The sequence below is a fragment of the Oncorhynchus clarkii genome, chromosome 4, assembly GCF_045791955.1.
Source record: "Oncorhynchus clarkii lewisi isolate Uvic-CL-2024 chromosome 4, UVic_Ocla_1.0, whole genome shotgun sequence".
In the NCBI taxonomy this organism is placed as follows: Eukaryota; Metazoa; Chordata; class Actinopteri; order Salmoniformes; family Salmonidae; genus Oncorhynchus; species Oncorhynchus clarkii.
In genome coordinates this window covers 32,308,142-32,539,229 of record NC_092150.1, presented here as the reverse complement: position 1 = coordinate 32,539,229, position 231,088 = coordinate 32,308,142, and the positions used below count along the sequence as shown (strand labels likewise).

The window sequence follows — 231,088 nt, the reverse complement described above, 5'->3', positions numbered from 1 at the left end:
AGTTCGTTCCAGTCATTGGCAGCAGAGAACTGGAAGGAGAGGCGGCCAAAGGAAGAATTGGTTTTGGGGGTGACCAGAGAGATATACCTGCTGGAGCGCGTGCTGTTGTTACAGTAACCACGTTTCCATCCACAGCTTTTATGTGAGGATTTTTTTTAAATAAATGCTGACAGATAATTTGTTCTTTCAAAGGTGGGATATTTTTGTGTTGGTAAAATGAATAATGGAGAACTGGTGGTGGAAACGCCATATATGCGCAAAATATTGGTTTAAAAACCGTCATATGGAATTAAACTTGGAGTCGTGATGATATGGTGTGGTCCTCCCACTACGTTTTTGTGAAAACATGCAGTTTATCAGGCTACAGATTAAATAATTTGATGAAGCCCGCTATTTGGTGAAACTGACAAGACATTGACAGTCATTTTGAGTTTTGAAGTAGGGTCTTTACCTGATAAAGGCATGATATGATATGTCAGCTAAGTTGTCCAATGAGAGCCTTTGTGCAGAACCCACTAAGGTGTTTCAGATGTCAAGTGTTGAAGCAGTATGTAGGAGGGAAATTCCCGAGATGTGATAATTGTGTAGGAGGGCATGGGACATAGGAATGTGTTGTATCGGTGGGAAAAAAATGTGTCAATATGTGGGGATGCTCATGTTGCTGGGGATCAGAACTTTCCGGTGCAAAAGAGACCGGTTGAAATTGCCATGGTCAGAGTAGAACAGAAGGTGTCATATGCTGAGGATGAGTAGTAGGCCTAAGCCAGTGGTTCCCATAGTCCCATACCCCTTCAAACATTCAACCTCCAGCTGCATACCCCTTCTAGCACAAGGGTCAGCGCACTCTCAAATGTAGTTTTTTTTGCCATCATTGTAAGCCTGCCACACACACACTATACGATACATTTATTAAACATAAGAATGAGTATGAGTTTCTGTCACAACCCGGCTTGTGGAAAGTGACAAAGAGCTCTTATAGGACCAGGGCACAAATAATAATAATCAATCTTTTTGCTCTATATTTAACCATCTTACATATAAAACCTTATTTGTTCATCGAAAATTGTGAATAATTCACCACAGCTTAATGAGAAGGGTATGCTTGAAAGGATGCACATAACTCTGCAATGTTTGGTTGTGTTGGAGAGAGTCTCAGTCTTAAATCATTTCCCACACAGTCTATGCCTGTATTTAGTTTTCATGCTAGTAAGGGCCGAGAATCCACTCTCGCATGGTTACAAGGGGAGTCAATGTCTTAACAGCTTGTTTTGCCAAGGCAGGATACTCTGAGCACAGCCCGATCCAGAAATCTGTCAGTGGCTTCTGATTAAATTCAATTGTCACAGAACCGCTTGTTGCAATTTCGATGAGGCTCTCTTGTTCAGATATACGAATCCAGTTGTTTTGTTTGTCATCCGTTTCGGGAAAGTACCTGCGTAATTGCGCACCCAACTCACTCAGATGCTTCGCTATATCACATTTGGCGTTGTCTGTAAGCTTGAGTTCATTTGCACACAAAAAATCATACAATGATGGAAAGACCTGTGTGTTGTCCTTGTTAATGCAGACAGAGAAGCGCTCCAACTTCTTAATCATAGCCTCAATTTTGTCCCACATGTTGATTATAGTTGCGTAGAGTCCCTGTAATCCTAGATTCAGATCATTCAGGCGAGAAAAAAACATCACCCAGATAGGCCAGTCGTGTGAGAAACTCGTCATCATGCAAGCGGTCAGACAAGTGAAAATTATGGTCAGTAAAGAAAACTTTAAGCTTGTCCCTCAATTTAAAAAAACGTGTCAATAATTTGCCCTTTTTTAACCAGCACACTTCTGTATGTTGTAAAAGCGTTACATGGTCGCTGCCCATATCATTGCATAGTGCATTAAATACACGAGAGTTCAGGGGCCTTGCTTTAACAAAGTTAACCATTTTCACTGTAGTGTCCAAAACGTATTTCAAGCTGTCAGGCATTCACTTGGTAGCAAGAGCCTCTCGTGGATGCTGCAGTGTACCCAAGTGGCGTTGGGAGCAATTGCTTGCATGCGCGTTACCGCTCCACTATGTCACTATGTCTCATGGCTTTTGCGCCATCAGTGCAGATTCCAACACATATCGACCACCAAAGTCCCTTTGATGTCATAAAGCTGTCCAGTACTTTAAAAAAATCCTCTCCTGTTGTCCAGGTTTGCAGAAGAGGATGTCTTCCTTTATTGACCCCCGTAAACACAGCGGACATACACCAGGAGCTGTGCCAGGCCCGCCACGTCTGTTGACACATCCAGCTGTAACGCATAGAATTCACTGGCTTGTATGCGAAGCAGTAATTGTTTCAAAACATCTCCTGCAATGTAACTGATGCGCCGTGAAACAGTGTTGTTTGATGAAGGCATTGCCTGTATAGTTTTTTGGGCCTTTTCTCCCAGCAATGTCCCAGCTATATCCCGCAGCAGCAGGAATAATTAAATAATAGTATGGGGCTTGTCATCTTAATTCTCACTCAAGCAACTCCTGTGGCTTATTTTTAAAATTGGCATGTTTTGTTTCTAAATGTCTGCGCAAGAGTGAAGGTTTCATCGAGTTGGGAGATAGTACTTTTGCTAATATAACACTGTGGCTGAGGAAAGGCACTACTCCCAATATAAGTGAACCCCAAATCAATGTAGTTCTCATCATATTTGCTCCCCTTTGATGATCCAACTTCCCTGTCTGTTGTTCGGTGCTTTACCGGGTAAGGGGGGAGTAGCTCTTTGATTGCATCAGATTCACAACTGTCACTGTCCATGCTAGCTGGGCTAACAACATATGTAGAATTACTGATGCTAGCATTGGATGTGCTCGTGGAAGCAGAACAACTTGTGTCGTCATCAAGTGGAGGTGTAGTACTGCTGGTCGTAGCAGTACTACCAGTAGAGCTGGTATGTGTCTTGTTTGGGTAGGTTCCTTGTTCCATGTCAATCGTTTGCTTATTGGTGAAATCAGCAATCAGACAATATCTTTAAGTAAATCAATCATTCATTTATTAATACAATTGCAGACAGAAGTTGACAACGGGAACATAGCACGCATGTTTCCGAGTAAGTTCTGCAAAATAGGAAAGGGTCCACGTTGCTTTAATATGCTTGCAGTCAACCCCTAGTGATGTAACTGCCTATGTCAACACCTTCTACTCATGAGACCAATCCCATGCATCAGGAGAGATAATAGTTCCAGTGTTTTCTAAGGGCTCAGCATGAATTTTCCACCCCCAAAGTTGCTTTATAGTGGTATGTCTGACTAGTCTCATCTCTTTCACTCCCCTGCAGGGTTCTGTGTCTATGAATCTCTTTTAGCCTTGAGGCGCTTTCTCACAGACACCCTGTTTTGACTGGAATAACTCACACATCTCTGACAGTTTCTTATAAGAAGCAGAGACTAGAAAGGAACTGTGGAACAATATTAAACCTTATAATGCATATATATATTGCTAATCTGTAGTCCAGGACCCTATAAATGCAGTGGGTGAGGGGTCTTATAGCCCTTCCACTTCTATTAATGCAACATAAGCATAATCAATTATTATAATACATCAATCATTTGGTGCAGCCCCTATCATGACCCCAATGTGAACCCCATCAGTCTCTATGGACAAGGGCCTTACTTTTTCTGAACAATTTAACAATTATTGCTACATACGGACCGTTAGTGGAATTCCCTCGGGAAAGTAACGGTTAATGTGATTTGGATGTTAATAATTTGACTAGGCTACCTGTATTAGATACTGTGTTGTTATTTCGCTGAACACTAGATGGTTTAATTGTATTTTTGGCAGTGAAATGAGGCTACTCAGGCGAGGAAAAAAACCTCAACCAAATGTCACGATAGGGGCTGCACCATTGGAAAATATAAATGGACTGTTTGAAAATGTGAAGTAATAATATATATATATATATATATATATATATATATATATATATATACACAGTGGGTCAAACAAGTATTTAGTCAGCCACCAATTGTGCAAGTTCTCCCACTTAAAAAGATGAGAGAGGCCTGTAATTTTCATCATAGGTACACTTCAACTATGACAGACAAAATGAGAAAAAAAATCTAGAAAATCACATTGTACGATTTTTAATGAATTTATTTGCAAATTATGGTGGAAAATAAGTATTTGGTCACCTACAAACAAGCAAGATTTCTGGCTCTCACAGACCTGTAACTTCTTATTTAAGAGGCTCCTCTGTCCTCCACTTGTTACCTGTATTAATGGCACCTGTTTGAACTTGTTATCAGTATAAAATACACCTGTCCACAACCTCAAACAGTCACACTCCAAACTCCACTATGGCCAAGACCAAAGAGCTGTCAAAGGACACCAGAAACAAAATTGTAGATCTGCACCAGGCTGGGAAGACTGAATCTGGAATAGGTAAGCAGCTTGGTTTGAAAAAATCAACTGTGGGAGCAATTATTAGGAAATGGAAGACATACAAGACCACTGATAATCTCCCTCGATCTGGGGTTCCACGCAAGATCTCACCCCGTGGGGTCAAAATGATCACAAGAACTACTACTTCAAGGTCTCAGAGCAAGTGACGTCACCAATTGAAACACTATTTTAGCGCGCCCACCGCTACCTAAGCTAGCGTTTCACATCCGTTACACAGGCCCGTCTGAAGTTTGCTAGAGAGCATTTGGATGATCCAGAAGATTGGGATAATGTCATATGGTCAGATGAAACCAAAATATAACTTTTTGGTAAAAACTAAACTCGTCGTGTTTGGAGGACAAAGAATGCTGAGTTGCATCCAAATAACACCATACCTACTGTGAAGCATGGGGATGGAAACATCATGCTTTGGGGCTGTTTTTCTGCAAAGGGACCAGGACGACTGATCCGTGTAAAGGAAAGAATGAATGGGGCCATGTATCGTGAGATTTTGAATGAAAACCTCCTTCCATCAGCAAGGGCATTGAAGATGAAACGTGGCTGGGTCTTTCAGCATGACAATGGTCCCAAACACACCGCCCGGGCAACGAAGGAGTGGCTTCGTAAGAAGCATTTCAAGGTCCTGGAGTGGCCTAGATGAAAGTGCTTTGTTTCTGGACATTTTGAGCCTATAATCGAACCCACAAATGCTGGTGCTCCAGATACTCAACTACTCTAAAGAAGGTTTGTTTTATTGCTACTTTAATCAGCACAATAGATTTCAGCTCTGCTAACATAATTGCAAAAGGGTTTTCTAATGATCAATTAGCCTTTTAAAATGACACACTTGAATTAGCTAACACAATGTGCCATTGGAACACAGGAGTGATGGTTGCTGATAATGGGCCTCTGTACGCTTATGTAGATATTCCATTAAAAAATCAGCCATTTCCAGCTATATTAGTAATTTACAACATTTACAATGTCTACACTGCATTTCTGATTAATTTTTATGTTATTTTAATGGACAAAAAAGTTGCTTTTCTTTCAAAAACAAGGACATTTCTAAGTGACCCCAAACTTTAGAACGGTAGTGTAATTCTGGAAAGCAAGTTCTATGTGGATGCGTACTGGGATATGATCCGGGTAGCTTACGAGAATAATATTGATGAATATACTGATATTGTGACTGAGTTTATCAGGAAGTGTATACGAGATGTTGTACCCACTGTGACTATTAAAACCTACCCTAACCAGAAACCATGGATCGATGGCAGCATTCACGCAGAACTGAAAGTGTGAACCATCGCATTTAACCATGACAAGGTGACTGGGAATATGGAAGAATACAGACAGTGTAGTTATTCCCTCTGTAAGGCAATCAAACCATGCACACCTCCAACTCAATCGTCAAGTTTGCAGACGACACAACAGTAGTAGGCTTGATTACCAACAATGATGAGACAGCCTACAGGGAGGAGGTGAGGGCTCTGGGAGTGTGGTGCCAGGAAAATAACCTCTCACTCAATGTCAACAAAACAGATGATCGTGGACTTGAGTAAACAGCAGAGGGAGCACCCCCCTTTCCACACCGATGGGACCGCAGTGGAGAAGGTGGAAAGCTTTAAGTCCCTCTGTGTACACATCACTGACAAACTGAAATGGTCCATCCACACAGACAGTGTGGTGAAGGCGCAACAGCTCCTCTTCAACCTCAGGAGGCTGAAGAAATTTGGCTTGGCGCCTAAAACCCTCACAAACTTTTATAGATGCACAATTGAGAGCATCCTGTCGGGCTGTATCACCGCCTGGTACGGAAACTGCACCACCCGCAACCACAGGGCTCTCCAGTATACCTACAGCACTCGATGTCACAGGAAGGCCAAAAATATCAAGGACAACAACTACCCGAACCACTGCCTGTTCACCCCGCTATCATCCAAGGCCATTCGACTGTTAAATAGCCATCACTAGCACATTAGAGTCTGCTGCTTATATACATAGACCTGAAATCACTGGCCACTTTAATAAATGGAACACTAGTCACTTTAATAATATTGACATATTTTCTATTACTCATTTCATATGTATATACTGAATTATATTCACTGTATCTTAGTCTATGCCGCTCTGACATTGCTCGTTCATATATTTATATGTTCTTAATTACTTTACTTAGATGTGTGTGTATTGGGTATATGTTGTGAAATTGTTAGATATTACTTGTTATATATTACTGCACTGTCGGAGCAGGAAACACAAGCATTTAGCTACACCCGCAATAACATCTGCTAAACACATGTATGTGACCAATACAATTGCATTTGATTTTGAACTGCGCTCGACATGCAGATGGTGTTTCTTAGGCAGCCCAATTTTTTTCTCTCACTTTTGACCAATCAAAAATATCTGATGTGAAAAGATCTGATGTGATTGGTCAAAAGACCAATTAGTGGAAAAAATATCAGAATTGGGCTGCCTGTGTAAATGCAGCCATAGGAAATAGAAATATAATTAATGTTAATTTGGCTGAGTTGCTTTGTAAGTGTCTATTTTAAACACAGACAATACTTCAAACTTACAAATAGTGCCATGATGAACCACAAATACATTAGCATTTGTCTGACAATATAGTGCGGACAATAGAAGGGTGAGGAAGAGGAAACATTTGTTGGCCTGCATCTTCATAGGTATCAGGAGGAGTGGTATTTGCAAACAGCCACAGGAGGGCAGTATTATGTTTTATAAAAAATTCTGACATGCTAGGACCAACTAATTCCCCAAAATAGGTTATATTGAGATTTTTATTCTCTGCACCAGATGAACAGGCTGTGCCATTCTGTTGGCTAGTCCTTGATTTGTTTCACTCTATTTAAACTATGAGCTATTGTCCAATGGGCATCTTTTGATGCCTTTGCATGTTTGTTCATTCATACCTCAGGTAAAAAGCATTATCACTCTTCGTGAGACAGAGGTCAGTGGTTATACACCACATTTCACAGAGATCATTGCTCATATGCGAGAAATGGTTCCTGTGACAAACTGTGCTTAGTAAATGAACAACTAGTTAACAGAGTAGAGCCAAATATGCCAAAGGCACATCCCTTGGCTGGCTCACGATAAAATAGAGTGTGGTTTGACCTTGCATCTGCAATGGTTTTGTCAAAATCGAAGCCAAATGTATTTTTTCCCTTACTCTTCGGGTTTATATTAAAATGTGAAGAATTCATTTTTCCTACAAAGCTCCTTTCCTCTTTTTAGCCAATTCTCAAAGTTACTTATTTTTCTTTTCACTTACCTGATAAGTAGGCTACTACAGGATAGCATACTATACTAGCTATAGTACTACTTTTACTTCACAGAAATTCAAAGATATCATGTTATTTTTATTTTCTTATTCATACATTTTTTTTCTCCCTGTCTGAGATGTCAGCCTACCCTAAACCCAAACATTGAACACAAATAAACATAAAATACATGCAGGCCTTTCACCTTCATCATACATATGTATGAGATGTAAAATGATTTTAGCCCTTTGAGCGTTAGCTTGTCAACTCTCAGAAGCGGCACATCAGTGTTGCCGTGACGGTATCAAGGTGTTCCATAACAAAGTTTCCTCCCCTCCCGTCACAGGTGCCGGCTAATTAGTGGCAAATCCACTCTGAAATTTGTGTTGTACCCTTCCGTATAGCATTTACCTCTCTGTGGAGAGATGATGTTTTGCTTTGCTGTGATGTCTGTTTGTTCAGAGATGTCGAGGTAGGTACATATATGCAGGAAATAATGTCAATATCCTCTCTAACACAGACACACATGTTTGTTTGACTATCCTTGTGGGGACCAAACAAATTATTCCCATTCAAAATACTATTTTCTTTAAAACTAGCCCCTAACCCTAAGTTGAACCCTAAACCTAACCCCTAAACCTAAAATAGTGTTTTGCCTTGTTGGGCCCTGCAAAATGTCCCCACTTATCAAAATGTGCCCTGTTTTACTATCATTGTGAGGACTTTTGGTCCCCACGAGGATAATAAAACCAAAAATAAACATGCAGACTTGCTTCCTTCCGTCCCTCTCCTCGCCCCAATTTGGGCTTCAACCAGGATCACCACTCCACAAAACCTGCAGCCTTTCCAGTGCATGGCAAACAACTACATTGAGGTCTCAGACCGAGTGACGTCACTGATTGAAACAACTAAGCACGCACAGCGAACAAGATAGTTACATAGACATGCCAGATGATAACTCTGGGAGGCGGAGAGCATATGGAACATTTTACTATTCAACTTTTTTTAAACGTTAAAACGCAGAAATCTACATTTGTATTTTTTCTACATATTCAATTGTTTTCCTATTTTCTTGACCATTCGATGCTAACAAAACAGTCATGTAATAAACATGTAGCCGTTGTTAGGTTATGGGAGCGAGAGAGAGAATACTTCTGGCATATCTTTAGACAGTTTTAGATTTCTGATGCCCGTCTGATGCTTTCCCTTGACCAGGGCTCCACTACTCGGGCCAATGTTTTTTTGGCAATACAATTGTTCCCTGATTGGCTGAACGAGGTGTGTAGACAAGTGGTTGAGCGCAAGGAGAAACAGTTTCGTGCATGTGCTCAAATATGTTTTGTGCGCACGCAGAGTTAGCAATTCGCGTGTCCGGAATGTCTATAATTTTTTATTTGTGCATGCGTTGAAACATTTTGTGCTTGTGCAGTTGAAGCCTACAGGCATGCACATATTGTTTTCCTCTCGCGATTTAGAGGATACAAGTCTGCAACGTAACGTGCAATCGAATCATTTGGGTTCACACCTTAATGTCTGTGTGCACGAACCAGCCTTCCCTCGTGTTAGACTTGGCATCAATAAAACGCCATAGCTCCAACTTGGTTGGTCATGGTTTTCTCAACTAAAAAAACAACAGCATTGGAAAATGCTGCTGGAAGAGTACAAACGTTGGCCTTTAATATGAATAATTAATGTCATATTTTAACTTCCCCTGACATCCCCATAACTTAATTTTAAATCCCCATAACAATAATCTGTTATGAATTAGATCGTTTTATTAGCCTATATTGTGTGTGTCTAATGCCATAATGTGCAATCTGTTTTTACCAATAATTATACTTGCACTTGAATGACAGCTGGGCCGCAACTGTCTCTTCGTCTCCAATGACAGCATTAATCTCTTGATTGATGTAGCTAGTCTACCTTGTACCCTCCTCCTATCACAAGACCCACCCCCAAAATAAAGTTCTTAGTGAAAAGGGGGATAGGTAGCCTATTTCAAACTTTTAAGCGATAGTAGTGGACTCACTATCCATAAACTTGGAAAATTATGTAACCTGACAATTGACGTTGTTTTCCAAGGACGCGGTTGTGTTTTAATGATTTTCAAAGGAAAGGAAAGGATACATTTCGCATCCATTCGAACCGCTGCAAGGCAAGCTACAACTTCCAATAAAGTTTACTTTGACATTTCTGGAGATTCTGCATGGTAGGCTACGTCAGAAGTTTTACACGTTTTCCAACCTGTTATGCTAGCGTATAGCAAGAAAAAGAAAGAATTACGTTAAGCCTACATAGTACATTGTTTTATGAAAATCATTTTTATAATGTACACAACTCTGACTCTGAAGCAAATAATTAGTATGTCCGCGGCTCACAGCCCCTCACTGGATACAAAATACGGCACGTTTTATGTCTGTTGTTTGATGGACAGTATTTTTGCAAGTGAAATTTGTTGTCGACTGTGTTACACATTCGCAAACCAAAAAGTGCTTTGGCTTTTGTTTTGATTGTTTATTTGATAACACGGCACAGTGCTGCGCAAAATGTTCTTCCGATGAGTACACATGAAATTAAGCATTATGGCTGTTTTTCTTATCTACTTGTATGACTTCCCATGCTGTCATGGCTAAACAACTGTCCCAACAGCTATTTGCAAACATAACATGTTGAGTATATGGAAACATGCTCTCAAAACCAAATACACATGGCAGTTGCATGGTCTTTCCACACACCTACAGCTACCTATCCCCTCTCAATTGATCATCATTGTTGCTTCAAATATGCAATTAATGGTTTATAACTGTCTATAACAAAAACACCATAGTAATGCAGGCTTTATGATATTAGGTTACATTCGTATTAGACTAGGGTATTTATTTGTGCAACCTTTAATTTAGACAACAAGGTCAGAGGATCACTGTTGGGAATTAAGTTCAAAGTTACACTACTGACCTGCCATAAACGTATAGCATCTTCGTGCTGAACATCAATCTTCTGTGTTATTTTGTTGTGTATCCCTGCCTTCAACAAGTTGTGTTCCAGTGTGACGTCACTGATCGGAAAGCAATGCATGATACAAACTTACTTCCGATAGGATGTGAATGCATTTACAGTAACGATTGGCACGTTTGCAGTATGCATGTACAGTATCTTCCTTTGGTTTGACTTCTCACGAACTAATGCTGATTTTGTCATTTTAGGAGCCGTTTTCAGAAACCCGTTTATGCATCATAATAATGTTATTGACTCTTGATGAAAGTGGACATACAGTAACTGTTTCCCTTGTCATGATGAAATAATATCCGAGATATAGTGCATCTGATATGGGAAAAGTCGTGATTAATGTCGTTATAAAACATGAGCTAAAAAAAAAGCTTTTGATTTCAAATTGAGCTCTGTGTCAGAAAGCTGATTTAATTGCTTTCTAAAGACTAGCTTTAGGGAGTTCCGAGGATGATTATTATTGTGCAGCTCTGAAGGGCATGGTAGGTAGAGTCTGGGGCATGATAGACTGTGTTAATCAGGTGACGCTAAGCCCATTGTACTGCATAACGAGACATACTTATGTTTGATAGCAACTATAGCTTTGTGCCAATGTTTTGAATGCTATATTTTTGATAGCTTAGCTTTTACCTGTGTTTAATAGCTATGTTTGATAGCTGAGGTAAGGGCTTGTACCTATTCCATGGTGTCAGAAGTATGAAGACGGGTGAGAGACCTGTGACTCATGCATTAGGTGAGGTGATGAAAACACACAAGGTGGGGCCGTGCCTGATAACAAAGCATGCCCTCAGTCTCTATATCAGTGAATAACTGAACTGACTCAGAGAGAGTGAGAAAAGCAGAGCCAGGGAAAATTCCTTGAATATGTGCTTGTTGGTGCTTGTGTGTATGTACTTAGTTGTGACTCACTCTTATAGATCACAAATACTGTCAAGGGCCGGGAATTGCCATGGACCTCACAATATTATATTATCATGATACTTAGGTGCCGATATGATATATATTGCGATTCTCACGATTCCATATGTATTGCGATTCGATACTATGATTTTATTGCGATTCGATGTTCCAAACATATTGCTCACCATATGTCTTCTGCGGAGGGATAAGAGAGAGCCAGGAGAAAACGAGTTACGAACAGTCATGGAATAGAATAGCTGAAAACAAATTGTCTCCCTATTTAAAAAATACATGTAAGATGAAGAACAGGCTATGGAGGAAGAATACTGGAGTTTTGGTGCCGGTACAGCCAACTAGCACAAAAATAATATTGCGATATTGTCAAAACGATACAATATATTGTCAAAAATAATATCCCGATATGTAACTATCGACCCCCCCCCCCCATCACTAGTGTATGAGCGGAAGGTCTGGCTGTATGTGTGTGTTGGATGTGGGTTCACTCACTCAGGGGTCATAGGCATAGTAAATAGTACACAGATGGATGGGGAGAGTGTGCAGCTGGTCAGTCCCGGTCACGCACACACACACTCACACATGCATCAAGACTTGCGTCCCTAGTGTATCCTTGCATTGACACTTGGCATTGCACTTCCACAAGAGGGGATGTGGGGAGGGAAGATTGGTCTCTTCTGAACGACCACATTTTCTATTATAAACAAGTGGAGTTACTCTAGTCTGCATCATCGGTGTCTTACGCAATTGAGAAATGGAACGTTGTTTAGTCTGAAGAACCAGCCAGCCTACTTCAATCAGTGAAGTCGTGAAGTGACAGCAGACAAATGTGTCATTTTAGGTTATGAAACTTCTCCGTTTTCTAGTGCAGAAACGTAGTTCGTTTTCTGGAGGGGTCGTTATCCAGATGGACTAATGTCCAGATGGACTAATGAACTGAGATTAGGTGGTTGGGGATGCTCATTCAGACACATTAGCCGGATTTAATAGGTGACTTCTGCTTGATCCGGCACAAGAGTGGCCGAGCATGCAAGTAACTGGTCTCTGGGTGGTTTGGGACCGGCAATGGACATCCTTCATTACACAGCCTTTTCCCTCCTTTGTTAGATAGGAGGGACTTACATTAACAGCCCTATTACACCGTTGATTCATAGTCCGCCTACTAGGGACGCCTAAAACTCATAGAACTGTTTTAGTATCATTTTTGCATTAGGCCTAGATGTGACCAAGGGCCATATGTTTCAAGCGTCTCAGAGTAGGAGTGCTGATCTAGGATCAGTTTGGCCTTTTAGGTCACAGTTAATACGATTACATGGACAGGCTTGACTGATCCTAGGTCAGCACTCCTACTCCTAGACGGTTGCTACATACGGCCATAGTAGTACGTTAGTTCGTTCGTTAGTTCATCTCAGTAACAACTCTGCCTGTTTCAGAAACCTCGTGGCATTTATGCTCCCTCTGACGCTGCAAGAGTGTATGGTACTTCATAGCTACTTATTATGTTCAGTCTGGGTTCTGCAGTGTTTCTAATATGTTTTCCAGAGCAGCTTGGAGTGAAATGGTTGCTCTGCTTGGACGGACGGCTGGAGTTGAAAGAGAAGTCACATGAGGTGATCCTACCGTTACGGCAACAAAAAGTCTGTCAATTTCTCGTGTCGGATTGAATCCAGAGTCCAGACCCATGCAATCAACCAATAGAATGGTTGACTTGACTCTTTCACGATAGGCTGGGCCAGTGTTTTTCTTCCCTCTGGCAACAATTAGGCATAATGAAAGTGCTGCTGAACCAACTGTCACAACCCTCAATCTGATCTCTGGGAGCAAGCAAAACCCTTCAGTCTGTTTATCTTTCTCAGCACTTTCTCTTGTTTCGCTCTTCTTGCCCTAGGCCACTCTGTGCTCTGGTGTCGCAAAACAGTTCAGCCCTGGCCTCAACGCTGTGTGAATAATATCTTGTCATCTACTTTCCCTTTGATATGGTCTTTGTCCTAGAGAGGAGAATGGAGGGACACAGTTTACCTCCACATGAAGGGGGAAGAGGGGCGTTGGGAAAGGGGCCCACAAGTCAAAAGAAGGCACTAGCCCCGCCCAGCGAGCTGGAAGTGTAATATTTGCCGTGATCCTCCAAAATGACTTCCCAGCCCACGCAGCCGCCAGGGTCTGAAAGGCCCTTTTTTCCAGCCGCTGTTTGCACTGTGGAGCACAGCGGTGCACCGTAGCCCTCTTTAGGCTTCCGTCCAGCTCTCCTCCCATGCACTCTGCTGCGGGAAGGTGAAGAGGTGTGTGAAGTCGGAAAGAGACAGAGATGCTCCATCTGTGACATGACCACATCTCTCTCACTCGGATCTCATCACTGGCCAGGCGGTCACATCAGATGACCAGCATGTCTTCTTTCACCAGACTTGAAAACAACCGACGGCCGCCATGGTCCATGAGCGCTGCTGGCTACTGGCCCAACTATTACATTTCCTATAGGGTAGATTCTGAACTCATGTTGCTTTAAGGTGGGTTGGCAGGTAAATCTAAGGGGAACAAACATTAACATTTAAATACGATTCTGACGTTGACACGTCAGATCATCACGTGATAAGGCAGACAGTACATACAGAGTAGAGAAATACAGCGCACAATGCATTCATTAAGTCTGTGTTGGCTTGATAGAGCGAGGAAACCAATGGGGCTGGCCCGTCAGGACTCTGCACTGGGGTCCTAATCTGAAGGGCTTTACTGCAGTGTTGCATTCCTGTGTGTGCTGCATTATTGCTCTATTGTTCAGAGAATCCACTGCTTTTGTAAGGTAATCCTAACAAGTCAATGAGCTATGAAAAAGGTTTTTCCCTTTTTTGACTGATGTTGTGATAGTGATACTGAGGCAGGCTTATTGTTCACTTATTATTTTACAAAATATTTCAACATCTTACTTTTTAAGGAGAAAAAGTTCAATCTGCTCATAGTCTGTTTGAAGAAGAAAAAAACGAACAAACAGTTTCACCCGAATATAACTGAATAATAACAAGGCCTGTCACCATGTGGAAAAATATCCAGGATAAATTACATTCAAAGCATATTTTTGATCTAGCTGGTCCCCTACCTTATATGCTGTAGCCAACTTTTCTATAGTTGTCGAGCCATACATACTGTATCTTTGGCATGCCAACAAATGGACACCGAGAGCATTTGGCTAAGACACAGACAGACTGGACCACCAGTCTAATTCCAATGCCTTTGTGTTTGTGAAAATGACTGACAAGGTTGTTGTTTTTTAAAGACTGATTTCACGTGGATGACACACAGTTGTTGCATTGTTGTTACCGGTTTTGACATATCAAAGCTTTGAGTTGCAAAATGTCGAGAACCTGTGGTTTAGAACTACAATACAGACACATTTAATTAAATATAATGGTAAAAAGACACGTTTTTTTATTAATATTATTCTGTTTTATCGGGACATATGATCCGTTTGATTATCCATTCATTAATTTGAGAGCATTTATTGTTATTGTGTTAATATGAGGAACAATAGCAATTGAATGAATTGAGACCATAAGGATGTTATGGTCCTTAGCCCTATTAGAGAGGGTGGGCTAGCAGTATGTGAGCTTAGTTAGCCCTGTCAAGTTCAACAGTTCAGCCATGGTCATGCTGATTAGCAGCACGGTCAACCCCACCACCGCTAAGCAGTTTAGCCAAGACCCCGGTGGAGGATCCAGTCTTTCCCAACGATCTCAATTAAACTGTGTGAAATCACCCCCAGACCATGTTCAGAAAACAGGGTTTTCAAACACCCACCAGCCACCCAGCAATTCCTCGACCCTCAGACACCCCTCTTTGACTGACCGGACATGGGCTATGGTGGGGTAGGTGGGTGGCCGGTATGGGTACCAAAAACAGGGACCTTAAGAACTCACATGACATCTAATTATCCCTATGAGATTAATCCTCCTGGTCTCCGGGCCGCTGTCTTCCCTCTTTCTCCCCTCTCTCACGTCTCTTCTAATCAGTCCAACAGGGAACTAGATCCTAATGCCCCTTCTGTTACTTACCACTTCTGCGTCCCAAATGGCACCCTATATAGTGCTTTACTTTTGATCTGGGCAAATAGGGGTATGGTCAAAAGTAGTGCACTATGCAGGGAATAGCATGCCATTTGAGACACACACTCTCTGACTCTGCTCTGGCCATGCTGGACGGTTATGCACTACATTTCTCTGTCTAACTCTCTCTACTTTATCTCATTCACTTTGCAGCAGGCGCTTTTGTGAGGTTTCTCTCTACTGACGGACTGTGAGGTGAAAGAAGAGTTGTCCTTGTGAGGAACCAGAAGGAAGGGAAGGCCGGCCAGTGACCACATCCTGTCCTCTTCTGGAGAAGCTGTAGGCCAGTACTACAACAGTACGACTACAATACTCTGATGGCAGACAGACCCATTCTACCCCTGTTGCTTCTGGCATTCTGCTGCTCAGCATTTGCAGGTAAGTTATGTTTGGCTGCATATCTGTAGACACAGGGATTTGAATGATATATTACAGGCTATACTTTTTATTACAAGTTTTCTCAGAAAGATAAGAATAAAGGCTTTTGGTAATGCTGTAGCAATCATTGAAATGGAAACGGTATGTTTAGAGAGAGATATTTTTCTGTTTGAGGGAGTACACGTGCATGCTTTATTCGATTGAGGCTTCACTGTGGAAGGCAGCCAAACAGTGGAATCACTCGTAGGAACTGGAAGCACACTTTGCACTCCAGGCCTCGTCAGGACGAGCCTAGTGTTGCCTGTTTTTGTCAGACAATCACAAATCGGTACACACTTGGGGAATTTCCACTGTCTCCCCCAGCAGGCAGGCAAGCCTCCCCAGAGCAGAGAGTGGTTGTCAGAGCTTTGAGACCGAGGCAGGCTTGAGGCAGGGTTGAGGCAGGGCTCAGCCAGGATTGAAACAGGACTGAGGAGGCAGGGCTCAGCCAGGGTTGAAACAGGACTGAGGAGGCAGGGCTCAGCCAGGGTTGAAACAGCACTGAGGAGGCAGGGCTCAGCCAGGGTTGAAACAGGACTGAGGAGGCAGGGCTCAGCCAGGGTTGAAACAGCACTGAGGAGGCAGGGCTCAGCCAGGGTTGAAACAGGACTGAGGAGGCAGGGCTCAGCCAGGGTTGAAACAGCACTGAGGAGGCAGGGCTCAGCCAGGGTTGAAACAGGACTGAGGAAGCAGGGCTGAGGCATGGTTGAGGAGGCAGGCCTGAGGCTGGGATGAGACTGGGCTGAGGCAGGGGTGAGGAGGCAGGACTGGGACAGGGAGATTTGCATTAAGAATGTTCTGACAGCTTCAATCTTATAGCAGGTCTAGAATGCCTCCACATTTATCTGCCTTCAGACGAAGCCAAAAGCACAGTGATTTATAGCCATTTGGCAAGGCAGACCACCGCGAGAGAAGAGAAAAACAACAACAAGCAAACAAATAGGATGAAGCTTTGTAGGAAGGGTGTCGGATGTTGAGTCCAACATTGGGCCCCACTTTAACCAAACTTCATAAACTCCTCCTAAGACCTATGTAGATTCTTCAGAAATCATTCATAAGTGAATGGAAGTAATTACCTTGTATGTAATGACTATGCTTGTCAATGATTTGTGAAGCATTTATCTTGTTTTTATTAAGAATTGATGAATGCCCTATACGGCCTGTAATGTGTGATCTAACATAAAAAAACATAGTTTTGTATTGTGAGTGCCTGAAGTGGAACATTTTGATGACAACCGTAGGAAAGAACTTACTAACACATCAGCTTCGACTACAGCCTATTCTCTGTAGGCAGTAGCCACTCTCTCCAGAGACTTGATGTTGACCATATAGCGAACAATAGCGGTCCAGGCAGTATCTGCTCTGAGTGGAGCAAACACTATCTCTCCCACATTGACACAATGAGCTCACGCACGCATGTTTTCCACTAAATTCCTCCACATGCACTCGGCTGCCAGCATTGTTGCATTTCATAGTGGTGGAAAAAGTTCCAAATGTTCATACTTGAGTAAAAGTAAATATACCTTTAAAGCTGCAATATGTAACTTTTCGGGCGACCTGACAAAATTGACATAGGAATGTGAGTTATAGATCTGTCATTCTCATTGAAAGCAAGTCTAAGAAGTGGCAGATCTGTTCTATGTGTGTTACTTCTGTGCTTCCCGTTCTGAAGTTACATTTTTACGTCTTTCGGTTTTGTACACCAGCTTCAAACAGCTGAAAATACAATGTTTTTGGTAATGGAAAATATATTTTATAGCGGTTTAGATGATACAATGATTATCAAATCAAACTTTATTGGTCACATGCGCCGAAATCAACAAGTGTAGTAGACCTTTACCGTGAAATGCTTACAAGCCCTTATCCAACAGTGCAGTTCAGAGTTAAGAAAATATTTACCGAATAAACTAAAGTGAAAAATAATAAAAAAAATAACACAATAACGAGGCTATTTACAGGGAGTACCGAGTCAGTGTGTGGGGGTACAGGTTAGATGAGGTAATTTGTACATGTAGGTAGGGGTAAAGTGACTGCATAGATAATAAACAGTGAGTAGCAGCAGTGTACAAAACAAATGGGTGGGGGGGTCGTCAATGTAAGTCGTCCGGTGGCCATTTGTGGCTTGGGGTAGAAGGTGTTAGGGAGCCTTTTGGTCCTAGACATGGTGCTCCGCAACCGCTTGCCGTGCGGTAGCAGAGGAAACAGTCTATGACTTGGGTGACTGGAGTCTCTGACAATTTTATGGGCTTTCCTCTGACACATGCTATTGTGTAGGTCCTGGATGGGAGGAAGCTTGGCTTCAGTGATGTACTGGGTCGTACGCACTACCCTCTGTAGCACCTTACTGTCAGATGCCGAGGATCCAGTTGCAGAAGGAGGTGTTTAGTCCCAGGGTCCTTAGCTTAGGTGTTCCTTTTGTCCAGGTGGGAAAGTTCAGTGTGGAGTGCGATTGAGATTGCGTCATCTGTGGATCTGTTGGGGCAGTATGCGAATTGGAGTGGGTCTAGGGACCTGGGAGGATGCTGTTGATGTGAGCCATGACCAGCCTTTCAAAGCACTTCATGGCTACTGACGTGAGTGCTACGGGACGGTAATCATTGGGCACAGGGACTATGGTGGTCTGCTTGAAACATGTAAATATTACCTATGATGAAAATTACAGGATTCTCTCATCTTTTTAAGAGGGAGAACTTGCACAATTGGTGGCTGACTAAATACTTTTTGCCCCACTACATACATACATACATACATACATACATACATACATTTTAAGGCCACTCAGCAAGGATGAAGCCACTGCTCCAAAACCGCCATTGAAAAAGCCAGACGACTGTTTGCAACTGCACATGGGGACAAAGATCGTGCTTTTTGGAGAAATGTCCTCTGGTCTGATGAAACAAAAATTGAACTGTTTGGCCATAATGACGTTATGTTTGGAGGAAAACGGGGGAGGTTTGCAAGCCGAAGAACACCATCTCAACCGTGAAGCACGGGGGTGGCAGCATCATGTTGTGTTGGTGCTTTGCTGCAGGAGGGACTGATGCACATCACAAAATAGATGGCATCATGAGGATGGAAAATTATGTGGATACATTGAAGCAACATCTCAAAACATCAGTCAGGAAGTTAAAGCTTGGTCGCAAATGGGTCTTCCAAATGGTCAATGACCCAAGCATACTTCTTAAGGTTTTGCAAAAAGGCTTAAGGACAACAAACTCAATGTATTGGAGTGGCCATCACAAAGCCCTGACCTCAATCCTATAGAAAATGTGTGGGCAAAACTGAAAAGGCATGTGCGAGCGAGCAAGGAGGCCTACAAACCTGACTCAGTTACACCAGCTCTGTCAGGAGGAATGGGCCAAAATTTACCCAATTTATTGTGGGAAGCTTGTGGAAGGCTACCTGAAATGTTTGACCCAAGTTACACAATTTAAAGGCAATGCTACCAAATACTAATTGAGTGTATGTAAACTTCTGACCCACTGGGAATGTGATGAAAGAAATACAAGCTGAAATAAATAATTCTCTCTTCTATTATTCTGACATTTCACATTCTTAAAATAAAGTGGTGATCCTAACTGACCTAAGACAGGGAATTTTTACTAGGTTAAAATGTCAAAAACTGAGTTTAAATGTAGTTGGCTAAGGTGTATGTAAACTTCCGACTTCAAATGTATATAATATATAATATCGTTAAAATATATGGTATAAACGCCCAAGCTTAAACTACTTAAATGTAGACTCAGCTAAATGACGTTGCCACGAGCAGCACCACAGATGTTGCGATGAGCGAGATGCAAGACTTCGCTCTTACGCAGTCACACACAGTATCTACGCATGTGCATGGCTTAACTTCACGCTGTTAGAGCATGGTAGGTACGGGACCGAAACTGCTGAGAAGATTATCCTTGCGCTTCAACGCTCTTAGTTGTTGTGAAAATCTACTACACTTGTTGTTTGCGAAGCATGTGGCATACAGTTCTAGTCTACCTTTAAGTAGTACTTCAAAGTGTTTGTACTTAGTTATTTTACACCACTGGTATTTCTTGCATAGTTCTTATGTAAAGTAAATGTGTGCGTTCTTGAGGCACTTATGTTGAAGCCTTCCCAATGTCCCAATTCACCTCACACCTCACAGCATAAACACGGATGTACGCATGCACACAGACGGACAGACACACACAAACACAACCATGCGCACACACACACACACACACACACACAGTAACAGTGCGAGAGCTTGGGACTATAAGGTTCTATCGGCATTTTTGTTAAAATTGAGTTTTTGACAAAGCCTTGTTCTGTTCAATGTCCAATGTACTCTAAAAAGTCAATAGTTCAGAAGAATACAAGATAAAAAAATTAAAATTGCTGATGCCATTCAAACCAGTGAGGGTTAGGGACTTTTAACCCAATTATCTCAGAAGCGTTCTCTTGCAGCTAAAACCTTATAATCCGTAGCTCTAGAATTGTACCACGCTAGTTCATAAAGGACCGGCACAGTTAGTCTTCAATCACGTCTTTATCATCACAAGGTTTAGGGTTTCACACAGGACTAATATTTGTGAAGTCTTGTAAGTGTGAATATCCTACCGATGATGAAAGATCATGATCTTATATTGTCTCAGTCATTGAACTAAGTGCTGTTGAAGTCGTGACAATCTCTTCTGTTTGTCTCTCTGTCTCTGTCTTGAAGAGTCACATCTGCCCTTTAAACTTGTCAGGAGTGCTTTTAAGTTACGTAACGTTTAAATTGGTCTGTGATGAATCTCTCTCGCCGTAATGCAATCCAGGATACAAGCCATAACTCTCTGAAGTTTTACTCCAAGCACCTTGATCTCTCTCTCTCTACCCGTTTGTCTGTCTGCTCCACTCTGCTTTGCTGTCTCTCTCTCGCTCTCTTTTCACTGAGACTGTTTGTTCTTTTTGGTGCAGTTACCCTGCTACCTTTTTGTTCCTTTTGTGTGCCTCTCTTCACCTTGCCAAAACTCTTTATTCTCCAAAGGGTATATTATGGATGGATCGTGTCGACCTCAGGTTTCGCTGCGAAATAAAAAGTGGAAGTCATGCCAGATATTAATTTGATGCACTTGCCAAAAACAGCTCTGGCAGGATGGTGGTTATTATGAAGGCACAACGCAGGGCTGAAGGCTCTCTCAGAAACACGTGTTGAGTGCCAGGGCACTTTTTCTCCTCGATCTGTTCCGTCATGTGTTATGATCTCACAGGCAGCTCGTTCTGATGAGTGATACATAGCCGAGAGAAGAGGGGTCTGTAATGCCAGATTGGGTTGAATATTGTCATGTTGTTGTTCATCTTCTGGATCACACCCAGACCTGAGTAACCAATTACTTAAAAACCCACTCCACCCTCCCTAGAAACTCAATGATCACCAGATTTACCTAACAAAAGGCACATCTCAATAGGTGCTACATGGCACAAGTGGGGGGGGGGGGGGGGGGGGGGGGGGGTAGGCCTTTACTCATTTGTTCTCAATTGCTCCTTTATTGTTCCCGCAAGCAAGGGGGAGGCAGATGATTTCAGAGTGCACCATCAGACCAACTCCTCCAATTGCCAAACCCTTGAATGTCTAAAAAACACTATTTTGCTCAAAACATTTATTTATTTATTTTTACCTTGAGTGTGTGTACTTTACTGTATGTATACTTGGAATATAGTTTTTCCACTGGAAAAGTTCAAATATAGAGTGGGACTTTATTTTTGAGTGGGACTTTAACTCCATGGCTCCAAGTGAAATAAATATGGTTTCAAATACTCTTATAAATTTAACTTTGTGTTCTCAGTTACCTACATTTCTTAACTCTTTTATTTTATTTACAGCTCGGCTGTCAGACACACACCTCTGGGTGCTAGAAAAGCTGTTTTTCCCCATAGTTGAAGAAAAGGTTAGCCTGTAAATCACCATCTATATCCACAACGCTGCTGCTAAGGCCTGCAGCATGAGGAGGGGACTGTCAAAATGGATTGTGCAACTGCTGTAATCTGAGAGGGGAGGATGGAGGACGAGAGTGGGAGGAGAGAGAGTCAGTCCAAATGGGCACACTCCGCATGCTCTCTCTCACACACACCACACACACACACACACACACACACACACACACACACACACACACACACACACACACACACACACACACACACACACACACGCACACACTGAGCCAAACCAAAGAGAGAGAGAGAGAGAGTTCCTTCCCAGGACGTTAAACCAGACGTTGGAGTGTGATTCATGCTAACAGTCAGAGCAGCTAGCCAGAGCGGTACGGAGACTATGGCTGCGTCTCAATTAGTAACCTATTCCCTATATGCAGTAGTGCACTGCTTTTGACCATAGTGCATTACTTTCGACCAGAGCCCTATGTAAGGAATAGGATGCCATTTGGGACGGACTTATGACTGTGTGGTGCTATAGGGATGGGGATGTTTACATAGCAACGGGAGCTGTAGTTGCCTGAGCGTCTCTACCTACAGGCCTGTGCCGTCCCCCGTGATGAGGCCTTTATCTCAACAACAACGCCTATGAGGGAGGGAGGAGGGAGAGGCGCAGGCATTCTCTCGGCTTGAGAAAGTCATTTTGTAACTAAGTGTAGATGTATTATTGTGATTAATGATGAACAGCAGTGAACAGCAGAAGAAAATATTTACCAAGTAGGCTCAAATAAAAAGTAGTAATAAAAAGTAACACAATAAGAATAACAATAACGAGGCTATATACAAGGGGCACCGGAACCGAGTCAGTGTGCAGGGGTACAGGCTAACTGAGGTAATCTGTACATGTAGGTGGGGGCGAAGTGACTATGCATAGGTAACAAACAAACCGCAAGTAGCAGCAGTGTACGGGTAAGTTGTACGGTGAATTGTTCAGCAGTCTAATGGCTTGGGGGTAGATGATGTTGAGGAGCCTTTTGGTCCTAGACTTGGCGCTCCGGTACTGTTTGCCGTGCGGTAGTAGAGAAAACAGTCTATAACTTGGGTGACTGGAGTCTCTTATGGGCTATCCTCTGACACCACCTACTATATAGGTCATACTGAATAGGGCCTCTCAGGGGTGTTCATTGTCAGAAAGGCATCACTCAGACACAGGAAAATGCACACACGCACGCCTCTTACCTAGAAAGTTGGCCTGCATTCATGGAGGTTCTTCTCTCTTGATCCGTGAGTCCGAGCTGGCAACACAGAGAGCTGGGTTCCATGTGCCAGTAAGATCTTACCAGATAGAAAAGCTGTGCTATAACTCCTCAACACTTCCTCACGTCAGCTAGCTTCCCTGAAAGCACACGCACGGAGGGCTCTTCTCACTTGTTCCAGTCTCTAGTTCTCTTTCTCTCTCTCTTATCTCTCTCTTTCTATATTCTATCTCTCCCTCTCTTTGTCTAGCTCTCTTTCTCTTTTCTCTTTGTCTCTGTTTTTCTCTATTATATAAATGAAGACGTCCTGATACGTCTCGTAGCATGTCTTAAGACCGGGGTATGTTCACATTATTTTGTGCACATTCTTTTTTTTGGGGGGGGGGGGAACTCAATATACTTTAAAATGACAAATGGAAACTGTGTAGAAATGATAACGCACCTATATTGATACAATTTCTTGACAAGTTTTTTATGTAGCCCCCTGGACCTTGTTGGAGACTGAATGCGTCGCCGGGGACAAAATGAGTTCAACACCCGTCTTACAAAATTAAGATGCCTTTAAGACATTCTATAGGCACTTCTGTATTCTATTCTATAGACACATCTGTAGACACATCTTGGAAATCTCGACACATTTTACAATTCAATAAGCTTCAGCCCCTCGTATTTGAATGACAGCTAGCAAAAGGCCTGCCCAGCATTAGGAAGAGTCTTGGTGGCTCTAGGAAGAGTCTTGGTGGTTCCAAACTTCGTCCATGGAAGAATGATGGAGGCCACTGTGTTCTTGGGGACCGTCAATGCTGTAGAAAAGTTTTGGTAGCATTCCCCAGATCTGTGCCTCGACACAGTCATGTCTCGGAGCTTTACGGACAATTGCTGCGACCTCATGGCTTGGTTTTTGCTCTGACATGCACTGTCAACTGTGGGACCTTATATAGACAGGTGTGTGCCATTCCAAATCATGTCCAACCAATTGAATTTACCAAAGGTGGACTCCAATCAAGCTGTAGAAACATCTCAAGGATGAACAATGGAAACAGGATGCACCTGAGCTCAATTTGGGGCGGCAGGGTAGCCTAGTGGTTAGAGTGTTGGACTAGTAACCGGAAGGTTGCAAGTTCAAACCCCCGACCTGACAAGGTACAAATCTGTTGTACTACCCCTGAACAGGCAGTTAACCCACTGTTCCTAGGCCGTCATTGAAAATAAGAATTTGTTCTTAACTGACTTGCCTAGTTAAATAAAGGTAAAATAAAATAAATACAGATAGTCTCAGAGGTCCGTTAAAAGCGCAGAGAGCATCATGAAGAACAAGGAACACACCAGGCAGGTCCGAGATACTGTTGTGAAGAAGTTTAAAGCCGGATTTGGATACAAAAATATTTCCCAAGCTTTAAACATCCCAAGGAGCACTGTGCAAGCGATAATATTGAAATGGAAGGAGTATCAGACCACTGCAAATCTACCAAGACCTGGCCGTCCCTCTAAACTTTCAGCTCATACAAGGAGAAGACTGATCAGAGATGCAGCCAAGAGGCCCATGATCACTCTGGATGAACTGCAGAGATGAGCTGAGGTGGGAGACTCTGTCCATAGGACAACAATCAGTCGTATATTGCACAAATCTGGCCTTTATGGAAGAGTGGCAAGAAGAAAGCCATTTCTTAAAGATATCCATAAAAAGTGTTGTTTAAAGTTTGCCACAAGCCACCTGGGAGACACACCAAACATGTGGAAGAAGGTGCTCTGGTCAGATGAAACCAAAATTGAACTTTTTGGCAACAATGCAAGACGTTATGTTTGGCGTAAAAGCAACACAGCTCATCACCCTGAACACACCATGCCCACTGTCAAACATGGTGGTGGCAGCATCATGATTTGGGCCTGCTTTTCTTCAGCAGGGACAGGGAAGATGGTTAAAATTGATGGGAAGATGGATGGAGCCAAATACAGGACCATTCTAGAAGAAAACCTGATGGAGTCTGCAAAAGACCTGAGACTGGGACGGAGATTTGTCTTCCAACAAGACAATGATCCAAAACATAAAGCAAAATCTGCAATGGAATGGTTCAAAAATAAACATATCCAGGTGTTAGAATGGCCAAGTCAAAGTCCAGACCTGAATCCAATCGAGAATCTGTGGAAAGAACTGAAAACTGCTGTTCACAAATGCTCTCCATCCAACCTCACTGAGCTCGAGCTGTTTTGCAAGGAGGAATGGGAAAAAATGTCAGTCTCTCGATGTGCAAAACTGATAGAGACATACCCCAAGCGACTTACAGCTGTAATCGCAGCAAAAGGTGGCGCTACAAAGTATTAACTTAAGGGGGCTGAATAATTTTGCACGCCCAATTTTTTTCAGTTTTTGATTTGTTAAAAAAGTTTTAAATATCCAATAAATGTCGTTCCACTTCATGATTGTGTACCACTTGTTGTTGATTCTTCACAAAAAAATACAGTTTTATATCTTTATGTTTGAAGCCTGAAATGTGGCAAAAGGTCGCAAAGTTCAAGGGGGCCGAATACTTTCGCAAGGCACTGTATATATATATATATATATATACTGCAACACCTCACCCATAAGCATTTATGTCTCTTCTATAGATGTTACAGCAGTAGCAAATGAATCATCAAATTAATTATCTAAGTGAGTCTCAGAAATGGCTAATATATGAATGTTATCTGATGTTAGCAAGTTATTGATTTTATTAACCTTATTTCTAAGGCTACATATATTAATATGGGCTATTTTCAGCCATTTCCTGGGTAGCTTATCAGAGACAGACATAATACCGAAAAGAGCTAACGAAGCAAGAGAAAAAAATATACATTTAGCAGTCCATTAATCAATTGGTGTGTGCTGTGGGGTTGAAGCTACGAACCCATAGGCGTGGCTCTCTCATCCCTTCCAGGCTTCTGGGAGGGAGGGTGGACAATGAACCTGTCATAGCGGATGTAAGCAATGTCCCCACGTGCTCTGGCAGCTTTCATGGCTGGGATCAGTTCTTTCCTCTTCTGGCGCACAGCTTCAGGATAGTCCTCATTGAGGAAGATATACGTTCCTCACAAGTTCTTGGCTCTTTCCAGAACTGCAAGGGTGTCCCTGAACCTCAGGAACTTGACCACTATCGGCCTGGGTCACATGGGCCGGTGGTGGGTTTTCCAGTCCTGATTGCTCCACTGCAATCTTCATGTGGTCCATCTTCAATTTCTCAAATCATTTCCCTCACTTTGTCCTCAGACTCCATCCAGGTCTTCATCCAGGTCTCATGTAGAGATTCTGGAATTCTGTCCACAAGCATGTTGTTCCGCCTTGATTGTCCGTCGTCTGATTTATCTGTCATTGTTATCACTGATTCACACACAGAATTGATGTCCTCTCTCAAGGACTTACAGATTGCTGTCATCTTGCCGTTCTTCTGTTTCAACTCATCGAGCTGACCCTGGGAGAACTGCAAACTGTTCTTCAGGTCCTGGACCTCTCTGGTCAGGTCGTGCATTCTTTTATTAGTAGAATCCACAAGTATTTGGACAAAACACTTGGAAGCTATTTTCTTGTTGTTGTAACAACTGCTTGTAGGCCTCTTTTTGTTCGTTTAAAAGATCCTTCATATGTAATAAAGCGACTCCACTGTCCTCAACGGTACTCCCGCCGGCTTTGGTCTTTGTCATGGTAGCTAGCATCGTAGGTTACGCTGTTACTCCTCACAGTTCCAGACAGGGCAGGTCACAGGGAAGATTGAAAACAACAAACAGCAGGGATCTAGACAGCCACAAACCCTGGACAATCCGCAGTCTCAGCCACAATGGCTAACCGCATTGCGGGCTGCGTTCAAGAAACCCCACTAGCTAGCCAAATAGCTCATCAGACTCATTCTTGGTCGGCAGGGTCACTGGAAAGAGACAAGTTGTCCCAGCTGCTGATGCCAACTGCATCGCGGGATCCAAACTAAGAGCTAGCTAGCTACCAAGAACTTTCCAATACATTTTCAACAAAAACTAACTCTTCCTTGTTCCGCGTTCAACAGGAAGGGATGTCAAAAGGACTCACTTCCTGAATATTTTCTGAAGGCACTGTGGGACCCCTGTTTTATTGTAGGTCCAGTCTGAAAATCCAATTAATCAGTTAAGCACCCTGTCTGTTCTCACAGGCAGTGCCTCAAGACGTCTTCAAAATGTGAATTAAGACTTCATGAGAACAAAAGTATCTCAAGATGTCTTGATGTCTCAATTGCATATCTCAAGACGTCTCAAGACAAAGGTGATGGTCCTATATATATATATATATAATATATATAATATATATGAGATTCTTATGTCTTCCCCCTAGTAATGGGAGTTGTTGTCCCAAGGTAGGCGACAAATTTAGCTCCAAAATAAGCCCATAGAAATGCATTGTGCTTATTCTTGACATTTTTTTGGCGAGAGTTAAATCTCTTGCTTTGCCTCTTCCTCTCTGATAATATTCAGCCAGAACCGTAATGGGAAACGGCTGGAGTGATCCTGCATTTTCCATTGTGTTTCACAGCTCTATGAAAAACACAGGCAGGCCACTGAATGGAGGCTGGAGAGGGTAAGAGTAAGGCGGTTATGTGGAGCGTTTCATTGAAGAAAGAGAAAGGAAAAAATATAACTAGAGTTTAACTCTCTCTTGTCCTGGTGTTAGAGGAAGATGGACAGAGTAGTAGGGCATGTCTCAGTTTTTTCCTCTCTCATTGTAGGCAGGTTGGCAGAACTTGGGGCTCTTCTGACTAAGCGAGTGGGTTTGAGTCCTGTATTCACTGCAGGTTTAGCCAAAAGCCCTGATCTCTGTCCCCACATGTTTTCTGGGTGGATATGAGTTGACACTTGATATGCTCTCATTTTGAGTTCTTTATTGATGACAGGTTCATTATCACCACCACACATGACATGTCGCTTTCTGTCTCTGCTGTTAGCAATCTATTACCCTCCCTCCCTCCCTCCCTCCCTTGCATTTATTGTAATGAATCCTGACATGAAGTCAGCTCTGCGGAGTGGTCACTAGCTAGAACAGGCACAAAGTCATATCAAATCAGATTTTAAACCTAACCTTAACCGCACTGCTAACCCTAATGCTTAACCCTAACCTTAAATTGCTTTTTGGTTTTAATCCCCCCCCCATGATTTTTTATGATATCGACAATTTTTACTTTGCACCTGGCCCATCTAGCAGAAATCGCTCAGTTCTGTTTCCAGGGCAAGATTCATGAAAATAAATGTCAACTTGCCCCTCCTTCCCTCCCACATCTTAAGTAGGAACAGGGATGTGAGTGAGTTAGCTGAAGGCTTCCAGGTGGTGTCTCTCCTCTCGCCGCCCGTCTCAGGCGGACCCACCTCCCCCCCTCCATTTCCCTCAGATAAGTCGTGCTGAAAGGCCACGTCGACCAGGCCCCACCGTCGGAAAGTTTCTTTGGAAAATGGAGGAAAAGTGTTCTTCCAAAGACACAGACCCTCCCCAGTATGAACACTAAATAACAGATTTCCTTTGGCACACACACACAGTGACACACAAATTGAATATTCTCTGTTTTTTCACCTTGGGCATCAGCTCTGGAAGATGGGACTTGCCTCACAGAGAGAGAGCGTGGTTAGTTGTGGCTAGCCTCATTACTGCTGTGTAGAGTATCGAGGGACTCGTCATATTTACGACAAAGGTTTCCCCTCCACAGTGGGATGCACTGTTATGTGCAAGGTGGGATATGCATTTCTTCTCATTTGGAGTGTTTATTGCAGTGTGAAAGTGTGAATGTCTCACCCACGCGCCACTCTCACTTTCATACCATACTTTTTATTAATTTGATATCATGGTACAGTATCTTCCATTTTGTTGTCGAAAAATGACTTGTTGTCCACCCTGCTTGATGAACTATATCAACAATTTAAATATACCATATTTAAATTGTTAAATTGTATTAATACAAATGTATTTGTCTAGCTGGTGAGCCAGCTCTGCTGTTTGGCAGTAAATCAGTTGTGTAATGCTTCTCCCATTGGGGTTTTAGTGGAGGCTGATCTGAGGTCTTCCTTAGACAGAAGACTTCATTCACCAGCAGCACATATTCCCTTTCTACTCAGTCTCTTTATTAACTAACCAGCATCTTGTTCAGGGGACTTCCCTCTCTCCCAGGTTCCTTTGTGTGTGTTAATATGTGAAGCGGCATGACATTTGACATCATGTCATTCTCCTCAGCCCACCCTCCCAATGAGACGAGGAGGTCCACTGGAATGTGGTCTCCTCATTGGGCTCTCTGTGAAAGTAGCTGTATGTGTGTGTGTGTGTGTGTGTGTGTGTGTGTGTGTGTGTGTGTGTGTGTGTGTGTGTGTGTGTGTGTGTGTGTGTAAAAGTAGTTGTGTGTTATGTCCTTTGCCCCCTCTAGTCGCCTCTCAGGCTCCTTGACACTGGCACAAAGACCTGCCTTTGTTTTCTATTCATTGTTGCCTCGCCGGCAACTTGCTGCTTCTCCCAACACATCACTAATAACCAATGATGAAATACCATGTAATATAAGACTGTCTATGATCATAACGCTAGGTGGTAGCGCCACAGCGTGATTGACATGTTTGGGAGATAATCCCTCAAAAACAGTCCGGCCATCACCGTGGCATCCAAAGGATATGCTGTATAATGGTCCTATATTTTCAGTTGACTGTACTTGTTTACAGTACAGTAAGCTATATCTCCATTGGAAGATTATAGTTTGGTTACATTTTTTCCTGTAGGACCATTACATACAGTAGATATTTATGTGCTGAGGCTAAAGTGTGTATGAGTCAGTATAGATAAACCACAACTGGGGCTATACTGTGTTTACTCTAATACTCAATCCCGTCCTGCTGTTTATGGTGGAGTACAAACAAGCAGGGGTACATTTATTCAGTTGATATCATACTCCACATTTTTGAGTGTATGTGTGTGTGAGAGAGAGAGAGAGCCCTGTGATATACAGTATGTTAGCAATTTCATCTGATATACACTACTGTTCAAAAGTTTGGGGTCACCTAGACATTTTCTTGTTTTTGAAAGAAAAGCACTTTTTTTGTCCATAAAAATAACATCAATTTGATCAGAAATGAAGTGTGGACATTGTTAATGTTGTAAATGACTATTGTAGGGGGAAACGGCTGTATTGTTGTGGCCAAAAGTTTTGAGTATGACACAAATATTAATTTTCACAGTCTGCTGCCTCAGTTTGTATGATGGCAATTTTCATATACTTCAGAATGTTATGAAGAGTGATCAGATGAATTGCAATTAATTGCAGTCCATCTTTGCCAAATGAACTGTATCCCCAAAAAAACATTTCCACTGCATTTTAGCCCTGACACAAAAGGACCAGCTGACATCATGTCAGTGATTCTCTCGTTAACACAGGTGTGAGTGTTGATGAGGACATTGCTGAGATCACGCTGTCATGCTGATTGAGTTCGAATAACAGACTGAAAGCTTTAAAAGGAGGGTGGTGCTTGGAATAATGGTTATTCCTCTGTCAAGCATGGATGGTTACCTGCAAGGAAACACGTGCTGTCATCGTTGCTTTGCACAAAAAGGCAAGGATATTGCTGCCAGTAAGATTACACCTAAATCAACCATTTATCGGATCATAAAGAACTTCAAGAAGAGCGGTTCAATTGTTGTGAAGAAGGCTCCAGGGCGCCCAAGAAAGTCCAGCAAGAGCCAGGACCGTCTACTAAAGTTGATTCAGCTGCGGGATCGGGGCACCACCAGTACAGAGCTTGCTCAGGAAAGGCAGCAGGCAGGTGTGAGTGCATCTGCATGCACAAATTTGCCTAGGAACAAAGCCATGAATAAAGAGCGGTACCAACACATCCTCCGAGAGCAACTTCTCCCAACCATCCAGGAACAGTTTGGTGACGAACAAAGCCCTTTCCAGCATGATGCCCTTTCCACCTTGCCATAAGACAAAAGTGATCCAGTGGCTCCGGGAACAAAACATTGATATTTTGGGTCCATGGTCAGGAAACTCCCCAGACCTTAATCTCATTGAGAACTTGTGGTCAATCCTCAAGAGACAAATAAACAAAAGCCCACAAATTCTGACAAACTCCAAGCATTGATTATGCAAAAATGGGCTGCCATCAGTCAAGATGTGGCCAAGAAGTTAATTGACAGCATGCCAGGGTTTGCAGAGGTAAAAAAAGAAGGGTCAACACTGCAAATATTGACTCTTTGCATCAACTTCATGTAATTGTCAATTAAAGCCTTTGACACTAGAGGTCGACCGATTATGATTTTTCAACGCCGATACCGATTATTGGGCGACCAAAAAAAGCCAATACCGAATAATTGGCCAATTATTATTATTATTTTTTTGTAATAATGACAATTACAACAATACTGAATGAACACTTATTTTAACTTAATATAATACATCAATAAATTCATTTTAGCCTCTAATAAATAATGAAACATGTTCAATTTGGTTTAAGTAATGCAAAAACAAAGTGTTGGAGAAGAAAGTAAAAGTGCAATATGTGCCATGTAAGAAAGCTAACGTTTAAGTTCCTTGCTCAGAACATGAGAACATATGAAAGCTGGTGGTTCCTTTTAACATGAATCTGCAATATTCCCAGGTAAGAAGTTTTAGGTTGTAGTTATAATAGGAATTATAGGACTATTTCTCTCTATACCATTTGTATTTCATTAACCTTTGACTATTTGATGTTCTTATAGGCACTTTAGTATTGCCAGTGTAACAGTATAGCTTCCGTCCCTCTCCTCGCTCCTACCTGGGCTCGAACCAGGAACACAACGACAACAGCCACCCTTGAAGCAGCGTTACCCATGCAGAGCAAGGGGAATAACTACTCCAAGTGAGTGACGTTTGAAACGCTATTAGCGCACACCCCGCTAACTAGCTAGCTATTTCACATCGGTTACACGAGCCTAATCTCGGTAGTTGATAGGCTTGAAGTCATAAACAGCTGCTGGCAAACGCACGAAAGTGCTGCTTGAATGAATGCTACGAGCCTGCTGCTGCCTACCATCGCTCAGTCAGACTGCTCTATCAAATCGTAGACTTAGTTATAACATAATAACACACAGAAATACGAGCCTTAGTTCATTAATATGGCCGAATCCGGAAACTATCATCTCGAAAACGAGACGTTTATTATTTCAGTGAAATACGGAACCATTCCGTATTTAATCTAATGGGTGGCATCCATAAGTCTAAATATTCCTGTTACATTGCACAACCTTCAATGTTATGTCATAATTACGTACAATTCTGGCAAATTAGGTGGCCCAAACTGTTGCATATACACTGACTATGCGTGCACTGAACGCAAGAGAAGTGACACAATTTCACCTGGTTAATATTGCCTGCTAACCTGGATTTATTTTAGCTAAATATGCAGGTTTAAAAATATATACTTCTGTGTATTGATTTTAAGAAAGGCATTGATGTTTATGGTTAGGTACACATTGGAGCAACGATACGCACCGCATCAATTACAGTGCCTTGCGAAAGTATTCGGCCCCCTTGAACATTGCGACCTTTTGCCACATTTCAGGCTTCAAACATAAAGATATAAAACTGTATTTTTTTGTGAAGAATCAACAACAAGTGGGACACAATCATGAAGTGGAACGACATTTATTGAATATTTCAAACTTTTTTAACAAATCAAAAACTGAAAAATTGGGCGTGCAAAATGATTCAGCCCCTTTACTTTCAGTGCAGCAAACTCTCTCCAGAAGTTCAGTGAGGATCTCTGAATGATCCAATGTTGACCTAAATGACTAATGATGATAAATACAATCCACCTGTGTGTAATCAAGTCTCCGTATAAATGCACCTGCACTGTGATAGTCTCAGAGGTCTGTCAAAAGCGCAGAGAGCATCATGAAGAACAAGGAACACACCAGGCAGGTCCGAGATACTGTTGTGAAGAAGTTTAAAGCCGGATTTGGATACAAAAAGATTTCCCAAGCTTTAAACATCCCAAGGAGCACTGTGCAAGCGATAATATTGAAATGGAAGGAGTATCAGACCACTGCAAATCTACCAAGACCTGGCCGTCCCTCTAAACTTTCAGCTTATACAAGGAGAAGACTGATCAGAGATGCAGCCAAGAGGCCCATGATCACTCTGGATGAACTGCAGAGATCTACAGCTGAGGTGGGAGACTCTGTCCATAGGACAACAATCAGTCGTATATTGCACAAATCTGGCCTTTATGGAAGAGTGGCAAGAAGAAAGACATTTCTTAAAGATATCCATAAAAAGTGTTGTTTAAAGTTTGCCACAAGCCACCTGGGAGACACACCAAACAAGTGGAAGAAGGTGCTCTGGTCAGATGAAACCAAATTTGAACTTTTTGGCAACAACGCAAAACGTTATGTTTGGCGTAAAAGCAACACAGCTGAACACACCATCCCCACTGTCAAACGTGGTGGTGGCAGCATCATGGTTTGGGCCTGCTTTTCTTCAGCAGGGACAGGGAAGATGGTTAAAATTGATGGGAAGATGGATGGAGCCAAATACAGGACCATTCTGGAAGAAAACCTGATGGAGTCTGCAAAAAACCTGAGACTGGGACGGAGATTTGTCTTCCAACAAGACAATGATCCAAAACATAAAGCAAAATCTACAATGGAATGGTTCAAAAATAAACATATCCAGGTGTTAGAATGGCCAAGTCAAAGACCAGACCTGAATCCAATCGAGAATCTGTGGAAAGAACTGAAAACTGCTGTTCACAAATGCTCTCCATCCAACCTCACTGAGCTCGAGCTGTTTTGCAAGGAGGAATGGGAAAAAATTTCAGTCTCTCAATGTGCAAAACTGATAGAGACATACCCCAAGTGACTTACAGCTGTAATCGCAGCAAAAGGTGGCGCTACAAAGTATTAAGTTAAGGGGGCTGAATAATTTTGCACGCCCAATTTTTCAGTTTTTGATTTGTTAAAAAGGTTTGAAATATCCAATAAATGTCGTTCCACTTCATGATTGTGTCCCACTTGTTGTTGATTCTTCACAAAAAAATACAGTTTTATATCTTTATGTTTGAAGTCTGAAATGTGGCAAAAGGTCGCAAAGTTCAAGGGGCCGAATACTTTCGCAAGGCACTGTATATGCAACGCAGGACACGCTAGATAAACTAGTAATGTCATCAACCATGTGTAGTTAACTAGTGATTATGATTGATTGATTGTTTTTTATACGATAAGTTTAATGCTAACTAGCAACTTACATTGGCTTACTGCATTCGCGTAACAGGCAGTCTCCCCGTGGAGAGCGTTGGGCTGTAAGGTTGCAAGATTGAATCCCCCGAGCTGACAAGGTAAAAATCTGCCGTTCTGCCCCTGAACGAGGCAGTTAACCCACCGTTCCTAGGCCGTCATTGAAAATAATAATGTGTTCCTAACGGACTTGCCTAGTTAAATAAAGATTAAATAAAGATGAAAAAAATTGTTTTATAAATATTGTGTCCAAAAATACCGATTTCCGATTGTTATGAAAACTTGAAATCGGCCCTAATTATTCGAACATTCCGATTAATCGGTCGACCTCTATTATGAAATGCTTGTAATTATACTTCAGTATTCCATAGTAACATCTGACAAAAATATCTAAAGACACTGAAGCAGCAGACTTTGTGGAAATGAATATTTGTGTCATTCTCAAATCTTTTGTCCACCAATGTATTTTTTAATGGAATATTTACATAGGCGTACAGAGGTCTATTATCAGCAACCATCACTTTTTTGTTCGTGGCATGTTGTGTGAGCTAATCAAAGTTTATACATTTAAAAGGCTAATTTGTCATTAGAAAACCTTTTTTCAATTATGTTAGCACAGCTGAAAACTGTCTGTGCTGATTTAAAGAAGCAATAAAACTGACTTTCTTAAGACTAGTTGGGTATCTGGAGCATCAGAATTTGTGGGTTTGATTACAGGCTCAAAACTTCTTCTGAAATGTGTCAGTCTATTCTTGTTCTGATGAATGAAGGATCTTCCATGTGAGAAATTTCAAAGAAACTGAAGATGTCGTACAACGCTGTGCGCTACTCCCTTCACAGAACAGCGCAAACTGTCTCTAACCAGAATAGAAAGAGTGGGGTTCCTCGGTGCACAACTGAGCAAGAGGACAAGTACATTAGTGTCTAGTTTGAGAAACAGATGCCTCACAAGTCCTCAACTGGCAGCTTCATTGAATAGTGCCCGCAAAACACCAGTCTCGACGTCAACAGTGAAGAGGCGACTCCGGCATGCTGGCCTTCTGGGCAGAGTTCCTGTTTTTTTGCCCATCTTAATATTTTATTTTTATTGGCCAGTCTGAGATATGGCTTTTTCTTTGCAACTCTGTCTAAAAGGCCAGCATCACGGTGTTGCCTCTTCACTGTTGACGTTTCCAGCTACTATAGTCATTTACAACATTAACCTCGCTATTACCTCGCTATTATTATACACCATTTTAAAGATAAACTTCTTGTAAATCTAACCACAGTATCTGATCTGAAAAAGGCTTTACGGCGAAAGCACACCACGCGATTATTTTAGGTCACAGAAAACCATACAGCCATTTTCCAGCCAAGGAGAGGGCTCACAAAAGTCAGAAATGGTGATTAAATTGATCACTAACCTTTGATCTTCATCAGATGGCACTCACAGGACTTCATGTTACACAATAAATGATTAACTTAATGTCCAAAAACCTCAGTTGAAATTGGCGCGTAATGTGCAGTAATCATTGTCTCAAACAAACACCCGGTGAAATTTCAGAGAGCCACATCAAATTACAGAAATACTCATCATAAACATTGATGAAAAATACAAGTTTTATACATAGGATTAAATATAAATGTCTTGTTAGTTCAGCCGCTGTGTCAGATTTCAAAAAGTCTTTACGGCAAAAGCACACCACGCGATTACGTTAGGTCAGCGCCTAGCCACAGAAAACCATACAGCCATTTTCCAAACAAGGAGAGGTGTCACAAAAGTCAGAAATAGCGTTAAAATTAATCACTTACCTTTGATGATCTTTATCTGGTTGCACTCCCAGGTCTCCATGTTAGACAATAAATGTTTGTTTTGTTTGATAATGTCCAAAAACCTCAGTTTTGTTGGTGCGTTTAGTTCAAAGGCACAATGCGCGCTCTCAACATCCAGACGAAAAGCCAAAAAAGTACAATAAAAGTTCGTAGAAACATGTCAAATGATGTTTAAAATCAATCCTCAGGTTGTTTTTGACAGAAATAGTCAAAAATATTTCAACCGGACAAAAGCTTTGGAGAAACAAGCAAGACGCGCTCCCGATCACGCGCTGGACTCATGTTTGGAAATGTCCTCTATCCACTCATTGAAAGTGCTGTATCTCCCTCATTTTTTTGAGTAAAAGCCTGAAACAATGCCTAAAGACTGGCCACATGTAGAAGAAGCCATAGATATCGTGAACTGGGTCCTAAGTCTTTGTATGGTGGATAGGCTTTCAATGGTAAAACAGCCTTTCAAAATAATAGTACTTCCTGGATGAATTTTCCTCAGGTTTTCGCCTGTCATATCAGTTCTGTTATACTCACAGACATTATTTTAATAGTTTGGGAAACTTTAGAGTGTTTTCTATCCAAATCTACTAATTATATGCATATCCTAGCTTCTGGGCCCAAGTAGCAGGCAATTTAATTTGGGCATGCTTTTCATCTAAAATGTTTAATGCTGACCCCTACCCTAGTGAAGTTAACAATTTCTACACTGTATTTCTGAAAGATTTGATGTTATTTTAATGGACAAAAAATGTGCTTTATTTCAAAAACAAGGACATTTCTAAGTGACCCCAAACTTTTGAACGGTAGTGTATATAGCCCAATAAGCATTAATAAACAACTGGCGTCAGACAGTCAGTATGTCCTTAAAAAATACATTCCTGTACATAGCATTTGCAGCCTCCTCAACCTGTAGCTGCCGAACCTTCACAGGGTCTGAATGGGACTCAGAGTTTGAAGGACATCAACAAGTGTTGTTCATTCCGTCAAGTGAGGTGGGAGGAAACTTCACATTGGTAGTTTATTAAACTGCCTTTTCAAACTTTTCTATTGTCTGAAAGTCATTATTAATTTGAACAATACTAGACTGCCTTTTCCTCGTTTTCTATTGTACTAAAGTCATTTTAATATGAACAATACAAATGGCCAAGATGAGAGCTGGCTGGGTGGGTCATTCAGAAAATGAATGGTGTCAGGAACAAGCAGGACAAGTGGCACTCAAGTTCCCCACTGGGCCGGAGAGTGTGTGTGTGTGTGTGTGTGTGTGTGTGTGTGTGTCTGACTCACACTGGGTCTGATACCCTGAAAAGAGGGCTGAGACGGGTGGGAGGCTAAGAGGACAGGGGTAGGAGGGTTCTCCTGAGACCTCTTTGACAAGACTGGATGAAAGGCCGGGGGTTTCTTTAAAGCATGTGGGTGATGGGTGAAAGGTCCTTGAAGTGGCAGGGCATTCATGCATTCATTCATTTACAATTATTGTCTCCTGTTGCAGAAGGCCAAGGAACGAAAAAGCAAGCGCGTTTTAAATGTATGTTATTTTGGAAATGTGGTGATGTTAAAACTGGCGAAATGATTGGCTTTCATTTCATGGTCATGGCATAACATGTCAGCCTCATTCTTGAATATCCAGTGATAAAAAGGTGCCACCAGAAACATTTTTCTTTTTCGAAACACAATCCTTTGTAGTCATTCTGGTGAGCACTTAGTTGACCCTACACTAAAGAATCACCTGACTTGGGAAAACTCTCTGTAGTCTCTACCAGAGTATGTGAGCGGAGCTGGAGCGGAGCAAAGAGTGGAGCGTGCCCAATTTGACTGGAGCACGGAGCGAGATTCCCAAAGGCTGGTGCATTGGCTTTCTCGCCTGCTCCAATTTCGCTCCATTAGCGTGTCGGTAGTGCTTACTTCAGGAGCTCAGGGCATGCCTGGTCCAGCATTTTAATATATATATATTTTTTAACCCTGGTCCAACATGCATTTGTAGGCTACTTGTATGGATCTATATCCCCTTGCTTTAGCTACTGTCATGAAGTTTGCTAAATATTTCCATATACAAACTGATAAAACACACAGGTGCAAAATCAAGGTGACTTACAAAGATCAAGAGCAAGAGAGGGAGTGTGGTGATGTAGTGTCCACAATTAAAGAATCATGGTGGAATCTGAAAAGACACGTAATCCCGAAAGCATGATGGTGTACTTACTACGTGCACATGCTAAAAGAAAGGAACGAGGTGAGTAGCTAACTGTGTCATTGTAGCAAAGTATTTATCAACAAAAAAATCTGATCTCTTAAAAGTTTCTTCCATTTTTGTTCTAAGCCATAGTCATACGTTCAATTTATAGACTATAATGATTTAATACAACTGAATGTTGTTTAAATGCTGAGTGCTTCACAATCTATTTCTTTGTAGGCTATAGCTTTGAAATAATGTAAATAATATTGAGTAAATAATTCATTTTTGTTTCTCCTGTCTGGCACATGACACATTTATAGTGTTCATATGCTGTTTATTCTGACATATAGCCTATTTGAAATGATGAGCGCTTCTTACGTTCACCTTTTCATGTTTATTCAAATACTTTTCATTTAAATCATATGGTTAGGTTTCAATACTTCAAAACCAATTGATAGGTCCAGTCCAGGTATTCACAAAAATAGATGTGTGTTGGTCAAATTGTGATTTTAATGAATGGAGCGAATTCAGAGCGGCAGTTTTTTTTTCTTCCTGTGAGCGTGGCGCGGTTCTTAGTGGAGCGGTTCTTAGTGGAGCGGTTCTTAGTGGAGCGGTTCTCAGTGGAGCGGTTCTCAGTGGCGCGGTTCTTAGTGGAGCGGTTCTTAGTGGAGCGGTTCTCAGTGGAGCGGTTCTCAGTGGAGCGGTTCTCAGTGGAGCGGTTCTCAGTGGAGCGGTTCTCAGTGGAGCGGTTCTCAGTGGCGCGGTTCTCAGTGGCGCGGTTCTTAGTGGAGCGGTTCTCAGTGGAGCGGTCCTCAGTGGAGCGGTCCTCAGTGGAGCGGTCCTCAGTGGAGCGGTCCTCAGTGGAGCGGTCCTCAGTGGAGCGGTTCTCAGTGGAGCGGTTCTCAGTGGAGCGGTTCTCAGTGGAGCGGTGCTTAGTGGAGCGGTTCTTAGTGGAGCGGTTGAAAAGGATGTGGAGCTCCATGAGCAATGAGCGTGACTGCCGACCGCTCAACTCCGCTCACATACTCTGGTCTCTACCCCTATGACCTATGAGTCCATACTTGTTTTCTAGCCATGTTCACAGCTTTATCATCTTCACTATGTCCGGAGAGGATGTAGTCAGCACCCAGTTTCAGTAGAGACATAATATCACAGACGTTTAAAACCTCTAGTCGCGTACACACGTTACTGGTTCATCTGGCCATCCCATCTGTCTCACTTTACACAGTGGCTACTGTGTTCCTGGGGGAACTAGCCATGTCATCCATCACTTAAAGGGATAAAGATGTATGTCTATATTCATGCAGGGTTAGAGGGAGACATGCCAAGACCGACCTATATACATACAGGGATAGAGAGAGAGAGAGATACCTTCTGAAAGTATTCACACCCCTTTACTTTTTCCACATTTTGTTGTGTGACAGGCTGAGTTTCAAATGATTACATTGAGATGTTGTGCCACTGATCTATACACAATACCGAATAATGTCAAAGTGTAATTTTTGTTTGTAGAACATTTTAGAAATGTATAAAAAAATGTAAAGGTGAAATGTCTGGAGTCTAAGTTTTCAACCCCTTTGTTATGGCAAGTCTAAATAACTTCAGGAGTAAAAATGTGCCTAACAAGTTGCATAATAAGTTGCTTGGACTCATTCCGTGTTCAATAATAGTGGTTAACATGATTTTTTTGAATGACTCTGTACCCCACACATACAATTATACGTAAGGTCCTCAATCGAGCAATGAATTACAAGCAAAGATACAAACACAAAGACCAGGGAGGTTTTTTAATGCCTCGCAAAGAATGGCACTGATTGGTAGATGTGTGAGGAAAAAAGGAAGCAGACACTGAATATCCCTTTGAGCATGGTGTAGTTATTAATTACACTTTGGATGGTGTATCAATACACCCAGTCACTACAAAGACACATGCGTCCTTCCTAACTCAGTTGCCGGAGAGGAAGTAAAATGCTCAGAGATTTCACCATGAGTCCAATGGTGATTTTTAAAATGGTTACAAAGTTTAATGGTTGTGATATAAGAAAACGTAGGATGGATCAACAATATTGCAATTACTCCACAATTACTAACCTAAATGACAGAGTTAAAAGGAAGCCTGTACAGAATAAAATATTCTCAAACATGCATCCTGTTTGCAACAAGGCACTGCAAAAATGTGGCAAAGCAATTCACTTTTTGTCCTGAATACGAAGCGTTATGTTTCGGGCAAATTGTACACAACACATCACTGAGTACCACTCTTCATATTTTCAAGCATGGTAGTGGCTGCATCATGTTATGGGTATGGTTGTCATCGGCAAGGACTAGGGAGTTTTCTGGATAAACGGGATACAGCTACACACAGAGTCGAAATCCTAGAGGAAAATCTGCTTCAGTCTGCTTTCCAACAGACACTGGGAGTCAAATTCACCTTTCAGCAGGACAATAACCTCAAACATAAGGCCAAATCTACATTGGAGTTGCTTACCAAGACGACATTAAATGCTCCTGAGTGGCCTAGTTACAGTTTTGACTTAAATCGGTAAGACATTAAAATAGATTTCAAAACATTTTCTAAAAACGTGTTCACTTTGTCATCAGCGGGTATTGTGTGTAGATTCTTTAAATATTTAAACAATTTTGAATTCAGGCTGTAACATAACAAAATGTGGAATAAGTCAATGGGTATGAATACTTTCTGATGGCATTGTAGTATATTGTGGACTGCTAATGTCCATCTCCGCTCTCTAAACTCAATCTAACTGAATTTGCAGTGCATACATATGTTTTAGTACAGTAACAGACATCCTCTGCACCCCTACACAGTCAGTATAGTGTTGATTATCTACTTGCGTTATTCTGTGTCAGAAAAATAATTGACTCACAGATTCCTCTTTCCATTGTTTCTTAGCACTGGATAATTAAATCAGCACAGTAGACTGGATTTATATATTTTTTACAAGGGTGATCTAAACGGTTAAGGTATATTCACATTCTAGCCCACTTCTGTATGAATCCACCTCAGGATGTACAGTTTCTGCAACTATGCCCTGTTTATAAAATCATAAAAGTTAGCCATTCCTAGACTGGGTCTGTTTATTATCACTTGATTGAAAGATGGGTCTTCATTTGGAGTGACTATTTCAGTCGTACGTCAATGGCTCAATTGTCAGTGTAATTTTTATGGACACAGATGTAGGACGTATGACTAGTATCCACACACCTGGTAACCCACTTGGAGATGGAACAAAGATTCATTTGAATCTTTACCTCCCCCTTTGTTTTTTCCTTATGTAAATCTCCACAGACATGCTATCAAGCTTATTATGAATCTTATTTTGCAGAGTGGCAGCTCTTTCAATTATAACTATAATTCTGTTGTTTATTACCATTGTTTCACAATAGCTGGTGCCATTTTGTCAAATCAGTTGTATTCGTCAAATAAGGGATTGTTTGTGTGACGTTGTACCGTGGACAGGTTTTCGGGACTCTTGCGCTCAGATTTCACGCTTTGATGGGAAAGTTTAACGACTTCCCTGACTGACAGCCCCCGTCTCCCCCCTCTCCTCCCCCACCTCACATCGCCTGACTCCCCCGTGTCTCCCCATTTATCCTGCTCCAACCAACTTCCTCCCTACCGTGCTTCCAATTTTACAGGCACAGATTGGTTCATGATGAATCCATATTTCACAGCTAGCAGACAGAATGAATTGAGCTAGTACTACCCCTATGAAAATATTTATTTGCTTCCTGTATTTGTGGCCCCTGGCTAACTCAGTGCTGAGTGAGTTACTGTTATTGTCAGCGCTGTGGCCCTAGCGATTGTGTAGTTCCAAACTAAAAGCTCCTTAGATTAACATGACAGGGCAGAATATTGCTTTCCCTAAACTGGTTTGCATGGTCCACGGACCCTGGGAATGTCTGCTAGGAGATGAAGACCAATGACATTGCAGGATAGAGATAATCCCTTGGTCCATATGGGAACTGAGATACCACAGGTTTAATGGCCACACCCTGACATAGTGGCCCCACCCTGTCTATTACATCTATTTCCTGCCTTTCAATTTCTTTGTATAATTAAACAAATGTTTTAAATCCTGTCTGTCTTTATTTGGGAATGTGTACAGGGTAAAGGATGTATTCTGCAGCGTCATCTAAACTCAGCAAAAAAACAAACGTCCTCTCACTATCAACTGTGTTTATTTTCAGCAAACTTAACGTGTAGATATTTGTATTAGATTCAACAACTGAGACATAAACTGAACTCAAGTTCCACAGACATGTGACTAACAGAAATTGAATAATGTGTCCCTGAACAAAGTGGGGTTAAAATCAAAAGTAACAGTCAGTATCTGGTGTGGCCACCAGCTGCATTAAGTACTGCAGTGCATCTCCTCCTCATGGACTGCACCAGATTTGCCAGTTCTTGCTGTGAGATGTTAGCCCACTCTTCCACCAAGGCACCTGCAAGTTCCCGGACACTTCTGGGGGGAATGGCCAGAAGTGCTCAATGGGATTGAGATCTGGGCTCTTCGCTGGCCTTGACAGAACACTGACATTCTGCAAGAAGGGTACCACATGAGGGAGGAGGACGTCTTCCCTGTAACGCACAGCGTTGAGATTGCCTGCAATGACAACAAGCTCAGTCCGATGATGCGGACACACCGCCCCAGACCATGACAGACCCTCCAACTCCAATTCGATCCCGCTCCAGAGTACAGGTCGGTGTAACGCTCATTCCTTCGACGATAAACACAAATCCGACCATTCGCTGTCCGTCCTGTTTCCCTGTAGCGCTGTCTTAGTCGTTTCACAGTACGGACATTGCAATTTATTGCCCTGGCCACATCTGCAGTCCTCATGCCTCCTTGCAGCATGCCTAAGGCACCTTCACGCAGATGAGGAGGGATCCTGGGCATCTTTCTTTTGGTGTTTTTCATAGTCAGTAGAAGGGCCTCTTTTGTGTCCTAAGTTTTCATAACTGTGACCTTAATTGCCTACCGTCTGTAAGCTGTTAGTGTCTTAACGACCGTTCCACCGGTGCATGTTCATTAATTGTTTATGGTTCATAGAACAAGCATGGGAAACAGTGTTTAAACCCTTTACAATGAAGGGTTACAATGAACCCTTTTACAAATTATCTTTGAAAGACAGGGTCCTGGAACAAGGGACTTTTCTTTTTTTGCTTAGTTTATTTTGTGAAACACACGGTGTAAGAATTAAAGCTGTGTAAAAGTATCTCTTTACAGTGACCTTCATATCCTTCTGAAGATATACTACACAGCCAAAAGTATGTGTACACCTGCTAGTCAAACATCTCATTCCAACGTCATGGCATTAATATGGAGTTGGTCCCCCCCTTTGCCAAAACAGCCTCCACTCTTCTGGGAAGGTTTTCCATTAGAAGTTGGAAAATTGCGGCATGGACAAGAACATTAGTAATGTCGAGCACTGATGTTCGGCGATCAGGCCTGGCTCGCAGTCTGCATTCCAATTCATCCCAAAGGTGTTCGATGGGGTTGAGGTCAGGGTTGTGCAGGCCAGTCAAGTTCTTCCACACCGATCTCGACAAACCATTTCTGTATGGACCTCGCTTTGTGAAATGGGGCATTGTCATGCTGAAACAGGAAAGGGCCTTCCCCAAACTGTTGCCACAAAGTTGGAAGCACAGACTTGTCTAGAATGTCATTGTGTGGAGTAGCGTTTAGATTTCCCTTCACTGGAACTAAGGGGCCTAGCCCGAACCATAACAAAAAGTCCCAGACCATTATTCTGTGACGTTGCTTCCAGGCATTTGGAACTCGGTAGTGAGTGTTGCAACCGAGGACAGACGATTTTACGTGCTTCAGCACTCGGCGGTTCCGCTCTAGCAGGGCACGAACTGACGTGTTGGAAAGGTGGCATTCTATGACAGTGCCACGTTGAAAGTCACTAAGCTCTTCAGTAAGGCCACTCTACTGCAAATATTTGTCTATGGAGATTACATGGCTGTGTGCTAGATTTATACACCTGCCAGCAACGGCTGTGGCTGAAATAGCCAAATCCACTCATTTGAAAGGTGTCCACATACTTTTGTGTATATACAATAGTCTCCTGCTGGGGGATGCCTGGAACAAGACACATGAGGGTGTGTGTGTGTGTGTGTGTCCATATGTGCACATGTCTGTCTCTGAGTGTGTGTGTGCGGGCGTGTGTGTATGTGTGCACACGCTGTGTGTGTTGTGTATAGTGCGCTGGGGGAAGGCTCTGTTTGTTTCTCTTTGGAAATGGCTTTGTGGGAATATCAGATATGTTCCTAACGGGCACATGGTATGACATCACATCCTGTACCCAAGTCTTGGCATGTCACCAGCAGCATGTTGAAGCAACAGAGTGCATTTCTTGGAAACTCTGGTCAAAACAGTGCTCTGTATAGGGAATCGGGTGCCTTTTGGGGCGTATCCAGTGTCTTTAAATACGTCTTAAGCGTGTTTGCTTACAGAGTATTTATACAGTCTCTGAGACTGAAGTATCCTTTTGAATTTCTATACGCTCACATCCTGACTCTCCTCCTAGTACTAACCCTTTTGTGAGCGATCCCAAAGTATCCACGTTCCCCAGTCTTCAACATTAGTGTAATAATCAAAGTACTCAACAAGCCCACACTATAGAATACATTTCAGTTCACATATATATCTTCTGAGTAGAGACTGATATACTGGGACCACCTGATTTTAATCTGTGTGTGCTTAACTGTAATTCACAAGATGGGCATAACCAGACACGCGAACTTCAGTAGATGTTATATGTATTGTAAGGGGTAGAGTAGAGACTGATAGAGTATGAGAACTAGACCAGTCCTGTTACTGGCTGCCTGTGCTTCTCAACTCCCACAACCTCCGTTGTAGGTTAAGGTTAAGTGGAGTTGCAAGGAGTTATGCTCATCTGAGTCAGAGTGCATTTTTATCTGTCAGTGTCAGAGCCTCCCCCATATGTGACCTCTCTCTCTCTCGCTCTCTCTCTCTCGCTCTCACTTTCTCGCTCTCACTTTCTCACTCTCACTTTCTCGCTCGTGTCTTTTACTAAACTCCTGGTTTGATGTGTGAAGATGTGAATGCCTTTGGTTTCTACCCTGCCTAAATTCAGTCACCTAAACAGTCGTCATTTCCTCTTGATGCTTTTCCCAGTAGTACTATATATCGCAGTCAGCATATTCATTCATTCTTTATCCCAAATGGCACACTATTCCCTGGTGCCATTTGGGACGCATACTATATAACCTAGTCAGAATATTCAGATATAGAGAGACTCTGGCTTACTTACTTACTTACTGGAGTGGGAAAGAGAGAGAGTCAAAGGCACACCAGGAGGTTATCAGCTCTTTTTCATTTTCCCTGGCATATTTTGACTTTGGCCGTGAAGCATGTGTGTGGGTGGCTTCTACGTCTCCCTCGACTCACAGGACTTAATTGAAACTGTGGGTCATACGGTAATGTAAGGTATATAACAAATGCCTTTTCAGTACTGTTGCCCCATGACGCCAAACAACAACCCGAGTGACATTTTTACATTTAGCAAATGGTTTCAGGAATGGGTTATTTCAGTCACCCTTCATACTGGAACCTTCCACAAGTTATGATGATTATACCATATGTAAAAATGTTCACATCTAAATGTGTTAACTTAAGGTAGAATACCTATGTAAATATGTAGGTCAATAGCTGTAACAGTTGTTGTCTGTTGCCCTTTGCCCTCTATGAACAGGTGCGTGTGGGTGTGAAAGAGAGAGGCGTAGACTTTTCAGTCAGGAAGTTGAGGTAGCAGCAGAAACATGTCACCTTTTATGCATCCATTTATCTTGTATGTCTACTTTCAACGACAGTACATCCGCTCTGTAACTGGAACCTCATTTTCTGTTACTTACTTTAGTTACTCATTTATGATATCAGAGAATTATTTCCTAGTGAAGGTATGCTACCCTGAACCCTTGAAAGGAAACAGGAGTTTATCAGTTCTGAAACTGTCGAGGTACACAGAATGGTTTTCTGTGGGTTTTGAGTATTCATTTTTTTTTTTTAATTTTGTGTTTTCTGGTTGTGGATAGGTCTAGGTGTTGAGGATAGTAGGATGTTGAGTCTGTGGGTCCAGGCCATACCTGGCAGGACCAGACCATGCTGTCTTCACTCAAGCGTAAGCGTCAATTAAGCTACAAAAATGTCAATGTTCAACCTTACCATGTGATAACTATGCAGCAGAACGGATGAACAGGAATGACATTTTATCTCATGGGTGACTAAAAAAATAACTGCCTGTATGCCACGCCCATACCAAACTATGCCTCCAGTCTTCTGATCTGACCCACTGGATCGTACTGTATCTCAATAAACCAGCACCAATAATCCAGCACCCAGCATTAATATCTTATTCTCCTAACCAAAATCTAAGATAAATATTTTGCTGTTACGGTAGATATCGCAGATTGAATATCACTTTACTGTCATCTGCTGGGCTTAGGTCTTAGAGGAGCCTGCTCTGCAGTGTATAGTCTGTTTAGTGAATTGTCTTGTGGGCACTCTGTTTCGGGATTGTTTTTCATGTGGGGCGAACAACCACTTCTCTCATTCCGCTCTGTGGGCGTTTGCTCGGCCTGGCCAGCCAGAGGGGCTAGCAGCTGCTGGACAGGAGCAATAGAGGGAGAGAAAGCGGTACAGACAGTGATGGAGAGGTACAGACAGTGATAAAGGGAGAGAGAAGGAGGTATAGACGGGGGAGAGGGCTCAGACAAGGTGACAGAAGAGACAAAGCTGTGGCAAGGCCACAAGTCCGCCCCCCTCCCCCTCCGTGGAGGCTCCAAACTGTGATGACCATACCAGATGTGCAGGATTAGACTCCAGTTGGTTTCAGCTACACAGAAAAATATAAATAATACAAGGATATTATGGTTATAATAGAGGATGTTTGTATAAGTACATGTTTTTAAAGTTCATGTGTGTAAATATATGTAGTAAACTAAGTTCCCGCTTATAAATGTCCAAAATACATCATTGTTTAATAATGTTGTGAATATGGCTGGCCATAGATGAATATGTAATACAGACATAATCAGAGCTGCTTTCTGAGTTTGTATCTCTTTCTCTTCTTTGTACACCTAGTTTTTGGGGGAAACAATGCTCATATTGTTGCTCAATTGCTTCTTGGCCAAAACCACTCAGTCCTGATATGATATTTAACAAGATACCCTGGATCTCCAAAACATTATTCTATGGTATGGAAACACTGTCTTTGTTTATTACCCACAGCTGCATTTGTGTTTAGTGTTATAAAACAAATGCTTGGTTTCCTTCAATTATTGTCCAAATCTTCCGGATTCTTTTCTTCCACTACACTGTATTGTCTCAGTGTAGCCCTTTTTTTCCATGAAGTTAAATGAAGAAACAACATCACTGCCCAACAAGTACCGTAATCTCTTGGCCGTCTTCCAAAAAGGACCATTTTTTTATTCTGTCTGGCTGACGGGGGTGGTTGTTATTCCACTGTGTGGTGTGGGGGAAAATGTGAGTTTGTAAGTGCTGTGAGATGAGGACTGAAGGCTGATGACTTTGGTTCGAGAGGGACCGATGTGTACTCCTAGGGGAGGAGAAGGGGGTAAGGAGAGGTGGAAGGTGGGGGACAGACACAGAGAGGAAGGTACGCATGTCTCAGGCTTTGTGCGGATCACATGTGCAGTGTGTGTGTGTGTGTGTGTGTGTGTGTGTGTGTGTGTGTGTGTGTGTGTGTGTGTGTGTGTGTGTGTGTTTGTGTGTACAGTACAGCAAAACAATAGTTGCACTCAGAGAGACACCTTCCTCTAGCAACCCACTGTTGAGGTACAGTATTTATGTCAGAGACAGAGGAGTTTTAAAGTTATCTCCCCTGTCTTTAACTTCTCTTTAATAATTTACAAATGTTCCCCACCGATTGCCATCGGCAACCATAGCGTGTTTATCGTGCAGTGTTTGAAACGTGAGCAGGCCCTGCGCAGGCTGGCGCAAGGCGAGCCTGTAGGGCTGGCAGGCAGAGTAAAAGTGTAGGGACTGACCTACAGGAGGAAAGCCTGGCCACAACTAGTCCCCTGAGACACAGTTTCTCTAATGGAAAAGGCCTGTCCAACGCCTTGCACAAAACCGTAGGGCTGTCTGTGTGTGTATGTGTGTGTGTGTTTTAAGTAGGTAAAATAGAATAATAGAATACAATAGAATACAATAATATAATGCACAAGGTGCAATTTAGAAATATGGTTGTGCATCAGCAGTCACTTAATTAGCTCATGTCAGCAATTTGTATTTAGATTGGGAAGTTAGTCTAGCGGCCAGCTATCTAAACTTGTAGTAATCATGGTCGAATTACCGATCGGGGTGAGGCCCGTTGATCATCAATTATCATATTAAAAACTGCAAACAGGGTGGAGGCAAAAATGTGGGCTCCCGAGTGGTGCAGCGGTCTAAGGCACTGCATCTCAGTGCTGGAGGCGTCACTACAGACCCTGGTTTGATTCCAGGCGGTATCAGAACCGGCCGTGATTGGGAGTCCACATTTGGCCTAGCGTCTTCCGGGTTAGGGTTTGGCCGGGCTAGGCCGTCATTGTGAATAAGAATTTGTTCTTAACTGACCTGCCTAGTTAAATAAAAAATAAATATTACAGGAAATTAGCTGTAAAACTGCTAATTTTTCTCTCCGTCCCATACCAAGATGTGTAGAATTGCAGGAAATTAACTTTAAAACAAATCTATCTTCTCTTTGCTGTTATGAGGGGGGCCGCTAAAATGTTTTACTCGCAAGGTGTGGTTGGGGTTTCACCACGCTGGGACTTGGCTCTGCATGCCTGACATGGCTCGTTAGTCCCACTGTTCCTCTCCACATGACAGCCATGGATGGATGGATGGATGGATGGATGGATGGATGGATGGATGGATGGATGGATGGATGGATGGATGGATGGATGGATGGATGGATGGATGGATGGATGGATGGATGGATGGACGGACGGATGGACGGATGGACACAGGGAGAGGAAAGAGGCAGAAGGCCCTATTTTGGACCACTGCCCTCAGGAAATGAGTATCTATGGCAGTCCGAGATTTAGATGTAGCCTATTTATAATAATTGACTTTAGCTACCTTCAGTTTTTATTAATTATACCTCACAATGTTACCTGAACCACCTATTAGGCTAATCATTGTGGAGTGAAATGAAAACAAGAATACAAAAGCGAGATTCTGATCCATAGAGAGAGAAATTTATCCCACCGCCTCCAACATAATTTGTATTTTTTTTTACTTTCGAGGAAGTGTTGTTAACAAGTTGTGCTCGTTATCGTCAATTACATGATCCCTGTTATAGTCCATCCGTTCTTGTTATCCTCCAATTCCAAGGTCACCAGTCTTTTCAGTGCTGCAGGGCACACACACACACACACACACACACACACACACACACACACACACACACTGTAGACCAATCTGACAGGCTTCTCGCTTCAGACTCTCACAGGAACACCTCCAGTGCCAGCTCTCCACAGCAACTTCTATAATTGACCCCCCAGTCATAACGGCTAATTATGGGTTGTCCAGAGCCAAGAGCACTACACTGTGAAGTCTGGTCCACCTCCTGTAGTGATTAGAGAATTAAGAGAAGGCCCGATTTTGACCATTTTAAGGGAAAAGAGAAAGAAATGAAAGTGAAATAAAGGGGATTATAATTGGAGGGCTCTTTTGGGTCATCTTGATTATAGGTCTGGCACCGTAACAGCCTGTAGAAGCTTAGCTAGACACTGCTTTGTTCAGAGGCGCGGCCAGTCTGTGTTAGTGGCCTGTTGAGGGTCAGAAAGAATGATGCTGCTCTTTGTTGAGAAGCCAGTCTGCTGTGTAGTGGGCTGTGGACTGGAGAGAATGGCCTACTTTGAGAAGTAGTGAGCTTTGTGCCCGGACAATGTGCGCGGGCAGCCTTTTATTTTGCTTCGCCCAATGTAGATAATGATTATGCCACTCATTATGGTTGCATGCGGACATTCCTTTATTTGCCCTCGTCATTCATAAAAGAGCAGCTGATTCGTACACTCTCTAATTATGAACAGTCTATAAATTATTTCCATAACCTCCGTATAAAGTGTTCTCCAGTTCGTTGGACCGACGCTGCAGTGTGGAAAACTGGCCTCTTGTGTCTGTTGGCTTTTTTCCTTTAGAACTTCAGTTGATGTTAAAGTGTGTTTCCTTTAATGCAGAGTCTCGAGCTACACGCTGGTGATCTTGGATTCTCGAAAAGCAATTGCACGAGTTAGCACTCATCTCCTTTTTATTTTCTGCCCCACAGGCCCGTTGTCACGCAGCCCGTGTGAGCTGCTGCCAGTCGGCGTAGGCCACCCGGTGCAGGCCCTGCTAAAGAGTTTCACGGCCATGTCAGGCTGTGCCTCCCGCGGCACAACAGGACTACCTCAAGAGGTCCACATCATCAACCTGAGGGGCCACGGTCCTAAGGGGCCAGACCACAAGACTACAGAGGTCAGACACATGTGTGTGTATATAGTGTAACCACCTACATACAATGTATAACAATATGCTGTATATAATATGACGGACCAGAGGACACACCTGCAGAGGTCAGTCACCCACCTGGCTGAGCTAACCCAGAACAGCCACACCTGGTCCAGGGAGTCATATACATATACTGTAGTCTCACGCTATCCTCGCCTGTGTATACTGTTATAACTGTAACCCAAAGTGCACACCTCTGTCAGACAGCTAAACATCCAACATGCATCCCAGCATGCTGTTTCTACCATAGCATTAACACGGATGTCAACAAAAACACTGGTGTCATTTTGAGTTTAGTGGCCTCAACAGATGAGCACATTTAAAAAAATAAAATATAAAAAATGTAAAAAACGTCACCTCCTCTTGTTTATCTCGGTCCGTATCGTTCCATGGGCAGTATGCCATCCTAAGAAAGTAGATGACAGTGTGGGTTGGCATTCAGGTTAAAAAACACTTTGTACCAAGTTAATTGATGCTATAACGACTGGAAGTCTGTTAAGTTAGGCTAACTCAAGAGCTTTCTGGGGAGAGGTGCATCATTTCTTATTTACTTTATCATTGCTCAGCAGCTGCTCTGCTCACATTCAGTCAGAAGATCACAAAATGTTATTAACACGAGAAGAAAGAAATAGAAAAGAAACGATAGTGGACCCCCTCCGCTTCTCAAATTGTACTCGTTCCAAGAAGAACAGCAGCGTTAACTGAGGATGTTTACATGCTACTTTACTTCTCATATGTATATACTGTATTCTATTCTACTGTATTTTAGTCAATGCCACTCCGACATTGCTTTTCCTAATATTTATATATTTCTTAATTTCATTCTTTTACTTTTAGATTTGTTTGTATTGTTGTGAATTGCTAGACACTACTGCACTGTTGGCGCTAGGAACACAAGCATTTCGCTACACCCGCAATAACATCTGCTAAATATGTATATGTGACCAATAACATTTTACATTTGATTTGATTTGGATGGAGGTGGTGGTGGGGGTTTGTAGAGTCTTTGTTTAAACTCGCTTGCACAAGGGTGGAGTGTGCAGAAGAATCTGTGTTGCTCAATGTAGGGGAGATTTTACAATACACAGTAGTTACAGTTGAAGTCAGAGGTTTACATACACCTTAGCCAAATACATTTAAACTCAGTTTTTCACAATTCCTGACATTTAATCCTAGTAAAAATTCCCTGCCTTAGGTCAGTTAGGATCACCACTTTATTTAAAAAATGTGAAATGTCAGAATTGTGAAGTGCACCAGTCCCTCCTGCAGCAAAACACCCCCACAACATGATGCTGCCACCCCCGTGCTTCACGGTTGGGATTGTGTTCTTCGGCTTGCAAACCTCCCCCTTTTTCCTCCAAACATAACGATGGTCATTATGTCCAAACAGTTCTATTTTTGTTTCATCAGACCAGAGGACATTTCTCCAAAAAGTATGATCTTTGTCCCCATGTGCAGTTGCAAACCGTAGTCTGGCTTTTTTATGGCAGTTTTGAAGCAGTGGCTTCGTCCTTGCTGAGCGGCCTTTCAGGTTATGTTGATATAGGACTCGTTTTACTGTAGATATATATACTTTTGTACCTATTTCCTCCAGCATCTTCACAAGGTCCTTTGCTGTTGTTCTGGGATTGATTTGCACTTTTCGCACCAAAGTATGTTCATCTCTAGGAGACAGAATGCGTCTCCTTCCTGAGCAGTATGATGGCTGCGTGGTCCCAAGCTGTTTATACTTGCGTACTATTGTTTGTACAGATGAACGTGGTACCTTCAGGCGTTTGGAAATTGCTCCCGAGGATGAACAAGACTTGTGGAGGTCTACATTTTTTTTCTGAGGTCTCGGCTGATTTCTTTTGATTTTTCCCATGTTGTCAAGCAAAGAGGCACTGAGTTTGAAGGTAGGCCTTGAAATACATCCACAGGTACACCTCCAATTGACTCAAATGATGTCAATTAGTCTATCAGAAGCTTCTAAAACCATGACATCATTTTCTGGAATTTTCCAAGCTGTTTAAAGGCACAGTCAACTTAGTGTATGTAAACTTCTGACCCACTGGAATTGTGATACGGTGAATTATAAGTGAATTAATCTGTCTGTAAACAAATGTTGGAAAAGTTACTTGTGTCATGCACAAAGTAGATGTCCTAACCAACTTGCCAAAACTATAGTTTGTTAACAAGACATTTGTGGAGTTGTTGAAAACAAGTTTTAATGACTCCAACCTAAGTGTATGTAAACTTCCGACTTCAACTGTAGGTGTTATCAGCTGCATAGATTTTATACTGTGTTTGTATGTCGCTGGCAATAGGAGTTTGAATGCTTGACCCAGAGTGATGTTAGACGCTAGAGAGAGCCCTACATTACCTTTCTAGTTATTGATACATCAGAGAGCTGGGTGGGTCATGTTCAAAAGGCAAATGTTTCAACACCGTAAACAAGTGTTTTTTTATTGGACAGGTAGTACCTCCCTGTTTCACATTGTGTTCTTCTTTTTTTGTGCCTATTGAACACTTCCCAGGCATTGGTTATCAGTGTAAAGATGGATGGCTCTTCTGTCTCTCGCCACTATGTACCCAGGCCTCTTATCCCTGTGAGCTGCTCCTTCCATGGTGCTGTCAGATACAGTAGAGAACACTCTATCTGGTACATCTATCCACTGCCCTCTTCTGCCCCCATTGTAATCAGGGGCCCAGCAAATGGCGTCCGTTCCTTCCCCCCTGGTGCCGACAGGAAGCCGAAGAAAGGCTTGTTGGCCAAAGCAACGCAGCAGAAGATGGTAAACATCTCTGGGAGATCAGATTGTTGTTGGAGGGCTGCGCCTCTGCGTCCCAAATGACACCCTATTCCCAGACAAAGTGCGCTACCTGTGCACTATATAGGGAATATGGTGCCATTTGGAACACAGGCATTGTTGTTGAAGGGCTCGGCAACATCAATAAAACGAAATCAGAGAAAATGTTATCTCCCCCAGCTATCTCCATGGCTGTGTTTCAACGAACCCCTTACTTAGCCTCTGCACCTCTTCACACTGTTGCGAGACAGAAAAGAAGCCTGTCATCACATTCTTCTATGGCTCTTAAAATGAGGATCCAAAATGGTATCCACGCGTTTTCAAGAAGGGCTAAGTGGTAAATACTTGAGGAGATGAGTATACATGTTTAATAACAGTTGAACAAGACACTCCTTAGCTCTCCCGATCCTGAGAGTTGTAGTGTGCGTACCGTACCTCTGTGCCTATAAGCGTGAACCCATCTACCCTTCTCTCTTTCAGGGCTTATATCAGGCTATTGAATGACAAGGCTCCCCTCTGTTTTCATTAACATTTGCTCGACTATAAGTCTATCTCTCTGTAGCCTGCGGACTGAAGGATGTGCTTGTGCTGTGTCAGGATATTTACGTGTCCCCCACTCCTTCAGTCATGGTAGTGTGAAAAGCAGCCTGCCCTGGGCATTTTACTGCTGAGGTAGGCAGATCTAAATGTTGCCAAGGCCAGATGCATAGATAAGAACAGGAGCTGGGTGTGTTATGTTGAGTCAGCATGTAAATAAAGACACCACTCTTGTGATTCTGTCATAACACGTTAGTGTTAACACTGTATTGAATAGATAGGACTTGCACTGTGACCTATTCTCCCAAAGGAGCGATGAGCCTAAGTTCTGTAAGTAAGTAAGTAGTATAGATAGGACTAAAAGTAAGTAGTAAATATCTAGTAAGTACTATAGATAGGAGATGGGATAGGAAGTCATATTTGAGATGTGTTAAGGTCTGTTATTACACTCTTTACATTGTTGTCCCAAGTGGGAATGGGCATTACGATATTGTACTAAAGCCATCTCTGCTTCTACTGAGTACTGTTTAAATTGTCGCTACTAGTGATTGAATGACAACTACAGTAATGTTTATGTAACTGTAGTAGCTAAACCTTTTGGAATGAAACCTTGTGATAGAATAGTATTCTAGATGTTGTGATTAATTAGCTTCATCACTGCCTTTATGGGGAAAACAGACTGTAGAGAACAAGCTTGAGGTCAAATAATTACAAGGTTCCATTGAAACGTATCAACACATTTCCCAATAAGGATCAAGAGCGATGTTCAAAATTAGAATATAAACACAATGTTTGTCACACAGCCTGGAGGGGTGGGTGCGGAGTCAAGAGCAGAGAGCAGAGGATAATGGGGGGGGGGAACCGGACTTTATTGCGGCATCCAAAACAACAGGCGAATATAAAAAAAAGTGTCCAACCCAGAACAGGGCACAAACAGACAGGGAACACAACACGCAACAACTTCGACTAACAGAAAACAAGCCCGCACAAAAACAGACGGGCCTAACAGGCTTAATTAGTCCTGGATCAAAACTAAAACAAGAAACAGGTGCAACCAATAAGACATAACAAACAGAAAAGGTAAAGGGGATCGGTGGCGGCTAGTAGACCGGCGCCGCCCGAACAGGCAGTGGAGCCACCTTCGGTGGGAGTCATGACAATGTTATGGAACACACTGAGGTAATTGTTACACTGATAAGGAATGTATGCAGCAAAGTGAAGTTTGTGTGATGCCATACCTGTCATTACTCCAAATCCGTGGCTTTCAGATATTTTTTTGGGGGCCACCCGTAAGAGTAAATGTAATCCCTTCTCATCATGTTAAGTTTGTACACTTCAAGTTTCCTGAATTTTTTCCCCATTACATATTCTAATATAAAATTCATAACATTATTGTTTACATAGCCCAACATTAAGATACACTTTTGGCATATGCATGATTTACATAACCCAACATTGGGATGTGCATGGGCTCGTAAGAAATTCATGCACTTGTGTAAGCCTCATTAACCTGTTGCGACGAGCAATCCCGTATCCGGGAGCGTAATTATAGCCTCAAGCTCATTACCATAACGCAACGTTAACTATTCATGAAAATCGCAAATGAAATGAAATAAATATATTGGCTCACAAGCTTAGCCTTTTGTTAACAACACTGTCATCTCAGATTTTCAAAAAATGCTTTTCAACCATAGCTACACAAGCATTTGTGTAAGAGTATTGATAGCTAGCATAGCATTAAGCCTAGCATTCAGCAGGCAACATTTTCACAAAAACAAGAAAAGCATTCAAATAAAATAATTTACCTTTGAAGAACTTCGGATGTTTTCAATGAGGAGACTCTCAGTTAGATAGCAAATGTTCAGTTTTTCCAAAAAGATTATTTGTGTAGGAGAAATCGCTCAGTTTTGTTCATCACGTTTGGCTAAGAAAAAAACCCGTATCCGGGAGCGTAATTATAGCCTCAAGCTCATTACCATAACGCAACGTTAACTATTCATGAAAGTCGCAAATGAAATGAAATAAATATATTGGCTCACAAGCTTAGCCTTTTGTTAACAACACTGTCATCTCAGATTTTCAAAAAATGCTTTTCAACCATAGCTACACAAGCATTTGTGTAAGAGTATTGATAGCTAGCATAGCATTAAGCCTAGCATTCAGCAGGCAATATTTTCACAAAAACAAGAAAAGCATTCAAATAAAATAATTTACCTTTGAAGAACTTTGGATGTTTTCAATGAGGAGACTCTCAGTTAGATAGCAAATGTTCAGTTTTTAAAAAAATATTATTTGTGTAGGAGAAATCGCTCCGTTTTGTTCATCACGTTTGGCTAAGAAAAAAACCTGAAAATTCAGTCATTACAACGCAAACTTTTTTCCAAATTAACTCCATAATATCGACAGAAACATGGCAAACGTTGTTTAGAATCAATCCTCAAGGTGTTTTTCACATATCTATTCGATGATAAATCACTCGTGGCAGTTTGGTTTCTCCTCTGTTCAAAATGGAAAAATGCACGCACCTGGAGATTACGCAATAGTTTCGACGGAGGACACCGAGCGGACACCTGGTAAATGTAGTCTCTTATGGTCAATTTTCCAATGATATGCCTACAAATACGTCACAATGCTGCAAACACCTTGGGGAAACGACAGAAAGTGTAGGCTCATTCCTTGCGCATTCACAGCCATATAAGGAGACATTGGAACACAGCACATTCAAAATCTGTCTCACTTCCTGTATGAAATTTCATCTTGGTTTCGCCTGTAGCATTAGTTCTGTGGCACTCACAGACAATATCTTTGCAGTTTTGGAAACGTCAGAGTGTTTTCTTTCCAAAGCTGTCAATTATATGCATAGTCGAGCATCTTTTCGTGACAAAATATCTTGTTTAAAACGGGAACGTTTTTCATCCAAAAATGAAATACTGCCCCCAGAGGTTCAAGAGGTTAAAGCAACAAAAAAGTGTCAGTGTTCAACCTTAACATGTGCTAACTATACAACAGAACAGATGAACCAGAATGACATGTACTTTCACGGGTGGCCAAAATAACTATCTGAAAGCCACGCCCCTACTAAGCCATGTCTCTAGTCTTATGAGTGCAAAAACCCAGGATCAATGACCCAGCACCTAGGAGCAATAACTGAGCAGTTTTTAAAGAAAACAACTCAAGTGACCCAATGCCTGCAACCCAGCAGTTGGGTCAACCAAACAACCCAGCATTTTTTTAGATTGTAACTTTGTTCTGTAGTAGAACAACTTTGCCAAGAACAGAGATCTCCTGCTGCTTTTGAACAAGAGCAGCAACATATACTTGTGTCAGGACAGATTATGAAGTGTGGCAGAGATACTCCTACAACCCCCCCAATCTGCATGAGGTTGTGTCTACAGTGGGTGGCAGATAAGATTGTTCCACTCACCGCTTACCAGCACATTCCAACCTCTCAGGTATTTGTTGGTCTTTGATATCTCCTGCCCAATTATTGGGCCTCTTTGATTTGAGGTAGAGATTGGGGAAAAGTGGGACAAAGGCCAGAGAGGGCCCTTTGACGTTCACTACAGTTTCTACATCTGGGATCTTTCTGGTCTGGAGACTGATTCACAACCAGAGACATAATGGGGAAACCAAGGATGTGTCCCAAATTGCACCGTACTCCCTATAAACAGTAGTGCACTGCTTTTGAACAGAGCTGGGCTCTGGTCAAAAGTAGTGCACTGTGTTGGGAGAAGGGTGCGGTTTGGGACTCCAAGGCCTCTCTTTCTCACTCTGCAGTGTTGAGGTGGTGCTCTCCCACGCTGAGCAATGAGGATAACCCATGAGAGTTTAGCTGTCTAAAGTCCTGCAATTATTGTCTCTTTAGAGGCCTCTCCTGCTTGGTGTCGCCACCCAAATAATGACGTATTTTACTGTCAACTAATTCTGCCTGGGAGGTACAGAGCCCACAAAACCCAAAGTCCAAGCACACACATTCCTTATGTCAACATTTGAGACTGGGCTTGTTTTGCTGGTGAAATTCTCAGACTCAGCAATATATCTAATGTAAATGTCTTTGTCGTTTTGGCCAGTGTTAATGTTTTTGTGACTTTGTGTCATTTGTTCATCTTCCGACTGCAATAGCTGGACTGTACATCAGACTAATAGATGGTACTTTATATAAGTGATGTCTTCCACTGAGGGAGAGAAAAGGGACATGTTCAAATGTCATGGGAAATGCTTGTCCTTGTCATCGTTGCAAAGAGTGTATTTCATTTCATGAGTTTCATTTCACATCGTTGAGACCCACACGAAAACAAATGCTACAGTGTATACTATTGTAATTAATGTAGTGTTTTTGCAGACTGTAGCATACTGTAGTATTTACTGAAGTGTTTTTGTTTTATTATCTTTGACATAGAAAGGTTGGTGGGGGGGGTCTGCTGAAGAAATACTCAAATTCATTACATGTTCAAATTTCAAATTAAATCAAATTGAGTTGAACTTCAAAATAATAAACAATTCAAACAATAAATAACCAATCCAATTTAAGTTAATCAAATCAAAAGTAAAATAATTAACAAAAAACAAATGCATTCTTTCAAATAACATGAAAGAATCATCAGTCTGTCAGGTTGGTCTGGTGGAGTGGTTGACCTTGTGTTAGTGTTGTGTTCGGGGAGGGATGAAGGAGGCAGTTGTGGTTGGTTGGTGCTGGTGTTGGGGCAGGGTTGGAAATCGTGCTGGTACCAGGGCTGGAAAACCAGAGGTTGGTGCTGGTTCTAGGACTGTGGGTCTGGGAGAAAAACAGGAACTGGAACTGGTGCTGGGTAAGGATCTGTAGAGGGGAGGAAAATCAACCCGAGGAGCAAGCAGACATACAAGGAAGCCCTAGACTCAGGGGTCAGCGATGGCACTCCCCTGTGGTCTGCTCGCTCCGTGTGAAGGTCTGATGGTGTTGGATGGTTCTGGGCTGGTTCTATATACAGTACCTGTCAAAAGTTTGGACACACCTTCTCATTCCATGGTTTTTCTTTATTTTTGCTATTTTTGTGAATATTGAAGAAATCAAAACTATGAAATCATGTAGTAACCAAAAAAGACTGAACTTTTTAACTGTGTTGCATATTCACAATATATTGTCTATACTTGGCATGTACGTTTCTCACTTATGGGTGGCAAAAATTGGGATATGGGGTAGGGGAAAGGGCAGGGTATGCGCAAATGAAATGCTGAAGTAAAAAAAGTTGTGTTTTTGCTGACATTTCTGTAGTATTTACTATAGTATTTTTTTCTGGATAATACTGTAGTATTTACTATAGTATTCTACAGTATACAACACAATGTTGTACTAAGTACTACAAATTATCAAGGGATAATACAGTGTGTAGTATATTATTCTACAGTTCTATAGTAGGTACTGTAGTATTCAATAGTAAACTGTGGTCTTTTTTTATGTAGGTGAATATTGCATTAACTCCCCTAAGCAGTTTGTTTTGGGTCAGTTCCAAGATGTATCCCAATTATTTGCTCAACAACTCATGTATGGATGATGATTCGCACACTCCGTTCTGCTGTTGAAGAATTGCTGGTTTACTTACCGAGATAGGACAGAACGTGCTGAATTGCTCTAGAATTCTAGGGTGGTGGATTGTGGAAGAGCCTAGGCATAAATCCTGTTGTCCCTGGTCAACCCCTCTATCCCCACCCTCCACCCACCCCTCCTGACCCTGTCCTTGGCTGCAGAAGGCCACCGTCTCAGGCAGAGAGAGATAGAGATAAGTTGGCCCTGCACCGGTTCTGCCTGTGACCGTTGGGGAGTATTTCTGTGGAGATAAGCGTTGTAACGAACTAAGGGACACCTGGCAGCCTGCCGTTTGGCTCTTAGACAACAATCCTTTTCCTTGACATTATAACGGCTGGCCTTCCTACCTAAGACGGGGGCGCAGATTTGTCCATCTGGACCTTCAGTAGTCTCAGTTTGAGTCCCAAATGGCAGCCCTATGGACCCTGCTCAAAAGTAGTGCACTATTACTGGGGGTTAGGGTGTCATTTGGGATGCAGATTTCTGTCTCTGTCTTGCCTTCCCTCCTCGCTTGTCCTTCAGTCATAATCCACGGTGTTCACATGCTCGTCAGAACTAGGGAATGGTGAAATTTCCGACTTGCTGATTCGTTGCACGTGTATAACTACAACCTCCAAAACGAGCTTCAATGCCATACAACACTCCTTCCGTGGCCTCCAACTGCTCTTAAACGCCAGTGAAACCAAATGCATGCTTTTCAACCGTTCGCTGCCCGCACCTGCCCCCCCGACTAGCATCACCACCCTGGACGGTTCCGACCTAGAATATATGGACAACTATAAATACCTAGGTGTCTGGCTAGACTGTAAACTCTCCTTCCAGACTCATATTAAACATCTCCAATCAAAAATCAACTCTAGAATCGCCTTTCTATTTCGCAACAATGCCTCCTTCACTCATTCCGCCAAACTTACCCTAGTAAAACTGACGATCCTCGACTTCGGCGACGTCATCTACAGAATAGCTTCCAACACTCTACTCAGCAAACTGGATGCAGTCTATATCAGTGCCATCCGTTTTGTTACCAAATCACATTATACCACTCACCACTGCGATCTGTATGTTCTAGTCGGCTGGCCCTTGCTACATATTCGTCGCCAGACCCACTGGCTCCAGGTCATCTACAAGTCTATGCTAGGTAAAGCTCCACCTTATCTCAGTTCACTGGTCACGATAACAACACCCACCCATAGCACACGTTCCAGCAGGTATATCTCACTGATCATCCCCAAAGCCAACACCTCATTGGGCCGCCTTTCCTTCCAGTTCTCTGCTGCCAGTGACTGGAACGAATTGCAAAAATCGCTGAAGTTGGAGACTTATTTCCCTCACCAACTTTAAACATCAACTATCTGAGCAGCTAACCGATCGCTGCAGCTGTACATAGATTGGTTGGGCTATTTACAGATGGACTATCTACCTCATCCCCATACTGTTTTTATTTTATTTACTTTTCTGCTCTTTTGCACACCAGTATCTCTACTTGCACATCATCATCTGCTCATTTATCACTCCAGTGTTAATCTGCTAAATTGTAACTTTTCGCTCCTATGGCCTATTATTGCCTACCTCCTCATGCCTTTTGCACACATTGTATATAGACTTTCATTTTTCTACTGTGTCATTGATTTGTTTATTGTGTTATTGGCTTGTTTATTGCTTACTCCATGTGTAACTCTGTGTTGTTGTCTGTGTCACACTGCTTTGCTTTATCTTGGCCAGGTTGCAGTTGCAAATGAGAACTTGTTCTCAACTAGCCTACCTGGTTAAATAAAGGTGAAATATATATATTTTTTAAACAACCAATTAACAAGTCGAACATTTGAGAGTTTCCTAGTTCTGACTAGCACGTGAATTTGGCATTACCGCCCAGGCAGGGACAAGGGTTTGGTTTCACAAGCTGCCCATGACACGTACACAAGCTGCCCATGATCATGACCTTCAGTGGCAGATGGAGGAGATACTCGGACACATAAACATTTCACTGGACAACTGGTTGACTAATTCTGCCTAGTCTGTCTCCGCTTCTGTTACCAACATCAAATTGCAATCATGCATCTACTGTCTCCTTGAGTTAAGATGGCTTGCTGGCCTACGTATTGATACGAACACGAGGGAAAGTTTGCTGATACCGACACTCAAATACATTTCATTCAGTCCTTTCAGGAGGCTTGCACATTCATCACCCTCCACTCTACGTAATGAGGCTTTTCATCTGTTTTGCTTTGGAGTGTATTTCGGATGCTTGTTGTTGTCAGAGTCAGCACAGAGGTGGCTGGTAAATCAGGGCAGGCAGTGATTATGGAGAGTTGTTTTTCCGGGTTCCTTCTCTGCCTCTCGTGATGGAAGAGGAAGTGGCATCTTGGCCGCAGAACGGACTGTGTGTGTGTGTTTTGATGTTTAGAGAGTGGATTGGCCTGGCCTGCAGCACAAGCAGGAGTCTTGTGGCCTGCTCTGGCTGAGACGCTCTTCTCTGACTGGGCTGTTTGGGCTCAGGGGCCGATGTGGAACATGTTGTTTTCTGTTTTGAACTGACTGTACAGCAGCCAGGGTCAGTCAAGTACACAGATATGTCCAAGTACAGAGCTCCCTGTAAACCCAACTTCTACCCAGTAGTAACACCTTGTATGTACAGACAGTGCATCTCCAAGGTCCACTGTCGACACAGGGGTATTGATGGACCATAAGATCCGTATAAACCCATGATCTTCCATACAGTCAAGCCTATTTGTAAATAGTGTTCCTCGAAAATGCTTCTAATTGGACATTGGGTATAGGTTCAAGATATTAATGTAAATAGGTTTAGTTGCATGAGTCTCTCTAGTTACCAGAATGTGCTCCATGATATCTCCATCCTGATATCCATGCAGAGACATGCATCTGGTTCCTATGGTTACAAGGAGGGGCTTAGAGAAAACAGGACAAAAAGCATGAAGAGGAACAGGACGTACACACACACACACAGTGATTTTCGGAAAGTATTCAGACCTGTGCAGCGACGCTCCCCATCCAACCTGACAGAGCTTGAGAGGATCTGCAGAAAATAAACTCCCCAAATACAGGTGTGTCAAGCTTGTGGCATCACACCCAAGAAGACTCCACGCTGTAATCACTGCCAAAGGTACTTTAACAAAGTACTGAGTAGAGTCTGAATACTTATGTAAATGTAATATATATTTATTTTTTTCTTCAATGATTTATTCTAATAACCTGTTTTTGCTTTGCCATTATGGGGTATTGTTTGTAAATGATTGAGGGGAAAAACAATTTAATCAATTTTAGAATAAGACTAATGTAACAAAATGTGGAAAAAGTCAAGGGGTCTGAATACTTTCCGAAGGTACTGTATACCCCCCCCCCCCCCCCCCCTCCCCACACACACACACACACACACACACACACACACCAGCTGTATTCTGTCAGGCCTACTCTATATCTTTTCCACATCTACGTGTGAAACCCTCAAATGTTTTTTTTTGAGTTCCTCCACGTTTTCAGTCCAGAAGTGAGAGAAATTAATAGTTTCCTGCCATGCTCCCAGTGAACCCATTCTGTATGGGTATAAACCAGTCAGAGGTTGCATCCCAAATAGCACCCTACTTCCTGTATGGTGCACTACTTGGGCTTTGGTCAAAAGTAGTGCACTATGTAGGGAATAGAGCGCCATTTGGGATACAAGTCAGGGGGTCTGGGCCCTTATCCTTCCAATAACAGAGAGAAATGCACAGCTGCACTTGCCTGCTTCACAATACACTGCCTCCTGGCTGCTGTCCAATACTGCACAGATAAATTGGCAAATTAAGTGAAACTGAACACCTCGGTGGTGACTGCATGCGGGTGTGACTCTGACAGTGATAAGCTCACATTTGTACTTCTGTCTCAGTGTTCAAACAATAAGAAAACATTTCTGATGGAACACAACACCAACTCTGGTCAATTACTGCGCTCTGGCTTGGAGGAAAACCAAACAATTGACACTTAGTGTACCTACAACGAAACCAAGTACTGAAATATATCACCATTTTGTGAAACTTTTGTGAATTAGAATTGCTGTTGTCCTTCTGTCTGGACAGTGCTGAGCTGAAATCTTCACCTTTCTTCATTGACTTATTGATGAATAGAATCGTAGCAGGACTTCTCTCTGTAACCAAAGACATCAAGGCACACATCTCCTGCTTTAGAAATGTTAGATCAAAGAAGCTACAGTACTTACTGTATGTCTCTGAGCAAAGAGAGAGAGAGAGAGAGAGAGAGAGAGAGAACGAGCTAGAGAGATGGGGAGGAGCTGGCTGTATTGGATGAGACTTCAGAAGGACTGACTGATGCTCCTGGCTTGAGCTTCCTTGAGATCGGATGGACTGAGCCATAAAAATTTGCCCCATCACTCAAGAGAACGTCGGTATATTTTGTAAAGAAAGCGCCCAATCAGCTCACTGATCTCACATCCTAGCCTGCTTCTTCAATCACCACTAAGCCTGCTTTTTCAATCATCACCACCTTCAACAAAGAACTGTCTGTAATATGTGACAATCTGTTTTTCTCTCTCCATCCAATGGCAGTGTTTTCTTTTGACTCTGGCTCAGTGGGCTGTAATCTGTAATCCTTTAGTTCCAGGTTAACGGCCACTATAGCTTGTATGTACTAAACAGCTATGATGTCATCAGTCTATGTTGACCAACCGGGATCAAAGTATCAGATCAAAGCTCTCCCTCCCTCCCTCCCTCCCTCCCTCCCTCCCTCCCTCCCTCCCTCCCTCGTGTTTGAAGGGTATGTCTCAGTGAGGTAGCAGAGACAAGCCAGGGGACTGGAGAGGCACTAGCCCAGAATAGGGGGAACAAAGCACTCATTCTCCACCAGCAGATCCCTGATAAGACCTGTAAGTACCAGGTTGCGGCTGCGTGCACAGCAGCGCGGGAGGGGAATACTGGTCCCAGATAAGGGACATCATTATTTTGTGGCACATTTGCACAAGATTAGATGCACCACTTCTAATGTTAGTACGTTTCCCAGAGTCATAGAGAGCAAGTGAATAGGGAGGAAAAGAAGGGAACAGTAAACTAACTGGATTACCAGACTTGCCACGGGCTCATATTTCAGCCATGTCTTAAACCCATAGGATTGTGTTGCTACTTGCCTTTTTCCGGTTGGGGTTTGACCCATAGGTGTAAAAGTCGTTTCTCTTTAGCTCTCATTGGAGGTCCACATTTCTACTGTTGCCACGAGCCTTTGTGAACAGGTTTTGGTGTCAGGTTTTTAACGTTTCTCCATGTGTTCTTTCAAGAACTACCGTAAAACTTAAATGAAACGGTCTCAAATAGCCGCCCATCCCTTTTTAATAGCCGGGCAATGGCACACATTTCAGCAAATTAACACCTGTTTCGAATAAACGGCAGGTCTAAATAAATTTTATTTTCTTTACGAATGAACTTTAGTGATACCAAGATCACGTGGTAAGGTTACGTTTGTTTAATTAGGGAAAAAATGCAGTTAAGCATAACATATTCGACGGTTAGGTTTAGGCATCGATTTCAACTGGGGTACGTGGACAAATGTTAAATCCTGCGTGAGATCTTGCAAAATCGGTGAGGTATGGTAGGCAGCCTTTGCACTTCTGATCTGACTGCGATGGATTTGGTCATACTGGTTACAATAAACAGTGTGGTCGTTTTTTCAACACTTTATTTAGCAAAAGCTGTGTGCGTTAAGGAAATAGATGCCTGGCTCAAATAGAATCCCGTCTCTAATAAGCCAAGCTAATACACGCTATTCATTTAAGTTTAAGAGGAAATATCAAAGTGTCAAAGTGGCTTTCACACCTCTATCTCCATCTCTGCCACCAGCACATCCACTGCTAACGCAGTGAGGGGCATCGTGGGAAATATCATGCTGGCATTTCCTCGAGGTGGTGTTTCCCATGTCGCTGGCATCTGTTACACAAAAATAAGCACAGACACTTTCTGAAAAACAAACGTCATTCTGTCGTAGCAGCAGAGAGATAAACAGCAGAGGTCTGAGCGAAGCTCCTTGCCCTAGTGTAGGGTTGTGTCCCAAATGGCACCCGTTTCCCTATTTAGGTCACACATTTTGTCCAGGCCCTTTCAAAAGTAGTGCACTGTATAGGGAATAGGGTGCCATGTGGGATGCAAGTCCATGTCTGGGTCTGGCCATATGATTGGCTGATAGGGCTGAAAATAAACAAAGTTAGGGAGAGGGCCCGGCCAGCAGTATATATATCTCTCTGTCTCTCACACAGGCCATCTTTGTCTAATCAACTTACCAGAGGCAAACATCAAACGAGACGCTCTTGGCCGCGGATCAGTGTGAGGCTGAGCAGATGATTGTTTTATCAGGTGGAATTGTTTGATAGCTGCTCGGTGCTCTGCCTGGAGGGTGACTGTCAGTACAGCCCCCCAGTCACAGCTTCTAAAGGACAGGAGTATAACAGCTCCTGAGGCACTAACAGTCGATCGCTAGAGACAATCCAAAGGGCAAGAGACAAGTCAAGCTACATACTGTACATGAACGCAATTCCAGCATTACTCTCTCTCTCTCTCTCTCTCTCTCTTATTAGAGAACTCATTCTAACAAGGAGTCAATTCCATTCAAATGAAATCAAATGTTATTTGTCACATGAGCCAAATACAACAGGTGTAGTAGACCTTACTGTAAAATGCTTACTTACAAGCCCTCAACCAACAATGCAGTTATAAGAAAATAGAGTTTAGAAAATATTTACTAAATATACTAAAGAAAATAAAGTAGCACAATAAAATAATAGCAAGGCTATATACATAGGGTACTGGTACTGAATCAGTGTACGAGGGTGCAGGTTAGTCGAGGTAATTTGTACATGTAGGTAGGGGTAATGTGACTATGCATAGACAATAAACAGCGAGTAGCAGCAGTGTAAAAACAAAGGGAGGGTCAATGCAAATAGTCCGGGTAGCCATTTGATTAATTGCTCAACAGTCTTATGGATTGGGGGTAGAAGCTTTGGACCTAGACTTGACGCTCCGGTACCGCTTGCCGCGCGGTAGCAGAGAGAACAGTCTATGACCTGGGTGACTCGAGTCTTTGACAAAAAAAATTGGGGCCTTCCATTCCGAACAGGTTCTCTTGGAATAAGGTAAGGGTAGTAGCCGAGAACAACATTCCTCTAGTCATCTGCCTGGTAATAACCAAGCAGCGATGGGAGCCAACTATCACAAGTGTCAGAAGTCAAAACCAGCTATCTCTTCAAACATGTCTCCTCCTGGGTGTCCTAACAGTGTTTTTATGCTGAGGACACATATTCTAGACGTGTGGTTAATTTGAATCGTGCAGACTGACACTCTATAACCTGAAGGATCCTTTAACATGTTGAATGGATATGTAAACATGTGATGCCACATCTAGACTTGTTGTCCCCAGGGGGCTCGGTAGGCTTACTGTACGTGACGTGAATGTGTTCGGCGATGGAGGCGGGGAGTTGTGAGGACTGCGTCCGCTTAAACTCATCTGGAAAAGATTTGGGTCTACTTCTTTCTCTCTCCTTGAGGCGGTGTTGTGCTCCTCTGCATCCCTGCAGCCCACTTTATCCAACCCTGATTACTATCGTCCTATGAAGCCGTATCTGCCCCTGACGTCTTATCTGCCTGCTGTGTTCTGCGGGGCCCATTTGAGGTGTGTGTGTCTCGGTGGGTGTGTGTGTGACCTGGAGTTGGAGGTTGGAGGCAGACTGATTAGCATCAGGTGCAGTGGAGAGGCTCCCCATCGGCCCTCAGATCAGCAGGGTGAAGGCCGGTGGGGCCTGTGATAAGAGCAGTCAACAGGTTCCCTTCTTCCCCTCTGTCTGAGCAGTGATCCAGAAAGAGCCATGATACAGACAACACACACACACACACACACACACACACACACACACACACACACACACACCTCTATCTGATGAAGCTAGATCTTAATGTTCATGGGATAAGTTCCAGGCTGCGCAAGGCTTTTCCAACAGCCTTGACTTTTCAGTGCTCGGCTAGTGCTGTCTGTCTGCTGTAGACGAGTGATGATTGTTTTGCTGAGCATCCTGTGTTGAGCATGCAGGGACATGTTTCCCCAGGCCTAAGTCTAGAATATGGCAAGTCACCCTTTGGTTATTTCAACAGTATATCAACCCAGCTACAAAGGGCTGATTGTATTGAAAGGCATTATCCATTATTACAGGCAGCTGCTCCAGCCAACTCTATTTCTGTTATGATAAAGTGTCTGCTGCGTTCATGCTGACGTTGATTGCCTGTTATTATTATTTGCAAAGGGAGGGAGAATGTTTTGATAAGATTACTCTTACTAGCTGGCTAATTGAAGGATGTTTTGAGTTAGCTCGGAGTCACTGAGGACTTTTAGGCTCATAATTAGTTCTGTCAATGAAGGAAAACGCCCTGGTCCTGGTTCCTGCTGCCGGGGCTACTGATGGCTAGAGGTGTGTAATGGTGTCAGGTCTGACTGACTGGATGGAGGTGTAAAGAGAGAGGTCTCTGACAGCTTTGTTCTACTGCTGGGGTAAAGAAAAAGTTTCATACCAGGAGGCTGTACATACATTGTTTATGGAAGCATCATTATCTACTGTGCTGATGTATTGATGAATGTGTGGTCATGAAATTGCATTCTGAATGCTCGACGCAGGCGGCTGGCCGAATGCCTTGAATCGTCCTGTAGTTATTACTGTCTGGCAGAGAAGAATGTCTCACTTGGAATATGTTTTTCGACATACCTTAATCGACAGACATAGTTCTTGTTTATTGCAATTGCATCATCCTCCCTTTGCGTATTTTACGGAAAATTTACGGAAAATCTGTTAAGATTGCCTACAGTAATGATTCATTAACTGAAATAGTTTTGTATTTAATGGAATGGTATTTTCCTTGTTTACGTACATGCTCTGACCAGTCACGGTATGCCATCTGGGATTGGCCTGGCGGGCCGGGGCTGGCAACAGCTGTCGTCCTGTGAGGGTTGTGTGAGGGGTTTGATTTCAGCGTAACGTGATAGGTCCAGACAAGTCTCCCCCCACAGTCCTGTCCGCACCTCCCTCCCTCTCCGTCCCTGGCCAGTCACTAGCATGGCTGTGTCTCAAATGGCAGCCTATTCCCATCCCTATATAGTGGACAGGGCCCTGGTAAAAAGTAGTGCACTATACAGGGAATAGGGTTCCATTTGAGACTGTAATGGACCCAGGACACACAAATCCCTGGACCAGGCTCCCCATCATCAATCAGGCAGGGCTTCCTGGCTCCTTCTGTGACTCTCAGAGCCTCTCTACAGGGGTATCTGGAGGTGCCTGGTAGCCTCTATGTACATCCCAAATGGCACCCTATTCCCTATTTAGTGCACTACTTTTGACCAGGACCCATAGGGTTCTAGTCAAAAGTAGTGCACTACATAGGGAATAGATAACCATTTGGGACTCACACTCCATGTGTACTTCGGGGCAGGGCAACGCCACCTGATCCCAGCCTGCTGAACAGGCGTGCAACTGGGCTGTAGGGGCTTTGATCCCAGGGCCATCTTGTCCTTCTGTCTTCACTCCCTGGCTGGGCCGTTCCTGCTGAGACCCCTGGTTTCAGACACACTTTGCAGCCTCCCTGGGCCTTGCCTGCTGTGACATGGTCTAAATCACATGAATCACATTATCACAGACTGAGGACTGTAGAATGCAGAGTATAGACAATCCCAACGCTGGACAGTGTTTATGTCGGTCTATCTGCTACCACGGCAATGGGCCAGATGGAACCCGGATGGAAGGCATCTCAGTCTCTCTGTGGGCAGATAGAGACACACAGCAGCTGCTGCTCAGCTCGCCTCTGTCCTCTACACATCTGACTGGTATGTGAGGGGATGGGGAGTTGGCACTGGGAGTGTGGACTGGGACTGGGAGTGGGAGTGTGGACTGGGGGTGCAGTGGGAAAGTGGCTGTTGGTTCCAGTTCTTCCACATCTGATAGATTGGTATCACATTATCTCCCGCTGGTCGTTCAAGTTTAGCTTCCCACATTGGTAAGTGTGAAAGATCATGGATTGATGCCGTCCTCCGTTGATCTATAATGTCTGGAAGTTGACTGGCTAAATGGTCTCAAGGTGGACATTGAGAAGCATATTCTCCAGGTATTTCTACGTGAGTGACCCTCCCATCGGCGCATTCAGTCTGACATTAGAGAGGGTATCACGACACTGTTAATGTGATTATGTTGGACTCTACTGCACTAATTCTCTTATCCTCTGCCATTCTGTCTCCCCGCAACTGTGTTTATGCCTTATTGCCTTTGCTTTTCTGGTGACTCACTTGTTTTGGAATTGTTTCTGTCTGGTGCTAAAATTCCATAACTTTTACAGATCTCTCTCGGTCTCTCTCTTTCTCTGTCTGTCTGAATGTCTGTCTCTCTCTCTTCTCTCTCTCTCTCTCTCTCTCTCTCTCTCTCTCTCTCTCTACCCCCCTCTCTCTGTTCAAAGCCAAGGCCCCTGAAGCCAGCAGAATGAGAGCAGGTATGATTGTTTCTGGGTTGCCGTGCGTTCGGTTATTCTCCCAGGAGGGATGGGGATGATTTTTCCAGAGTCTGGACAGAGGGGGAGGCTTAAGTAGACTAGATGCTCATCTAAGATTTTCCACGTGGACAAACATGAAGAAAGGAGTGAGAGGAAAAAAAGGTAGAGAAAGCTGTGGGAGACTTGTGGGGCTTTCGCCTCGCTTGTTGTGTGACTGCGTGTGTGTCGAGCATCTGCCAGACTTGTGTGACTGTGTGTGGAGCGTCTCTGAGCCAAGCCCCCTTGGAGATAAGCGTACTGTAACTTCTTCCATTCGTTGTTCTCCGAGTTCTTTTTTATTATGATTATTGCAGCACTTTTATGGCCCATACCGCTAAACACTCTCATTGTCTCTCCTCCCTTCTCCTCCTCCTCACTTCTACAGGGTCTTAGATCTGTGGGAGATTATGATCAGGAGGCTTTGACGACATGCATCTACTCTCTCTAGGACTATTCTCTCAGCTGGCCTAAAAATGTGTCAAAGGGATACAACTGTCCACTTTGACTATCAACAGCCTGTCACAGACAGTGGATACACATTTCACTTCATCCTGGAAAGTTCTGTTGAGGCATAAACTGGAGTGTTTTAGAGATGGTCAATGGGGGAGATGATGTAAGGAGACTGGGTCTGGCAAGGTGGGGTGTGTGTGTGTGTGTGTGTGTGTGTGTGTGTGTGTGTGTGTGTGTGTGTGTGTGTGTGTGTGTGTGTGTGTGTGTGTGCGAGTGTGCGAGTGTGTGTGCGAGTGTGTGTGTGCGAGTGTGTGTGCGTGTGTGTGTGTGTGCGAGTGCGCGCGCTTCATATCATGTCTCAGTGACAGCATGAAAAAACCCAGAAGGAGAGAGAAAGTGTGTGGGAGTGTATGATTGATACAACTGAATAACTTTCTGTCTGTCCAATGCTGTAGTTTGGTCTGGTTCAATGGAGTTTCTGTTGTCTGAGCTAACAGTTCTGCTTAAGCGATTTACCGGCTACTTTAAAGACGTTGTCTGCCTCATGAGAGTCTGAAGAATTTAATCATTGTTTATGTTTAACTGTGGTTAACCTTGGAATATATCAACCATTACATCTTAAGAGCCTATCCGTAAATGTAACAGACCATATAAACATGGCAAAAGGTTTTCTTCAGAAGATCAGTATCTGAGGTTTGAACTATGCAGAGCCGTGAACAAACAACTTGTTTGTACGTACATGCTCTGAACATTTTCTTGGCTCTCGTATACAACTGTAATGTCATGAAACTCCCAGACACAACGCGCATTCGTGTGTTCATTGACGCTCCCTGTACTGTGATTTGAAATGTGCTGTCGCCAGTTGCGACTTAAAAAACAAGGAGTCTTCCCTCTTTTTTGACATCTGAACCTGCCTTGACTGATTGAGTTAGGATTGATTTATGGCCAGTAAATGTTAATAATATGACAGTGACAGAACTCCTTGTGGGTGATTTACAAGCTCTGTCCAGTCACACACAGGAAGAGCTTAATATGATTAGCCTGGGAATAGAGTTAAAGCTAGACGGAACGAAGACAGATAGAGAGAGATGAAGTGAAGGAAGGTTTAATAAACTGACAAGTTAAACTATAGTTCCCCCTCTTTCCCCTGTATCAGTATATCTCAAAACTAGATGTGTACTGTATGGGATAACTTCTCAGAGTGTATTTACCCCCAATAGTGGAGGCTGCCGAGGTGAGGACGGCTCATAATAATGGCTGGACCGGAGTAAAAAGAATGGCATCAAACGCATGGAAACGATGTGTTTGATCTATTTGATACCATTCCACTCCAGCCATTCCGCTCCAGCCATTACCACGAGCCCATCCTTCCCAATGAAGGTGACACCAACCTCCCGTGACGCCCAGGTAACCTTGCACAGCGCATATACAGATGAAGTCAGACGTTTACATACACCTTAGCCAAATACATTTAAACTCAGTTTTTCACAATTCCTGACATTTAATCCTAGTAAAAATGCCCTGTTTTAGGTCAGTTAGGATCACAACTTTTTTTTAAAGAATGTGACATGTCAGAATAATAGTAGAGAGAGTGATTTATTTCAGCTTTTATTTCTTTCATCACATTCCCAGTGGGTCAGAAGTTTACATACACTCAATTAGTATTTGGTAGCATTAAATTGTTTAACTTGGGTCAAACATTTCAGGTAGCCTTCCAGAAGCTTCCCACAATAAGTTGGGTAAATTTTGGCCCATTCCTCCTGACAGAGCTGGTGTAACTGAGACAGATTTGTAGTTCTCCTTGCTCGCACACGCTTTTTCAGTTCTTCCCACACATTTTCTATGGGATTGAGGTCAGGGCTTTGTGATGGCCACTACAATACCATGACTTTGTTGTCCTTAATTGCCACAACTTTGGAAGTATGCTTGTGGTCATTGTCCATTTGGAAGACCCATTTGCGACCATGCTTTAACTTCCTGACTGATGTCATGCGATGTTGCTTCAATATATCCCCATAATTTTCCTTTTTTATGATGCCATCTATTTTGTGAAGTGCACCAGTCCCTCCTGCAGCAAAGCAACGCCACAACATGATGCTGCCACCCCTGTGCTTCATAGTTGGGATGGTGTTCAAGCTTCCCCTTTTCCTCCAAACATAACAATGGTCATTATGGCCAAACAGTTCTATTTTTGTTTCATCAGACCAGAGGACATTTCTCCAAAAAGTACAATCTTTGTCCCCATGTGCAGTTGCAAACCGTAGTTTGGCTTTTTTATGGAAGTTTTGGAGCAGTGGCCTCTTCCTTGCTGAGCAGCCTTTCAGGTTATGTCGATATAGGACTCGTTTTACTGTGGATATAGATACTTTTGTAAATGCTTCCTCCAGCATCTTCACAGGGTCCTTTGCTGTTGTTCTGGGATTGATTTGCACTTTTCGCATCAAAGTACGTTCATCTCTAGGAGGCAGAACGCGTCTCCTTCCTGAGCAGTATGGCGGCTGCGTGGTCCCATGGTGTTTATACTTGCGTACCATTGTTTGTACAGATGAACGTGGTACCTTCAGGCGTTTGGAAATTGCTCCCAAGGATGAACCAGACTTGTGGAGGTCTCCAAGTAAAGAGGCACCGAGTTTGAAAGTAGGCATTGAAATACATCAACAGGTACACCTCCAATTGACTCAAATGATGTCAATTAGCCTATCAGCTTCTAAAACGAGTTTTAATGACTCCAGCCTAAGTGTATGTAAACTTCCGACTTCAACTGTACCTGTAAGCCTGGGATATCAACGATTCAAAGTTTGCCTGAGTTGGAGTGACCATATAATTCTGTGGGAGTGACCTACTGAGTAAAGTATTTGTCATCAATTAATTTTTGCAACTCACACGACTGTGAGGTGTGGGAAAAAGGGTTAGGGTGAAGTGATTGGTTGGTAGATTAAGCCCATGCCTATGCGCCAGAAGTTTCTCTCCGTCTTTCTGTATTGGCTAATGAAGGCCAAGTTTGACGCTTTGATGAACCAAAGCGTCAAGTCTTTCCACATTTGCGCGGAAGTGTCTGCGAACAAGACACCTTTTCTGCAGTCAAATGACCAAATCACCCTCTAGTGGCCTCATGGGTGGAATGTTATTAATATTTTTCATAATTGCATAGTTAATAAACATATATTTATTTTAAATGCTGAAAACCCGGTGTTTCTATGGCAAACGGTTTTGTTATATTTCAGTCTTCTGTGATGTATATTAAATTTAATATTGGGATACAAACTCAAAATGTAATACATTTCAATTTTATAACTGACATAGTACAGGTGTCTTCTTTTTTTTAAGACCAAAACCATATGTGTGAGGTGTATAATTTTGTTTCAAAGTAGATTTATTTAAGACTACCAATGAACACTCTGTGTAACCATGATTTATCCCACTGCAGTAAAAGGTTAACTCCCAGGTAACAGAACACCTCTTCCAATCTGATAGTGGAGCTTAGCTCATAAAACATTGATTGTGATAAAGTTGTGGCCTATTTATCAAACAGCTGATGGGGGGGGGGGGGGGGGATTTTAACATGTCTAAAGCAGGGTCTGGTTTCAGTGAGGCCTTCAGGCCTCTAAATCACCAGGCTAGATTTGGTCATGGGGACCCAGCCTAGGCCAGCAGTGCAGGGCAACAACACACGTCCCAACAGTGGGAGTTGACTGGAGTTCTCCTCTCCCCGTCACTGACAGACGGCAAGAATACAATTTAATGTCAGTCTGTAAGCCATAGCTGAAGCCGTAGCTCACGCACGCACGCACGCACACGTCAAGGAGAAGGGAAGACATAGCTCGCTCATAGCTCCACACTGTGGAGTTGTGGGTAACAGAGGCTTGCTCCGTCGCTCGTAAAAAAACAAACAAAATGTTTTTCCTCAGCGCTCCTAACAAAGCCTCCAGTGTGTGAGCGTTCAGATAGCAGCGTCCAGAGAGAGACCACGTATTAGAGCTGAGTTACTGCCTTCCCCGGCGATTCACAGCTCACGGTCATACAGGCTCATTGAGATTATCAGTACAGTTAGTGTATATAAACACACAAAAAATAAAAAGACAACAATCCGTAACATTATAGCTCTGTAATTGAGCAGGAACAGTCAACAGAGTGGTCTGCAATGTTTTGATAACATTGAGACCACAAAAATAGCTGCAGTAAAGAAAAAGCTCTGCTATTTGCCGAGTGAAGCAGCTGTGTGAAATGAAAGGGGCTGGTGGTTTTAATGCACTGTAGTTGACCCTACGCTGACTCTTACATTTTATACTGTGGGTTCCTCCCCTTAGCTCTGTAAAGGTTCCGGTTCCTAATTTCGGTGCGTTTCGCAGTGTTATGCTGTGTTACTCCCACACCTGGTGGAAATGGCTCCAATCATAGCAATGCTAATGACAACAACCGCAAGTTGATGTAAATTGTAAATGGCACAGTAATGTCACTATTCCTGCATTTATCAAGTTGCAGTTGTTGACATAAGCGTTTATGACATGCTTTTGTACTGCTTATGACCCCTTGACTTTTTTCACATTTTGTTACGTTACAGCCTTATTCTAAAATTGATTTAAAAAATCCTTCATCAATCTACACACAATACCCCACGATGACACAATGCAAAAACAGGTTTGTAGAATTCTTTGCAAATGTATATGGGAAGAAATGGCACATTTACGTAAATATTCAGACTCTTTACTCAGTACTTTTTTGAAGCATCTTTGGCAGCGATTACAGCCTTGAGTCTTCTTGGGTATGATGCTACAATCTCTGTCAAGTTGGATGGGGAGCATCGCTGCGGAGCAATTTATGTTCGATCAGGTTCGAGACTTGTCCGAAAGGCACTCCTGCGTTGTCTTGGCTGTGTGCTAAGGGTCGTTGTCCTGTTGGAAGGTGAACCTTCGCCCCAGTCAGAGGTCCTGAGTGCACTGGAGCAGGTTTTCATCAATGATCTCTCTGATCTCTCTGTAACGTAACAAAATGATGAGATAGGGAAGGGGTTAGAATACTGCCTGAATGCACTGCATGTCCTGCTTTCTCCTACCCCAAGGACCCAATTGAAAATACAGGTTCTTCTGGGATTTCTGTCCTTTAACAATACTACTTTTACCCCATTCCATCAATCACGGGGGTTGAATGTCATGAAGTCCTTATGTACTGTAGGTACCCTTCATATAAAGTGTTATTTAATGTCCTCTAACCTTTTCCTGCTGTCGTCCTGTTCCCAGGTGGAGCTGCACCTGAAGCCCATCCAGTCCCTACTGATGCACCAGAAGCCCCTGGTGTTTGTGCTAAACTCCCCCCAGCCTGTGGTCTGGGACATCAGGACAGAGAAACTAGCCCTGGGCATCAAACACATCTTCCATGTAAGTCAAGATTGAACTAAATTCCCCTACCAATCTCTCGCTCGCTCGCTCTCTCTCTCTCTCTCTCTCTCTCTCTCTCGCTCCTTCTCTCTCTCGCTCTCTCTCACCCTCTGTCATTCTATTTCTCTCTGTCACTCTCTCTCTCTGTCTCTCTGTGTGTGTGTGTCCCACTCCATTAGGTCCATTTCCAATCTCTCTCTCTCTTAGTCCACTTGCTTCCATGTATTTATTTCCTCATACCATTCTTTATTAACATTCAGGCGTCGTCCACTTTTCTCCGTGAGACGTTAAGGAAGCAATTCTTTTGCAGAGGAAACCTGTGCTACGTTATGGTCTAGACGAGAAGAGCTCTCAGCTGTTGGGTTACAGATTTATCATGTGTTACACACAGTCTGTGGACAACAACAACCCCAGTCTGTGGACAACAACAACCAACCACACATGCAGGCAAACAGACAGACACACACACACTCTCCCACATGCCCTGTGGTGAGACGTTAATGTCTGTGTGGCAGTAGTTAATGTGTAATGTGCAGCAGTGGTTTATCCATGGATACAGGCTCTTCCTTACACTGTGCAGACACACACCCTTTCCACTTCCTCTTGTTGTAAACCCTAATAATCAGTGACAGACATACACCACTTTAATGGCTAACACACCACTGCTTTGGGACTTTGTTGCTATCAACCCTCAAGTGATTAGTGAACTCTTGTTTACATGCCAAATGATAAGACTATAGGTTGGCATGGACTATATGTTCCCAGATCTGTTTAAGTGCTGTCTTGCCAATTCCTACGGTCATTGTCACACCAGGCTACATTATGCTACGCTCATCCAGTGTCCCATAGAGAGTTGTGTGCTGGCCGGAAACCCTCTGACACAGTCGGGGATGAAGCGTATTTATACTAGAAGATAAAGTGGGTCGGTGACATCAGCTCTGTTGGCACTGGAGTCCCTAACAACATTGTTTTTCAATCTGGCTTTTAAACAGTGGAGGGCTGTTCCCTCCCTCCCTCCCTCCCTCCCTCCCTCCCTCCCTCCCTCCCTCCCTCCTCCACTTCTTTCTCTCCCTCCCTCCCTCCTTAACTCCATCCAAACAATCTTGTTGATGGCTGGGCAGCGGTACAAATCATCCAGGGCGTCACACACACACACACACACACACACACACACACCGATGGGGAGGAGGTTTCTTGAAGGAATATTGGGAGGCAGCAGGCCCCAGCAGGCCCCCTGGACAGCTAGCCATATTTAGTAATGATACCAGAGGAGACCAGAGGGCTTCTCTCTCGCTCTCTCTCACTGTGAGACTTAATGAGAAAATGAGGGTAAGACACTGTATCACATGAGACAATCCCAGAGAAATTAGTGCATGGCTTAACTCAACCATGCTGCTCTACACTGTAAGCCTGGCTGGATCTGTACACTCTTCCACTCCTCCTGTGCCATATATGCTGTGACCATGTTCATGTAGCTTGTGGTTCTTCTGAAATAATCATTGTTAACACCATAGCGTTCCACAAGAATGCGACATCAGGCACTAATTCATATTATTTCCATATGTGGCGGTGATGTGTTCTCATTGCATGCAAAACATCCACCATGTAAACCAGAGTCCATACAATATTTAACACAGACATTCATACACACGCATGTACATGCGCACACACACACGTCCAAATTTCTCAGAGACTGAGCCTGAAATCCGACCTTCGGCGGTGGGACGACCTTGCAAAAAGAAGACTTTAGGACTCCGTCATCACCTCTGTGTTGAGTAGGATTACTGTGATTATGTGAAGTTAGCTAGCTGATGTGCTAACATCCATCCACCTTCTGTTTCCCAGCATATTGCCTTGAGCAGATAAACCATTATAGCCATATTACAGACCAGACCTGGGTTCAAATACTATTTGACATCATTCCAAAAACATCCGCTTGGGATTGTTTGAGTTAACTGGCGCAATGGAACCAGTAGAAAAGTTGCAAATTTCAAACCCCGCCCATCTGGCTCTCCAGGCAGGCTAATACAAGCACTTAAAGAATTTGAAATATTTCAAATAGTACTTGAACCCAGGTCTAAAACGCAAACCCCAGCCTCAGTCTGTCTCTGTCTTAACTACAGACTCAGGTTTCACTGTGACACCCCTAGTGAATACATCAAACAGTGTGACAACACGAGAACTAAATTCCAGTTATTTCCTGTACTAAGTGGAAATACTTCCATGTAAGATTGAAAACGGGGATGTAGTTCATTCAGATGAATTGGCATCCAGGCTGCTTACGTTTTCAGAGCTGTAAACTTGAATTCGACCTGCGGTTAGAGCCAGTCTTCTCTTGTGTGCATCCCAAATGGCACCCTACTCCTATATAGTGCGGGCTCTGGTCAAAAGTCGTGCACTATATAGGGATAGGGTGCCATTGGGGATGTCGTCTCAGAGGGAGCCATTAGCAGGTCAACAGTGTAGTGAATGTCTCCCCATCAGACATATAACAGCTGACAACAGCCATGAAGCCCAGCCCACAGCCTACAGTACAGTACTAGGCTAGCCTACCTTATTCTGTAGTGTAACTAATGTTGTTAGACGTTGGATCTGACATGGGGCCCTGTGCCTGCTTTCCCACTGTCAAGGGGAGGGATAGGACTCCTCCCTGGTGACAGTTTTACTGTTCAGGGATATTTTAATGTACACTCATAAGATTTACAGTATCATATACAGTGGGGAGAACAATTATTTGATACACTGACGATTTTGCAGGGTTTCCTACTTACAACGCATGTAGAGGTCTTTTTACATTTTTTTATCATAGGTACACTTCAACTGTGAGAGACGGAATCTAAAACAAAAATCCAGAAAATCACTTTGTATGATTTTTAAGTAATTAATTTGCATTTTATTGCATGACATAAGTATTTGATACATCATAAAAGCAGAACTTAATATTTGGTACAGAAACCTTTGTTTGCAATTACAGAGATCATATGTTTCCTGTAGTTCTTGACCAGGTTTGCACACACTGCAGCAGGGATTTTGGCCCACTCCTCCATACAGACCTTCTCCAGATCCTTCAGGTTTCGGGGCTGTCGCTGGGCAATATGGACTTTCAGCTCCCTCCAAAGATGTTCTATTGGGTTCAGGTCTGGAGACTGGCTAGGCCACTCCAGGACCTTGAGATGCTTCTTACGAGCCACTCCTTAGTTGCCCTGGCTGTGTGTTTCGTGTTGTTGTCATGCTGGAAGACCCAGCCACGACCCATCTTCAATGCTCTTACTGAGGGAAGGAGGTTGTTGGCCAAGATCTCGCGATACATGGCCCCATCCATCCTCCCCTCAATACGGTGCAGTCGTCCTGTCCCCTTTGCAGAAAAGCATGCCCAAAGAAGGATGTTTCCACCTCCATGCTTCATGGTTGGGATGGTGTTCTTGGGGTTGTACTCATCCTTCTTCTTCCTCCAAACACGGCGAGTGGAGTTTAGACCAAAAAGCTATATTTTTGTCTCATCAGACCACATGACCTTCTCCCATTCCTCCTCTGGATCATCCAGATGGTCACTGGCAAACTTCAGACGGGCCTGGACATGCGCTGGCTTGAGCATGGGGATCTTGCGTGCGCTGCAGGATTTTAATCCATGACGGCGTAGTGTGTTGCTAATAGTTTTCTTTGAGACTGTGGTCCCAGCTCTCTTCAGGTCATTGACCAGGTCCTGCCGTGTAGTTCTGGGCTGATCCCTCACCTTCCTCATGATCATTGATGCCCCACGAGTTGAGATCTTGCAGGGAGCCCCAGACCGAGGGTGATTGACCGTCGTCATCTTGAACTTCTTCCATTTTCTAATAATTGCGCCAACAGTTGTTGCCTTCTCACCAAGCTGCTTGCCTATTGTCCTGTAGCCCATCCCAGCCTTGTGCAGGTCTACAATTTTATCCCTGATGTCCTTACACAGCTCTCTGGTCTTGGCCATTGTGGAGACGTTGGAGTCTGTTTGATTGAGTGTGTGGACAGGTGTCTTTTATACAGGTAATGAGTTCAAACAGGTGCAGTTAATATAGGTAATGAGTGGAGAACAGGAGGGCTGTGAGAGCCGGAATTCTTACTGGTTGGTAGGTGATCAAATACTTATGTCATGCAATAAAATGCTAATTAATTACTTAAAAATCTTATGTGATTTATGTGATTTTCTGGATTTGTGTTTTAGATTCCGTCTCTTGCAGTTGAAGCTATGATAAAAAATACAGACCTCTACATGTTTTGTAAGTTGTAAAACCTGCAAAATCGGCAGTGTATCAAATACTTGTTCTCCCCACTGTATATACACTGAGTTTACAAAAAATTAAGAACACCTTCCTAATTCAGTTGTACCCCCCTGCCACTTTTGCCCTCAGAACAGACTCAATTTGTCAGGGCATGGACTCTACAAAGTGTCCAAGGTTCCACAGGGATACTGGCCCATGTTGACTCCAATGCTTCCCACAGTTGTGTCAAGGTTGCTGGATGTAATTTGGGCGGTGGACCATTCTTGATACACACAGGAAGCTGTTGAGCGTGAAAAACCCAGCAGTATTGCAGTTCCAGACACAAACCGGTGTGCCTGGCACCTACTACCATACCCCGTTCAAATGCACTTAAATATTTTGTATTTCCCATTCACCCTCTGAATGGCACACATACACAATCCATGTCTCAATTATCTCAAGGCTTACGAAATCGGTCTTTAACCTGTCTCCTCCCCTTCATCTACACTGATTGAAGTGGATTTAACAAGTCACATCAGTAAGGGATCATAACTTTCACCTGGTCAGTCTGTCATTGAAAGAGCAGGTGTTCATAATGTTTTGTACACTGTGTGTGTGTGTGTGTGTGTGTGTGTGTGTGTGTGTGTGTGTGTGTGTGTGTGTGTGTGTGTGTGTGTGTGTGTGTGTGTGTGTGTGTGTGTGTGTGTATACACTACCAGTCAAACGTTTTAGAACACCTACTCATTCAAGGTTTGTTTTTTATTTTTTACAATTTTTTACATTATAGAATAATAGTGAAGACATCAAAACTCTGAAATAACACATATGGAATCATGTAGTAACCAAAAAAGTGTTAAACAAATCAAAATATATGTTATATTTGAGATTCTTCAAATAGCCACCCTTTGCCTTACTGACAGCTTTGCACACGCTTGGCATTCTCTCAACCAGCTTCATGAGGTAACATGGATTGCATTTCAATTAACAGGTGTGCCTTATTTTAAGTTATTTTGTGGAATTTCTTTCCTTCTTAATGCGTTTGAGCCAATCAGTTGTGTTGTGACAAGGTAGGGGGATATACAGACGATAGCCCTATTTGATAAAAGACCAAGTTCCTATTACGGCAAGAATAGCTCAAAAAAGTAAAGAGAAACGACAGTCCATCATTGCTTCAAGACATGAAGGTCAGTCAATACGGAGAATTTCAATAACTTTGAAAGTTTCTTCAAGTGCAAAAACCATCAAGCTCTCTGATGAAACTGGCTGAGGATCGCCACAGGAATGGTAGACCAAGAGTTACCTCTGCTGCAGAGGATAAGTTCATTAGAGTTACCAGCCTCAGAAATTGCAGCCCAAATAAATGCTTCACAAAGTTCAAGTAACAGACACATCTCCACATCAACTGTTCAGAGGAGACTGTGTGAATCAGGCCTTCATAGTCGAATTGCTACAAAGAAACTACTACTAAAGGACACCAATAATAATAAGATACTTGCTTGGGCCAAGAAACACAAGCAATGGACATTAGACCGGTGGAAATGTGTCCTTTGGTCTGGAGTCCAAATTGTAGATTTTTGGTTCCAAACGCAGTGTGAGACTCGATGTGAGTGTACGGATGATCTCGGCATGTGTATTTCCCACAGTAATGCATGGAGGAGGTGGTGTTATGGTGTGGGGGTGCTTTGCTGGTGACACTGTCTGTGATTTATTTAGAATTCAAGGCACACTTAACCAGCATGGCTACCACAGCATTCTGCAGTGATACGCCATCCCATCTGGTTTGGGCTTAGTGGGCAAAGGGTGGCTATTTGAAGAATCTGAAATATAAAATATATTTTGATTTGTTAAACCCTTTTTTGATTACTACATGATTCCATATGTGTTATTTCATAGTTTACTGAGATTAGGAGCACTCCCTTTAAGAGTGTGCTCCTAATCTCAGCTCGTTACCTGTATAAAAGACACCTAGGAGCCAGAAATCTTTCTGATTGAGAGGGGGTTCAAATACTTCCCTCATTAGGGGGTCAAATACTTCCCTCATTAAATTGCAAATCCATTTATAACATTTTTGACATGCGTTTTTTTGGATTTTTGTTGTTGTTATTCTGTCTCTCACTGTTTAAATAAACCTACCATTACAATTACAGACTGGTCATTTCTTTGTCAGTGGGCAAACGTACAAAATCAGAAGGGGATCAAATACTTTCCCCCTCACTGTAGATGACATTCTCTTTATGGCCTGGCAAGTTATGCATATACTGTAGACACGTGAAACCTATGAGTCATATCTAAGTCCTATTCCGGCACATTCACGGTGAGGTGAATGTACCAGATTATCTGTCTGTCTGTGAAGAGCCACTCTGGTCCTTAGCTATGGCAAAGTAAGGTTAGCGTTGAGTTGTGTGTTTGAGTGACATCCCTGGGTCCTCTGGCTGTGAGCAGAATGAGCTGCCTGTTACATCCCATCTGTAAGGCCAGCTCCTCTCCTCAGGTTCAGGTTGGCTCCACGGGGATGCCTCGTTAACATGCCGCCATGATGGAACCCAAACACTGACCGGTCTGGACAAAGAGACGGGACGAGCTGCTGAGAGAATGGACGAATCCCCAATCCTCTCACACTCAGTCAGTGTTTCACTCTGCATCCCTGGCCCGTAGCTCTGCTCACATCAACTGCAGTACACGTGTCAGAGTCTGACAGTCTGACCTGCAGAAGAAGACTGCAGTATAAATGCAATATCTGCATGTCACAGCACCTTCCTCAACCCATAGTAACCAGATCAGAACCACACTTATACTCTCACTGGCGGTATTCTTTACAGTCTGGAGGACTGTATGTGTACTGTATGTGAAGCCTGAGCTAGTGAGACAGAGTGCCAAGTTCAGCTTGCGCACCACCGGCCACATTTGAGTAAACCCTCTTGTAGAGTTGGAGAGGAGCTGGTGTTGTGTGGTGGGTATGCAGAGTAACAGAATGAACAGTAATGGTTTTTAGATCTTACCACCTCAGACCCTGAGGGTCTAGCCACACAGCCAGACCTCCTCTACGCTGTTCCCCCATTAGATTGACTATATCCTGGGGCTAATGGGGCCCTGAATCAACTCTGAATCTGCCCTGAATCAGCGCTGCAAGGCTTTGTTTCCTGGTCCCTGGTTCTAGGGTCCACAGATGGACACATGGGCCCTGGAACCGCTACAGTTCAGCCCTGCTCTGCTCTGCCTGGTGAGCACACTGTTGCTGTTGGCCCGCTGGACCCTCCTGCCTGCAGCGTTTTCAAATCCTTGGCCTCAAATCCAGACATTCTGTTGTAAAACATGCTACGCAGCACTCCCTGTCAATCAGAAGTACTGAGTAATGAAAAAACATGAAGTCGGACATGAGATGAGGGATGGACACAGCAAATCAAGCCAATGTAATTTCACCGGGAGACAATCAGGATCCGTAGGAGGGCACATCTCCAGAGAGGTGTCTTTAATTAAAGTTGGCTCTATGGCTGCGTCTCAAATGGTAGCCTATTCCCTATGTTGTGCACTACTTTTGACCAGGGCCCATAGAGGATAGAGTGCCATTTGAGACACAGCCCCTATGTTTTAAAGGGCCTTGTTTGACTAGTTTGATCTGAAACACATCTCTGTTCTCTCTCGCCTTTTGATGGACCAACACTGTAAAGTTTAGCTGTTGGAATTTGTTGCTCTTTCTGTGTTTGCCAAGTCTCTATCCTTTTCTCTCGTTTCTTCTTTTATTGCATTATTTGGATTTGGTGTGATTCTTTCTTTCTCTCTTTTCTTTCTCTCTCTCTCTCTCTCTCTCTCTCTCTCTCTCCTTTTGGTGTCTTTCTCTACTTTTCTCTCTCTCTCTCGCTCCCTCTTTCGTTCTCTGTGCTCGTTAAATGGAACCATGGCCAGCCCAATATTGTTTTTTCTTCAGAGACAGATCTACAGGAACGTTCTGCCGTGGTGCAGAGACAGATGGTGTTGTTTTCTACACAACACCTCTCCCTGCCAGTTCTCACTCACTCTCACTCACTCACTCACTCACTCACTCACTCACTCACTCACTCACTCACACACACACACACACACACACACACACACACACACACACACACACACACACACACACACACACACACACACGCCAGCAACTTGATTAGCTCTCTGGAGCCTATATAGAGAGAGCAGATCAAATCACCCACAAAAAAGCATTTATCACATTCATAACATCACTGCATTAGAGCACGCTTCTATTATCTCACATCTTCTCTCTGTCCCTGAGGCCTCCCTCCCTGTCTCCCACTGTTTGGAACACCTCGTCTTCTCCAGACAGACATGGTGTTTTCTCCGGTTGTACTCTGGGTGTTGCTTCGTGTTGCTTAGCGAGAGAGTTGGAGGATTGCAACACTCTGATAATTGATCTAATTTGGCACGGCGTCTCTTCTCTCCCCTCACCCGACCAGCACATATGGCAATAATATGTAGACGTTCACACACACACACAGGCAGAGAGGCCAGGAAACCAACCACAGGCATATGCTTTTAAAAAGCCACGGACCGTAAAGGGTACTGGGCAGCAGGCACATGTTATTGTTGGGTTTTATACTTGGGGAGGGAAGGAAGGGACCAATCTTACAGTGAGGAGGCTTCGCTCTCTATGGCTGTTAGGAACTGTAGACTTTGGAACATTTTAGACTAATGCCGACAAATTATGGCAGCAGCTATCTCTTTTGAAAAGTCAGGCGTAATATTTCATTGTATCCCATTGCATGTTCAGTGCAATCTGCTGAGCAGTTGAGGCTGGCTGATGTCAAAGCTGATGTTGCTTTTCAACAGACATGAAGTGGAGAGCAGCAGACACCCTTCTCATTGTCTTACACCCATGGAAAGAAGTTAGGCTAGTCCGCTAGCCCCAGGTTAGTATTTTTCAGAGCAGGCTTTAAGAAAATTTGCCAAACTAGAGGTCCATCCCTGGTTCCACCCAAGCACCCCCTCTTCTTTGACTGCCCAAGAACACCTAATTGGAGATTAGCTCTATTAGTTCCTTGCCCAGTTAGGTAGAATGAGGTAAACTCTTGGCTTTGCAAAGTTCCATGGCTATTGAGTGCAAACCTGAGCTGATTCCAGACAGACAGACAGAAAGAGGCCAAACAGACATTCAGCTCCCCTGCTTGGTTGCGTTCGGTATGAGGTCATACAGTGAAATGAGCCCAGGACTAATCTAGGTTGTCTGTCTGTCTGGTTCTGTTTGTGAGAAGAGGATGGATAAACAACATAAATGTATGTGTTCAGGGATTGGGCCCTCTCTCTCTGCACGTTCAGTCCTGTTTCCAGACAGGTCCTCCTCTTCTCTTCTCAGGGAGAAATGGCTGATACGCTCAAGGCAATGAGTAGTGTACGTGTTATGAGAGTAGGGACTATAAAACCGACAAAAATGACTGTACTGTGTATTGTATGAATATTTTTCTCCCAATTGTTTCATTTAGTTAATCATTCCTTTGTGACAGTTATTGATGTCTATGGTTGTATAACTACTTTGACGTCTACACTCTTAGAAAAAAAGGTGCTATCTAGAACCTTAAAGGATTTTGTCCGTCTGCATAGGGGAACCCTTTGAATAATCCTTTTTGGTTGCAGATAGAACCCTTTTTTGCTTCCAGGTTAAACCCTTTTTTTTGGTTCCACATAGAACCCGTTCTACAGAGGATTCTACATTGAGCCAAAAATGGTTCTACCTGCAACCAAAAAGGATTCTCCTATGGGGCCAGCCGAATAACCCCTTTGGAACCCTTTTATCTAAGAGTGTATGCATGCAACACTACTTTGATGTCTTTGCATGTAGCACTACTTTGTAGTATTGTTAATACTCTGGGAGCCAAACAATTAACAATACCTTAACTTGGAAATGGTTTAGCTTTCAAGCAGTTCTTTTGCAAGTCCTGGCTTCACACTTTATTTGTTCTTGTAAAAGTAGATGCTAATTTCTTATTTTTCCCAACTTTCAAGTCTTTGATAAAAACATTGCTTATGATTGCAGATAATCCTTAATGAATCTTAAATAATGACGAGTGAGAAAGTTAGAGGTACTAAACTCCTAGGTATAACATTGGATGGTCAATTATCATGGTGAACTCATATTGACTAAGTTGTTGTGAAGATGGGGAGAGGTACAGTGCCTTGCGAAAGTATTCGGCCCCCTTGAACTTTGCGACCTTTTGCCACATTTCAGGCTTCAAACATAAAGATATAAAACTGTATTTTTTTGTGAAGAATCAACAACAAGTGGGACACAATCATGAAGTGGAACGACATTTATTGGATATTTCAAACTTTTTTAACAAATCAAAAACTGAAAAATTGGGCGTGGAAAATTATTCAGCCCCCTTAAGTTAATACTTTGTAGCGCCACCTTTTGCTGCGATTACAGCTGTAAGTCGCTTGGGGTATGTCTCTATCAGTTTTGCACATCGAGAGACTGACATTTTTTCCCATTCCTCCTTGCAAAACAGCTCGAGCTCAGTGAGGTTGGATGGAGAGCATTTGTGAACAGCAGTTTTCAGTTCTTTCCACAGATTCTCGATTGGATTCAGGTCTGGACTTTGACTTGGCCATTCTAACACCTGGATATGTTTATTTTTGAAACATTCCATTGTAGATTTTGCTTTATGTTTTGGATCATTGTCTTGTTGGAAGACAAATCTTCGTCCCAGTCTCAGGTCTTTTGCAGACTCCATCAGGTTTTCTTCCAGAATGGTCCTGTATTTGGCTCCATCCATCTTCCCATCAATTTTAACCATCTTCCCTGTCCCTGCTGAAGAAAAGCAGGCCCAAACCATGATGCTGCCACCACCATGTTTGACAGTGGGGATGGTGTGTTTAGGGTGATGAGCTGTGTTGCTTTTACGCCAAACATAACGTTTTGCATTGTTGCCAAAAAGTTCAATTTTGGTTTCATCTGACCAGAGCACCTTCTTCCACATGTTTGGTGTGTCTCCTAGGTGGCTTGTGGCAAACTTTAAACAACACTTTTTATGGATATCTTTAAGAAATGGCTTTCTTCTTGACACTCTTCCATAAAGGCCAGATTTGTGCAATATACGACTGATTGTTGTCCTATGGACAGAGTCTCCCACCTCAGCTGTAGATCTCTGCAGTTCATCCAGAGTGATCATGGGCCTCTTGGCTGCATCTCTGATCAGTCTTCTCCTTGTATGAGCTGAAAGTTTAGAGGGACGGCCAGGTCTTGGTAGATTTGCAGTGGTCTGATACTCCTTCCATTTCAATATTATCGCTTGCACAGTGCTCCTTGGGATGTTTAAAGCTTGGGAAATCTTTTTGTATCCAAATCCGTCTTTAAACTTCTTCACAACAGTATCTCGGACCTGCCTGGTGTGTTCCTTGTTCTTCATGATGCTCTCTGCGCTTTTAACGGACCTCTGAGACTATCACAGTGCAGGTGCATTTATACGGAGACTTGATTACACACAGGTGGATTGTATTTATCATCATTAGTCATTTAGGTCAACATTGGATCATTCAGAGATCCTCACTGAACTTCTGGAGAGTGTTGGCTGCACTGAAAGTAAAGGGGCTGAATAATTTTGCACGCCCAATTTTTCAGTTTTTGATTTGTTAAAAAAGTTTGAAATATCCAATAAATGTCGTTCCACTTCATGATTGTGTCCCACTTGTTGTTGATTCTTCACAAAAAAATACAGTTTTATATCTTTATGTTTGAAGCCTGAAATGTGGCAAAAGGTCGCAAAGTTCAAGGGGGCCGAATACTTTCGCAAGGCACTGTATGTCCCATCTTGATTACTTCCGGTAATATGGTCAAATTAAGCAACGAAAGACCTAGCAAATCTGCAGCTGGTTGAAAACAGAGCAGCACGAACAGACCCCTTGACATTTTTTCCACATTTTGTTACGTTACAGCCTTATTCTAAAATGTATTAAATTGTTTTTTTTCTTCATCAATTTACACACAATACCCCATAATGACAAAGCAAAAACAGGGTTTTTAGAAATGTTTGCTAATTTATATATATAAAAAAACCTGAAATATTACATTTACATAAGTATTCAGACAATTTACTCAGTACTTTGTTGAAGCACCTTTGGCAGTGATTACAGCATAGAGTCTTCTTGGGTATGTCGCTACAAGCTTGGCGCACCTGTATTTGGGGAGTTTCTCCCATTCTTCTCTGCAGATCCTCTCAAGCGCTGTCAGGTTGGATGGGGAGTGTTGCTGCACAGCTATTTTCAGGTCAATACAGAGATGTTCGATCGGGTTCAAGTCTGGGCTCTGGCTGGGCCACTCATGGACATTCAGAGACTTGTCCCAAAGCCACTCCTGCATTGTCTTGGTTGTGTGCTAAGGGTCGTTGTCCTGTTGGAAAGTGAACCTTCACCCCAGTCTGGGGTCCTGGGTGCTCTGGAGGAGGTTTTTTATCAAGGATCTCTCTGTACTTTGCTCCGTTCATCTTTGCCTCGGTCCTGACTAGCCTCCCAGTCCCTGCCGCTGAAAAACATCCTCACAGCATGATGCTGCCACCACCGTGCTTCCCCGTAGGGATGTTGCCAGGTTTCCTCCAGACGTGACGCTTGGCATTCAGGCCAAATAGTTCAGTCTTGGTTTCAGCAGACCAGAGAATTTTGTTTCTCATGGTCTGAGAGTCTTTAGGTGCCTTTTAACTCCAAGCGGGCTGTCATGTGCCTATTACTGAGGAATGGCTTCCATCTGTCCACTCTACTATAAAGGCCTGATTGGTGGAGTGCTGCAGAGATGGTTGTCCTTCTGGAAGGTTCTCCCATCTCCACAGAGGAACTCTAGAGCTCTGTCATAGTGACCATCTAGTTCTTTGTTACCCTTCTCCCCGATTGTTCAGTTGGCCTGGCAACCAGCTCTAGGAAGAGTCTTGGTGGTCCCAAACTTCTTCCATTTTTATATTTTATTTTTTTATTTCACCTTTATTTAACGAGGTAGGCAAGTTGAGAACAAGTTCTCATTTACAGTTGCGACCTGGCCAAGATAAAGCAAAGCAGTTCGACACATACAACGACACAGAGTTACACATGGAGTAAAACAAACATACAGTCAAGAATACAGTAGAAACAAGTCTATATACGATGTGAGCAAATGAGGTGAGATAAGGGAGGTAAAGGCAAAAAAAGGCCATGGTGGCAAAGTAAATACAATATAGCAAGTAAAACACTGGAATGGTAGATTTGTAGTGGAAGAATGTGCAAAGTAGAAATAAAAATAATGGGGTGCAAAGGAGCAAAATAAATAAATAAAATAAATACAGTAGGGAGGTAGTTGTTGAAGAATGATGGAGGCCACTGTGTTCTTGGGGACCTTCAATGCTGCAGACATTTTTTGGTACCCTTCCCCAGATCTGTGCCTCGACACAATCCTGTCTCGGAGTTCTAAGGACAATTCCTTTGACCTCATGGCTTGGTTTTTACTCTGACATGCACTGTCAGCTGTGAGACCTTATATAGACAGGTGTGTGCCTTTCCAAATCATGTCCAATAAATTGAATTTACCACAGGTGGATCAAGTTGTCGAAACATCTCAAGGATGATCAATGGAAACAGGAAGCACCTGAGCTCAATTTCGAGTCTCATAGCAAAGGGCCTGAATACTTATGTAAATCAAGTATGTCTTTTTTATTTTTAATAAATGTGCAAACATTTCTAGAAACCCATTTTTGCATTGTCATTTTTGGTTATTGTGTGTAGATTGCTGAAGAAAATGTTTTATTTAATACATTTTAGAATAAGGCTGTAACGTAACAAAATGTGGCAAAATGGGTCTGAATACTTTCCGAAAGCACTGTACAATGTTTGTTTTTTTAACACGTTCTTCTAAACAAGCTTTCTCTCTCTTTCTCTCTCTCAGCTAACGGAGTAAGGATCTCGGGTTGGTTTAGATAGAGAGAGCAGGTTTGTTGAGTCCCAGTGTCTCTCTGAGTCTCTTCTTTCATATTACCATTTCAAATCACCCTCGAACGGCCTGGAGCCAATTTGGTTTTTCAGGCTTCCACCTCTAATTCTTTCAGACTAATTACAGACGTATTGCCGCAATTAAATTGATGAACTCTGCTGAGCTTGGCAAGGTTTCCCAAAGTAAACCCCAACCCTTTCCTCCGACATCTCCTCCTCTCCTTGTTTCAGCACTCGTCCACGGCTCTATATCACTTTTGATTGCTGAGGTGAGGCAGTCAGGCAGAGGCACGGCACTCCGTCTTTCTCCACTAAAGTTTTCCTTTCCTTCCTGCCGTAGTCGTAGTAAACGTTATCACTCAAAATAAATAGCTACGTTGCGGTGAATTCTTCGACAGTATCTGTCTCCCTGGTCTTGGCATTCATCATCTGTGGTGACAATGCCAGGAACGTAGAAAGGAGCGGCCAGGGGTCAGGCAGATGTTGCACATGGTGCTGGCTGGGCCGTGTGTGTGTGACGTGTGTTTGTGTGTGTGCTGGAGGGAAATGGAGAACCTCTCTGTCTGGAGTTCCAAATACCCAATTTTCAAACAAACAAGCAAACACCATGATCTGAAATAATGTGTTTTGTTTTCCTCTTCCCCCTCTTTGGAAAACTTCAAAATTATGGGTAATGCAACAAACTGGGAACGATCCTAAGTGTTATTAGTTAATGTTTTAATTGGGCCTGCCAGGCAGCATGGTCAACTGCCCTCCCCATGTTAGATAGGAGGCCGTGGGAATAAGAAAAACATCATGATAAATATAATGAGGTAGGTTATCTAGACCAGACCGTGTGTTAGGGCTGCCTGGCTGGCCTGGGATACTCAGCTCTGCTCACAGTTGTACTACAGTCAGTCGTTTTTTTTTCAGCACATGTGAATGTTTATCTCTATGAAGTGAAGCATATGGGTTGAGGTCCGTTAAGGGCCAAAGGGGTGGTCTCACTCTCTCTCTTCTGCGCACTCACACGCATGCATGCACACACGCCAAGCTCAGCCAAGTTTCTCTCTTTCCCTCCATCCCTCCCTGCCAGAAGACAAATCAGCACTTCATTGTGGTCTCAGGGCTCCGCACACATTTTACGCTCATTTTTTGTCCCTCTGCGTATCACAGCTGGGTTTTGTGGTCTCGCAGCCTTTTGCCTACCTTGGCTTAGGCTACGTCCCCCTGTATCACACCTGGATGCAATTTATCCCGCTCTCATATGGCAAAATGATTAACTTTTAGATTATAATGCTAACTCCAAACAAACTGCATTGCTAAAAGTAGTCTATTTCTTTGTGCCTCTGATTTATTTATTTGTGTGTGTGTGTGTATGTGTGTGTGTGTGTGTGTGTGTGTGTGTGTGTGTGTGTGTGTGTGTGTGTGTGTGTGTGTGTGGGTGTGTGTGCACGCATACACAGACACGTGTGTCTTTCAGTTGTGTTTCCTACGACAAAGACAAAGTAGCGTGAACATATGCCATCATATGTGTGTTTGTGTGTCTGCTGGCTACGTTCATGACAGGCAGCGACCATACCTCTCCAGCTGTATGCAGCCATTTTGAGAAAATCCTGCACACTAGTGATGACGCACAATAACATTACGCAATCAGTAGATACACAATAAGATGCATGGTAAGGAGACCATGTGTAAAGATACGGAGCGCACAGTGCGAGAGGCCTTGAAATAACGATCGCGGATGGAGTGTCAAAGATGTCTTTTGGAAAAGTTCAGATGGAAGGTTTGAATTTGCAAAAGTCTTCTCTTCGCCCTTTTTCTGTTTGCCTCGAGGCAGGCCTTGACTTTTATTGTCTTGAATTTCGTCTTTCCCCATAAAGTGGATGAGCATGTCAGTAGAGCATTGGATTTTATGGGCATATATATCTTTATCAACAAAGAAGTCCTTGTGAGTGGAAGTCTTGAAAACTAACTTCATGAGCCCAATAGAGAAAGCACAGCTTCTTAACAGTAAATCACGTCACAAGTCTGATCCACAACTTTTTTTTTTAGCTTTACCATTTTATATTCTCAGTAACTCTATACATGTATTTCCTTCAGTATCTGCAATAGAGACAGATGAAAGTAATCCAGAGTTATCTGATGTAAATTGGAATCTAAAAAAATAAAAATCATACCCACTGATATTAAAGGTAGATTCAGCGATATGACGTAGGTGCAGAAAGTGAGCCGCATAGTGCTCATCTCAATATCTGTCATTTCGCTGAGTCGACCATTAAATCCATGCTTATTGTTCTCTAGAACTACAAATCCTGTAAATCCCCACTCCGTATTATTGTTCCTATGGTCTCTCTCTGAGTTACTGACACACCAGGTGCATAATGCTAGGGCTAGTCTCTTAGGACAAGTTTACCAAACGCAGATTAAGCCTAGTCCTAGACTAAAAGTACTTCTAGATTCTCCATTGATCTTGCTCTTTAGTCCAGGACTAGGCTTAATATGTGGCTAGGAAACCAGCCCATAGTTTCGTACAGAAACCTACTGTATCACAGTCATTCTGTGGATCCCCTGTCTCCAGCTCTTTTCCTCACAGGCAAAGTGATGTCCCTCTGTGGCTCCTATAGCCCTGAGAAATGGCTGTAGGCTGTTATAACTATGCGTCTTAGTACACCCAATGCCATAGCAGTCTACAGACATGTCTTAGGGGCTATGTCTCCTGATGTACAGTGTCTATCTGTAACATCATTGTGTCTCTCCACCTTCCAGGTATCAGAGAGCTCAGATGTCCACTTCTCTGTGTGTCGTCCACTTCTCTGTGTGTCTGTAAAGCCATAGTGTCTCTCTGACTGACTGTCTGTATCGTTGTGGTATCTCTCCTTCCTCCAGGTATCTGAGGGATCTGATGTCTACTTCCTTCCAGGGAACTTCTCCCTCCACTGTCAGGTTCAGAAGGAGGTGCTTCCCCATGGCAACGAGCACCTCCTCAGCTGGGCCACCAAGAAGTACAGAGCCGTCACCTCCTTCTCTGAACTCAAGATCGCCCTGGACATCTACATTAAAGTGGGAGAAGGTGTGTTTTACTTTCAGAGGGACGTTAGAAATATTTCTTTAAAGGACGCTCTTAGAGGAAGGTGCTACCTATAACCATACAGGGTTCTTTGGCTGCCCCTTCTGTAGGATAACTATTGGTTCCAAGTGGAAGCCTACATCAAAGTGGGAGAAGGTGTGTTTCACTTTGAGAGGCAGGTTAGAAACATTGCCTCAGTCCTAAGGTAGTGCCACATTTCCGTTTCGAATGCCTAGGGAGACGTTTACACCTACCTTCACTAACAGTATATTTTCTCTGCCTCGTGACAGGCCTTTTCTTCCCCACTAAACGTTAATCAAGTGGTTCCCACGCAGTAATTGCCTCTCAATGGAGGCCATTGATAGTCCTGGGACTTACTGGACCCAAGAGAAATAAAACAATCCCAGAGAAGCAGAGCTAACACTCTTTCTGTGTCTCAGTTCCACTGGTCAGCTTTCAGTTCCATTTAAAAAGCAAATAGACTTGGCCGGGAGGAAAGGACCTTTTCTTTCTTTTGTAATCTGGCTGGTTTGCTTTCCTTGCTTGTCACTTTTCTTCATTGACTGTGAGCCCAGAGTCAGTGGAGTGAGGAGGAAGTGACTGATGGAAATGCAGAGCAGGTTTGTGAGAGGATCTGTGTCTTCGTAGTAGGTTTGTGAGAAGTGTGTGTGTCTTTGTAGTAGGTTTGTGAGAAGAATCGCTGCTCTGATTGCTAGCTGTAAAATGGCGCCGGAGCAGGAGTTTTGTTGTTAGTTTATCTGCGTTGTTTGTAACTTATTTTTTTTAACTATTTTTGTACATAATGTTGCCACTACTCTCTCTTTTGACCAAAAATAATTTCTAGACATCAGGACTGTGATTACTCACCACGGGCTACCAGAATCCTTTTATTATTTTATGACTCTTGACGAGCCCGGGGCGGGGCGGAGGATATACGGCTCCCTCGGGAACAGGCCCTGACTCCAGTGATCTGTGTGAAGAGGAGGTGGAGAAAGAGAGGCCGGAGGGCGGGCTGCCTTCTGTGGAATAGGCGGCGATTAAATAAACCCCCACTCCCCTCAATTCTGCTAGCAAACATGCAATATTTGGACAATAAAATAGACAAGTAATTGGGAAGATTAAACTACCAGCGGAGACATTACAAACTGTAACATCCTATGCTTCACGGAGTCATGGCTGAACGACGACAATATCAACATACAGCTGGCTGGTTATACGATGTATCGGCAGGATAGAACAGCGGCGTCTGGTAAGACAAGGGGCGGCGGTCTATGTATTGTTGTAAACAACAGCTGGTTTACGATATCTAAGGAAGTCCCGAGCCATTGCTCATCTGAGGTAGAGTTTCTCATGATAAGCTGCATTACCTACTGAGAGAGTTCTCATCTATATTCTTTGTAGCTGATTACATACCACCACAGTCAGAGGCTGGCACTAAGACAGCATTGAATGAGCTGTATTCCGCCAAAAGCAAACAAGATAACGCTCACCCAGAGGCCGTGCTTGTAGTAGCCGGGGACTTTAATGCAGGGAAACTTACATCAGTTTTACCTAATTTCTATCAACATGTTAAATGTGCAACCAGAGGGAAAAAACTCTGGACCACCTATACTCTATACTCTACAGATGCATACAAAGCTGTCCCTTGCCCCCCATTTGGCAAATCTGACCATAATTATGTCCTCCTGATTCCTGCTTACAAGCAAAAATTAAAGCAGGATGATCAATTAAAAAGTGGTCAGATGAAGCAGATGCTAAACTAGAGGACTGTTTTGCTAGCACAGACTGGAATATGTTCTGGGATTCCTCCAATGTCATTGAGGAGTACACCACATCTGTCATTGGCTTCATCAATAAGTGTGTCGATGACGTCATACCCACATTGACCGTACGTACATACCCCAACCAGAAACCATGGTTTACAGGCAGCTACCGCATTGAGCTAAAGGCTAGAGCTGCCGCTTTCAAGGAGCAGGACTCGAACCAGGAAGCTTATAAGAAATCCCGCTATGCCCTCCGATGAACCATCAAACAGGCAAAGCGTCAATACAGGACTAAAATCGAGTCTTACTACACCGCCTCTGACGCTCGTCGGATGTGGCAGGGCCTGCAAACCATTGCAGACTACAAAGGGAAACAGAGCCAAGAGCTGCCCAGTGACATGAGCCTACCGGATGAGATAAACTACTTCTATGCTTGCTTCGAGGCAAATAACACTGAAACATGCATGAGAGCACCAGCCTGTACCGGAAGAGTGTGATCACGCTCTCCGCAGCTTTTGTGACTAAGACCTTTAGACAGGTCAACATTCACAAGGCCGCAGGGCCAGACAGATTACCAGGACGTGTACTGTGAGCATGCTCTGACCAACTAGCAAGTGTCTTCACTGACATTTTCAACCTGTCTGTGTCTGTAATACCAACATGTTTTAAGCAGACCACCATAGTGCCTGTGCCCAAGAACCCTAAGGTAACCTGCCTAAATGACTACCGACCCGTAGCACTCACGTCTGTAGCCATGAAGTACTTTGAACGGCTGGTCATGGCTCACATCAACATCATCATCCCAGAAACCCTAGACCCACTCCAATTTGCATATCGCCCCAACAGATCCACAGATGATGCAGTGTCTATTGCACTCCACACTGCCCTTTCCCAACTGGACGGAAGGAACACCTATGATGGGAATACTATTCATTGACTACAGCTCAGCGTTCAACACCATAGTGCCCTCAAAGCTCATCAATAAGCTAAGGACCCTGGGACTAAACACCTCCCTCTGCAACTGGATCCTGGACTTCCTGATGGGCCACCCCCAGGTAGTAAGGGTAGGTAACAACACATCCGCCACGCTGATCCTCAACACAGGGGCCCCTCAGGGGTGCGTGCTCAGCCCCCTCCTGTACTCCCATTTCACTCATGACTGCACGGCCAGGCACGACTCCAACACCACCATTACAGATGACACAGATGACACAACAGTGGTATGCCTGATCACCGACAACGACGAGACAGCCTGGCCGTGTGGTGCCAGGACAACAACCTCACCCTCAACGTGAACAAGACAAAGGAGATGCTTGTGGACTACAGAAAAAAGAGGACCGAGCACACCCCGATCCTCATTGACGGGGCTGCAGTGGAGCAGGTTGAGAGCTTCAAGTTCCTTGGTGTCCACATCACCAACAAACTAACATGGTCCATGCACACCATGACAGTTGGGAAGAGGGCACGACAAAACCTATTCCCCCTCAGGAGACTGAAAAGATTTGGCATGGGTCCTTAGATCCTCAAAAGGTTCTACAGCTTCACCATCAAGAGCATGGTTGCATCACTGCATCACTGGTTGCATCACTGCCTGGTATGGCAACTGCTCGGCCTCCGACCGCAAGGCACTACAGAGGGTAGTGCGAACGGCCCAGTACATCACTGGGGCCAAGCTTCCTGCCATCCAGGACTTCTATACCAGGCGGTGTCAGAGGAAGGCCCTGAAAGTTGTCAAAGACCCCAGCCACCCTAGTCATAGACTGTTCTCTCTGCTACCACACGGCAAGCGGGACCGGAGCACCAAGTCTAGGTCCAAGAGGATTCTAAACCGCTTCTACTCCCAATCCATAAGACTCCTGAACATCTAGTGAAATGGCTACACAGTCTATTCACATTGCCCCCCCCCCCCCCCCACTCTCTACACCACTGCCACTCTTTGTTGTTTTGTTGTCATCTACGCATAGTCACTTTAATTAACTCTACCTACGTGGACATACTACCTCAACTAACCGGTGCCCCCGCACACTGACTCTGTACCGGCACAGAGTTTTTTACTGGGACTGTTTCAAGTCTCCAAGAAGTTTTGGTCCAACACAAAAAGGAGGGATCCATTTATGGTATTCTTTCCTTCTTAAAACTAGAATCCTTAGTTGCTACATCCATTTTTGGAATTCTAAATAAAAAAAAATATATATACCCATTGATTCTTGAAGACTATAACTTAGAAATGCCTCATGAGCTTAGTTAAACTTTCATACCCCATCAGAACCCAAAATATGAGCTTGTTTTACTCTGTTTGTAAACAATGTAAATCTAAGCAAACACTTCATAGCCTCGAAACATGTTTAAAATTATACTTTTGATATCACGGATGGTCAGTCCATCCATAGGTCTGTCTATGAATTTGAGCGTGGTTACATTTCCCCGGGCCCATCCCTCCGCTTTTTAACTAAACAGGGATGGAGAATCGCTTTGTTATTGTTTCTACTAAAGATTCTAGCTTTAACCCCTTGAGCTACCAATAAACAAGATAATAAGGGCCTTGTTCCTTAACTTGTCTGTAAGAAGACCACTTCTGAGAAGCAGAGTTTGTAGTAAACCAAACTGGAAGGCATTAATGGGTATAGAAAATGTCAACTGTTCCTTGACAACTGTGAGCTGTGAGTGGAGACAAACTGTCAGAGGTGTCTCCTCTCCAACGGGCAGTGGAGTTACTGTAGCAGGGACTAAGGCTGTTTGAAGTTGAGGGCTTTCCTCCACGGATGTGTGTGATTGATCCATTGAAGCCATGCTTCACTCTTTCCTTCACTTCATCACTCCCCACTGGTCCTTTGTAAACCGAACCGACAGCACGTCCAACTTCATCCTACGTCAACATCCAGATAGATAGGGCACCTCATTTTTAACGACTATCTTTCAACTGCATGACAGTATCACTGTGACTGCCAGGAGTAGTCCTGGCTCCATTACACATTACAGCCGGGGTATGTACTGTTCTCTCCATGTAATCAATCACTTTGGAGGAAAACAGAGAGTGTGTGGTTGCTTAGCCTTGAAGCAGTCATCTATTCAGCCACTCTCTCTGTCATTAGACACTGTGGCTTGGCTAAGGCCCAACGTGCCATGTTTACCTCAGTCCGCCCCCCCCCCCATCTCTCTCTGGTACTTTTTCATGAGGCTGGACAGATTTCCGCTTTGTGTCCTACCAGGTACTTAAAACAAGCAAGAGGGGGGCACGAGTGGGTCTAGGGAGGAAGATTCCAACCTCTTTAGTTTATATTGTCCAAGACCTTGTTTGCCAAATAAGGAAGCATCTGGGCTTAACTTTTCATGTTTTGTAAAAGACTGAGAAGAGGATCGCATGCCCGGACAGTTGGATGGAGAATAATAACATTTGAGTAAATAAATGGTAGTAATTTAGAATGGTGGGAAACCTGACAGGAATGACCGATTGGACGTGTTTATGACGGCTATTGTTCAACATGTCTTTTCATTTTCCCAGAAACATGAATCATAGTGTTCAATGCAAAAGCTGTCTGTATGTCCCTGTCTTTTACCAGCAACCACAAAGTGTTCCGATATCTCAAAACGTTGGCTGAACAGTAATGTAAATACCTCACCCATTTCCTCATGAGGATTAATCCTGAAAGAAAATGAAAAACTTGCACACTGCACTTGCCAGTATCACTTCAGTATATTAAGTTTACGTATTAACCTTGACTGCCTCCACCGGAACTTCTTGCTCCTGAGGATTAATCAAGTTTAATCACATCACCTCCAGTGTTCGAATTATACATTGAGTCATAGTCTCGTCTCATCTCATCTAACCACCCTCTTCTTTCGTCTTCCAGACCCAGTGTTCTCAGATACCTGTAAGATTGACAACAAGTTCCTGTCTCTGAACTACCTAGCTGGCTACGTGGAGCCCCAGCCCTCTAAAGGCTGTGTCCTGTCTGGACCAGACCAGGACCAAGAGGTCCACATCATTGAGCTGCAAGCACCCAACTCCAGCAGGTCAGTACTGTAAACCAATACATCCATAACACAACCAGAACTCCAGTAGGTCAGTACTGTAGCCCACCACCAGAACCAAAACATAGTCCAACCCAAATAAAGCGCACATTTATCCAGTTTAGGCTGGCTTCCTGGACACAGATTAAGCCTAGTTCTGTACCAAAGAACACTTTCAATGGAGATTCTCTATTGAACATGCTTTTAGTCCAGCAGTGGGCTTAATCTGTCTCTGGTAAACTGGCCCTTTATGTCAATATGCTACACATTATGTCAATCACACTAACTCTAAATATAAACCTTAGTAATCTCAGTGTAATTTCCCTATTACAAGAGGTCAGGATGGTTTCTCTCTTCAGGATGGTTTCTCTCTAGTCTCACTGGTAGTCTGTGTTGGATATCAAGGAAGAGTAGGATAATATTGACCTTTTGAGGTTTATCTCAGACTCAAAGTCTGAGGGTGCCTCCCAAATGGCATCCTATTGCCAAGGGCACTACTTTTGACCAGAGGTCCATGGACCGCGGACTGATGAACATAAAGGCTTTTAAATATGCTTTTGTAACCCTTTCCAGCTTTATGCAAGTCAACAATTCTTAATCTTAGGTCTTCTGAGATGTCTTTTGTTCGAGGCATGGTTCACATCAGGCAATGCTTCTTGTGAATAGAAAACCCAAATTTTGTGAGTGTTTTTTATAGGGCAAGGCAGCTCTAACCAACATCTCCAATCTCGTCTCATTGATTGGAACCCAGGTTAGCTGACTCCTGACTCCAATTAGCTTTTGGAGAAGTCATTCGCCTAGGGGTTCACATACTTTTGCCATCCTACACTGTGAATGTTTTAGTGAAGTATTCAATATAGACAAGATAAATACAATCATTTGTGTGTTATTAGTTTAAACACACTATGTTTGTCTAATTTGATGACCAATTTATGCAGAAATCCAGGTAATTCCAAATGTTTCACATACTTTTTCTTGCCACTAAGTATTCAGACCCTTTACTCAGTACTTTGTTGAAGCATCTTTGTCAGCAATTACAGCCTCGAGTCTTCTTGGGTATGACGCTACAAGCTTGGCACACCTGTATTTGGGGAGTTTCTCTCATTCTTCTCTGCAGATCCTCTCAAGCTCTGTCAGGTTGGATGGGAAGCGTTGATGCACAGCTATTTTCAGGTCTCTCCAGAAATGTTAGAACAGGCTCTGGCTGGGCCACACAAGGACATTCAGAGACTTGTCCCAAAGCCACTCCTGCCATGTCTTGGCTTTGTGCTTAGGGTCGTTGTCCTGTTGGAAGGTGAACCTTCACCCCAGTCTGAGGTCCTGAGTGCTCTGGAGCAGGTTTTCATCTAGGATCTCTCTGTACCTTGCTCCGTTCATCTTTCCCTCGATCCTGGCACCTCTCCCAGTCCCTATCGCTGACAAACATCCCTACAGTATGATGCTGCTACCACCATGCTTCACAGTAGGGATGGTACCAGGTTTGCTCCAGATGTGACGTTTGGCATTCAGACCAAAAATTTCAATCTTAGTTTCATCAGACCAGAGAATCTTGTTTCTCATGGTCTGAGAGTCCTTTAGGTGCCATTTGGAAAACGCCAAGCGGGCGGTCATGTGCCTTTTACTGAGGAGTGGCTTCCGTCTGGCCACTCTACCATAAAGGCCTGATTGGTGGAGTGCTGGAGATGGTTATCTTTCTGGAAGGTTCTCACATCTTCACAGAGGAACTCTAGAGTTCTGTCAGAGTGACCATCGGATTCTTGGTCACCTCCCTGAACAAGGCCCTTCTCCCCCGATTGATGCTTTTGGCCTGGTGGCCAGCTCTAGGAAGAGTCATGGTGGTTCCAAACTTCTTCCATGTAAGAATGATGGAGGCCACTGTATTCTTGGGGACCTTAAATCCTGCAAACATTTTTTTGGTACGCTTCCCCAGTACTGTGCCATGACACAATCCTGTCTCAGAGCTTCATGGACAATTCCTTTGTTCTGATGGCTTGGTTTTTGCTCTGACATGCACTGTCAACTGTGGGACCTTATATAGACAGGTGTGTGCCTTTCCAAATCATGTCCAATCTATTGAATTTACCACAGGTGGACTCCAATCCAGTTGTACAATCATCTCAAGGCTGATCAATGGAAACAGGATGCACCTGAGCTCAATTTCAAGTCTCATAGCAAAGGGCCTGAATACTCTACTAAATTATTCTTAAAACCTGTTTTCGCTTTATCATTATGGGTTATTGTGTGTAGATCGATAAGGAAAATGTTTTATTTAAGCCATTTTTTAATTAGACTAACGTAACAAAATGAGGAAAAAGTCAAGGGGTCTGAATACTTTCCGAATGCACTGTATATAGTGTAGGTTGGCAACCATTTGGGACGCAACTTCTCGTGGACTGTAGTCTGTATTTCCAGTCTGCCGGGTGATGGCCTCACTCTCCCAGCGGTGTGATTACTCTGTATATGCATTAAGAGCCCAGAAATACAGGGAATATGGCAATCATGATGTATTTCACCATACGGCTGCTATGTGGTCTGGTCTGCTACGCACATGTCTTCCTTTTTCTGGGAAGACTTCCAGTTTCTTAATCAGTTGGCCAGACAGAGGGAAGGCATGTAAATACTGAGTATTTTGGGTCTTCCAAAACTCTTATGGCTCTCTCCTGGCTGGCTTTCTTTTCCCTTCTCTCTCTCTGTCTCTCTATTTCCCTCCCTGAGTAGTGCGTTCCAGGTGGATGTGATTGTGGACCTGAGACCACTGGAGGCAGATGTTCCATTGAAACGTAAGGTCGTGCTGCTGCTGAAGTGTGAGAAGTCTGTCAACTGGGTCATCAAGGCTCACAGCGTCATCGGCAAACTGGACGTGGTGGTACGTAACGCTGAATCTGAACGCTACGGAGAAATATTTTGTTTCTAAATAAAAAAAATACTTATATTTTCAGTAACAGCTTGAGAAAGTGGGAAGTGCAAACTGGACTTGGGTGGTGCATGACTCAAAACGTCGCTCTGAACGTAACAAAAACAGCCCTTCTATTCATGGAGTGCACCTCCTTCACTCGGTCGCTTCATGCCATTTGTTATGTACTTTCTCAAGCTGTTCTCTGCCATAGTGGTGCCCGAAAGTCTAGTTGTGCCCAGTCATTCTGAACGGGGGCTATTGACGGTTACGTCTAAATGTCACCCATAGTGGCCTGGAAATACGATCAGTCTGACGACATCACAATGATGAACAAAAGGTTTTTCTACTAATGATTTGCCTCCTTTTGAAATGTTTTTGCATTTCCCAGCCACTGTAATGCCATTGTGCTAAAATCTTCATCAGCTCCAATTGACAAGGCTCAGTTGGGCGTCAGTCCTAAAGCGAATGTTCACAGCAATAGTGACAAAACGTGCAGCTCATGAATAATAGGAAGGTGCTGCTTTGACCGAAATAAACCATTTTTCAGTAGTTGCACTTTATTTAATGGCCAACTCCAGAGACCCAAGACTCCATTCCACAGGTTTCTAGCAAACCAAGTGGCAAGACTGCTATTGAGCGTTTTCTTTTCTATTGAGTAGTTCAACTTTCAGATGTTAACTGCCAAGATCTTTTTTCACTGTCTGAGTAACGCATCACAATCAGAGGAGGTTGGTGGCACCTTAATTGGGGAGGACGAACTGGTAATGGCTGGTAATGGCTGGAGTGGAATCAGTCGAATGGATTCAAGTACATCAAACACATGGTTTCCACGTGTTTGATGCCATTCCGTCAGCTCCGTTCCAGACATTATTATGAGCCGTCCTCCCCTCAGCAGCCTCCACTGATCACAATGGCACGAATGGTATTTGGGGAGGCAGGCAGAGGATCCATGTCACAACACATGACTAGACAAGCACAGCGGACAGACGGGCATGTCACCACTTTTCGACTGCTGACCGATACATTTGTCACAATCCGAGGAGTGTTGAAGTGGCACCTGGTTTCAGCCTGCCTGCAGGGGAGGGAGCGAGGGATGGAGCGATAAAGAGATGAACTGTGAAATATCATGCTGACAGCTCCAAGGGTTGTCATCGTATTGAATGAGGAGGGGAGAGGGGGACGAGAGGAGGAGGGGAGGCGATACGATATATTTTCATAGGCCATGTTCACACAAACTGTATTTTCATTGTGCTCACAGCCTCACACAGCCTGACCTGTTTGCCTTCCATCATAATGTGAATGATGAGCGTTGCTGGCTTCAGGCCCTGTTTGTATCCTAAATAGCACCCTATTCCCCATCTATGTGGATTGCATTGCAAAAACAGTGCAGACACAATCACTGCCCAAATACTGTGTAGTACCTCAGTGACTGGCTATCTGTCTGTAGAATTTAAATATTGTGTCATACTTGTTAACATTGACACCCGCAAACACTGTGGTCGTGTATACACTTTCAAAAAAAGAATTGACTAAGTCTGTTCTAGTCATTGAAAAGCATACACTAATTTACACGGCTTACACTAAGGACGATTTATTTGGTTTTAGGTTAACAGTAGGACATTATCCAATGACCATATTTGCTCTGGCATTGCATGTTTACCTCCCACTTACATCAGTCTAGACATGTATGTTAAAAAACTAAATAGACCATTTACTAATATCCAAAGTCATAATGAGATCTGGCTCTTACACCTTTAGCATATAGCCATTAGATACCTAGTAGATATGAAAGGTGTTTTGCCTATTAATTTATAACAAAGTGTCATTTATCCCAAACCAACCTGGCCTGACCTTCGCTCTATCTTCTCTACGAGTGCTGCGTAGCTCTGTTCCATGGTCCCTATGCTATGCTGACTGCTGACCTCAGTGGAGGTGTGTTGTCTTATGGGCTCTAGATACCTGCTTCTCTGGATTGGTTCCACACTCTGTAACAGTGATCCTCATGCAGGCAGACTGTGTGTGTGTGTGTGTGTGTGTGTGTGTGTGCCTCTGCCAGTCCATGACTCTGCACTTCTCCCAGTCAGCCAGCTCAGTTCAGTCCGCATCCCAAATGGCATCCTATTCTTTATGCAGTGCACTACTTTTGACCAGTGCATTACTTTTGGTCAAAAGTAGTGCACTAAATAGGGAATAGGGTTCCATTTGGGATGCGGGCCCACGCTCAGCCCCATCCACTGCCTGCCTGCCAGCCTGGCTGTTTGTACAGCTGCCCTTTAGGCTGTCACTGAATCAATCAGACCAGCAGAGCAGGGCTACGGTTGGCTACAGTAGTGGGCTACGCTAAGAGAAACATTAGGGGGAGTAGGGGACTGGAAACTGGGAACACATGTCAGCGATGTGCTGTGCTGCTGACCTATAGTTTACTGTACTGCGAAAGTACTAGCCTGGTCCCATATCTGTTGGCATGACATGACATTTGGCATGAATGACCATAGGATTTGGCAAGACAGCACAAAGATCTGGGACCAGGCTAGGAAATTACAGGCCAGGGCTAGACACAGAGTACAGTACTGAACTCAGAACAGCATAAATCATTGGGAGGAGTTCAGTTATGATGGGTCAGATTTGTTTTTCACTTCTGGTTTTGATTTCTGAGTTTAGAACCCATTAATCAATCTAGGACCAAAGTAAACTGAAACTGCCCAGTATCATAGCAAGGGTTTCATTGACAAAATGCTTACTTAATGCTGTGTGTGTGCATGTGAGTGTGATCGTGAGTGTGCTTGCCTGCAAGCCTCCTTTTGCATGTGTGTCCCAGTATAAATATCTGTCTTTGGGAACCAGCCACTGTGTCAGAGTGAATATCTCAAAACAGAGAATGTCAGCTATGTATGTGATATGATAGCCTCGTAAAATCAAAGTATTGCTAGCTACTGTCAGAGGATTGGCCACAGCTCTGCTCCTGCTCCAGAGGACAGAGGGGATCTGCATCCCAAATGGCGCCCTACTACTTATATACTGCACTACTTCTCATCAGAGACCCATGAGCCTTGGGGAAAAGTAGGTCACTAAATAGGGAATAGGATGCCACTTTGGACAGAGTGGATCTGTGGGAAATGTCTTTGGGAAAGGATTAGCCCTCCTCACATTATACAGCATGGAACACTGGGGAACTAATGAGGAATTCTGGTAGAAATCTGACACATTAGACTTAGTCCCACCATTGATCAGGCTTTTGGTGTGTGCGTGTGCGTGTGCACGTGCATGTGTGTGTGTGCGTGACCCTTCACCACTGCTACATTGGTCAGGGCCTTTCCATGCCGAGACCTAAAATGTCTCTTTTGACTTTGATTCTTTCAAGATATGAGAGTAAAATTAATATTCTTACACTTTCATTGTGGGTTGTGGTCACGCCGGCTTTTGAAGCTCTATAGTGAAGTTTTACCATTTCATACAGTCACACAAAGGAAATGAAACCAACATAGACCTAGAGATTACTGGTAAATGCTGCTAACTAGAAAAGAAGAAAGCACCCACTTTGGTTTGTATAAGACTGATGACGGCAAGGGCCTCCCGAGTGACGCAGCGGTCTAAGGCACTGCATTACTGTGCTGAGGCATCACTACAGACTCTGGTTCGACCCAATGCTGTGTCACAGCCGGCTGTGACCGAGAGACCCATGAGGCGGCGGACAATTGTCCCAGCGTTGTCCGGGTTAGGGGAGGGTTTGGCCGGCCGTCCTTGTCTCATCTTGCTCTAGCGACTCCTTGTGGCGTATCGGGCACATGCAAGCAGACTTCGGTCGTCAGTTGGACAGTGTTTCCTCCGACACGTTGGTGCGGCTGGCTTCCAGGTTTACCGAGCACTGTGTCAAGAAGCAGTACGGCTTGGCAGGGTTGTGTTTCGGAGGACCGATGACTCTCGACCTTAGCCTCTCCCGAATCCGTAGGGGAGTTGCAGCGATGGGACAAGACTGTAACTACCAATTGGATACCACGAAATTGGGGAGAAAAAGGGGTAAAAGTAAAATGAAAAATATACATTAAAAAAGACTGATGACAGCAGGTAGATTACCAGTTAATAGCATTGGGCCAGTAACCAAAAGGTCGCTGGTTTGAATCCCCGAGCCGACTAGGTGAAAAATCTGCCGACGTGCCCTTGAGCAAGGTACTTAACGCTGTGTTTGCTAAATGACTAAAATGATCATGACAAAGAGTGTGCTGCCGTGTAAGATATGGTTGTGATGTTCTGTTTCTCAGAAGAAGAATTCATAGCAGTTTTTTCTTTGTTGATAACTGATTAAAAACTCCTTGAATAAAATCAATTGTTGGTAGTTTTGCCTCTATCCAATATTTCCTCTACCAATATTTCCTCTACCAATATTTCCATACAGTATAGGCTACTAAGCCTGTTAATTCCTATTTTTTCCCCAATAGACGTCAGATACCATCAGTCTGAGCCCCAACACAGAGAGGCTGATGGAGGTGTCTAAGACCCCCAAGCACCACCTCCCATCTGGCTCTCAGGCCCTGATCAAGTGGGCAGAGGAGCATAGCTATGGACCGGTCACCTCCTACACCCACACCCCTGTGGCTAACACCTTCAACCTGAGGCTCAGGGAGCCAGGTAAGACACGCCAGGCCATTTACATTAGACTCAGAATTGTGTTCCAGTACTGTAATTAAACTAATACGGTAGATCATGTACAGTGGGGCAAAAAAGTATTTAGTCAGCTACCAATTGTGCAAGTTCTCCCACTTAAAAAGATGAGAGGCCTGTAATTTTCATCATAGGTACACTGTAACTATGACAGACAAAATGAGAGAAAAAAAATAATTGTAGGATTTTTAATGAATTTATTTGCAAATTATGGTGGAAAATAAGTATTTGGTCACCTACAAACAAGCAAGATTTCTGGCTCTCACAGACCTGTAACTTCTTCTTTAAGAGGCTCCTCTGTCCTCCACTCGTTACCTGTATTAATGGCACCTGTTTGAACTTGTTATCAGAATAAAAGACACCTGTCCACAACCTCAAACAGTCACACTCCAAACTCCACTATGGCCAAGACCAAAGAGCTGTCAAAGGACACCAGAAACAAAATTGTAGACCTGCACCAGGCTGAGAAGTGTGAATCTGCAATAGGTTAGCAGCTTGGTTTGAAGAAATCAACTGTGGGAGCAATTATTAGGAAATGGAAGACATACAAGACCACTGATAATCTCCCTCGATCTGGGGCTCCACGCATGATCTCACCCCGTAGGGTCAAATTTATCACAAGAACGGTGAGCAAAAATCCCAGAACCACACGGGGGGGACCTAGTGAATGACCTGCAGAGAGCTGGGACCAAAGTAACAAAGCCTACCATCAGTAACACACTACGCCGCCAGGGCCTCAAATCCTGTAGTGCCAGACGTGTCCCCCTGCTTAAGCCAGTACATGTCCAGGCCCGTCTGAAGTTTGCTAGAGAGCATTTGGATGATCCAGAAGAAGATTGGGAGAATGTCATATGGTCAGATGAAACCAAAATATAACTTTTTGGTAAAAACTCAACTCGTCGTGTTTGGAGGACAAAGAATGCTGAGTTGCATCCAAAGAACACCATACCTACTGTGAAGCATGGGGGTGGAAACATCATGCTTTGGGGCTGTTTTTCTGCAAAGGGACCAGGACGACTGATCCGTGTAAAGGAAAGAATGAGTGGGGCCATGTATCGTGAGATTTTGAGTGAAAACCTCCTTCCATCAGCAAGGGCATTGAAGATGAAACGTGGCTGGGTCTTTCAGCATGACAATGATTCCAAACACACCGCCCGGGCAACGAAGGAGTGGCTTCATAAGAAGCATTTCAAGGTCCTGGAGTGGCCTAGCCAGTCTCCAGATCTCAACCCCATAGAAAATCTTTGGAGGGAGTTGAAAGTCCGTGTTGCCCAGCAACAGCCCCAAAACATCACTGCTCTAGAGGAGATCTGCATGGAGGAATGGGCCAAAATACCAGCAACAGTGTGTGAAGACTTACAGAAAACGTTTGACCTCTGTCATTGCCAACAAAAGGTATATAACAAAGTATTGAGATAAACTTTTGTTATTGACCAAATACTTATTTTCCACCATAATTTGCAAATAGATTCATTAAAATCCTACGATCCTGTGATTTTCTGGATTTTTTTTCAAATTTTGTCTGTCATAGTTGAAGTGTACCTATGATGAAAGTTACAGGCCTCTCTCATCTTTTTAAGTGGGAGAACTTGCACAATTGGTGGCTGACTAAATACTTTTTGTTGCACCACTGTATGACAAACAGACCTAGGTTTAGTCAATGAAATAAAGATATCTACAATGTAAATAAATTAGCTATGCTTTGATTTATACGCATTTTTCATGAGCATACATCGTTAGAAATGTATTTAACTGTTAAATAATGAATGTCTACCACAGACCATCACAGTTGAACTGTTCTTAAAAAGACAATATCAACAAAACTTGGGCCAGTTTCTGCTCCGTGTAATTTCCATGGCTCTAAAACCACCAGATTGCACTTTAACAGAGGCCTCTCTCTCTCTGTCTCTGTCTCTCTGTTTCTGTCTCTCTCTCTCTCTCTTTCTCGCTATTTCTGTCTCTGTCTCTCGCTCTCTCGCTCTCTCTCTCTTGCTCTCGCTCTTGTTCGCTCTTGCTCTCTCTCGCTCTTGCTCTCTCTCACTCTCGCTCTGTCTCGCTCTCCCTACTTTCTTTCTTTCTCTCGCTCTCTCCTTCCTTCTTTCTCTGTCCCTCTGAGTGTGTGCATGCATGGTGTAGGTGTCTGAGTGTACGCACGTGTATGTGCGTTTGTGTGTGTTCTGACTAAAGTTGACTGTAATTAAACTAATACGGTAGATCATGTATGACAAACCGACCTAGGTTTAGTCAATTCAATAAAGATATCTATGATGTAAATAAATGAGCTATGCTTTTATTTATAGGCATTTTTCATGAGCATACATTGTTATAATGTATTTAACTGTTAAATAATGAATGTCTACCACAGACCATCACAGTTCAACTGTTCTTATGAAGACAATATCACCAAATCTTGGGCCAGTTTCTGCTCCGTGTAATTTACATGGCTCTAAAACCACCAGATGACACTTTAACAGAGGCCTCTGTCTCTGTCTGTCTGTCTCTGTCTCTGTCTCTGTCTGTCTGTCTGTCTGTCTGTCCCTTCTTTCCAGTCTGTGAGTGTACTCACGTATTTGTGTGTTTATCTCTGTGACTAAAATGTGTGTGTTCTGTGACTTCCAGATGTGTTAGATCCCCTGGAGTCCATGTTCCTTCCAGACCTGTCTATCCCGTGGGACACCAACCCCCTCCTGTCTGGTGGTCCGGGGGGTGCTGCCTCGCGCTCCGGTGGCCTGCCCTTCCCCTTCCCCCCACCCAAGGAGCATGGCCTGCCCTACCTGTCCCTGGAGGATCGTTCCTGGCTGGGAGGGGAGCAGGGTGGGGAGCCTGAGGAGCAACAGGGGACCCTCAGTGTGGGGCTCAGTGTTCAGTGTGAGGAGAACAGGATGGTGGTCAGCATCGACAGAGAGAGTCTGGAGGTGAGTGGATGGATACTGTACTGTAGTAGACAGCCAACTGGTTTATCAATAAGACTAATTGTCTCTGCAATAGAAGACAGACTTGGTTTATCTCTGAGTCTTCCTCTTTACGTAATAGTGACTGGTATGGAGTTGAATGAATTGTGTGTATTTTCAACGAGTGTGTGTGTGTGTGTGTGTGCGTGTGTGTGTGTGTGTGCGCTACTGTGTTGTGCTATTGTGTGTGTGCATGTGTGGCCTACAGTGAAGCAGGCAGAACACAACAGACCACATCACAGTGTATTAAAAGACACACACTGCAATTAGGGATAGTTATGGTTAGAGTTGGACCATCCTGTGGTTTTTATGTCTTCCGGGAACTTAATATCACACCGAGAAGTAGTCTGTGCTGTATAGTGGCATAGTGACGTCTAATGTCAATGAAGTATAGTGCCACATTGTGTCTCAGTAACCTCTTCTGACAGTATTGAGATGATTTGTTGATCATGATTTTATTTTATTGCAAATATTCTAGATTATTGATTGACATTAAAAACAACAACAACAGTTTTTTAAGGCTTTATTAATTGACTTTATATTACTTACGTTTGTCTCTTTCCTCAGGCCAGTGGTTATGGTAATGCCAACCTGACTCTTCAAGACCCAGAATGCAAAGCAACGGTTAACTCCACCCACTACACCCTAGAGACGCCATTGGAGGGCTGTCAGACAACCAAGTACCCCATGCACCCCAGCTCTATGGTCCTCTACATCAACTCAGTGAGTACCACACACAATGGCTACAGCATCTACAAAAACGAATCGATGGCCAGTTTTCCAGACGCTAGTCTTGCATTACCGTACTCCCAAGTCTTGTGAAGCCTGAACATTTAAGCAACCTGGACCCAAATAAGCCTACTCCTGGACTGAAAACGAAAGTTCAATGGAATATCTCCATTTAAAATAGTTTTTAGTCCAGAATTAGGATAAATCTGGGTCCGGGAAACCAGCCCTATGAGTGCTGTATCCCCCAACACAAGCCTGTTACTCCGTTATCTCTGTTGAACGCATGGGAGAAGCACCCAAGGAAAAATTTAAGACAACACTATGAAAATGTTATGAGGTTTAGTATTACCGTCAAACCCTTTCTGAGCCGAGTTTATCATTAACATGGAATGCAACATGTGCTTTCACTAACAAGCAACGATAAATCACTTCTCCGCGGATCTATTAAATCATTTTCGTAGCAAATTTAGTACAAGTTACAAAACACATTTGTGTCCAAATACAGATTAGAAATAACAGGCACACACCCAAAGTTCTCAGACCCCTATGGTCAAAACAAATTAATCTTAATTTATCTGTTTCTCAATATATCAAAGCCCCATATCCTTGTATGGTCCTTGTTTGTCCCATTCTTCGATAAGGTGTTTTAATTACTTATCTACACACCAGCCAGAATAAATGAAATGGCAATGATAATAATTCACCTAATTTAGCCCGTGTCCTCCACCCCTAACTCACCTTTGACCCTGTAAACGTCTGAAGTACACAGCAGGCTTCCCTTGTTTCTTTAAACTGACAAAATGAGAAATATGCTTCACGGGGTCTGCCTGAGAGAGCTCTGGACTGTTGAAATCTCTGGACGTTCCCACGTTTTTAATTCCAGCTCATCAGAATGTTTTGGCAGCTAGATTCAGATCAGAGCCCTGTCACTGGTGTCCTGGGCCCTTGAATGAAGCAACACCATTCACACACAGACAATTATTAGAAAATAGTTTGGCGCCGATCACTGGGAAAGTGTCCTGGGGTGTGTCTCTTATGGCTCCCTATTCCCTATATAGTGCACTGCTTTATACCAGAGCCCTGACAAAGTTAGTGTTCTCTAAAGGGAATAGCTAGGGTGCCATTTGGGACGCATGCTGTATCTGAACTGTGTTCACTGATGTATTCAACTCCGCTGTGGTTGACATCCAGATCTTGATAAGTCCTGCTGAGCCTAAGGATGGGAGTGGTGGTCCCCCAGATGACGAGGATCTAGAGTCCGGAGACGTGACCTTCCCTGGGGAGGCAGATGAGCTGGAGAGGCTGGAGAGGGCTGCTTTCCTGGGGCACACCACGGATCCTGATCACAGATCCTCCATTCTGGTAAGACATCTATAATATGTTTCTTCTATATGACTCACTCTCTCTCAGGACCAGAACACAGGTCATCCATTCTGGTAAGACATTTAGCTAAATGACTCTCTCAATTCTGATGTTTTTTTTTAACATTAGGTCTCCCTCGAAAAAGAGGTTGGTTTTTAACCTCAAGGGAGTTTATTCTGGTTAAATTGAGGCTAAATGAAAAAGGAATTAAGAGAGCAGCTTTGCATGACAGGGCCTGCTTGGGTTTGGGAGAGCTGGGAGTCAAGACCAGACCACTAATCACAAATAAATTGACTCCCGTCTTATAGATGGCGCCGTACTATATGGCTGCCGTCGTGCGCCGACCCAATTTACTCTTTTGTTATTTTTTTGACGTGCGACTTTTTTTGCAAAAAAATCCTCTGAAAATCAGATCGGCAGTTACTATCCTCAATTTCGGCTTCAACTTCAACTTTGACTTATCTGCCTTGGGCTATTTGTTTAATTCCTGACGAATTATATATTTTTTTGATTGGCTTATCTCTCCTTCTCCATCCAGTTCAACTGTTTTGATTGGCTGTCTCTCCTTCTCTGTCCCCCTCCCCCAGTTCAACTGTTTTGATTGGCTGTCTCTCCTTCTCTGTCCCCCTCCCCCAGTTCAACTGCACCTACAGAAAGAACCAGAACACCCTAGGAGGATCAGGATCATCAGGATCGTTTTCCCACTTCGCCCCGGCAGCTAAGGAACCAGTCAGAACCGACGTGATGTTCAACATGGAGCTGTACAACACCCAACTCTTCCGCTATCCTTCAACCCAGGCCTTCCACACCGTTTCCAAAAATAAACAGGTCTTCGTAGAGGTAAATGGAGCAGTGAACTACTAGAAATGCACTGTACCAGGCTGGCTGTAACCGTTTGGAATATATTGAAGTAATACAGTGTGTCTGTTGTATTTGTTGGCTGTTTGTGATTAGCTCAGATGAAGATAGTTAGTAGGCTAGTATCCAGATGTTAGAACCTGAATTGTCGGAGCGATTTCACAAGGTGTGTGTGTGTGTGTGTGTGTGTGTGTGTGTGTGTGTGTGTGTGTGTGTGTGTGTGTTCGTGTGTGTGTGTGTTCGTGTTTCTGTCTCTCTTAGATATGAGGCCTGTCAAAACAACAGTGAGGACTGTTCTGTGTGTACGCTGTGTCTGGACTGTCGGGTCTACTTTCATCTTTGAATGTTTTAGCTTCCATGGGGTCCGTTGATATTTGGTCTGAGTCGGGAGAATATAAAGGGAACATGTCCTCTTTCTGCTGTTAGCTTCCCCGCAGCCATGGTCTCTGTCCTCCCCTCAGTGTCCTGGCACATATGGCACTTCTATTTATTCTGTCTGGCAAGTCCAGAATGCACCTTGCAAATAGTACTGAACAATTATTACTAGAGAGGTCCTACAGGGAGGTTGTGTAAGAAAAGTTAGAGATTCATACTGAGCCCACTCTCTCCCACATCCACACCTCTCACACTGGGATGAGACCTGCCATGCCCTGTCCTGGTCCCTGAGACTATGGCCCAAACTAAGGTGTGTAGGAAACTGCTGTTGTGTTTAAGTCCCTGTCGAGCATGAAAGCTGTCATTTTGAAAGCGGCGTGTGTGTGTGCCTGTGCATGCATGTCTGTGTCTGTGCTTTTGACTGGGCAAGCTTTTTGACAACCTTGTCATGGTGATGGCACCGACACAAAACAGAAAAACACATTTAGGTTTTCAGTGGAAAAAAAGGACAAAAAAGCAGCAGAGGGATAATATCTCATGGAAATGCCTTGTGGTCTGCCGTCGGAGAGATCCTCTTAAAATGTTTTGAAGGGACTAAAATCCGCTTCAGGATTTGTGATTCTTGGACCTGATAACACTCTGATAGTGTTCCTTTTGCTTGTTCTCTGTGTTAAAACAAATTGTCAGGTCCTGGACTGACAGAGAGTGTACAGACGTATGCCAAGATGGTGCTCTTCACAAAACTTTGCAGGCCGAAACAGATAGTTTGTCAATTTGACGACGTCGATGAGAGGTTTCAACAATAAAATCATTGGATACCTTTTAGAGGCTATATCAATCATATAGCCTGAGCCTCCACACATTGCTGACACTTATAAACGGTAAAACATTTGTATGACTTGAGTTTATTGTTTTTATAAAAAATGACACTTTTTTTCCCTTCTCTTTTCTCCCGTGCTTCAGATTGGGGCCTTCAAAGTCGACCCAGAGCTAGGGTTCATGATCCAGACCTGTTTCATCTCTGCCAACTCCAACCCGAACATCCCGTCTTACTACACCCTGATCGAGAACATCTGCCCTACGGACAACACGGTCAAGTACTACCCTCAGAGAGACCTCCCTATTCCCCACTCCCAGACCGACAGGAAGAGGTTCAGCTTCACCTTCAACTCCTACTTCAACGAATCGTTGCTGTTTCTGCACTGTGAAATGTCTCTCTGCTCCAAGAGACCCCACAACAACCAGGGACGGGCTATGGTACGTTGTTTTTCTTTCGTGTCTGTTCATCCTGTACGCTACGACCTCTGAAACAAAGTAGAAGAGAGAAGCTTAGAATTTTGATTTGATATCAGTAATATTATTTATTGGGATAGATTTACTGTATGTTTTGAATAGAAAGGGGGAGTATGAAGAGTTGTGGAGGTCGGCCCAGGGATTGAACCCTGGAACCCAGATGTTGTCCAGAGCCGGCTGTGCCACTGCCAAACCATCTGCCTCTTTCAGGGCCCTACTTCAAGTAACATAGACTCAACTGGCATGACCTGAATCTGTGGTCTGTGCAATGATTCATACATTTTATGGTCATTTGAGCAGCATCTAGCGTAGGTTAGGTCTGGGCTCCAGTCTGCGGAGACTTGGCACCAAGCTAGGCCTGCTGCACAATCTGCCAGTCTCAATCCATTCTGAACCAGAAGCAGGAAGCATACATCTACTTAAGGTTTCCTAAGTAACCATCTGTAGAACCAAAACAAGCCACTAGCTCAAGTGTCACTTCACTTTTCCTTCCTTTGCCTCGCTGTAATGTAGCCTCTCTCTCACTCCCTCCCACTCTTTCAATCTCTGCTATGTCATTGCACTTTCATAACCTTTTCCAAGTAGTTCTTTCTGCTCAGTGCTCCCCAGCCACCCTCTATCTGGGTCTCTGATGGTATTCTACATTAAAACTGATTCAGAGTCAGGCTGGGGCTCCAAACTGACTCACAGTATAGGGATCAAGGGAAGGAACACAAGTTTTCACTAGGTATGATTTCCCATAAATGATATGTGTGGTCAAAGATCAAAAGGGATGCTTGGTCTTGGGCAAAGGTGTAGAGATTTGATGTATCGATCTGTCTTATAAACTGCTTTTGATCATATGAATACATGTAACAGTCTCATGGCCGATAAGTAAATCATACAAGAAACTGTACATTTTAATGGGAAAATGAATGAGTTATGTTTACATATGAAATTAATTAAATGCAGAAAAAGTTCATGTGATATAGGAAATCCAAGGCTGAGTTATCGGGGATTCCTCAGTGGTCCTATTGTGTTTCTCTCCATGCAGTGTATCCAACCGGACGAGGCGTGTACGTCTGTCAACGGAGAGATCATCCTAGCCATGATGATGAACGCCAAGACTTCTACCAAGACCCTGGTGGTGGTGGTGGAAGGACATGACACAGTGGAGAAGGAGGGACCAGGTGAGTGGACTAAGAAAGCTAACGTACTGTACAGACCTCATATGCAATGTAACCTCTATGATGAACCAGCTTATCCAGAATATATGGGGAGGATGGCATAAATATGCTGGAGTAAGTAGTACTTGAAAGTACTCATTCCCTCTTTCCCTTCTTCCCTTCCTCCCAATACATCAGAGCAGTGATGTAGTCAAGTCACTAAACCTGGAGTCCGAGTCGAGTCCCATGTCCCTAGTTTTCGATTCCTTTATACTCAAGCCACAAGTCTCTTGGTAGTGCTAAAAGCTGCGGTCCAACCATTTTTAAAAAAATGAAATGATAATAGTGTTGCACATTTGTAACGCTAAATAGATAATACAGCCATCTAACATTTTCTGTTGTAGCTAATATGTTGAATTATGCAAGAGAGAGACTATTTTCTGACAACAAATCAAATCAAATATTAGTCAAAGTCTGAGTCACCACTGGTCGAGTCACGAGTCATGATAATCGTGACTTGAGTCCGAGTCAAGTCCGAATCCTGGACTCGAGTACTACAACACTGTATCAGAGTAAAATCTTAGTGTAGTCTCGCAAGACATACTGAACGTCTCATTCTAACATTATATGGCCGTCATTGTAAATAAGAATTTGTTCTTAACTGACTTGCCTAGTTAAATATAGGTTACGTTTAAAAATATATATATATGAATGTCTGTGGAGAAAGTGTTAACTGAGACATACTGTATGTGCAGTCTGCCTGACAAAGACACATGCAGAGAGCTGAGCCAGTTGGCCAGAGGAGACAGAGCTGTGTTGAGGGTCATTGAAGAAGAACAGGAAGACAGAGTAAATAAGAGAACTGGGTGGCAGGAAGGACATCTCAGAGAAAACCAACTTCAGTTCTGCAGGAAGAGAGGCAGAGAAAACTGTTCAAGTCACAATGCAAAGCGCATCGCATCCTCCCTCCACCCCCGTGCCTCCCTGCATCTGGAGTTTATTTGTGTGTGGTGTGTGTGTGTGTGTGGGAGGGGGGGGGGTGTAAGTGTGCTCATTGGAGCATAGCTTGGGTTTGGGGGGCTTGCTGCTAGCGCTGAGGCCCCATTCCAGTTCTACCACAGTTCTACCAAGCAATACTGTGCAGAAGGAGCGGAAAAAGACGAGTCATCCACATCCATCCAGCACGCAGCTCCAGTTGTTTTCATTTAGCCCTTCTCTGTGGCCTCCCCTTCCCGGTAGAGAGGAGGAGGAGGAGGTAAGGAGGGAGAGAGGGAGAGGAGTGGTCTTCTCGCTAGCTTTGGGAGTGTATCCAGAGCTAGAGGCCTCCTCATCGCTGCATTAGTCAAATGCTTTTTCACTCACTCCGTCAGGCACAGAGGGCTGTGTGTGTGTGTATGGGTGTGTGTGATCAGAGGGTGGGGTAGACTGGGGAGGTCCTGGAATCACGCAGTCCCAGGATCACTCACATAACAGAGGACAAAACAGAAAAAATGTCTGATAAAACTGCAGTTGTGTGCGGGCGTGTGTGTTGTGGTCCATGCGTCGTTAGGCTGGCTGGTCCAGGGAGTTCTGATACCAAACATCACATTGCACCCATTATGATCTAAACCATAGATGCGGTGATATCATGAGAGACCATTTGCTGTTTTCACTGCCATGGCTTTTCCAATAATCTTCCCCTTATGGGGTGATTACATCAACAAGTGGACTGTGGTCGGTGGGTGGGATGAGTTAACCCCCAAGTTGCGTCCCAAATGGCACCCTATTCCCTATGGGTCCTGGTCAAAAGTAGTACACTATAAAAGGAATAGGCTGCCATTTAGGATGCAATACTTGACTCACAGATTTAATCATACTGTGTTAATCACTAAGAGCTGCCATTGTCCAGAGCAAATGAAGCATGGCAAACAGTAATGGGGACTTGGGGAGTGTTTAATAATGGACTTGATTTGGCCTGTGTTAAGGAATGAGCACCATGCCACTGCAGGGCCTGAATATTGGGCACAGACTCGTCAGAAACGGCACCCTGTTCCCTATATAGTACATTATGCAAATGTTCCGGTGCATGTGTTTAAGTAAGCACAGATATGCCAAAAAATCTAAATTAAAAAATAAGACAGCTGGGCTTAGAAACTATGATTTTAATACAAAGGCATCTCTAAGCAGCTGGAGTCCTGCACTGGACACGATCCCAATGAGTTCAGCTTGATCTCCAAATCAAAGAGGGCAGTTTGGTGCACGGAAGAACATAAATGCCTCAAAGCTCAGCCATCAAAGGTACATTTACTGCCTCACAGCATCAATACATTTTCAAAGTTTTTATGGAACTGCGAGCATAAGGAATGGTTAACAAAATCATCCATTTCCCCCTAGTTACCCACATGAAAAAATACTACAGTTTACTAAAGAATATTACAATAGTTACTATAGAATTCTATAGTAAACTGTAGTATGCTGTAGAATACTATACTACACACTGCAGTATCCCTTGATCATGTGTAATACTTACTATAGAATGTTATATTATACTGTAGAATACTATAGTAAATACAACAGTTTTATCCCCAAAAAAATAAGCAGTAGTAAATACTACAGTAATGTCCGCAAAAATGCCATAGTCTGCAAAAACACTTCAGTAAGTACTACAGTATTTAATTTGCATATACGAGAAGCTCTGAACTCTCCTTTCAGAACCCAGTTATACCTACCTACAGGTCCTGGAAAATGTGCACTTTTAGTATTTCTTCAGTAGGTTTCCTGAAGGAGAAAGCCTCCACTTCTATGTCAAAGATAATTAAACAAAAACAATATAGTAAATATTACACTAATGTCCTCAAACACTACAGTAAATTCTACAGTATAATACAATCCGCAAAAACACTACATTAATTACTATAGTATATATTAGTTTTCTTTTATTACAGTATTTATACTATAGTTAACTGTAAATACTACAGTAAATACAAATGTCAAGTTTTAGTACAGTGAAACTATGCAGCCAAAGTTCGACGAGAACGGATAAAAATTCATTGCTTTAACTAATTAAGACTAATGTTATGAAAATGTTGAGCAATGTAATAAAGTAATGCCTTTTCAAATAAGTTACCTTACACGTTATGTTAGCTGATAATTTGTTAGCTACGCTATCCTTGCGAACCGCATAGCATATCATTACAGCAGTATGTACCTGTATGTTAGCTAGCTACCTAACGTTAGTTGGCTACTAATACATTGTTGAACTAACCAGTATATTAACTATATGCTATCTAACTAACTACCCAATGATTATTGAAAACAGCCTAACCAGCTCTGCTAGGGCGAGTAAAATGGCCAGAGTGAGGTGTTCTCTCATTCGTGTCGTGTTCGTGGAAATAGTTCGTGGAAATAGTTAGCCAGTTAGCTTGGGTGCTTGACTACCGTTGTGAGACGAGAACGCTTTGATCAACCCTACTCCACGGCCAGAGCGTCCAGTTTGCGCCCTGAACATTCCGAGAGCTAAAGGCTCTGAATTTACGAACAGACAATCTGACAATGCTCTGAATTTTTGAGCGCACTCTGGCACTCCAGATTGAATTGACGAACACACCCGAAATCGGAAGATGTCTAGCTAGTAATTTTTTATGCTAACAAGCTAGCGAGAGGTTGCATAGCAACAGCATCACCTTCCAGTAGACAGCTGAAGCGCTAGTATGCTCAACTGAAAGGATACCGTTTGTTTACAGTATACTAAAATGAACTAGTAGTATATAGTCAAGTATGTAGTATACAGTATGTTAGTATGGGTATTCGATCACAGATAGTGAGTACTGTTGAATAGTGGTAAAAACCTTGAGCTACGAAAATAAGTCTCCCCACACTTGAATCAGATGCAGGTTTCAGTGCTAAGCTTCAGATAAAATATATAATTTGCTAAGCTTTCAGTCAACAGCCAACTTTGTTAGAGCACCGCCATTTTGAATTCCCTGTTCCATATCTCCCTATGCCTTCCTTTGACTTGTTTTCAGTACAGAAATTATACAACACATAAAACTGTCTGACTTGAGTGCGTGTTAGCTGACTGACTGACAGTAAGTTGTGCAACCAAGTCAACTGACATATCGTTTATCTGAATACAGACCTCAGAAGTCAAGGATCTCTCAGGGACTCCATTTGTCAATTCTACACACATTGGGGAGACGGGTTAGAGTTCAGGGTTCAGAGGTTAAGAGAAACAAGGCACCACACCACCGAAGGAGTGTGTTTCTGTTCCACTCTGTGAACAGCAAAGTCTGGGCAAGCAAATGACGTTGATTCTATTGAGCGGCTATCGTTTCAGGGTCAACTGTGCCTAGAGCATAAGGAGATGAGAACATTGCCATGCCTTAAGTTTCCTTTCTGTCTTTCACTCTGTCTCTCTCCCGCCGTTCCTCTCTCACATGTAGCAGAGCTGAGATCATTGTGAAAGCTACATAAGTATGAAGAACAAAGCTTTGCTTCTTACATTGAGAATGGTTGGACCTCAGGGTGTCTTTCATACTGTTGTCAGATGTGCTAGTTGCAGAGTTGGTCTGGGAGGAAGACACAGCTGACCACTCAACCATCTTTATTAGAGCACATTGGCGGGCGAGGCTAGGCGGGAACAGGGCAGTGACCCTTACACGGAACCTCAGAGCTCTCACCCATACTCGGAATCTCAGCCGGCCCAAAACCCCAACAGAGGTGGGGCTATCCATTCATAGTCTGACCTGGCTTAGAAAGTTATTCTGCTATGGTCTTTTCATACGTTGTTTCATAATTCATAAACTACAACAGTACTGTAAAACAAATCTCCACAAGTAGTGGTTAATGTAACTCCTTTAATCACAGAGGATCCTCTATCCTCTCCTCTGACCTGGAACTCGTTGGGCGTCTCTGGGTGTTAACGGGTCAGCTTTGCATTCTCTACATAACAGGCCGAAAGGAACAGATAAGACTGGAGAGGAGGAGGAGTTGGAGGGAGGGAGGGATGAAGGGGGGGGGTGGAGGGGATAGATTGGGAAATGGAGGGGGACTGTCACGGAGCGGTTTGGAGGGGAGGGGGAAAGGGATGGAGGGTTGAAGATAGGGGGGGCTGTCGTGTTACCAAAATCTCCTGTGATGGTTCTGTCATCGTCTGTCACGAGGGAATGAAAACCCAAAGGTGTTCTTTCCCAGAATAGCTGTTCATTGTGCCGGAGTCTTGGACCCGGACCAAGCCTGCTCTTGAGTTCGCCTCTACACAATAAGCACCATTGTATTGTTTGTTCAGAAGTAATTAGAAGCTAATTTGACTTTTGAAAGCCATCCAGATGACCGGAAATGAAGGAGTAAGCTGAGAACTGTTAGAAGTCAACAGGTTCATCTCTGCACTCTATTCCTTTGATTGTGTACTACTTATGACCAGGGCACATAGGGCTCTGGCCAAAAGAAAAGCACTTTATTGGGGGATAGGGTGCCATTTGAAACATAGACTTAAGTTTCTGTTAGTTAGCTACTGGAACTGCATTGAGTTGCATCAGATCTCTGTATCACATTCGTTAGAACTACAGTTATCAACACAATGTCATTTTCAGGATCTGGTTATCCCAAGGTAGTTATGTCCATGGGGTTGCTCAGCTTCCATTCATAGGATCTGGCACTTTTACGTCACAGCAAGTGTTCTTGACGCTTCAACACGTAGTTGAGATGTGGTGTTTTCATGCATCTTACAAATGTTTTACATTGTTGTTCTGTGTTTTATGTTTCAGTGCCTCCCACCCGCACGGCATCAGAAGGCCCTCCTGACCCACCAGGGGAAAGTAAGTCAATCGTTGCTAGGAGATTCTAAACCAATGGTTTTTGTATGTCAGGATTTTAAATCACTTTGACAAAATAACTGTTGACCAGATTGAGTTATGTCATGTGCATGTAACTTGTTTCCATACGGTCATGTCCAGAGAAAAAGAAATGCCGCTGAATAAAAAATCATCCTTTTCTCTCCCTCAGCTGTGTTGTATGTGTTGGACACCCCGACCGTGGTTGGGATCGCCTTCGCCGCATTTGTGATCGGGGCCCTGTTGACCGGAGCCCTGTGGTTCATCTACTCTCGTACAGGTACGTCATTCTGACCTGTCCTCTTACCTACTGTATCTGGAGACAAAGGTAGGTCTTGCCATGCAGGGCTTCCTTAAAAAGACACCTTGGTATCAATGGGACTCCCTGCCTAAGTATTGGTTAAATAAATACATCATACAGTTACATCTACACTGGCATACTACTTAGAATGTATACCCAATACATTGCTTCATTTCAAGTGGACCCTCATTGGAACGTACTGTATACATCTGTATTCTGTCCCTTTACCTACTGCTGCAACAGGTCGTACCTGCTGGCCCTCATGTAAGACTGAAGGTTTCACCTTGATTCGGGAAGTAAACTAAAATTACAATTCAAAAATCCCCCCCAAAAATGAACTGAAAAGTAGAAGCTAGTTATTTCAATAGTTTTTACATTTCTGAATTTTTCATTCAAATCACTTCCTGAATTGACTGGCTTCAATTCAAATTGAGCCCAACTCTGATGGAAAGATAAGACCATCCTAAAGAATGTCCTAAACATCACAGTGCCAGAAGGCTGCTATTCTATAATCGGAAAACATCCAAGAGCTGACAGAGGCGAGTTAACAATAACACATTGACTCCTCTACTGTAAATATATCCTGTTTGTCAGCGTACGCGTCTCTTCTCTTTCCTGCCTTTTGAATGGGTCTTAGGTCCTGTGGGGTGGTCAGGAGTGGTCAGTGAGTATTCTCGGACACAATGGCCTCTGCTCGGACAGAGAGGGGACTGGCTGGAAGCTGGAATTTCCCCTGTCCGTTTTGTGGTGCACTCGCAATTCGGCTCGCAGGAAGAGAGACACAATCTGTCCGTTAGACGCCAATACCTTCCCCTCCAGCACCCCCATTCTGGTGAACTCTGATCCCTGCTGACCTTTAGTAGGAAGTGTAGTGGTCCCTGAAGTCTGCAGAAGTCTGTAGAACAGAACAGGCCTGTCTGCTGGTTGGCTGACCGTGGATCTGCCTGGCCTGCCATTATGTTGGTGACCCATCTTCATTCATTCCTGATGTGTTCTACACAGAACACAGTAAAATCATTCATAAACAGGATCAGTGGGTTCTGTGCTGAGGACCCCAGCAGCATACACTCTTAGAAAAAAAGGGTTATTTGTAGGGGGATAGGGTTTTAGCTTTTTGGAATACAAGAGTTCTTTGTAAGGCAAAAGGTTCTACCTAGAACCTTTAACATCCTAAGAACATTTTTTGGGGGAAGAAAGCATTATTTGATGATGCAAGAAGGATTCTTTGGAAGGCAAGAAAGGTTCTACATCGAACTATATATCCTATTTCTCAGCATGCTTTATGGCAGGGAGATTTACAGAATTGTTTGTTTTACTGTAATATATGTGTTTTTGCATTGATTGTTTGATACATTTTATGCTACACAAAGATAAATAACAAAGTTTCCTAAACTAATCCAATATATTGCACCCGTTACTGAGATGGTTGTTCCAGTTTGAATACTGAGACTACATCAATCATCTAATCTTCCCTACCCCGGCAGCCTTTTAGAATGCAGGTTGCGGGTGATTAACAATTCCACTTGTTGGATATCCTAACTCTGTCTGGATTCCAATAGTAATTACACATCACTTTGCAAGCCAGCATAATGTGACTTGCAGGCCTGATGTGGCCTGTAAACCAGGAGATTCCTAACACCCCTGTGTTAGGGTAAAACTAGGCCCTCAAAGTAAGGCCTTTTAAAATGAAATGTATTGTCATAAATAATTACATTTTAAAGGGTAATAAGGCTAGTGGAAGTGTTCGTAGAGGTTTCTAGGATGAACCCTCCAAAGATGATAAGCTTCCCGGTAGAACCCTTCATAGACGGTTCTAGGAAGAACCTTTTTAGATTATAAAATTGTTCTTGGTAGAACCCTTCTAGATAGAACCCTCTGAACAGACCAGTACTGTATAGCACAGACCAGTACTGTATTCTCCCCGCCGGTTTAGCCAGCCATGTGTACTGTATGCCTACTATGCTGTTGTTGGCCCCTCTTCACCAATCCATAATGTGTTCTCAGTGGGAAACTGTGAAATCTCTTCATGAATAGAATCAGGGAGTTCTAATGAATTTCCTTAGGTGGGATAATAAAGTTGATCTAATCTAGGTGAGGTCATTACAGAGATGCGTGTCAGATACAGGAAAATGTAGTAGCAGTAGGGTAACGGTAGTGATGGGGGGGGAATCCATACAGTTACATATTGAAATGTTTTTTGAGGACGATATTATATTGATACTTCGACTACTTTAAGTATCGCATTTTTGCTCGGTAACGTTAGCTAGTGCCAGTTTGCTGTGCCTTCGCCAAAACTCCTATATTTTTCATACTACAGCTTGTTCCATCTTCTTTTTAAATAGTGAGCCAACATGTTTTCGGCACCATGACTGATCAAAACAAATTCTCATGTCTCTCGTCTCTCTTTAGCAGACATACAGTTGAAGTCGGAAGTTTACATAGGTTGGAGTCATTAAAACACTCCACAAATTTCTTGTTAACAAACTATAGTTTTGGCAAGTCGGTTAGGACATCTACTTTGTGCATGACACAAGACATTTTTCCAACAATTGTTTACGGACAAATTATTTCACTTATAATTCAATGTATCATAATGTATCATAATTCCAGTGGGTCAGAAGTTTACATACACTAAAATGACTGTCAAATAAAATAAAATAAAATTCATTTATATAGCCCTTCGTACATCAGCTGATATCTCAAAGTGCTGTACAGAAACCCAGCCTAAAACCCCAAACAGCAAGCAATGCAGGTGTAGAAGCACGGTGGCTAGGAAAAACTCCTTAGAAAGGCCAAAACCTAGGAAGAAACCTAGAGAGGAACCAGGCTATGAGGGGTGGCCAGTACTCTTCTGAATGTGCCGGGTGGAGATTATAACAGAACATGGCCAAGATGTTCAAATGTTCATAAATGACCAGCATGGTCAAATAATAGGTCTGGTACAGGTAGCACGTCCAGTGAACAGGTCAGGATTCCATAGCCACAGGCAGAACAGTTGAAACTGGAGCAGCAGCAGGGCCAGGTGGACTGGGGACAGCAAAGAGTCATCATGCCAGGTAGTCCTGAGGCATGGTCCTAGGGCTCAGGTCTTCCGAGAGAGAGAAAGAAAGAGAGAATTAGAGAGAGCATACTTAAATTCACACAGGACACCGGATAAGAGATGAGAAGTACTCCAGGTATAACAAACTGACCCACAGCCGCCCGACACATAAACTACTGCAGCATAAATACTGGAGGCTGAGACAGGAGGGGTCAGGAGACACTGTGGCCCCATCCTATGATACCCCTGGACAGGGCCAAACAGGAAGGATATAACCCCACCCACTTTGCCAAAGCACAGCCCCCACACCACTAGAGGGATATCTTCAACCACCAACTTACCATCCTGAGACAAGGCCGAGTATAGCCCACAAAGATCTCCGCCACGGCACAACCCAAGGGGAGGCACCAACCCAGACAGGAAGATCACATCAGTGACTCAACCCACTCAAGTGACGCACCCCTCCTAGGGACGGCATGAAAGAGCACCAGTAAGCCAGTGACTCAGACCCTGTAATAGGGTTAGAGGCAGAGAATCCCAGTGGAGAGAGGGGAACCGGCCAGGCAGAGACGGCAAGGGCGGTTCGTTGCTCCAGAGCCTTTCCGTTCACCTTCACACTCCTGGGCCAGACTACACTCAATCATATGACCCACTGAAGAAATGAGACTTCAGTAAAGACTTAAAGGTTGAGACCGAGTTTGCGTCTCTCACATGGGTAGGCAGACCATTCCATAAAAATGGAGCTCTAAGGGAGAAAGCCCTGCCTCCAGCTGTTTGCTTAGAAATTCTAGGGACAATTAGGAGGCCTGCGTCTTGTGACCGTAGCGTACGTGTAGGTATGTACGGCAGGACCAAATCAGAGAGATAGGTAGGAGAAAGCCCATGTAATGCTTTGTAGGTTAGCAGTAAAACCTTGAAATCAGCCCTTGCCTTGACAGGAAGCCAGTGTAGGGAGGCTAGCACTGGAGTAATATGATCAAATTTTTTGGTTCTAGTCAGGATTCTTGCAGCCGTATTTAGCACTAACTGAAGTTTATTTAGTGCTTTATCCGGGTAGCCGGAAAGTAGAGCATTGCAGTAGTCTAACCTAGAAGTAACAAAAGCATGGATTATTTCTGCATCATTTTTGCAATGTTACGTAGATGGCAAAAAGCTGTCCTTGAAACAGTCTTGATATGTTCGTCAAAAGAGATCAGGGTCCAGAGTAACGCCGAGGTCTGTGCCTGTAAACAGCTTGGAAAATTCAAGAAAATTATGTCATGGCTTTAGAAGCTTCTGATAGGATAATTGACATAATTTGAGTCAATTGGAGATGTACCTGTGGATGTATTTCAAGGTCTACCTTCAAACCCAGTGCTTCTTCGCTTGACATCATGGGAAAATCAAACGAAATCAGCCAAGACCTCAGAAAAGGAATTGTGGACCTCCACAAGTCTGGTTCATCCTTTCAATTTCCAAACGCTTGAAGGTACCACGTTCATCTGTACAAACAATAGTACGCAAGTATAAACACCATGGGACCACGCAGCCGTCATATCGCTCAGGAAGGAGACGTGTTCTGTTTCCTAGAGATGAACGTACTTTGGTGCAAAAAAGTGCAAATCAATCCCAGAACAACAGCAAAGGACCTTGTAAAGATGCTGGAGGAAACAGATACAAAAGTATCTATATCCACAGTAAAAAAAGTCCTATGTTGACATAACCTGAAAGGCCGCTCAGCAAGGAAGAAGCCACTGCTACCGCCATAAAGAGCCAGACTACGGTTTGCAACTACATATGGGGACAAAGATTGCACTTTTTGGAGAAATGTCCTCTGGTCTGATGAAACAAAAATAGAACTGTTTTGCCATAATGACCATCGTTATGTTTGGAGGATAAAGGAAGCCGAAGAACACCATCCCAACCGTGAAGCATGGGGGTGGCAGCATCATGTTGTGGGGGTGCTTTGCTGCAGGAGGGACTGGTGCACTTCACAAAATAGATGGCATCATGAAGGAAAATTATGTGGATATATTGAAGCAACATCTCATGACATCAGTCAGGAAGTTAAAGCTTGGTCGCAAATGGGTCTTCCAAATGGACAATGACCCCCAAGCATACTTCCAAAGTTGTGGCAAAATGGCTTACGGACAACAAAGTCAAGGTATTGGAGTGGCCATCACAAAACCCTGACCTCAATCCTATAGAAAATGTGTGGGCAGAACTGAAAATGCGTGTGTGAGCAAAGAGGCCTACAAACCTGAGTCCGTTACACCAGCTTTGTCAGGAGGAATGGGTCAAAATTCCCCCAACTTATTGTGAGAAGCTTGTGAAAGGCTACCCAAAACGTTTGACCCAAGTTAAACAATTTAAAGGCAATGCTACCAAATACTAATTGAGTGTATGTAAACTGGGAATGGGTCAGAAATAAAAGCAGAAAAAAATGATTCTCTCTACTATTATTCTGACATTTCACATTCTTAAAATAAAGTGGTGATCCTAACTGACCTAAAACAGGGAATTTTTACTTGGATCAAATGTCAGGAATTGTGGAAACTAAGGTGTATGTAAACTTCCAACTTCAACTGGTATAGTGAGCAATATGTTTGGAACATCAAATGGCAATAAAATTGCATTATTGATTTGCAATACATATAGAATCGTGAGAATCTCAATACATTTCGTATCGGCATCTAAGTATTGTGATAATACTCTATCGTGAGGTCTGTGGCAATTCCCAGCCCTAGGCATCAGGCAGTCGTTTTACAGCTGTCTCCTGATAAGTGCACATTGGATTAGTGTGGAAAACTCCACTGAGGTATATTTCAGTTCATATAAATATACATACGAACAACAACTTACAGACGCACACAAACAATGACTTAATCTCATCTGCCCAGACCTGCATGCTCACACCCCCATCCCTAATGCCTGCATTACTGTTTGCCACTTGGCCTTAAATTGTACCAATTCGTTTTTTTGTCGCCCATGCTATTTCTTTATTTAAATAATAAATCATTTGATTTTTCCATTGTGTTAATGATTGCGGATTGATTGATTTCCATGTTTTTAGTAGACATTTTTCAAGATGAGTGATGAAAAGACAATCCTCCAGTGCATTGGGCATCTCACTACACCTCCATGTCTTGAAATATGCAGATAGATGGATTAAAAGTAAGTTTACATTGTAATACTTCTGACAGCCAACTTTCTAGCTCCGCCCATAACTTTTGGACTTTATAGCCGGGGTGTTCATTTCTACAGCTCGTTGGAGCGATCAGGTGTTAGGCGTGATTTACCTTATCTTCATCACGCTTGTTTATACTAACACCTCTTTAAAATGTCCACCTCATAACACTTTTATGAGTTTCCTATAGAGACCCACCAAAATAAACCCAAGCCTTAGATTGGTCTGTGGCCCAAAGATAGCTGGGGTCAGAAGTTGAACTTCTTTAGGGAAACAGGTGTATGGAATGTAGTTCTATTAGGAGAGTAAAGCCCTTTTAGAAGTGATTTTTTTTTTAAACTGCAGGCATGTGGTTTTAATATTGGTGTTATAGCTAGTGGTTCCTCTGTTGGATCATAACAGGCAGAGAGGATTAGGGTTGCGTCCCAAATGGCACTCTATCCTATACAGTGCTCTACTTTTGATGAGGTCCATATAGCTATGGTCAAAAGTAGTGCACTATATAGGGAATAGGGTACTATTTGGGATGTACCCCTATTCTATTCTGCTGTAGTCTTGGAAACTATTGACTTGTAAGACCAACATATCCCTACATGGAAACATTGGCATAGTCAAGGTTACTCCAAGAATATATATTTTCTTAAAATATCTGCGGCAGAATATTTTTTTAAACCAGTGAATGATGAAACATCAAATATACCCACACATATCCCCTCGGGAGGTGAAGGACAATGTTAAATACAGGTTTGTTCACATTAAATGCCAAAACCACAAAATAAGTATCTACACTGTCTCACCCACTCACAAAACATTAACCTTGGTCTGTGGAGACCCCATTTGGCTAAATCCTTTAAATGAAACTCTATGATGACTGAAGCATTCTCCTGATGGCTCAAAACTGACCTTTTCAACAGACTAGGCATGAGAACACATTCTAATCAGGTAGCAGTGTGAACTGTGGTTTCCGTTATCAGACTCTGCAGATAGGACTGCTAGCTCCTACTTTGATATTCCCAATAACTGGTATAGACGTTCACAAGTAGACCCAGGGAGGGCCTGGAGGGTCTAGTGGAGGGTCTACTCTCAAGTTTTCTTTATCATTACGTTGTGTTAGCAACCACAGGGAAAGGGACATTTATTTAATAAAAATGTTAAATAAGAGATATTTGAACATAAACTGAAACAGCTATGAGAAAGTTGTTTATTACACAAGATCTCACTTCGGTATTCAATGTTTGTCCCGGGGGAGGATAATCGTCTATGGGTGTTCAATGTTTGTCCCGGGGGAGGATAATCGTCTATGGGTGAAGTAAAAGTAGGTAAGGATTAAGGTTGTTAAAACAGCATTCATTCCAACTGGTTATGGTTTGGGTTAAGGTTCAAACAGAAAAAAATCTAATGAGTGCCTTGCACGGGGATTGAACCCTCGATCCTCAGAGCCGAAGCGCGCGGTTTATGCCCTTCCTCTAGCCCCATCCACAACGCCCAAGCCGCGAGCCTACAGGATGGTAATATGTGCTCACATTGCCCATTTTGGACGGTATTGAAGGCATCTCCCGATGTCCTAGGGACCTGGACAAAACGTTGAATACTGAAGTCTATCGTCCAGTAGGCTGGTGTGATCTCGCTGGTTTATTAAAGCAATGAGAGTGTCTTCAGTACAGTAGTGCATCCTGTTTATACAGGATGTGATAAGTACTAACCCCAGTATCCCTCTATTTTAGGACATGGTACGGTAGGAATTTGGCTGCGTCCCAAATGGTACCCTATTCCCTAAATAGTGCACTACTTTTGAACAGAGATCTGTTGCCATTTGGGATGCAGATGTGGAGCAAGACTGCTGTTATAATGTTATAAAAGAGGAGCTGTGATCTTGCGGCCTGTGTTGGGATAGATCTCACCAAACGTTAAGGAGGTTGCCCCCGGAGACAGGGAGTGGGAGTTACCCGGGCTCTGAATGGAATGTGTGATGGAACAGGGTCAATAGACTGTTGCTTCACTTCAATGACAAGTGATGTCACCATATGAGACACTTCTCAATCTGGCCAGATGGTTCACAACATCACATTTGATTTATATAGCCTATTTGGATGGCTCATCATGAGATTTATAGATGCGTTTGTTTATAAGCTTTTTGTTTGTTCAAACTCTGTGAGAGTATGGTGGAACGCCAAGTATGTTTTTAGGGGTGAATAATAACTTTCATTTCTGTTGAATTTTCACTTAGGGTGTTTTCATACTTGGTCCCTTTCAGACAATTTTTGAGAACTTAGCGCAGTTTGCTGAATTCTTTTTGTGCAGTGTGAACACTCCAAAACATAGAGGCAATCTCGAGAGGTAGTCTAAGTGTGGTTCGCGCGAATTCTGCGTTTCGGGTCCCCTTTTTAGGGCAATGCGAACACAAAGCTCCCCATGTTCACTTGCCATTATCCCCGCACCACACACTAGACTACTGCAACACCGTTTCCCATGCCATAACTCCTCACATTGGTACCACAAAAGACAGAAGAAGCAATTTTGCAGGAAAAAAGGGCTGTTTTTGGATATTGATTAGCGATTGTCAAGAATGTGTGATGTTTAGTTCGGATTATTTGTTTGCCATTTTTTGATGTATAGGTTAAGAGAGCTTCATAAACTGTTCATTCGATTGTGGGATTTGAATAGTGGGAGAAGACAACATATAGTGTTCAGAATTTTGTAGGGTACAAAATCAATTCTAGCTCTTAAAGGGGCAGTAGCCTACATGGGTGTTAAATTTTCAATTACAGAATTATTTAATCTGCTGTTATTATTCTGCTATTTATTATTTTACCAATAATATTTACATGTTAATAGTGTCTTCTCATTAAAACAATTATGTCTCATATTTTAACTAAATGCAATCTATTAGTTTCAAAATGTAAGTAGGTACAGTTAAAGTCGGAAGTTTACATACACCTTAGCCGAATACATTTAAACTCAGTTTTTCACAATTCCTTACATTTGATCCTAGTAAAAATTCCCTGTCTTAGGTCAGTTAGGATCGCCACTTTATTTTAAGAATGTGAAATGTCAGAATAATAGTAGAGAGAATTATTTATTTCAGCTTTTATTTATTTCATCACATTCCCAGAAGGTCAGAAGTTTACATACTCTCAATTAGTATTTGGTAGCATTGCCTTTAAATTGTTTAACTTGGGTCAAACGTTTCGGGTTGCCTTCCACAAGCTTCCCACAGTATGTTAGGTGAATTTTGGCCCATTCCTCCTGACAGAGCTGGTGTAACGGAGTCAGGTTTGTAGGCCTCCTTGCTCGCCCACACATTTTCTATAGGATTGAGGTCAAGGCTTTGTGATGGCCACTCCAATACCTTGACTCTGTTGTCCTTAAGCCATTTTGCCACAACTTTGGAAGTATGCTTGGGGGTCATTGTCCATTTGGAAGACCCATTTGCGACCAAGCTTTAACTTCCTGACTGATGTCTAGAGATATTGCTTCAATATATCTACATAATTTCCCTACCTCATATTGCCATCTATTTTGTGAAGTGCACCAGCCTTTCCTGTAGCAAAGCACCCCAACAACATGATGCTGCCACCCCCGTGCTTCACGGTTGAGATGGTGTTCTTCGGCTTGCAAGCCAACCCCTTTTTCCTCCAAACATAACGATGGTCATTATGGCCAAACAGTTCTATTTTTGTTTCATCAGACAAGAGGACATTTCTCCAAAAAGCACGATCTTTGTCCCCATGTGCAGTTGCAAACCGTAGTCTGGCTTTTTTATGGTGGTTTTGGAGCAGTTGCTTCTTCCTTGCTGAGCGGCCTTTCAGGTTATGTCGATATAGGACTCATTTTACTGTGGATATAGATACTTTTGTACTTGTTTCCGCCATCATCTTCACAAGGTCCTTTGCTGTTGTTCTAGGATTGATTTGCACTTTTCGCACCAAAGTACGTTCATCTCTAGGAGACAGAACGTGTCTCCTTCCTGAGCGGTATGGCTGCTGCGTGGTCCCATGGTGTTTAAACTTGCGTACTATTGTTTGTACAGATGAACGTGGTACCTTCAGGCATTTGGAAATTGCTCCCAAGAATGAATCAGACTTGTGGATGTCCACAATTTTTTTTCTGAGGTCTTGGTTGATTTCTTTTAATTTTCCCATGATGTCAAGCAAAGAAGCACTAGGTTTGAAGGTAGGCCTTGAAATACATCTGCAGGTACACCTCCAATTGATTGAAATGACGTCAATTAGCCTATCAGAAGCTTGGCATAATTTTCTGGAATTTTCAAGCTGTTTACAGGCACAGTCAACTTAGTGTATGTAAACTTCTGACCCACTGGAATTGTGATACAGTGAAATAATCTGTCTGTAATGGTTTGTTGGAAAAATAACTTGTGTCATGCACAAATTAGATGTCCTAACCGACTTGCCAAAACTATAGTTTGTTAACAAGACATTTGTGGAGTGGTTGAAAAACTAGTTTTAATGACTCCAACCTAAGTGTAAGTAAACTTCCGATTACAACTCCTATATCTACAGTAGCTGTCCTATAACATATTCTGATGGAATGGCTTTTCCCTGCACTTTGTAAAAACCCAGAGTGCATTGAGTGAATATTGGGAAAATATCTTGGTTCCTTTCTAAGCATAGCAATGTAGAGGACTCGGACCACAAAATAGGTGAAGTGAACTGGCAAAAGAGTTGAGACCCCATTCAAAGGCAAGTGCAGTGTGAATACAAAAATGTATTATTTTTTTTTTTTTGGGGGGGGGGGGGGGGTTGCCCCAGAATTCACTTTAAAGAGCACTAAGATAAATTATTTTAAAGAGGACTATATGTGAAAACACCCTTAGTCTCTTATTGATATCAATGCATGACTAAGTGACAATTCAAATTATGATTTACCCCTTAGTCCTACTATGAGGCGAACTGACTTTGTTATTGACATTTTCTTAGAGAATGGCCACAGAGAAGATACGTTAAAGAGAGCTGAGGCCTTTCTTGTTTGAAAGCCCATGCAGGGTTCTGTGTGTATATGGACTGTGTTTAGCTGGAGCTCTTTGGCAACGCTGCTCTGTCAAACATTAGAGCAGAGAGAGAGAGACGAGGGGTCTGAAAGAGGGAACCAGACAGGCTGTGGGCCCAGAGCCACGCAACACACACACACACATACACCAGGGGAGGCTCCTCAGAGGAGGAAGGGGAGGAACCTCTTCCTCAGTGAATTTCAGAACATTAAAATAGTAAACATTAAACATTTTGCAGCATGAACTGACATGGTTTCCACCCAATTCAAAGGATTAGAGAATGAATCTAGTACTAAAAGCATAAGCTACAGCTAGCTAGCACTGCAGTGCATGAAATGTGGTGAGTAGTTGACTCAGAGGGAGAAAGACAAATCAGTGGTTCCGCCTTTAAAAGTTGTCACACTGCAGCACACCTTGCGGGCTGCAGCATTCTGTGGCACGTTATTTAATAGTCAATCATTTTTTCTGTTAATGCAAGGTAGTGCTAGTTTGACCACCAGGGGGCATATTTGAGAAGCATTTGAGAAATTCTCTGGTGTTGCCAGAAGACTAAAACCTTTTTTGTGATAACATAGTATATAGGATAGATTTTAAGAAATGTGGCTTAATTAATTTGATTAATATTATGGTGTTTCTATTCCTTGAAAAACAAAAAATGAAACCCTCAGGGTTTCCGTTAGGATGGAATGGAAAATATGGCGCTGTACAACGTGACGGTTGGGAGTAGGCTACAGCATAAGAGGATTGGGGATTCTAAATTGTTTGCCTTCATTAGACAACTTTGTTCCAATAGTTCTGTAAATCAGTGATATTTATTCCCATAGTAATATGGATCCATAGCTAAATCATCATCTGTATTTTGAGAGAATTTGTATCATTCTTTTATTATCGAAAGCATAATGCATTATGGGGCGGCAGGTAGCCTAGTGGACTTGTAACCGAGGGTTTGCTAGATCGAATCCCCGAGCTGACAAGGTAAAAATCTGTCGCTCTGCCCCTGAACAAGGCAGTTAACCCACTGTTCCTAGGCAGTCATTGAAAATAAGAATTAGTTCTTAACTGACTTGCCTAGTTAAATAAAGGTTAACATTTTTTAAATAAAGATGTTGATAAAGAAATAATCACAGTCAGAAGACAGTTGAAGACACTTGCTTGCGTGGAATTATGGAAAGGCTCAGTAAGAAATGCTTTATATATATAATATATATATATATTATGACCAGAGAAAGTTAAGTACTGCAGTGCATCACCTCCTCATGGACTGCACCAGATTTGCCAGTTCTTGCTGTGAGATGTTACCCCACTCTTCCACCAAGGCAACTGCAAGTTCCCAGACATTTCTGGGGGGAATGGCCATAGCCCTCACCCTCCAATCCAACAGGTCCCAGACGGGATCCCGGCTCATCGCTGGCCATGGCAGACCACTGACATTCCTGTCTTGCACAGAACGAGCAACATGGCAGGTGTTATTGTCATGCTGGAGGGTCATGTCAGGATGAGCCTGCAGGAAGGGTACCACATGAGGGAGGAGGATGTCTTCCCAGTAACGCACAGCGTTGAGATTGCCCGCATTGACAACAAGCTCAGTCCGATGATGCTGTGACACACCGCCCCAGACCATGACGGACCCTCCAACTCCAAATCGATCATAAGCTCATTCCTTCGAATGATTAACGCAAATCCGACCGTCACCCTTGGTGAGAGAAAAAAACGCGACTCGTCAGTGAAGAGCACTTTTTGCCGGTCCTGTCTGGTCCAGCGACGGTGGGTTTGTGCCCATATGAGACGTTGTTGCCTGTGATGTCTGGTGAGGACCTGCCTTACAACAGGCCTACAAGCCCTCAGTCCAGCCTCTCTCAGCCTATTGCTGACAATCTGAGCACTGATGGAGGGATTGTGCCTTTCTGGTGTAACTCGGGCAGCTGTTGTTTCCATCCTGTACCTATCCCACAGGTGTGATGTTCGGATGTACCGATCCTGTGCAGGTGTTGTTACACGTGGTCTGCCACTGTGAGGACGATCAGCTGTCCGTCCTGTCTCCCTGTAGCGCTGTCTTAGGCGTCTCACAGTACAGACATTGCAATCTATTGCCCTGGCCACATCTGCAGTCCTCATGCCTCTTTGCAGCATGCCTAAGACACGTTCACACAGATGAGCAGGGACCATGGGCATCTTTCTTTTGGTGTTTTTCAGAGTCAGTAGAAAGGCCTCTTTAGTGTCCTAAGTTTTCATAACTGTGACCTTATTTGCCTTCCGTCTGTAAACTGTTAATGTCTTAACGACCGTTCCACAGGTGCATGTTCATTAATTGTTTATGGTTCATTGAACAAGCATGGGAAACCCTGTTTAAACCTTATACAATGAAGATCTGTGAAGTTATTTAGCTTTTTAAGAATCATCTTTGAAAGACAGGGTCCTGAAAAGGGGACATTTCTTTTTTTGCTGAGTTTATATTTCATTGTATATATATTTTTCACTTAGCTAGCGTCAAATGCAGCTAGCTAGTTTTGCCTACTCAAACACCCGGATCAAGCAGAGAGGGATGCTATGTTAGCTAGCTGGATATGGCTATTCAACACTGGAACTTTTCCAAGTCAAGGAGGTTTTATCAATTTATTGCCACCGGGGCCCGCCGATGTAACTGCTAGACTGCTTGCTGCTGACTGTACACTGCACTGCGTGATTGTAGCGGGTTTACTAATGTGTTAGTTATAGTAAATAACAGTATGTAACAACGATGTAGACTGTATAGCGGTTAGCAGTCATGATATGAAGGTTTGGCATGGAAAGGTTTTTTCCCCTGGTCACAGACAGCTGATGTGTTGTGCACTGGTCCACAAACGAAAGGAAAAGGTGAGAGGAGGAGAGCACGTAGATAGATGTGAGAAGGAATGATATATACAACGAGCTGTTTGTATGTGGCTGCTATGAAAGTGAACTGTGTTTGCGTGTGATTAGGAGTTTATTCATTGCTCCGATTCTGTTGAAAAACGCTTCTTAAATGGAAGCAAACGGAATGAAACGGAGATAAACGTACTTCAATTTGTCCAATAAGCTCTTCTTTGCAACTGTTGGACTAATGATTACACACTAGGTCTGCTAGATGCTGGCAAGAGTGAGCAAGATGGTATTGAAAGTGTCACTCCCTGTCACCTTGATTACTAAAAATAATCTCGACCTGTGCACCTACGTTGTACGTTTTCATTCATTTGGCTAGATTGTAGCAACCTCCTGTTGGGTACAAGGAAAATTCCAGTATCATGTAGTAGCCTAAACCTATCAATGTTACATTGAGCTGGGGGAATGGAAATGATTGACAGTCAACCAATTTGCTGTAATAGAAATAAAGCCACGTTCATCAAAAAAAAAAAATCTTCCCTCATCTTAAATGACACCGATTGCCACTGACACACACACACACATGCAAAACATAAATTACAGTAATACCCAAACACAGAACCACTTCAGAAACCAACAAAGATCAATATGGTAGCTGTAGCCTGCGTCCCAAATGACACACTATTCACTTTATAGCAGTGGTCACCAACCGGTCAATTGCTATCGGTCAAGGCATTCCTAGTCGATCACCAAACACTTCTGTAAAAAAAAATATTAATGTAAAAAAAAAAAAAGATAAAGCCTTGCGTTCCATTTATTTTTATTTGTTTCACACTGTTGGCAGTAGGTGCTCTTGATTCAGCAGCCCTAGCGCCGGAAAGGCAGTGTTCCCATCATGTGTCTGAAAGTAGAACGCCGCCTACCCGACAGCCCCTGAGAGCAAATCAAGTGCTCTTATAGGACTACCACTGGCCAATTGCTCAGATTACCGTGTCTGCACAGTTTCTTCAAGCTATAGACTGAAAAAATAAGCTTTGAACGCACAGCAAAGTTGATACCTTTTAAAACCATGACTAGAGAGAGACTCAACGAGTACAGCAAAGAGCTGCTGTTTTTATGATTAAGTTCATGTTTAAGTTGTTATTCAGCAATGTCAACACTTTGTTCAACACTTTTTTTATAAGCCATAAAATGTCTATTCTGCCTACTTCCACTCACGCTACAACCAGCACTGCAGCTGCAATGAATGAGTGTAGCAAAGTGTTCCAATGAGCTTGTTATTATTAGCGGCTTGTGACTTTTTAAATATCGAAGAATATTTAACTTTCTCTGGTCATAGGAGTAAAGCAGTACGGCTTGAGTTTTGGCATCAGCTGGAAGACTGTCCCCCTTTCTCAGCGGAGGGAGAGCGGAGGGACGGTGAGTTGGGTGAGAGGCAGCCTCACAGCTGCTCCCCCCTTCTCTGACTGACCATCAGATGCAGGCCATCAGTCCAGTAAACACATTTTAAGCAAATGATTATGCTCACTCAGCAGTGCCTCAAGTAACACAACACATGATCTATTACCAGTGTAATCATATACCTACATTTTTGTTACATTTTATTTCAAATTGGTCTGAGAATAACAACATAGGCTGGGCAATTCAAGCGTAGCTAATATGCAGTGATAATGTATTGGACCTATAGCTAGGTGCACTAACCTCATTGCTACAGAATTGTTAATTGGTGAATTGGTTAATGTTTCATAGGCTTATATTTTATAAGTCATGTTTAAGACACATCTGAGTGGTAGATCTCGGCTTGCTTTTTGACTCAGAAAGTGATCTTGACTCAGAAAAGGTTGGTGGCTACTGCTTTATAGTGTACCATTTCTCACCAGGACGAATCCTCTATGGTCCTCACTAAGCTATGCAGGAAGGAAGACAGCTCAGCTTGCAAACAAACAACGGACGGAGTGCATTTTAATACCAGAAGCACAGTGTGCCAGATATGTAAAACAAACACAGGGCTTTTTTCAGATGCCTTCAGTTTCCAGTCAGACAAGCTTTCCAAACAAATGGAAGCATTTTTATTTGCCTCCTAACTTTCTGTCTCCAGCTCTGTAGCCCAGAAATCTACAAGCGGGAATGCTCATTTAAACACAGAACAATAAACAAGTCAGTGATTTGAGATCCAGGCAGAAGGCCTCTGTCTCATGTTTATTCTGCTACATCTGCTAAAGCTCTGCTAATTGCTTGCAGATAACAGAGGGGAGAGCTGGATTGAGATACCTCAATTCAGTTCTTTCCATTAGAGACACTCCGCTTTGATTGGCTGACTTAAAGAAGTTGAGTCGTTGTGTGTTAGGCGACTGTTGCTTTCACTTAACAACAACTCCCAGTGAAGTGATGGTCACCACATGGGACAACCAGTATCACTGGGAGAACTAAGGAGATTCGTTTAAACATCAGTCTTACCAGATTGAGCCTGTGGCCTCTAGATAACAAGACATCTTGAATAAATGGCAGTGGCACAGAAGAACATAGCTGAAATGTGTATAATTGTGATGTATTGCATCAACCCTTATCTCTCTCTTTCCCTCTCTCCCCCTTCCCTCCCTCACGCAATCTTCTCTCTCTGTTTTTTTTTTTTTACTTCTCTCTCTATTTTTTTGCTCTTCCTCCCCTTTCTCCCCCACCCCTCTCCCTCTCTCTCTTGCCAACCCTTCCCCCTCCATATCCAGGTGATACAGCTGGCCGACAGCAGACCCAGAAGCCCCAGCCCCCAGCCTCAGAGAACAGCAGTGCGGCCCACAGTATTGGCAGCACACAAAGCACGCCCTGTTCCAGCAGCAGCACAGCGTAGCCTTGGGGCCAGTCCGGGGCCAGCGGAGAAGGAGAGCCCCCCACCCCTCTGCAGGGCCACAGGAAGGGCCACACGGGTCACAGGGAACTGGGTTTGCTAACATTTGTTTCCCCGCTCAATGAAAGGAATTATTTTGGGATGCTTTGTGAAAACAAAGAAGAAGAATTTATTAAAAAAGAAGACAAACAAAAGGATTTTGTAAGAAAGCCTGATGTTGCTGGTTAAATTCGATGTGTACCATTTTATTTCAACACAAGTCGTTAAGATTTTGTGACAGAGCTACTGTACTGGAAGGACTGGTCTGAAGGGGAAATAGTACTAATACCACAGAAAGGCAACAAGGCCTCACATCTCTAGAGCGATAGAACTCTAGCTACGGACAAGAAACAACTGTTAGTGAAATACCAGACTTTTTTTCTTATCCAAATGCTGCTTTTTCTGCAACCACAACAGAGAATTTTGTTTTGACCTTAAATGTCTAGTTGAAGCTGTAAACAAGCTAGTGTACACCAATAGCACTGGAGACCGTAAAGCTGCCTGTCTGCACACACCATCTGTGGGTGTTAGCAAGACTAGTGAGCGGAACAACATGGCTGTCAACCAGAGTGTTAACCCCTATCAATATGCTATAGAAATAATAGATGCTACCTCCTATCCACATGTTATAGGAGATAGTCAAATCAACGAGTTGAATCAGAGAGCAATAGTGTGAGAAGGAGCCTCTCGGCAGTCTCTTTTCCCCTCAAAGCCAGATAGAGTAAAGCATCCTGCCATGTGCTATTAATCACTTGGAATCTGAAAGGACTTAATAACCAAGCAAGATATATACATAGATAGATAGATACCAAGAAATGTGAAAGACAAAAGTAATGTGAAAGATATCTTGATAAACCCTGTTTGCAAGCCAGCTAGTCATGACAATCGGTCAGGACTTTGGCAACACATCCGTCTAAACATACTGTTGTGACAACATCGATGACAAAGTATCAGCGGTGTGCATTTGGTCATATTGAGTGATGATTGCTTTGCAGTCCTTCGTCTCAAGTTTGATTGGTGTTACACAGCTTGGCTTTCGGCAGTATGGGTTTCTCATATACTATATAAAAACAGCCATTGTAAAGCTATATATATATTTTTGCAACTATTGTAAATAATCTAAAATGTTATAAGGAGAAAGTCAAAATATAATGTGCAAGATTGTGTGCATTCGAAGCCTTATGTTGTTAAATAAGACATGGTAAAGTGGCTATGTTTGGCCAGTATTCCCATATATACTATAATGTTTTATGTTTTTATCCACTGTGAGTGAGGTAACTAAAATGCTACTTGCTGCAGTGTTGGATCATAAATATATATACAGTATTGTAATTGGGCATTACATTTGGAGCACAGTAATTGGGCATTACATTTAAACCACAAAAACAACGTGCCATTCGATCTGGGTTCGACACCACTAGGCCTTCAGCTGTTTTCATTCTGATTGTACATAATAATGTTGTACACAATTTCATACCAACATTTACATTTTTCACAGCAAATAATTGAGAACCTGATATAGTTGAGATTGTGGAATGAAAATATAAGCCAAAATAGTCATTGTCTGGTTTTGTTCAGTAAATCATACTCAGATTCTCAGCTTTCAAGTATATTTTCTGTATGTGGTAAATACATTGTCAATCTTACTCACCAGGGCATGAAATAGTTCAATGTTGCAATATACTGGCGCCATCTTGTCATCTTAATGGTGTACTTGTTCCGACAAACATTCCACATCCTGATTATTTACGCCCTGGTGTCATGTTCAACATGTATTGTTTCTCTCTGTGTTTATAGACATATTTATTTTATTTTACCTTTATTTAACTAGGCAAGTCAGTTAAGAACAAATTCTTATTTTCAATGACGGCCTAGGAACAGTGGGTTAACTGCCTAGTTCAGGTGCAGAACGACAGATTTTTACCTTGTCGGCTCGGGGGTTCGATTTTTCAACTTTTCGGTCACTAGTCCAACGCTCTAACCACTAGGTTACCTGCCGCCCCAGTATGGGCACTTAGATGTACATGATTGTGTACATAATTGTACTACTATGGCTGACCCTGTAAAACAACACATTTCACTGCACATATTCGGTGTATGTGACAACACAACATGTTTGTTTTTTTATGTCATGTGCCATGCTAATGCAAAGCCAAAAGAGTTCCACCGTCATAGAATCCATGAATGTTCTCTGGTGTGCCTTTACTTTTAGTAGTTGGGGGGTTTGAATAGAAATATCTTTTTTTAGGAGAAAAGGGATGGTTTGTACTAATTTTACTTTGTGGTTGGGCGTGTAAAAGAAAACCCAATACATTAAGTAAACGTAATTTGCGTTAGATCCTACTTTTATGTGTTAAGTGTTTTATCGCAAAGCTTTGAGCCTGTGTTGTATGTAAACATGTGTAGCTGTCTCCACAGAAGAAAACAGAGTATAAATATATTTGTGGATAAAATTATATATATTTGAAAGTATTTACCTAGAGACAATCTATTGTTGACTCTTTCAGTACTGTGAATTTTTTTGTGTCGTGCTCTTTCTATTTTTCATAAATGTACATACAGTGCATTTGAAAAGTATTCAGACCCCTTCCCTTTTTTCACAATATGTTACTTTACAACTTTATTCTAAAATGTATTAGATATATTTTTCCCTTATCAATCTACACACAATACCCCATTATGACAAAGCGGAAATATGTTTTTAGAATTTATTGAAAATGTATAAAAAAATATGTATTCAGGCCCTTTGCTATGAGACTCGAAAATGAAGCTCAGGGGCACCCTGTTTCCATTGATCATCCTTCAGATGTTTCTACATCTTGATTGGAGTCCACCTGTGGTAAATTCAATTGATTGGACATGATCTGGAAAGGCACACACCTGTCTATATAAGGTCCCACAGTTGACAGTGCATGACAGAGCAAAAAACAAGTCATGAGGTCGAAGGAGCTCCGAGACAGGATTGTGTTGAGGCACAGATCTGGGGAAGGGTACCAAAACATTTCTGCAGCATTGAAGGTCCATCATTCTTAAATGGAATAAGTTTAGAACCACCAGGACTCTTCTTAGATCTGGCCGACAGGCCAAACTGAGCAATCGGGGGAGAAGGGCTCTAGAGCTCTAGAGTTCCTCTGTGAAGATGGGGGATCCTTCCAGAAGGACAACCATCTCTGCAACACTCCACCAATCAGGCCTTTATGGTAGAGTGGCCAGACGGAAGCCAGTCCTCAGTGAAAGGCACATGACAGCCTGCTTGGAATTTGCCAAAAGGCCAAAAGAAACAAGATTCTTTGGACTGATGAAACCAAGATTGAACTCTTTGGCCTGAATGTCAAGCATCATGTCTGGAGGAAACCTGGCACCATCCCTACGGTGATGCATGGTGGTGGCAGCATCATGCTGTGGGGATGTTTTTCAGAGGCAGGGACTATGAAACTAGTCAGGATCAAGGGAAAGATGAACGGAGCAAAGTACAAAGTGATCCTTGTTTAAAGTCTGCTCCAGAGCGTTCAGGACCTCAGACAGGCGAACGTTCCCCTTCCAACAGGACAACGACCCTAAGCACACAGCCAAGACAACGCAGGACTGGCTCCGGGACAAGTCTCTGAATGTCCTTGAGTGGCCCGGACTTGAACCCAATCAAACATCTTTGCATAGACCTGAAAATAGCTGTGCAGCGATGCTCCCCATCCAACCTGACAGCTTGAGAGGATCTGCAGAGAAGAATGGGAGAAACTCCCAAATACAGGTGTGCCAATCTTGTAACGTCATATCCAAGACTCAATGCTGTAATCGCTGCCCAAGGGGCTTCAACTAAATACTGAGTAAACGGTCTGAATACTTATGTAAATGTGATATTTCTAAAAACCTGTTTTTGCATTGTCATTATGGGGTATTTTGTGTAGATTGATCAGGAATGTTTTTTTTAAATCCATTTTAGAATGAGGCTGTAGCGTAACAAAATGTAGAAAAAGTCAAGGAGTCTGAATACTCTCCGAAGGCACTGTATATTACTTTATATATTTCTGTTTCTAAAAGATATATATAAATATTAGCAATTTTCTTCATGTGATGTTTTGATTTTTAGAACATTTCCAAACCCATTAGTTCTCACTCCGTGTTGAATTTGGTTCCATTGACTACCTTAAAAGGATACCGTTTTTAATTGAATTTGTTCTTTGTAAACATAGAGACGATTAGATATTGTATAGCAAAAAACAAAAGTAATATATTTGAAACCCACATCTTACATATGAACACAAATGTGACATTATTGATAATATATAAGTAAGCAAGACTAAAGTGCTATATAAACACAACGGAAAAGTAGTATAACATTTTATTTCCATAAATCAAAAGATCAGATTTTCTGTATAGTCTGTTCCTATCACATATTCATCTGTCGTAGTACAGGTTTAGCTGTGTTCATACTCTCTGAACTCTGGTCTTGGTCGATGTCTTGTTCTGTGATTGTGCCAGAAGAGTTTTTCCTTTTTTTTTAGTTTTAGCTATAGTGTATGTGAGTTCTCTCTGAAATGTTGCTTTCTCTAGTGGAATGGCAGTCTTCAACATTCATCATTTTGCATTGATAACATTCCTGTAGTTCACTGGCTTTTCTTACCGACTGCTCGACGTTTACCCATGAACCTGTCTCTTCCTTTTATCTCCTCCCTGTCTAACGGGGTACAGGAGGTTGAGGACCTTCATATTCCCATTATTGTCCAAATACCTATGAAGAGGAATAACCTCCCTGTAGGAAGTTCAATCTGAAATTACACTTTATGAATTTGGATTCGATTAGACATTCTATTTGTAAGTTAAGATTGCAAATCACTGTTAGTAAATCTTACAGTGATAAGAGTATTGTGGAAAGTAGCAAAGGGGATTTGCTGGTTACAGCCAACCTGTAAGAGGGGCCCCACTTTCATACAGTACATAATAGCAAATTGTATTGCTTTAGTGGTTTGAACCTTTTTATCAACGTTTATCTACCTCATTTTGTGAGTTTGTGTGTGTGTGTGTGCTGAATGTGTATGAATATGTATGTACTTGTGTGAGAGAAAAAGAGAGAGAGTTGTGTTCTACTATTTAATATGTTTTAATGGTTGAAAGGGCTCTGTTTTTCTGTACAGTGCCTTCAGAAAGTTTTCATACCCCTTGACTTATTCCACATTTTGTTGTTACAGCCTGAATTCAAAATGGATTAAATAGATTTTTATTCTACACACAATACCCCCTTAATGACAAAGTGAAAACGTGTTTTCAGAAATGTTATCAAATTTATTGAAAATGAAATACAGAAATATTACCTTTGGCAGCAATTACAGCTGTGAGCCTTTATGGGTAAGTCTATAAGAGCTTTCCACGCCTGGATGGTGCAAAATTTGCCCATTATTCTTTTCAACATTCTTCAAGCTCTGTCAAATTGGTTGTTGATCATTGCTAGACAATTTTCAGGTCTTGCCATACTTTTTCAAGTAGATTTAAGTCAAAACTGTAAGTCAGCCACTAAGGAACATTCACTGTCTTCTTGGTAAGCAACTCCAGTGTAGATTTGGCCTTGTGTTTTAGGTTATTGTCCTGCTGACGGGTGAATTCACCTCCCAGTGTCTGGTGAAAAACAGACTGAACCAGGTTTTCAAGGATTTTGCCTCTTAGCTATCCTGAAAAACTCCCCAGTCCATAACGATTACAAGCATACCCGTAACATGATGCAGCCACCAATATGGTTGAACATATGGAGAGTGGGACTCAGTAATGTGTTCTATCGGATATTGCACCAACATAACACTTTGTATTCAGGACCAAGTATTACTTTAGTGCCTTGTTGCAAACATGATGCATATTTTGGAATATTTTTATTGTGTTCAGGCTTCCTTATTTTCACTGTGTCTATTATGTTAGTATTGTGGAGTAACTACAATGTTGTTGATCCATCATTCTTTTTCTCCTATCTCAGCCATTATATCTTAACTGTTTTACATCCACCATTGGATGAGCGGTTTGTATATCAGAGTGTAACTAATATCCCCACCATGTTCAACGGGATATTCAATATCTCTTTTTTTTTCTCCCAATGGGTGCCCTTCTTTGTGAGCCATTGGCAAACTTCCCTGGTCTTTGTGGTTGAATCTGTTTGAAATTCACTTACTGATAGTTGTATGTGTGGGGTACAGACATGGGGTAGTCCTTAAAATATAATTTGAAACATTATTGCACACAGCGTGAGTCCATGCAACTTATTATGTGTAATCACATTTAAACTCCTTAACTTATTTAGGCTTGCGATAACAAAAGGGTTGACTACTTATTGACTCGAGACATTTCAGCTTTTCATTTTTAATGAATTTGTAAAAGATTCTAAAAACATCATTCACTTTGACATTATGGGGTATTGTGTGGAGGCCAATGACAAAAACATATCTATTTAAGCAATTTCAAATTCAGATGTGGGAAAAGTTAATGGTGTGCATACTTTCTGAAGGACCTGTATATGTTCAAGTCTAAAATCTTTAAAACTTTTCCACAATTTGATAGTCAATGTACTGTAGATGCCCTCTCCCTACCATTGGTCAGTTGGCTGTAGGGCGGCAGGTAGCCTAGCAGTTAGAGCATTGGGATAATAACCGAAAGGTTGCTGGTTTGAAAACATGAGTATGTCGATGTGCCCTTGAGCAAGGCACTTATCGCTAACATTTGCTCCACTCCAGTGGTGCCATACCACTATGGTTGACCCTTTAAAACTGCACCTTTTTGGTATATGTGACAATAAAGCATTATTTTTTGTAGTTTCATAACACAACCAAAGAAGTCCCTTCTCAAATGCTAGTCGAAATACCCTTCTTCTCAAAGCTATTTCTTAATACGATTTTTGTTTTTGTTTTGCAAAGCTTTTTGTAAATAAAACATGCTGTAAATATGCATGATATTTTGTATCCACAATTGTATACATAATAAATTCTTATAATCCTTCATAACTTGTTCGGTCTGTTTCTTGTCTTCCTCTGATTAAACAATTATTCTTATGTTTCTATCAAGTGTCAAATTTGTAAAATACAACAGGCTGAAAGTACATTTTGGACTATTGAATGTTGGTGAGGACGGAGCCATATATGCTTCATTCTGTACTTTACTTAGTCATTATCTCACCCAGAACAGTGTAGATATCCCTATTCCTGTGTGCCTTGTCTTATATTAATGAGTTGTAGTAATGATGTGTTAGGTTTGGCAGCGTGTTGATGATGTCATCAGGCCCCTCTTGGGTGAGGTCATTACATGATGCAGACCATGTGGCCTTCTAGCACAGGGGACGAGGGGGAGACCGCCTAAACGTGTACACACGTGTACGACCACACTCAGGCAAATGCACGTACGCAAACACACACTCTCTCGATCTCTCTCCCCACAAGCTAATCAGGCCCATCTTCTCCTTTGATTAGGGGTCCTTGGAGTCATGTATACGCATAGTGGGATGTCATACTGTCAGAGAGAGAGAGGCCCAGGGTGAGTTGGATAGGAGATCTGATAATGATGCCATCCCAACCATGTTTGAGTTGAACAGTCCAGACCACACTTCTCAAAACTTACTGACCACTGGAGGGCAAAAAGTCCTGCATGTGGCCCTGCCTGATGTCACTCTGCTGGCCTGAGTGTCAGCCCCTACACCTTCCATTTCCCCATGGCTTTAAAGGCTTTTAGTAAGACACGCTGCTTGCAAAGGAAAAGAATATCAAACAAAGATTAAATTGCAACTGAATGAAGGTGCTCAGCCGTTTGTCATTTTTGTGTGATCGACAGTTGGCTTCAAGCATTGTTTTATGTTACCTGTGTGTGAAGGCGCCCAGAACCAGTCCAGGAGTGATTTCTCACTCAGCGGGACAGGCCCCTCTCCAAGTTATGACTAATTTGTTTTGCACACTTCTCCAACCCTTCATTCATATGCCTCCTCAGATCCACAGCCAGATGTTGAGATCACTGATTTTTGATATGATTATTTTCTATAACAGAGAAAATGTGTTCTTCCTTGACAACCATTCAACCAGACCAGACCAGTTTGTACAGTCCAAAGCTAAAGCACTCAGACACCAGGTTGCAAATGGCACCATATTCCCTATATACAGTAGTGCACTACTTTTGGACCATTCACTATATAGGGAATATGGTGCCATTTGGGTCGTGGGACAGACTTTCTGTACAACAGAAAGTATTGAATCATACCAACAACCCAGAGAGAGGATTACCATAGAATAGGGACGTAACCAATTATTATTTAGTAGGTCAAGACAGTTTTGGGGGGCTTTGTCCTAGTTAGTGAACGTGGCCAAGTAGGTATGGGATTATTATGACGAAAGAACTACGTGAGTTTGTCATTTTTATTTTGTGTTGCGATTCGTGGTTGCAAATGTGTAATTTAATATCGCAAGCTTGTATCATGGTGTGTAAAAGATTTAACAATGTTCGCAAACGTGTAACGGGACATTTGAATACGTTCAATAAGATTTGCAAGTATATAATTTATTTTCAGAATTATTACAAATCCATTTACGAGTATGACTAGTCTGTCACGTTACCAAGAGATTTGTAAACTTGTAAAAAAAAAATGTAAATTTGTAGAAAGACATTCGCAAATTAAATATTTGCACCCTGGGGGCAGGAGCTATTACTCCTGACCAATCAATGAACACAGATAAAATTTTTAAAAAAGAAGATTACTTACAAGTAGATCATTTTGGTTTAATTTACCTCATCCTCTCTTGTGGGAAGCTACTTTTTGAGATTTGATGGATGGAACAATCCAGCCAATGGTTAGGCGGCTGTGGTTTTGGCAGAGGGAACTGATTGGCCAGGAGTAATTTTTTTAAATTGCGAATGTCTTTCTACAAATTTACAAAACTTTTTGCAAGTTTACGAATCTCTTGGTAACGTGACAGAACTCAGAGCGCACGCAGATTCTGTCGTTGTCCTGTTGGAAGGGGAACGTTCGCCTGTCTGAGGTCCTGAGCGCTCTGGAGCAGATTTTAAACAAGGATCACTCTGTACTTTGCTCTGTTCATCCTTCCCTCGAACCAGACATCTGCAAGTGTATTATTGATTCACAGCAGAATATTCATGCTTGTAAATGGACTTGTAATAATTCTGAAAATAAATTATGTCAAGTTGCAAGTTTGCGACCGTTGTTAAATCTTTTGCACATCATGAAACAAGCTTGCAAAATTAAATGACACATTTGCGAATCGTACTTGTAACCACAACTCAATGTGCGACCACAAAATTTGAAATATAAACTCACAGAGTTCTGTCATCACTATAATCCCATAAAGAGGATGGTCTGAGACATCTCACAGAGCAGAGAACCACATCCTGTTTCGCAGCCATTGGTCAATCCCCAGGGGGGTCGTTGGAGTGGTTAGAGGAGGTGGACAACAGGGTCATCATGTCTTGGTGTGGAGTGTTTGTATGTGTGTGTGTGCGTGTCTGTGTTTCTGTGTGAGTGAGAGAGGTGTGGGTGAGGTGAGAGGTTATTTTATGAGGTGTAAATACTAATCAGGAGTTGTAATTTCAATGCTACATTTGTAAAAAAGTAATTTTTCCAAAAGCGCTGCTCGGAGTAGGCTTTAGATACAAACGCTGCTCGGAGTAGACTTTAGATACAGTGTACCATACCACCTGTTACAGACTCCAAACACATGGTCAGTGATTTCTGCATGCTAGTGTTCATTAGATATGAACACTAGCTCGCAGAAACATGAACGTCAAAGAAATCTCAAACACCAAGATAACTTCACCCCACAGGTTTACCCTGCGGATGTGTATGACCCAGACATAAATTCCAACCACACCTGACATAGAAGTAGCCAATCTAAGTTTAGCTTCCTAGCACAGCTGGCCCCCGTTCACTCCACACACGAAGAAAAATGACTACGGTACATTTGATATCACTTGCCAGTGTCCATCTAAAAGTCTCATTCTGCAGACTTGCAGACGGTGTTTTGATTGTGGCACATGGGTAATGTGTGTATATTTACTTGAGAGGTTGGAAGGCCTCACTTTTATAGCTGGAACACTGGAGCAATTCCAATAAAATATCCATAGCTTCAGAACCACACAGAATCACACCACCGCATATAATGAAAAATCACAATCACACACACACACACACACACACACACACACACACACACACACACACACACACACACACACACACACACACACCACAGAAATGGGTCTCAAAACAACACAGAATCATTTTTATACAAAAATACATTCCTCATTGTGGCCTTTCTAGTTGGGCAACTAGCCTTATTGCAGTAATGGTTTATACATCTGCGTGTCAAATTCAGAATTTCAAGCTCTGAGATGAATGCTGGCAATGACAGAGTTCAAGTGAACCCACGGTATTGACTATGACATAACCATGTTTTCCTTAAACCGAGAGGTCTATTACGGCCAGTACCCCCACTCTCCCCAGCACACTGAAGCCAAACACAAATACAGCAACGCTCACGGGTAAGGCCTATTGTTCACATATATCGTGAGACTTCACAATGCAGTAGTATGCACCAACATAGTTGGTTAGTATTATGGAAAATGTGAATGCAGACATACAAGACATCTGTAAACTGTATAGCTGTTGCTAAGGGTCTTTGTTTTGATTATGTGTAAACTGTGAAGCAGGGATAGATTATAGATGGGCAGAGAGTGTGGTTACTGCTGTTTATTTCCTACTGACAGTCAACTCTGTCATGATGACTTGCACCAAAGCAAGCTTATCTTTCAAACAGAAAATCATCCAGAATGGAGACCACTTGTGATGGATCATTTAAAAGACTGTGGTCATTTGTAGTCTTCTCAATCCTTTTAACAGTAATTACAGTGTAATTACACTGCAGTAAACGCACAGCTATTGATAATGATTTAAAGACCATCAAAGTCCATAAGGAAATACTGAGCATTGAAGCAATTATGTATAGATTTGCATATATTGGCAGAGTACGTCATGTAAAAGTAGTTTTACGATACAGGTAACCCCAAAATGTTATTCCAATAATATGAACATTTATTTGATTAATTGTGCATTTACTGAGAATTGGAGCCATTGTTATTAAGGCTCTTGGCTAATTTTTCGGGCTCTGGTGTTGGAGTGGATTTTAAGTACCTTTCTTAATTAAACCACGGGCAAAGTCTAATTTCATCAAAACTGGAAAGTAAAGCCCCCTTGGAAAATAAACCCCTCTTCCTGGAGGATGGCAGAGGGCTGTAAACACACCGATACCAGCTGCCAGCGACTGCGTGCTTGCCTGCTTGGTCTGCTTGTCTCTGTGCCTGGCTGCCTGTCTTTCAGCCTGCTTGGTCTGCCTACCTGCCTGTCTGATCTCTCTGCCTGAGACTGGGTACAGATGTTGTGGTCCTTTTGGGACTAGGAGGGAAGTAGGAAAGGAGGGCCAGACTGTGTTAAGATTTGTTATTCCATCCCAGACATGATTCAGAGGGAGAGAGAGGGAGAGAAAGATGGAGAGAGAGTGCTGCCCTGCCAAGGCTCTGAGCTCTGTTGCTTCACTCTGCACCACCATAACCAAACAGAATAAAAACACTCTAGCAGCACTACTTACCAGGCTTTAAGCACAACCAGATGTCTACCCTCTCAACCAATAATCACATCAAATACATACCTCCGCTCTGATTGGTCAATGGCATGTCCCAGTCGATCACTGAAAGCTGTCAACTACAAAACAGAAATGTAGGGTGTGCCGAGAGTGCTAAACGCCGCTGTAGTTCAGGGAACCACTGGAAGGTGAGTGGCGCAGAACTGACCTGCAGTTAGAGGTAAAGGTATAAATATGCCATGATGGAAATATACACCACGGGTCTGCTGGGCCTTGACAGGATATCACATGAGGAAAAGAGGGCAAACCTGTGCTGAGGTTGAGAAAGTGTTTGTGTGTGCCTGGAAAAATTGAATGTCCACATGTCTGTACACATTCTGCTGCTGACTGCTCGTACTCTGTGTTTATGTACTTGACGACATGTTTGAAAGAGATTGTGATATTGTGTTTCCAATTGACACCCTTCAGATGTGCTTCATCTAAGACAGTGGTTCTCAAACCTCTCCTTGGGGACTCGCAGTGTATTGGATATTTTCCAGAGCTAGCACACCTGATTAAACTTGTTAACTAATCATCAAGCTTTTGTCAATCAGGTGAGCTAGTTCAGGCCTAATACAAAATTGTGAAACGTCTGGGAGGAGAGATTTGAGAAACACTGATCTAAGATGTGCTACTTCCTTTTCTTTTCTCTGTGATGGTCATCAATCTGAATGGGATTCCTCTATTATCTTTAGTACAAGAGCGTCAAAGATTTATTAGGGGGTTCGAGTTTGGTTACAAGTTAATCCATACCTGAACACCACATCCTCTTAGCATGACCTTTTCAGTCCACAGCTTGCGTCTATCCCAGATGTATTTGTTTGTTTATTTATTTGCTTATTTGGAACCCCATGAGCTTTTGCAGAAGCATCAGCTACTTTTCCTGGGGTCCACAATCCAAATCCCACGCCTGGAGCTGTGAAAGGTTGGAGGTTGGAAGTGGGGGTGTGGGGTCATATATTTTATGTGCCTTGCCTCCCGAGGGACCTGGGGCCATGAACAGTTCAAAGATAAACGTGAGAAATGTTTGCCTCGTGAAGGCCATCATGCATGTGCCATGAGGCCAGAAACAGGGTGGCCTGGGCCTGTTATTCTGATTCACTAACTGTGTGTGTGTGTGTGTGTGTGTGTGTGTGTGTGTGTGTGTGTGTGTTATTATGACCAACCTTTACCTGTGTTAGCAATTCTGTGATTAAGAAGAGGTGGCTTTGTTGATCAGGGCTCGGCAGCAGTAGGACAGTGGGAGTCTGTGGGCCTTTAATGAAAAAATGTTGTGTGTTCTTCACGTTGTCCTCTGCAATAGGTCTGCTTTTGAAAATGAAACCTCACTAATCCAATAAGTAGTTTCTTCTTCTTCATTTCGTCACGATCGAGACTGCTTTCAGTTGGACCATCAGCAGAGCTCTAAGGTCACAGGTCAACCATATTGTTTATGTAGTTTACAGGAGTTTCCTTTTTTTTTTAAACAACACTGAGGTACCAGGAGGAAGTCATACTACAGGTCAGGTGATCCAGGTGGTTCTCATTCGTATTTATTTTTTATTTCACCTTTATTTAACCAGGTAGGCTAGTTGAGAACACCTTTATTTAACCAGGTAGGCTAGTTGAGAACAAGTTCTCTTTTGCAACTGCGACCTGGCCAAGATAAAGCATAGCAGTTCAACACATACAACAACACACATGGAATAAACAAAACATAGTCAATAATACAGTATAGCCCTAAAAGAACTCCATTTGCATAGCACAGATATTCTAACATTATACTGTATGTTTATGTCTACAAAATGAAGGATAAAAATATATGGCATTTGGCTAATTTAGAGCGGAGGTGTTTTTGCAGATGGCAGTTAGGTGTACTGGGACGCAGCAGAAGTAAGGCAGCAGTCTTATTTACGCTATGAATGGGATGGGTGATTAACTGTCTTGTTGGCTGAATGGTTGAATTCCACAGACACGTTACCGTAAGGCCTCCCTCAGGAGTCTACTTCTCCTCTCAATCTCAAAACCAGACTCTTCGTCTCTTCTCTGTCACGGACCATGACCATGGTTTGTGTCTGTTAGTCTTTTAGTCTCATACCAATGTGACAATAATCCAGGTAAAACGGGTGTATTTTTAGTGAAGGCACGTAATGTAGTAAGGTATCTTACCTAATATGTGTCAACTTTAGTATTTAATTTCATGTTCTAGACCTCTTAACTTTTTATGTACCTTTCTAATTACATAGTTCCAGATTCTAAACAGTATTTTCTATCCAATCTCTTAATTGACAACATTCAACCAGGTCAGTATAGAAGGTGTATAATACAGCACAGCACAATACAGAATCAATAAACATCAATAATATTCAACTAAACTGGGGATTTGCTGTGTATAGTAATGACACAATGGCAATATCAGTAACAATCAGTGGTCACTTTAGCATGTAAATCTTGATGGGACAAACTCCCCAAACATGTTTAGACGCATGCCAGCAAAGCCACTATGCAACACAACACTAAACAATACATTAATTGCACTATAACGGTGACACACGGTGCCCAAAAACTGTTAGGGCCTACATAAAACTGTCCCAAAACCTTGCCCCCGCTACACCTGGTTATCAGCAGAGCCTTGTCTGGCAGAAAAACAGTTAATTCAGCCTCATTTAATGGCTTTTAAAAAAACATAACTGATATGGCTGACTACCTATGACATAAGGGGATTACTAGTGGATGAGTGGCAATCCCAAATTTTGATTAAGACATTAATGATCGAGCTGGGCCGGACGTAGTCAACATAACTATTTGTTCAGCACTTTTGAAATATACAGCGACAGAATTCAGAGCATGGGCCGTTTTTACAGTATTCTCCCTGTACACCAAATCAGAACTGTAGGATACATAAAGGGGGCATATAAAGCAGACAATGAAAGCTCTTACAATATTCGATGATTAGATTTCTCTAAAACAGGCAATAGGCTACAAGTACATCCCCAAGTCAGAACAGTAGGCTAAGTTATGAGTAGGAAAGGACTCAAATTATTAGGGTGAAGCACATGGCCTACCAACAGCTTACTACACACATACACTTAGTATTACTTTCTTAGCTACAGTTTACATATCTCCCTGGCATATTACATCATTTATGCACCAGCATATAAAACATTTTTGGACTCACTTGAACAGGAAGGTCACGCGGTGGTCCTTGTGGGCAAATCTTGTCATCAAACATTGGCATCAAAGTCTGGCATTCTCTGGATTTATGGTGCATTCAAGACAACTGGGAACAAGGTCGAATCATGACGTCAGTGATCTTCAGGTCGGAGCTCTAGAAAGAGGCCTAAGTTTCCAACTTGGAATTCCGATTACCGTTAAAAACGTATTTTCCCAGTCAGAGTTCCCAGTTGTCTTGAACTCACTGAAGCCTGAGATTTCCCAGTACCGAGTTTCCAGTTGTTTTGAACGCGACAGAAGTCATTCAAGATTGAAAGCCTGGCCAATGTATTCAACCTTTTCTGGCCCAAGGTGTCCTTTTAAGCATGGAAAAGAGACCCTTGAACCTAGACTTGGACCACACACCCACTCCACTGAATAGTAGGCAGGTGATTGCTTTGCAAAACTTGCAGTTAGCCACTGACTCCTTCCAAACCCCTCATTGTTGAATTTGCAATTTTCAACTTGTTGTGTAATGTTTGTCTAATGGCCGACGAGCACTGATAAGTTTTATCTATAATTTATCTTCATATGACAAGGATTGAAAAGGATTTGCCAGTAGATTGTCAACGTAATTCATGATTATGCTTGTCTACAGTGCTAGCTAAGATTTTGAAAGTATGATGTTTACATGACCAGTCCAATCAAAGCGACAGTAGATATAACGTGATTTGACTTTATTTTATCTGTGGCCAATGACCTTGAGCCTTCTTGGACGGGAACTTATACTGTAAATCTACGGCAGCACCCAAAGGGGCTTGAACTTTCTTGCTCTCCCTGTAGATTTTGCGATGATGTACAGCAGTGTCCCCATGAGTGACAGAACACTGAGCCAATCACGGCTCAACTAGAGAATATTACCAAACCCTACGCTCTGCATTTTCTGCTGGCTGCCCCACCACCACAGAAAGCACTGAGCTAGGTTGAAACACCTACAATTTGGAGCTACCTTATTCAAGAAAGCAAAAAAGAGATTTTTTTTACATTGTTTGTAAACTGATGTGATATACAGTATATATATATATATATATATATATATATATATATTTTTTTTTTACTTAAACAGGTGGGGCTAAAAACAGGTGCCCCAGCTACCCTGAATGACAGGTCGCCACTGGCAACAATGTAATGGTGTTCTTTGTTATTTAAATGACTTAATCACATAAATACTAGCCCCAGTTAATGACTTGGTGTGCCATGCCATTTCAATCCTTGAGCCAGTCCTCCCACGATGTAACGGTTGTCTTGGGTGGAAGAAGGAGAGGACCAAAGCGCAGCGTGGTTAGTGTTCATCTTATTTAATAATAATCAAAACTGAACACTGAATAACAAAAAAAACAACAACCGAAACAGTTCTGTCTGGTGCAGACACACAAAGACTGAACATAACCACTCACAAAACACAAAGGAAAACAGGCTACCTAAATATGGTTCTCAATCAGGGACAACGATAGACAGCTGCCTCTGATTGAGAACCATATCAGGCCAAACACAGAAATAGAAAATATAGAAAAACTAACATAGACTGCCCACCCCAACTCACTCCCTGGCCATACTAAATAAAGACAAAAACAAAGAAATAAAGGTCAGAACGTGACACACGAGCACAGGTGTTTCATTTTAGAAGTTTAAACACTGTAGAAACCAATGGCGTATGTATATGTCTATGGTTGTAACACAATGGCAGTTGAGCTTATTCCATTCCACTCAGTATCCACTCAGACTCCATTCTTTAAGGAGGGCCTGAAGGGCCTTTCTATGTAATACCAATCTATAGCAGGACTCTTTTGAAGGGAGCTAGCTGCCGTGCTTTCTGCTCTGTTAAGCTCATCTCTGATGGTTAAATATTTTGGCCAAGAGACGTTTAGAAGGAATCCACCATGTATCAGTTTATGCCGTCTGACAGACCAGCTTTTCTACCTCTCAAGTTCTACTTCTACTAGATCCATAATGTACCCCAGACAGACGTGCCATGCTAGAGTGGACATAAACAGTCCTCTCGATGGGGACCAGCATAGGGCATCTCTGTGTGCTGCCAGATAGGGCCCCTCTCATGCTGGGAGGGACATCTGCTCCTATTCTCCTGGACCCTGGGCCCTGGACCTGTATTCATTCATAAAGCGTCCCACAGTAGGAGTGCTGATCTAGGATCAGTGATGCCTTTTAGATTATAATTAATGGACCTGGGGGACCTAATCCTAGATCAGGAACCTGCCACTCCCAGGAGAGCAGCGTGGACAGACACACTAATACTAATGTCTTATGAGAGTTTCTGTGAAGATAAATGTTTAAAAAATATATATTTTTTATTCGAAGTCCTATCGCCCTGATTGCTTTAGTGTAAGCAGTCCTCCCCACAGCCTATTGGCCCAGCCATGGTCTGCTGCCCAAGAGAGATTTCTCACCCTATATGGTCATCGTAGTAAAAACACCCAGGGTTCACGACCCAAACAATTTATTCAAAGTGACTTTCTTGTTTATGTCAATGTCTCTGAGTTGTGTTTTTGTAAGTTTTTCTGTAACGTTTCTGGGGGTATCCTTTGGAATAGCACAGCTGTAAGGTTACTATGGTACACTACACCTCAGGAACGTGTCTGCAGTAACCTCTGTAGTAATACCATGACCTTAAACTGTGATAGTCGACGACTGCAGGGTTAACAACTTGTCCTGCAAAACGTCATGCTGTGAATAATTTTTTCTCTGAAATGAAATTTAAAACTTCCCCAGTGATGGAAATGTCACATAAATAGGATTAAAAAGTTGAGGTCCATGAAAATACAGAGCATATTTCTTCACCCCTGAGAACTGCTCATGCAGATGTTGCCGCTCATTACTAGTTGTTCCATTTAATAAGCAAACAGATGCATTTCCTTTGTGCTGCATTTCCAATAATGAGTGGAATGTGTTTACTGAACTCCTCAGTCAGGGGATAAATCAGACAGGGATAAATGGTGCGGAGGGCCGTGGATCGACAACAGGCAGGCAGTGGTGAGTGGTGCTAATCAAGGAGTCGGTGGCTGTGTCCCAAATGGCACTCTTTCCCCTATACAGGGCACTACGGACTCTGGTCAAACGTAGTCTACTATATAGGGAATAGGGTGTCATTTGGGATGCAAGCAGTCCCTGGTTTGATCCACTAATGTTTACCACAGCTGCACCACCACCATCCATCTGTGCATTTCTTACGTAGTTATATAGTTGTTGATGCTATAGTCCCGTACACCAGCTATGTTTATTAGCTATACACTAAGGGGCTAGAAACAAAGCATTATACAAAACAACGACTGTGGTGGTCAATTTTCATGGGACAATTTTCCATATGTTGTTTTGTAGCTGTGGCTGCAGGTTTACAGTTATATTTTACTTCACTGCTTGTAGAGCTGATTCTTCTGAATGAGTATTTTTACCATTGGATATTGCAACAATAATTGACGTGATGCCAGTCTAGAACTATTGTAGTGTATTGTATTCTGTTCTATTATTTTCTATTCTATTCTGTTCTAACCCTGGTTATCTTATTTGAGACTGCACACAGATGTGCAGAAAGCTTGGGGGGACTGGGGACAACCATGATGGGTTCATTATGCTCTCTTCAGATGAACTACTAAGGCCCTAAAATCCCTTTATTCTGTAGTTACAGTTTAAAGAGCCAAGACGGGGTAGAACTGAAAACAACTGCAAAAAAATCTCTCAAAATCTCTCTGTATGCTTTGTTGTATTTTATGTCATTTTCTATTCCACAACATCCAAACTTGTACCAACACAAAATCACATGCATCTTGATTAGTTACAGTTTTATGTTTTTATGTATTAATCATACCCATTTGACCAGTATTGTCGGCTGTCTTGATGTTCAGTCAGATGAATAAAGTCTAGTTTTCAAATCAAAGCCAACCTTTGAACATCACACGGCCACATGTAGAAGAGCAAATAGAGATCACTGGGCATCAGTTGGTCTGTGATCGCTCTCCGTTCTGTCACAAGGGACATGGACATTGCACTTCCTTTAGAAGACCTTCAACTCAAATTTCCATTCCCAAAGTGACGATACTTTACGGTACTGTTACTGTGCTGCATAGTCGAGTTCTCTCAGAAGTCAGTCAGTACCCGATATCAGGGGTTCTCAAAGGAACATTTTAAAGGCCCGCCTCTTGGCATCGTGGAGACATTTTTGCAGCTTTCAAGCTAATTTCCTGCAATTCTACACATTTTGCCACGAGGCAGAGTGTAACGTGTACGTTAGGAGTCAGGAAGCAAGTACAGGGAGTGAATTTCAGAAATAAACGAACATGGAACAAAACAAGAAACACGAGTAGCATACAGACATGAAACATATAAACGGAAACAACAACACCCGAGGAAAGAACCAAAGGGAGTGACAAATACAGTGGGGCAAAAAAGTATTTAGTCAGCCACCAATTGTGCAAGTTCTCCCACTTAAAAATATGAGAGAGGCCTGTAATTTTCATCATAGGTACACTTCAACTATGACAGACAAAATGAGTAAAAAAAATCAAGAAAATCACATTGTAGGATTTTTAATGTTTGAACTTGTTATCAGTATAAAAGACACCTGTCCACAACCTCAAACAGTCACACTCCAAACTCCACTATGGCCACGACCAAAGAGCTGTCAAAGGACACCAGAAACAAAATTGTAGACCTGCACGAGGCTGGGAAGGCTGAATCTGTAATAGGTAAGCAGCTTGGTTTGAAGAAATCAACTGTGGGAGCAATTATTAGGAAATGGAAGACATACAAGACCACTGATAATCTCCCTTGATCTGGGGCTCCACGCAAGATCTCACCCCGTGGGGTCAAAATGATCACAAGAACGGTGAGCAAAAATCCCAGAACCAAACGGGGGGACCTAGTGAATGACCTGCAGAGAGCTGGGACCAAAGTAACAAAGCCTACCATCAGTAACACACTACGCCGCCAGGGACTCAAATCCTGCAGTGCCAGACGTGTCCCCCTGCTTAAGCCAGTACATGTCCAGGCCCGTCTGAAGTTTGCTAGAGAGCATTTGGATGATCCAGAAGAAGATTGGGAGAATGTTATATGGTCAGATGAAACCAAAATAGAACTTTTTGGTAAAAACTCAACTCGTCGTGTTTGGAGGACAAAGAATGCTGAGTTGCATCCAAAGAACACCATACCTACTGTGAAGCATGGGGGTGGAAACATCATGCTTTGGGGCTGTTATTCTGCAAAGGGACCAGGACGACTGATCCCTTTGTAAAGGAAAGAATGAATGGGGCCATGTATCGTGAGATTTTGAGTAAAAACCTCCTTCCATCAGCAAGGGCATTGAAGATGAAACGTGGCTGGGTCTTTCAGCATGACAATGATCCCAAACACACCGCCCGGGCAACGAAGGAGTGGCTTCGTAAGAAGCATTTCAAGGTCCTGGAGTGGCCTAGGGAGTTGAAAGTCTGTGTTGCCCAGCAACAGCCCCAAAACATCACTGCTCTAGAGGAGATCTGCATGGAGGAATGGGCCAAAATACCAGCAACAGTGTGTGAAAACCTTGTGAAGACTTACAGAAAACGTTTGACCTCTGTCATTGCCAACAAAGAGTATATAACAAAGTATTGAGATAAACTTTTGTTATTGACCAAATACTTATTTTCCACCATAATTTGTAAATAAATTAATAAAAAATCCTACAATGTGATTTTCTGCATTTTTTTCTTCTCATTTTGTCTGTCATAGTTGAAGTGTACCTATGATGAAAATTACAGGCCTCTCTCATCTTTTTAAGTGGGAGATCTTGCACAATTGGTGGCTGACTAAATACTTTTTTGCCCCACTGTATATGGAAGGTAATCAGGAAGGTAATGGAGTCCAGGTGAGCTTCGTGAGGCACAGATGTGTGTAACGATGGTGGCAGGTGTAATAATGAGCCTGACGAGTCAGCTGAGACATGGGGTCCCGACGAGCCAGCTGAGGTTTGGAAGCCTGTCGAGCCAGCTGAGGCATGGAAGCCTGACAAGCTAGCTGAGGCATCCCCAATAGCTTTGGTAATGGAAGCCTGACAAGCCAACCGAGGCTTGTGAACATATCAAGGTGTTATTGTTTCTGTTTATATGTTTCATGTCTGTACGCTATTCTTGTTTCTTGTTTTGTTCCATGTTTGTTTATTTATTAAATTCACTCCTTGTACTTGCTTCCCGATTATTAGCGTACTCCTTACAGAGTAACGCCTCACCAAAGGGAAGCAACAGGGATTTATTTATATTTTTTACTGGTAATGTCGGGTCCAAGGGCGGCTGCCGAAGCAACTGGGGATGCCTCAGCTGGCTCGACAGGTTCTCAAGCCTTGTTTGGCTCGTCAGGCTTCCATGCCTCAGCCGGCTCGACAGGTTCCCGCGCCTCAGCTGGCAGTACAGGTTCCCGCACCTCAGCTGGCTCTACAGGTTCCTGCGCCTCAGCTGGCTCTACAGGTTCCTGCGCCTCAGCTGGTTCTGCAGGTTCCCATGCCTCAGCAGAAGCGATCGGCCCGTTACTGGTCCTTGAGACCGTACCTCTGGTCGGCGTCCTGCGGCTGGAGCTGCGCGTCAGGGAGGGAGTACTGCCACGTTTACTCCCGCTCCTCCTCTCTGGTGCTCGTTGTCGCCAGTTTACTCATTATTACGCACACCTGCCACCATCGTTAAGCTCACCTGCGCCTCATGAGACTCACCTGGACTCCATCACCTTCCTGATTACCTCCCCTGTATCGGTCACTCGCTTTGGTTCTTTCCTTAGGCATTATTGACTCTGTTTCTGTTTCATGTCTGTACACTTTTCGTGTTTCTTGTTTTGTACTATGTTCTATTTATTATTAAATTTGCACTCCCTGTACTTGCTTCCCGACTACCAGCATACACGTCACACAGAAAGAAAACTTACAGGCCCATGTTGACCACGGTTAAGAACATATTGTATTATATTACACCCTTTAACCATATTACACAGATCTCTTGGCCAATTTTTGTTCTTCATCTGTGGCTGTTAGTAATATTCATTCAAAAAATGCCCTATAGGACCTGGTTGTCCACTACCTCCCTGCCCCTCTACCCTGCTAGCCACACACTTGTTCCCAAGGCTTTGATGGTCAGTTTCTCACAGTTGCAATGCGAACTGTCTTTCATGCAGAGTATCAAACATTCAGTAGGCCTCCATTCCTCTCTACCTCCCACACTCCCTCATTCCCTCCCCCCATCCCAGAACCATCCTCTGTGTTACATCTCCTCCGACAACTGTCCATTTCACTTTCGGTCCAACAAACTTGGCAGAAGAATAAATTACAAAACTACATGGTATAAAATCAATATTTAGAATCTCTCTTATTTTCTCTCTTCTCTCTTCTCTGCTTTTGATTATACATAGCCTGAGAGGATTGTAATGTCTATCTGTCTGTCTGTTTGTCTCACAGTCCACATTGTTTTTGCAAAACCAAATAGATAATATACGATGAAAGTATTGTTAACGAAATACTTTTCTCTCAACATATTCACTTTGGAATATATGCCTCCTGACAAAATTGATAGCATATGTGAAAAAGTGATATTATCTGGGACAACGCTTGCTACGGCGGATGACATAAGTATGTGAGGTCAAACTTTCCTCTGTAGTTCAAAGTCCTGAGAATGTTCGTCTATTGGTTTTACTGCTGCAGCAAATAAATGCCTGGATATAATGATATAATGGATAGAATGGCGCAATGCAAAAGCCCATTAGTAAATGGTAACCCTGCAAATACTTTGTAAATGTACAGTTAATTAGCTGTAAATAATAGCTTTAAAAAAGTCTTTTACAGATAAGGTGCCATTTAAAAGCAAAAAACAAATAAATAAAGAGGTTTTATGGTCACATATACACCGGATAGGGGAAGTGAAATGTGTTGTTTTACAGGGTCAGCCATAGTACTACGGCACCCCTGGAGCAAATTAAGGTTAAGTGCCTTGCTCAAGGGCACATGGACAGATTTTTCACTTTGTCAAGCCGGGTATTCGAAACAGCAACATTTTGTTTATTGGCTCAATGCTCTAACCACTAGGCTACCTGCCTCCCTTTTGCAGCAGTTCTAAAGTTATTTTTAAAAAAAGGATTTTATTTTCAGGCATCGCTGTATAGTAAGAATAAACTATTATGAGTCTTACGTAATGCATGGCTTGAGAAGGTCATTTAAATTTAGCTTACCCACCCAAACATATTGGAGGTATATCCATTTACATAACCATTTAGGATTAATATAATCTATTAGTAGAATGCCACACCATAGGCTGGTCTCATGTAATAAACAAAAATCTGGGACACTCAAATTAGTATGATATGTTACTTTTGGTATTGTTACATTAAACAGAAGGTTACTTAAGACAAAAAGCAACCCAAAGGTTGCGTGTTCGAATGTCATCACGGACAACTTTAGCATTTTAGCATATTTGCAACTACTTACTACTTTTTAGCTACTTTGCAACTATTTAGCGTGTTAGCTAACCCTTCCCCTAATCCTAGCCTTAACCCTTTAAACTAACTCCTAACCCTAACCTTAACCCTAAATTTAACTCCTAACCCCTAGCCTAGCTAACGTTAGACACGTAGCTAACGTTAGCATTAGCCACCTAACCACCTATATAACGGTAACCACAACAAATTGGAATTTGTAACATATCATAGGTATTGCAAAATCGTAACATATTTTATGAATTGAAATATATACATTTTTATTTGTAACATATCATACGAAATGGATGATGGACATCCACAAATTAATACATAGCATACCAAACGTAACATGTCATCCTAATTTGAGTGTCCTGGCATTTCATTTTTTATGTTACGTCTATCCCTGAGTCCAGCTTGGCCACCGCAATGGCAAACCTAAAATAACTCCCTTTTTGCAAAAGCCAAGGACTTTGGTACTGAGCTCACAGGGATTTGTAAAAAGTAATGATTACAATCTTGACGCTATTTGCATGCCTATTAGGATGGTGAGGCTCAGAAAGAAAAAATAGTAGCTTTGAGGTGCGAGATTATATCAGGCAATAGCCAATTCCAGAAATCTAAAGAAAAAAGTATTTTGTTTGTTGTTTTCTATAACAGACCTCTGGAACGGGAACTGAACCAAGGCCGGCCTTCTCATTTGGCAGGATTGGGTGGCCACCTATTGCTGGCAGATTCAAGAGGGTGGCATTTTCTGAGCTAAACTGACCAAGAAGCATTGCCCACAACACATAAAACCTCACATAATTCTGCCCAAAAACAATGACAATTTTGATTGTCCATTCCCAGAACACCTCTCAAGGGTGCTGTTGGAGAGACGCATCACTGCCTCCCTCCACCAACGCTCCGTCAAAAAGTGGTGTAAAGTACTTCAGTAAAAATACTTTAAAGTACTACTTAAGTTGTACTTTACTTTACTATTAATATATTTTTTAAACTTTACTTCACTGTATTCCTAAAGAAAATAAGGTACTTTTTACTCCATACATTTTCCCTGACCCTCAAAAGTGCCCAGGAAAATGGTCCAATTCATGCACTTATCAAGAGAACATCCCTGATCATCTACACTGCCTCCTATCTGGTGAACTCACTAAACACCATTGCTTTATTTGTAAATGATGTCTGAGGGCTGGAGTGTGCCCCTGGCTATCCATAAATAAATAAAATCAAGAAAATGGTGCCGTCTGGTTGGCTTAATATAAGGAATAAGAAATAATTTATACTTTTACTGTTGATACTTAGGTATATTTTAAAACAAATACTTTTAGACTTTTACTCAAGTAGTATTTTACTGGGCGACTCACTTTTACTTGAGTTATTTTCTATTAAAGTATGTTTACTTTTTACTCAAGTATGACAATTGAGTACTTTCTCCACCACTGCATCAATCATGTAGCAGATATGTTATATGGTAGGAAGAGTTTGTGGGATTTTCTGTAGCCTACAGGCTGGAGATAAAATGCATGACAATGTTATGAGAGGCACTTTTTACATCGTGCAGGTTTATCCGATCAAATAGCCTAACCTAAATGTCTCTCAATTAAATAAAACACTTGTTAACTAACAATGTATCCTAAAAACAGGACAGGTTAAAGTTGAATGGACAAATGGCTACTTATAATTGCAGTCCAGGAGTTTCACCCCGTGGGCTAAATTGTCATGATCAGTAGTTTCAGGTTTGTATCCGTTCATTTTTGACGAGCTGATCATAGCAAAAAATAAAATACATAGATGTCTATAAATTATTTTAACTTTCCTTCAGAACCTAAATTTAACCTGATTTCGACTTCTGAAATACACCTTTTCAACATCCGAAAAATACACATTTTCAACTTTCAATCAGAACCGGCCGTGAAGTGGACCATGTAGACGGAATTTATAAAACAGCCATTCTGAATGCCTTTGACTCGTTGAGAGAAATTGGAAAGAAACCCTGGTATTATGACATATCAGACTGGCTTCTGGTCTGACATTGCTCATTAGCCTGTGTGATGCACCACACTACCAGAGAAATGTAGCTAGCTTGTTGTGTAAGAACACAAACTACATCCTTATGGCAAGCTCAGATTAAAATGGCACCCTATTCTCCATATAGTGCATTATTTTTGACCAGAGCCATATGGGCCCTGCTCTATAGTAGTCCGCTATACTCTGAATAGGGCAGCATTTGCCTGAGGAAATAGCACTCACCGTTGCCCCTACTGGCCCGGATTTGAAGGCAATTCTAAATGTTCTTGGGATCTTGATGGACGTCTAACTTTGAGTTCAAACTAGAGCTATCTCCATGGCCATTTGGGACTTACACTAACCCTAGAGGAAGCTCTACAGTTTGGCTGTAAACCGCATGGTTCATGATACCAGTATGGCTAGCAGTATGACAGCTGTGGCTGCCTCACCAAATCCCCAATATTAAGGGCTGATGTAATCAGAGTCAACCATTAAGACTGGAGCTGTGTGTGTGTGTGTGTGTGTGTGTGTGTGTGTGTGTGTGTGTGTGTGTGTGTGTGTGTGTGTGTGTGTGTGTGTGTGTGTGTGTGTGTGTGTGTGTGTGTGTGTGTGTGTGTGTGTGTGTGTGTGTGTGCGTGCGTGCGTGCGTGCGTGTGAGTGTGTGTGTGTTTGTGGGCATGTCACACAAAGCTCCCTCTCTGTCTTATAAAGTATATTGTGGCCTTTAAAGTAGCCACAAAATGGCACTTTAAAGGCCAAATACTCTTGGTTCCCAGAGAGAGAGAGAGAGAGAGTTTTTTCTCTCAAAATGTTTTGCATTTTTAACAGGATTTGAATGCTGACAGCTCAGTCACATCAAATTATAGTATGATCCATTAGAAGTCTTGGAACTTAGAAGTCAACATGTTAGCCTTTCACTTTGTTTTGAGGGAATGTTCACGCAAATACAAAATATACAAATACCGTACAGAAAATAATCTGCTGTAATATCAGGAAAACAGGAAGTCAGGACATTTGTGCAGCATTTTGAGCAGCAGTGAATGTAGGTTTATTTACAGTAATGAAGGCAATAAGCACATCTGTCTGCATTGCAATGATACGTAGTTAATGGATTAACGATATTCTCTGGTACTTTTGTATACTCTTTAGCCAGTAGTTCTGAAAGTAGCACTCACGAGCCAAAAGTGGTCGCTGAAAATTTCATACTACGTCGCATACAGTATGTGCAGCAGTGGAGGCTGCTCAGAACAGAAAGTGTAGGACAATTTTTTCATCAAAAATAGTGAAACATGAAACAAGTTTTCCTTTTTAGATAAAATGACTAAATATATTCACATAGCATCAAATAATTGATTAAAACACATTGTTTTGCAATGAAGGTCTACAGTAGCCTCATCAGCTAGTTTCCGTCCTCCTCTGGGTACATTGACTCAATACAAAACCTAGGAGGCTCGTGGTTCTCACCCCTTTCAATAGACTTACACAGTAATTATGACAACTTCCGGAGGGCGTACTCCAACCTATCAGAGCTCTTAAAGCATGAACTGACATGTTGTCCACCCAATCAAAGGATCAGAGAAGGAATCTATTACTGAAATCATAAGCTACAGCCAGCTAGCACTGCAGTGCATAAAATGTGGTGAGTAGTTGACTCAAAGAGGGAGAAAGATAATAGTTGAACGGTTTTGAATAAATACATGTATCCAAAAATTAAGGAGAAGCAAGAGAGAGAGAGACAGAGACAGAGACAGAGAAATATATTTTGTTGTATTTTTTTCACTTGAACTTACTTAGCTAGCGAATGCAGCTAGCTAGGTTAGCCTACTCAACACCAAGCTAAAAACAGAGAGGGATGCTATGTTAGCTAGCTGGCTATGGATATCCAACAAGGTAAGCTTTTGGATGTATTATTTTATTGCCACTGGGCCCTGCCGGTATAACTGCTAAACTGCTTGCTGCTGACTGTACACTGTACTGCATGATTGTAGTGGGTCTACTAACGCGTTAGTTCTAGTAGCTATGTTAACTATGACGTTAATATGGTGACAACGATGTAGGCTGTGTGTAGCGGTTAGCGGTAATGATATGAAGGTTTGGCTTGGAAAGGTTTTTTTCTCCTGGTCACAGAAAGCTGATGTGTTGTGCACTGAAGTCCACAAGCGAAGGGAAAAGGTCAGAGGAGGAGAGTGTGCAGATGCAAGAAGGAATACAACGATCAAAGGGATCATGCTGTTTGTATGTGGCTGCTATCTGTTGAAAAACGTTTCTTAAATGGAAGCAAACAGTGAAACAGGGATGAACATACCTGAATTTGTCTAATAGACACTCTCGTTTGCAACTGTTGGACAAATGATTACACCCTAGATCAGCTAGATGCAGGCAAAAGTGTGCAAGACGGTACTGAATGTATCAATGTCTATCACCTTGATTACTCAAATTCCTTTCAACCTGTGCACCTAAGTTGTAAACTTTCAAGCATAGGTTAGGTTGTAGCAACCTCATGACGGGTATAAGGACATTTTGAATATCATGTAGTAGCCTAAACCTATCAATGTTACATTGAGCTGGGAGAATGGAATATGAATGACAGTCATCCAATATGCTGTAATAGAAGTAAGGCCATGCTCATGAAAAAACTAAACGTCATCCTTCATTGCCACAGATGTGCAGCTATGAGCACCATATCATTGCTCTCTCTCTATGCTGTATCTAATGAGATGTTGGGCCCACCCTGCAATCTCATTGGGTTATCACGGCTCAGGAGAAGACCCAGATGCAGACAGTTCGAAGCAACAAAGGTTTATTACAAAAACAGGGGCAGGCAAATGACAGGCAGAGGTCAGTAAGAGGTCAGTAAGGCAGAGGTCAGTAATCCAGAGCAGTGTAACAAGGTACAGAACGGCAGGCAGACTCAGGGTCAGGGCAGGCAGAGGTCAGTAATCCAGAGCAGTGTAACAAGGTACAGAACGGCAGGCAGACTCAGGGTCAGGGCAGGCAGAGGTCAGTAATCCAGTGCGGTGTCACAAGGTACAGAACGGCAGCTAGGCTCAGGGTCAGGATAGGCAGAATGGTCAAAACCGGGAAAACAGGGACTAGAGGGGGGAGGGGGGGAGGGGGGGGGGGGCAGGAGTATGGGAAAACCACTGGAAGGCTTGATGAGACAAGACGAACTGACAACAGACAAACAGAGAACACAAGTATAAATACACTGGGGATAATGGGGAAGATGGATGACATCTGGAGGGGGGTGGAGACAAAGACAGGTGAAACAGATCAGGGTGTGACAGGGGCAGCTTGCTAGCTGTCATTAAAATGGCAAGGGGCTGAACCTCATTGGCTGGAATTCGACATTTAGGTGGCCCACATGGTCCAAGCTTGCAGTTCTCAAAATGGAGCTCACAGCTTCCAGAAAACAGTCACTTTCAAACTAGGGATTTCGTGGCTAATTGAGGTGACAGTAATTCTGCTCATAGATTATGCATGTATGAACTACACATTGACACATCCAGCCAAAAGCGTGAGGTTTAAAAAATACTTACTTAGTCGCCAAGGTACCGGAGCATGTCTTTAACTCACATGCTGAATCCCAGCATCAACTCCTCTAAACAGGAAATAGCTTACTAGTGTCACAAATCAACTTCACAAATGTACTTTGTAAACACAGACAAACTGAGAGATGCCTCTTCCTTTTGAAAATGTTACTTCTTTTTTCAAACTGTGGAAACTGAATTTCTAGGCCTTGATTTACTTAGCTGTTTAAACCGTTACATAGCGTGCAGATGTTAGATGTTGTTGATCTTCATTCTACAGTCTCTCTAACCTGTTTAAATTTTGAGACGTGGCCTGGCTCACCTTGAGTATGTGGCGCCCTTCTCCTCCTAGTCTGTCTGGTGGGAGACAGAGCTCCGATGTACCTGCTGCTGTATTGCGGCCACCTGTTGCTCTGGATGGAGCAGCAAAAACAGCTGTGGCCTTGAGAGGAGAGGGATGACTGCCTGGCTGCCTGGCTCAGGACCAGAGAGTAGTTATAAACAGAGAAAGAAGGAGAGAGAGAGAGAAAGAGTGAGTAAGTGAGTGAGTGAGTGAGTGAGTGAGTGAGTGAGTGAGTGAGTGAGCGAGCGAGCGAGTGAGAGAGAGAAAGAGAGCGAGAGAGAGAGTGAAACAGAGAGAGCGCGAAAGAGAGAGAGCGAAAGAGGGAGAGCAATGGAAGGAGAGGGGGTTTGAGGAAAGGAGGGAGGGGGAGAGACACAGAGATGCTGTACAGAGAAGTAATGCAAGGGAGATTCAATTGGAAAATAGACAGTCTATGAATGTCAATTGAATCTCTCCAGACGTTTGGCTCGCTCTGCAGAGGACATGACGGAACGTTCCGTGCATAGAGAGAGGAGAGGAAGAGGCTCCCAGGGGGAAACTCCTGGCAGGGTGCTGACACACACACACCTCAGCTGTGTCTCCTTAGGACGGAGGGGTATAACTCATCCTCACGTGGACACGAGCGTGAGCGTGTGTGTGTGTGTTTGTGTTGACACTGTAGGGTTGTCCTGCTTCTCCTGTGTCACGTCTGGGCTTCAGATAGAGGTCTGGCCCGCAGGGTCTTCATGGACGAGCGTTTAACAGCCTGGGTTAAGACCAGCTGTCTGTCTGGGCTATGTGAAGGTACATCTCTGTAGTAGAGGCACGGTCTTAGAAGAGACACACTGGACAGTCAGCTGAGGTCACCGTCTCTGACCAACAAACCGGATAGTTTCAAGTTTCATTGTTTATTCGTCACGTGCACAGGATACAGCAGGTGCAAAACAGTACAGAGAAATGCTTACTTGCAAGCTCTTTCCCAACAATACAGTAATGAAAGTATATATATAAATAAGAACATTTAAAAAATACAAGATAAGAAAAAACTATATATACAAGTCAGTGCCAGTACCATGATTACAATGTGCAGGGGGTACTGGAGTTATTGAGGTAGGTATGTAAAGCTGTAGTGCAAATGTGGAAAATGTCAAGGGGTCTGAATACTTTCAACATGCACTGTATGTACCACAGGAGGTTGGTGGCACCTTAATTGGGAGGAAGAGCTTGGTAGTGGCTGGAGCAGAATCAATGGAATGGTATCAAATACAACAAACACATGGTTTCCATGTGTTTGATGCCTTCCATTTGCTCCGTTCAAGCTATTATTTTGAGCCGCCCTCCCCTCAGCAGCCCCCACTGGTGTGTACTGTACACATATGTTTTTAGTGATGTGCAGTATTTTATATTTCAGTCTTACAGGACTGATATCTGATGTGGATAATCAAATCTTCCTCAAATAGGACACGATTCCAATCTGTTCAACTTAAAATTGACAACATAAAAATATTTGTATGGACCAATCGTCTTCCCTGCAAGTACAACACATGTAGGGATTCCATCCCATCCCCTTTGCTGTAACAGAGATCAGTGAACGGAGGGAGGCACAGCTTCATGTCAGACCTTGTTTCGCTAGAAAAATGTACAGCACTGTCCTGTACGGTCTCTCCACTGCCCCCAGCCTGAGATGTGTTGATTGGCACGGTGCAGGGCCACTGTCAAACTCTGTGAAGGGAAAGGTTTGTCATGGGCCTGTGCCAACTCAGGGTTGCGCAATCCTCTATCTGAGCTCACCCCTGTGTTTAATATCGGAGGTGTGTGTGTACGCGTCTGGGGTTAGTGTGTGCATGTGTGTGCATGTTCATGTGTGTGTGTTTGTGTGTGCATGTGCGCGGGTGTGTGTGTGTCTGTGTGTGCATGCGCGTGTGTGTGTGTGTGTCTGTGTAGGCGTGTTCATGTGTGTGTGTGTGTCTGTGTAGGCGTGTTCATGTGTGTGTGTGTTTGTGTGTGCATGCACGCGGGTGTGTGTGTGTCTGTGTGTGCGTGTTCATGTGTGTGTGTGTTTGTGTGTGCATGCACGCGGGTGTGTGTGTGTGTGTCTGTGTAGGCGTGTTCGTGTGTGTGTGTGTCTGTGTAGGCGTGTTCATGTGTGTGTGTGTGTTTGTGTGTGCATGCGCGCGGGTGTGTGTGTGTGTCTGTGTAGACTTAGTCTAAGAAGAAGACAGTCCAGAAGGAAAGAGTCTCGGGGAAGACTCGTCTAAATCCTCCTCTACTTTTGACCAGATCATTTGCATCCCAAAGGGCACGCTATTCCCTATCTATTGCAATACTTTTGACCAAAGCCCTTTCGGCTCTGTTGAAAAGTAGTGCACTACATAGGGAATAGGGTGCCATTTGGGATGCAAACATAGACTTCTGAGACTTCTTCAACTGCCCAGCTAACCAGGTCTTCTTTTCCAAGGACTTGTTTGTCCAACTTTGTTATTCTCTCCTCCAGGGACGGCTTTAACTAAATGGCAGTGCAAGTAATGTGCTTAATGGATGGTTTATTATTGTCTGATTCCTCTTTTTCAGAGTTTTGTCTGATTCCTGTTTACTCCAACACACAGCTGACATGGCAAGCATGGAGAGAGAGAGAGAGAGAGAGAGAGAGAGAGAGAGAGAGAGAGAGAGAGAGAGAGAGAGAGAGAGAGAGAGAGAGAGAGAGAGAGAGAGAGAGAGAGAGAGAGAGAGAGAGAGAGAGAGAGAGAGAGAGAGAGAGAGAGAGAGAGAGAGAGAGAGAGAGTCTGTTTGTGTGTGTTAAGGCCCAGAGCTCATTTTCAGCCCTGTCAGGACCCATTGCTAGGGGCGATAATAAACACAGCCTCTGGTTAAGGTGTTGAGACTGATCACGATCAAATTAGCACAGACTGTTCACCCAAAAATGTACACATACAACAGATACACACACACAGGAAATATTTTGGTAACTTATTTTTGTTATAAAATCACTTGAGACTTCCCCCCCCCAAAAAAAACATCACTACGTTCGGAATCACTGGACAGAGAGAATCCATTCTGAAAGATTTGTCCATCTACAGCACCCTCTAGTGTTGATGTAGGTGATAAAACGCACCTATTACACTAAAATATATGATTGGAACTTTAACTTTATGTACACTTCACTACAAGTAGGTAAGAAAGGAAATAAGGAAGTGTCTAAGATTCATTATCGTTCTGTCATTAGGTAGATAGCTAGATAGTATAACATAAAAAGGTATTGGCTACTCTTTTTCAATGTGAATTCTCCAATTATCTCCTGCCATAGATTAATGACCTCCCATGCTGCATCATATGGAATGAATATGTTTTCTGTTATCCTTCAGAATTCCGTGATCAGCATGATGCAGAACCTTGCTGTGTTTAGTCTGCCCAGAGGCACCAAGTTTACTCTATCACATCTCTATCCTCTCTCTCTCTCATTCTCTTCCTCTCTCTCTCATTCTCTTCCTCTCTCTCTCCCACTTTCTTTTCTTCTTTCCCCTCTCGATACCTCTCTTCACCCCCCTTTCTCTCTGCTTCTATCTCTCACCTTACAACATTGATAGATTAGGTGACAACAGCAGGTAAAACTGCATTATACTCTGCCTTCAGAAAGTATTCATACCCCTTGACTTATTCCACATTTTGTTGTGTTACAGCCTGAATTCAAAATGGATTAAATAGTTGTTTTTCTCTCACCGATCTACACACTATACCCCATAATGACAAAGTGAAAAAGTTTATACAACTTTTAGCAAATGTATTGAAAATGAAATATATCTCATTTACATAAGTAGTCCAACCCCTGAGTCAATACATGTTAGAATCAACTTTGGCAGCGATTACAGCTGTGAGTCTCTCTGAGTAACTCTAAGAGCTTTGCACACCTGGATTGCACAATATTACTTTCAAAATTCTTCAAGCTCTGTCAAGTTGGTTGTTGATCATTGCTAGACAACCATTTTCAAGTCTTGCCATAGATTTCCAAGTCGATTTAAGTCAAAACTGTAACTAGGCCACTCAGAAACATTCAATGTCGTTTTGGTAAGCAACTCCAGCGTATATATTGTCCTGTTGAAAGGTGAATTTGTCTCCCATTGCCTGTTGGAAAGCAGACTGAACCAAGGTTTTCCTCTAGGATGTTGCCTGTGCTTATCTCTATTCTGTTTCTATTTATCCTAAAACACTTCGTAATCCTTGCCAATGACATGCATAACCATAACATGATGCAGCCGCCACCATGCTTGAAAATATGAAGAGCGGTACTCAGTGATGTGTTGTGTTGGATTTGCCCAAAACACAACGCTTTTTTAGTCAGGATATAAAATAAATTTCTTTGACACATTGTTTGCTGTTTTACTTTAGTGCTTTATTGTAAACACGATGCATGTTTCGGAATATTTGTATTCTGTACAGGCTTCCTTCTTTTTCTCTGTCATTTAGGTTAGTATTGTGGAGTAACTACAATGTTGTTGATCCATCCTCTGTTTTCTCCTATCACAGCCATTATAATCTGTAACAGTTTTAAAGTCACCATTGACCTCATGGTGAAATCCCTGAGTGGTTTCCCTCCTCTCCGGCAACTGAGTTAGGATGGATGTATCTTTGTAGTGACTGGGTGTATTAATACACGATCCAAAGTGTAATGAATAACTTCACCATGCTCAAAGGGATATTCAATGTCTGATTTTTTTATACCCATTTACCAATAGGTTCCCTTATTTGTGAGGCATTAGAAAACCTCCCTGGCCTTTGTGGTTGAATCTGAGTTGAAGATTCACTGCCCGACTGAGGGACCTTAAAGATAATTGTATTTGTGGGGTACAGAGATGAGGTAGTCATTCAATAGTCATGTTATACACTGTTATTGCACACAGAGCGAGTCCGTGGGCTTGACTTATTTAGGCTTGCCATAACAAAGGGGTTGAATACTTATTGATTCAAAACATTTAATCTTTTCATTTTTTATTAATTTGTACAAATTTCTAAAAATGTTATTACACTTTGACATTATGAGGTGTTGTGTTAAGGCTAGTGACACAACATTTCAATTTTATCAATTTTAAAATCAGGCTGTAACACATAAAAATGTGAAAAAAGTCCAAGGGGTGTGAATCAAAAAAGGCCAAGGGGTGTGAATCAAAAAAGGCGATCAAAAAAGGCGATCAAGGCGCTGTAAATCACTTTGCGGGATGATTTGTATTCGGATCCCCATTAGCTGTTGAAGAAGCTGCAGCTATTCTTCCTGGGGTCCACACAAAACATAGACCATGACATAATACAGAGCCCTAATGGACAGGAACAGCACATTTAAACTAAGAACACTACGACTAAAGAACAGTTTTTAATAAAGTGGCCCACACGCAGACCTGTACTTTGGAAATTTGCAAATTACTACCCAGGTCAATTTGTTTCCTAGAGGTTACAGTCCATTAAATGCTCCAGGATTTATGCATCCCAAATGTACCATAGTCAAAAGTAGTGCACTATATAGGAAGAGGGTGCCTTTTCTGACACACATTTGTCCGTCCTCCCGGTCTCCTCTCACATTGCAAATAAATGACACACAAAACCATATGAGCCATTTGAACAGAATTGAACCTCATTGACGCAGACTACACAACAGTTGAGTGAGGGGCATGCATGTTGGGGAGTCCAGACGACTGCAGACTGCATCCACGGGCCAATAGTCAGCATTCCAGCACAGCATAGCAGCATACTACAGTCCTGAGTAGGACAGCACAGTTACTCCTGCAGCTGGTTGTTCAGGAAGTTGCTTGGCTCACTGTCTGTGTGGACCATGCCAGAGTCTACTTCCAAAATGACACCCTATTCTCTATATAGTGCACTACTTTTCACCAGGGTCCATATGGCTCCGGTCAAAAGTAGTGCACTATGTAGGGAATATGGTGCTATTTGGGACTCCTCAGAGCCAGGGGGAGTATGCTGACACACTCCTATGAAATGCTTCTGCAAGAGACATTTATGCCATAGTATGCAGACTTCTCAAGAGGTGTTTGTTGTTATTAAGAAGAGAATAGACCAAACATTAGTAAATGAATGGGTTGACAACAGTATAGATTGATTTTCCAAATAAGGTATGACAATTACCAAAACTGTTGTGGCCAGTTCCCTGAATTATGTCCATATAGAGGCGTCCATTATGGCAGACCTTAGGCCTGAGAAAACTACACCTAACAACCAAACACATGACATTGACTATTCACTTTGTGTATTGTGTTATTTAATTGAGGTCTTATCAGTAGTGTTGTTGAGGAAACAGTAGTCTAACGTCTTCTGACTGGGGAGTCATTCGAACAGGCACATGTTTGGTTCCCCCAATGGTGGTACTTATTCCCCGATGCTTTTCAATTCAAACAAATGCTTTCATCAGGCAAAATGGTACAATCCAACTGCACTAAAGCCGACTGAACCTGTGCTATGATTATCAATCAATCCTCCTTTTAGTAAACATTTTTCAAGATGACCCAAAAACATAATAAAAATATCATATAAACTATAAAATATAAACAATATAATTACTTCAACCCCCTTAACTCCACCATCTACCTGAGGACTCAATTTCTTTGGATGTAACAATGCAATTCCATCAGGCATTGGGGCAATAGTCTTGTTAGCAATTCAGACTGACTGGGGACTGTGCGCTCCCTGTTTCCATCGTCCCACCCTAGCCTCAGTCCTATCTATCCACAGCTGTCTAGTATTATTTTGTAATGATGAATTAACTGGAGAATATGGTGGGTCATCCACAATTCTCTTTATAGAGAGCAATGCACGAGACTGAGAGGCACAAATAGGCTTTTTGAAATAATTAGAACGTGCATCCAAGCTCTGACACCCACTCTAAAAAAACACCACAAAACAGAATCACAAGATGTTTCTCTGTTTGGAAGAGAACAAACACATTGGTGATATATAAAATATTCTGTTTATTTATTTTCCACAGATATCCAGCCAAGAAGAAAACAAATATTATTGCAGACTTCCAAAGCGGCCCTCGTCTCAAGTGAGCGAAACAGGCTGACTTCGTTACTCACCCAAGGTCTTCCCAATGTGATTAACATTGTTCATCCCCCCCGCCAGGCAACATGAAAGGGAACGAGCACATCAGCTTTAAAGAGTGCTCCGTCTTTTTTTCAATTTACTTAAATCCTGCTTGCTTTAACAGAAAGATCAATTCCCAAACTCCATGGGCCAACATCGCTATCTTGTTTGTGATGAATAATTTAATTGGTGCGATAACCTTAAACTTTCTGTTTGCCATACCTGCCTCTCTAATATGTCTCCTCAAACAATGCAGGGAAGATCAACACTGAATCTGTGTGCTTTCGCTTGGGCTTGGCCAAAAGTAGAAGCATTGTCAAAGTAGAGTTATTTGCCAATTCTATGTCTCTCAATGTTTGCAGAACTTTCTAAATTACAAATGTACTGTTGAATACAAGACACATACCATAGAGACAAAAAAATACAACTGCCCTCCTGCGAATTGCTTTAGCAATTGAGAAAAACTGTAAAACGAGAGAAATCACAGATATGACCATTTCACAGTGAACTAAATGTTGATCTACATTATTCAGTGGTAGGCCACTGTAGCCTGTCTGTTATTGGTTGCCATTATATGTGAGGATGACTTGCCAAATGCCTGTATATCAACCTTCAGTACTGCTCAGTTTGTGCTCACCTCAACAATGGCCTAGTACACGTTCAGGTTGTACAACTGATATACAACACATTTGGCACAACAGTTGTGATATAACATATATGTTCTAGTAGTTTATCTGCACACAAACATTTACACTCCTGGTGTGAAGACAGTTGTCCCTGGAATGACCATAGACATCCTCACAGGAAGAAAGAGGAGCAGAGATAGTAAGCAAAATAACAAGCTGTTTTCTGATTTCATGACTAAAACTGAGTAGTGTTGATGACAGTTTTATAGGATAAAAAAAATGGATGGGAGTCTATGGATCTACGCCACTCATCAATGAAACATGCCCCTTGGACTGCTTTCCAACGGATACCAGCACCAGCACCAGCACTAGCCGCAGAGTTTTGCTTAGGCTGTTAGAAATTACAGCAACTTCAAAGAAATCTTCTTAAAAGAGAAAGTTAAGAAGAATAAATATTTGATAAAGCTGAATCCCTGCATAAGCACACAGGCAACGAGTGGCTGGTGGTTAACCTCTGAAGAGTATTAAAGACTCTAATATGCCATATTTACTGATATTAAGAATTAAAACAGTATATAATATGCATTTTAAAAATCATTTTACATATCCAATATGATTTTCAGATTGCTGATGTAATTTTTAAGTCTATTAGGTCTATCTTTTTAGGTTTATAGGTCTAATTTGAAATGGCACACCTCAAAGGGCTACAGAACAAGATCATCTGCCACCTTGTGGCTATATGCCCCCACTGCATAGAGAGGAAAAATTCCCATAAAATATGTAGAAATATAATTTCTCTGATTATTTTATGTATTGTAATTTCACACGTGATGCCCTCATGATACAAACAATTGATGATATGAATTAAGAACAGAAGGAGATAATCAAGATAGATATTCAAGTATGTGATGAACAAAGGTGGGTCAGCCCAGCTGATTTGAGGATGAACTCTCCTCATTCATCAACAAGAAAAGTCTGCTGTGTGTGTCTCCCTTTGGCAGTGTCAGAGGGAAGTATAGACACATTAAATGTTGAAAGGGGACAGTAAAGATGATCTCTTTAGGCCAGAGGTATCCAGGCTAACACATCTTTAACACACCAAAAGGCACTGTCCAATAAACATGATACAATGGTTAGAGTACCCCATCTCGACTGAAGCTGCTAGAGTGTAGCCAGCCTTTCTGAATAAAACACGGACAAAAACACATGAAAACACGGTGAGACTGGTGGGATTTGTCAAATAGATTCAACATTTTCGTTGTAATGTAATCTGATAATACTAGTAATTTAAATGTATATCAACGAATGGCTAACAGTGCCATGGCAACAATACTACCGGTGACATTTAGAGGCAGCCCTTCAGTACAAGGGATGAAACAAAAGGCCGGAGTCTTGTCCTCTCTTCTCTATCTGTTCCATGTTACAAGCAAACCTCCCTCCCTCCCCCTTGAACTCTGTAATCGTATGTATTCTTTCTTGTGCCTCATGATTTAGATCGAATCTCTGCCTCTCTCTTTGTTAAGTGATTTCAGTATAATGATGTAGTTTTCTGTGATGTTCTGACACCATGGCTGGAGGCAGGAGTTTAGTCTGCAGCACACAGGATCACAGAAAGAAGTGAGCCACTGAATGATGGAGAAAAAATGGCACAAAGTACCCCAAGGTAGGGAATAAATTGCAGATGATAACTAGTAGCGCGAGGCACAAACAGCATAATATATTGACCGAGGTTTTGAGCTCCTCGTTTTGCAGACCAAAATCACACTTTAGGAATGTGCGTACACTTGGCAGACCATTAAAATAATGATTTAGTGCTCTGAAAACAGAGGCTTGGTGTCAATTCTGATACCTCACACAAAGAGACAGCACACTCTTTGGGAGTGCTTACTAACTACATTGTGCTCTCTCTTCCATCGGAGTACATACAATAATACTGTATATGCAGGGAAAAGAAAGACTAAGTCATAAATAACCTCTCATCTTATGTGTATTTTTCTTTAAATACATATAATGAATCTCTGAACTCCACCACCGTTAAATAAAAAAATTCATTGGTATTGCATTGCAAATATTCCACATTTTCCACATTCATGATTAATGATCCACACATTTAATAATTGAATTCCTATTAATATTCAATAGGCCAAATACTTCAGACATTTCAGAATCTGTGTCCACATACTGTTTCTTGTAGATAATGGCTGTTGCTCCCAACATCGTTATCTCCACACTGTGCACACAGTACAAAGACTTTGCTCTAAATATTTGCTTCATTTAAATAATATTTTATAATGTAACAAATGCGAGAGATTAGGAGAACTTGCTATACGCACCTAAATGTATTCTGTACACAGTGTACGAGACGGCATATGTTTCCATATGTTTCACAACATTAAGTTAAGAATAGCTAAGATAAGATATATTATGAGATACATTTTGGCATAACTTATTTTATATCAAGGTATTATCTATCAAGGCGGACAACATGATAGATGACCATGACATACAGTGGGGCAAAAAAGTTTTTAGTCAGCCACCAATTGTGCAAGTTCTCCCACTTAAAAAGATGAGAGAGGCCTGTGATTTTCATCATAGGTACACTTCAACTATGACAGACAAAATGAGAAAAAAAATCCAGAAAATCACATTGTAGGATTTTTTATGAATTAATGGAAAATTATGGTGGAAAATAAGTATTTGGTCACCTACAAACAAGCAAGATTTCTGGCTCTCACAGACCTGTAACTTCTTCTTTAAGAGGCTCCTCTGTCCTCCACTCGTTACCTGTATTAATGGCACCTGTTTGAACTTGTTATCAGTATAAAAGACACCTGTCCACAACCGCAAACAGTCACACTCCAAACTCCACTATGGCCAAGACCAAAGAGCTGTCAAAGGACACCAGGAACAAAATTGTAGACCTGCACCAGGCTGGGAAGACTGAATCTGCAATAGGTAAGCAGCTTGGTTTGAAGAAATCAACTGTGGGAGCAATTATAAGGAAATGGAAGACATACAAGACCACTGATAATCTCCCTCGATCTGAAAGAATGAATGGGGCCATGTATCGTGAGATTTTGAGTAAAAACCTTCCATCAGCAAGGGCATTGAAGATGAAACGTGGCTGGGTCTTTCAGCATGACAATGATCCCAAACACACCGCCCGGGCAACGAAGGAGTGGCTTCGTAAGAAGCATTTCAAGGTCCTGGAGTGGCCTAGGGAGTTGAAAGTCCGTGTTGCCCAGCAACAGCCCCAAAACATCACTGCTCTAGAGGAGATCTGCATGGAGGAATGGGCCAAAATACCAGCAACAGTGTGTGAAAACCTTGTGAAGACTTACAGAAAATGTTTGACCTCTGTCATACAATGTGATTATCTGGATTTTTTGTCTCATTTTGTATGTCATAGTTGAAGTGTACCTATGATGAAAATTACAGGCCTCTCTCATCTTTTTAAGTGGGTGAACTTGCACAATTGGTGGCTGACTAAATACTTTTTTGCCCCACTGTATATATTTTTTTATTTCTTTTTTGTGTAAAAGGTCACCTTAGTGTGATTTAAGAATGACCTTGCTTTCATCATATGTTAGTTAAATGAGTTTTAAATGGGACATGTAAAGATCCAGTGTTAGATTCACATTGGTAGTGAGACAGGACAGCCATCAAACTTTTAGGGATAAAAACATAATTACTACTGAAGAACAAATCCCTGATTCGTCGCCTCAAAGTATTGTTGCCAAGGCACTGTTAGCCAATCCTTGATATACATTTAAATTACTAGTATTATCAGATTAGATTAGATTAGAACGAAGAACAGGGATTGGCTAAATCAAGTCTGACCTGAGAGAAGGAGGAGGAGAAGGGGATAAAACAAGCAATTTCCTAGGTATTACTGCTATAATTGATCATGGCTGAGGCTATTATCCAGAAGGTTTAGTTTAAATGTAATTGAGGCTCTGTCAGCAATATCATTTGGAAGAAATTCAACCAAGGTCTTTAAAATGAAAACATTTATCGCCAGCTTGTCCCTGATATTGGGATTTATCTTCTGATGAAATATAAATGAGGTCTCATGATGGAGTAAACAAGACACTAAAGATACACAATTTAACAGGACATGAAAATGATCCAGATTACATGATAAGAAATAGAAACATTTGAGTCAAAATAGTAGCAATCCATATGGATGGATGAACCATATGGATGGATGAACCATATGGATGGATGAACCATATGGATACAGGTGCCAATTGGAAGTTGTGTTATACACATTATAAAAACGTCTGTGTTGTTTGGTTGATCCAACTGCTGTTTTGCAGGCCTTGGGTCACTTAGTTGGGTTGTTCTCTTTAAAAACTGCTGGGTTATTGATGCTGGTTGCTGGTTTATTGATCCTGGGTTATTGAGATATGACCCAGCAGGTCAGCTCAGAAGACTAGAGGCGTGGCTTAGTAGGGGAGTGGCTTTCAGATAGTTCTTTTTTTGCTACCTGTGAGAGTAAATGTCATTCTGGTTCATCAGTTAGGTTGTATTATTACAATTTTGATAGAGCCTATACCAAACCCCAATGTTGGTATATGTAACTATCAAACATCAAAATATGTAGCATGCAAATGATTCACTCAAAGCCATGCCCCTCATAGGCAACACCCACTGTATATAACCTACATGCAAACCCAACTGATGGTTAAATGAACTCATATTTGAGTGATCCAAACAACCCAACATGTTGGGTTATTCACGCAACCCAACGGGCTGGGTCAACGTACACCAGCGTGTGTTCTGTTCAATATTTACCCAGCACTGGATTACCGAAAAACCCAAATTGGGTTGTTTTAAACCAATACATTTTTAGAGTGCATGCTTTACATTATGTAGTAAAACAGTATATTATGACTCTCATTTGTAGCTTGACACACTTAACTTGAACAATAGAACAGTGGCAGTCTACACATCCACTCTGCAACTCTGCCCCCAATATCATTTGTGCGGGTACACTGTAATGTTGCAGGTATTAATGATCAACTCTTATAACATTGCTGTTAAAGAATGTGCATCATTAGTTCAGAGTAAGTAGCCTGTTGACAACACACTCCCTTTCAGACACAAGAGGTTTGGAAAATATTTAAAAACGTAACTGTAGAAACATTCAATATGCTGTTTACTTAAACATAGCAACAGCAACGAGAACATGATGGATGGTTGGGGCCATCTGTTTGGGCAAATAATGTAATCACATCAATAATGCATAATCCGTGTGTTATCATCATTATAACATTTAAATGAGGGTTAAAGCTGACTGGTTTACTTGTGTGAGAGCAGCGAGGCATTAAAAATACAATAGTAGCACATTTTCACCATTAAAATATTTAACATGGAACATTTTAGAATTCACATAGTTTCTAGAAGGACCAGCTCATTAGGCAAATTTACTGTAATCCCTATTCTGTCCAACAGCCGACCGTGACAGCATAGTCACAATCAGGGGATATAACGATATACTGTACTGTTGGCTACATATCATCTACCTTAGACCCGTAGAAGAGGATGTTATACACTATAATGCTTTGCTGGCTGGCAGCTATCCTTCCTGTCTTTTCGCCTTTTCGCCTTTCCTCTTGAACTTGATAGATTGGTCAAGATAGACTACAGTAGGCCTACCTGTGCTTTGTCGAGAAATAGCCTACTAAATTGCAGACCCTGCTGAATATTTTATGCAACTGTAATGAAGTTGTGGCAACTCACAAATATACTGCTTTGAAAATGTACAGTAGCCTTGTTACCAATGACTGTAGAAAGTACATGTTACTATGTGTTTTCCTGATTTATTTAGTCACAAACAGAGTCTGGACATATGATACATGATATGTGAGTGGTATTATTAGACATTTGTGAAGTTCTAACAGTAACCCCCCACAGGGTTATCAGTTCTTAGGAGTGATGCGTTCAAAAGTGATAAAGTGAGTGAGAGACCAGTTATTTATCAAGTTTGTCTTAGAATAAGGATGGAATAGACTTGTACAGGTATCCATTCCTGACATACAGTAATATAATGTAATTGATTACAGCACAGTTCAGCCACATGTAAAGTAATGCACAAAGAAACTGTAGGGTATAAGGTAAAAATAAACTACAAAGAAAAAATATTTCAATTTGTGGTTAAGGAGAAGGGGTACTACCTTTTTTTGTTTTAGCATTAGCTCATTATACTGTACATGATTAGTGATGGGTCGTTTTTGGTGAACGTTGGGAACCAAATCGCATCGATGAAAGAGCCGTTCATTTGGCTCCCGGATATGCATACTGCTACTGCTGCTTTTTTTTTTTTTATAAATAAGTTACAAAATCATTATCTGAAGATGGTGAAAAAAATAATAGTAGGGAGAGCATGTCATTCTGGTCCACGCTCATTTTAGCAGTGCGATCTAATAATTTGGCCAAGTAAACGTTTAATTGAACATGCATATCACATTCTGACATAATGGTAGCTTACTTTTTTGGCTTTACATTGGACATTTGCAATTGCAGGTCGATTTGGGGCCAAATGATCAATGGCGGGAAAGGACCCAATTGTCATACATGTACTTGAGTAAAAGTAAAGATACCTTAATAGAAAATCACTCAAGTAAAAGTGAAAGCCATCCCATAAAATACTACTTGAGTAAAAGTCTAAAAGTATTTGGTTTTAAATATACTCAAGTATCAAATGTAAATATAATTGCTAAAATATACTTAAGTATATTAAGCAAACCAGAAGGCACCATCTTCTTGTTTTATTTATGTACTAATAGCCAGGGGCACACTTCAACACTAGACATAATTTACAAACGAAGCATGTGTGTTTAGTGAGTCCGCCTGATCAGAGGCAGTAGGGATGACCTGTGATGTTCTCTTGATAAGTGTGCGAATTTGACAAATTTCCTGTCCTGCAAAGCAATTCAAAATGTAACAAATACTTTCGGGTTTCAGGCAAAATGTATTGAGTAAAAAGTATATTATTTTATTTAGGAATGTAGTGAAGTAAAAGTAACAGTTGTCAAAAATATAAATAGTAAAGTAAAGTACATATATCCCCCCAAAATACTTAAGTATTACTGCAAAGTGATTACAGTACTTTACACTGCTGCAAATGATGCGGTTCTTTTACGTGAACGGAGCCAAATGATGTGGTTCACCGAAAAGACTGGAAATCTCCATCAGTGTGCATGATCCCAATTCTAGCCACAAGGCAGATGCAATAAAAAAAAAAGAAAGAAACCTCTTGTGGGTAGTGCTCAAACGACTACGTAATGTCTTAATGTACCTTCGCTATTATGTCCTTTCCCCCTACTCCCACCTGTCCAATAGCCTCGTACGAACCATCGCGAGATCAAGATAGTTCGTGCCCACAATAGAACGTAAGCTTACATTCTGTCCAAATAGAATGTAAACTCGCGAGATCAAGAGGGTTTGTAAGAGGCTACCTGTCCAATACAATGTTGAGTGAAATCTATGTACAGTAATATGTAACATTTGATGGTGTCAGGCTACAATGTAATGTTCTACTGTGTTATGATAATATTTGACGGTGTGTGTTGGTTAACTGTATCACTCTACTACACCCCACAGTTTGACCATCTTCCAAGCTCAATTTAACCCAACGATTTTTCTACAGTGATCTGGTTCTGGGATGATCCATATTTTGAATAGGGGAAGATTCGTTTTGTTGAGATCATTGCCACAATTAAATTGAGCAGGAGTGGAATAAAATACAGATTCTATGACATTATGTTCATGGCATTTTGCAGTATCAACGAGAGAGAAGTCCCATGCGCTGTGCTATTCAACTGACATTTAAAAAAATTATCCGCTGCGAAAATACCTCTCAGATTATAGTTTAACCTGCAGAATTTTAAGCAAAATGGCGACAGTGTAGTGGATGGAGGACGAAAAACGTAATGTCAAGTGTAATGACAAACGTTCTAATTATTATTGTTTTCTGCATTGGGAAGGTAGGTTTCATGCTTTTATACACACGTCTATAGGCAATTGATTAGTATATTGACGTATCGGGTGTTGTCATGTTGATAGGTTCGTGGTAGCTCTTGGTTTTATTGGGCAGGGAACATAGCGGGGACACACTGGCACCATACATACTGGCATAGAGATGATTTAACGCAAGACACTGGGCTCGACATTCATAATCGACAGTATCTGATGGATTTGACTGCCATTCACAAATGTATGCACTCCATTGTTTAAGTCCTGACTGTATTGTTTTTTTTTTTAAAGTTAAGTTTTTTAAAAATGTAACCTTTATTAACAACAGATTCTTATTTACAGTGACGGCCTACCGGGGAACTGTGGGTTAACTGCCTTGTTCAGGGGCAGAACGACAGATTTTTACCTAGTCAACTCGGGGATTTAATCCATCAATTCTTCGGTTACTGGCCCAACGCTCTAACCACTAGGCTACCTGCCGCCCGCTACAGTAGTTGAGCACCATTCCAAAAGTGTTTAGTTTCTTTTACTAAATATATTCTTTCTTGTTTCTGTAGCCTACTCTGTGGGAATGTAGCCATTTTCACATTTCCATAAATTCATAAAATGTTTGGGAATGATGTAAAGGTATTTGTGAAAATTCTATAGCAATAGAGAGTGGGAAAGCGGCCGTGCATTTGGACAATTAATAGACACTGCAGTGAATAAAACCTAATAAAAACACCTGTCTTGTCCAGTACCAGAGTCTACCCAGACCAGTGAGCCATAGCCAATCAGAGCTACAGTAGGCCTTTAAGCAGCATACTGGCCTGCCATAATTCACTTTGAACTGGACTATGTGTTTGTTTACAGACAGTTGCAACAGCATAACTTTAGATCATTAGAATGCATTCGCCAAAAGCCACAACATGAACCAGAATGGATTTCTGCAAATATGTAGCACTGGCGTCTTCTCATATTTGGAAACGTATTGATCAAACAACCATGAAAAGGTAGGCTCGCTTTCCCTCAGTTATGCTCATCAATAACAACAAGATCAACAACTAATACTAACAAGAGTGAGATGAGCTAAACTCTAACGAGGGAACATTGGATGAACCCTCTGAAACCTTTTCAGCTAGTCGGCCGGGAATAGTGTTTTTCTGTAGCTTGCCTGCCAATGCATGCTTATCCCAACGCACGTTTTGACAACTGAATGGGAATTTACCTGCATGCCCATTTGATCGATACCAAATACATTTGATTGACAACTAAGGGTGTGCTCGTAAATTTCCTCCAGTGTGTTAGAGTGGGCTCTGTGTTCGTAAATTCAGAGCATTGTCAGATTGTCTGCTGGTAAATTGAGAACGTTTCGCTTTCCGAGCGCACACTGCACTATTGACACTGGATGCTCAGGCCCGAGGTGTAGGGTTGATCGGAGTGTTCCTCACAACGGCAGTCAATCACCCAAGCTAACTGGCTAATGGTGGTTAGCTTGCTTGCAACTTCCTGACACAAATGAGAGAACACCTCACTCTTGACCATTTTACTCGCCCTAGCAGAGCTGGTTAGACCGTTTACATGTTATCTAGAGCGTTAGTGACTAACTGTGCTGCACGGAAGAATGTAATAACTTTTTTTGCCGACGTTTACAGGTCATATTCAGCGGGTGTTGAGCGTTCATAAATTCAGCAGTTATTCTGCGCTCTGGCACACTCAAGACGAGAGTGCTTTGAAATCAGAGTAGATAGCCGGAGTGAATTTACGAACGCAAGAGATATACTAACTGGATAACAGTCGTTCAAGTTCAGCATAGCTAGCTAGCATAGCGATTCAAATTTCTTGCCAGCTAACCAAATGACACCCGTATCTCTAGCTGTAGCCACTGAAACTATATGAGGGAATAAGTCTCTCACTCATCCACTCCTCCAATAACATGACATCCTCCCAGCAGCTAGCTAGTTAGCTAACGTTAGGCTCCGTGTTTTTAACTTGTTAAATAATCAGATACAGTAGGCTATTAGCCACATTATGACTGACTTGTGATCATTGCCCTTACTAGTTTGATTGTAATTGACATTCCCAGCCTTATTTACATTGTGTCCCGAATGGGTGGAGGCAGCAAACAAAGTACCAGGCCAACTGTGATTTACAACCTGATAGCAATATTTGTTGGACTACTTATATTAATCATGCATTGAACTGCATCCATTTATTCAGCCAACAATGTCTTACTGTACACCATGGATTTTTTTGTCAAATATAACCTATTTTTAAAACCTCTTATGAAGTTGATTTTGTAGCATAAACTGGGGAATTGATATCTTGGACTAATATTATGACTGTCTGTTTGTTTCATACCTGCAGAGTAGTGAAAACGCTGTCAGTTCCACCTTAAAGTTCTGTTCTATTCTAAAACATGATTTTGTTCTGCTGTCATGTAATAGCCTACACTCATTGAATACTAATGATAGAATATCATAGAAATCAAGTCCTATTTGCATGTAGTCCTATACATGTCACTTTGCTCCACTGTGTCCATTACATTCCAATATCTGATATGCGTTATATGAGGAGCATGTCTCTGAATGCCCTGCTGTTTTCTAAACCATTGTTTATTGACACATATTTTCTAGAAATAGATTCCTGCAGTTGCCTACTTTAAGGACACTGACATCTTTGCTCTTTGAAGGGCATCTGCCACAGCAACTGCTAGGATATAATGAATTAGGCCCACATTAAGAACACTTTTCAGTTGGTAGGTATGGGAGTAACTTACCCCAATTACACTATACATGAAATACATGCAAATGCCAAAGCATTTATAATATATTAGATTAAGCTATGATTATGACATAAATCAAATTATATTTACTTTATATGAAACTTGATCTACATTCTGTCTTAAAACACACACAGCAAATTCCTTGTAAACTGATTTCACAGTTTGACTCAATACATCAGATTGACTAGGCAAGTTAACCGCAAATTGATTATATGTTACTCAACAAGGTCAAATATTTTAACCAAGCCGCCAGAATTCCCAGAATGCACGGCATAGCAAAACAGTCATGTTTACAGAGGCAGCATCACAAATGGCATGCTATTCCCTATATAGTGCACTACTCTTAGCCAGGGCCCATAGGGTTATGGTCAAAAGTAGTGCACTATATAGGGAATAGGGTGCCATTTGGAACACATTCTGAGTCTGTAGGCACTCATACTGCTATAAATGAAGAGGCCAGGGACTACTTTAATGGGAGTACACTGCCCTGATTTAGCAGCTGCAGAGAGATAAGATTTGAGTACTCTTTAGGAAGGATATAGTACTAAGAACATTACATATAGAAAAAACTATTAGTGGCAAAAGGAAATAAGGGCAGACGGATTGAATGATGTGGCACACATTGACAATATTTTCTTAGTACAAACCATTGAATCTTGGAAATGTCCTGTTGAAGCTACTTACGTAGCCAACACTGCCATTGACCATTGCCATTGAGGGAACATTTCTGTGTCACTTTTATCATGCAAGTTATGATACTGTGTTATATTAGTGTATGAATATATCAAGAAAATGTTTATTTCTTTATTACAGGTGGGTTTTCAGAAGACCGTAGGGTGGAACCAATGGTTTGTAATAGACTGGTAAGTAATGACTGCTTTGGAATCATCTATTAGTAAACCATAAGCATTAGGGTATTCCACAATGCTTTTTACATTTGTATCACAAACCATTTTAGAGAAAGTCTTGATGAAAGGGGCCGTTTTAGACCTATACATGCCTCCTGTAAGATCGTATGATCCGTGAACCGTATATGATACAGACAACATCTTGGTGTCAATTATAAGGACACAAGGCGAGACCCAGATGCAGACGGTTTGAGTCTTTGATATTCATTAATCACTCCTAAAGGGGTAGGCAAGGGAATGGTCGTGGACAGGCAAAAGCTAAAAACCAGTTCAGAGTCCAGGAGGTACAGAGGGACAGGCAGGCTCGGGGTCAGGGCAGGCAGAATGGTCAGGCAGGCGGGTACGGAGTCCAGAAAACAGGCAAGGGCAAAGACAAACAAGACGAACTGGCACAGAGAGACAGGAAACACAGGGATAAATACACCAGGGAAAATAAGCGACACCTGGGGGGGAGACAATCACAAGGACAGGTGTGACAGTCAATATACTCCTTATAGTGTGCTATAACACGTGGAATATGTCTGGATTCTGAAATACACATTTTTGCATTAATTTATTAAACATTACAAATATGACTATGAATAGATCAGAACAACCTTTTTTTGATTTAGCTTATTTTTAACAATATACTATTTAAATACATAACATTTCCAGAGTGGGCTCACTGGTACTTATAACTAAATGACCCATTTTATACATAGAAATGTACATTATAGGTCATTTAACCAATCACAGCCGTCCTTTAGGATTGCACGTTCAGAAAATCACCAGTAGAGCGAGTTCCCTTTGAATCCATTTACCATTCACTGTGTTGTTGGTGCTCATAAAATGTATCGTCAGAACTTCAGAATTAGAAGAGAGCCCACTCTGGAAATTGTATGTACTTGTAGACTATTTAAAAATATATATATATATTTCACCTTTATTTAACCAGGTAGGCTAGTTGAGAACAAGTTCTCATTTGCAACTGCGACCTGGTCAAGAAAATGCAAAGCAGTTCGCCACATACAACAACACAGAGTTACACATGGAATGAACAAACATACAATCAATAATACAGTAGAGAAAGTATATATACAGCATGTGCAAATGAGGTAGGATAAGGGAGGTAAGGCAATAAATAGGCCATGGTGGAGAAGTAATTACAATATAGCAATTAAACACTGGAATGGTAGAATGTGCAGAAGATGAATGTGCAAGTAGAGATACTGGGGTGCAAAGGAGCAAGATAAATTAATACAGTATAGGGATGAGGTAGTTGGATGGGCTATTTACAGATGGGCTATGTACAGGTGCAGTGATCTGTGAGCTGCTCTGACAGCTGGTGCTTAAAGCTTGTGAGGGAGATAAGAGTCTCCAGCTTTAGTGATTTTTGCAGTTCGCTCCAGTCATTGGCAGCAGAGAACTGGAAGGAGAGGCGGCCAAAGGAAGAATTGGCTTTGGGGGTGACCAGTGAGATATACCTGCTGGAGCTGCTATGGTGACCAGTGAGCTGAGATAAGGCGGGGCTTTACCTAACAGAGACTTGTAGATGACCTGGAGCCAGTGGGTTTGGCGACGAGTATGAAGCGAGGGCCAGCCAACAAAAGCATACAGGTCACAGTGGTGGGTAGTAAATGGGGTTTTGGTGGCAAAACGGATGGCACTGTGATAGACTGCATCCAATTTGTTGAGTAGAGTGTTGGAGGCGATTTTGTAAATGACAACGCCGAAGTCGAGGATCGGTAGGATGGTCAGTTTTACGAGGGTATGTTTGGCAGCATGAGTGAAGGATGCTTTGTTTCGAAATAGGAAGCCGATTCTAGATTTCATTTTGGATTGGAGATGCTTAATGTGAGTCTGGAAGGAGGGTTTACAGTCTAACCAGACACCTAGGTATTTGTAGTTGTCCACATATTCTAAGTCAGAACCGTCCAGAGTAGTGATGCTGGACGGCCGGGCAGGTGCGGGCAGCGATCGGTTGAAGAGCATGCATTTAGTTTTACTTGCATTTAAGAGCAGTTGGAGGCCACGGAAGGAAAGCTGTATGGCATTGAAGCTCGTCAGGAGGTTAGTTAACACAGTGTCCAAAGAAGGGCCAGAGGTATACAGAATGGTGTTGTCTGCGTAGAGGTGGATCAAAGAATCACCAGCAGCAAGAGCGACATCATTGATGTATACAGAGAAGAGAGTCAGCCCGAGAATTGAACCCTGTGGCACCCCCATAGAGACTACCAGAGGTCTGGACAATAGGCCCTCCGATTTGACATACTGAACTCTATCAGAGAAGTAGTTGGTAAACCAGGCGAGGCAATCATTTGAGAAACCAAGGCTGTTGAGTCTGCCAATAAGACCGTTGTGATTGACAGAGTCGAAAGCCTTAGCCAGGTCGATGAATACGGCTGCACAGTAATGTCTCTTATCGATTGCGGTTATGATATCGTTTAGGACCTTGGGCGTGGCTGAGGTGCACCCATGACCAGCTCTGAAACCAGATTGTATAGCGGAGAAGGTACAATGGGATTCGAAATGGTCGGTAATCGGTTGGTTAACTTGGCTTTTCGAAGACCTTAGAAAGTCAGGGTAGGATAGATAGGTTTGTAGCAGTTTGCGTCTAGAGTGTCTCCCCCTTTGAAGAAGGGGATGACCGCGGCTGCTTTCCAATCTATGGGAATCTCAGACGATACGAAAGAGCGGCTGAACAGGCTTGTAATTGGGGTTGCAACAATTTCGGCAGATAATTTTAGAAAGAGAGGGACCAGATTGTCTTGCCTGGCTGATTTGTAGGGGTCCAGATTTTGCAGCTCTTTCAGAACATCAGCTATCTGGATTTGGGTGAAGGAGAAATGGGGGAGGCTTGGGTGAGTTGCTGTGGGGGGGAGGGCTGTTGATCGTAGTAGGGGTAGCCAGGTGGAAAGCATGGCCAGCTGTAGAAAAATGCTTATTGAAATTCTCAATTATATTGGATTTATCGGTGGTGACAGTGTTTCCCAGCCTCAGTGCAGTGGGCAGCTGGGAGGAGGTGCTCTTATTCTCCATGGACTTTACAGTGTCCCAGAATTTTTTTACATTTATTTTTACTATTTTATTTTATTTGATTTAACTTTTTTTTATTGTTCCAAGCAATATGTCTTAAAATGAACACAATCTAAAAGGGCTGGTTTGAGATATTCATGTTAATATTTTTAATGTTGAATAAATTCATGTGAAAATGTGTATTTCAGAATCTAGACATACTCCACATGTTAGAGCAGACAGTGGCGTCATGCCCACATTGGGCACACAGGCACATGCCCCCTGGAACACTGTCTGGACAAGGCTACTCTAGTGTGTGCAGTATTGTCGGTGGCGAAAGAGAACACACACAGCGTATAGTGACTTACACATTATTTGGTTTGAGCTGCCAATAATGTATTTTAGCTGCCGGAGGTAAGTTCGTAAATTAATTTGATCAAGCTGTGTAGCCTATTGATTCCTTCTTGATGAATAATTAAAACATATGTGGATTGTTTCTCTGTAATACTAGCCACCAATCCATTTTTATGAAGTTGACTTTAGCTAGCCAGCTAGATAGGTTCCCTATCTTCCAACCTCATCACTAGCTACCAAGCCATTTCAGACTATCAATCAAGTTAGAGTAGCTTGTTTAACTATCTTAACTAAGATTACCTATGCAGAAAAATATACATATTTTTGTATATAGAATTAGGGATAATGATTATGGGTTTATATTTCAGGAAAAAGCTGTTTCAGGTGTCTGAACAATGCAAAATTCTCCAACTTCCAGAAGGGGGCACACCACCCGCTTCCATCCTAATGTACTTCATACCCCTTCTAAATTAATGGGTGCATGACACCACTGAGAGCACATTATAATGACTATAACGACAACACGATGTTGTTTGTATCATCAACGGATCATAAGGTACCACAGGAGGCATGTATAGGTCTAAAAAGGGCCTAAAATGGCCACTTTCATCATGATGAACATCAAACTAACTTTTGTTAATCAATTGCACACAAGGTCCAATCACAATTTGACTTCCGCTCTTAACTCAACCTCTCTGAATGACACATACATATACAGGCTTTTGGAGTGGTGCTGGCACACTGGGTGCCCGGGGAGTTGTTGTCGTGGGGGGGTTAAGGTCCTTGATCAAGGGCACAACGTCAGGCACTGGCATCTAGTATTTGATATTAGCAACCCTTTGTTTGCCAGTTCACTTGCAACCCTCCGATTTCTGCCTGGCCTCTTTAACCGCTAGGCTATCTACCGTCCATGATTGTCATCATAATTTTCTATAAAATGGATTGTGATACTAATGTAAATAGCATGTCAATCATACTTCCTCCCAATGAAGTTTCAATGTGAGAATTGCCTGAACAATCTGAGATATCATAAATATTTTCCGCTCCTGCTGGCATGGAATTGCCCATTAGTAAAATGTACAGTACCAGTCAAAAGTTTGGACACACCTACCTATTCCAGGGGTTTTTCTTTATTTTTTTTACTCTTTTCTACATTTTAGAATAATACTGAAGACATCGAAACTATGAAATAACAAATATAGAATCATGTAGTAACCAAAATAGTGTTAAATTAATGAAAATATATTTTATATTTGAGATTCTTCAATTACTACCCTTTGCCTTGATGACAGCTTTGCACACTCTTGGCATTCTCTCAACCAGCTTCATGAGGTAGTCACCTGGAATGCATTTCAATTAACATTGGTCTTTGGTAAAAGTTAATTGTGGAATTTATTTCCTTCTTAATGCATTTCAGCCAGTCAGTTGTGATGTGACAAGGTAGGGTTGGTATACAGAAGATAGCTTTCTTTCATGGTCGAATTGCTGCAAAGAAACCATTACTAAAGGACACCAATAACAAGAAGAGATTTGCTTGGTCCAAGAAACACGAGCAATAGACATTAGACCGGTGGAAATCTATCCTTTGGTCTCCAAATTGGAGATGTTTGGTTCCAACCGCCGTGTCTTTGCGAGACGCAGAGTAGGTGAACGGATGACGCATATGTGGTTCCCACCGTGAAGCATGGAGGAGGAGGTGTGATGGTGTGGGGGTACTTTGCTGGTGACACTGTCTGTGATTTATTTAGAATTCAAGGCACACTTACCCAAGCATTCTGTAGCAATACGCCATCCTATCTGGTTTGCGCATAGTGGGACTATCATTTGTTTTTCAACAGTACAATGAGCCAACACACCCCCAGGCTGTGTAAGTGATGGAGTGCTACATCAGATGACCTGGCCTCCACAATCACCCGATCTCAACCCAATTGAGATGGGTTGGTATGAGAGTTGGAGTTGCTTACCAAGATGACATTGAATGTTCCCGAGTGGCCTAGTTACAGTTTTGACTAAAATCGGCTTGAAAATCTATGGCAAAACCTGAAAATGGTTGTCTAGCAATGATCAACAGCCAATTTGACAGAACTTCAGAATTTTGAAAACAGTAATGGGCAAATATTGTACAATCCAGGTGTTCAAAGCCCTTAGAGACTTACCCATAAAGACTCACAGCTTTGATCACTGCCAAAAGTGATTCTAACATGTATTGACTCAGGGTGTGAATACTTATGTAAATTAGGTATTTCAGTTTCAATCAATTTGCAAAGATTTCTAAAAACATGTTTTCTCACTTTGTCATTATGGTATTGTTTATAAATGGGTGAGAGAAAAAACATCTCTATATATCCATTTCCTGGAGTCAAATTACCAAATCGCCCTCTACTGGTGGAATGTTAAAAATATTTTTCAGAATTTCCAAATTAGTAATCATTATTTAACAAAATCCTCCTTGTTACATTTCAGTCTTCTGTAATGTATATAAAGTGTAATATTGGGATGCAAACTCGAAATTGAATACATTTAATCTCTATATCTGACATGGTACAGCTGTCTTCTTTTTTTAAGCCCATAACTATATGTGTGAGGTGTATACTTTTGTTTCAAAATAGATTTGTTAAAGACTAACAAGAAATACTCTGATTTAGCACGCTGCAGTAAAAGGTTCATCCATTTTAAATTCAGGATGTATCGCAACAGAATGTGGAATAGGTCAAGGGGTATGCATACTTTCTGAAGGCTCTGTGTGTGATCTAGTAATATTGAAGTAATATTGAAATTAATATTATATTTATTTTATGGTATGTTTGATCTATATCCCAGGTAACGTGATGTCCTCATAACATTCACAATGTTCCCTGTTGGTCCCCCACCGGGACTATATAGTGCATCATGTGTAGAGAGAGGGCCCTGGCCCCTAGAAGGTCTGCTGGGGTTTTGACCCCTAACCTCACTGGCCACTCCAGTAACACAGGCCTGTTGAAGTGTTTCTACAAATCCAGCCTCTCGGGCTGTTGTCCTCCAACAGCCTTGTCAGGTTACAGAGCGTTCCCACCACTAAGGGGCACACTATGATCACTAATGCTTGAACCCCTTATTCAGAGGAGTTGAATCACAAGCCTAGATGAACAATGGCCCATAGCATAAGCAAGCATTATAGAAAGCACCTAATAATCAGTGATTCTTTACTATTTTTGATTTGTCATTGCAGTCTATCATTTTAAGACAGGTATTAGTCTGACAACAGTGAAGGCAGTCCTTACAAGACGATCCATTTTGTTCCTTCTCAATATTTCAGAGAAAACTGTTGGACACTTCCTTGTTTTCCATGCTAAATTAAACTCTTTCTAAGATGTTAACTGTATACAATGTTTTACTTATGACTGAAATAGATATCTCTTCAGTATGTTGAATGCACATAATATTTACAGGTACATTTAGTGATTTTTCAATCATTCGTATTTCCATTCTGTAGCAATAATATAATCCACAAAATGATGTGACCACAAAATGTAATCCAAACGTAACCACATGCTAGACCACGGACAAGAAGGCCAAGTTGGAAAATACATGTTTGTAAATGCTTGGGCAGATTCCAGGATCGATCCGACCAAGGCCGCAAGAATATTCTATTGATGTAGAAGCTATTCACTCATTGAGCGCCAATTAACCAAAAATGTAAATCCTCTGTCTGTATTGATTGAAAGGATGAAGGCAGAAGTTTGCCACTACATTAGTAACAAGGCAGCTGGACCGTTCTGTGATATCTATCAAGGTTGTGGTCCTCCTCATTAAATTGACCATTTATTCTTTAGTTTGATGTGATATTTTAGAGATTTGAGTGTAGGGGTACACAGGTTAGCTACAATTATGCTGATGCTAAGGTTTATATGGGTACACTGAATGAAGTATGGCATTCTAAGCCTACCGTTATACCTATGGGTAGTTTCATCGTGATTAACCTTCCTTTCTCTCCTCTCAACCATCTCAGGGAGACATCCTCGTCCAATCAGCTCCTTCTGGACACGCTCTGTTCATCTATATTTATAAATGACCTTCAGAAGGATAGATCAGGGACTTTATTTCATATTATGTTTTTGAAGGATTTTTTTGCCCTTTTTAGGGCAGTGCAAATGCTCCCTTAAACTAAGTCCTGTTCTGATTTGAGTATTCACTTCTTAAGAGGGGTAAGACGTCCACACAGTCAGCTGTCCATACTAATGCTGCTGTACTAAACTGCTGGAAACCTCATTATTCTGAATGCAGGGAGGTTCTATTATACATTCTAATACAATTGCATTGAAAGACTGTTATCTGGTAAATGACAGCATCCTACTCAGATCTTTGGACTTAATATGTGATAGTGTGAAGATAGGAGTGAAAATAGATGTTGTTTTCCTCCATTGGTACAGTTATTCTTTACCGCTTATATAGAATGAAGTACACAGTACCTTGCTGACCCACAGTTCAGTCTTCTAGTGTTTCATAGTGTGTGGAGTCTCTGACCGGAAGGCTGCAGCAGGGCCATCTGTTGGTCTCGGTTGGTATTGGAAGAGGTCCACATACATGTGATCAGGTTACGGTGAAATACCTCTCACGATACAAATCTCTCTAGTGCGCCCATGTGAGTACAACAGTCATTGATTAATGTTAGTTAATACCAGTACTCAGTTATCTGATGACTTGAGGTAATTGACAGTTTGGTAAATCTCTCTCTGCTTTATTGCTTATAGCCTGCTCTATTGAAGTAAAGATGCATAGAAATGAAAAGACATGTAGTATGTAAACAGAAACTGATGAAGGGTGAGCTTCTTACAGATACGCATGTTCAACTGGTTGACATTAATGATTGATAGTAATAAACTGAATTGTTAAGAGAGGAAAATATTTTGAACAAGCTCTATGTTACACTTTCGAAAGACTCACTCATGTTTGACTTTGATAGTGATTTAACGGTAATAAACTAATAAGCTGAGTCGTCAGAGTTGAAAATGTGTTGAGGGCTTCAAGATCAGGTGTGCATTGTGTGTAAACCTAATGCTGTTGATGAAAACACTGCCTGGGGAACAGCAGAGTGGGAGTCTTTGAAAAGTCAACTTGAAATGAATCCCGCGGCTTCGGGTTAATAAAAGAGAAAGTTAGTGAGAAGAAAATAACAAACAAACGAATGAAATAAATAAATAAAAGGAATGGAAGATCAAATAATTTTTCACAAAATCCTTATTCTGTGTATGTTTTTTTTCTGCATGTGTACACACTGATGCAATCACTCTTAAAGCAGCATAATAATACATGAAGTTATATCGTCATACCATGTATTAGCAATAGATGCCATAAACCCCTGTATATAATTCATTCATCTACATTCAAAAGCACAGATTACAGGTGTAAGAAGACCACTTACAGTGGTATTTAGTACAGTTGTAACGTTGCCACATCCCGTACTATAAAAGACAAGATCTCAGAACAATGGGGGATCATTCACTCCTAAAAAAAAAAAAAAAGGAACATTTGTGAACCTCTTTGATTTGATCTGATTTGTTTTGATCTGGAGAGGAGAGGGGAGTTAAAAAGATAAATCTCCTTAACCCCCCCCCCCCCCCCCAGGCCTGACAGGCTGTGTTGAATAATACACATGCTCAGGAGGTGGATGTGGGGAGTGTGTCTGTGTCGAACCCTCGCCTGTGATCAGTGGCTAAGGGTTAGACCATATATGCCAGCCCACCCCACCTCTCCACGGTGTACCTCCATTGATAAGATTATATTAATTGGTATGAATAGAGAGGGCTTTCTTCTACTCTCCTCCACCTCTCCTTGTATACATTTACCATTATACTCATTAGCTTCCCCAGTGCGGTGCCTCCCAGCCAGCTTCCCTTCTCCTCCACATCCCCCTTGGGTCTCCTGGGAGGCAATTTGCATCTCTCCATGGAGCCTCTCTGGGGTTATTGAGGAAATATTAGCCTCTTTTCTTCCCCGGCCGACCCTTTGATTTATTTGGAGGCTGGGCTGATGGAGTGGCAGTCCCATGTTAATGACTGGTCCTGGTGTAGAACCCCTGGTGCAAGGCCACTCCTTGATCCACGCAAGAAAGGTGCAATTGACAACCATGACTGAATATTCATGTTACGTTTGTGTGTTTGTCTCTCGGTGTGTGTGTGTGTGTGGGAGGTGGGGGGGTGGTATGTGCGTGTGAGTGTGAGGGGGACGTGTAGGTGTGTGTCTGTGTGTTTCAGTATGTGTGTATGCACAGCTTAGATAGGTGGACCTTGAGAAATGACAAGAGGGAATCCCAGTGATGTCAGGGTCAGTGCGTTCAAGTTGCTCAAGTGTCTCTGACCACCCATTTGGTTTGATTAGACAGGTTTCTGTTTGCTTATTATGTATCCCTGGCTATATCTAGGTGTATTTTATTATGTTATTGCTTTCTTTGGAATGGGAAAGCCATATCCCTTCCTTCTAGCCAGTGGAACAGTTCAGGCCCAGTTGTTATTAATGTTGTTAGACGTTGCAGAGAATTTGCTTATTGGTTATGAGCCTAGCTAGGACTAAGAACCACATCCCCACTTCTGGCCAGCCATATAGTTTAGCTCAGCTGCAACACAGTAGCAATGTAGCAAGACTCTAACGCCCTGATAGATTACACATTATTTAGCTGGAGAACACACACATTGCTGGAAGAATTTTAAAACGGCAGAATATATATTGGACAACACACATATTTAAAAGTCAAAAGTACTTTAAATCAGGACAATGTTCTGTTTAATTGATAATGATAAATCAATTGAGTTTGGGTTGCTTTGTACTATAGCTAGCTAGTGAGAGGTCCTTGGTATACCCTGTTCTGCCTGATCCATGCTTGCCATGTACTCTGTACGACTTACAGAGCCAGATATTCATATTATGTTTTTAAAGAAAGGTAATGAGAGGTGTTTCATCCTGATGTGTGCGACGCTTGACATTTCTCCAGATTTAAGCGTACTGATGTCTGCTCACTCGGCAGAGAGAGAGGAGCCTGTCCTCCGTTTGGAGAGAAGTTTGACACTGACTTCTCTTTCATGTGATTGGTCACGTGTCTGACTAAAGCAAAGCGGCAGCGACAAAGTTTGATTGGCCTATATTTTTGGGGGATTCCATCTCAACCAAAAATGACAGGGTGCAATCTGAGCATGCCCAATCATAATCATAGCAACTGCTTGTATCATGCATATACCCCCAAACTATTTATATATAGTAAGCTCTAGAGTATATGGTAATCATCACATTTAATAAAAGCCAACATCCATACTACATTTTTTTTTTTTTTACAAAAATAGCATAGCTACCAATGCAATCTCAACATCTAAGTGTACATCACATATTCAAAACAGGTGAATGAACAGCTCATGCATATTGTCATGAAGGGGGAAACAAACACAGTAGTAAATGGAAATGTGCCACTTTCAACAGGCATGAACAGCACTGCACAGCTTGCCAGAACCAGCCAAGTAGATGAGTCTTGCGGCAATGCTTTGGTTAGTGAGTCCTTTCCTCTCAGTATTGGGTGGATTGGTGTGCGTGTATCTAAACAGAGCAGATATGATGTTTATGAGGCCATCTGTCTGCTGTAGTGTTCACTGTGTTTGCGTCCCGAATGGCACCCTATTCCCTATATAGCGCACTACTTTTGACCAGGACCCATAGGGGTTCTGGTCAAAAGTAGTGCACTATGTAGGGAATAGGGTGCCATTTGGGACATACACAGAAACAGCTCCTCTGTGGCCACTGGCCCTGGCCTCCTCAACGTGAGAGAGAGAACTCATTAAAACCGTCACATGAATGCCTGAGAAACCTCAGACCTCTTTTTTTCCCCTTCTCCTCCTTTCTCCTTAAAAAGGAGAGAAGTTTAAAACTAACAAAGCCCAGGGAAATCCCCATCAGACATCCCTCCCTTAATCCATTTAATTTTGAAAGGTATTGTTTAAAGCTTCAAAGTTTATATCGTTTAATCCCCCCTCTAACACTACGGGCAGCAAATGAGGCCGTGTCAGCGGTTTGAACAGATATAATCTCCTCCACACAACAGAAAATCCTCCTGCTAGACAAGGTTGCATAGGTTCCCTGTGAACTCAAGCGTTTGATGTTGCTACCTGCTATTGAACATGACTTCTGTCTTAACCCAACTGTCACTCGCTCCCTCTCCTCTTTTATCACTCCCAATGTTCTCTCTACACCTTTTTTTTCATCAGTAAATCTACCCATCACAGCCGTTTCATTTATTCTCGTCTGTTTTTTGGATAGTGGGCATGGGAAGGTTTGGGGTGAGGGGTGAGAGGGTTGTGTGTTTTTTAGATAGTGGGCATGGGAAGGTTTGGGGTGAGGGGTGAGAGGGTTGTGTGTTTTTTTAGTCATGTTTCTTAGTGTTAACTCGTTGAGAGGATACTTGTCCACTCGGTTTGGACTGACCGGACTTTTATTATTTTGGTAAGTGAAATTCGGGGCTTGCTCTCAGAGCATGTATCTGGTTCGTCAAATTTGAGAACATTGCTACAACTTTACGTCACTATTGCCATCGTTGTGTGTGTAATCAGTGTTTCTTTCTAGCTGTTTTTGTTATTTTTCCATAGAAGAGAAAGAAAGCTTAAGGCATGTTCTATTATTCTGTTATACAACGGGTGGGTCTAATCCTGAATTCTGATTGGTTAAAACCGCATTCCAGCCGGTGTCTATTCCACAAGTTACCACCGGCTAAATCTATGATGTTAAAATATATTTACTCTGTTCCATTTGACTGCACAATCCACTGTCTCATCAGCCCAGCCAAGCACTTTATAAACGTGATCTCTACTATAAAAAGTATCTAGACATTATCTCACATTTCTTTTAGATTAACATTTCATTTTCAACAGCGGAGATTTGTATAAACCTTGCTGTCTGTCTCCGATATTTGCAAAATTGTTTCAATATTCAAATTCAATCTTCAGCTGTCCCATAGTAATGAATGTGTTGGGAGTCGGGACGAGACAGACAGGCAGGCAGCGTTTCTCAGCCAGTCAATTGAAAGGTCAATTGAAAAAAGGTCAAATGAAATTAAGTGTAGCAAGTTTGCAGTCTTTCTAGCTTCAGTTTGAAGTGATTGTGTTAGCTGTGTTTTTGGCTAGCTCCTCTCTGAACAACAGTGTCCTATGCAGGCGAAATCGCGCCTCATTAGCTCATTGTTATGGATGTATCCAAATAAATGTCACTAGAAAACAGCTAAAACAAATGCAAATGCTGCTACTTTATTTGATTTGTCATATGCACCGAACACAGCAGGTTCGGCGCATATTGTAAGGTTACTCACAGCAGGTTACTTACAAGCCCTTAACCAACAATGCACTTTTAAGAAAATAGAGTTAAGCAAATATTTACAAAATAAACTAAAGTAAAAAATAAAATAAAAAGTAACAATAAAATAACAATAACGAGGCTAATAACAGGGGGTACCGGTACAGAGTCAATGTGCGGGGGTAAAGGTTAGTTGAGGTCATTTTTACATGTAGGTAGGGGTAAAGTGACTAAGCATAGATAATAAACAGTGAGTAGCAGCAGTGTAAAAATAAAGGGGGGGGGGGTCAAAGTATATAGTCCAGGTTGCCATTTGATAAATTTTTCGGCAGTCTTATGGCATAAGGGTAGAAGCTGTTAAGGAGCCTTTTGGACCTGGACTTAGTGCTCCTGTACCGCTTGCCGTGTGGTAGCAGAGAGAACAGTCTATGACTTGGTTGACTCAAGTCTTTGATCATTTTTTGGGCCTTTCTCTGACACCGCCTGGTATATACAGTACCAGTCAAAAGTTTGGACACACCTACTCATTCAAAGGTTTTTCTTTATTGTACATTTCTACATTGTAGAATAATAGTGAAATAATGACTATGAAATAATACATGGAATCATGTAGTAACCAAAACAGTATTACATACATTCTGGGATTCTTCAAAGATGCCACCCTTTGCCTTGATGACAGCTTTGCACACCCTTGGCATTCTCTCAACCAGCTTCACCTGGAATGCTTTTTCAAAAGTCTTGAAGGAGTTCCCACATATGCTGAGCACTTGTTAATTGCTTGTCCTTCACTCTGCAGTCTCACTCATCCCAAACCATCTCAATTGGGTTGAGGTCGGGTGATTGTGGAGGCCAGGTTATCCTTCTTCGTAAAAAATATGGCGTATTGCTGCAGAATGCTGTGGTAGCCATGCTGGTTAAGTGTGCCTTGAATTCTAAATAAATCACAGACAGTGTCACCAGCAAAGCACCATCACACCTCCTCCTCCTCCATAATTCACAGTGGGAACCACTCCTAATCACTACTCCTAATCCATGTTTCTTAGTGGGAACCTCTCATCCGTTCACTTACTCTGGGTCTCACAAGGACATGGCAGTTGGAACCAAAAATCTCAAATTTGGACTAATCAGACCAAAGGACTGATTTCCACCTGTATAATGTCCATCGTGTTTCTTTGCCCAAGCAAGTCTCTTCTTATTATTGGTGGTTTCTTTGCAGCAATTTCAATCATGAAGGCTTGATTCACTCAGTCTCCTCTGAACAGTTGATGTTGAGATGTGTCTGTTACTTGAACTCTGTGAAGCATTTATTTGGGCTTTAATTTCTGAGGCTAGTAACTCTAATGAACTTATCCTCTAAAGCAGAGGTAACTCTGGGTCTTCCTTTTCTGTGGCGATCCTCAGTTTCATCATAGCGCTTGATGGTTTTTGCGACTGCACTTGAAGAAACATTCAAAGTTCTTGACATTTTCCGGATTGACTGACCTTCATGTCTTAAAGTAATGATGGTCTGTCGTTTCTTTTGACTGGTATTGTAGGTCCTGGATTGCAGGAAGCTTGGCCCCAGTGATGTACTGGGCTGTAGTGTACATCCCAGTGCATCGCTTGCTTGCTAGTTGGCTAGCTAGCAAGCAAAGGATAAGAACGTTGCCAGCCAGTATGGCAATGGAACATTCAGAACGAACGACTGGGTCGCTTCTCAAGCAACCAAACCGATAGAACAAACAACCAGCTGGCTTGGTAGCAACCCTAGATTTATGTCGGGACTATATCTTGTGGAAGAATGAAATAGTATGAATAATTTCATCAAAATAACGTTTGTAATGAAAATGAGTCAATTGGTATTTGAATATGTTGGTAACCCTTTGTAGAAAAGTGATAATGCCCTCGAAGCTGGTGTTTGTAGGACATACAGTGCTTTCGGAAAGTATTCAGACCCGTTGACTTTTTCCACATTTTGTTACGTTACAGCCTTTTTCTAAACTGCATTTAAAAAATCCCCCCTATTTCAGTCTATACACAATACCCCATAATGACAAAGAAATGTACATACATTTTCAGACCCTTTGCTATGAGACTCGAAATTGAGCTCGGGTGCATCCTGTTTCCATTGATCATCCTTGAGATGTTTCTACATCTTGATTGGAGTCCACTTGTGGTCAGTTCAATTGATTGGACATGATTTGGAAACTGCACACCTGTCAATATATATGGTCCCACAGTTGACAGTGCATGTCAGAGCAAAAACCAAGCCATGAGGTCGAAGGAATTAGAGCTCCGAGGCAGGATTGTGTCAAGGCACAGATCTGGGGACAGGGACCAAAACATTTCTGCTGCATTAAAGGTCCCCAAGAACACAGTGGCCTCCATCATTTTTAAATGGAAGAAGTTTGGAAGACTTACTGCAGCTGACCGCCCAACCAAACTGAGCAATCAGGGGAGAAGGGCCTTGGTTAGGGAGGTGACCAAAAACCTGATGGTCACTCTGACAGAGCTCCAGAGCTCCTCTGTGGAGATGGGAGAACCTCCCAGAAGGACAACCATCTCTGCAGCACTCCACCAATTAGGCCTTTATGGGAGAGTGGCCAGACGGAAGCCACTCCTCAGTAAATAGCACATGACAACCCACTTGGAGTTTGCCGAAAGGTACCTAAAGCACTCTCAGACCATGAGAAACAAGATTCTTTGGTCTGATGAAAACCAAGATTGAACCCTTTGGCCTGAATGCCAAGCGTCAAGTTTTATTTTCTTTCGTTTTTTTTTCTCACCTTTATTTAACCAGGTAGGCTAGTTGAGAACAAGTTCTCATTTACAACTGAGACCTGGCCAAGATAAAGCAAAGCAGTGTGAACAGACAACAACACAGAGTTACACATGGAGTAAACAATAAACAAGTCAATAACACAGTAGAAAAAAAAGAGTCTATATACATTGTGTATATATATATATATATACAGGCATATATAGGCATGAGGAGGTAGGCGAATAATTACAATTTTGCAGATTAACTCTGGAGTGATAAATGATCAGATGGTCATGTGCAGGTAGAGATACTGGTGTGCAAAAGAGCAGAAAAGTAAATAAATAAAACCAGTATGGGGATGAGGTAGGTAAATTGGGTGGGCTATTTACCGATGGACTATGTACAGCTGCAGCGATCGGTTAGCTGCTCAGATAGCAGATGTTTAAAGTTGGTGAGGGAGATAACAGTCTCCAACTTCAGCGATTTTTGCAATTCATTCCAGTCACAGGCAACAGAGAACTGTAAGGAAAGGCGGCCAAATGAGGTTTGTTGCGAAATAGAAAGCCGACTCTAGATTTGATTTTAGATTGGAGATGTTTGATATGAGTCTGGAAGGAGCGTTTACAGTCTAGCCAGACACCTAGGTACTTATAGATATATTCTAGGTCGGAATCATCCAGGGTGGTGATGCTAGTCGGGCGTGCAGGTGCAGGCAGCGAACGGTTGAAAAGCATGCATTTGGTTTTACTAGCGTTTAAGAGCAGTTGGAGGCCACGGAAGGAGTGTTGTATGGCATTGAAGCTCGTTTGGAGGTTAGATAGCACAGTGTCCAAGGAAGGGCCAGAAGTATACAGAATGGTGTCGTCTGCGTAGAGGTGGATCATGGAATCGCCCGCAGCAAGAGCAACATCATTGATATATACAGAGAAAAGAGTCGGCCCGAGAGCTGAACCCTGTGGCACCCCCATAGAGACTGCCAGAGGACTGGACAACATGCCCTCCGATTTGACACACTGAATTCTGTCTGCAAAGTAGTTGGTGAACCAGGCAAGGCAGTCATTAGAAAAACCGAGGCTACTGAGTCTGCCGATTAGAATATGGTGATTGACAGAGTCGAAAGCCTTGGCCAGGTCAATGAAGACGGCTGCACAGTACTGTCTTTTATCGATGGCGGTTATGATATCGCTTAGTACCTTGAGCGAGGCTGAGGTGCACCCATGACCGGCTCAGAAACCGGATTGCACAGCGGAGAAGGTACGGTGGGATTCGAGATGGTCGGTGATCTGTTTGTTAACTTGGCTTTATAGGTCTGTAACAGTTAGGGTCCAGGGTGTCTCCCCCTTTGAAGAGGGCGGCAGCTTTCCAATTCTTGGGGATATCAGATGATACGAAAGAGAGGTTGAACAGGCTGGTAATAGGGGTTGCGACAATGGCGGCGGATAGTTTCAGAAATAGAGGGTCCAGATTGTCAAGCCCAGCTGATTTGTATGGGTCCAGGTTTTGCAGCTCTTTCAGAATATCTGCTATCTGGATTTGGGTAAAGGAGAAGCTGGGGAGGCTTGGGCGAGTAGCTGCGGGGGGGAGGGGGGGCGGAGCTATTGGCCAAGGTTGGAGTAACCAGGAGGAAGGCATGGCCAGCCGTTGAGAAATGCTTGTTGAAGTTTTCGATTATCATGGATTTATCGGTGACCGTGTTACCTAGCCTCAGTGCAGTGGGCAGTTACCTAGCCTCAGTGCAGTGGGCGGAGGAGTTGCTCTTGTTCTCCATGGACTTTTTGGAGTTAAAGCTACAGGATGCAAATTTCTGCTTGAAAAAGCTAGCCTTTGCTTTCCTGACTGACTGCGTGTATTGGTTCCTGACTTCCCTGAACAGTTGCATATCGCGGGGGCTATTCGATGCTATTGCAGTCCGCCACAGGATGTTTTTGTGCTGGTCGAGGGCAGTCAGGTCTGGAGTGAACCAAGGGCTATATCTGTTCTTAGTTCTGCATTTTTTGATTGGGGCATGCTTATCTAAGATGGTGAGGAAGTTACTTTTAAAGAATGACCAGGCATCCTCAACTGACGGGATGAGGTCAATATCCATCCAGGATACCCTGGCCAGGTCGATTAGAAAGGCCTGCTCGCAGAAGTGGTTTAGGGAGCGTTTGACAGTGATGAGGGGTGGTCGTTTAACTGTGGGCCTGTGGCGGATACAGGCAATGAGGCAGTGATCGCTGAGATCCTAATTGAAGACAGCGGAGGTGTATTTGGAGGGCAAGTTGGTCAGGATGATGTCTATTAGGGTGCCCATGTTTACGGATTTAGGGTTGTACCTGGTGGGTTCCTTGATGATTTGTGTGAGATTGAGCTTAGATTGCAAGACTGCCGGGGTGTCTGAAAGAAACCTGGCACCATCCTTACGGTGAAGCATGGTGTTGGCAGCATAAAACTGTGGGGATGTTTTTCAGCGGCAGGATCGAGGGAAAAAGGAACGGAACAAAGTACAGAGAGATCCTTGATGAAAACCTGGTCCAGAGCGCTCAGGACTTTCCAACAGGACAACGATCCTAAGCATACAGCCAAGACAATGCAGGAGTGGTTTCGGGACAAGTCTCTTCATATCCTTGAGTAACCCAGCCAGAGTCCAGACTTGAACCCAATCGAACATCTCTGGAAAGACCTGAAAATAGCTGTTTTGCGACGCTCCCCATCCAACCTGACAGAGCTTGAGAGGATCTGCAGAGAAGAATGGGAGAAACTCCCCAAATACAGGTGTGCCAAGCTTGTAACGTCATACCCAAGACTCAAGGTTGTAATCGCTGCCGAAGGTGCTTCAACAAAGTACTGAGTAAAGGTTCTTAATACTTTTTTATTTTTCATACTTTTGCAAAGATTTATTTAAACCTGTTTTTGCTTTTCATTATGGTGTATTGTGTGTAGGTTGATGAGGGATTTTTATTTATTTTTTAAAATCCATTTTAGAATAAGGTTGTAATGTAAAAAATGTGGGAAAAGTCAAGGGGTCTGAATACTTTCCGAATGGACTTCGTCTCGGAACTAACAACACCCGTGACAATATATCCTCAAAACACCGGCTTAAAGTGCAGTATCACTTAATTAATTAATTATTCTGAACCTTTGATTACTGCGTCCAAATAATAAACACCAGAACCCATTTTAGATCATAGGCCTTTCAGTTATTAATATATCATTTTTTTATCCACAACGGTGGTGGCTGAGTCCCAAATGACTTGCTATTTCCTAAATAGTATAGGGCTCTGATTAAAACTAGTGCACTATATAGGAAATAGGGTGCCATTTGGGATGTAGCCAGTGACTCATGCATATCTTCTAATTAGAACCATTTGAGTCAAATACATCTATATGTCTTGTTACTCTAGCAGCGGATGATATTGTTTGGTTATCAAAGGCTTTCTGTAAACACATTATCACGATTCAGGCTGACAGGACTGAGTGTGTCTGTTTAGGATACAGGCATACATAATCACACACCGAATCAGGATACAGGCGTACACAATCACACCCCAAAAGAGAGAGTGGATGCCATTAATTACCTTTTGGTGACAAACTATCTGGATAATAAATATTCAAGCCAAATGTCATGGATGAAACTGTCCACTTTATTCTCTTTGTGAATGCAAGCACCATTGAATGTATTGTCAACTAATATTGTGAGCTCTAAATTTACAATAGTTACTGAATAGCTGTAGTTGTCTGAACCTTAGCGCACACACACACACACACACACACACACACACACACACACACACACACACACACACACACACACACACACACACACACACACACACACACACACACCTGACTACAACAGACTATTATTATTACTGCGAAACACTGCCCCCTAATCCCCACTTCCCCAAAATACGTGTAAATACTGGACTATAAATTGTGCCTTCCTGTATTATACTTATGCTAAAAGTTTATTCTGTTTTACAGAGCCATTTACTTTGTTTGTATTCTTATCTTTTATTATTTACTATTGTTGTTGCATTGATGAGAAGGAACCTGCAAGTAAGCATTTCTCTGGACTGTGTAATGTATACCATGTATCCTGTACATAGGAGTAATAAAACTTGAAACTAGTGAATTATTTCCATAGACTATTAGGAAGGTTGTAGGCTACACTAAACGTTTTGGGCCTTTCTCTGGTGTCTCTGTATGTGTCTGTGTGGGTAAAGGTGCTATCTGTGGTATTAACTATTGATTTTTTGAAGTATATAACTTCTAAATGCCTCAAAAGCTTACCCCATCCTTTGCCAAAATATAAGGTGTTCTGATATATCTTGGTCTATGTGGTACAGTAGACTTTAGACTACTCTCCAGAATGTGAACTAAACCAAGCCTTTCCTCCTCGCTGTGGAATTGTGGCTGAACAACACTATGCTCTCCTCTCCTTGGGACTGTGTCAGGCTGAATCTCTGCCTGTTTGTTTTGAGCCGTGGGCTTTGATACTCTTGATCACACTTGAGAGGCGGCTTCATAAAGTCCCATTGTGTCAAGTAAATCAATAGTTCCCATTAGCTGAGGAAGTTGTGGAGCTGCTGCAGCACTTGCGGGGCAGTGGCCCCGCCTGGTTCAGTTGTGTGTTTTCTCTCCCGGTGAAGGTGGAGGCATAGATATACTGCATAGGGATGGGTGGCTGTCTGTTGATCCATCCAGACAGCTCCAGCGGTTGAACTGGTCTGGTTGACTGGTCCCAGTTGGGGAGAGGGAATTCCCTTAGACACCCAAAACTCAAAGCCTTTAACACTGATTCTCTGCTGATGTTAAGCCTGGCTCTTTCTTTGTTTAATGATGTTTCAGTCTATTCACGTGAGATTTGAGCCATTTCAGGGACACAATATGATTGATATGATCGTTTTGACACAAAATTGAAAATAAAAAAATTTCATCACTGTAAGAAATGTGATATACACGGAATATACAAAACATTAAGAACACCTGCTCTTTCCATGACATAGACTGACCAGGTGAAAGCTATGATCGCTTATTAATGCCACTCCACTTCAATCAGTGTCGATGAAGGGGAGGAGACTGGTTAAAGAATAATTTTTAAGCCTTGAGAGAATTGAGACATGGATTGTGTGTGCGCCACTCAGAGGGGGAATGGGCAAGACAACATTTTTAAGTTCCTTTGAACGGGGTATGGTAGTAGGTGCCAGGTGCACCGGTTTGTGTCAAGAACTGAAACGCTGGTGGGTTTTTCACACTCAACAGTTTCAAGAGTTCCCTGTGTGTATCAAGAATGGTCCACCACCCAAAGGACATCCAGTCTATGGGAGGCATTGGAGTCAACATGGGCCAGCATCCCTGTGGAACGCTTTTGACACCATGCAGAGTACATGCCCCGACGAATTGAGGCTGTTCCAAAGGCAAGGAGGGGGGGGGGGGGGGACAACTCAATATTAGGAAGGTGTTCTTAATGTTTTGTACCCTCAGTGTAGTGTATTTTGTCGACAGGTTTTGGTGTAAGATCAAGAGTAAGATGTTCTAAAGTTTGAAATGCTTTTCTACAATGCTTTTAAAGACATTGGGTCGCTGAGACAAGCTGATTATAAAATATCTCAGAAAGGTTTATGTATCTTCAGGGAATACAGAAAAATTATGATAATATGCAATTATCGCCTCACTGTTTTTCCTGCAGTAACCTCAAGATGAGGTGCTATACGAGTGTTACTGCAAGTGCTGATACACCCAGAACCAAAAGGATTCAAAGAAAGAAAAATCCCAGTGACATATTATACATATCTGGGAAGTCTTTCATCAAGTGTTTTATTTTTAATGCATTCAGTAGAATTTGGCTGAACACAAAGCGTTTATTTAAGAATGTTCTAGAACATAATGATTACTGAACATTCTCGCATATACAGTATACCGTTTCCCCAGTCTTGGGGAAAGATGTAGAGCTGGATTAATAGTAATACATCTCATAGAAAAGATAGCGATCGATCTACGCAGACGACTTAAATGTACTTAAGCCTATAATCATTGTAAATAGCTTCTGGCAATGCAAAGTCAGCCTTTTTCACATGAACTAAATGAAGTAAATGAAAGCAAATACATGTTTTAAAATGGCATTGCTGTTGAACCCTAGCTTCTTGCTTGTGGTTGTTATATTTGGAACAGAAAGAGGGAAAGTCATATTGTATGCTAGTACCAGGGGTGAAAGTAGATTTAATTTCTTCCCGGTAGGTGACCTCTTATGTAATCCAAGAATTACATATAGAATCCATAATAATTCAATAGGATCTCTGTGGGCCTAGTTGTAAAGATGTGTCATTTAACTTTTAAAATGTTTGACTTATTTTATCCTCTCGAGGTTTCTTCCTAGGTTCTGGCCTTTCTAGGGTGTTTTATCCTAGCCACCGTGCTTCTACACCTGCAATGCTTACTGTTTGGGGTTTTAGGCTGTGTTTCTGTACAGCCTTTTGTGACATCAGCTGATGTAAGAAGGGCTTTATATTATAAATGTGATTGATTGGGGCATAAACACAACCAGTCAATTCAAAGGACTCCTTTACTAGGCTACCCGCGCACGTCATCCACTCGCAACCTACAGTGACGAATGGAAAGAGGCCTCCGTTACACAAAACACCACAAAGTCTAATGACATTTAGGCGATAGTCATTAGTCCAGAATGTATGCTTCCACTACTATCCATGCACAGCTCAGTGTCGGCCATTCATCTGTACCTTGGCAAAATGTCGTTGTTCTCGTTGAAACACATCGCATTTTGGAGTGCAGGCTATACCACCCGTTTTCAAGTCCATTCGATAATTTTTCATGCCTCTGACATGTGATAGCCTACTGATAAATATTGGTGTAATAGCCAACAGTTTTCTTGATATTTTGTTTGCATTATTGTGATAGGCTCATGATTTACCGGTACGGCATACCCCCACAATTTTTTTCCTGGGACCCCGTACCGGACCGTACCGCCTTACTTTCACCCCTGGCTGGTACTGCTGCTAATGAGCCTTTAAATGTAAAGCTGTAATCATATTCTGATGGATTTGCCACCCTGCTGTTCAAGGGGGGTAGCAGTGACGTTAGCTTTAAATGCAGAGCGTCTTTTCTGCCTCTCCCTCCCTGCTAACCCAAGCCCCTACAGTAACACTACAGCAGATGGAGGGAATATGGTGCTCGGAAGGTTTTACCTCAGAGGTGGTAACAGTGAAGCCACTCATTAACACTGAATTTACCACTTCGTTAGCGACGTAGCTTCCTGTAGAGAGCAGCCAACACTGGATCATGTCAAATCCACTGAGCATACATTGTGGACTACACTACGGTTTATTCCAAATGGCATCCTATTCCTTATAGTGCACTACTTTTGTCCAGAGTCCCTATGGGTACTGGTCAAAAGTAGTGCACTAAATAGGGAATAGGGTGCCATTTGGGATGCAACCCTATGTCTATCAGCTAGGGCTACAACAACCCTGCCTGGACACTTCACATTCTACCAAGCTGTAAAATACATCACCTCGTCTCTTAGTCTCACAGCTTGACTATTACAAGGCTAGGAAGAGTGTTAAATGTTAGAAGATTTTATTCATGTATTTTCACTCTTTTAAGTGGCTTGTTTAAACAGTTGAGTCTCTATTACATTCAGCAATCTGTCCTGACGACTATTGATTTTCTGTTTATATATTTGTGTTTTTTAATAGCTGTGTGTGTGTGTTTTATATCTGTGTGTGTGTGTGTGTGTGTTTGTGTGTGTGCGTGTGTGCGCCTGCATGCATGTGTGCACGTGTGTGTGTGTGTTCATGCGTGTGTTTGTGTGAGACAGACTGATTGTGTAGCCCGACGCATGCCAATTTGTCAGGATTGGAGCAACAACAGCGTCGTGCTGGGACCCGTGTTGGCACCATCACAGAGTGCTAAGACTGAGTATGATCTCATTGGAAGTCTACTTTGTTCCCATGGAAATTGGTCAATTTTAGCAGGCGTCTGGGAGCTTTCGGGGGAGGAACAGGAAGGTTGTATCCCAGAGGTGTGCTCTGGTAATTAAGAGCCCTCACCGGGGTATCTGGGGCTAACAGCAGGGTTTGTTGTGAAGAGAAGTGGCGGACGAGGGTGTGAGGAAAATCATAATGCAGCACCAGAGAGGAGCGCTGAAGTAATGCGGATAAAACTCTCATTGTGTGGAACAGTTGGGGAGAAAGTAGGCAGAGCTGAAACTTAACACTGTGAATAAAATAGTAATTGTTTGGATTTGTTATTCAACGTAGTATTAGCCTGCATTTGATTTTGAAACGATATACAATGTAGTGATATGATAATTGTGGTGGGTTGGGCTGTACATATTTCAATTTGACACATTTTAATAATGCATTTTTCACCGCCTTTAGCTCTCAAAACATGACATAAATTATTGAGCATGTTTAAAGCTGATTTGGTTATTTCTCTCTGTTTCCCTCTTCTCAGAACATACTGGTGAGATGGCTGATATAAAGCCAAATGCACAAGAGAACAAAGAAGGAGATGTGCTGGAACCAGTGTGTGACAGCTCCGGTGCCACTCAGGAGCCATTACAGCGTCACACGTCTTCCCTGAAGAACAATGCTGCAGGTCTGTCAGAGCAGCTGTCTTCTGACGGACTCCCAAACCCTTTAAATGGAGCACAGCCCAGTTCATTTGTACCCAGCAGTGTCCCTGCTGTTCCCCACACAGCCCAAGCAGCCCATTCACTGCCTTCAGGAGCACTTGTTAATGGACCTGGTTCACACCCCGCCTCAGAGGAGAGCTGTGGCCTGAACAAAAACAGCACAATGTCCAACAATGTCCTGGTGGAGGCCCAGGACGCCCAACTACGACAATCTGGGAGGGACACAAGCCCTCAGGTGTTACCACCACCCAGTGAGCTTCAATCAGACGCCCTGAAGAACCCAGCAGGGCTCGTTCTGAAAACACTAACCACCACGCAGCCAGGGGCCAACAACACGTCACCATCAGACTCTGAGGCTAGTGAGGCTGAACTGCCCTACCAGGCCCTCGACACCACCTTGTCAGGCCACAGTCCACAATCGCACCAAACGCCAATTAACCAAATATGGACGGCCGAGGGAGTCGAGGCTAGAGCTAGATCTATATGGGACTTAAACACCACAGAGTCCTCTGAGAGCTCGTCGGACGGTTTTGACGGGACTGATGCACTACACTGGGATTCACAGAAAGAGCTCATACGGGCGTTGTGGAAGAATCGCACAGTTGACAGCAGCTTAGAGACAAACACTGCAGGAGTGGGAGTGATGTCTCAGCTTACCAACCAAAGACAGAGGAAGCGTAAAATACACCTGGTGGGTACGGCAGGCACTCCTGAAAAAGTTTACAGCTGCAGCACAAATCACACCTACAAAAAGTGGCATATTGAAGAGGAGGAGGATGATGAGGATTTTGACATCTCCAACATAAATGAAGATGATTTCTCCTGTAAAAAGTCTGATGTACAATCTTCTGTGAATTCATGTCAAGAGCATCCCAGTGACAGCCCTGTAATCATTAAGAAGCTGATTGTAAGAGCAGATTGCCCGAAGGACAATCACTCCGTCTCCCTCTTTAGTAGAAAACAGCTTAAGACAGAGCAATCCGAACAAGAACCATCATTCTTCCCATGCACAATGTGCAATGTTAATTTCAAGGAGAAAAGGCATTTGCATAGACATGTGATGTATCATTTAGATGGGCAAAATCATCAGGTACGCCACCACGAGAAAGTTCCCCGGCCTTTTATATGCAGGGAGTGTGGGCGTTCGTTCCGCGATCGCAGCTCCCTCCTCAAGCACATGATTATCCACCAGGAGAGACGGGAGAAACTCATGGAGGAGATACAGGGACTCAACAAACTCAGAGACGAAGGCAGGAACGCCAAGCTCCAGTGCCCGCAGTGTGTGTTCGGGACCAATTGCCCCAAGACGTTTGTCCAGTACGCCAAGACACACAACAAGGATAAACGTTATTACCTCTGTGCGGAGTGCAACCACGTGGCATTGACAGAACGGGAGCTTGAAGCACACCTGTACGCAATGCACTGTGACACACTGAAGTCCAAGTACAAGAACGTAATCAAAGATGAGGAGTCAGAGTTTCTTACAGATAACAATGATGAATCCAGTCATGTTCTGTTTCACTGTAAAGTGTGCCATTTCAGCACCCAGAATGAAGATTGCCTTAAAAGGCATTGTGAGCTGATACACCAACAGTCTGATTCTGATGATGAATGTGAAAATCCGCCATTTAAAAAAGCACTTAACCAACCAGATCAATATAGCCTAGCTGACCCGTCCAAAAAAGCAGCAGATTTAAAACTACTGCAGCTAAAGCCAAAGTTCTGTATTAAAAAGCCTGCTTTCTGGAAAAGAGCGGATTTTCGCTTTTGGTCCGGTAGTGTAGCTGACTTTTACATGAGAGAGACAGCAGACACACAGAAGTCTTACAAAGGTCTTACCTCCTCTCAGTTCAAGTGCAGCATTGTCAGCTCAGCAAACAAGCTGTCACCATCCCTGTGGAGGAGTGACAAGCCAAGCAAATTATCTCCTAAACCAACAGAGAAAATAGACGTGACAACAGGTCTCCCTTATGTTGAGGAAGACAATCAACTATACGACCATGTGGTTTCAGGAATCTCCGAAAGGACAAAATATCCCTCAAATGTTGATGTGTTGCTTACATCCAAGATGATTAAACCAGGCCAGATGCTGTATCATAGCTACAACTCTGACAAGAGTCAGGGAGGTAGCAACGACTTGACCGGCAGGAAGTCAGAGGCACAAGCTGTTACCCAAAAGACCCCATCCAAAAGAAAAATGTCCACTCCCTTCCACAACAATGTGGACAAGGTGGTTGATAATGTTTTGCCAAAACTGAACCCAAAATTAAAAGAGACTACCACTCCTGAGGACACAGAGGGAGACAATGATTATGAGGACACGTATGACTTTAGTGCTTACACCAGCGAGGCTACAGCCAACTTCCTGGATAGTAGTGAGAACGAGAGGAACCCCTACGCCCGTAGCTACTTCATACGCAGACAGAGGGGTTCTTCTATCAAAGAGAATCCTGCACCTGCTGCTGACATCGGCCGTTTGGAAAAGAACGCCGTTCAGGTTGACCACCATTTTAATAAGACTGAAGACAAGGACGGGGAGTATGACGGCGATGACATACAGAAGCTTATCATCAAAGAAGAGTGTATAGAAAGCTCAGTGTGTGGCGATTCTCCAGAGTCACCCACCACCACCGGCACACACAACCAGAGTCTCTCCTATGACTATGACTTCTCCCCTTCTTTTGGAACAGAAAGGAAGTCCTGCCCCTACTGTCCTGCTGTGTTTGAGTCTGGGGTGGGCTTATCCAATCACGTGCGAGGGCACCTGTACAGGTTGGGGCTGAGTTATGACGCTCGCCATGTGGTGTCACCTGAGCGGGTAGCCTCACAGGACCGACAGCCACGCGTACGCAGGAAGGTCCCCTCTGTGGTGCGGAGGATCAAAAAAGGTGAGCAAACGTATTGTTTTCTGCACTATTGCATTGTAATAGGGTTAAAGTAATCTGTAATTACACAGTAACTATACTTATTACAGTTTTTTCCCAGTCAAGTGTGTCATGTTATTTTTCTATAGATAGTGGTCAAAGTTACCCCAAAGTTAGCTAGTAATTTACCTAGATTGCTCTGGATAAGAGCGATAAGAGCAATACATGTAAATGTAGATAGTTAAAACGTAACCTTTTTTATGATCTCCATGTTTCAGCTGAGAAGCCGGAGTCTCAGGCGGAGCACACCTGTCCCCTGTGCTGGGGCTGGTTCGACACCAAGACAGGCCTCTCCAACCACGTGAGGGGCCACCTGAAGCGAATAGGGAAGACCAGCACCAGCACCAGTAAGAGTCCAGTGTGTATTCTCAATGAGCTGCTAAAGGACGAGCAGGAACACCAGAACATCCTCCAGATTCTCAACAGGTACTGTAAACATTTCCTCGAAAAAATTACTGTCCACACCTTTAAGGGATGTAATACAATATTCTAACCTATATCATGTATACAGTGTCTTCAGAAAGTATTCATACCCCTTGACTTATTCCACATTTTGTTGTGCCTGAATCCAAAATGTGTTGAATATATTTTTTTCTAACCATCTACACACAATAACCCATCATGGCAAAGTGAATATGTTTTTAAATGTTTTTGCTAATTTATTGAAAAACTACAGACATATCTAATTTATGTAATTTAAGTATTCACACCCCTGAGACAGTACTTTGTAGAATCATATTTGGCAGTGATTACAGCTGTGAGTCTTTATGGTAAGTCTCCACACCTGGATTGTGCATTATTCTTTTCAAAATTCTTCAAGCTCAAATTGGTTGTTGATCATTGCTAGACAGCCATTTTCAGGTCTTGCCATAGATTTTCAAGCAGATTTAAGTCAAAACTGTAACTCGGCCACTCGGGAACATTCACTGTCTTCTTGATAAGCAACTCAAGTGTAGATTTGCCCTGAAAGGTACATTAATCTCCCAGTGTCTGGTGGAAAGCAGACTGAACCAGGTTTTCCTCTACGATTTTGCCTGTGCTTAGTTCCATTCCGGTACTTTTTATCCTGGAAAAACTCCCCAGTCCTAAACAATTACAAGCATACCCATAACATAATGCAGCCACCACTGTTCTTGAAAAAAAATGTGATGTGTGATGTGTTGTGTTGGATTTGCCCCAAACATAACGCTTTGTGTTCAGGACATAAAGTAAATTTCTTTGCCGAATTGTAGTTTCTTTAGTGCCTTATAGCAAACAGGATGTCTGTACAGGCTTACTTCTTTTCACTCTGTGAATTAGGTTACTATTTTGGAGTAATTACAATGTTGTTGATCCATCCTCACGTTACTCCTATCGCAGCTATTAAACTCTGTAACTGTTTTAAAGTCACCATTAGCCTCATGGTGAAATCCCTAAGTGGTTTCATTCCTCTCCGGCAACTGAGTTAGGAAGGACGCCTTTATCTTTGTAGTGACTGGGTGTATTGATACACCATCCAAATTGTAATTAATAGCATCACAATGCTCAAAGGGATATTCAATGTCTGTTTTTTTTTCATGCTCATTAACTCAATGCTTATTAACTCAAGACATTTCAGCTTTTAATTTCGGATGGATTTCTAAAATGTTCTTCAAGCTAAATTCCACTTTGACATTATGGGGTATTGTGTGTAAATCAATGACACAAAATTAGTATAATTTGTATATATACTACATGGCCAAGCACACAACCATGCAATCTCCATAGACACACACTGGCAGTAGAATTGCCAGTACTGAAGAGCTCAGTGACTTTCAATGTGGCACTGTCATAGGTTGCCATCTTTCCAACAAGTCAGTTCGTCAAATTTCTGCCCTGCTAGAGCTGCCCTGGTCAACTGTAAGTGTGGTTATTGTGAGGTGGAAACATCTAGGAGCAACAACGACTCAGCCGCAGAGTGGTAGGCTACACAAGCTCACAGAATGCAATCATAGTGCCTGCCCCAATGCATAGTGCCAACTGTAAAGTTTGGTGGAGGAGTAATAATGGTCTGGGGCTGTTTTTCATGGTTAGGCCCATTAGTTCCAGTAAAGGGAAATCTTAATGTTACAGCATACAATGACATTCAAGACAACTCTGTGCTTCCAACATTGTGGCAATAATTTCGGGAAGGCCCTTTCCTGTTTCAACATGACAATGCCCCCGTCCACAACATGAGGTCCACACAGAAATGATTTGTCGAGATCGGTGTATAAGAACTTGACTGGTCTGCTCAGGTTCCTCACCTCAACCCCTTTGAACTCCTTTGGGATGAATTGGAATGTTGACTGCGAGCCAGGCATAAACACGCATCATCAGAGCCGGACCTCACTAATACTCTTGTGGCTGAATGGAAGCAAGTCCCCACAGCAATGTTCCAACATCTAGTGGAAAGCCTTCCCAGAAGAGTGGAGGATATTGTAGCAGCAAAAGGGGTGTCTTCCGCATTTATTAATGCCCAAGATTTTGGAATGAGATGTTCGATGAGTAGGGTGTCTGCTTAATTTTGGTCATGTAGTTTGTATATATATGTATATATACAGTGCCTTCGGAAAGTATTCAGACCCCTTGACTTTTTCCACGTTTTGTTACGTTACAGCCTTATTCTAAAATGTATTAAGTAAAAAGAAAATATGAGACTCGATATTGACCTCAGGTGCATCCTGTTTCCATTGGTCATCCTTGAGATGTTTCTACAACTTGATTGGAGTCTACCTGTAGTAAATTCAATTGATTGGACATGATTTGGAAAGGCATACACCTTTCTATATAAGGTCCCACAGTTGACAGTGCATGTCAGAGCAAAAACCAAGCCACAAGGTCGAAGGAATTGTCCGTAGAGCTTCGAGACAGGATTGTGTCTAGACACTGTTTTGGGGAAGGGGACCAAAACATGTCTGCAGCATTGAAGATTCCCAAGAACACAGTGGTCTCCAACATTCTTAAATGGAAGAAGTTTGGAACCACCAAGACTCTTCCTCAAGCTTGCCGCCCAACCAAACTGAGCAATCGGGGGAGAAGGGCCTTGGTCAGGAAGGTGACCAAGAACCTGATGGTCACTCTGACAGAGCTCCAGAGTTCCTCTGTGGAGATGGGAGAACCTTCCAAACGGTCAACCATCTCTGCAGCACTCCACCAATCAGGCCTTTATGGTAGAGTGGCCAAATGGAAGCCACTCCTCAGTAAAAGGCACATGACAGGCCGCTTGGAGTTTGCCAAAAGAAGAATAGGCCGTCATTGAAAATAAGAATTTGTTCTTAATTGACTTGCCTAGTTAAATAAAGGTAAAATAAAAAAATAAAAATAGATTTAAGATTCTTCAAAGTAGCCACCCTTTGCCTTGATGACAGCTTTATACACTCTTGGCATTCTCTCAACCAGCTCATGAAATTAAAATGTAATTAGAGGAATTAATTTCATTTGAGCCAATCAGTTGTGTTGTGACAAGGTATGGTTGGTATACAAAAGATAGCCCTATTTGGTAAAAGACCAAGTCCATATGATGACAGAAACAGATCAAATAGACAGAGAAACAACAGTCCATCATTTCTTTAAGACATGAAAGTCGGTCAATGCGGAACATTTCTAGATCTTTGAATGCTGCTTCAAGTTCAGTTGCAAAAACCATCAAGCACTATGATGAAACTGGCTCTCATGAGGACCGCCACAGTAAAAGAAGACCCAGATTTACCTCTGTTGCAGAGGATACGTTCATTAGAGTTATCATGCTCAGAAATTGCAGCCCAAGTAAATGTTTCACAGGGTTCAAGTAACAGATACATCTCAACATCAACTGTTCAGAGGAGACTACGTGAATCAGGCCTTCATGGTCAAATTGCTGCAAAGAAACAGCTACCAAAGGACACCAATAAGAAGAAGAGACTTGCTTGGGCCAAGAAACACGAGCAATGGACATTAGACCGGTGGATATCTGTCTTTTGGTCTGATGAGTCTAAATTTGAGATTTTTGGTTCCAACTGCTGTGTCTTTTTGAGACGCAGAGTAGGTGAACGTATGATCTCTGCATGTGTGGTTCCCACCGCGAAGCATGGAGGAGGTGGTGTATTATTAGACCAAGAAGGAGAGTGATGGAGTGTTGCATCAGATGACCTGGCCTCCATAATCACCTGACTTCATTCCAATTGAGATGGTTTGGGTTGAGTTGGACCGCAGAGTGAAGGAAAAGCAGCCAATAAGTGCTCAGAAAATGCGGGAACTCCTTCAAGATTGTTGGAAAAGCATTACAGGTGAAGCTGGTTGAGAGAATGCCAAGAATGTGCAAAGCTGTCGTCAAGGCAAAGAATCTAAAATCTCTTTTGTTTTGTTTAACACTTTTTTGCTTACTACATGATTCCATATGCGTTATTTAATTGTTTTGATGTCTTCACTATTATTCTACAATGTGGAAAACTGTAACAATAAAGAAAAACCCTTGAATGAGTAGGTGTGTCCAAACCTTTGACTGGTACTGTAGATAGGATTTCTTTTTTTGAATTTGTCTTAATTTGTATTTATTTTTCATTATGGCTATTTTTATTTTATTGTACTTTTTCATGTATCTCTCTGGCTATATCATTGTTGTGTTTTATTTGAAACCTGAACAGGAAGCAGTTAATCTCTCGACCAATCATCTCCCAGAAGTTCATTGGCAGCGACGGGCTCTTCCTAACACCGATGGGGATCCCAGTGAAGATCCAACATGGCTGCCAGCTGGGCCAGAATGGCACTCCCACTCCATGGGATCCCAGTGCAAATACACCCAGGCAGGAGGGAGTTGAGAGAGAGGATTTCTTTCCTAAGAGGAAGAGTATAGAGGTACTGTTGTTGTGCTGTATTGGTACCATGCTATTTTATATATATATAAATAAAAAAAGTAAAAGTTAAATGTATATGCTACCATTCAAAAGTTTGGAGTCACTTAGAAAAGTCCTTGTTTTTGAAAGAAAAGCACATGTTTTGTGCATTAAAATAACATAAAATTTATCAGAAATACAGTGTCGACATTGTTAATGTTCTAAATGATTATTGAAGCTGGAAATGGCAGATTTTTAATGGAATATCTATGTAGGCGCACAGAGGCCAATTATCAGCAACCATCACTCCTGTGTTCCACATTGTGTTAGCTAATCCAAGTTTATAATTTTAAAAGGCTAATTGATCATTAGAAAACCATTTTGCAATTATGTTAGCACAGCTGAAAAAGTTTTCAGTTTTCAGCTGTGCTAACATAATTGCAAAAGGGTTTTCTAATAATCAGTGGTTGAAAAACAAGTTTTAATGACTCCAACCAAGTGTATGTAAACTTCCGACTTCAACTAATATATATATATATATATATATATATATATATATTACTCTTTATCGTTGGGAAGGGCTCATAAGCAAGCATTTCACGGTAAAGTCTACACCAGTTGTATTCGGCGCATGTGACAAATACGATTTGATTTGCTTATGTTCAATATCTTTATTTTATTTGACTCTGTAAGTGTCTTTGGGTATCTTGAAAGGTGCAAGTAAAATGTATTATGTATTATTATTATTACAGATAGGAGGTGTCATTGAACCTTCCCGGAGCACTTTAGGCAAGCTTTTGAGGAAGAGGAAGTTGGACAAGGATGATGCGGATAAGAACCACTTTACTGTGACCAAAGAGAGGGTTGAGGGGAGACAGAACCAACAGGCCAGCAACCTGGAAACACACTGGGCCCATGGTAAAGAAGCCTCACAAATCATTTCTATACACATCAGAATATCAGCATTTTAGAGTACTGTCAGAACTGAAAAAGACATTGAGATTGTACAATTTCAAAATTGGTGACATCATGGTAAAGTTGAAAAGGTATTTTACATGTCGCCCCCCCCCCCAAAAAAAAAAAAAAAACATTATTTTATTGTGATGAGACTGAACAGTGTTTAAAACAACCCAGTTAACCAAAATGTGCAATTTTTCTGTTTTTCTGCCAAATAACGTAGTTAAAAACTATAAAGTTACAAACTGCAGTTACTTTGTCTGCCAAGTATATTTTATTTGATGGTAATTATTATTGTAGTGCAACAAGGCCCCCCTTTGTGATGGCAAAACATATATGACATATGATCAGTCTGTTTCAACTAGAATCAAATAAGACAAGAAATCCAGGTAAGGCAGATAGATGACGGATAGAAGTGACAGACACAGCTTTATTAGCTAAACTGTGTCGGCGGTCTGTTCTTTTCACAGCGTTCTATCTTCATTCATAAGATTGATCAGTTTAGTCCTTTGCAGATAAGTATGATTCTTTTAGGTGTTCTTCGGAATAGTTTTATAGAGTGCGATGATACAGATGAAGATAATATGTGACTTGTGCACACCAATTACAGTGTTAGCTTGCTTTAATGAAACACAAACTTGTCTTGTTCCACAGCTGTTTTGTATGTTTTACTAACTCTACAGCTTTTCATTACTTACAGGAGCCCATGTTAAATCACAACATGTCAATCAAATGGACTTGGATAAATAAAAAAAGAAACATGAAAAAAAGAAAAGTTCACAGTCAATTTAATTATTTTAACGCACACAAAAAATAATGAATGTCACCAAAGGGGCCACGTTCTTTTGATGTGGCTCTGGAAGCACATCAGCTGTGTTTACACAACTTTGTTTAATGTCTGTCCAAATAAGAGTTCCCGTCCTTTTTGCAGAATGATTAATAAAGATTTTAAATCGGATAGCAATTTTTTGGGGGTCTGTCAGAATTCTAGTGATTGCCCGTTTTGTGACTGACAGTGTTGAATGTCATAGTTACTTTTTACATTATAGCTGAAACCTTGAAGGTAGAATAGACTGAGTCACACATTTGGTTTTAACCATCTAACAATGGCTTCTACACCATATCGCTGTAATCAGTGTTATGTTAAATGGAGATTTAACACACATTTTTGCAAACAAATTGTTGCAAACAATTTGCTGGTAATTTAAATAACCTTTAGTAGCTTGTCATGGTTAAAAAAACACCTCTGTAGCAGATGTTTTTTCACCTATTAGGTGTGAAATGAATGGGAAGCTGTCGCTATTGTTTTCACACAACTGCCAGTAGCTTCAGGACAGCCTGCATAGAAAGTCGGTGTGGGCTTGTTACCCAATCAAATCTGTTTTAACAGGTGTTCGAAGAGACCTTTCATAATCTAACGCTTTTACGATTTAACATGCTCTAGATGTAGCCTGCAGTGCCATGCCAAACCATTGTAATTAATGTGCAATATTGACACAATCAGCACAGTACGAATTTCTTGTCATAGCCAAAATAACATTTTAAAGCCCCAAATTGTTCCAAACCCTGCGTAAATCTTCTGCTACAGGTGAAAATAGGCACCCTGGAGTCCTTAGATTGTGATAAACATTACTCTCAACAACACGTCTCCAACTGCTAAGTGCAAAACAGATCTTTAAAATATGAAAACAGATGGAGGGAGAGGTGATGGCACTCAGGGAATAGCAGTTTTACTTCATGTTCATCTATGTGCTCTGTAGTCATATTTCTTATATTTCTTCAGATTCTTCCCTTAAAGTCACCTCAACTCACCTCCAGATTTCATTTCTCAAAGACGCTTATCAAAGACCCTGAAACCCAAGCAGCAATTAATTCAGATGTAATGCGTGTAGAAGTTGAACTATTTTAAAAAGTGGGCAGCATCCAAACAAAGTGTCTCTAATGGAAGGTAACTGTTAATGAAGTTAAAAACAAACAGAGCATGGTTATCCGGAGGCATTTTGATTCGATGCTACACTCTTGACACTTGTTCAAAGATGTTCTCCTTGCAAGAAAAGTGTTGTCAATGAGCTTCTGGAACATGTTTAAAGTTTTGAACTCAACTTCTGTGTGCTTTGCTTTCTTTTGATTTTTCTCTCTTTCAATGTCTCTCTCACTTTCCAGAGAGAAATGCATCTAATAAGAAGATTTGTATTCACTGTAACACAACATTTCCCAGTGCTGTTAGCCTGTCCAATCATCTTCGCGCTTACGCACGCAGGAAGAGGGTTGCCATGTTAGAAGGAACAAGTAAGTTCACTAAGCCTGGTCACAAAAGTCAAGAACATAAAGGCACCTTTCTGAAATGACAGTGTACCTTATTGAACAGTGTACCTTATTGAACATGTACAGAACATTGCATCCCAAATGGTGCCCTATTCCCTATATAGTGCATTCGGAAAATATTCAGATCCCTTGACTTTTTCTACATTTTGTTACATTACAGCCTTATTCCAAAATGGATTACTTTTTTTTTCCCTCATCAATTTACACACAATACACCATGATGACAAAGCAAAAACAGGTTTTTAGAAATGTCACATTTACATAAGTATTAAGACCCTTTACTCAGTACTTTGTTGAAGCACCTTTGGCAGCGATTACTGCCTCGAGTCTTCTTGGGTATGATGCTACAAGCTTGGCACACCAGTGTTTGGCGAGTTTCTCCCATTCTTCTCTGCAGATCCTCTCAAGCTCTGTCAGATTTTCAGGTCTCTCTAGAGATGTCCGATCGGATTCAAGTCTGGGCTCTGGCTAGGCCACTCAAGGCCATTCAGAGACTTGTCCCGAAAGCCAGATCTGCGTTGTCTTGGCTGTGTGCTTAGGGTCGTTCTCCTGTTGGAAGGTGAACCTTTGCCCCAGTCTGAGGTCCTGAGTGCTCTGGAGCAGGTTTTCATCAAGGATCTCTCTGTACTTTGCTCCGTTCATCTTTCCCTCGATCCTTATTACTCTCCCAGTCCCTGCAGCTGAAAAACAGAGAATCTTGTTTGTCATGGTCTGAGAGCCCTTTAAGTGCCTTTTGGCAAACTCTAAGCGGGCTGTCATGTGGCTTTTACTGAGGAGTGGCTTCCATCTGACCACTCTACCATAAAGGCCTGATTGGTGGAGTGCTGCAGAGATGGTTGTCATTCCGGAAGGTTCTCCCATCTCCACAGAGGAACTCTGGACCTCTGTCAGAGTGACCATCGGGTTCTCAGTCACCTCCCTGACCAAGGCCCTTCTCCCCCGATTGCTTAGTTTGGCCGGGTGGCAAGCTCTAGGAAAAGTCTTGGTGGTTCTAAACTTCTTCCATTGAATAATGATGGAGGCCACTGTGTTCTTGGGAACCTTCAATGCTGCAGAAATGTTTTGGTACCCTTCCCCCAGATCTGTGCCTCAACATAATCGCGTCTCTGATCTATACGAACAATTCCTTCGACCTCATGGCTTGGATTTGCTCTGACATGCATTGTCAACAGTGGGACCTTAAATAGACAGGTGTGTGCCTTTCCAAATCATCTCCAATCATTTGAATTGACCACAAGTGGACTCCAATCAATTTGTAGAAATATCTCAAGGATGATCAATGGAAACAGGATGCACCTGAGCTCAATTTCGAGTCTCATAGCAAAGGGTCTGAATACTTATGTAAATAAGGTATTTCTGTTTTTTATTTTTGTATACATTTGCAAAAATATATGGGGTATTGGTATTGTGTATAGATTTGATGAGGATGATTTTTTTTTTTTTATAATTAAAAAAAACATTTTAAAATAAGGCTATAACGTAACAAAATGCGGAAAAGTCCAAGGGTTCTGAATACTTTCCGAATGTACAGTACTGTATAGTGCACTACTTTTGACCAGGGCCCCCATTGTGACACAGCCTGTGACTCTCTCTGTCCTGGTGTCAGTCTGCTAAGTTGCATAGAGTTGTTTATAGTAAGTTGGTCTGTACTGACTTGGTCTGTAATGAGATGATTTGTGTCTTTCAGCCTATTCCTGTATACTGAAGAAGCCTAGGTTGAGGGCTGGACCAAAGAACACCCTGTTCTCAGCTCTCCCATGTGCTGTTGAGGAGATGTATAGACTCACCTGCAGGTATGTAGGACCACAACAAGCTTCTCTGTCCCCTCCCTGTTTTTATTTGCGTATTGATTTGTTGTGCATTCCACCCTGTGGCCACAAGGCACAAAGACATTACGGATTGCTCCTTTAATATTGTGAAATGGTCATGCTTCGGTTCTAAAATATATTGTACACCTGTACAGGAAAATGTTATTGCCACTTCAGATGCTTAATAGTATCCATATGTATGCTAACATAACATAACCTAGCCTAACTTAACTCTCTCTCTCCTATGCAGATTCTGTGACCTCGTCTTCCAGGGTCCTCTGTCCATCCAGGAGGATTGGCTCAGGCATTTACAGAGGCACCTCATGCACACCAGTGTCCCTCGCACAGGAGCTGGCATGGTGGAGGTCCTGCGACTACACAAAGAGACGCCCTCCTTGCCCCCCCAGGAGCACCCCTCTCGGGAGCACCCAACATCCAATGAGCCCCCCACGGCTCATGAGCCCCAGACGCACCATGAGCACTCCTGCTTGGAACACCCCTCTCCTCATGATCACCCCTTGCCCCAGCAGGAGCCCCCCTTGCCCAACAAGCACCCCGAAACCCACAAGCACCCTGAGCTCCATGATGAGCATCCCTTGCACCATGCACACCCCTCGTCCAATGAGCACCCAAGCCTGGAGCAGCACACGGCCACGTCCTTTCCAGAGCTTCTTCCAGTGGCGTCCTGAACTAGAGGGTTGTTTACACATTTTCACTTTATATCTTTATCCTCTACATGTAAATATGGATAGATACATAGAAATATAGATAGATAGAACCATTCTAAAGCTATATGTTTTTCTTAATATGCACAATACCAGCCCTTCCCTCTATTTTATAAGACCTGTCTCTATACTGTATATGATGGATCTTGTTACTTATATGTACAGAAACAAAGACTTGTGCTTGAGATGCAAAAATGCCAACAATCGCTGAAGCTAGAACAGTAGTCAGTTCAGAACCTTGTATCTCAACTTTTCTAACCGAACGTTTGCACTCTGTAACCGCTTCTACTTTCCTATGTTTAGGTGAAGTTTTACCTCCAGGTAATCTTGCCATCTTGCAACAGGTACACATGTTAAATGTGTCTTCTTGCTTCCTTCTTTGCACTGTTTAGCAGCCAGTCAGAACGTTGAACCCATTACCAAATGAGACAACTGACACCTCAGCATTGTGTAAATGATAAATGCTTTGTCCGTTACCTTTAACTGTGGCCTATAGAAGCCATAATCTGAATACAGGGTCAATCATAAACAGTACCAGTCAAAAGTTTGGAGACACCTACTCATTCCAGCGCTATTATTTTCTTTTTACTATTTTCAACATATTTTCAACAACATGTAGAATAATAGTAAAGACATCAAAACTATGAAATAACACAATAGCCACCCTTTGTCTTGATCACAGCTTTGCACATTCTTCTCTAAACCAGCTTCATGAGGTAGTCACCTGGAATGCATTTCAATTAACAGGTGTGCCTTGTTAAAAGTTAATTTGTGGAATTTCTTTCCTTCTTAATGCGTTTGAGCCAATCAGTTGTGTGGTGACAAGGTAGGGGGTATACAGAAGATATCCCTATTTGGTAAAAGACCAAGTCCATATTATGGCAAGAACAACTCAAATAAGTAAAGAGAAACGACAGTCCATCATTACTTTAAGACATGAAGGTCAGTCAATTTGGAAAATGTCAAGAACTTTGAATGTTTCTTCAACTGCAGTCGCAAAAACCATCAAGCGCTATGATGAAACTGTCTCTCATGAGGACCACTACAGGAAAGGAAGACCCAGAGTTACCTCTGCTGCAGAGGATAAGTTCATTAGAGTTACCAGCCTCAGAAATTGCAGCCCAAATAAATGTTTCACAGAGTTCAAGTAACAGACACATCTCAAAATCAACAGTTCAGAGACTCAGGCCTTCATGGTCAAATTGCTGCAAAGAAACCACTACTAAAGGACACCAATAAGAAGAAGAGACTTTCTTGGGCCAAGAAACAAGAGCAATGTACATTAGACCGGTGGAAATCTGTCCTTTGGTCTGATGAGTCCAAATTTGAGATTTTTGGTACCAACCGCCATGTCTTTGTGAGACGCAGAGTAGGTGAACTGATGATCTCCGCGTGGTTGTGTAAGGGCTATTTGACCAAGAAGGAGAGTGATGGAGTGCTGTATCAGACCTTATCCTCCCCTTAATTGGTTTGGGATGAGTTGGACCGCAGAGTGAAGGAAAAGCAGCCAACAAGTGCTCAGCATATGTGGGAACTCCTTCAAGACTTTTGGAAAAGCATTCCAGGTGAAGCTGATTGAGATAATGCCAAGTGTGTGCAAAGCTGTCATCAAGGTAAAGGGTGGCAACTTGTGTGGTGGCAAAAAGTGTTTAACACTTTTTTGGTTATTACATGATTCCATGTGTGTTATTTCATCATTTTGATGTCCAGTATTATTCTACATTGTAGAAATAGTGAAAATAATGAAACATGAACGAGTTTTATGTGTCCAAATGTTTGACTGGTACTTTATATCAAAAATGATATGTATTGCTAGAACTGTCCATACTGTATGAATGGACACAATATCTGCTTTCTCCCTAACTGTCATGTTAATTATTTCCTATTTGTCTTGTTCTGATGTAATTGGAATTGCGATATGTTCTCATTTTATGTTAATCAAGAAAAGAAAACATGTTTTCTCGTGATTTATCTATAAGACTATAATATAGTGTATTTCCTGAAATATTCAACACGTTTGAACTTTGTGTCACTGGATTCTTGTAGTGTAAGCTGAGTAGCTCATCAATATCATGCAATATACACATTTACCTCAAAAGTGGTTTTATGGAGAAGGAGGTGCTTCAATCCACTGCTTGTTAGTTGGTTTGACTATCAACCTTTGCCAATTTGCTAACTTTGCCAAATAAACATGCAGAAGCAGTGGATTGAGGCTAGTTTTTTTTTCAATAACATTTAGAGGTAAGACAAAAGATGAAGAAAGGCTGAGATAGTGGTGAATTATTGGTTTAAGGCGTTTATTAGTCCTAGTTAATGAAGCACATTGTTCTGTACTGTTCTTTGATGATTCAACACCGCCAAGCACTATTTCTAATATTATTATGGATAACTTACCTATCCCTTCTGAAATGGATTTCACAGTCCAATAAAAAGACTAGGAGCTTTTTAATCCAAGTCAAGTTACAACGTAAATCACATTTCCATGGTGCTGAAACTTCCAGTTAGATATTGTATTATGCTAAGTAAAATACACAAGTTTAATGTTTTATTCATCTAGACAACACTAGGGAATGTCTGAGAGATGTGAATGTACTGTAATAATGTCTGGTTGGTTTAACATCATACTTCATGTTGGATGATTAAAGAAAGCAGGCTCTATATACCATGTATTCGTTCAGCTTTCTGTGGTAAATATATCAAGAACTTTCTGAAATAAAATACTGAAATTAAATAGTTAAATTGGCCTTTTTACTTTTTTTATTTTATTTTTACAATTATTCGTTTCTCACCCCCTACAAGTCCTGGTAACTCGATCTATAACATTGTGGCTGTACAAAATAAATATACACTGATTTTATATAACCCGTCATTCTCGCCTTTTTGTTTTGAGCTTTTGTAAGTATGTTTGGTTGGTGGGACCATAGAGTTCCTATTAAATTTCACCAATGAAAAAGTAGTGCACTATATAGGGAATAAGGTGCCGTTTGACACGCACACGACTTCTGCTAGAAACCCAACCCATGGCACAGGGGGCCGACCCTGCAGTTTATCCTGGTCCGTATTTAAAACAGGATGATCAAAGCTGTACAAACCAATTGTCATCATGTTTCTCCGGAGGGGATTCTCAAGTACATTAATGCTCCTTCTCAGGGAAATAATTGTGCCACTCTGTGACTTCATTAGGTCTCCTGGCTGTTTCAAAAAAGATGTTCTCTGCGGAGGTTGGGAGCCACGTCATGGGGCAGACACCGTCCCAAAGGGCACCATGAATAAAAACCAAAGAGAGATTATAATGAGATTGAGCCAGCCATGACCAGGAGTGGGGGTTTTATTATTTCACTGGCAGCCCGGAGAGAGAGCGAGAGAGAGACATAAAGAAATGTGTTACATGTTAGATGCCACGCTGGCCATCTGCAGTAGTGGTCCAGTGGTAGCTAGTAGTAGACCAAAGCATGGTTATTATTAGGGCCTGAGAATCAAAGACACCCCTCTCTGGAGATTACTTCTCTATTAAAACTGTATATAAACGCCTGATTCCCCTGTACCACATGGAGTAGAGAGAGAGAGGGGCTAGCTGCATTTAACCAGAACCAGTGAATAGTAATGAGTTAGCGTGGTAAAATGAGAGAAGAGCAACAGCATTTGCCTTGAATCATCACAGTATTTTATTTGTTCATTTTAGTCTCTCCAGAAAGTATAAGCAACGAGAAAAGTTGTTTCATTTTAATAGGAGAGCCTTAGGAGGTAATTAAAAAAAAAACTGGCACATTAGGAGTGTCTGTGATACTGTGTGATACTGCAGTAGGGGAGACTAAAGGGAAGCTCCCTGCCACTCTAAGAAGGTTAGTTCCTATTAGTTAAATAACGGTTAAATAAAAAATCCCCAAATTGTGTGTGTTAAGGTGTTTCAGGTGGACCAGTAGACCACGTCTACGTCACAACTGGCTCCCCACTGAGCACAGATGTCAATTCAACATCTATTCCACGTTGGTTCAATGTAATTTCATTTAAATTACATGGAAACAATGTTGATTCAACCAGTGTGGGCAGAGTGGGGCCCTATTACCTATAAAGTGCACTAACTCTGACCAGAGCCGGAGCCCTAGGGGTGTAGGGAATAGGGAGTCATTTGAGAAGCACCTATCACTGCACCATGAGAAACTGGGTGATTGACTGATGGCACTTATCTGTCGGCCTGGCTTTTTTCCCCCACCTTATCCTCTGTGGCAGCAGCGGAGATCCAGAGTTCAAATCCATTGATCACGTCCTTCTTTCTCTTTCTGTTCTGGCTGGTTATTCTGAAGTGCCAACCCGGGAACTGCTGTCCGACGCTTCCTGTACAAAAAAAGGAATGAAAAATCAATAGGTTTCCATTATCTGTTTGGGCAGTGTCACTAGCCTGTCAATGATCCCGTTACCGGGGCGGTACAGGGGTGAGGCGGCTGGGCGAGGAGCCCCCACTCCATGTCTGTGTCCACAATGGCAACCTATTCCAAATTCCAATGGTCCAAAAGTAGTGCACTATATAGGGAATAGGATGCCATTTGGGATGCTTCCCATTTGCTGCTCTGCTGACAAGAGGAATAAGTTGGAATTTCTGGGAACACAGATTTGCACTTCAAGCGGTCGTCCGTGGAGGCCGGGAGTGAGAGATCACCACACGGGCAAGGGGGCAAGCTGATGGGGGGTGGGGCAGTGAAGGGGGATATGAGTGAGGATGGAGGGGTGATGGTGGGGTAGTCAGGGAGGGAGGAGGGACAGGATGGGCAGTGAGGGTGGAAGGGGTTGGATTCCCAGCCTGTCTGCCTCAGCCACTGTCATCTGTCTGTTTGTCTGTGTCTGACTGTCTCGTTTCCACACCACTCACGCTTTTATCCTCCCTTTAATAATTTACGTCTGGATACACCAAAGGAAAGGAAACCCAGGTGCACTGATTGTGGCTGAAGGAAATTCATCAACTCCATTGACCCTGGTGTCCTCAGTGGCATCAATAGGCCTGGGCTTCCAGAGCTCCAGCCCCTGATGTTTTTGGTCTAGCCTCAAACCTTTTGATGGTAAAATAAATGATAAATAATTATAATAATAATAATATATACACTACTGGTCAAAAGTTTAAGAACACCTACTCATTCAAGGGTTTTTCTTTATTTTGGCTATTTTCTACATTTTAGAAAAATAGTGAAGACATCAAAACTATGAAATAACGCATGTAGTAACCAAAAAGTGTTAAACAAATCAAAATATATTTTATATTTGAGACTCTTCAAAGTAGCCCCCCTTTGCTTTGACGACATCTTTGCACACTCTTGCCATTCTCTCAACCAGCTTCATGAGGTAGTCACCTGCAATGCATTTCAATTAACAGGTGTGCCTTGTTAAAAGTGCATTTGTGGAATGTCTTTCCTTCTTAATGAGTTTGAGCCAAGCAGTTGTGTTGAGACAAGGTAGGGGGGTATACAGACGATAGCCCTATTTGGTAAAAGACCAAGTCCATATTACGGCAAGAATAGCTCAAATAAGAAAAGAGAAATGACAGTCCATCATTACTTTAAGATATGAAGGTCAATCAATTTCAAGAACTTTGAAAGTTTCTTCAAGTGCATTCGCCAAAACCGTCAAACGCTATGATGAAACTGGCTCTCATGAGGACCACTACATGAAAGGAAGACCCAGAGATACCTCTGCTGCAGAGGATACGTTCATTATAGTTTCCAGCCTCAGAAATTGCAGCCCAAATAAAGTCTTCACAGATTTCAAATAACAGACACATCTCAACATCAACTGTTCAGAGGACACTTCGCGAATCAGACCTTCATGGTCAAATTATTGCAAAGAAACCACTACTAAAGGACACAAATAATAAGAAGAGACTTGCTTGGGCCAAGAAACACAAGCAAAGGACATTAGACCGGTGGAAATGTGTCCTTTGGTCTGATGAGTCCAAATTTTTGATTTTTGGTTGCAACCGCTGTCTCTTTGTGAGACGCAGAGTAAGTGAATGGATGATCTCTGCATGTGTATTTCCCCCCGTAAAGCATGGAGGAGGAGGTGTTATGGTGTGGGGGTGCTTTGCCTGGGACACTGTCTGTGATTTATTTAGAATTCAAGGCACACTTAACCAGCATGGCTACCACAGCATTCTGCAGCAATACGCCATCCCATCTGGTTTGGGCTTAGTGGGACAATCATTTGTTTTTCAACAGGACAATGACCCAACACACCTCCAGGCTGTGTAAGGGCTATTTTAAGAAGAAGGATATTGATGGCGTGCTGCATCAGAATAATCTACTTTGAAGAATCTCAAATATAAAATATATTTTGATTTGTTTAACACTTTGTTGTTTACTAGACCCACTTAAATTTTCTTACCACCCCAATTGGTCCACAGACGATGCAATTGCCATCAAACTGTCCTATCCCAT

The 231,088-nt window shown here is 42.3% G+C and overlaps 2 protein-coding genes across 3 annotated transcripts; both read left to right on the top strand.

The window, feature by feature from the left end:
* The first annotated feature begins 9,648 nt into the window (after positions 1–9,648).
* On the top strand, positions 9,649–141,333 carry LOC139406729 (transforming growth factor, beta receptor III). Its single transcript, XM_071149700.1, has 17 exons — positions 9,649–9,905; positions 15,865–16,089; positions 50,813–51,000; positions 76,160–76,297; positions 93,337–93,520; positions 99,132–99,294; positions 102,010–102,157; positions 106,624–106,813; positions 109,466–109,761; positions 110,365–110,520; positions 111,718–111,888; positions 112,525–112,728; positions 114,085–114,378; positions 115,448–115,583; positions 121,304–121,354; positions 121,542–121,649; positions 138,446–141,333. Exons 2-17 carry the CDS (start codon positions 16,029–16,031, stop codon positions 138,565–138,567), a joined length of 2,610 nt encoding a protein of 869 aa, XP_071005801.1. The 5' UTR covers positions 9,649–9,905; positions 15,865–16,028; the 3' UTR covers positions 138,568–141,333.
* A 41,989-nt stretch (positions 141,334–183,322) lies between these two features.
* Positions 183,323–227,525, top strand: LOC139406728 (zinc finger protein 644-like). Of its 2 annotated transcripts, none has more exons than XM_071149698.1 (9): positions 183,323–183,429; positions 186,996–187,045; positions 210,936–214,004; positions 214,259–214,466; positions 218,663–218,873; positions 219,604–219,769; positions 221,972–222,097; positions 223,821–223,926; positions 224,192–227,525. In XM_071149698.1, the coding sequence occupies exons 3-9, from the start codon at positions 210,950–210,952 to the stop codon at positions 224,628–224,630; spliced, it is 4,311 nt and encodes a 1,436-aa protein (XP_071005799.1). In that variant the 5' UTR covers positions 183,323–183,429; positions 186,996–187,045; positions 210,936–210,949; the 3' UTR covers positions 224,631–227,525. The 2 variants fall into 2 exon arrangements, with proteins under 2 accessions (XP_071005799.1, XP_071005800.1); XM_071149699.1 differs by lacking the exon at positions 183,323–183,429 and adding an exon at positions 184,284–184,410.
* The last annotated feature ends 3,563 nt before the right edge of the window (positions 227,526–231,088 follow it).

Excerpts from the sequence above, each read along its gene's own strand:
- LOC139406728 (XM_071149698.1), top strand. The coding sequence starts at position 210,950 with ATGGCTGATATAAAGCCAAATGCACAAGAGAACAAAGAAGGAGATGTG. Across the intron at positions 214,467-218,662 it reads ATCCTCCAGATTCTCAACAG|GAAGCAGTTAATCTCTCGAC; the intron begins GTACTGTAAACA and ends AAACCTGAACAG. Across the intron at positions 223,927-224,191 it reads ATGTATAGACTCACCTGCAG|ATTCTGTGACCTCGTCTTCC; the intron begins GTATGTAGGACC and ends TCTCCTATGCAG.
- LOC139406729 (XM_071149700.1), top strand. The coding sequence starts at position 16,029 with ATGGCAGACAGACCCATTCTACCCCTGTTGCTTCTGGCATTCTGCTGC. Across the intron at positions 76,298-93,336 it reads GCATCAAACACATCTTCCAT|GTATCTGAGGGATCTGATGT; the intron begins GTAAGTCAAGAT and ends TCCTTCCTCCAG. Across the intron at positions 109,762-110,364 it reads TCGACAGAGAGAGTCTGGAG|GCCAGTGGTTATGGTAATGC; the intron begins GTGAGTGGATGG and ends CTCTTTCCTCAG.